A 288,358-nucleotide genomic window follows, 5' to 3' on the forward strand; every position below is an offset into this window, starting at 1 on the left:
AGTGTTTTAAGCAGACTACAGAGCACTCAGTGGTCCAACGACTGCTTTTTGGTGGATCAGCTGTGATACATACATATATATATATATATCTTTATATGTTTACATATTCCGGCTGCAATGCATCCAAGAAATAACATTTAGTCCCCTCGACAACATGCAACTTCCAAATCCTTCAAAAATGTTTTGAGAGGGGGCTGTGCTCTCTGATCCTATGCACAGTCAGATCTTCTCTGTTATAAGGAGTTTTCCAATATTTCATCAACTTTTTATCTGGACCAACTAAAACTGAGTCAATGAAAAAAGAGGCATTTTTGAAGTGTTTGAGCATTTAAGTGGGTGCCAAATTTCCACACCATGTAACAAATTTGTGAAAAGGCTGTGGTAGTAATACTTATGGAAGCATTGGATCTTTTTAAGGAATCAGCATCTTGGTTTGGTTGTAACACAGGCAATTTGCATTCATTTTGTATACAACTTTGCCACTGCATAGATAGACATTAAAAACTAAAGCATCAAAAGAAAACAGGTTTGGATTTCTGGAGGCATCACAGCTTATGCTGTAGACCATTTCACTGTGCTCTTAGTTGTCACGCATTTTACACCTTACACTGTGGAGGTTCTCTGAGTTGCTGGAGTCCTATGGGGTTAGGACTTTCTCTTCTCATGCTCTCTGTTTACAGAAGTCATTGCCATCTAATATTAGGAACTCAACATCCCTGCCAGTTCCTAGGCCCAATTTAAAAAATGTTTGTTTTGAATCTGGTCTTTCATTACTGCTCATCTAGATTTTTGTATACATGTAAGACAGGCATAAAATGCTCTCAGTAAGCTGCTCTGTATTTTGGAAAGACATAATGGCATCTGGGATTTTCTTTTTTCACATGAACGTTTTTCGGGGCCACTCAAAGTAAACGGTCCGCGTCTCTGACCTGAGCTGATCTGCTGATATAAACTTCCTAATTCTGTGGGTGTGTGTGGAAGCCATTCCCTGTAGCTGCATCTTGAAAATATCTGTCTATTAGCATGATCTGCTGTCCCTGAGCAAATAATTTCTTATAATCCTTCATAGCATCTTATTATCCTTCATAAATTCCATAATTGACTCCACATATCTTCACCTCAAGGGTAGGATAGATTTCGGAGGTTTTAGACCATTTTCAGTGAAAGAACTGTAGGGAACTAAGGCAAGATTAATAGAAGAAAAAAAAAAGGCAACGTAGAGGGAACGAGGGATGAATGACAGACGTGTCATGGAGTCAAACTTCATCTTTTCCCCCCGCTGCAGACGGAGGAGCCAGCAGAGGGCAGCGCCGCGCAGCGCAGGAGCGCGGAGGGGCGCGGAGGGGTGAGGAGTGTGCAGACACCATAGGAAAGGCCCCTTGGAGCTGGGGTCCCATCCACGGCCCTGGCACCCCGGCTGTGCCCACTTTGGCTCGATGGTTTGGATCTGACAGGCGTCTCCGAGAGGCTGCTGAAGTCATGCGTAAAAATAAGTCGAAAGGACGTGTTCTGCTTCGGCGGTTAGCATGCCAAGCGCCGAACACACACGCACTTCAAGTAAATACAAATAAACCCTGACATCGCTTCTGAGGCTGGAGAACAACGAATTCCTTGCAAAAACAAACAAGCCCCAAAATACCCTTTACAGGCTAAGCGAGGAGACGAACCACAAATGGCCGGCTTGAGCGGCCTGTGGTGCGTGGCGAATATGAGCTCGTTAGAAAAGGCGCTTGACCCTTTCCTTGTGCAGAATTAATTGGAGAGCTGCTGTTAGCGACTTCGTTAGCTCTGTTTTGCTCAGCTCTCCTCATATACATATTTTCTGAGCTGTGATCTAGCATTATTCCCAGGGGCTCTCCAAGAAAGGAAGTGGAGAATGTTCTTTTCAAAAGCATGAAGTGGGAAAATGTTTAGAACTATTTATAGCTGCACTTAGGCTGTGGAAATCCCAGACATTATAAACTATTTATAGTTATTCTTTGGGTTAAAAGGGTGAAGCCAGAAATCTTATTGAAGAAGTCGCACATACATTTTTACCCACTGGTTATATTAAATGGCAATTTCGAGCCCAGGATGGGGCTAGGCGAGGTTTCGGGAGCAGCCAGAGACGAGCTCGAGGCTCTAGTATGGTGCAGGGCCAGGCAAATGTGTGCTTCGTGCTGTGAAAACAGGAAATGGCTCCCGCACGGGGCCTAGGCCTACCGCTGAGCACCTGCCTGCTGTACCCGGTGCTGAAGGGTGTCAGGCCTTCCCTTTAGCTGTGGCCATTTACAACAAGCTAGCATCGCCCACTGCCACGTGTTTTTTTGCACTGTTACTACGTTAGAGCCACCATCTTGTCCCTTTGCATCTGCCGAAACTTTTGGTGCTTTAAATCCGTGGAGGGCCGTGCACGGGACCTTCCCAGTGAGCTCCCCATGGCACCAGCCAGCCATCACCGGCTGTGGTATTTTGGCTGTGGTATTTTGCCACGAAGGCGACAAGTCTGGCTCCTTGCACCCTAGTCCTGCGGCACTTTGGCGACACGTCAAAAATAAATGCTCTCAAAAGCTTCTTGTGCTCTTGTCCAAATCCCAGATTGTCTGGAATAAGTGAACTAGCCATAGCAATTCCAGATCCTTCAGAAAGATCTCTCTGTTGATCTGCTGACAGCTGAACATAATCAGCAGATGTAAGCTGACATCTGAACTGACATGTCCTGTGTGACCTGACAAAGACATTGAAAGTCAGCCTATTAGTCATATAAAAATGTCATAGAAAATAACACTGTTAATGTAACTAAACATTTAAATGGATGTTTTTAAACTAAAAGAGGGCAGATTTAGGTTAGATGTTAGGAGGAAATTCTTCACTCAGAGGGTGGTGAGGCCCTGGCACAGGTTGCCCAGAGGTTGTGGATGCCCCATCCCTGGAAGTGTTCAAGGCCAGGTTGGATGGAGCTTTGGGCAACCTGGTCTGGTGGGAGGTGTCCCTGCCCATGGCAGGGGGCTTGGAACTGGGTGATCTTTAAACCCAAACTACACAATCTTCCAACCCATTCACATTCTGTGATTCTGTGGATCTGATTATCTGATTCTATGTTGTGGCTGCTGTAACCTGCAGAATGGCTAATTTGAAGTTGCAGTGTTATGTGCTTTTCCACTGGTGTGCTTCATTGATAAAATTAGTGTTCAAACTCAAGTCTGTTTCTTTAAAAGTCCCTGAAATTGAACCTCATAAATTATTATTATTATTATTTAAAAAACTTTCTCAAAACTTCCAACACTTTTTACTCTGCCTATAATCTTTCATTAGCATCAGTCAAAAATAGGTTATTTCAAGCATTGAAAGTAGAATCTCTTAGTAGCTTAACACTTTCTGTTCTTTGAATAGAGGATTGAGATGCCTCATTTAAAATAAGAGTCATTGTGAACTGCTACATTTGGGCACAGGAATTCCACTTCCATCAAATTTGAGGATGGATTTGGTTTTCAGTGTCTCAGACTGGTTCACTCAGAGAAATGACACAATGTCCTGCAGTGTCCCAAAATCCAGCTGAAGGAGTTCACAGTTGTGAATCAGTTTGATTGACACTTGTCCTGAGTGGGACAGTCATACTTGGTGGGTTTTGCAAGCCTGGGTGCTTGTTCTCTCTTTCAGAGAGTTGTATTGTAAAAGGTTTTGCTAAACATTTCTACTACTATAGTGAAAAAAATAAAGCCTTATGGCATTATTACTGCAATTTTACAAACCATAGCATTGTTACTTTTATTTTTCTTCTAAGCCAAAATATCCCGTGGTGGAAGCTTATTGCTGAATTTCGTATAAGTGTCTTTAAGCCTTGTATTTGCAATTTGTCGTGGTTTTAGGATCAACAAAGAGCTGCTGCTGCATGGTGATGCCACTAACCACGTAGGTGCTAACCTTTTAATTAAAACAAGTTTTACCTTGCTAGTGCTCTCTTTGATCCTTCCAGCCCTTGGGACAAGCATATTTCCTTTGGGTGTCTAGCTTGTCTTATAACCTTGTCTTAGCAAGAAAACAAGAGAATTAAATGCTGTAGACGAACCTGTATTTTAATAGGCAGACTTACCAGATGGCTTCTTTTATTGGCAGTAATGCAGCCATTTACAGCCTTATTAGCAGCCATATGCATTATTACTCAAGTATTGTCTAAGACAATGCTAGGTGTTTTTAAATAGCATTTTCAGAGTTATTTCTCCAGACCACCAGACAGTTTTGCAGCAGCAGTGGGCTGACAGAGCCTGTGCTGATCCAGTTCTAACATTGGTCTTAACTCTATTAAGAAGACCACAGGCAATTGTCAAGGATGAAGTAACCCTGAGCCTCTCTGGTGCAGCCGTAATAAAATGTGAAGAGAGGAAAATTACCTCTCTTGTTTCTTTTGGAAGTTGCTGTTTTGGAAAATTTATCTGTCAGTCTTCAGATATTCAGCCAGCTGAATCACGGACAATGATAGTGGGATGGAGTACATTGTTAAAGAAGCAGATATCAGAACTTGCCTTGAGTTAAAAAGGGTCATGACTTCTAGGTACCCATATTGATATTCTGCATAAAGAGTTTATAAAGTCTGTAAATATAGCTATATTCAGTAGCTCGTTGTACAAGTTATCTCAATATCAAACCCAAAGCAAAGCAGTTTTACGTCACTGACTACCAGTAATAGCAACACAGAAGCAGAGGTGTTGAGTTTAAATGTCAGCCATGACCTGAAGCTCTTAGCATTTTCCCACACTTGATTTACACCATCCAGTTTTCCCGAGGGACCCCTGTATTCGTAATTTTCTTGTATAACTTGGGACTGTACATTCATACACATTTTTTTTTCTCTGCATTGGAAAGCAGCTTAAGAATATTTATGCTTTTTTACTATAAGGTAGTAATCATCTTAGTAAATCACTGGTTTTACAGAGTCCAGCTGCTAAGTTAGAATTGGAGAAAAGATAAGGCCACTGATGTGAACAAATTATGTTAACTATGAAGAGCTGAGCACTTCTTGCTGATCCACAAAGAACAGGGATTTTTCTTACCCCAGTAACTGAAACTAATTCTGCCAAAAATACAAAATCAAAGTTATCAACTTGAGATCAAGTGTGGCTCCAGATGTTTCTTTATAAGCTCAAACATTTTTGTTTGAACACTATTTTTGATTAATCCTAGTATTATATCAGATAGAAGGAGTAGTATTAAGCAATAGATACTAAGCTTGATAGCTACTAAGATAATGGCTCCAGGAAAAAACAAAAGAAAAAACAACAAAAAAAGCAATCAAGTACTGAATGATTCCTAGCCATTACTAGGAAGGTTCATGTGTAAATAATTAAGAAGCAGTGTAGATGGAAATACTGTGTGTTTTGTTTTTTTTTTTTTTTTTTTTTTTTTTTTTCCTATGTTGGTTCGTTAGGTCTGATTTCTTGATCATGAGCACTGAATCATAGACTGTGTGGCAGCAGAAGCTCAGCTGTAAGGAACACACTTCCAGTGAACAGCAACAAATCAAAACAGCACCCTGTAGGGATTTCACACCCAGATGCTTGTTAGCTGTGTTGCAAGGCTGCTCTGTGCCCAGCCCATCCCTGCTCTACAGTTGGCAGCTCAGCACGCTGAGCGCTTTCAGCTTTCTCTCAGACAGCTGTTCTTGCTGCAGCAGCATGGACCATTTCTAATTACAGATGTAGAGATGGTTTGTGACTGTACTGAGAGTCCTCGTTAAGTAAGCAAGCTTTGCTAGTCACTGTATGCCACAAAGAACAGCTAGAGGTATCTGTGCAAAGAGTTAGTTAGAGCAGGCAGAGCCAACTGCTTTCCTGGTGGTTATATACCCACTTCATGACCTCTGGTTTAAGAAGAGTGAAAGATTTGTGCTGAAGATATGGTTTCTCAGCAGTGTAGGAAGGGGAAGGCACCTCTTATATGGTGCAGTCATGATAGGACCACACATTTAAGATTGCCAAGAGTATTTGGATGCTGATTTCCACCTCCAGGATTAGCAAGAAGATGGTTAGGCAGTGCAGCATTCATAAGACTCAGCCTACACTACCTCAGGGTGTCAGTCACAAAGGAAGTCATAACAGACTTGGATGTCATAGGGTTCCTCAAACTGTGCCATAGCCACTGATGCAGCATATATCTTGTCTGCTCTCCTGACCAGACATGAAGGTTCGTCATCAGGAAGGAGGTTATATCTCTGCAGTGTTGCAGGACATAGCAGATCATACCCATCACTTCTGACTAGTTTTGCAAGGTGCATTATATTTGATATAACTGCTGCCTAGCTGGTACTATATGAAAAGGCCGTCATGTACCTGGAATCGGTTCCATCAAGGCTGAGGGATTCACCAGGCCATTTAGCAGAGTTGCCCAGCCTCCAACAGTTCTTAGCTCAGGTACTTCTTGAGCCAAATTATTTTGATTTGAATTTGTCTGGTTCCTTTTAAATTCATGCAGTCTGCTAACATCCATCTTTTGGGTTACCTGTACCTTTAGCTATCTAACTGAGGCATGAGAGGAAGCTTTCAGAGATGCACATCTCTCTTAATGAATGATGTAATCTCCTGGAGAACTTCAGTTGGATATTCAGACTACTGTTATTAGGAATCTTCCAGCTTCTGCTGACTTCATGTTCACCTAGGTTTCTAATTTAGAAGCTCTAAATTGCATACCAGGTATGAGAAACCTTAATAAAGGCATTTAGAGAACTGGAGACTTGGGTAGAAAGCCCAAGATGCAAGCCTGGGTAGATAAAAGCCCATATCTCCCAAGAGATTTTTCTGTCTTCTGGGTTCATGTATGGCTCACCACTGCTACTCTAGGCATACAAGAGTTTTTGAATGGGAAGATAAAAGAGATCTGTTTCTGCAGCTCAGTGGCTCTGATGCTGCTTAGGAGACTACTGGTTAGAGACTATTGGTATCAGCCTCTCATACAAAATTATTGCTCACACATAGTAGACAAAATACCACTACTAATAAAAGTAAGGGAAAAAGAAAAGGGGGGTGGGGAGAGAGAATACCAGATAATGTAAGGGAAAAGTGAGTCTGAAGTTGGATCATTCTCTAAATCCAGATTCTTTCACTTGCATCCTCATGCCCTCTAATCACTTTTATATGGGTCATCCAAATATGTTCCACATCCCTGCTCTTATAAAGGACATTCTTCTCTTCATCAAGTAGGATACTGAATGTAGCTGGGAATAAAATAACAGTGTTGATTCCCAGACTAGAGAACTCTGCTTTTAGCGTCAATTTTTTATTCAAGCCTGTGTTGCCTGGGCAATGTCAGGGAAAATATAAATTCTCTTCTGTAGGAGGAAATGCTCTGCCTCCAAACTTCTGAAATGCTTATCTTTGTGTACAGCTGAAATATGATGAAGCATGTGTCCAAAAAAGTGTATTCCCAAGTCAGCATTTCAAGTGGGTGTGAATTTCAAGCTATTCAGAAATATTCAGTCATAGGCGGGGGGAGGAGGAACACCAGATTTCTTTAAGTGCACATTAAAAGTGGCAGAGTGACCAGCCAGGCTCTTCACAGAGGTCAAGTATCTGCAAGCCTTTAACACTGTTTCCAAGTGTCTTGATTTTCATCTGAATTGACACATTAGGCTGTAATCAGAGCAGGTTCATAATTGTGCCTTTCTTAAAACTAAAACCTTTACCCCTCAAAAAAACCTGGGTTTGATCAGCTTAACATTTAAACAGTACAATGCAGAATTTTGGATGTTGCTGTATTTAGCCACATTGATGGAAGATGTTTACCCATATCCGTAGCACAGAACATTTAAAATCATGTCATCTTTCTGTACTGCATATGTACAATTAATCCTGGCTTTAAAGCTCCTCTCTGGATCCCAGGGACTGCTTAGCAGAACTCCTGTGTGACTTCTGGTTCCTGAGTGAGTGAGCTGGCATGCTTCCCTCCAGAGCTGAAAATCCACAAAGTGCTTTTCCCTTTACCTCTCCCCGTACCTGTAACCAAGTCAACAACTAAAAAATGATCTAAAGGAAAAACAGCCCTACCTAATTCTAAAAAGGTCTGAAAATTAGTCTAAGGTTTAAGCATATTATGTGTTGCATATGGTCTGAGTACACAGAGTCTTTCTGGGATAACGTTACAATATTTGCTGTTTGTCGAAAGTAGGCATAGGGTTGTGCAAAGTACATAGCCTGCGTCTTACCTTAATACAACGGGAATCTCTTCTGTTATGACTCTTCCATTTTCATGGCAAAGCAGAGTGTGATGGTCCCAGGCACTTGTCCACGCCCAAACACATCAATGAGCTTGTAAGCTTCATCAGGGAACGTGCAAAGCAGACAGATGAACCAGAGGGCTGGGACAGAATAAGACCAACTAAATACACCAGGTATACTATTCTTAGCCCATCAGAAGTTCAGGGTTTAGCTTTCTGCCTGCCTGGGTGCTTGTAGGTGCTTTACCACTACCTGTGGTAAAGAAGTGGAGAGCTCTGAAGTAGGACATGGAGAGGATGAAGAACTGCAGAATGGACTTCTACAGTAACTTGTAAAAGGGAAGACTGAAGACAGAAGTAAGAAATAGTTATTAACACATGAGATTCAGTGCTTAAGACTTCAGTGAATCAAAACCGAGAATCAAGAAGTAGTTAGATGTCAGAGGTGGTAGGGAGTGTGGGACTGAAGTGATGGAACCTGAAAAAGATAGCAAGTTTTTTTTTTTTTTGTTTGTTTTTTTTTTTTTTTTTTTGAACTGAAAGAATGAAACAAGTAAAGATGAAAATGGGGAAGGCAGCAAAGAACAGAAAACTGCACAAATAATCCTAGGAGCAGGAGTTTGGTGGATGAGAAGAGCTGATGCTGCAAGTGTCAACTGAAAGAAAGAAGACAGCAGTCAGGATGAAAACTGTAACTCTGGGCTTGGGTGGCAGTTCTGGCAGAAAAGAAAGGGAAGAAAGGACACATCTCGAAGTTTCCATTAAAACCAAGGTGCCTGGTTGAGGAAAATATGCTTTGGATAGGAAGGTAAAATCAGACACACCGTGTTTTATGAACATGATTGACACAACACTATGGAATCCATAGGCACTATACAAGAAATAGTTATTTTAGAAGAATATGAGAGGGGAAAATATGATGTCTAGTCACATATGAGTGTTCCTCTGCAGACAGTACTTCACTGCCTAATGGCAAGGCCTGTGATAACCTTACCAAGGAAGTCTTCCCATTTTGACAAGTCGATTTTTTCCTTATTCACACTGTGCTCCAGGCTGCATTCTCTTGATTTTTCTGTTGAAATATCCTGCATTATAATTTACATATGGGGCCATCTCTGTAACAATTCTTAATAAAAATCCATCTCCTTTTACAACTTTGAAAGTCCATTTCTTTAGTTATCCAAAGTTTTGAAAAAGCAGAGTCTTAAAAGACACCCATGTATGGCAGAAAACATCTCCTCACTGGTGAGTTTCCAAGTTTCAGCTTGGGTTGTTTGGCCTGTGTTTCAAAGATCACGTCACAATGACAGCATTGTGCAACTACCTCCCTCTACAATCTACAAAACTACAGATCTAGTTTTTCTCCATCTCTTAAAAGCCATAAAAGTTCAATAAAATCTGTCATGAAGAAGGAAAAAAACAACCCCCAAACCTGTCTGGACCAGCAGTAGCAATACCTTTGCCACCTCATTCAAGAACAACATGAAAGACATCCTGGGCACTGGTAAATCTCCTTAGGAAATTAACTCCACCAGCCAGTTCTGTCTCTGGTGATAGCTCAGGTGCTTTCCAGACACCAGAAGCTACCAAGCAAGCAACACAAACTGGAATAGAAGAAGTCATGTTAAGGTTCAGTTCCCATGACCTTGGGAGCTGCAGTGATGAGGAAGGTGTGGACCCACCAGGAGGCTGGGTGGGTTCCATCTCCTGCAATGCACCACAAGCTACTGAAGACCCCTCTGAGGGATGCTGACTCAGGCAGTCCAAAAAAACTGGCTGCCCTATGCTGTGTCTGTCTGCTACCTATCAGCACCTCAGCCCTCTGCTGGAGTTTGAGCTGCTCCGTGATGCTTAGAGGCTTGTTTCACATCTGCATCAACAGGGGAAAAGCTGTGCCTTGCCAACTCTGAACAAAAGCTCTTAGCAGACACCTGTGCCAATAACCTAAGCACCAGCTGTTACTTATTTACTACTGACAGTTTTAAACCATCTTCCTGTGAGCTGCTGCATGATGCTGAAGTAAAGGTGATGCCCTTCCAGAGCCCACTATTTGGTCATATCGTGCAAAGAGCTAATTCTGAAAAACAGCAATAAAAGGAGATCAGAAATAAAATTCTGCTTAATGCAATAAGACTACAGTCATTTGGGTTTCTGTTATTAGATCTGTCATTAAAGAAGTCAGACTCCTGGCACAGACACAGAGTTTTTCATGCTTTCCAGTTTTTGGTCTGAACAAATATTCCATTTTTATTATTATGATTTTTTTTTTTTTCCAGGGCCGTGAGTTGCTCCTGAGGAAAAAAATCGGTTTAATCAGCTTTCTAGATATTGTTTCTGGGATACCTCCATCTTATGCTCGAAGAAGTGATAGAAGAACAGCTCCACCCAGCCACAGCTCATATGAGAAATACTCATTACAAACACCTTTGCAGTTTTAGGAACTCCACAGTTCCTAAGTTGATTATAGGCTTCAAAAAAAAAAAAAAAAAAAAAAAGTGCTAACAACTTCCTAGTGCTGAATATGCTGATAACGCTTTACCACATAATACAGTCATGCCTAAATTCTAAATTATCTTGCAGATATCTTATAGTGGAGCTATAAACAGAATTTTAAGTGATGCAATAGGTTTTACTGGTTATTTTTATTTAAAAAGTAACAACCTCCAAAGAGTTGTACATGGATGAGTCAGGAAAATATCCGGAAACATAAAAGCAGTTTAGCAATCTGTAGTTTAGTAACCAATACCAGATGGCTCATATACTGGGATCGTTGTGAATATTTAGAGACCTTTTTACTCACTAGATCATACAGATCATAAACACAGTTGCAGTCTAAAACTGATTGCAAAAAAAAACAGAGAAAGGGAAAAAAGAGATGTGTAATCCACCCACATTAAAAATGTACAGCAGTCTTGCTTTCAAACACATCCTTGCCTATTTTACGTTATTAGTCACTGTGACAATACAGAAACTGTTTTAGATCCTAGTTTGTTTTTAAGGATATGCTGTTTGAAGAAGACACCAATTTTGCTGCCATTATTTAGTTGACACTGTCTAAGATACACATTATCCAACGTCATGCCTGCGTTTGTCCTAAGTACTTCTGCACTTGCCAATGTGAGTGTCCAGTGAATTATGCAAAGTGTGGTAAAAATTCTTTTTATCTATGGAAAAGGAAGAAGGGCAGGGGTAGTGGTGGTCTGTGCAGCCAAGTGATATCATCTGTACCACCAATGCAAGTGGAATGAGTTAAAATAGGACCTGTGCTGGGAGTTAAGCTACTTTTAGGAATGAACTCAGCCAGTGTGAATCTCAGGAAGGAATAATACTTATTTTGGCTTTTCTACTTATTTTTGGTTTAAACAGATTCCTAATCAAATTAGGCTAACTTAGAAAATTCTTTGATTATAGTGATGTGATTTTGCTGGAGACATCACTGAGCTGGGCTACAGGAGCCCTCTGAGGAGAGACAGCAGCTAAGTCGTTTTCACAAGTGAATGGCAAAAACACTAATGCAGGTTAAAAAAGCTAAGGTTGAGAAAACCTCTCTTCCACATGAAAGCCTGACATTAAAAAAAAAAAAAAAAGGAAATTAAAAAAGAAGGTTTCCTGCTAAGGTGAGCATGATGCCATTTAGCACAGCAGCGTGCAGCAGTTTGTGTATGGCAGAACCTCAGTGAAGCACGGTGCTTTGGAAAGACTCCTGACTATAAAAAATGAAATAGTACTTAATTTTGCTGCCTGTACAACATGCTAATCTCTGGATTTAATTCTAATCACCCCTGTATTTGCAGTGTCCTCATACCAAGCAGCAGTCAGTATATATATATTCAGCACACCACTTACCAACAACGGGAGACCAAAATTAGGCATTTAATTTCCTGCTGGCTGCATTTACCTGCTGCTGTACATAGTACAGGAGATTTGTCAAGAGCAGCCAGCAGATATAGGGATTTCTATCAATCCACATAATTTGAGCTAAAATTATCTCAATTGATGGATTGCTTTACCTGAAACATTTCAATTAAAACAAAAAGTATATTAGGCTTTTCACTGTCAAGTCTGTTACATGTGTGACTAATAAAGACCAACAAGTTGATCCAAGAATTTACAATTTAAATAGTCGAGATTCATCTCAAGAAGATTTATGAGAAAACGGATTTGGAATGTTACATTGCATAAATTAATAGTGACAGATTTCTATGTGTAGTACTCTTAGAAAATGACTACAAAATAAACTAGGAGGTTGTAATATTCAAGGTTAAGCAATATAATTCAAACAAATTATTCTATTATTTACTGGGAACCGTATGTTCACATGTCACAACTTATTTAAGTATTTCTATTTTGGTCTGCAAGACTAGGCAACTAGTTTCTTAATAAAAGGTTTAGTAAGGTCAAGGATGAAGAGTGGTACCATGTTATCAGTGCTGTGCAGTAATTAGGTAAATAGTTTCAGTTTTAAACAGCCTGATTTGTAGAGAGACCTGATTACCAATTTTTGTATCAAACCTATAGGTAAGATGCTGTTAAAAATGTGCATGTCAGAAAACTAAGCAAGCATAATACTTCATTTAATTATATTTTCTTTTATATTTATAAAAAAGCTATACAGCACTCAGATCTCATCCTTTCAAATTAGAGCTGCTCACTAGTTCTGAAAATGATGTGAGTCTGATTTTCCATAAAATAATCATAATTTAGAGCTTTCCCATGAAGAAGCATGTTACGCATTTTACAGAGCAGCTATGCAAATGCAATTTATGCCTGGAGAAGATTGACACACAGACATTGCTGAACTTTTTCTGAAGGACAAAAATTTGTATACTCCTCAAGTTTAAAGAAATCGTGCAACCAAATCCCTTAAAAAACCAACAAGAGGTAATAACAATGCAAAAGAATGGCATCGTTTATAAGTTATTGAACTTTGTTCCATAGTATTCATTTGAAATTGCTATTTTTAGTACAGTTTCCATTGTTTGACGGTATTCAGGGGAGCATGGAGTTTGGAAGGTGTGAGGTATAAGCTGCCATTAAATTAGTGGGTAATACTTTATTCTCTATGATGATATTATTTTGATGAACCCTGCAAATTTGTAAAAGAGGTTGTGCATTTATAGCCAATCAAATATTTCACAACATAACTTATATCCAAATATTTATCCCTGCTAAAAACAAAAACTCATACTGAAGATGATTTTAACATTTAAAACATTTACGTACATTTTTCAAATGTGCCTAAAGGATTTATTGAAGAGTTCCATTTTCAAGAGATTTGAGTGTATGAATGAATGACGTGCTGCCTTAACTCATTTGACTTGGGATCAGTAGCTGTTCATGGTTTCAGACTAGATGTAAGGCATTTGAAGGCATCTGAACATAATTACTGAGTTAGGATTACTTCTGAAAAATGAATTTAGAAGTTTACAAGTTTACACCAGGATGTGTGAGTTAAGCACGATAAACCACCTTATCCTTTTACTAAAACAAACTTATTTAGCTGTGGTCATGAAGATATGGCAACATGGGCCTCCAGCTGTCCACATGGGCGCTCAGAAGAGAGGAACCCACAGAACCCCTGCATTGGTAGCACAGCTCCTGCTAACACCAAAGCTACATGTAGCTTGGGCACAATCACCCACACTGCACGGACAGCTTTTAACTGCACTAGACAGGATCAAATCTGAGATTAGAAAGCATCTTTCCATTTCCACCCAGCACACAATGATTCACTCAACTTCTAGGTCCAAAGGTCTTCAACAAATAAATAGAAGCACAATGACATTTATTTGGGAAGAACTTTATTATTACAAAAGAAATAAAAAATAAAATCATAAGATAAACAATTACACAAGTAATATTTTCTACAATATTTGTAGAAAACATTTCACTGTATATAAACATGCATTCTCTTAGAAATGTTATTCACAGCTTAGTTTGTTGTTGAAGCCAAACCAGGCTTGGTTCCTTGCAGCCATATGGAAGCTCTTGAGTTATCTCACAGCTGAAAAATGTAGTTTTCCATAGGACATATTGTATGCTGAGTGACTGAATCTAAAAGGAATAAAAAGGCAGGATTATTTAAGATCATGTGCACAAGAAACAGATTATAAGGCAGCAACGTACTTCAGAGTAATTTCTGTTACAAAACAGTCCAGTGGAGCTGAGAAAACAGAGAGAATAACCCTAAAATAAATGCAAACAGCCAGATAATTGGAAACACCATTTATTTAAGTTTAAAAAACAGTGTTGTGTTATATACCTATGGGCTTTTTATTGTGGGCAACACTGAGCGAATTAATTGGCATTTGGTGCTAACAGCAGATAAACACAAACGAACTGGATTGCAACAGTGAAGTGTCAAAGATTAGACAAAACTTCAGATTTTATTTGATTTATTTGACTAAGATAGCAATTTGTAGGGACAGGCAGCCACTGTTTTAATTATTATGTTCCTGAGAAAGGGGCTAAGCTTCAAAGACCTGTACCCATTAAGGTACCATATAGAAACACTTCTTTTATCCGAGTTCTGCTGATTCATCATTTCAAATCTGTTAGCTGGAGTTTCCATAACCATACCACATCAGCAAGACACAGCAACAGAAAAGGCAACATCAGAATGCAAAAGAAATTTGAGAAATTTGTAAAGGGCACGCAGAATTCAGATCCTTTATGTAATGTGTGGGACTCCTGCAGCCAGATACACAGCTCCACCAATTCACTGATGGGCTGAGCTTGGTCAATCCAGCTCTATGTAGTTTAGGAGATACTGTGGCCCAGATGCAGGCACTTGGCCTTGTTGAACCTCATCAGGTTCACACAGGCCAACCTCTTCAGCCTGTCCAGGCCCCTCTGGATGGCATCCCTTCCCTCCAGAGTGTTGACCGTGACACACAGCTTGGTGTCATCAGCAAACTTGCTGACGGTGTACTTGATCCCACTGTCCATGTGACCAACAAAGTTATTAAATAGCACCAGTTTCAATACTGACCCCTAAGGGATACTTCTTATTACTGATCTCCACCTGGACATTGAGATGTTGACCACAACTCTTTGAGTGTGACCATCCAGCCAATTCCTAACCCACCAAGAGGTCCATCCATCAGATCCGTGTCTCTCCAGTTTAGAGACAAGGATGTCATGGGAACAGTGTAAAATACTTTACGCAAGTCAGGTAGATGATGTCAGCTGCTTCCCCTATCCACCAATGCTGTAACCCCATTGTATAAGGCCACCAGATTTGCCAGGCATAATTTTCTCTTAGTGAAGCCATGTTGCCTGTCACCAATCACATCCTTATTTTCCATGTGCTTTAGCAGTTTCCAGGAGGATCTGCTCTGCTCCATGATCTTGCCAGGCACAGAGGTGAGACCGACTGGCCTGTAGTTCCCCAGGTCTTCTTTTTTTTTTTTTTTCCATTTAAAAAATAGGGTTATCTTTCCCCTTTTCCAGACAGTGGGAACTTCACCTGACTGCCACAACTTCTCAAATATGATGCATAGTGGCTTAGCAAATTCATCTGCCAGTTCCGTCAGGATCCACAGATGGATTTCATGAAGTCCCATGGACTTGTGTACCTTCAGGTTCTTTAGATGGTCTTGAACCTGATCTTCTCCTACAGTTCTTCATTCTCCCAGTCCCCATCTTTGTCTTCTGCAACTTGGGTGGTATAACTAGAGCACTTGCTGGTGAAGACTGAGGCAAAAAAAGCCATTGAGTACCTCAGCCTTCTCCATTTCTCGGGTAACCGAGTCTTCCATTTCCTTACAGAGGGGGCACAGTTTTTACTTAGTCTTCTTTTTATTTATTATGTAGCAGAAGGAGAAGGGTATTAAATTGCATATACTATAAAATGAATTGCATGCCACTCTTGATTATTATATTTGTACACCTGAAATTAACCACTGAAATACTACTATGTGAAACTTTTATGTTTAATTTACTATGTAATATTTTTAGTCCTGTGTAAACCTCTGGTATCCTCACCAAAGCACTTTTTTTGGCCACATTTGATCTTTAAAGTCTTCTTCAAAGCTAGAGAAAGGCACGGTAAACAATGCCTTCTCCTTGTGCATCTCTTTCAACTCTTCACAATTTTATCTTCAGGTATCAAGTAACACTTGCATTTAGACAAGTATTTTTCTCCTATGGCTCACTTTACCTTTCTTCCTTTTGAGTTATTTTCTTTCAGGTTTAAGTCATGGTCTGATAACATTAACAGTCAAGAGATTAGGACTTTCTTATGTAGTCTCATATAACATCGATTTGTGCTGTACAGTTACTGCCAGAGTTTGAGTGGGGTACTATCTAGAGGAGTTTGATGTGACATAGTGTATGAGGAAAATTTAATTTAAAAATTTTCTAGTATGCAAAAGATCCCTTTTTGGAAAATACCCTTTTCTTGCCTGAAAATGGGAGTGTCAGACTGGAAGTTGTGAATCTGAAGGAGATTATCAAAGCTTTTCTTTGAGGGTGAGGATACTGCAATTTTACATCTGAATCCCTGCAGTGAGATAACCTTTAGAACTGTGGTGGAATAATGGAAAAGCAATGGACTAATAGCTCTTAGGAAACTAACAGAAGATTTTAAAGATAAACTTTTTCCAATTGGAAATCAGTGTCTGCAGAAAACTGTCTGCCAGATGTATAATACATAATTCAGGACAGGTTATCAGAGAGTGCCTGTTACTGCATTTCAGTAGTGCTATGCCAGTTTATACCAGTTAAAAATCTTATTGTGTCTCAATAAATTGTCAAACATTTATTTTTTTAAATAAATTATCCTGTAGTGTTTTCCATAATCTAGTTTGTTCTAAATGAGACAATCATATACAAGATAAATTTGAAAAATATATATATATTTGGATTAAGTTTGTTCTTCTTTAAATTAAAAGGTGAGTAGCAGGATCATCACAAAGAAGCCTTAGTTTTAACAGAATGTTCTCATCACAGAGATAACCTTATTGAAAACATCACTGTAACAGTCTGTTCCACCTCCTTCTTCTCCATAACATCAGTTTAGTAAACAATTTACAGTCCATTTTTGAATACATATTCCATAATATTTTATATGGGTTGAAGTATAGTGTCTTACCTAATATCCATTTTTCTGATAAACATTTTATTTCCTGGTACTTCTTTCCTGGGTATTTTCCTATGCAGATTTTTGCCTGACGTAAGGCTTTACAAACTTTTCCTCCTGACAGCTGTATAAGTTCAATCAGATTTTTGCAGGGTGGCTGACTGGTGGGAGATACAAACATTACAGGCTGGTTTGAAAAGAGATTCTGCTGGTAGTTTCCTGTTGATAGGTGACGCTGAAGTCTGCAGATCTGTAAGTGAGGAAACAAAGAAAATGATAAACATTGTGGTATATTTCCACTCAAACTAATCATTCTCTTCATTAATTCAGGAAAAAAAAAGAATGAGAGTACATGAATACAAACTTTACTTTTCATGTCTATCAGAAACTTGGGTAAAACACACAATGAATTTTCTGTATTTTATTATTTTACATGTAGTCGTTTTGATACAGAAACTAAAATTACCATATATGATACACTTGACTGATATGATTCCAAAACCAGAGCTGAGACTCTTAAATCATAGGCCAGATGGCTTACCTGTAAGACCTGTAAAACAGAATTATCTTTCACCATAATCCTGCATTCTTATAACAGTGCCATTACATAGACATTGTAAAGGATTTTCTAAATAATTAGAGTATTTTGGCAGAAATACAAACCATGAAAGCCTTTACAATATACACTGTTCATCAGCTTGTATCTGGGGGCTTTACAAATATATCTAATTGACAGTCTAAATGAAGTTGTAACCTCTTTGCCCCTCCTGTCTTCCTGTACCAACTGCATTTTCTCTGAGATACATGAAGTGACATAAATGTAACAGAACTCATAGTAAACTGACTGTTTAATGTAAACACTTTTGTCTCTACAAAAGCAAAAAAAGGAAGTCCTCTGTGAATATAGTGTAGCCTGTAATGCTATCCAATAAAAACCTTGATTTATATGGGGCAAATTTTCTTATCTGTGTATATCAGGTGGGGCAGTGGTTCAACAATTAAAACCATTTCCTGTAAGTACACCGTGCATGAAAGCAGTGCACAGAACTAGTGTACAACCCATGGTAAGCAATATAAAGTTTTAATACTAAAATAAATGAAGAATCAAGCCTGAAATTCTAAAAAGTGAGATTGCCATTGACCTGCCAAATTAATGTATTTAACATTTATGAGTCTGTATCCCTTGACAAAATTCAGAAAATATATAATGGTCTAGGAGTAAGATGAGAACAAAAATAAAGGTTTCATATTAGGTGATGCTCAGATTTTTTCATACAGATGAGCAACATGAGCACATTACATAGCAAAAAGGACATTGTATATATCTGGTTTACATAAAAGGGCTGAACTGTAGTCAGTGAAGAGGTGTAACCAGTAGCTGAAGAAACTACTTGTTGAGTGGATTCCTTCCTCCAGTGCTGGCACATCCAGTGCTGGCACAAAAGTACTGTGAAACCAGACACTTAAGATGTTAATGCAATAGTAGATGTGCTTTGCAGATGTGCAGCTAAAACAGTCTTCACCTGGTTTACAATGTCTTATAAAGCCAAATACTTCAATGGAGTCTTCATAGATTCTTAGATGAAAGTCAAAATACATTGCCTTAGCACTTATGACCAATTAGGCAGGTCACTAGTGAAGCATGAAGTCCGTGCTTCACAGCTCGGGTCATTTCTGTGCCACTGTCTTATGTGCTATTCTTGGACAAGTCAATCCAAACCTGAATTCTGAGCTCTCCTCCATCAATACAGAATTCAGCTTTCTGTTATTGTTAGTTCCTTGGTTGCTCTCTTGAGAATAAAACCAAACCGATTCTTTGTATTCTGAATTCAGCAAGTTATAAAGACAGTGACTGCTATAGATGAACCAGGCCAAAAAAACCCGAAGCGCAATCCAAAAATATAGCCTATATTTTCTTCTCCTTTGCAAACTTAGATTTATGAATGACATGGCACATAATCTTGTCTCATGGAAGCCAAACAGCTTCTAAATAATTTTGTCGAGCACAGCATCAAAGCAGAGTTACATTGCAGAATTCAGAGGACCCCAGCTCAGTTCAGAGAAAGAGCATTAACTCTTGGCCAGACAAATGATCACAGGCAGAGAATTGTTCAACATTCGTGCGGTGAGCATGTCTGATTGCAATTGCTGTAAATATGTTGGCATGTGATACTTTACACATGTGTAGATCTGTTTTTTGGACTTTGTATGTACCACCTTTCTCCATCTGAGCAGAATGCTCCTCTAGAAACATCTGGATGCTGGGCATTTTGATGTCATGAAATACCACAAACTATGCACTGTACAGTTTTAACATATGGTATCAGATTTAAAATTTGGTAGGAGTATCACTGGCCGATGGGCCTTGTGAGCCTTTGAGGCCATGATCAGTGGATCAGTCCCATCAAATGGGACTAGCTCAGGCACATAAAACACTTCGCAATCTCCAAGGGGTGTCTACGGAGCAGTGTGATGATTTTGGTATTACTGGGACAGCAATTATTCATTTTTATCATAAAAAATATGTGCAGTCATGAAACTACAAAACTGCTTGTGTTAAACATGGTCAATGAATTAAAGAACAAATTATAGTCAAGTAAAAATAGTAGTCCCTTTGCATCAACCTCAGAAAAGCTTCATGACAGATACAGTGTGATAAGAGAAGATCTCTGAAACTGTTTATTTGGATGAATCAGCTGCAATGAATGGAGGAAAGACAATTAGCAAGAGACTTTAATGTTTGTTTACCTTAAACAAATCAGGTTTAAGTCATGGAGACAGATGTTACATTGTTTTTGTCAACCTGGAACTCCACATTTTTAAAGACAAAAATGATTAGTTATAAGAAGCTGTTATCTTCAAAATGCAACAGGACTTGTTTTAGACAGAAGACAAAATATAATTGTTGCCATCCTGCTATTTCACATATTTTAAAGAATATGATTGAAAAGAGCAGTGTTCCCACTTCCTCAACCATTTTCCCTGAAAGCATTTCCTTGCTTCCGCAATGAAAACTGTGATAGGTCTTCATATAGGAGGAACTTCTGGATGAAGTTAATAATAAATGGAAATACATACAAAGCTAATCACCAAATCAAGAAACTCAAACTTTGAGCACCCAACAACACTTGCCTCAGCTGATGCTCACAAACAGCTTGATTTATTCTCCATGTTTAGTGTATATTAAAGGAATCCAGGACAGTGAAATTCGGACATGCTATAGAGATGATTTTCTTAATCTTCCATTACAATTCTAGCTATGTGTGTTACCAACTCATTTGACAAAATGATGAAGTAGGAATACAATACAGCCCTGATATATCAGTGAAGGAAAGCTTCAGCATAGAACTTCACACTTACTTTTCCTTCACCTGAACCACCACTGCAGCTGTGCTCAGATTTGCTCAAGCACACAGGATCTCCACACACATCCTCTAGCCAGGGAAAAGCAGTAGCATTGACGTTCAGAGCTCATGGAGTATTTTGGAAGGTTAGTTTTGCTTTCTGGCCCACTAACCTGAACAATATGGTACTCACCAGTTGCTGCAGAGGCAGCTAGCCGACCACACACTGCTGGGCTGTGGGATTAAACAGTGCAATCTAGCTCGTACACTGAATTGACTCAGCTGCCTTTGCAACATCAAAGAGTTCACGGCTCTCAAGGAGCGCTACCAGCCCTTTGAAACCATACTGATTTTGGGTAAGTGGTGAAAAAAAATAAATAATTCCTCAGATGAGACTAAGCCTGGGAAAACTTCACACCCCCCAAAATAATTATTTCCACAAATTGTGTATGTATGAGTTGGTAGCTATAGTTACAGATGTGTCAGTCTGTACTATAACAGAGAGCACCACTGCCTGCTATGATATTGGACAGTGACACCAATTTTCCTTTCTGATCAGATGCATTTGCAATGGTCAGAAAAACAGAATCTCATAGAAGAAGAGAATTTCATAGAATCTAGTATTTACTCTTTTTGTTAAAATCTTGAGTATTGGGATTCTCATTCTTTCACTAACTGGATGAATGGCAGGACAATACCTGTTATATGTACGCATGTCTCAAAAGTGTACCATTAATATAAGTTTGTTGAACTTACATTTTGAAAGGAAAAATTGCTCTTGACAGAAATAAAACTTATGGAGAATGTAAAATATAAAATACAACTTTTCTTCATTATAAAAAAGAAATACATTTCACTGACTATCCTCTCTCCTATGATTGGTTTTCAATCCCCACAAACCGAAAGATCATGTATTAAAACAAAACAAAACAAAATAAAACAAAACAAAACAAAACTTTGTAACTTTGCCTAGAACTTTATGAAAATAGCTCTTGCTGGGTGGGGTGCGGGAACAAACACAAAACCCCATAAAAGTCCAAGGATTTGGTCTTTGTATGATGCTCAGGAAGTTCCATCAAGTTCCACAAAGGTATTATCGATTTGTTAAGTCAAGATCCAAATCTCATAAGCAAGAGAAGATGAGCAGAAGACAGCAAAAGAGGGGAAAAATATGTGATTGTATGCTTGCTTTTGCTGGGTGAAATGCTGGAAGTAATGGAGCCAAATCTGATTTATATTTTTCATAAGACATCAATCTGTTCTCCCCCCCCCTTTTATTTGTTTTGTTTTATTTTTTTTTTTGTGAAGAAGCTGAGCTCGAGAACAAGAAGGAATGGCACACACTTCATCATCAAGTGAATCAGAACATAACTTCAAGGTTTAAGAAAACATTAAATTGGATAAGAGTTAAAATAAACTTGCCTTCAAATGTTAGTTTAAATTCCACATAAGAAAGAGTAATTTGTTTTCAGTAATAAATTATTTTTACTTCATGAATTATGTATGTACTTCTCCTAAGGTACATGTATATCTGATATCTGAACAGATACCTGAATTCAAGCAATAGAAAATGCAAGGAAACTAATCCTTCTGGAAGTACTTGGAAAATTTTCAGCAATTACACTGCTAATGTCCTATAGACAGCACATGATTTTCAGTGTACTTTTAGAAAATAGCACATGGAGAAGTTTTCAGTTTAAAATGCTCTTAGAATAATAATACTATACAGAAATTAAATGAAGTATATGGTTCTGAACTATTACAGTTAATAGAAACTGTATTTGTAGGCTATAATTCCAATGTGCTAACGTCAAAAAATATATAATGTAGCCATCTGATATAATTATAATTCATGTTCATGAATTATACAACAAATGTAAGTGTTATGGTAAATCTTTATTCTTTTATTTGTCATTTCTGTTATTCAACAGAGATAAAATATAATATGTAACCCATATAGGATCAGAAACCTTAGCAATACCTATTTGAACAGGTTGTTTTTTATTATTTACTGAACTTATGAAAAGCTATAAATTACATACTGATTAATGTCATTAGCAAAAATAATAAATATCAAATGCAAGTAGAAGACAAAATTGCAGACATAAGATTGTTAATTTTATAGTTTTTAGGTATCAAAAGATAAAGTATTATTTCATTTGAAGTTTTTGAGAAATTACTTATTTCCACAAAGGAGAAAAGAATCTGACCTTTGGATTAGTTTGCCATTCTGCTGCTACTGTCATAAAAAACATAAAATTGATAAAACAAAACCTTCAGCCCTTATAGTTTGATAATATAAAACTTTAACAAAAGAGGCATACAAAATAATATATCCATTTAATATAGTTAGTTGATGTTGCTGGGGAAATCTGAAGCTCTGTTATATTAATATTCATATGATTTCAGTACAGATAAATGTATGGGCTAAGTGACATTTGTGTTTCCAATTTTTGTAATTTGTACAGAGACCTTGAGAAGAACACACTCAAAGCTACAGCACTGTTAGGAAACATTACACTTGCATGGTTACATGCATTTTCAGACAGTCCGTCATTTCGTAAAAATTTAAAAGGAAAACACACATGTGGAACCCCATGTACATTTAAAGATCAAGGGCTCACATACATACACAAAAGTGAAGCATCAGCCTGCTTCTGATAAAGAGGGTGTATTGCAGCGTGCAGACTTCTGAAAGTCCTGTTATCCTGCAGGGAGGAATTTGCAGAATCTGCAGGACCCTACCGGGATCAAGGAAGTTTGTGTTAACAATGCAGTAGCTCTCCTGCAGGACGAAGAAGAAATGCTCTTTTTCATCTTTCAAAATATCAGGTTTATTAGAAGAATGAAAACAACTAACCAAAACAGAAACTCTATTTTTGTAGGAAGAATGTGTGGCATACATTTTCTACTTCAATTAATAGCTCAACATTTTAGTTTGATTTCCTTGTGATTTACTTTAGCAGTTTGTTGTTGTTGCTGTTGTTTTGTTTTATTTTTTTTTCAATCACATTGACAGTTTAAAAATTTACATATTGATTAAAATCTCTAATTAAAAATTACACTGAAATGCTGTACTAGATAAATAAATTGGTACTCTCCCATGTAAAAGAGCATGTAAAAAACTACATACTACATACTACAGGAAAAAAATTACACTCAGCAAGCTGTTTCACACAGAAACAGATCTTTGGCTCTGAAAAATCTTTTGTAAATCAATGGAACTTCACAGAGATACAGGACCCCAGCTGGATCAAGCCACACTGTCACACGAGTGTCTCAGTAGCACCAATAACCTTATTCTACAGTTTAGCACAAAATGCATTTATCGTTGATAGAGCTGCTTTTCATCCTCGGAGCAAAGCTCAATTTGAAGCATTCGTACAAATTATTTCCAAGTAGTGCATGCAGTGCATTTCTCAATCTTCATTGAAACAACTTTTCCACTGGATAGCGATAGCTTTTGGCTAAAACAGAAGCTCTCTATCTGTCAAATTTGAGAAGCATCAGCCAGACAGAAGTGAGAACTCGGTTCTTGAATGCTCATTCAAGCTACCTCATCATCCCTGCACATGCACACAGCCTGGGACGATGCACAGGCAGGCTCCATACACATCTGTGCAGTAGAAGATGCACTGAGCCCAGAGCCAGAAGCAGACAGAGAAACTTTTAAAAGATAGGGTGGAAAATTTGCTCCAGAAAAAAAAAAGAAACTTTCTATGCCTGCTCTTGAAAAAGAAAAAGGAAAGTAAAAGAAGATAAATGACATACTGTAAAGACCCATATTATCTGGAAACTTCTTCAAAACACAGTTTCTTCCCCTCCTCTGCATAGTCCTTCATGTAAGTGTTTCCTGGCCAAGACGTGGGTGAAGGGAAGAAAGCTAGAAACCAGACAATTTAGCTAATACTGTTTCTTTCCACGATGTGTTGGCAGACAACCTTGCTTCTCTCAAATCCCATAGACTGATAAGAAAAGTTAATTTCACCAATTTATTCTCTGAAAGACTGAGTCTCACTGGGAATACTGTATGAAAACGTTTGGCAAATAAATCTACTGTTTGGCGGACATTCAAAATTATACTGGAAGATGTTTTGAACCATTTTTTCCGGCAGAGCAAATTTTTGCAGGAAAAAAGATAACAAATTCACTTATTTTTAGTTTAATTTCCTTGTTTTTCAAAGCTAGAACTATTTTTAAATGCTATGTAACATCAACATTATCAGCTATAGATTAATAAAAAACAAATTATGGCAAAACAATAAGTCTTTTCCCTGTTAAGCATGACATCTAATTAAGGAGCTGTATTCCAGTACACATCACTTAAAAACACTCTGTTAAGACTGTAAGATGTGGTCACTTTACTGTGACTGTCTTCAACTTCAAAAACATTCAGAATTCAATACATTTGCAGTCAGTTTCAACACAAACTAATTCTTTTTGAAATTAAAAAATCCTCCAATTATAGACTAGCTAAAGAAAGAAAGATTTTTTTTCTGGATGAGAAAATGTTTCAGGGATGTCTCAAGAACTTGTCCACCTTAAGTGCTGTCTAATTTCAAGAGATTGAAACTCAGCTGACCATCAGGCAGTAATGCGACTGCAAACTGCAGTTGCAATTTTGTGTCAAAATTCTGCATATAATTACCACTTATAATTGGGTAGGTTTTTACTCATTGAAATATAAATAAAGCAGCACTGTGCCATATATCCCTCTGAAGTGGTATAACAGTGTGCCACATACAACTCCATGCCATGCATCATTGGCACACCACTAGCTTACATAGACTGCAAGTGACAAACCCCCAGGAATCCCAATAAAATTCAAAGACAGAAAGTCTCAACCTCCATGCACAATCTATTCCAATGCTTATCTTCTCTTACAGGCAGAAAGCTTTTCCTAATAATATAACCTAAATTGCCTTTGCTGCATTTTGAGCCCATTACTTCTTGTCCAAGTGCCAACGGACATTGAGAACAATTTATTCTCTTCCTATTTGCAACAACCTTTTAAATACTTGAAGACTGCTATCATATCTCCCCTCAGTCTTCTATTCTCTAGACTAAACAAACACAGCTCTTTCAGTCTTTACTCTGGGGTCATATTTTCTAGACCTCTGATCATTTTGTTATTCTCCCCTGGACGCTCTCCAATTGATCCGCATCTTTCCTGAAGCGTAGTGCCCAAAGCTAGACACAATACTCCAGTGCAGGCCTTACCACTGCTGCATGTGCTGCAAAATATTTATGTATCTTAGAGCATTCCTGTTAACATATCCCAGTATGCCTGCTTCTTTCATCAGACACAGGTGACATTCGTTCTGTTTTGGATCTTCTAAAACACTTGCTCTTCTGGCAGCAATATTGCATTGTCAATCTCATTTTATATGTCTGCAGATGATTATTTCTCCTCCTACTTTGCACATGTCCTTGATGAACTCCATCATACCAATTTCTGATCATTCCTTATATCTTGTAAGGTTATTTTAATTCCAATCTTATCCTTATGCACATGAGTGATGTGACTGACCTCAATTAGACTATTTGTCTGTACAGAATTAGGAATTTGTAAAAGTCTGTGCAGGACTGGGAGCTTAAGTTTGCAAATAATTTAGCAAAATAATTACATGCTTTGGAAAAGGATAAGCAACATGAATAACTAACTGAAGTGAAGTAACACCTTTATATTCAAGTAGTCAAGTGAACAAAGTTCATGTAGACTGTGATAGGAACTGCAATGTAAATGGCTACAATTTAAAAGCAGTTTAAGATTCTGTCATCAAATCCATATTTTAATTTGCAATATTGATAACAACAAAGCTGGCTTTAAGAAGCTGGGCAGCAGATTATCACTTACAGAATCAATCTACAGTTCTACTACACTAGGTCATGTTTAATCAGATTTTCCTGCCTGGTAGCTTAGAAAAATCCTAGATAACACATGAAGGATATCGATAGGACAGCTGTAAAATTTATGCCAATTATTGACAAGTGTGTTGGTGTGGTGGCCTCATTCTGTGTATAATGAAGAGCTGATTTGAGTATACACAGATCATCTGTGCAGGAGATATTCAGTGAGCCTTACTGAATCCACCATTTTCTATCTGGCACTACTGGTAGGACTCTCCATCTGTCTGTTTATATGTTTATATGTCTCACAACTGAAAAGGAAATGAACTAAAACCAGAAAGTCTTTTCTCTTAACTTGGACAGCTGACATTTGAACAAATGCAGTTGAGCCAACACAAATGAGAAAACCCTCAGCCTCCCAGTGATTTGCATTAGACAAGTATCAGAAGCTTTAAAAGGTATGCACTACGTGCATGGACCTGTTTTTCTTCATGGTTGACAAAGATCTATTCTTGCTGGATATATTCTCACAAGACCTTCAGCGGAAAAGATACTAACATTCTCCCTGGTTTAGTTCAAGATGGGAGTGTAGTTTTGAAACTAATCTCTTGGTCACTCCTATTTACTGAACTTCTGGTTCCTGTTGTGGAGCAGCCATCAACTGCACAGGATGGGACTCCTTTTGGATGGACAGAACCAGAAGATGTGCATGGTTCAGGGGACCTGACTGGATCTCGTTCAGACCCCTGAGACAAGAATTGTGTGCAAGGTGCTCTCAGCATGAATTCTGCACATCCACTCTGCAGATCCAGTCCCATTCATCTGCACTAGTGGTATATAGACATTGATACAAATGAGAATGAAGTCACTTTGGGCAGATGTAACAGGGTAGTGATATAAGTATGGGATGCTTCTTTTAAACTGACTACTTACCTGCACATAAATAATGAGCTCAGCTAAACTTAGCCTTTTTATTTTTATTTTTTATGCTAACAGTTGTGACTTGTCCCTATTGTTATCTCATAGATCATTCTCACATGGCAACAGTAAGAAGCTATACAGATTTTATATAAAGTATCCTCTAGACTTATTGAACTCTGAACCCACATAAGGCTTCTTCTTCTTTTTCTTCTTCTTCTTCTTCTTCTTCTTCTTCTTCTTCTTCTTCTTCTTAACATACCAGTACCTATAGCATGAAACCTTACCTACCTTATTAATACATCATTAATTTCAGTGAAGAAGTAAGGAATGAAGTATTAATGAAGGAAAGAGCTTGTTTAATCACATGGGAGTAAACATATCTGTATTTAAGCAGAATGAAATAGTACGTTTCAAGCTAAGTGTATTTCATTGGTGAAAGGATGTACTGAAACAGAAATTCCATAAGATAACAACTGAAATCAATTTGATATTCCCCTAGTTGAATACTACGTAAAGTCAAAACATTCGGCACGGAAGACTAGTATTTGCCCTGAATACATTGAAAGGGATAACCTTACTTTAACTAGCTTAGACTTTTCAGATACTGAATCATTTTGGACAGGTTAACTTTCTATTTAATCAACACAGGATATTGTGCAGTAATATCTTCAAAAATGACATTTGTTTTGCTGGTTTAGGGATATGGAGAATCCTTCCTTTTGCCTTTAACAGTAAATGATAAATCCAGTGTTGTCAACAGATTTGCTATACCTGGCAAAGTGCAGATGAATAATGCTTTGATAAATAAAAGGGTTTTCTATTCCAGTAATAACAAAGTCAGTGATCTTGTTGAAAGGAAAAGCCTGGCAAATGTGAAGGGTTACACAGCTGTTCCCAAAAGGCTCTTTCCCCAAACAGTTGTGTTAACCCACAATGAAAGTAATCTTAGCATTAAAAAAATCCTTGTTTTATCTTTAAAATAAGATTATATGAGTCCTTTTGCTCTACCTCAGCTGACTGAAATGACCGAAGCAAAGGCAGAGTACATTCTTCTCTCTACTCTTCAGTTTTAGCTGAATGCCATTGCAACGCCCAGCAGTAACTCAGTGTGTGCCAAACATGAATATTTTTAAGCGTCATTTGAGTTTTAAAGGCTACAGTAAGTGATGGGAACACAATCGTCTTGGGAATCTACAAATAACTTTAAAAAAGCTCATAAATCTGGCTTTCATGGCTTGCTTTTCAACAGCTTTATGAAATATGTCAAAGCTTGAACATGATCAGTTCATTTTCCTTCAAAATTCTTAGGATTGACTTTTCTCAATCTTTTTTTTTGATATGGTTCAGCGAGACAAATAAGACAAACTTGGCTTAAAAAAAATAGGCATCAGCAAATTACTTATAAAAAGTTGCTTGTTTTTTTTTTTTAATATTTTTTTAAAGTATCAACAGAGGAAAACAGTACCATCTAAGTAGGGCAGCCTGAAGTATTCCCTCATTAACAAAAATATAAAATGCTTCTGTTCAGCAGCCAATCTATTACAACATAACAGACCACTTAATAATGAAAAAGCAGTGTATTTATTAATGAAAGTTTTTTTTTTTCTTCTTTTTCTTTTTTCTTTTTTCTTAAGTTGTTTAAAAAGTTGCCTGGTAATGACTGAGCACAGCAGAAGCCCTAAGAGTCACTTTCAGAAGTTGTATGGAATTTTCTGTATTTAGAGTGAAACACACGCACTGCAATGAAAAGTAGCACAGAATGCTTGGTTTTTAAAATACAAACTAGAAGCTCAGTTGAAATTACACTGATATTAACAGAGAAAAACCTTTAAAGTTGTCTAAGAACTACTAAAATAAACTCATTCAAAAGATTACTTGGCATCAAACAAATCAATGCAACCTATGGAATTCTGCAGGTTGCAAATAATATAACAGGTTCTGTCAACTTTTAGAAATTCCTGGTAGAACTATGATCACCATTCCTTATGGTCTACAGTTTCCCTGATCAGCAGCAATAATTGCTCCTCCATGGCAGCAATAATTACCTGTGTGTAACAACATCTCTGCTTTGTCTAATTGTGTCATGTTAGACAAGAAGATCCCATGGGAAGTATGGAAAGCAAAGACACTTTACCCTCTAGCACTAATGGAGCTGCCAGCACACACAGCTGAAAAAAGTGTTTAAATATCTGACCAGGTGCTTTTCAAATGAAAAGTGCTCAAGAAAAGATTTTTTTTGAGAGCACCACTTTCTTCATAGGTACTGAAGGAACGATACTACAGAAAATGACGTGTTCTATTTGAAGATTCCTTTAATGAACTCTTGAACATTTTAGCATGGCAATAAATGTATGATTACCAAAGAAAGGACTTTTTGACTATATTTTGACAGCAAGTTGTGATATTGTTGTGTATAGCTGAGGGATAATGAACTATGCTGAGGATACAGAGTAATTTTAGTGTTATGAAAGTTAGTAAGGTAGAGCCACAGTACCTGACACAGTTTATTTTCTCTGCACAGAAAGGTCTACTTTCTGTTCACTGCAAATGTAAACATTATTATTACTATTAGAAATGTTTTTATAAATTCCCTATGAAATTTGCCTTTGTTTTAAAATTGAGATTGCCAGCTATGAAATGGTTAAAAACAGAGAACTAGACAGACTTATTATGGTAGTGGACTTTCAGTGACTTCTCATGGTAGCTGAGCAAAGTTTGTAGGGTCAGAGTGCTGACCCTGTCCTCCTTCTGAGTTCCTTTCCTATATTGTTACTGTTCTTCATCTAAGAATTAGGCTGGACAGAGAGACTACTGCTTTTTAGCCTATCTGATTTTATCTGAAGTGCTTCAGTAAGAGCAGAAAGCCTTTTCAAGAGGTTGTCATTGCACAAGCAAGCAGTAAAAATTCAGACCAAAAAATACGCAGCAAGTACTGTATATAAACTATGAGCAACTGGGTTTTTGAGCTTAGATACAGGATAAATACCCTAAAGCATAAAAAGACTCAAACAAAATTACTGAAGTTATTTTCTAGTCAAACAACTTGATAGCTTAGATAGAAGACAAATGCTCAAGAATTCCTCCCCACCCCCACAGAAGACCATACACTTTTTTCTTTCTTTTAAAGTAAAATATTGTAAATAAATATTTACTGCCTATGGCTCTATCCCAGTCCAGAATTCCCAGTAAAAACAGTTGGAATAACGTAGGCATTATAGGACTACAACTTTAGTCCTATACAAACTACCATGATGGTAGAAGGTATTGTTTGCATGCATGTACACTATACTAAATTGTATACACTACTTAGGTGTAATGTATAGAGACAGAGAAAAAGATGGAGAAAAAGAATTTAATCTAGCTAGCCCTGCATAAGGCAAAGATTTATAAATGTCCTGTGCATTCACTGAACCATGTGTCTATTTTTGTTTTAAAGTTATATTAACTTTATAATTTAGGAGCTGACATGGTAGTCCTAATGTTACCCATGAATTTCTTCATTAAAACATTATTTCTGATTAAAGTGTTACTGCACTCATCCTTATCTTATGGACAAGCATGGAGAGAGCTACATTACTCAGGCCACTGTTCGAGGAAAGGAGAATTCACTTTACAGTACCCGAGTACTTCTGGGGTTAAACAGAGGAACAATGATGATGGGATTTGGAGGGAATTCAATAAAATCATTCTCAATCAAAGAAGCCCAGTGTCATACAGACCTTTGAAGGAGGGAAAAAGCTGTCTTCTACAGAGAAAATACACACACAAATTCCCAAGTGCCTTTTTGAAGATTTCACTGCTAAACAAAACTACATGGTATCACCATGCTCTTTTCTGCTGTATACCAGACCTATTATTACAAAAAAAAATGGCAATTAAAAAAATAAATAATAAATACTAAACTTAGACCTACTGTTTTTTATCAATTATCATCTTATCACAGATGATTACTTCTGCAGTTTGCTGTAAAGCTGAAATAAAGTGGGAGATCAAGAGGGAGAAAAATCTGAGTATTTTGATTAAACAAGCTTTACATTTTTTCATAAATGAAATACATCAGATTTCTTATACTCATTAAAAGCTGAATATATTCACTCAGACACAATCCAGTTGTACCAATGTCATACTCACAAAGCATGCACATCAGGGTGACAGCTAAAAAGCCACAGAGCTTTGCACATAATCTAAAACTAAACCTGTATGTAATTTCCTTCCCTTTGTTAATTGAAGATTAAAACTAAATCAAGGGGAAGCCTTCTATGAGACTACTTCCAACAACAGATGACTCAACTAGCACCTGAGAATTTGTTGTACTTCTGTGTACTGAGGTTCTGAACTTCCTGTTTCAATAAAATACCAAACAAGTTGTGTTTCCTTTACAAATAAGCTATTACATCAAGCCCTGTTCCTATAATTTCAGTTTTTGTCTGCATTCCAACATTTTCTTTGGCAAATGTAGAAACATTCTAATTAAAGAGAAGAGAAAAACAAGCATCATTCATCATGGTAAGAATGAATGCTCAAGAGAACATCCTTACTGGTTACTTCTTTCATTCAGTTTAATTTGGCTTTTGAAGTACACCTAATTATGGCATGCAGTTGTCTGAGATGAAAAACAGGTAAGAGGGTTTTCACTAATAGTGCCTCATCAAAGCTATTAAAAGCAATAATCAATTCCCCTAATGGCCTACAGACATAACAACATGTGTAAAGTGATTCAAAATCATTTTTAGAACACTAGAAAACTTGAAATATACCATTCTGTACAGCAATTTTCACCTATTATCCTAACTTGCTAGATCAAAAAATATCATTTGAAAATCTATTTTTTTATTTTTTTTAATTTTTTTTTTTTCCAAACAGAAATGATCCTGTGTTTACCTCAGCATGACCTACGAGGCAAGAGTTATAAAAATGCTTTACGGTGCCCTATTTCCTTAATTTTCAGTTTTTCCTAACATTTAGGTAACAGACCAAAGGTCTCTTTCTACTCAACTTGCAAATGCCATGAGAAAGACAACTTGCACAGAAAAGTTAAACAGCATACCTACAAACACAACATAATTGTCTGGTTAAGTACAAGATGGCCTACATATTATGGCCAGCATATGTGGTTTCTTTCCTAAATTTATTTAACCTTGAAACTGGAAGTGCTGACTCACCAAGACAGAAGTTCAAATGTAAAAATGGCATTAAATCAGAAACTATAATTACACACATTCCATTTTGGATATTACTAAAAAGTGTCCACGTGCATATTATATCTTCATGAAGCACTGCTTCTTTTGCTTATAAATCACAGATAAATTGTCAGGGAAACACAGTTAGACACACAGTCACCTAGTTAGGGTTGCGTGCTAGACAAATCTGGAATGCCGTAGAAAAAGCAGGCCCTGTAAATGGCTGAAGCCAGTAGAAAGTGCTGAAGACTTCTGATAAGAGAAATAGCCAACACCACATCTCCAACATTCTTCAAAGAGCATAAAACTAGAAATAATCCAGTTAATCCTGAAAAAAAATCATAAATTTGACAAATGATCCCAGAAAAGGCAGAATGCTTCTCCTGCTTTGTCTAATTATGTGTCAAATAAAACATCTCCTACATATCTCCTACATAAGTAAGCAGCAACTGGTCCGATCCACACGGCACCGAGAATGTGTCAGAATCACAGTGTTACAACTTAAAGAAAACACATATTTTGTTCTATGAACTTGTGCTAAGCCATACTGAAAACTCAATGGAATGGGCAAAACAGCACTTTAGTTTGTGCTGTTCCTATTTTTTTTTTTTTCTTCTAAACCACAATCAACCCAGGCATATAATTTCAAACGGCAAAGTTTTGCTCAAAACATTTTAATCAACCTACACAGGGTTGTTTACATCCTTCATGTTGGACTAAACCCAGAATTTCAACACTACTACTCAATAAAACCTAAAGAGTTTGACCTTGCTTTGTGTTGAAACTGCAGCTCTTTCAGGAACTTGAAACTTACCTCGAATCACAGAGGAATGTCTGAGACTAGGCAAAACTTTTGATAGACTTCTAAAGTTTTTCAGTTGTAACTGAAAAAGTACCTCTTAAATTGATTCTTAAACATGCATTTCCTTTGATTTTAGGAAATTAACATTAAATAAAAATTTTACATGTTTTCTCTGGATTCTCCAAAACATATTACTTTAAAAGGTACTAATTAACAGATACTCTTAAAACAGCCAACAAAATTCAGCCCCTTTCAGACTACCCATAAAAATCCCCTCCCTCAGGCAAACATATTCCCATTAAAAGTCTCTCTCTTCAATAGCTTTAAAAATAGTCATGCCATGAAGCAAAGCCTTTTGAAGGTCATCAAAATCTGCCTGGAATCAGTTCCGCAGGTAGAAATCCCTTGTGTCAACTATTGCCAGAGTCTTCCACTTGAAATGAAGTTGATAATGCTGCAGGACTACAAATAAATTTGGTAAAACGGGATATGGATAAAGTGTGACCTTTCAGACTGGTCAGGAACAACAAAAAAAAAAGAAGGATGGAAACATTCTTCCTTAGATCAAAAGGTCATTGGGGCAGACACTATCTTTTGTTTTGGATTTGTATAATGTGCTAGGATGCAGAGTCCTGTTTTATGTTCACTGAAAAATAATGACAAAAGTCTACCTTTCTAATAGTGAGGCCCTTTTTTGATTGCAGCCTCTGGGACCATCTTTAGGCAACTATTAAATAGCAGTGTTTTTAAAAATCATGAATTTAGATGATCTTTTAAATAGTACTGAAAAATAACTTCAATATACAAGACATAAATCATTATAAGAAAAACATGACAGTAGAACTTCTTGTCTTTGGAAAAGCCTCCAAGGTCTACAACAGAATCTCATCAACACATAATAAATCACAAAGCAGTAAGAACAAGAACAGATGTATGTCTATATATATATACATACACAAGCCTAGTAACAACACAAACAATGCAAAATAAATTTGCTGAAGATGAAATTTGATTCTGCAACTATCTTATGAATAAATTTTATAACAAACACATTTTTTTTTTCATGTGTTTAGATCAAAGGTATGAGAGTTAGGAATCAAGGTGCTTATTACAACTTTTATATTTGTGAAACCAGGACTAGAAGGACAGAAGTTGGCACAGGTTCATGTAGCATTTTTTTCATATTAGCTGTGAATTATTTTAACCTCAATTTCTGGAAGACAGAGCTCAACATTTAACACCGTACCTTAGACATGTTTATGAAAGAGCCTGAAAATAGAAGCTGTATCACCTAAAGTGTACTTTCTACTGCTCTCTGGAGATTAATAATATTTTTTTTTTGCACTGTAACTGAGAATTACATTCAGAAAAAATATTTTATTGGGACTGTAGGCCATGATCCTACACTGTAGAGACTGTGCCATGGACTTCAGCGTCATAGGCTTTTGCAAGAACATAAGTAGAGTTGCAGTACATCCTGTTGCTTATGACTAAATGAAAGGATGGAACAAGGAATTTGTTAAAAATAAGAAAACTTTAATTGAGCTACTAAGATTCATTTATTCATTTTTGATGGACCCATTACATGACATTGTGTTTTAAGGGAGTCAGATTTACAACTAATTTTATTGCCTGGATATAGTGTACTACCATTACGATAAACAAAAACCACCAAGAGCACCACAGCAGCTGTCTCTACTAAAATTGCTAGACTAGAAATTTTCCTTTTCGAACATAAAGACAGTTATAAATAGTTTCCAGAAACTTCCACCATATTGTGGCTTCTTCAGCACTTCCATCTAGAAATATGGTTAAATACATTAATGTTGGTATTAAAAGAATGATGAAATGTATCTGTGTCATATTATAATGGTAGGAGCACATAATTCAACAAATTTTTTCCTTTTATAAAACAATGCTGCTTGATATACACATTTTACTGCTCTACACAGAAGTAGTCCTTTATAATTTCACCATCTGAATAAATGGAATGTGTTTTGGACTGACAGCATTCTGAACATTACAGATAAACATTTCCTACAAGCCTGATTTATTGTTATGCAATAAAATGTACATAAACAATTTCCTTCTACCATAACAAGTGTGGGGATCATGTGAGACAAAGCAGGATTTCTGAAGCTTTAGCTACATAGCCCCTGTGGGGCTCCAATGGCTTAACCAACAAAAAATCATTCATATGCAGGAGCCAACAAATTTTCTACCATATACTGTCATGAAAAAATTCCTCTTTCACCTTGTTCCTGTAAGATGAAAAACTAAGTCTTCTGTCACTAACAGCCCTACAAATAAATTACCTTTCGCTCATGAGATGTTGAGCATAAACACAGAAACTGTTTCTACTGAAGGATAAAAGTATTTAGACAGCACTGGCTAAAAACAGCCATATCCTAGGAATTAGGATATATTACTATCAGTTTACCCTAGGAAAAAAAAAAAAAAAAAAGAAAAAAAAAAAGAAAAAGCTGAAAGCTGATTATTATTAGTATCAAGCATTATTGCAAAGTGTACGTGACCATCTGCTAGCAAGCTTGTAATGAATCATACAGGCAAACACAATCACAGTGTAACATCACCAGAAGAGAACAAATAGACAAAGGCATGTAACTTTAACCAGGCTTTTGCTACTGTGGAAAAAAAAAGACCAAAATAATACTTGTGTTTTTAAATGATTATACAACTTCTACACAGCTTCTTCAAACCCTGACTTTCTAGAAGTTAAAGGTTACAGTTCAGAAAATAATATAGAAATACGATGTGTTACAATTACAACAAGCCAGAAATCTATCAAAGCTCTATCAGCAGGATAATACAAACCTTAATTTCTTCCTAGCAATGAATATTGGCTGCAAAGAACACTCGGCCCAAGTCTGCTCTTTTTAGTCTCTATACATTAATTTCAGTTTCCTCACTCCAAATTTTGCACACTTTTCTGGTGACTTGTTATCACACTATTTCTCATACAAGTTTATGGAAACACATCCCAGTGTTTCTTTTCTTTTAAGGATCATCTCTCAAGACACTTGGAATAAAACCAAACAGCAAACAAACAAAGACTGTAGCTTTGGTTTATGAAATGTATTCTATGTTTATATGCAGAGAAAATTCTGGGTTGGAATCAGCCATCCTGTCAACACTTGGTGCCTTCGTTTAGCAAAAACTTCACATTCACTCATTTTTCATTTCCATGCTGTCCAGACCAGTCAAACACAGGGAGAAAACTGGTGGCATACACTAACATTATAAGCAAAATAACCAGTAAAAAGTTTTTTTGTAACCAAAGCACAGCAGTACATCAGGATTCTATTAGTGAGATCTGCACATCCATAATGCTGGAAGCAAGGGCAAGAAAGTGGTAAAAATGAATGGCAGACGCTGATTTTTATCATGGAAGATTAGATACATAGCTAAAACAGAACTAGCTCGTGTGACACACGTAAATCGTTACAGGACATGATCAAGTGCTCAGATACATAAATCATGTCCATCAGCCAGGGAAACCACACAGGTAGGTGGGCAGCTTTCCCAAAATAGGTTCCTGAGCAATCATCGGATGCATACATAAAATCTAACAGGTTTCTGAAACAGTCTTGTTTGAATATGCTACATACATCTTAAAAAACATTGCTTGGATAAAATTGGCCTTTTGACTCAGAATGTCTTTGTAAACTAACATTTAAAGGACACAGTCCACAAAAAAACTATGTCTTCCTCCTTTCAGTTTGAGCCAATTTCCCTGGTATGGAAGCAGGATGTACTTGAAGTTCTCATGTCTTCATTGGTAATAAAGGATAAAATTAGTGCCAGGCTCAACAATCTGTCGTTATTAAATAAAAATAGTATTTGCATTCTCATCCTGAATATATGAAAGTTTTTTTCTTGTCTGCAGCAGTGAATCAAATGAATATAGGGATTATTCTGAGTTGCACAGATACAATGCAGACAGACTAACAGCAAGAGAATATGAGGCAGACAAGTAGCGTATGACTCGCAGAAAGTGGTAGTCTGATGAAATAATCTTTGAATTAGTATTTAGAGTGAGACCATGGCAGATATAGTAACTTACTTATTACTGAAAATATGATAAAATGGAGATAGAATAGGATTCCTACTGATTGTGAGTCAAAATGCTTGGAAAAAACTGCATGTGCACTGGCTTTCATATTATAAAATGTCCACTGGCAGCCACTACAGTGAGTTTTAGCTACCAAGTGTTATTCAGCTAAGCTTTCCAGTTAAACCAGGAAACACGCTGAACAACTATAGTGACTGTAACTGCAATCCTCCTCCAGTGCTTCTGAAGGCAGGGCACCCAATTCCAGTTGAAACTGAAGATTTCAAAGGTATTCAGTCAGATATATAAATAGATACAAGGAAAAACACTCAAGGGCAAAGTCAGATATATAAAATATTATCAGATTTTACATCATCAATTTAAAAAAAGTGAAAGAAAGGTCTTTCAATGAGGATTCCTGTAGAATTCACATGTTCAAGATTGTGAACTGCACTACTCAGAGATCAAGATTCTGTCTTCCAAAATCACACTAAAACCAAAATTACCACTTTTATTATTTTGTCGTCTTCTACTGATGCCTTGCAGAGTAACATTTTTATGCTTTAACCATGAGAAAATTTGTTATTTTCCTTAAATCTAAGCCATCATTTTTACTTTATCTAAATAGTTCAAAATCCAAGACCATCAGCAGAGCAAAACAGCCAAGTTTTGTTTTGCAGTATTTTTGCACTGACAACACCAATGTACCCCAAAAGAAGGTAACAGTTGCTTTTTATCTTAAAACTGTTGAGAAAAGTTATAACAGCGCTAAGCTTTCAAATATAACCTGAAGTACTCATGCACATAAGGCATTAACAGGATCATATATTTATCCGTGTTTATGAATCAAAGATACATTTGTTACCTAGAGATGCAAAGGGACACATACTAAGATTTTTGAAAGACTCAAAGCCTAGTAAGTTCTGACATGCTTTGTGTACCATCTTTGCAAATCTGACTGTCACTCACTTATGAAAATTAAAAACATTTTAAAGTTTAAACCATAAAAGATTTAATAGACTAGAAAGTAGAGAATACATCTTACTATTCTAGATACACAGTTTAGATATCACATTCAGCTCAGAGACATCATTAAAGATGGACTATAACAGCTGAGACCAGAGTGGAATATAAGCATTAAAACCAGAAAAAGGGCATAGTAATCACTTATTGCTCTGTTTCTGTTCTCTGGCCTGTATCTTTTCTTTCTGCAGGCTTGGCAGGTGTCCCACATAACAGGAGATGTCCTTTATTACGCAGCCAAGTCTTGTGCCTCATATGAAAAGCGTATGGCGCATGGCTTTCCATATATTTTCCTAGAAACCAGTACTAGTAAACTGGAACCATGCTTCCACGGATGAAACATGCATGTATAACATGCAGACACAGTACCAACCTCAGTGTATTTGACATTCATATGCAGAACAGTTAAACAGTCTGAACAGTCTGCAGGTGTCCTGAATTTCAACATTTAGTATTAAGGACTTACAATGTCACTTCCTACTTTTAATGAGAGAAAATTAACTAGGGAAAACAAAACAAAACAAACAAAAAATAGAGAAGATACTTTTCTTCCTTTATTTCTGATCTTATATATCTTCATTTCAGCTGGTCTTCTATTAATTTAAATTACTTCAACCCCCCGGTTTTAATAAGGGGCAATACTTACTACACCATCTGCCGTCTCATTTTCTGCAAATGAATGCCTCATTCTGACATGAAAGAGCCAGCCAGCAAAGATATGGGGTTTAATGAATGAACAATTAATGAATTCACAAACACTGAGAAATCAATGGGAGTGAATCAAGTGTCATTTACTCTACAGCCTGGTTCTTGTTTGGACCATCTGTGAAAGGCAGTATCTTAAGTAGTAGTGATACCTCTTGAAAAGACTTTCAGTTGTTTAACTAGTCAAGTGAGCGTTTGGTGAGAAATCTGTTTCTTAAAAGAAAAATCCTCACTGTGTAAATTTCATGCAAATGGCAACTGGTTGAGGATTCACACATTCTAGCTTACTTTTAAAATACACTGCTGTTTCAAATAAAGACAATTCTTGGCTACTGTTCATGTCATTAACAGCTTGAAAAGCCTTGGGCCATCCTCTGTGAGCAGACACGGGGTATTTGCAAATTACAGTAATGGAGACCAGACCCACATTTTGTCTACTTCAGCAGCTCCTAACCACAGTGCACACCACACACCTCAGAAAAAGCTTCTGCCTGATACTAGAAAAGCCTTCTAAATTAGAGGCCCACAGGTTTCCCTTAAAGCATCACCTTTTCCTCAGTCCTCCAGGCTCTTAGTTTATTGAAAGCTCTCTCTTAAAAGTATGTGCTATTTTCCTTTATTGGGTGTACTGCAGGCTAAAACTGTGCACCAGCAAAGTTAGGTGAGATGTAGGTGAGTGCAGTTTTTCTCCACTATATTGCAGAACTGGTGAGGTAAAAAATCTGAATACAAGGGAGCCTGCTTCGCATAGAAGAAAACAAAGGTTTTAGAAGTCAGAACAGAGTCCGTTTCAAGTTAATAAAAACTGTCAGCAGTCTGATTTTAATGTAAACTTTATGGATCGTTATGTTGATAATCTCTGTGAAGCACATTTTTTTTACATTATTTATTTAAATAACTATTTTTCTTAAACCTGAAAACAAAAGTAGCAATTAAGCAACTGATACCTGAGAATAATTTGGTTGCAAATTTCTATTAGTCAAGCAGGTTCAATTGTGGGAAGCAATACTCCATGAAACACAATCCCACTCAGTATTTTAGTAATAGGATTAACTATATTCTCTTAAGTTTAATCATTAGAATTAATAATATGAAATGCAGTTGTTCCACTATTGCAATGAAATTTAAACCACAGTAATTTCCAATATTAAAGCTCTGCTTCTAATAGTGCTAATAAGCTGTGCTTATCGGTTTGCAGGCATTAATATTAACTTTTGGCTGATGGTTTTAATTTCATGACTGTGAGAAAATGGAAGAATTATTTCAAATATATTAATTATATTTTTATCTGAAGAGGGATATTTTTTCTATAAGCACTTTTCACATGGAGGTCCAACATAAACATTTTTCTTTCTTTCAACAAAGTGATGTGGTTTAATGAGAGAAATTAAAGATGAAAAAGCTTATTATGTCACCTAATTCTTACTGCTGCCAGTATAGGATTTTCCTTTACATATTTCAGTGTTTTGGCAAACCATATTAAATTACTCATGCAATGGGGATTCCATCACTTCTCATGAGAGGCTTTTCTACAGCTTAATACATCTTAGCCTCTGAAAATATTTTTGTACTTGGTATGAAATTAAAATGAAGTGTAAGCCATAACTCCTAACAATTTCTCTGCCTGTGGTAGTCCTGCCTGGAATACCGCACAGCTGCCTGAAAACTCAGTCCTTTGCTAGCCCATCCCTTCTCGCCATCTGTTTGGGAGGGCTGCAAGGGGGTTCTGGAACAGGCACTGTTTAAACATTTCAGCTGACATCTACCAAAGGGTATAATGCTCTTAACCTTGAAAAACGTGAAAGAATTATGAATAATGCAGTTAGACCCAATTTCTTTATGGTCTGCTTTTTAATCAAGTCATAGTTCAAGTGCTGAAAGAGAAAAAATAATAAAGCTGAGATATAATAGTCTGAAAATTGTAAGAAAATGAAAAAAAAATGGTGATAATATACTCATAATAACACTTCAAGTTGAGACAATGGGACACATCTCAAAACTGGAACAACCATCACTTTTTCGATAAGTCAAACTGGAAATTTTAACAATAGAAAAGAAATCAGGTGATTTAAAACTAATTTCTCATCATCTTTTGTAGAAAAGTGGTTTGTAAAAGGCTCTTGTCTTTCCTACGCAGTCCACAATGAGGTTTTTGTAATAAGCATGAGGCCAGCTCTTGTAATGTGTAGTGATCTGCATGCCATTCATCTCACCTAACTTCAGATGCTTTCACCTGAGCTTGTTACTCAAGAGTCAATCTCCGTATGATCAATAAAGAAATCTCTCTGGCTCTGCAAGGAAGCCTTGGGTGATCTGATGTTTATACTTAATCAAAGAATACCACATTGGCACCTTACTCAAGGATACAATGATTGCTGATAGAAAAGGAAACTATTCTAAGCTGGCTGATTTCTAATTGTCTTGTCATCATCAACTAAATATTTTAAATTTAATGCAAACATTTTTATCCTTAAAAATGATATTTGAGTAGTCAACAAGCAATGGAAGACAGAAATTAGTAGAACAACATCACCCTGTTTATTAATTTTATGGATCAGATTTGATGCTATTAATATTTAAGAAAAATGCTGTTCACTGGACCCTGCTGTTAATAACATCCCACAGGCTACAGCTGAAGCAGTAACAACACCTAATACATCATTTTACAGAAAAGATGAAGACTTATTTGTTATTTAGAATAGAATTCAATTGCAGATTTGACTGAACATATTGACTTAAGAATCAAGTGAGAAGATACAGACCTTCTATAATCAAGTTTATCCTTAAGTTAGGAAGTGAAGATGTAACTAACTGATAATATTCATAAATACATGTTAGAGTTTGGCTATGGCTAGCCTGAATGTGAACTTATTTTCAGACACTAAAGACATCACCAGTGACTGCCACTGAATTTCATTTCTAGTGGGACAAAATAAAGATTTTTTCAATATTTGAATTTTCTCTACGTAGTGGAACTACTCAGTAAAAATTCAGATTTATATAAAGTAAAAGGGCAGTAAAAGGACTTCCTATTTAGTTTATATTTAAAGAAAAAAATACCATTTAAATGATAGGGTACTAATAAGAGATTTGATCTTCTGTACACATTCCACTGGAGATGGAGGATTATCTTTCCAGCAGATGATTTATTTGGAGAGATAAAGAACAGGCTGTTACTCAGCCAGTAGGGTACTTATGTTAATATTTACCCAGCAGTAGGAGATTCACTCCTACCATGTGGAGGTAAGTAGTCCACAAAGGAGCCCTACTCTTGGTATCAGTGTGCAGGTAATCTTTCTTCTGTTCTGTCCCAGGTTCTGATGCCTTACTAACAAGATGGAAAAAAAAAATAATAAAAAAAAAAAGCAAGCAAGAGCATGCTTATATTACCTTCCTTTGCTTGTGCAGCAGTGATATCAATGATAAAAAGAATCCCCAGTTTTTGATGCAGAAATAGCAAGAGGCTTGGTACTGTTTTTGAGACCTATTACTGGAAGTTTATTAGAATTGAAGTAAGCAAAGATTTATCTTTATGGAGTGCAAAAATAGTATGCAGCTGCTCTATCCTCTCCAAATTGCATATCCATAATACAGTTCAACAAATATGAATATATGAAAATACACTGCAAATATTTTTCTTGCACTCTCCATAAAAAGGTTAGCATATGTACAGTATTTTTTTCTTGAGGGAAACAGATGTCAGGAACTAGGTACCTTACTGTTGCCATAAATGTCCTCTCTCTCTGTGAAAGCTTTGTTTATTCCTCTTATACAGTTTCTCACTTCCTTTTCATTCTCTCTTTGACATCAGTTTATCTTTGAATTCAGAATCTTGAACATGCTCTTCGGAAGTATGACATGCTGTTTTTATCAATGAAGTGTGCTGTTACCAGAGGTGGGAACCTTCCACTAACCTGAATGACTGCTTACAGAAGAAAGGTTTAAATCACAAGGACTAAGGCAAGATTACCGTCAACTGCTTAGACATTTTAAAAATACATTCCTTTAAACAAATGGCATATACATTTTTCTTTAAGATGTCAGTAAGACAGATTTCTCATTTTCCAAAAGCTTTCTGGATTCTTTCACAGCCTACTGCCTTTCCACATCAACATAATTCAACACTCGTGTAACACGGCAAAAGTCAAAACCTTGCATAAAGATTCTAGCTTTAAAATGTCCAAATACGCAAAACTATAACTAAAAAATTTTCAAATGAGCACGTAAACAGTACATGAGCCTAAGTAGTATGAATATCTCTGTTAATCTTTTCACATACAATCCAATAAAGAAGGGTAAATGTGCATGTGCTACATAAACAATTTTTAAAAACGTGTTTCTACACATTAGCACAGAAGCTTTTTAATTCAGCTTCAAACTGATGGTAACCTCTTTAAACAAGTGCTGTACTATACTTTGCCCAGTATGAGGGATAGACAAGGCACAGCACTTAAAACTGTCAAAGTTATTCAGCAGTCCAGTTGTGAGATCCTTGACATTAGCTGAAATTTCCATGTTAATTTTATACTCGTGTTATTCAACTTTAAGATATAATTACACTTGTTACCAGCTAAAATTTGCTGTCATCACATAACTCTGAAGAGAATGAACAAAGCCTTTGGGCACTATAGCCAAACAATACAAAAATATTAAGGAGGAAGGACATATAGCAACTATTCTTCATAATCATGGGACTCACTTCCTACTTCAGTATGTGGGTGATTCATCTTTTAAAGATTAAAATAACATTCATTATTAGAAAAATGTTCACATTAAGAAAAACTACCATCTGTGCTATGAATGCAAACTTCATTGATGTGTTGTGAGGATCTTCTTAAATAGCTGCACAGATTATTTGTATAGATTACAGCTATATAGGTATTTGTACATTGTACTTTAGATGTTCCTTGAAAATTTGGAATGATAAAGAAAATCACTATTAAACTAACGAAATAGTAAAAAATACAAAGCATTTTGCATTTAAGAAAGTTCTGGAACATGGAAGTCATAAGGACATAAATTTCAAAAAATATACATTCATGTTATTGTTGTTCTTTAAGATGAGATACCAAAAGTTATAAACTAAATGAACAAGACCAAATATATTTTATGTGTGGTGGCATCTACAGCATCCTAAGTGTATACAGATTTAAGTATGATATATATCTATAAAGTGTATGCAGATTTAAGTATGCATATATATAAAATTATGATTTATTTTAATGTAAATATGATCTCAAATATGATCTCAAAAAGCTCTGAACAGATGTTACGTAACAAAAATGGAATATCAAAATAAGTCTATAAATGGTCACACAGTCACATGAAATGTCAGGTTAACTGAGAAGAGACATCCCAAGTGTAACCAAGACAGTCCAAAACAGTTGGTCCGGTGAGTGTCTCTGAAGTAAGCAATGAAGCTGCCTTATTTGGTTGAAGAGATGAGCTTTTAAAAATGGAAACAAATTTGAGGCAATTAACTAGATAAGTGAACCTCTGACAGTTGTCTAACAAGTATTAGGTTGAGTATTATTTATTAAAAGGGGCAGAACTAATATAATAAGCATCATAAACAAGTCACATTTCAAATGTTATTGAGGAGCCAAACAGAACATATTAAAAAATTCAATGTGTTGATGATGATGATCAGCATAAGAATTTTATAGACATTTATGAAAGTGTAGAATCAAAAAAGGGAGAGAGTAAAATACCAAAGTAACAAAGAGATATAAAGATAACTTGCAGATTATAGATTCAATAAACTGAAGAGTGTTGGCAGTGCAAAAGAGAATACAGGGCTAGCAAGCAAGCATTTCCAAGGGTAGATATAAATCCAAGTTTTGGCCAATTCACACTTCAACTAATAGTGTAGCATCTAGGAAAAACATAATTTACTGAAATAATGCATTGGATGTTTCAAGGCCATATGGAAACAGACTGAGTCACCAAGACAGTGATAACTGAAATTTTCAGTGGATTAGATTACTCACCTCTTGTCCCTTCAAAAAAAAAAAAAAAAAAAGCGCAATACGAGTATTACTTGGTAAATGACCTCCCTTTGTAAGGAAGGGCACTCAAAGGAGACATGGAAGAACATCAGAGACAGAACAGAGAGACGACTATGAATTCACAAGATGTTACAACAGATGTTCTGGATGATTAGAAATAATCAGCAGCTGAGAAAGTGAGTGGAATCCTGAAATTTTGTTAAACAAGTAATGAGAGACCAGTGGAGAAGGTCTGATGCAATAAAAAGAATAATAGGCAAGTGGTGGAAAGAGGAGAAAAGATCGGTAAGATATTACTGTTACTTTTAAAAGTACTAAAGAACTGAATTATGGGCCTTGCTAAAAACAATATGTTTTGGCTTAATGGAAAACATAATAATCTGGCACTTGTCTCATTCAAAGAGTTTAAGATCTCAAAACAGATAAGATTTTTAGCAGACTGAAAATCTAGTAGGGTTCAAGATACAGTTCCCTGTTTTTTAAGTTACAAGTTCACGAGTCATGTCCTTGTTGACATTTGTTCCTGAGAACTATGTTAAAATACTCCCAGTGAAAGAAAATATTGTGAAGCCAACAAACAGAACTATCATAAACTAACATTAAAGTACCAGGAACCAAAGGTGGGGACTTAATATTGAGTGTCAAAATGTAAGGAATGTAAATACCAGGAATATATAAAATACTTTATTAAGTTATTCCAAGTTTCAGAATTATTTTCATCTCAGATTTGAATTCGCAGTTCTACATTCTCACACTACAGCATTTTCAGTTATATATGTAGTTCAAATATCCCTATAAGAATCTAGCACCAAAAAATGCTTGTTCTCATTGTTGTGCCTTTATTTTGCACCTATTTTGTTATGTATTTTTTTCTCTTGCTAAAACATGAAAAGTGCTGAAATGAGAACTCGCTTATCTACTAAATCAACACCTCAAATGTTTTAGGTGGCAAAGTCTGCAGATATAGCCTAAATCAACATTTTCTTATATTACATCCATTTTTATTTATTTTTTTTAACTTCCTTTTCTATCAGAGGTCTCACAAGATCTCTGCATTTGCCTGTCAAACAGAAGCTGTGCAGCTGTAAGTAAAATGATAATTGGAAAGATAATGTTAGTGGTATTCAGGCATCTCTCTCAAAGCAGCTTAGTCATATGCTGTATGGAATAAAAGCAGGGTTGGCTGAGTAAGGGAATTTGCTGTTTCCCAGGAAAAGCAATTGCCTGAAACACATCTGGCAAAACGCTCCAAATGTTTAGTTTTGACAAAATATACACTTCATCACTTCTTATAAGGTGAGTTCTGTAGAGTGAGTATCTTCTTTCTAAAAGGGGAAAGCTCTAATTTGTACTTTAAATATACCAAGCCAATATTTGCTATTTTATGTCAAATACTATATACACTCAGCTATAACACAAGCAGGAAATCCCAGATTAAGCATCAATATTTCATTTTGCAGAATAAATGTATCATGAATGCAAACATGCCACTCCGTATCTTCAGTACAAATAAAAGATGAAGAAAACAATGAACATTTAAAAAAATACTGAGATGAAGCAACTGGTCTGAATTAAAACTTTTTACTGAATTTTGTACTGGCATATATAAGATGCCATGCCAAATAATTTACATTCCTTCCTACTTTGACATGGCTAAGAATGAGATGTTTCTTTTCATAATTGACAGGAGACAGATCTTCTCTGTCATTCAGCTTTTCTGGAATAAGCCCTGCCCTGCAAGAAGACTTGTTATTATGCCTCTGAGGCTCTGCAAAAAGGCTGTATTCAAGCATCTTCCTTCCTCCTCCTCAGTATTCAAGGACGAAAATGTATTTAACTTGCCTTACTTTTCACACCAGTTTTCTAAATTTAGCCATTACTACTTTCTTTCCCCCTGAACTCTGCATGGCTTTGAGTCCCTGGGGAGGCAAAGAAGACCACTTCCTCCTCCACAGCTGGGAAAGCTGTTCCCAAAGGGATGGAAAGGGTGAAGGATCACAAACAAATGTTCGAGAAGATCCACCAAATACAGCGCTATCCCGTAGTGAAGGGTTAAAGGAACGTATATTTATTTTGTTGGCAAGGTGAATGCTCACTAACTTGCCTGGGCAGTGGGAAAGAGCACTTCATTAAAGCAGTATGAGTCCATCAGACCCAGATGGGGAAATAGCAAAATCCTCCCTCGGTTATGCGTGTGAATATTTGCATGTTGGGGGTTGTATTTCAGCTATTGCCACTGCAGCCAGGAAGTGTCAAGGAAAAATTGGGGAAAACATCACTACAGTGTACCTCAGGGTGTTACTCAAAGAGCTGGAGGAGAAGCACAGCACAACTGGCGATTCCTGCTGTGCCGGTAAGGGTCTTCCACCAGGCATTTGCTGGCATTTCACGCAGGAATACCTGCACTTTCCATACTTTTTCCCTGACGTGCTGACAGCTGCCATAGCAACTGGCCACTCATTCATTCATTCAAAACAAGACAAAACAAAAAACTTAAAAGGTAAACTGATTTCTCTCTCCAGTATTCATACAACCACAGTTCTCCCTAGTGGAGGTCCAAGATAACAGCAAGCCTCGCAGGCAGCCTCCAAGTTCAGTTTTGTTCCTGGCCCCATTACTGTTCAAGGGCCTCCCAGGGTCATGTACTGGCCTTTCCTAAAGGAAAACAAACTCCAGACCAAACCTTTAGAGACATGCCAGTCTCTCCTCAAAAACCCAGCAAAACTGAGCTGCAAGCTTAGGCTGGTGATCTGACTCACCAGCGCGACACACGGATGGCAAACTTCATAGCAACTCAAAAACTATTGATCTCATCAAGCTTCTCATGGAAATCCTGTGTAACAGTTTCTCAGTATCCCTTAAATCTTGTCTCTCATATGTACAGTCCCTTGAATAGAGGCATAATAATTAAAAAGAAAACTCCTAAGAGACTACACTGGTGAGTCTTGTTTTATCCTTTAATATCTCACTAAGGGATTAAAAACACCTTGAAAATATAAGCAGAAAAATTCAGATTATCTTCCAGTTCTCCTTATTCATTCATTTTCCTCATCCAGCTTTCAGGACTGGAATATACCTATTTTCAACATTATTTTTGCACAGACCCCATATTCCTTTGGCTAGCTGTGAGAAGAAAAGAAAGCAGGGAACAGACCAATTTAAGGACAGTTAAACACAAGTCATAACAGGAAACTCTCATTTAACTTAAAAATAATAAAAACTATCGGAATTAAAGACAAGAACAAATTTGAATGTCTGGCTAGATACCTACAAGTGTTTCAAGGAGTCTACTGTATAAAACTAATCCATAAATCTGTCTTCATTGCATAAGAGCAGGTTTCTCAACCTGCAAAAGGTTTTAAATGTGCAAAAGACTGCTATGCACAAGGAATTAAACATTCTTCCAAAAATTTCAATGTACTGAAAAGTGGAAATGACTATATAGAAAGGTTTTGAATCTTCTTTAACAATGCAGGTACCTGTTGCATTAATGTGTTTTGCTATTGCAACAGGAAGTTGAATGGATGGGAAATGTCTACTTTTTATGCCAAACCCTACAAATATCTACATTTTGTGGAAGGTGTTAGTGACTGGTATAGTCAAGAACTCCAAACATCTCTTTCCATTTCCACTGGCTGGAAGGATGAAGGATGGCAGATGAACACCTCACAGGAAGCAAATGTGACAAATTAATTGCAAATGTCACAGTCCAGCTCCAAGCCAAGCCTTCCTGGGACTCTCCAGAATTGAGTTTTAGAGATTTCCCTTTCCAGAGGTAACAACATGTTATGTAAAGAAATCCCAGCAGCTTCCAACAATGTAAGCAAATACATTTTAGCTACTACAACAGTTTTTGACAACCCCTGAACACAAATTTCATGATATAAAAAGTAAAAAAACCACTACATTCATACACTAAATAGAACATAACAAACATGTATAGGAAAGTCTGTCCTAAGAGATCATGAGGCACATGGGGATTTTCCTTGTATAAGAGCAATTTTGGTCTCTAATCCGTGTTAGCTGGACTAGTGTGACATTCCCTTTGTTTATTTTAATTATGAAAAATCTACAGCTTCCAGGCCCAAACCTAGCAGAACTCTCAGGCAGTTTCTCTTCATTAATCAATATCCTATTCCAAGAAGCCATTTTCTGTAATAGAGAAAGTGAACTCCTCCAAAATTTCCGTCAAATCAGTTCTTTCCCAGGGTTTGGGAAGTTGGTTAGTAATTTTCTGCTTTTTCAAGATCACTGGGAGTGAGAAGGAAGGAGAAGCTCCTTTTTACAGCCTTTTTATACAGCCAAATATTTACTTTATGAGATTTTCCCTCACCTTTTCCAGTTATTTCCCTCTTCCAAGGGCCTAGAAAGGGGCTAGCAAAAGCTGACAGAATGACTGCTCTTCACCCATGCCACGTCCTGGGGAGTGCCTGACTTCCACTTGCTCTGTAAAGGTGTTCATTTTTCAGTCCCAGCTGACTTTTGATTTGCAGCTCTTGTTAATGTTATCACTTTCAGAGTTAGATGTTTAATATAGGAAAAAAAAAAAAGTGCTTGAAAACATTTAGTTCTTGAAATGATTATAAATGATTATTCAGGTCAGAGATTCAGTGCAGAGGTTGCATTTGACTGAAAACTTTTAATTAAAACCCCTCTCTTATTCCCTTTGCAAGGATGTGCCCAAGCCTGCTTTTGCATGCCTAGGAGAGTGTCTTTCTCTGTAATTACACAACATATAAACCACAAGCTAAATTACATCTTGGTTCAGTGTATCAAAAAAAAAAAAAAAAAATCCTTTAAGAAGAACAAACAAGCACAGGAACTTTTTTTTTTTTTTTTTTTTTAGTTATTTTTGACAGCATTTAAGAATGATCACCGCTGCAAAGAGTTTACAAGCTCTGCAAACGTAGTTGGAGGCGATCGGAACTGATTTCTCAGCCGAGGAAATTCTTAATGAGAGCTGCTGCTGCTGCTGCTGCGGGGACGCGCGGGGGTCCCGTAACACCCGCTCCTCCCCAAGGGCTCTCCGACATCCCACGCTGGGCTGCGCGCTCGCCTTTTATTCCGGGGGTGAGCGACCCCCCCGTCGGCAGACAGCGGTTCGGGAGGGAGGAGCGGAGCGCTCCACATGTCTGCCTTCCCTTATCAACTTATCATATAAGGAAAGGAGAGTGATTGATTCATTTACCGAGCGGTAAAATCAGGACGAAGCTGAGCAGAAGGAAGCGTTGAGGCTTTTTTGGGGGAAAGGAAGGCAGAGCTTGCAGCCACGGTGGGACTGCTCTTCCTTTTTGCATCTGACAGCTGAGGGCACGACTGGGGGGAGGACGGCGTGGGACTGGGACGGCCAGAAAGTCCAGCCCTCGTTCAGACGACACATGGCAGCAGAGCACTGAATTTCTGCACAGGTTAACTTCGGTCTGGGCTCCTGTCAGCACACCAAGGCGCTGCGGATCTGCTGGCTGGCCACAGGAATTAAAATGCAGCTGACTGTTTACTTCACTTGGAGCTGCAGCATTTTCCTAGCTTCGGGATACAACTCCTTCAGTAAAAGCACGGAGACTATTGGCAAAAAGCAGTACCAGGTTCAGCACGGGTCGTGCAGCTACACCTTCCTCTTGCCTGAGACAGACAACTGCCGATCTTCCAGTTCTTACGTCTCTAATGCTGTGCAGAGGGACGCACCTCTAGACTATGATGATTCAGTTCAAAGACTGCAACTACTTGAAAACATCATGGAAAACAACACCCAGTGGCTAATGAAGGTAGGATAATATTTCTATCCTAAAAATTATGTTTATAATATCTCATTATCTTTTTTTTTTTTTTTTTTTTTTAAGTTCACAAAACACATGATCTAAACTAGCTTTCTGAATTGCTTTTCTATCCACAAGTTGTTTCAAAGTATGAGAACTTAATTTTACAGACTACCAAGGAACAGATAACTTCACTGCTCTGCAGAGTTTGTGCTTTAAAGTTTGTCATTGCATTTGAATTGCTTGGACACATAGTGATTACATAGGCAGTCAGACAGCAAGCACGTCTGAAAATTGTGACATGAAAGAGCCAGCTAGTAATTTATAATGAGCTGACAGGGGCTATTTTATATCTATTTAAGCAATATAGAACATGCCTTTATCTGAAGCGGGTCTTAAAAATATATATTTGAAACTTGATCTCAAAATTTGCATGCAGAAATTAGCATATGTAAGCCACACTGACAAAGTGTTGTAATTCAAAGTGAAGACTGCAAGTCTGGCTTGCAGTGAAGTTAGCCTGGTGAAGTGACAGAACTTCAAGAAAGTTCATTGGCGGATATCCTTCTCATCCTGTAACACTTCCACTCAAGTATAAAATATTCATGGAAAAAAAATATTCTGGAAAAGGTGTTTTGGATGCCACATAGCTTCCTGTAATGCCACTCCATTGTAACTGAAGGAAAATAATATTGATTGCCAAAGAGGCAACATGTGTATAATTAGACCTGAAACATCAGAAAAAAATCATACTGCATAAATTCTTAACGCTACCAGAAAATAAACCTGATCACAATTTCACATCTTTATAGGAACTCACTTGATCCTAAATGGTATACTATTCAATATATTTTGATTTAACAAATCTTTATTTGACTGGTACCTGAAAAGGTGCAATAGTATAGTTTAATTGCATCATAAATTCATAATCCTAAATTCATGCCCTGTACCAAGATACTTATCTTCTAAGCAGTAAATATTTTGAGGACTGAACAGAGCAATTGACACAGGAACTGGAAACAATTGTTCAAGTGATGCCATTTTTTTCTTTAAGAATGAAATATTTGTTGCAAATGGAGAGAATTCATAATTATCTGCAGTGAGTAGCCACTTTTTGATTCTAAGGTTGCTTCATTACAAAAACATTTTGCATTAGGGTTCACTTCTCCCATCATTTACAGAGGTACAGAATTAGCATGATAGAATCAAAGAAACCTGCTAGAGAATTTGCGTGAGAAACAGAAGCCACACTTCAAAGCAGAAACAATAGTGCTTTCATCTACCTGAAAATGAACCTTAAGGCTTAAATCAAAAATGCACACACTTGAAGCCTGAAGTGTGGGCAGTTAAAGTTGTCTTTGCGGGCTTAGGATGCTTAATGGAGACACCCACATTTTTAAGTGTTGGGTAAAATGTCAGAACAGTAAGATCAGTAGTTTTTTTTTTTTTTTTTTTTTTTTTTTTTTTAATTTCTCAGGCAAAACTTCCCTCCACATATGGGCTTATCTATCTATTTATTAATTTACAGTGCTCACTATTGTAGTGTTAAGACCAACATTAACAGATGTGCAGTGCAGGATGAAAAACACACAAAGTAAAACAGCCTAATCTCCCCAGCTGGTAAGCAATTTCCTAACATAAATAGTAAAATCACACACAACGCTTCAGTGCTAAATGCCACTTAAGTAGGCAAACACAGTACCATAAGTGACATCAGGTAAACAGAAAGTAGTAAGCAAATTCCAGCATCCTTATTTAGTAAAAACTATGCTTTTTCCTGTCAGCCTCTGGGAAGTCAGCTACAAGAGGCATAGGATAAGTATATCCAACCAATTCTTTGGGGGAATCAAAAGGCAGATTCTATTTTAAAAGACAGAGTAGGGTTTTATTTGAGCAAAGATTTCCAAGTAAGATGCTTTAAAATAGTCTGATTTTTTTTTTTTTCCTAGCCATTCCACAGCTAAACATCCTGTAAAATAACTACTGTTTGTCTTTTTCACTATTTTAACACCTGCTCTTTATGTCATCTGTTTTGTTCACAAAGAGGCTCCAACAAAAGTAGCTTTTCCTCAGATTTGCTTTGCTAGTGACACCTGGTCTACTAAGTGAAGATGAAAAGCAAACAATAACCTTTAAAGTTGCTTATTGAGTTTACTTGCTGTGGTTTTTATTCCTTAAGATCACTAATACACATTCCTGGGTTCATATTTCAACTTACCAAAATATAACACCAGATTTGTCAAGGTTTGCCAAAAAAATTTGTTCACTTAGTTTTTGTACTATACTGAAAGTGTAATATAAGATTGTTTTTAAAAATAACCTGATGCTAATTTCTCAGCAATTGCACAAAACCTGCTTTACGTCTTGCTTTAAAAAAAAAAAATTTTGCTTATTTAAGAAGCAGTACCTATTTTCTTTTGAAGTTTTGTAAAAAAGAAAAAGACACAATTTTAGTGTGAATTAATATTTAAAAGTTGTTCCTGAAGTGTTGCACATCCCAAAACATTTTTACACTCCTCCCCCCATCCTGCCTTTAATCCATCAACTAAAGGAAACATTATGTTTCTGAATGAACTCTAGGCTGTATGAATGGAACAGCATGGGAAGTGTGCGCTTTATCTGGTTAATGGACAAACACAATGGGAAGAAAATTTGTTAAGCAGGGCCAGGTTCTTTTCTGCTCTGGTCCTGCATACAGAGCAGAAGACTTTGTTCTGTCATTACTGCAAGTTCAATTGGTTGCTGCTTCATGAACACATTTTTTTTTTGTCCAAACAGTTTTAACGCCTTACACCATCACTGTACAGACGATACACTGTACAGATGATACACAAAATTGGAATGTCTTTCAAAAGGAGATTACGTTTAAGCATTCGGATGACATATTAGAACAAACCACTGTTCCACCTAATCCAGTGTTTAGCAGTAAGCCAGTAAGCGATGCTGCAGAGCAAAGGCCAAAACTCTAGATCAACTGTGCAATAAAAAACCTGAAATGAACTTTCTTCTTTGACATTTGTTACTTTGGGATCAATTTGTGCAGACGTGTAAGATATGTATTTCTTAAAGGGTGTGTATAGGCAGGGAGAATAAGCCTCTCGTTAATAAGATTTTCAGTTAATTTGAGAGGGTAGGAGGTTGGTATACAGATACGATACAAGACTGGAACTTTTAAATGTAGTTATACATGTTGAGTGTTATCCTTGAGAATTTCTTTATATAAAAAAGCACTAGGTTTTCTAGAAGACGTGATTTTCATAAGGTCCACAATTAAAAATATCTCTATCTAAATTAATGGTAATGCTACCATTTGGATCATAGCAACTCTACTGCAGGAACTCCATTTTTTTTTTTTTCCAGATATTTGGCCATTGAAATAACTGAACGCTGACTTAAATTTACTTCTTAGTACATAAACTAGATCCTACCTTAGACTACAGGAGGTAGGACTCTGTCCAAAGCAATAGTGTAACAGAAATGGGTCATGTTTTGTCTTTCCCGTTAGAAAAAATTGAAAAGAATTTATGAACAAATTGTTGATAGTGTATGGCATATAGGGTAATTTATTTTTTAGTTTATCAGCAGGTCAAAAGACTAGAAAATGAAAGTCAGGAGTCAACATTAAACCTAAAGTCAGAACTTCACCTTGAACCATCCCAGCAGACTAGGAGGGGAACACTTTGCTGATAGAGATGTAGCATCTCTGAACTGAGATTTGTTTTTCCTTATCCTGGAAGCTAAAAACCCTTTGTCATTTTGAAAAATGTTTCTTTTCTAGAGGAAACAAATTCAGATGTTTTAAGATGTATGGGAGTGGATATGCATAATACTTTATGAATAAGTACCAACAAATGGTTATAATTATTATAATACAGTATACAGTGGTGGCTTAAAGCATTAAGGTACAGAAGTTCATATCTCAAATATGAAAAAATATTCTGACATGCACCATCCAGAAACATCTGCATGCAGTGGACAAGGACAAATACATTGTACAGCGCTGGATTTTGAAATACGCAAGAGATGATTCTGACTCTGAATCAAGGGCTGCATTCCTTTCTTAAGTAATGCATCTGTTTTCACTTAAATGTGAAAAGTGCTTGTTTCTGTCTATCAACTATGTATCTGCGAAGCAAAAGAGTACTGGCATGACCAAAAAGAAAATACTGTTTTACTTTGAGATTAATACATGTTATTGGATAAAGTTTCCAAGCTAGTTTAGATTTTTTGACTCTGCAGTTTATTTTTATATCTCCGATAGGTAAATTCTTGTAAAAAGACTCCAAATGATACTTTTGCATGTGCTTAAAATTGTTGTAAATAATATTTCTAACATTCCACAAATTCCAAGTTGATGGAACAGGTATGAAACAGTACAAAACCAAAAAAGAAGAGCAATAGATTTTCTTGTACACACCTACAAGATAAAATTGAATTTGAGAGCTCATCATCTCCAAGATGTGATCAGGAAAAAATATGGTAGACAGATGCCTGTTTTACTGAACCAGTCTCTTACTAGCATTCAAAATATATTTTCAAATGCTCTGTTTGTTATTAATATGATCACAAAATTATCATCCTTGACTGGTCCAAGGTCCAAACAGCAAACTGGGAGACTTTCTCCATTAATTATTAACAATAAATACTCTTTTTTAAAAAAAATAATTTATTTTCTGTTCCTTCAGGTGCACATATAGGAAATTAGCCTGGAGATGCTTGAGTTGACAGTTTCCAGTCCTTTGTGTTTTCCTACCCATTTAGCATAAATATACTGCAACGCATCACAGCATAGTTGTTAGAACATCTTAGAAACTTTTGCTGAGAGACTGAATTCCTGAATGTTTTTTTTTTTTTATTATTATTTAATTTTATTTTTATTTTTACAGACAGTCATCTTGTTACTGCACCTTATTTGTTGTTGATTATGAATTAATTCAATAACATGCTTCTCCTGTAATCTGCCAAGGAAAACAACTGATACCATTTCTTTGATTCCTAATCAGAAGAAACAAACTATCACATATATGTTCCTTAGAATACATTGAATTTTGCCTAACAGGCACAGATAACCATTTCTAACCTTCCAAATATGAAGTTTTCAATGGCTGTAGTGGAGTGTCCTTTTCATACTACAGTATTTGCATACCACATTTTACATTAGTCTATTTACAATACTTTTGACAGTAAACCAAGGTAACTCAGTAAATCACTAGTTATTTAACAACCTTTTATGCACTTTAATGCAAGAACCCCCTCTTGCATCTATTGCTTCATGGGATTTTACACAGCTCCAGCTGAAAGCCAGAATGGGGGGCAAAGACTCTGCCGCAATACCGTTATAGGGCTAGACATGCAAAGTGCTGCTAACTGATTTAAAAGATCTCAGACCTTAGATTAGGATCTGCAATGAGAAAGGTGTCACTCCCTGATCCTTCTCTGGAGCTTAGCAAACCCAGAGTTTTGTCAGATGTCTCAAATGATAGGCATCATTAGTTTATGATAATGACATCATCATAATCAGCTCTCTAGAGTAAGTTCAGTCTGTCTTTTCAGCCTGGAAGAGAAAGCGGAGTGGAAAAGTGGAAGATTTACCAGCATTGCTAAAGAAGTTGCAAAAGCTAGCATGCTGCATAGCTCTCATCCTGGCATGCAACGCTGTCGCTAAAGTTTGTAAACCCCAGAATCAAGAGACAATAAGTGGAAAGTAGAAGCATGGATTATGCTACAAATATGGTACAAAATATATAGATAAACATTATGTATGCCATTTGTTAAAACAGCTTAGGAACAAGAGTTGAATCTGGACTGACAGCCTTTCCTTGGAGTTTGGTATCTCCCTCTTCCCACATCCTGACAGAATGGAACAAAAGATACAAGCTGCAATTCAGAAAGAAAAAAAAAAAAAAAAAAAAAAAAAAAGTGTTCTGGCATCTAGTAAGAGAATTACTGATGGGAATCTTAAGGATACAAACTTCAGATTTTCTTAAGCACGTAGGGAAAATGCGAGAAGATGGGTCTTGAACAAAAAAATATTTCATGCCTGTACTAGTATATGAAACAAGGATGTCACACAGAGAAAATATGTTGGCAGTCCAAATGCAACCTAGTAAATCTCTCAGCAGAAATAAGAGCTAAACTACTGAGAAAAAAAATTGTCAGTAAACTATAAATATGTTTATAATCTTCAAGAAAATGAGAGTTCCTATGGGACTGAATAAGAACCTTTAGAAATAAGCACAGTTTTGTTTTTTGTTTTTTGTTTTTTCTGTCATATTTGAATTTCTCAGAGTAACTAAATATTAATTACAGGTGAAAAAATAATAGAAAAGATCAGATAATTTCACAGGGCTGAGCATCTGGAAAAAAGAAAAAAAGAAAAAAAAAAAAAGAAAAAAGGTATGGCACAGTAATTTAATACCCAGAAATGCCTTAGAGATATGACACATTCCACAGTGGAACAAATTAAACCAAATAACCTCACATACACACAAAACCTGAAAAAGCACTTTACAACTGGAAATACTGTGATCATTTCATTTCCTTTGACAGATGAATCTCTAGGAAATGGGGTAGAGGAAAAAAGAATCATATTTATTCTCTAGGAACAACTCAGATACTGTTTGGTGAATCTAAGTCTATTCCAGGCAAACCGAGCACAGAGGAAATGTTAAAGAATTCTTCAAGTTACAAAATCCAGATCCATATTTTGTATAAAAAAATCCAACACCTAAATAGTTCTGCAAACACTCACTGTGTCAGTTTTCAAGCTTCCTAGGAAATTATACATTACTATTCTTTAAATGACTTTTTTTTTTTTTTTTTTTTTTAAATGCTTACTACATTTTCCAGGCCAAATAATTACTGAAAATCTTATTAGTTTTCATCTGTCTGTACAACAGGTTAACCCTAAAATTAAGATGCTATTTACAAAGCTCAGCAAATGTATCCTGCAATTTGCATGATTGGGAGATAGCTGTCTGTTCTCATTCCAACTTCCACCAGTTTGTGGCTTAGTCTGGAAGGAGAGAGAGGAACTACAGGAACTTTTCTAGTGTCTTTACACTGCCCATACCAAGCTTTATCACTTTATCTAATAATCTTCCAAGAGCCAACTGAGGTCACAACAAGGTCTTGCTGCTAAAAAAGAGAAGGTGACAGATTACACAACCTTCTCTCCATTAACTCCTCTCTCTGTTAGTAAAAGTATGAAAATCTAGTGTCATTCACAGAATAACATTATTCACAGAAGCTGTAAGGAGAGAACCATTTTCCTTTCTAAATGAGTGAATACTTCACAGTTCTTACATGCCATTAACTTTCTTTGCAGTCTATCTATCTGTCTCCTATTAAACCCCAGCAGCATATACTGCCTTACCTTTGCTCAATATCTTTTTAATACTGTAGGGTAAAATAATCTTTTCAGCTTTGTATTTGTATTCAGGACTCCAGCAGCATGTCAGAGCATAAAAGATGAAAACTGTATAGTGTACTTTTGCTATCGGGGGAACAACATATCAACTTTCGATGCTGGTCAGTGATTAAAATCAATGTCTTGTGGTAAAACAGACGAGGCCTTAACAATTTTGTTGAACAGCTAGCTATAATATTTTATTATTTAAGTTTCCAGGAGGGGAAAATAAAAATAAAAAGAAAAAAGGAAAAAAAAAGGATTTTCCTGGATAGATCACAACTGTCTCAATGTTAGGAACTGAAATTCTTGAAGATGCATTACATTTTAGACTCTGTAGTACCTATTGATGTTGTAACTTCTGAGGTACTAAAAATGGTTACATGCATTTCAAAAGGTGTTCAAAACATCAAAACATACATGATAATATATAATTCATCATTTTCAGAAGTAACATGTTAGACAATTCTGTTGTGGGACAGCATAATCAGTTACACAACTGACATCATTTGAGCTATTTCAGAAACAATATTTTGTATGCTTTTTGAAAAAATTGTCTAAAATTCATGAAAACACACTAGGCAAATGTTTGATCTATACGCCATCTAATAGGACTTTTTGATGGGAAGAAAAACTAAGGTTCTCATATTTGGCTAAAGAAAAAATGTACCTGTAGGAATATATTAGGAACTTTAAATCTCTAGTATACTATATCAGCTTCATCACTATGCTTTCTTTTTGATTCAGGCCTGCACCTGACACCTGTGATCCTGGAAACAAAACCTCTTTTGTTCCATTCTGTCAGGGTGTAGGAATGGGGAGACACCCAGCTCAGTGGAAAGGCCATTTCCTGGGCAATAGTGACAGCCCTTACCCCACCAGCAGCTCCCCAGTCCCCATAGGTGTTAGGTGATGTCAGTGTACCGGAGGCACTACTTTCATCATATGACCTGATGTATATACAGTCTTACCCTGAGGCATATGAGTAAGCTGAGAGTTTTAATTTTTATAGCTGCCACCTAAAAAAACATTTTAGTTTTGTCTCCCTCTGAAGAACTTGTATGGATCATACCAAGATACTTCATGTACTTCCTTTAGGTCCTTTTGTTTGACATCAACTTTGTTGTGTATACTTGTTTTTATTTCAGAAACAGTTTTAATTCCCATTGTCCATTTGCAAGGTGTAAACTACCTACAAGATCCTACTTCAAATCCAGTTTCAAAGGGAAATATAAAGCAGCTCCTTAAAGAGAATGTCCCAACCAGTCAAGAAGTAATAGCCTATTTTTTTGCTTCTATTGGCCATCAACTGACAATCTATTTCAGTCGTGAAAAAGTCAAAAATCCAATATCACAAAAGCTGCAGATCAAGACTGAAATATATGTAACTATGGCTGAGATACTTAACATACTTTTATACTGCATTAACAGATAACCTATCCATTCAACCAGTTCAATATTAATGGAAATTTTCTTGTGAATATGTAGTGGAAAAAAGTTTCCATGGTTTTGCTTTTCTTCTCAGAAAGCCTTTCTTTAAACAGGGTAATTCAAATGTTCAAAGGAACAGCAAGTTTCATTTTCTTAATATAACTCTAAAGTGGATGAAGTAGGCAAAAGACAGCTTAAGTGAATGAGTGAAACCAGACAAAATCTTACATTTTTATGGTTTTAAGGAACTGACTTAAAAAAAATGAAGCTTCCTTGGATGAGGTCTGAACTTTGACCATAATAATTATTCTTTCATTTTTCACTTAATGTCAAACTTCCATCCTGATGCTAGGCTTTCTGTCTCATATAATGATTACCTATAAAGCAATAGTAAATGTTATATATATATATATATATATATATATATATATATATATATATATAAATTAGTCAATCAAACAAGACCCAAACTGATGTGACTGCTACTGGAGCCATATTGGGAATGTTTTGTGAAAAATACTCTGACATGATGAAGCAAAGTACAAGTAACAAGAGGGTAAACCCCAAGACTAGTAACCTAACCCTTAGAAGGGCTATAAACTGCAACAAATATAAACAATCTGACCCCTGCTGAAAGCTTATCACATACAAAAAAGGATTCTGGCAATATAGGACAAACAGTTAAACTGCTGTTTACTAGCTATAGAGAATGTTTAAATATAATTTAGTAATAACCTCATATATATATATATATATATATATATATTCTGACACTTTCAAGTTTGATTTCATAGAATTATATAATGGCTTGGACTGGAAGGGACGTTTAAGATCATCCAGTTCCAACCCCTCTGCCATGCATGGGCAGGGACACCTCCCAATAGACCTTGTTGCTCAAAGGCCCACCCAATCTGGCCTTGATTTGTATCTAGAGAAAACGTATCCATGTCATGAGATCTCCTTCTTCGTTATGGCAAGTTTCATTATCTTAAAAAGGTTGTGAGGACAGCATAAAAAATCCTAAACTCTACTCTAGGCAAGTAGAAAAGTTACCACTGACTTAGTGAAACTGAGATTTCATTTCAGGTATCTATAAATTCATTTGTCTCAGAAGGCAAAATGCTTCATGCTTCTCCAGTCAAGTCCTTCACCCTCACCATTTTCCTCAGTATGTTTCCTTACAACTTCACCATGTTGTTTAAATTGCTCATAAGACAATTCCTGCCCTCAGCCAGCTTCAAGATCAGTCTTCCAACCCTCTTTTACAGCTCGTTGTCTTTTTGAAGTCTTAGCTTTCTTTCACAACCCACCTGACAAATCCATTTTTAAGTTCCTTTTTTTTTTTTTTTCTTCTTCTCTTTTTGCCTTCTTTAAGACCATTCATCTTCTTCCTGGCTGTCCAGTTTGAGTTCCCTTTTTGCTATGTTCCTTGCTCTCAGTTCTGGACTCTTTTGGCTCAGTTTTGGACTCTTTAGTTGTTGAATTTTCTTTTTGACCCTAACCTACATGCATAATCTCCTGAGTATTAAGACAGACCTCTTTTGTTTGTTTGTTTATTTATTTATTTATTGCTGGCGGCATGCAGTGTCAACAGCCTTGTACTTTTTCTGTTGCTAGATCTGGTTACTTATCTTCGTAGTAGAGTCTTGCATCTAAGAGAATCTCTCGAAAGTGCATTTAAAAGTGGACCATCGGAGTGGACCATCCGATCAGATCTTGACAGACAGCTTCCTCTCCTAAAATACCCATCCTAAGTGCATAGCTTTGGTTCTCAGCCATTTTTGCTGAGAGTTCCTCCTCTTCTATTATAATCAATACCAATAGCTTTGTTTGTTTTGAGAGGATCTGGCTCCTGTTTCTGGTCTTCATAGAAAGGCACCAAGATGCAGCTGTCTGGCTTTAGGCTTTCAGGAGCACTGACTGGAACTCAGCTCAAGAGGTGACTTTCCATCACTAATTGAGTGCTCTGTGGGACACCAGAGATAAAGAGGAAGTTTTGGAAGCAATGGATGGAGAGGCTTTTCTTCTTGGTGCTGTTCCAATAAACTAAACTGCCTGCTTTTGGATAGATAAGCCTAGTTATTGAGGAAAAAAAAAAAGGATTACATAATTTAAAATATTTTTTCTCAAGCATTTGTGTCACGTTTTGTTTCTGCAGTATGCTGCCTATATGTGCTGATCTTATTTCCAAATATTTGTGCTTGTCCACTCTTAACACAGCTTCCTGTTTTATCTTTCAAGCATGGAATTCCTCAGAAGCTTTGCTTTTAAGACTTTTAACTGTGCTAACAGAACAACAATGGGAAATAAACAATTACCATTTGATGAGAACATACCAAGATGTTCAGTTTTTCTACTAAGCAGAGATGAACACCTGAGCTTCCTTTACTTAAGGCAGAACTTAGTGTTTTCTGTAGTCAGTCAAGTCCATTTTGGGTCCCATTTCCCCTGTTTTAGAAACCTCAGGGAGGCTCTTTGGCAGCTCCGGTCTGCCAAGCAAGGTATTTCCAGACTGGTGATGAAATTTGGCAAATTTGTCAGACACATCACCTTCCCTTGTCTATCTAGTTATCAGAGATGGAAATAATGGAGATAAAGATGCAGCATGGCTTACAAAAAGAACTACAGCATGTGAGAGGAAATTTTTCTTTTTGGAAATGTACAGAAAAATCAGTTTGTGATATCTTAGTAGAGAAATTATATCCTCCCAAACTGAAATCAGCAGCTGATCTGTGTGCTGCCTCAGAGTCTTGAACATTCCAAGACATTGGCATGTCTTCAGCTCAGATGACCAATTCTCTCTTAGTAGTATCATCATTGAGGCTTCTTCTTCTTTAAAAAGTCTTCTAAAAGACTTAAACTATATTTGGAACCAGTATGGTGCAAAGTTTAAGAACTGCTTAAAATACTTTCAGTTTCCTTTATCTGTGAAGTTTAAAAAAAAAAATACACTAATGATTTTTCATGCTGAAAGATGCTCTGTGAACACAGCTTGGAAACAGGAGACACCCAGTTTTATAGCTTACAAAAGGGACTAATTGTGTTCCACAGCTTCCTAACTAGTTTGATCCTTGAACTCCGAATCATTCTTCCTTCTGGTTGGAAGTGGAATGCAAGATGACTGCTTCCCTAGAAAGCAATGCTGAGAATGAGCTGTGAATGCCTAGCACTCTTTCACTTCCCTGATAGCATACTTTGAAAAAGAGGACCATGCTTCATTGTTTCTTCAGAAAATTGCACTATTATTTGCCGTTGCAAATCATAGATTTCATGAAGTGTTCTGTAAAATAGGCTGTCCTATAGAAAGAAGAATTTATAACAAGCTTGAAATCATAAATTGAGAGAAAAAATATTTAAAAAATATTTAATGAAAAGTTTATGCCAGGTAAAAATTGACTAAAAAAATATAAAGTATATAAGGCTACGTATTTAAAAATATCATAAGTACCCCCAACAGCATATTTGACAGTAATTTTATTTCAGCTGCCTGTAGCTCAATGGAATGGAGGAAAATCCTCAAATGAGAAAGGATTACTTTAGACCTGGGATAGCACCTGTGTTTATTCAAATGTGCTTTTACAGCAGAATTTCATTTTTATATGAGTCTGAAAAAGTCCCGGTTCACTGATGGTAGCATGAAAGTACAAAATGTGACTAAAAGCATGTAGGCTTGTCTCTAAAATGTTTGAATATCCAATCTGTGAAATTATAGCTCAATGCTATAACTTAGTATTTCAAAAAATTAAGGATTGGCAATATTTCTTAAGCTGTTCATAAATAAGGAATCCTGTTTCTGAAGGTTTGTGGCTTGTTACACATAACGAGGAATATTTATATTCATTTCAGTGAATGGCAGAAGCATCACTGGCTTTTTGTCTTCCTGGCTTCAGTGCTACTGAACTTCGGCAAAATGCCATTCATGACTCAGACTATTTATTTATTTATTCTTTATTTTTAGACTAATGGGAACTTTATGAATTCCTTCCCTGATTTCTAAGAGAAATACCACTTCGCTGTAATCTTGAACACAGCAATTTGTAATATTAGATTACTGCCTTAATGAATATCTGCAACTCTTAATGAGAATGGTTAATCACCAAATAATTGATTTCAGGTCTGAAAATACAGTTGTTAAATCTTACTTAAAATGATTTCCCTGCCCATACAGAAACTCAGACTATTAAAAGATTTGTGAAGATGGACATGTAGTTTCTACTAACAATATTTTTGAAAACACAAGAATATTTTTCATTTGCATTTTATTTACATCTCTTAAAAATGAACATCTGTGTGCCATGTAAGGTGTAATGCATCACATGTAGTATGAAGAACTTATATTGCCCTCCAAGTGACAAGCCACCCAAAAATACATTATGTTCAGTTAGGTGAGCAGTAGAGCGATATACATGTATATACAAAACAAGCTCAGAGGCTGGAACCATGGGAGCTCATCTGTAAGTTTGCCTTTGGGTTAGTTTCAGATCTCAAAGCCTCTTCCCTTTCCCTGTTTTGCTTTTTTTCTGTGCTATAGCTTTAACTGTAACTTTTGTAGTTAGTTCAAAATACATAGAAAGTATGATGATGCCAATGTTAGGAACAAAATACTTTGAGTCAAGAGCACACGATGAAAGTAATTCTTTATAAATATTTGTACATTTATTATGCATTTATTTTCAAGCAATATTAATGAAATTTTTATTTTTTATTCAAGTAGATTATTCCCAGTGAAGGCAGGGATTTTTTCCTTCTGCTAGAAAATCATCTTACTCTAATTGAGATGTAATTAGACATGAGAATAAGTTAGTAAGCTTTAAATTACTCCATAAATGGCATTAACTGAATCATCTTCTGCATATAATTTACTTCAAATTCTTTATTTACTATTCTAAGAGTTAGTATTTAAACCTTCAGTATTTTATTACACAATATTAACTTCAATATTTTCTAATAAATCACAGCTCACTTTCAGCTAGTATTCATTTATGATGTTACTTTCACCTTTTGTTTGCTGACAGGAAAATGAGATAAGAGAAAAATCTTAGCTGGAGGTCTGGACAGGCAGACATGCTTGATGAAGCGTGTAAAAAGCTAATACCGTAGAGACATCTCAAGCATTCCCATATACATTCCCAAAAGATTTTTTTTCCCTCTCTTGAGAAACAGCACATAGTCCATAGGGACTTCCTGTCCTAGGGGAAAGAAAAAGCAATTTAAATGTCTCTTTTCCAGACATAATCACTTCTGCAGTGCACTATTTTCTTCTAAAAGTTACAGGCTTCTGAAACTGATTACTGACTTTCAGAAGACATAGGAAAATATATGATTTTGATAGAAGCTAATTTAAAATAACTGAAGATCTGGTTGATGGGGGTTGATGCAATGACTTTTAAAATTTTTTCCCTTAGGTCCGCCAAGATAAATTAATCTTGGAAGGGATAGTTATTCTTCCTTTATTTATTTATTTATTTATTTATTTATTTTCCCCTAACTTTAAGCAGTTTTGGTAGCCTAGTATGAACAAGTATGAAAAGCTAAAAGAGAAAAAAACTATCTGCAGAATTGGAATTTTAATAGCATTCTGTCTTCATAACACCAATACATTGCAATGATATGGAAAGATATATATACACATACATGGAGAACCCCACTCCATTCATTACATATGTGCACATTAAGCAGCATGTGAGGCATATATATGTCTAACAGCTTCTTCTTGCCTCTGTGAACTGCTGCGATGAAGCTGCTGTGTTTACATTTAATTATACTGTTTTCTTCTCTCTAGAGAGTCTACCTTACATTTCACTGTTATCCACGTTCAACAGGATCCAAAAAGATCCTATCCAAAGAATCTTATCCCAAGTACACCTTCTCTAGTGTGTAAACTTCAACTATACTATAAATAAGCAATTTGTATATTTAATATTTTTATTGAAAATGAAGTCTGTTGAAAAGTCTTTGACAAAAGACTTGCATTTTGTCTTTATATACAGAAATTTATCTGCTATTCAGAAATTTAAGTATACATGGATGAGCTTCTACAAAATGACAGTTGCATATTTAGAGTCTGAAAAAAAATGTTTCAAATTATGGGCTAAATTCTGCTTCAGATCACTTATGAGGAAACCAGACACGGCCAGAATCCAAAGAACGCTGCCACTCTGAAAGAAGAGCAGGCAACTAAGACAAAGTATGGATGGGTTAAATGTGACTCATGACATCTGGAGTATGAAAAGTAGGAAGGTATCCTCTATACTTTGAACAAATATTCAGAAAAAGAACTGAGGAGACTTATCATCATTTTCCTTATTTTGCCCTGTCATTAGAACAGAAATGGCTGCCTTAAGTTCATTTTCCATCTTGTTCACTTTTGTTTGTAGACTAAATACCTTAGGGCCCAAAATCTCAGCGTGGTGACTACAGGTATTGGAAGGGCCAATTAAGTTCCTCTGGTCTAAATTCACAAAGTATGTTGTGGAAACACAAGACATATTTAGATGTAAGAGCAACTTAACAAGCTTTTGACAAGTGAATATATGTCAAACACTGTAGCTTTGATGCACATTTTAAAAATGCCTTGCTGTAATTGATGGTCCACTCCTTCCCCACCTTTTATTTTTTATTTATTTATTTATTTTTTCTTCCCCTTAGGTTAGTGCATCTGGGCTTAGTCAAAAGTCCAGTGACATATGTGAGAGACACTTCAAGAAAGAGAGCAGGAACATGTGGTTGGGGGGCATGGAAGCATATGACCTCTCCATTTGGCCAGCCATCAGCTGTTAGATAGAATGAACTCTACCAAATGCAGCTGAGCTTCATGTACCACACAAAGCAGTTGCTGAGTTTATGAGGCTAATGACATTTTTCATGCAATAAATTTCCTGATTTAAATACAGGACTATAGAGGTATGACTACAGATAAATTTGACCTCTTTGCTATTTCTCCTAGCAGGTATAGTATTAGAAAGGATGCTTTATTATAAAAATAAATATTATCTTTGCATTTCAGTAGACAGGCTTTAAGAAAGCCTAAAAATGTACTTTGGGAATTTTCTCAGACTTACAGATAAGTCCCTGGAAGTAGTAAAATACTTAGTCTAGTAATCTATATTTGATTCAAGGAAAAGATATCTTGATAGTTTCTAATGATTTTAGGGATGGATGAAAAGGATAATGCTGCCCCAGCCATCTACCTACTTCTTCCACAGGACACAGCATTACATAGAAAGTCATGATTAATATTACCATTCTTTCTGAAAATTAATGTTACAGTTGACAGAATCAGATTATAAATACTAAAAAGAAATCACCAAACTTTCTTTGGAAAGACTGTTTGCTCCAATAACTGACAAATTCTATAAAATGAAACTAGCAGCCAGCATTATTTGTACTGTTTATACAGGGTAGCATTTGGCAAAGAAGGGAAGTATGTACTCATATAGCTATGTAATTTCTACCAGGAACATGAGAGCTTAATTAGTGTAGAGTAACCATTTGGCAGAAAAGAGCAAAAGCAAGACCTCCTTTAAAACTTTAAATGAAAAAGGGGTAAGTTAAAGTGTCTACAAAATGTACAAATAATTTGCTGATTCTTTGAAAAATCATTCTGTAACATGGACACAAACTATACAACAGAAACGAGGAAGGCTCTTCATTTAAATAAGAAGTGGCAAACTGTTGCTGTCACAAACAATTTATAACATCTCTGCCAATAGTTTGAAAACAAAGTGCTCTTAACACATACCCTACATGTTGTCTTTTCTTTCTTGCCAATTTAAAGCTTGATTTAAGGAAAAAAATAGACAATCTTGGTTATAAAAGTAATGTTTTGGAATGGGCTCCAACACATCTTTTGGCAACTTTGCTAAACATGACAATCTGAAATTGAAATCCTTAGAGAATTTTGTCTTTTTAAAAATGCATCACAATAACTATGTTACTATTTTTTTTTTTTTAGACTTACCTACCTGTTTTTGCTGTTTAAGCACATTTGGAAAAACGTGTCTTCTTCTCTCTGTGCTTTCATTTCATACAATTTAAGCAAAATATAATTTTTCATGAAAAATTCCCATGAGCAATCACTGAAATGCTAGGAATTACACAAATATATGCCCATCACACAATCTTCACAAGTTTCATTTACATCAAAAAAAGAATTCCCCACACCAAAATCAACATAACATTATCACAACACCAATGAAGGTGGAAAATTTACACACACTCTGCCCATTGTGCCTTTACACATTACAATACTGCATTCTCCATAATTACTGCATTCTGGAGATAATAAAATCGCAAAGTCATAAAGGTTGGAAAAGACCTCCAAGATCATCTGATCCAACCCCTACCACCACTATCACCCACTAAACCATGTCCCTAAGCACCAGTTTCAACCTTACCTTAAACACCCCCAGGGACACTGACTCTACCACCTCCCTGGGCAACCCGTTCCAATGCCTGGCTACTCTTTCTGAGAAGAAATGTCTCCTCATTTCTAACCTAAACCTCCCCTGCCATGACTTGAAGCCACTCCCTCTAGTCTTATCGCTGTTAACCTGTGAGAAGAGGCTGACCCCAGACTCTTCACACCTTCCTTTCAGGTAGTTGTAGAGAGCAATAAGGTCTCTCCTGCGCCTCCTCTTCTCCAGTCCAAACAACTGCAGTTCCTTCAGCAACTCCTCATATTTCCAGGCCCTTCAACAGCTTTGTAGCCCTTCTCTGGACATGCTCCAGCACCTTGATGTCTTTCTTGAAGTGAGGGGCCCAAAACCCATGTCACCTATTTCTCCTTTCAAATTAGGCACTAAGCTATATTTCTGTCTCTCTCCTCTACACTTTTCTTCTGAGAAGATTCTTTGAATTTCTGAAGATGCTTCATTAAGAGTCAGCTATTAGGTTTTGACAATTATTTTGTCCAAAATAATCATCATGTAATGAAGGTTAACATATATTAAGACCAAAGTCTTATATTCAAGCTTTTTGTTGAATTAACAAGATTAAAATTTATCTTCCCCAAAGTAGTCATGTAACAAAGAAGAAATCTGACAAATAAACCCTGTTGCATCTTTAGAATTGGAGCAAAATATTGAGAAGACAGACAATATTTTGCTGCACAAACCAAAATACCAAGCTACTGAACTCTTGGACGGGAACTGGAGCACTTCATTCCTGTCCCCTTCCTTCTTGTAAATGACCCCAGCTATTCTCCCCGCTCAGAAATTCTGAGTGTGCAACAATGCTTATAAATAAAGGAGATTGCTTGGCAGGAGCTGATGGAGAACACTCTGCAAAGAAGTGAGCACAAAAAAATTCACTCTTCCAGATGGCTGCAAATCCTTAATATTGGTGAAATTCAGTCAACTACCTTAACCAGAGCCCGTATCAAAATAGTCTTGTACCCACTTTCAAGGGAATACACCTTTATATAAAAGTATGCAAATGTTTTGCTCTCACTAAGATCAGGGGAAGAGGATAGGCATTTTGGATGAAAGTAACTCTTGTATTCATCTTAGAAGATGAAAGTAAGCACCTGCCTCTAAAGCAAGCAAACACACAAAAACAAACAACCAAAAACTACACACAGAATGAACAAAAAGCAAAAGAAATGTAGCTGTTAAGAATTCTTATTTTCTACAGTTTCACATTTTATGGCACAAAGGGAGTGGATTATAAACCAAGAGAGATGAGTGCATATCTTTATTCAGGTCAGGAAAAAATATTTTTATGATATGTACAAGAAGAGAATGCACAGAAGTGGAAGAGGATTATTGAATACAAAGAAAAGAACAGAGGAGTTTATGCAGGTATGCTTTGTAGGATTTTTAGGGGGGAAAAAACACAAGAAGCTACAAAGCCACTTAATAGATCCATATCATTTTGATGCTTCATCTTGCTCTAAATTAGGATAAATGAACCAGATCATGAAACTGGCCATAAATTTTAAAATAAATCCCTTTTCCTGTTCATATTTCATATTAGTAAGCACTAATACCATATTTCCTAAATTATCATTATCATTATCCTAAATTATCATTAAATTATCATTTTTCAGTTGAAAAATAGATTTGAAGACAAACTCTTAAATTGGAGTCAAGAGAATACTTCAACAACTTAGAATGCATCACATGAATGATATATTATTTGAAAAAAAGAGCGAATGACACAAAGTTTAGATGTTCAGAGTTAAGCTTATACTTAAAGATATTCAGGTAAGATAAATTACGAAACTGCAGATCTGTTTATCTAAACAAAACTGCTTTCTAAGGTTGCAAGCACAATTATAAGGGGTATAAAAATCTGGCAACCAGAACCACCAGATGCCTTAAACTGTAATCACAGTTTTTGTGTACTGTAATCAGAACAACCTTACAGCTGTGGGGAATTGCCTAAGCCTACCTTAAAATGTTTACCTTACCTTTAAGCCCAGAATTAACTCTTTTTCTAGTAGTAGGTTTTGGAATAACTCAGTGATAACATTTTCAAAGAAGCCATGCAATTCTGCAATCCTGTTTGCAGATATTTGCAGATATCTCATTTTGACCACCATCTGTAGCAAACCTTGGAGAATGAGGTTTAACATCCACAATTACTTTCTGAGATATTTTGTTATTTTTAATGCAGTGGAAAAAATCAAAAATGTTGATCAGTCTTTCTTCACTGAACTACTCATTGTCTCCTTTATTTCTATTGTAGGCCTTTTTCTATATAAAAACAAACAAACAAAACCAACAATCAAACATAAACAAAACATATTTCCAATGCTTTCTCATATGGTAGCTCTCTGACACCCAAGATGCCTCACTGATTGATTGTTTTTCTGTGAACATGCCTTGATTTTTCAACATGCCTTCTAACCGTGGATGTACATTATGTGTGCCAGGTGAGGCCATACCTTTGATTTTTATAAAAGTGTCATAATACATGACTGTGGTATTGAAGGAGATAAAAAGCATCTCCTGTAATTTTCTCTTGAGAGAAGTGCATTTATAGTAAAGTTATTTTACAAGATGTCCTTGATGACATCCAGTTCTCCAGCTTCAACTCTAAAGTTAATTTGGACTCAAACTGTTTAATCCCCTTGTGTCTAGCCTCTTTAGGGAGACACATTAATTGCTCTCAGTCTTCATGGAGCAGCATCTAACTTTGGTGAAAATGTTAATATTTTATTTATATAAAAGCCTTCAGAATCTTGCATATCTCCTTGGTCCATACCAGATTTTGGAATTTCTGTTGCACATTGTAGTTCACCAGCTACATAGACTGAATGGAGTGAACAAACAGATAGTGTTTGGAAAGTTTGGTCACACTGGGTGAAGAAGAAATAATGTTTGAAAGAATACGTACTAACTATTTATTATTAACTAGTATCCTCTTTGTAGGTCAGCATGAAGCTAAAAATTATTATTGTTCTCTTGCTCAAACAATGTGGGAATGATCTTGCTTATGTGGATTCCCTGAAGTACAAAGCCTATAAGTTCTGAGTGTCTAGGAACTTATTTTTGCTGTTACAACAGCATGTAAAGTCAAATAATTTTTTAGCTATATTAGAATACAAAGGAAATAACCCAGTGATCAATAATTAGTATATCAAAGAAAAGTTCATTTGTAGGTCTGGTATTTTTATAGCTCCAAGTGATGATCTACAAATACAGTATTTATTTCATAAAGAATGAGTACAGGTGAACCAGAAAGCTAGCTCATTTTATGGAGAGTAGAGAGACAGAAGCTGAAAATGAATTCCATCTCTCTACCCCTAATCAATCTTCCCTACCCCACTGCCATCCCAAAGAACCCTTTGCAACATGTTGCTCAGACAAGAAAATCCTAAACAAGACACTAGAAAGCCAAACATTGTTAACCTATATAATGAGATTATGGTTAACAATAACACATACAAGGATTGCTTTGCTATTTGTCTTTTAACTGTATTAAATTGAGCATCTGCCCCAAAAGTGCTAAAGCCTTGGCAAAAGTATGACCTACAAATGGGAATTTTTAAATTATTGTTCTGAAATGCTTCTGCTTGCCTCTCTGGAAATTTCCAGACTCTGGAAATTTGGAAATGCAGACTTAGGTTCTTTTTATTTTCAAAATAAAAGCCTTTCTTGTCAGATTTTTTTTTTTTTTTCATTTCCCTTTTACAGATTAACAGTTCTTACATTTTGAAAGGGCACTTTTTGCTTTCCACAGCTACCAAAATCCTAATTTAGAGGATTTATATGCTAAAATGACTCCTTTTTACCTCCAAGGGTTCATTTTTTATTAAAGAAGGATCTGACTTCAGGTTTAGGCATATGTATTCTGAATTCCAACACTAAGAAAGAAACAAACACTGGATTCTAAGGCAAAACCACTGAATCTAGATCCCTAGAAGTGAAGCTGTTTTAATGTATAATCTAACTAGAAAGGTATGATCAAAAAGGGTCAAATTCCTATTACTGTAACCTGACTTAAGATTCCTCAAGGTTATTTTTCTTCAATGCTTAACGTTTTCTGGAACCATTTTAAGTAACGATTTATTAGTACACTTGAAAAACTGAGTATACACATAATTTTGCAGACATCAGTGAGACTAAAACTTGAAAGTAATATACCCACAGAAATATGACATCACTGATATTTGAAATAGAAACTTGATTCTAGAAATTTACCATATCAACAACAACAAAAATCATGTGGCCTGGATTTTTAAAAGAGTTCAAACATCTGTAAATGCAAGTAAAATTAAATATTTACAGAGTTATACAGAACATGATTTTAAAGAAGCATTAAGAAAAATCAGACTTTTTTGGATAATTCAGACACGTGGAAAGAAGGACTTCATGACAGGCTAATGGAATTTTCTCCTTGGTTTCCTTGAAAGTAGTGTATTCTTTTATGAAATAACTAACAAAAAGGCCTCATTGGTTTAGCCACAAAAAATGACTTTGGAATCAAGTATTTAAAAGAGTTTTTACATTCTGAAATAATAGGAATTTAAAGTATTTATGGGTTTTCCTACTGTTTCATGTCTTTATTTGAATTCTCTCTGATAAAAATACACACATAACAGTGTTAAATGACATCCGACCTCCTCTCTGACTCCTAGTCATGTGATGAAAAATGCTTTTGAAAATATTTGAGTCTAGATACAGGAAGATGACTAAACTCCTAAGCTTTTGTCTTCTAAAAAAATTCCCATCGCTGCCAAAGCTGGTGAAGCTCCTCTAGTGGTTACAATGGTGGGAGCTCTAACACAGAAGAGGTTCCCAGTGTCTGCAAGCATTCTCACCGCTGTGCCTTCTATCTACCTCCAGCATATCTGTGTTCTTGTCTTTAGAAAATGGGTGGCCACGCATTCCTTGTCATATTTGTCCTTCCTCTGACAGAGCTTAATGTTGGGAAGCTTCACATAAATGGATAACAGACAAGGACAAAAAGCAAATTTGTTTAGCAAGGCAGTCGGCAAGCTTACTGTACTGCCACCCCCCTTCCAACATTTAAAGAATGCAACTATCTTCTTCTCTCTTTCCTTTCCCATGTAGCTTGAGAATTACATCCAAGACAGTATGAAGAAAGAAATGGTAGAGATCCAGCAAACTGCAGTGCAGAACCAGACTGCAGTAATGATTGAAATAGGCACAAACTTACTAAATCAAACAGCTGAACAGACCCGCAAATTAACAGATGTTGAAGCACAAGTAAGTAAATTATTTCAACCTAAAAATGCTTCTGCTTCCCAAATACCTATAATTACACTTAACACAGTCTAGTGTTACACTCTGCAGTTCAGCAATTAAAAGTTAACCAATACCATCAACAGCTCTACCCCAGATTAAGAAAACAGTAAGATTTGGCAATTTATAAATCCATTTCAAGCTCAATGTTACCACTTGAAAAACTTCCATTATGGAAGGATTTGAAGTATGTCTAGAGAAGTATGTTTAAAGATAATGTATGTGAAAATACTAGTGTATGTCCAAGCGTGCTCTTAGGTAAGCATATGCTTTTATGCACCCGTTGTGTATCTCTGTTCATTATTCATGTCTTGCCACCAGATCTTAGCTAACAGAGTTCCTTCCCACTCAGTCTTTTTTTTCCATTTGCTAAGCTAACCTTTTTTGTTTGTTTGTTTGAATTTTCTTTTGATTTTTTAAACATTTCTTATACAAATTGTATTTTTAAAGACTCTTTTCATAGATGCTGTAAGTGGAATAACAGTTCATTGCCAGCACAATGCATTTTAATATTCTTATTTGACAGAGGGATAAACGAAACAACTAGAAATGAATCAAGAAAAAAAAAGTTAGGAGGTAGCCACTGGAAATGTACATTCACACAGAAGTAAACTTTCCTACTGTGTATGTTATTCTCTAAACAATTTCAAACAAAAATATTAAAAAAATTATCTTTAATTATTGCTTTAATTGGAAAGTATTAATAACATAAGGTATCTTGTGAAATAAAATGCAAATTTTTAAGATGTTCTACTTAAGTTAAGGAAAAGTTCAATGAATGTAGAATGCTGTGTATTTGTAGTTTTGCTAAGTAGGTAGAAAAGTTCAGATATATAATTCCTAGACAAGTAGTGAAAATAGTACGTAGCACATTACATTTTATATTTTAGAAATAGTGCATACAACCTAAAATCCTTGTTAGGCATTTTTATGTCTGTATAATTCATCCAATGATATATGTTTTTAACCTAAAATAAGCCTTTGTGCATTTTTTGATAAACTTACAGTTCTCAGTTCACAAATTTGCTGAGTTCAACTTTCTGACTTTATTATTAGGGAGCCCAGTATTTTGCACATGCTGAGAAAATGTATTTTTTCATTGACAGTAATTATTTTATGGAAATTATTTAGTTATTTTCTGCTTACAGGAAGAAAACCATGACTGTAACTTTCCTTCTCTTCTTGAAATTAGTGGTGGCTGGGTTAAGGTCTTAATTAACAACATAAGGAAATTAACCAAACAATTGCTCTCTCAAGGACACTTACTTTTTGGCAATAATTTTCAATTACAGTTAAGTGTGAAATCATGTCCTGAATGACTGTTTAACATGAAGGACATGAGTAATCAATTCTTCCTGCCAACGAAAGCCAAATTCTACTGAATTAAAAAAAGCTGTTCTAAAACAATGAATAAATATTTCTAGAAAACAAGCCTCAAAGTAATGCAATCCAATACCAAACAAAAAGCACCTTCTGTGTTTCTCAAGTTCTTCCTTTAAAGATACAAATAGATTTAGATAGTAGAGAATACATAGAAAAACAGGTAAAATTATAATGCAAGGAATGAGTCAACAACCAAAGTGTGGTCACATAACAAACTCTTTAAAGTGTAATTTGGGATTAAGGAAATTTGCTAAAAGGGAACCACTGAATTCAGAGGACTGGGCCAAGATTTCAACCAGTGGGAGAGACGCAAAGTGATTTCTTCCTACACTAGGTTGAGAAAACAACTCAAATTATTCTCTGATTAACAACCACAATAGTGCCAGTAATGAAATAAAAAGATTATAATGGGGGAAGCCATGACAGCAAAACTAACGTCATAGTAACTCTCAATCTCTGATCAGAAATGCAGAATAATATTGAAGAACTCCCGATGATCAATGGTAGTGTAACAACAAAATTCATGCAACCCTGTGTATTGTACTTCATTCTAATTTTTTGAGCATTTGTGCCCAAATGTGTTCAAAGCAAACTTTTGAATTAGAGACTTACATAGAGATTTGCATGACTTCTCAATATAAAGATATTACAATCAGTTTAAAAGATGTTATCTTGATCTGCAAATATTTTTTATAAATTTTATTTAGGTATTAAACCAGACAACCAGACTTGAGCTTCAGCTTTTGGAACACTCTCTTTCAACAAATAAATTAGAAAGACAGATTTCAGATCAGACCAATGAGATAACTAAATTACAAGAAAAAAACAGGTAAGTTGGCATATCAATTTGATAAAATATTTCCTAAAGTGCCCTTTAAATGGCTTTAGAATTGAATTTTATTTATATTTATATTTTTAACTTCAATGTGGATATTTAAATTGCTAATACTGAAATTGTTACTAACATTTTTCAATTTATCTTTTTTAGAAACTGCAAAATGCTGATAAAATTTGTAGATTCTCATTCCTCAGTTATAACCACCATAGTAAATTCTTATTTTTGTGGATATCCTTCTATACAGCAGCATCAATTTTCTGTTGTGGTAGGATCATTAATTTTAGTAAATTTAATTATTTCAGTTAAAATCTACCTTGAAGAGTTCTTGAAGAGAATTTTTAAGTATCCTTGAAGAGACAATTTGTGGTTATATTCTACACAGGGGAAAAAAATCTCTTGGTTCACAAAGGGACAAATGAGTTTAAGACTACTTCTGAAGAGTGTAAGATTTTTCTTTAGAACTGAAAACCCTAATTCTGTGACAACAGAAATTGATCTAAATACCAGGACTACTTGTACTGGGATTGGCACTGAAGGAAATGGTACTGAAGATTACCCTAAAACAAACATATCAATTCTTCGAGTCAGTTTAATTTCTGGTCTCAAACACCTCTTCTGTGAAACTGGAGAAGTGAAGAAAAAAACAGATTGTAGCTGCCCTTATTACCAGAAAAATGCATTTTATTGTCATGGCCACAGTCTTTTACTAACCTGGTGAGAAGAGTCAACTACTGCTCATATACAAGCTTCAGAAGTAGTCAGTCTTATGAAATTCAGACCAAAAGCCTACTACTTCTGCTATCCATTTCTGTACTTTACTTTTGGCAAGAAACAGTTTATAGTAAAATCCAAAAACAGAAATACAACAAAATGTAAGTTTTCTCCATCAGAAACGTGTTTCAATGAGAACCATACATGCAAGTGTTGTTTTTTTTTTTTTTTTGTTATTATTATTTTTAAATGTAAACACAAATACATTATTTCTCACCTAATAAAAGATGATCTGACATTGCTTTAATCTGTTTGAAACATAACTAAAAGGTTCAAGATTTTTTTCAATAACAGTAATGGAGTTTAGGCTAACTTCTCCTTTCTGGTCATGCATCTTTAACATTACCTCCCATGGTATGCATCAGAACCACTGCAATAACATTCCTGCCAATCACCTACTCATACCCGCTCCAGAACTGGAGATAGGAACGTCTTCAAGGAACTATTTGCACATTTCCATTTTTAAAGGCTAGAACATATTATAAATAATATATACTGCCCTATACAAATATAAGATACTTCTATATATTTATATATAGAAATATATATTTATTATAACACGAGACACACGAAAAGTTCAAAGGTTCATCTTTAGAAGATTTTTTTTCCTTTCATAGGGTGAAAAATGTGAAAACCTTCACTAATACACTTAACCTCTGAGGGAATGATATTCAAGGCATAAGTAATAAGTAATGGCATAGTCATAAGTAATGGTCATAAGTAATGGTTACTTTGGCACAGTCATAAGTAATGGTTACTTTGGGTCTACATATGTTTTATACTGATTCTCCCTGTAGTTCTAGCATTACTCTTTTCAGGACTAAATTATATCATTCCTTTCATAATGTCAAGTCAGGACCCAATTGCTATACCTCAAAAGTTTGTCATAAAGACTATACCAGATATTATTATTTATTTACCAATTAGTTCTATAATAAAATAAAACATATATGCAACAGGCTTAATACTCTTTACATTAATTCAGAATTGTTTCCTAAGAGTCTAATTGTAGTTTTATTTTATTAAGCTTTCTAGAAAAAAGAGTTCTTGAGATGGAAGACAAGCACACACTTCAGCTGAAGTCAATAAAAGATGAAAAAGATCAGCTTCAGGTCCTAGTAGCCAGACAGAATTCCATTATAGAAGAACTAGAAAAGCAGTTAGTTACAGCCACGGTAAACAACTCTGTTCTGCAAAAACAGCAACATGATTTGATGGAGACCGTTCATAACTTGCTTACTATGATATCGACACCAAACTGTAAGTAAAAGAATACATGCTTATATAATTTAAGTTACATACCCCAATTTGCATACATTACTACCTCTAAAGCTCAACAACCATTTTTATTTTTACACTTGTGCTTCTCAAAACTTGTATTTTTTGCCTTAAATTAGGTTGGATCTTAGGAAGAACTTATTTACTGAAAGGGTTGTTAGACATTGGAACAGGCTGCCCAGGGAAGTGGTGGAGTCACCATCCCTGGAAGTCTTTAAAAGATGTTTAGATGTAGAGCTTAGGGATATGGTTTAGTGGGGACTGTTAGTGTTAGGTCAGAGGTTGGACTCGATGATCTTGAGGTCTCTTCCAACCTAGAAATTCTGTGATTCTGTGTGATTCTGTGAAATTCTGCATCTGAGCTTACTGACTTATTTTTTTTTTCTAGGGGAAATATATTTATGTTTTTTATTTTCATTATTTTGCTCATCTTCTGAGAGTTATATTGGCTTGCCTGCCCAGTTCTCCAGAAGTCTGACAAAATACGGTGATGCCAAGTATTCATCCAACATGGCATTCATTCATCTGTCAGTGCACTCTCCCTTAGCCACAGCTCTAGGCTAGACTACAGAATATAAGATCGTAGCTTTGATTCCTGCTCACAGCTATTACTTCTGCCACCTTGCATTGTTCAAAATACACAGAGCTGAGCAAAGAAAGGACAATATGTAGTGGCTATTAAAGTCTAAATCATCAACACTGGCCCAGATTTTAGCATCTATGTATGCCCCAGACCACAGAAAGAACCAGCCCAGGACAGCAGGTTCTCCAGTCTTTCACTGAAACTTCCGTATTCATCCTAAAAATCAGTCAGCCTAACAACTTTTATAGGCATTAGCTTCATCCCTAATATGCTTGGCAGCCCAGCATCAAAGCATAAGCTTCCACTTTTATGTGGGTTCACATACTCCACAGAAAAACACATAGACCATAAGCTAAAGGTTATGGATAAATGTAAGTTAAAAGTGAACATTTTTTTCATCTTAAACTTCATGTCTGATATCAAATTTTGACAAATTTAGAAGTTAAAGATGTGCTACATAAAACAGCAATGAATCTATCATGTTTGCCTGTAATCTGGACTAGAAATCCGCAAGAATATAGAACCCCTAAAAACGGATTTAAAATAAAATACCAAGAAAATTTCACAATGGTTCCTATTACAACATAAAAGACAGTATGGATGGACTATACTGAATTACTCTAGTTAGCTCACAATAAAGGAAACGGGTGTTCAGAAGTGCTTACTTTTGATAGTGTCCTAAATAATATGATGATGTAGATTTTTCTAAACAAAGTGAAATCTCAAGTTTTTTTTTGTGTTAGTAACTGGCACTATCCCCTTAAATAAATACCATTAGCAAAGCTGTACATGTTCCTGCTGATGTTATCTGCTATGCTAGTGCACAAATAAGTAAACAAGTCAAAGTTGCGTTGGCTACAACACCGTTAAAGCCAGAGTGGAAAAAATAATGAATGTTTGCCAAAAAGACAAAATTAGCAGGGAAAGCTTCTAAGACAGTTTACAAACAATAGAGTGTGGAAAAGCAATTAAAACACTGAATGTGTTATTTTTGTATTTAAGGCAAAACATGAAAACAGGTAAGTAATGAATAAGCGAGCTAAAGAGAACATAACATTAAGCAACAATAATACATGCATGTACTTATATAGCACCTAAAACTTTGTACAAACTGGCTGTGTTTCTTAGATTAAAAGGGAAAATACACAGAACCAACCCCAGAAGGGTCAAATATGAAATATCAGTCAACAGGCTAAATGCCAGGAAATTCCAACCTCCATAGTTAATAAAGAACTGAGGCAAAAAGATGAGCCTTAGATTGTTCTGTAAAACAAGACGGCTTAGGCATATTAAAATGTATTTTTTACAGAAATGAATTCCAGAAGGGATGTTTCCTTAGTGGATTGGCCTGAACTGCCAAGCTTCAGCTTGGTACATGCAGCGTTGTTCCTGCTCAGCATGGGGCAAAAACCTAGCTAAAACTTTGCAGTTACTCCAGTCAGCTGAATTATAAAAGACAGAATAACTCTTCTGTTAGATTTCACAGTTTTGGAGTACTGGTCAGCTTTAATACAATCAGTTTCTAGTTAGATATGTTTGTAATAGTTAATGCAGGTAGAAGTTGTCATGCAATCTAAAGGCAATGGAAGCTGAAAGATATCATTGCTAAGCTGAAAGATATATCCTAAGTTTTCTTATTCTTAATATTAATACCTGTCATCACTTTTCAACCTATCATGCAGTCATGCTTGCATTGGAGTAATGTCTTTAAAGTAACACATAACTAATATCTTAATCTGACATTTCTTTCAGGACCAGGCATATTTTTGTTACTGCAAAGCTATAAATTGATTACATCAGTAATCACATCTTAGTAACTTTTATTCATCTCCTCTTAATGCCTTCCATTTCTATTGCATTTTTAGCAGCTAAGAACAACTTCATAGCTAAAGAGGAACAAATCAGCTTCAAAGACTGTGCTGAAGCTTTCAAATCTGGACTCACAACAAGTGGAATCTACACCTTAACAGTTCCTAACACTGCACAGGAAAAGAAGGTAGGATGGCTATAAACAGCTACCTGGGCACAGTATGTGTTAAAAAGTTATTTGATCTAGTAAATGTACTATTTTAAAGGCAAGGTAATAGTGAACCTAATAGTGAACCTTACTACTTAGATTTTGTTTGTTTTTTTAATGGGCATGACATAGATCTGAGTATCTCAAAGGAAGATGGTTCAGGTGAAATCTTGGCTTAGCTGAAATGAACAAGCATTGCTGTTGTTCACTTCAGCATGCCAGAATTTCATTCTTTTCCACATAGTTTCCACATGGTTAACATGATAAAAATCAATACAGAATTTTATTTCTTTATCACATCTCTAACTCCAATAAAATTGCCCTACGCAATCAGTGGGACAAATCACATTGACTGCCTAAAATGCATGAAAGTCCTCAAATAAAACAGACCTTTCCTTGGAATATATTCCTGTCCCATGACCAAGACACACTAATGTATGTCAGGTGTGAGTATTTTATAGCCATGACATCCATTGACTGTACTGTAACAGCTAGTTTATTGTTGGATGTTAAAAGAATATAGTTTTCCATCAGGTATCACATTGAACTGGCTCTTCCTTTGAAGTTTGCTCAATCTCAAGGCCATAATATCATTCCTCAAAGAAAACCCATAGTTAGCACTTGAGGCAGCCAGGAGGGCCAGCAATCTCCACTACTGTTCTTAGCTCCTTCACATGCCCAACTCCCTCCAAGTGGTGAAAGGAGGTAAAATCAGACTTCAGAAAAAGAGCACGCAGGGATGTGTACTCATATAAGCACTCTACTAGTACTGGACCCATGTATGGGATCCAGTTGTTTGTTATGGTGCTTTATGGGCAGTTGTGTAACAATTAGATTAGTAATCAGATCACAACAGAAACAGGATAACAGCCATTTATCCTAGAAAACACAGCCATGATTAAAAAAGGTGAGATTTTGCAGTGCTTTCACAATAGATTAGTTTAAAATCCTCTCTGGATGCTTTTATTTATTTATTTTTGAAAAAAAAATAATGCATTTTTCAGTGCTTAATTGAAATTAACTTAATTGTCAATTTAAGTTAAATCTATGCGCCATCCCTCCATAGCAGACATCTGAGTGAAAAAGGGCAGTGACTGGATAATACACTGGTTGCCTATAGAGATAGAATGCTCCATTTGGACATTGTGGACTTTTGGATATTGTGGACATTTCCTTATAAAAAAGTAGTTATTTTAGGGAATTTAACAATGTGCTTGCAAAGCCATAAAGTTTTAGGCAATTTATATGATCTGAGAACCTAAACCAATTCACATTTCTACAAAACTAAAACCTGAAATACTCTATCTCTGAAACAAAAGTACAGTTGCAAATTTCTGAGACTGTACAACATTAAAAAGTTCATATTTGAACATAGAGGCCTAAAACATTTAGCCGACCCCCCAGCTCCCAGCATTTTGACTGTTGGGTGATTCATTAGGTTAACAATAGTTTAAACTTATTTAAATAAATGCATAATTTAATAACATTTAATTATTTAAATATTATTCTGCCCACTTTGTATAGATCAAAAAAGACAATTAAAAAGAAAGGGAAAACTTTCCTTGCTATTTTAAGTGAAAATTAAGAGACTATAAAGCTCCAATCTGATGTAGATTTTTATACAAATACAAATGCATAAGTGGTGTTGTCAAGGGAAGTGAAGGTTTAGAGATAATCAACACGTTACACCATTTTCAACTGTTTATGGCCACTCAGACCAGGAAACAGAATGACCTTTTTTATTTGCCAAAAGTGCTGCACTGCTGTTTGTGTTTTCATCTTTTCCTCTTGTAACACCTTCTGACCTCTCAACAAGCTTATAAACAACTTCTGTGTAATCTGTGTAACTGATCCCACTCTACTAATTTGTCTCCCATCACAATACAAAACCAAAGAATTGAGTATGAGCTGAAAGGAGAACAATTATTTCATTCCATTAATATTTTCAAGCTTTTAAGCTTTCCTGTTCTGCAGCAGGACAAAAGCTAAGTCCCTTTAAAAACAAGGAGGAAAAACATCGGGAGACTGCTGACACAAGGAAAAATGGCAGAGGCAAACCCACAAAAGTCAATAGCTTCATGTTTACTGCAGTTACCTGAACCATTTAACCTCATTCTGTTAATTAGACAGACTGTCTGAGCCTGGGCGACCCCAATATGTTAATCTTAATCGTTACCATAACTATTGCCGACATAGTATCCCAAATCTTAAATCAGTGGCTGAGCTGTTCCTCATTCCCACCCCCCTCTGGGCAGAGCTTCCATCCCAGAACTCACTCACACACTTTCCAAGCCAAGGCCTGTTTTAACCAAAACTTTCTTGCAGAAAGTGTTATGTGCAAGTTTGAAGTTACCAATAAAACCAAACCAACCAACCAACCAAACAAACAAACAAAAAAAAAAAAAACACCTTTGCATATTTTTTCTAACCAGTGATCATAAGAAAACTAGCTAGTCATTCCAAAGGGGTCCATCCCACAAGCAGTAGATCTAAAATACACATACACAAAATATTTCCAACCCCAAGCATTAACAATTAATCCCAAGCATTAAGTAGCTTCTCCAATACAAAACAGATGAGGAGACGGTTTCTGAGATTTGGAAGTCTCATCATCTTGCTCAGCTTTTAGTGGGTAATAGGCATTAGGTGAAAGTATATATATATAAATATATAAAAAATAATATATATAATGTATAATAGCATAGTATGTACAATATATATTTATTTAATTATAATAACATACTATAGTAGTATAAACTATGCATTTAGCTTTTTTTTTTTATCCAGAACAATGAAACTAAGGCTGCCATTCTTACCTATTCATATCCCTAGGACCTAGAGACAGCAGAGCACAAAATCATTGAGCATCAAAAACTATTTGAGAGCATCATAACTCAGAAGTGTTCAGAAAGCATTCAGAAGTAATGCAAAGGGAAACTGCACAGATGTAGCAATTGCAGCTGCATTGGCATAAAAACTGTAGTGGTTATTCATCCTGATAACCCAGCAAGAGTCTTACCATTCAGAAAGTAGGTCTGAAAACACTTATATCTTTGGAATGGGGACTATTTCTGGTTATATATCATACCTTACAATATTTTCAAAAATTGAGCACTGATCCTCAGCTGAAGGTGAAAAACAGCTGACCTTAGCTGTCTTGGTGCTACAGCTGCCAGAACTCTAAGTACTGAGGCAGTTTACAAGATAAATCAAATATACTCCCTGCCAATTTGTTGTAATTTGAGATGTTAATCTCTTTATTCTTTTTGGCATCTGTTTGAAGACTCCTGCTGCCTGTCTAATCTTGGTATCTATTTTTGCTAGTTCTATGAAATGTTGCATTTCTTCCTTTTGAACATAACCCTCAGCTAGGCTGAAAGGTCAGAAGAGTTGTGTTTTAGTAATAAGAGTGAAAGAAAGCCTCCTATGCATATCATTTTACTGGAGACTGAAGGTTTTTTTTTTTTTTTTTAAAGAAAATCTACAGTCCAAATAAATACTTCCTCTCCCTGCATCTTTTGCATACATCATTAAGAATTTGTTCCCTCTGTGGGCTGACCCAGCAATTTATTGTGTTTGTTTAAACTAAGCCAATCTTTCCCTTAATCTTCAACGTACCACCTATCTCCATCCTTAAAAATATAGTATATAAAATTAATGTAATTATTTTTAGTAAAAAGTAACAAATCAACTTACATAATTATTTTTCTTTATGCAATCTTTGCTGTAATGTTTCTTCATTTACTGTATACCTTTCCAAATAAGAAACAAAGATTGTATGCAAAATTTGAAGTTCCTAGTTTCACAGTAAATATAAATATAAATTATTTATATATTTAATATAAATTCTTCTAGCATAATGATCTGGAGAACAAAGAAATGATTTTATGAGCAAAGCTAAGTAGGTGAGGGCTTGTGAGAGAGGGTTTCAGATTGCCAGTCAAGCCAGAAAGCAAAAAGTTTCACAGTGTGATGCTTACTTAAAGTAAAAATAATATTAACATTTTAGCTAGTTCAAGGGGGCAAAAGTACAACCACAAAATACAACAGTTAGAAACCATACACTGAAATCTCAAACAACAATTATCTTGTCATCTTTTACAACAGCTATTATGACATTAGAAGGAGATGATGTAAACCAATACAAGCCCTTTTGCTGTGCCACACTTTCCACATAATAAAGGAAAGGAAAGGATTTCAATTTCGAACACCATATAACTGTCATCTTTTAGAAGCAGTTACAGATGACTAACATGATTTTATTTGGTGTGGAAAAAAATACTATGAAATTTACCTAAAATTTATAAAATCATTATTGGAAAATCTACATGAGATTTTTATGGATGTCTCTTCTTGAATTTCTCATTAGGTATTTCAGTTCTTACTAAATTGCTTCCCCTTTCAGAACAAATTTTCACTACTACAGCATTTATCACAAAGAGACTATTGTGTCTATAAAGTCAGTTGTCTTGCCATTCACATGTAAAATATTTGTGTTATATAGCCAGTATCTATTTTCTGTAAGAAGTGCAGTTTGAGAGTATTTTAATCTCCTTAGGACTGAATATTGCACTATTTTAAGGCATTTATATCATTAAATTAATAATTTCAGTTGAAATGTAGATGATATACCCCAAGGAATTTGTATGTAACATTCAAAACATCAATTAACATCTACAACAGCAATATCAGACTGGACCATGTAAATTAATACCTGGTCTCTCCCTATAAGCAGTTAAAAACTACACATTTCACAGAAGGCTGAATCAGTTCTGTTCTAAATCTGGTTTACTATACAGTCTTTTCAGTGGGATGAATCTTCAAAATCAACAACTTTCTCTACAAACAATGATATTTGACCACTTTTTTGATCAGCATTTTATCTTACAGAGACACTTAATAAAAGTATCTGCATCAGCTTTATCCCATGCTTAGTAACCTTCTTCATAGCCTTTTGTGGCAATCAGTTTTCATATATGCACTGTACATCATAAAATAACTTTTTAAAACAGATCAACCTCTTTGTATAATACCTTATCTTTAGAATGTTATACTTTCCTTTTCAAGGCAATTTTCATTTTTATTATGTTCAATTTATATACTATTACCAAATCATTACCAGTCATTAAATACAGATGTTAGTTAAAAACAAAACAAATAAGCAAAGGAACCCCAGGCTTTGAGGTATAAGGAACTTCATGCAGCAGTACAAAATAAAGTTGCTGCTTTCAATTAAATTCTATTCATATGACATACTTTAACCAGTCCCTAATTCAACTCACTTTATTCCTTCTAAAATCTCTTTCCTAAAATCTCCAGTTGAATGTCTCACAATCCTCTGATGTTGAACAAAGAGTCTAGACACAACCTTAAAATACAGCACCTGCTTTAGATTTCCTATGTATTGTAGCCTACTGAAACACTAATATGTTTAATATAATCAGCTCTAAGGGCTTGCTTTCCTTTCAGAAACCTTTCCTACATGTCTACCAGTTCAAAGAACTAAAAACTGCTAACACCAAAAAGACCATCTCCTATAAATGGGGATAAGAAAGACGTACAGCTTCAGTGACAGTCAGTCATGATTAGACACATTGTCACAAGCGGCAGTAATGAGTTATGCAAGAAGGAATACCACCAAGCAATTTATTTATTTTAAATAAAGGAGAAATCTCAAACTAATGGTGAGATGCTCATGTATTGGATGCTCATGTATTGGAGAGTGACTCTTTGCTCAATCAGAAAATGACAGGACAAGGGGGAATGGTTTTAAATTAAAAGAGGGGAGATTTAGATTAGAGATTAGGAGGGACTTTTTCACTCAGATGGTGGTGAGGTACAGGTTGCCCAGAGAGGTTGTGGATGCCCCATCCCTGGAGGTGTTCAAGCCCAGGTTGGATGAGGCCCTGAGCAACCTGGTTTAGTGGGGGGTGGAACTACATGAACTATGAGGTCCCTTCCAAGCCATTCTATGATTCTGTGATTCTATGTTTGTTTTTTATTTTATTTTTAAATTTTATTTTAAAATTTTATTTTAATTAATCTTAACAATGAAATATTCTAAGTCTAAGAAGTCAAGTCTTGACACCACTACTGTAGATGTGAAGATTATATTTTGCTTATTTAATGATATAGCTAAATAGTTAACCTACAGGTTAAAATTTAATGCAGTTTAACACTGAAACTATAATTTCAAAACTTTCAAACTTGAAATGATTCTGAAGAAGTCTCAGAACTTCAATCTATTGGCAGAAAGTGCTAAAAACCACACACATAAACAAGCTTCCAAATAAGAGCACCTAGAGCATTAAAGTATGAAGTCTCCAAACAGAAATACTTGTACAAGAACTTTAAGATTTTTCTGAGTATCTGTACTAACATCCAATATATGCAGATACTGATTTCAATATGACTTTCAATTATACTGTTTTACACCAGTCCTTTTCTATTGACTTCACACATCCCTTAAGTTTTGCTAGTTTCAGAAAAACAGAATTAAATGTAATAATTTTAAATCTTCATTAAAAAAAAAAAAAAAGATCCTAAGTATTCACAGATTCTTCTTGTTAATTTATTCCCTATTTTTCTCAAACATGACTCAAAAATTACCTCCAAATTTTCAGAAGATTTTCCTTCTATCAGCATCTTCCCAGTTGAACCTTTTCTCTGTTAGAGTTCAGTGAGTATATACCAGTCATTTCCTGTTTTATTTTAGAAAGAGATCACCTGAACAAGTCACCTATAAATTTTAACTATGCTGTACTGGGGATGCATTTATAGTGTATTTTAATACAGAGTTCAGTAAACTTGCTACTATATGTCAATCCTTTCAAATGTACAGCAATAACTTGGTAAAGTCAAATATGATCTATGAATATTTGGAAACATCATAGTATAGTAGCTACATTTTAGTTCTGGAATATCTACAATACAGATCATTTGTTGCAGTCTGAATAACAGCATGGCTTCAAGATTTCAGCTAACAATTCTACACCTAGATTCATTTCTGGGGGACAGATAATCTGCAAACATGTTGAACAAAGACAGTGGAAATAAAAACATTTTTCAGATTGTTCATTGTTTGAATTTAACAGTGTGTGTACTCTGGCAAACCATGGGGAATTTGAATGACTCTCTCCCTCAAAAATAAAAAAGGCTGAATAAGTAAAAGCATCTTTCAGGAGAAATATTTCATTGGGAAAAAATGTAAATGCAAGAGGAAAGTACAGAGTCAGAAGCTACATTCATTTTTTGATTGAAAAGTCTAGATCTAAAGTTGATGACCCATTTAACACTAGCCATCAGCTGTTTTTAAGGTGCTTTTTGTGTTCTGATAAATGCGATGCATAGTGAGTTATTTGTGGACACCACCAATTATTTTATGAAGATTATGAAAATCAACATTTCTAGGTTAATACACATTGTACACTTTAAAACTTGCCACTACAGAGAATTATGCAAAGTATATGCTCTATGTTTTTTTTGTTTTGTTTTGTTTTGTTTTCCACAACACTGCATGAACTTAGACTGTTACATACTTACTCTGATAGGCCTACTGTGACATGGAAACTAATGGAGGAGGTTGGACAATTATGCAAAGGCGTGAAGATGGCAGTGTGGATTTTCACCGGACATGGAAAGACTACAAGATGGTAAACAATATTTTCTAAGGCTTTAATATTAGTTATTGTAATCTGAAATCTGATATTAAAGTATAATAGCATCCTTAGATGCTATTAGCATCCTTAGAAATCATGAAGAGTTTATAAATTGCCTTTATCCTTAGATGTTCATTTAAAAATGTCAGAGTAGTATAAATTGTTTTCTGACGCAGACTTGCAAGTGTGGTATTTGTTTTTAAAGAGTGACTTCACTTTTCATTAATAACTATTCCATGATATGTCCACATTTTTGAGTTATTTATATTTGTGTTGCTAGTGGCAACTTGCTCCAAATAATCTATTGATTCACTAATTCAGATTCCTAAAGTTGTCATTGCTGAAATCAACTTCTTGAAATATCCAGAACCTTCACAGACTAAAATTATGAGTTAACAGACTGTTAAAACGGATCAAGTGATCACTTCAAACACAAATAATAATAAAAAATCCACACACAAAAAACACAATTATTTAAATATACAACTTGAATTACAGGGATTTGGTGATCCTGCTGGAGAGTACTGGCTAGGAAATGAGTTTGTTTCTCAACTGACTAATCAGAAGCGTTATGTTCTCAAAATACTCCTGAAAGACTGGGAAGGAAATGAAGCATATTCTTTGTATGACCAATTCTATCTAGCAAATGAAGAACAAAAATACAGGTAAGCAGGAAAGTCTGATCTGAATAAAATAAAAATAAATAAATAAATAAAAAAGATCTGAAGAAAATTATTCTAAACTGTGTAGATGCATTATCTTGTTTCCTACAAATTATGTGCTTATTTTCCAATTCACTCAGAAAGTAGCGCTTGTCTTGTTTTTCACCTGTTCCCTAAAATATTTTAATATCTTTATTTTTCAAAGGAGACAATGTACATTTTGCTAGTGCACACTGTGTGTGCGTAACAAACCAGATGCACAAAGATGAAGAGATAGTATGGCATAGTACAGGATACACAAACTAATACAGCAGATGGCAGTGCACAGTTTTCAGGTCAATAAGAACAAGTCTGTAGTTGCAGAGGAAAGAGGGGCATAAAAATGCAACTGTACATCCATCTTCTGCTCTAAGCATGTAGATTCATCTTTACACAGAAAAATAACTGCCATGTTCAAATGTACACATGGGGTAACTCTCAAAGTTCCGTAGTAGAAAGGTATGAGTGGGAAAATAGGTTTTATTTTATTTTCACATCACAGGCAAGTTTGTCAAAGAGAACTTTTAGACAAGTTTAACTTCTAGATTTGCTTTTCTTCTTGTCTCAACAAAATTTTGTATCTTGCAGCTGGGTAACTGTAATTGACATTTTAAAGAGAGAATTCCTAAAATCTGTTGATGAGTTACCTTGTCTTTGAGCAGACAGTTAAACAGTTAAATGTTTCTTTACCAAAATAAAATTGTAACAATTCCTAAGTTTTAAACCAAAATTAACATTTACCATTTGTTATTTGAATAAAAAACAAACAAACAGGAACCATTTGCTGGATCAGCATTGCAAATGGCTTTAAGATTATCAAAGTCTATCAAAGACTTTGATATGGTAATGGCAAGAGACTATCAAATCATGATTCCAGGGAACCAATAGATTTCTGAAAGGTGAGTGACAGATAGACAATGCTGCAAGGAGATTTTCCACTTCAGCCTTTCACCAGAAGTTCACTGCATACAGAGCTAATGCTACCTTCTCATTCTTTTAACCATTTTCTTGGATTCTCAAAGAATGAACTTCCTACCTATGAAACTGAGGCTAATACCAAATACTATCCCGACCCCTACAAACCATCCACTTTTAACAGGAATTTTAATGGACATATTTTTGCTTCCATAACTCATTAAAATATAAAGCTTCACAGTTTTTTCTTACATACTTGTTCAAAAAAATGAATAAACTTTTAATATTATCATAGCTTTTTAACATAGTATCAGCCACAACTGAATTATATGGGCAGTTCATACTCTGACAGGCTCTTTGTCTGCAGTAGATATTGTATGATGGTATATAGAAGAATTCAAGACTCTGCAGTATAACAGATGTTTTCCTACTACGTGGTCTGGGAAACATTTCTTTATATGAATCTTACAAATTCATTGAGCTTTACCTGACTGGACAGAGAAAAATACCTACATTTAGGTCAATTTCTCCAAGGTCACTAGCAACTATTTGATGTAAACAAAGTCAATCTGACAGCCAAGAGAAATGAAGTTGTTACTTCAACTCGGGTCTTGTATGCAAAGCAATCTAACGCTATCAGCATCTCCCTCCCCCTGAATGTTAGATCTTAATGCCTTAGTAGTATACAGCTGTCTCATCTCCAAAGCAAATATTTTTTCATCTGGGAACAGTTAGAATCAACAGCAGAGATTTTTTTTTTTTAAAGTAATGCATTAAAATACTTGGTAAGACAACCTTTGCAATATGGGTCATTACCCTTGTCCATTTACATGATTAAAAAATGGTTACTGAAAACTAAGTTGGTTGTCTGTACATAGATATTAAAAAAAAAATCCAAACACAGACTGCATCACAGAATGCAGTAAAGAACATATTTAAAATTATTAAAAAAAATAGAAAGAGATTATTCAATCAAGAACAACTTTCATTATATTAAAAACATTAAGACTTCATTAAGAATGCAGTTGGTTCATAAAACTGACATTTCATAGAATAACAGAAAAAACTGAGATCAGAATGGACTCTAGCTGAGTCCAACTTCCTGATCTCAAAGCTATGAGGTCAGACTATGTGCCTTAGGGCTTTATCCACTTTGGTCTTCATTACCTCCAAAGATGGAGACTGTACAACCTCTTCCATTGCTTGTCTGCATGGTGAGGATTTCCTGACATCTAGTGATGAGATCAGAATCTCATTTCAATTTATACCCACTGATTCACATCTTCTGTTGTAAGCCACATGTTTAAAAAATGATTCAGTTCTATGAAACTCTGCTTTATATTAAACTTCAAATTATGTTTGCAAATCAAGCTTAGACTCATACTCTGTGCTCAAAACCTTTAGTAATATGTTAGAAACTGGCTTACAGGGACCAGTGTTTAAATTGAAATTTTTAAACTTGCCCCAAGAAAAAAAACAGCAGAATATTTAGCTTTTTGAGATTTTTGAGGAAATTTGTAATGAGCTAATCTTTTGAAATGCAAATTCATTCATTCTTAATATTTTTACATAGGAAATATAAAATGGGTTAAAATAACTTATCTATTAAATTCCCAAAGACAACTTCTATCATAATCAGAGAATTACATGGAAGATGTATTACATGCTTCTCTGGGGAGAAGCTGGTTCTCAGAGTCAGTTCTACTCCTTAAACAAAGAGAATAGCTCTGAGAAAGGTAAGCTATTGATACAGAAATGCAATCAGCAAAGGGTCATGGTGGGAGCAGAGGGTTTAAGTCCACACAGGTCAAGACATTCACTTTGAATTGCATAACATAGTCACAGCTGTGTAACTGCCTTCCCAGGTCAGTGCTGCAGTATCTCTTCTCACTGTGTCTGTACCTGCATAAGGAGATCTAAACAGGAGCAGCATCACTGAAAGCTTGACTTGCTAGGGAAGTGAAACAAACTTAACAGGAAGAGGAATTTGGAAAGTGGAAAAGGAAATATTTAGAAAATCCTTAGTATCAGTTACTAGTTGGTAATTGAGAGTCCTGGTAATGCTCTTATCTCATAAATGCCACGTTGTAATGCTACATTGCAATAGTGTGGTAATAGCAAAATAGAAACCAAAAAAAAATTAAAAAGATTTGTTTAAGCTTTTTAACTTGATTTAAAAAAAACGCACACAACTACTAACAGAAGTAAGAAAGCCTAATTAAGAAATTATATATGAAAAAATTATTATCTACCTGCTGTCATTTTCTTCTAATATGGCATGAACAAGACAGCCATCTCTACTAACGTGGACACTATTCATTAGGATATTGTGCTGACCATTTCCGCTCAGTACAACAGTGCATTAGCGAGAAGAGAACTGAACTCTTTGAACAGGATGCTTACTGCAAATTATTCCATCATTATTTTGTAGATCAACTGTCATTAACTTCCACAAAATATTTGTTTTTCCATTCCTCACTTCTGCAGGATCCACCTTAAAGGACTTACGGGGACAGCAGGCAAAATAAGCAGTATAAGCCAACCAGGAAATGATTTTAGCACAAAGGATGCAGACAATGACAAATGTATTTGCAAATGTTCACAAATGCTAACAGGAGGTAGGAATGTTTTTTTCTTTCTCAGTCTTCCTATTTTTATTGGCACCGAAATTGTCTATGAGATAAACAGTGATAATTTTGACTTACTAAATTTTGACTATTGAAGAAATCCAAAGCTGACAGAAATGCTAGAGTGGTGACTCCAAATGAAATATTTTACCATTTGACAAAAGTTAATGTAAAGCAAGAGAAGCTAAAATTGGGAAAACACACACACACACACACACCAGTCCCTCAAGCTGGGGTACAAGAAAGTCTGCAATTAAGAGTGACAGCAGATTCTTCCAAGAGTGAGTTAACAGTCCCAGAGATTAAAACACCTAAAGGCCTTCAAAACTTATTTTAGAGATCCAGTTGGTCAGTGAAATGGCTCCTGATTTTTAGACACAAACACATTTCCTAACTATCCAAAAGAGAAGAACCTCCCCAAACCTGCCATATGACATATATGCTATGGAACTGTACAAGTATTTGTACTTTGAAGTGACATTGAATTGAAATTGAAATTCTGTATTTCAATATGATCCTGAAATGTCAATGCATGCATTTAAGATAAATCACTTAAGAGGCAAGTACACTTCTTTAATAATTGTTCACTATTTATTGGAGTTCTAGGTGATGTTTTGACCTTGAACCACACAAGTCATGCTCTAATTTGTCAATCTAGAATTCTATATTCTGAAATGTAAACAACTTCTTTTGTAAATTTGACTTCTCTTCCTGCAATCTCTTAAGAAATGGTTTGTTTCCCTATAGCACGAAAAGAGTTTCTGCTTATCTAAAAGGATAATTGGATTGCTGCCCTGTTAAACAGAACATGCATATTATCACCATCATAACAAAAGTATAAAAATATTATCTTATTAATAAAAATAATTTTTCCTTATGACCCACTAAGACCCACTAACAGGTCAGGACCACAAGGTTACAATATAAGTTTGGGCTGCTTTTTTCTCCTTCTTATCAAGTATCAACACAGTTTTTTGAACTTATCTGCACACAGAACTAAAACAGATAACTGAATTAATCCTCTAAAAACAACTGAAAAGGGAATTTAAATCTGCAAAGGACAGGAATGTACAAAAGAGAAGATGAAAAGCAAAGACAACTCAATATCATTACACTTTAAATAAAGTTTTGCCCTCAGATAGTCAATAATAATTTAATATTGATAATTAATTAACATAGCTTCAGTGTCTTCTCTATGCAACTTTAAACTCCAAAGGATTACATAAGCTTTAAGAACATGTAGTTAATACCCAAATACCTTTTCTTACTGGGTTGGAGGCAAATATTTTATATTGACACTTTCAAACCAGGGGAACAAGAAACTGGTTTTAGATTTGTTTCTCATTTTGGGACAAAAAAAGAGTTTAATGTCTTCATATATACTATTTTGAAAATTATTTGTGCAGATATTTTTCATCTGCTGACATTTTCCTTTGTTTTCTGATCTTGCAGGGTGGTGGTTTGATGCATGTGGTCCTTCAAACCTCAATGGAATGTATTACCCATTACGACAGAACAACAACAAGTTCAACGGTATTAAGTGGTACTACTGGAAAGGTTCAGGATACTCTCTCAAAGCCACGACTATGATGATTCGACCAGCAGATTTTTAAATGCTTTTGCATTCTTATGTGAATTATGTATTGTATAGTCTTCAAAGACTTCATTTGCCAAGCATATAAACACATCTGCAACTTGTCTCATTTTCAAGCCCAGAAAACATGCGCTAATGTTCTGAAGGGATCAGTTCATTCCAATCCTTGAATTGCAATAGCCTTGATCCACTAAAGCTCATATTATTCAACTAGACACAAAGTCTAAAGCATCAACATGATATAACAGTTATTTGGCCAAATGACTGAATAAAAAGAATATCCAAGAAACTGTCAGACAACTGAAGGACTGTCTTTTACCGATCATTTATGTTATGTATGTGTTAGTAAATAACTGGAACTGTGAAAAATATCTAAACTAGTTTTAGCAATATGTATTTTGCCTCATCACTGAACTTCAAACATTACTCTAATATAAAACACTTAACTAGGTCTAGAACTATTTATCTGTGTGTCTGTTTGCCGTTATGTACATAGAAATTATATTCTGTAATTAGCTCAATACTGTAGTTGTTACATTCTTTCCCCCATAACCTCCTAAACAATTTCTTACACTTATTCATTTTTTTCCCAACAGCCTGTATTACTTTATTTAACAGAGGACAAATAGCGTTTAAGTACTTTGCATTTATTCTTGAGAAATACCATGTACAAAAAACACCATTTCTTTCAGTTTGCACGTATTACAGTCACTATCTTTAAGTTACAAAAATCCCTGCAAATTATAGCGTTTCTTTACATTGTTATGAAAATTGCACTTTTTATTACCTTGTCATTTACCTGTAAAATAACTGACCAGTGTTTTATAAACTGAGACAACAGCATTAACACCAGATGTCTAGTTGTCTATGACAATCAGTCATGGTGCCGTAGTCCATCTAAATATTTTGTAAAAATAACCTATCTTAAAAACCTTATGCATGTTATTTGATGAAATTCAATTTATGCCTGTGACTTAAAGAAATAAGTTTTGATAAAAAAAAAAAAAAGGGGGGGGGGGGAAATCTGAAAGTTACCAAAGGTCATACTATAATTTTATTATTATTATTATTATTATTTTTACAGTAAGGTTCTCCCTCAAAATTTTTCATGAAGAAGGTAGGCCCTCAGTGTATGACACAATGTGAATAAATGACTCTACCAGGTAATTTTTGACTTTTTTTTTTTTTTATTACATAATTTAATTCTCATGCTTAGTCTTTGCTTTAAAGTAATAATTTTTATAAATTTTTAATTTCAGCAGCTGACTGAATTAGCTACAAGACCTCATACCATTAGCTAACATTCCTCATACCAAAACAAAGCAAAAAGCCCAGACACAAGATTTCTGGAGGCTTACATAATAAAAGGCATTGTATCTTAAAAATAGTAAATGATTTTGAGAAAGATGGACGTAAACTTTTCATTTCAAACTGGCAGTCATTAAAACTCTGTTGGAGTACCCTACCGTTTACAACACCACCATTCTTTGCTGAAAATATATACCAGCATCACTGAAGAGCATTAGAGACAAAAAATACTTCTAAATATTACTTCATGACCTGATTTTAAATAAACCCAATGAATGTAAATTAAGTCATCATCTGAAGGGTTGTACAGTACAATTTCAATATATTTAAGATTACTCTAAGTAATTTATTTTTTCTTGTAGGAAACTTGTAAAGATACACCAAATTAAAAAGAATACTTCACAAAATTACTTTCATGAATTTCTACATGTCTTTAGTCTGGTAGAAGACTACCAATATAGTAAAGGGTTTGAAGCACATGATGTACAAAGAGAGCTTGGGAGAGAAGGCCTTTTTTCTTCAGCCTGGACAAGACAAGAAAAAAGGGAGACCTTACTGTTGTTCATAACATCCTGACACAGAAGACGGAGGCAGGCCCTACCTGTAGGTGCACTGCAGTGGAACAATAAGCAATGAACACAAATTAGAATTTGGGAAATTCCACTTAGATAGTTGGATTTTTATTTATTAGCATGAAGGTGGACCTGAAAAATCCCTTAGTATCCTGATCTAATTAGATCTGCTTGAAGCTGGGTACTAAAACCGTCACAGGTACTTTCTGGCTTAAGATATTTTATGATTACATGAAATTGAATAGAAATAGCATATTTCCTCCTTCATCGCATTTAATCAGATAAATAAAATACTCCCAACATTTCTGATAGTAAGTATATATAATCCAATAATAATCCAGTCCAATAGTCTAAAAAGGCTTCTTAAAAATAGTGATTGAATCTTGTACAATATGAATACTTACCTAGCAAAGAAAAATAATACTAACTTCTGGTTGATAATAACTTCCATTATTTTAATAAGAAAACACGATAGAATGGCTACTCTAGCCATTCTACGATAGAAAGTGCATGGCTACTTTCAATTTGCTGGGAAAAGAAAAAGTTTTTATAAAGCAAAAGGCTCTTTCTGATGACTATTCCAGGAAAATGATTAATGATACTGTGATAGACATTTAACAGATCAATTGTTAAATGATTTTTTAACATGGAGTTCATCATCAACATGAATGTAAAATTATAGAGTGAATCTGTTTTAAATGATCTCATTATCTAAATGAGACTGCATGGATTAAGCTGCAAACAGCAAAGTGAAGTGAGAGGAGGGCAATTCAGACTGAATGCAATAGGAAAAAGAAGGCTGCAACCATTCCTTTGGTTTAATACAAATAATTAAAACACAGTGATAATATAACTCCCTTTAGATTCCTTCCTGTAATCTAAAAATAACCAGTACATAAAAGTAGGATGCACTTCCATTTTCTCTAATGCTCGTTAGGAAGCAGAGAAGAAATAACAAGAAAAGAAAGGTAAACTCCATTCATACTCAAACAAAAATTCTATCTTTAAATATGAGGTATCTACACTATCTACAGTAAAACACAATAATGACCCAAGAATGGAAAGATGACAGAAATATCACTTTCAACACCGACTCTGTTTGCTGAAGAAGCACCCTGCGAACAAGTTTCTCAGCACAACCATGCCTCCTCCATTTTATCTCCTCATCATCTCTCCACTCCTCCTAGATCTACATTGGGAACAAAAACTAAAAAGAATCTAAAAAACAACACCAGCAGGAATCATTTCCCAAGAATGCTATGTGAGTTGTTACTGATAGCATACTTTGTTATTAGACAAGGTTGTCTGAGAAGAAACTCAAAGCAGCTTGATCTGAAGTACTGCGGTAGGGTGGTTTTTTGTTTGTTTGTTTGTTTTTTGGTACAAATGCAGAAAAAAAAAAAAAAGGACATGCTTATTTCTTTTTCACATGAAGCATTGCCATTAAAGTATTTGTTATATTAAAAGTTTGCTTCCCCCCTTTAGGGAAAAAATATTACTTTTTAATGAACGATTAATTTCTTGGGACTTGTTTCAGAAAAAAAAAAGTTACAGTTTCTCTTCACTTTGGGAAATTATAGCTTAAAATCATGGAGCTTAAAATGAAGTCTTCGTCTTGAACAAGTCAATTTACATAAACTATGGATTTAGATGGAAAGTTAAAAATGACTCCTTAACAGTCAGTACAACTATGGTAAAAATAAGGTTCAACCTCCATTAAATGTTCTGTCCTCAAAACCTGTAAGAAATTTTGAGAAACAAGTAACAGATAAGAATATATTTATCTAGCTGCAGTGTAAGAGAAATTGTGAAACCTTTTTTGCAAAACTATTGGAGTGATCAATCAGCAACATGCTAGAGTATTTTAAATCCAAAATGAAATTAGCATTTAAACAGTTACAACACGTGGAATGCAGATATTTAGATCTGCACAGATATACCATGCCTCCACAAACACGCTTTTGCGTTAGTTTGCAACTCAGTACTTGAGCTCAGTAATGATCATTAAAGAAGGGACAAATGCTTCATTTTACCTACTAACTAGTGCTAGAAGTCCACAGTAATTTTACATTCTGAAAGCTATTTTCAGACTGAAAATATTGACACCACGATGTGACACACACATCTTCTCACTAGACAATAACATTCCTTTCCAGTATATATATGTGTGGGTAGAAATTAGATATGCCACAAGTAAATTAAAGTATATTTATATTTAGGCAAGATGTTAGTTTATTCCATTGTTAATTGGTGAATTGATCTTTTGCACCTTCTGTGTAACGTTTTGCATAAGTTTCAGAAGTTAGTTGTTATACACACTTCAAAAATTAGTAGATGAAGGAGAAAATAACTCCTTATAGTATATTCTTTAACAAATACGTTTTTTCTTCATAGCATTCATGATCATTATACCTTTGTATAGGGTCAATAATTTTTCAGATAAAAGTGTGTTTATAAGTTTAAAGGGCAATCAAACTTACAGGAGCTGCAGGGAAGTTGGATGAAAGTTCATATGGTTCCTCTGAGATCCAATGGCCAGCTTCCAAAGACCACAGAACCTAAAATAAGTGAAATCATATGCAGAACTTTTATAATTTCTAAAATAGCAAAATACTTGAATGTGTAATTAGAACCAGCAGTGCTGTTAAAATAGTTGGTCTGATATTTCATTTACCCAAACCAAATGATTCTCAATAAATAAATAAATAAATAAATAAGAAAATCAAGCAATCTGAAAAGTACAAATTTTACAAATAAAACAAACCATTAAAATACCTGTTATATTTCTATACATGGCCACGTTCATTTTCAAGGATATTAGAAGAGTCAACTCTATTGTGATACCAGAATAAAATTTTTAAACAGGCAGTCAAAAGGGAAGAACATCAAAAATTGCCATATTATATCAGTTCTGATCTCTTGATTCAGTTCATTATTGAACTTCATTTTTCCAGCCTGTCAAGATCCCTCTTGGCACACCCATCAGGTGTATTAAACACTTCTCCCAGTTTTGTATTATCTGAAAGTTTGTTGAAGCTGCCCTCTGTCCCATCAGCCAGATCATAAATGAAGATTTTGAACAATACTGGACTTATTATCAACTCCTACAACTGTCTGGGATTATGAAATTATTATTTATACTACATGTCAGCCTGCAATGATGAATAGCTCTGATTCTGTTAGGCATCCTCCTCTGCCAACTGTACATTATAGATCACAAAAAAGGTTGCTAACAGAGCAGAGTACTGACTGTCGAGAAACTACATGATCATTTGTGTTCAGCTGAGCTCCAAAATCCTGGATGGACATGATCCTTGCAGACTTGTGATCCTGACACTGGACAACTTTCAGACTTCTGTTCCCATCAGGGCCATCACAAAATGGATAATCAAAGAGTACTTCAAACGTTCAGGGATATCTTTGCCTACATAGGGACTCCTCATTTTTACATATTGAAAACTGAAATATTTCCTCTGCCTGTCACAGAAATGATTTTCTATTGTTACGATGAGCAAATGAACATAGTGTTTGAACTATGATCTTACTCTAAGTGTCTTATATACTACTTCAAATAGGTGTATTTTCAACTTCTGAAGTGTACTTTTCAAAAAAAAAAAAAAAATCTAAAAATATTCCATCCAGCACTTTCTGTAGGTTGATTTTCTATGCCATTCTTGAAAAAAAAAAAAAAAATCATTATAAGTTGCAGCTGGTAGACCGTCTATAATTTTAAATCCTCATAAGGAGTGTTCAGAGACTCGCTTAACTGGTAAATGCATCATCCTTATGGGACCAAAGTTCCTACCATGGGGCTGCCCATAAGTCATATAAAAGATGTTTTGCTGCTAATTTCTAGATAGTTTAAATTCCGAAAGACGTTGATCAACCTCTGTTAATCATGAGTTTATTCTCCTCAATGACTTCATGAGTGTGAGCTGAGCCATATAGTTTCCCACATATGTAAAAGACTGGTAAGCTCTTTGGAAGTTTTCCACAATCACACAATTCAATAACTTTCTCCTTTTACAGATATTTGAACTTTGCAAGGTACTTCCTGTAATTATCACTTGGCAAGACTTCATTGAGTCAAAAAAGCATCATTACCCACCAGTGACAGACAGCAGAGTTCATACACTCAACCTTAAAAACATATGCACCCAATACCTTGCTGCTCCTACAGCAACAGGTAGTATTAAGTTAACAAGAGGTATATATGTACAATCTCCAAAATGGGATACATGAATTTTGTTAGAAAGTAAATCTCTATATTTAGGATCATTTACCTCTTGCAATCACATTTTGCCTATATGGTTCTCCAGACTTTTCAAATATATTATGTCTGTTTCTCACTGTTACCATAGCCACCCACCAATAAACTGTTGCCATTATTCACCTTAGAACAATCTGAATTTCACCAGTACATGAAAGTACCATCATGCTTGATTCACAGCTTTTCTGTTTGTTTGTTTGTTTGTTTTGTTTGCCAAAAAATTATTTTGGATAAAGTTGTTTTTAAATCCATATATTATTAGTTTTCATTTAAATTACTTTATTCATAAAACTTCATAAGCAGTATTGTGAGATGTTCCCTTGGACAAAAATTGGCATAATACATAATAAGCATGATATGTTTATCCTTTACTATGTTACAGATCACAAAATGAAACAAGATTATAAACTAAACAGACTGATAATAAGCTATTAATGTAAATCTTATTTTCCCACATACAATTCTGTATGTGGGAAAAAGTCCATCTCTTAACTTTCCATAAAGAGTTCTTTTGCCCATATTCTTGCGCTACTGGAAGCAAAATGCAAACAATTTAGAAAGCAATCTTAGCATTATCAGAAACAAATTCTATAGTCTGTCGTCTGAAGTAGCTTTTTCTTGACAACTTTCAGGGGAACCAGCAATCTCTTATGAAAACTCTTGCAAAAGCTGATGCTTTGTGTAATATGGAAAATAGTATTTACTTGAGTGAGGAGCAGAGGTGTTCATTTTTGTGGGCTGTTGTTAGTGGACAGCAATTTTTTGTTGATAATGAAAAGTGGCGTATCTTCATACTTATTGTTGAACTTCATTATTACAAAACCAAAAGATATTATGTTTACTTTTATAAGACATAAAACTAAATATTTGAAAATGCAACAGCTGTACAGAGAAAATAATTTTTATAGCTATTATAGCATACCAAGCCTAAACATCAGTTAAGTACATTAATAAGTCAATCAACTTTAAAATAATTCTAAATGTAATGCATTGCTGTGTTTAGCCAAGTAAAGTGCAACAACTTACTAAAAACCATTCAATTAAGACGGCAACTTAAGATTTTAAGTTATAAATTTTAAAATGATACTTTTGTATACTTTTACAATTACTTGTTTACAATTTACAATGACATTATTGAAATCTGTTAGCTATACACTTATAGCTGTGTACATTTATTGCAAATAAACCTGTTAATCCAAGCCAGTTCTTTTAATGACAATATAAATCAACTTTAACTGAACCAAGAAAACTGCAAATTTTAGAGAAAATCTTAGAGATGTGCTGCATGAAAATAATTTTTTCACAAATAATCTTGAGCCAAGACAGATGTACCATATTCTATAACATGAACATCATGTCCGTATAGCACCAAAATGATGTTTGTACCAAGAGTAATTGGCAAACAAAACAAATAGATTAAAACATAAACCCAAAAGATTAGTTATGATTAAGTAATCCCATTTCATTTTCCAGGCCAATTTTACAGTAATAACGTCTATCAATCCTTGTAGTATTTACAGAATTTTGTTTAGAATTGAATTTTGTTTATCTTAACAGAAGATGGATTAATGCTTGTCTATCATGGCTCTGGAATTGAGTACAAAGGAATCATATCTACTTTCCTAGATAAAAAGTAAATTAGATACAGGGTTCATGAGCAGGTCCTGCAGTAAATTATTAAGTCACCACTCACTACAATATTCAGTTTTCAGTGACACAAAAGCAAGAACTCTCCATTTTCAGTTGCTAAAAATTTGTTTTTGACTGCAGCAAAGACCAGTTTTCAACCACTGTATTTTCATTGCAATAGGAAAAAAATGCTTCAAATTCATGTAGGGCAAAAACAAGTGATGATTTATAATATTATTCTTGAGAAAACTGCTTTTTATTGTTAAGCCATTATGTGTTCTTATTCAACTGTTCCTTCAGTAGTGGAAAGGAATTAAGAAAAGTTGTAATACTTAAAAATATAAGTGTATATATTGAAAAGAAAGAGCTGTAGAGAAGTTTTCTAATACACGGTTACAAAATAAAATGTAACTTAAAAAGTTATGGTAAAGCAGCACAGCATATCCAAGTGTTCTGGATATAGAAATATTGGAAGTTATGAAAGAATAAGTAATAACATCTGACACATACTTAATTTCAATGGTAGTAGAAGGCAGTCTTGCTGATTAGAGAACACGAGAAAGGAGGAAATGACGGAAGAAGAAAGTGGAAAGGCATGATTTATTCTGTGGACTTCTTATACTCTTAAAAAATGTTTCCCTTTACTTTGATTAAAAAGAGTCTGGAATCCAATCTTCTATTACCTAATTTGATTTTTTTTTTTTTTTTTTTTTTTTAATCAAGCATGGACTATTTTATTTAACTCAGTAGCAGGCAACTTGTATGGCATGGAACATCATGAAGTGTCCTGCAGGTTTTAGAGCTACAAGGTCAGCATTGCTGCCAAATTTTCCTCAGCAAATCAGGTTGTTCTCTTATTCACACCATATAGGAAAATTTATGTCAAACATTAAGTTCTTAAGTGTCTGAAAACAATGTTTGACTAGTCATTATTTAAGGCCTCCCACTAGCACACTGAATCATCTTATATACATCTTATATACTTGAATAATTCATCTTGAAATATATGTAAAGGAAGTACTAAAAAGATTAAATGCCTAATGATAAATTTGATAGCTCTCCAACAATTGTATTTAAAAAGACCATCTTAAGATTTTTCAGGAAAAAAAAAGAAAAAAGAAAAAGCAGGCTAAATTCTCCCTTTATGTTACAAGTCAAAAGGCAATGAAAAAAGAAAAAAGAAGAAAAGAAAAGAAAAAAAAGAAAAAAAAAGAAAAAAAAAAAAAGAAAAAAAAAGAATATTCCAGTTACTTTAAATTTTAAGGAAGGTCTTCTGCAAGACAATTACCTCTGTCGAGAAAAATGTCTTGTTTTAAAAGTACTAATGATTTCTCCAAACAGACTGATTATTTTAAGAATCCAATCTGAAGCATTTTACCAATGAGAGTACTTACGGTAGGATTAGCTACAGTATAGAAAGGCATTTAAAGGATTGAGTGTTTTAGTATTATAAAAAGGAAAAGATTATTTTGCTTAAATGGAATTCCCCTGACTCGTTTTCTGCAGAAATCCTCATAGTTCCTTTGATTAAAGTGTTCAGTCAACTACTCTGGGTAAAAAGATGGAAAAGCTATGCAAACAATTAGAAATAAGACAAGAATTGTCATATGTCATAAGGTATATTTTTAACCAGATTGTCTAGTTAGACCCCTTTTCTCAAGTTTGTTCTTAACACAGCCAAAGATGGTCTTTTTTTTTCCCCCAAAAGACACACTGTTGGCTCATTAGGATGACCTAAGATACAATACCTTTTTTTCAATGGAAAATTAATTATCAAAAGCTTCAACTTCTTAAAACCTCAAAGGATACCATAACAGCTTCTTTAAGATATATAATATATAGGAGAAGCTTTTTTTTTTTTTTTTTAACATGAGTAAGTGCCATACATCGTGAAAACAAAAAGGTAATAGATCATTTTGTTTTCAGCCCAACAAAAAAATTTTAAATAATTTATTAAAAAGAAAAAGAAAAAGAAGAAAAATAATAAATAAGTTATTCTACAACTCTCTACTGTAGATGAATTTATACTTCCATGTAACTTCCAACGTTAAAGTTTTACAGATCTGGAAACATGAGGAAAGGTGAAGACTTGCCTTCTGTTATGCCAGATTAACTGGCTTGCAGTGGATCTCTATAATCATAGTGAGCAATTGAGATGGTTTGATCCTGACTGGCAGGTAAGCCCCCATCCAGTTGCTGCTCAGTCTCCAGCCCGCAGCAAGATGGGGGAGAGAATCAGAAGGGTAAATGCAAGAAAAAAACATCATAAGTCAAGATAAAGACAGTTTAGTAAGTGAAGAAGAAAAAAAGAAGTAAAAAAAAAAAATAATCAAAAACAAGCGCTGCAAAAGTACAAGTTATGCATGAGCATGTTGATGCCCAGACAGTCTGAGCAATATCTACTTTGGGAAAACTTCCCCCCAGCTGAGCATGACATTATACATGTATGGCATGGAATATCCATTTAGTCAGGCTGGGTCAGCTTTCTTGGCCTCTTTGCTCCGAAACTACACGTTGGTGGGGATAACTGAAAAGCCAGAGAAGGCCTTAATGCTGTGCAAGCACTGTTCAGTTAAAACACTGTTGTGTTACCAACACTGCCTTGGTCACCAGTCTAAAACACAACACCATATGGGCTGCGATGAGGAAAATTACATAATTCCACCCAAGCTAAACCCAGTACAGCAATTCATGATTATCTTCTCTTTACAGTAACAGTCTGGTAACTTTATGTGGTAGTCCACAAGAAATTTTGAGGAAATACAATGTTTATTTGATCTGGGCATCTGGGAATTATTTCTGTAAATTACAAAAAGTCCAAACTACTCATCTACGACGTTTCCTTTATTTTATTTTTTTTTTTAAACAAAACCAAACAAAACAAAACATTTTCCCACAATGCAGCAAAATATCTAATAACTTCCTCTTATTTTTATTAACCAGTTCTGAACACAATACATATTTAAGGACAAAATAGAAATGTATTAAAATAGTACACAAAAATTCAAACTGAATAAAATAACTTGGCTAACATTGAGCAGAGATGCTTTGTTTATCCTCTAATCTGTCCAAAATAATGCATTTGTCATGAGATGAAGAGTCTTCAAGCATTTCTAAAATATACACTGAAGTGCAGTACACAAATACAGTGGTTAGAATAAGTACTGAAAGACAGTATTCAGGGTAACGCAGAGCTTCAAACAGACGAGTTACCTCTAATTGAGCAAACTCTTTATGGAAACTTGAGTATCTGAACACTGCACATAGCGTGGACATAAACATGGTTGATATTTCAGCTATACAAAATAAATTAAACTTATTTTGTACTAAAAATGTATATTTCTTACCCATTCATAAGAAACAATCCAACATCCCCGAGCAATTCCCAACATAATATTCAAGGTACGACGAGGACTCCCTGTAACTACATGACTTGTTGTTTCACATACAACATCTGAGAACAAGAAGTCTCCAAGTTTGTTCACCACCTGAATTACTGTATTTTGTTCCCTAAAAAGAACAGAAGGAAAAGAAGACATGTTGAATGGATATGTACGATTATACAAGCATATATACACAAAACAAATTAACTCAAGTTTTCTTACATGTCCACCTCTTTTCTTTCCTCACCAATCATTTCTTATCCTTTTACCCTTCAGACTCTATCCATTTACTAATCCAAAATTTATTAGCCTTTCCACAGAATCCAAACAGACCTTTTTTTTTTTGTCAGCACACAATCATATCTACTTGCATATCAAAGCTCTTTTGTACCCCACATCTATCTCGTTTGTTTAAATGAAAGCTTTTTGAGTTAGGAATTATCTAACATACTGTTTGTGTATAATGCCCACTACAACAGAGCTTTGTTCTTGGTTGCTTCTGCAGTACTATCAAAAAAGTGTTAGTAAGAAATGTAAACAGTTAGACACAGCACTCTTCAGAGGATGTCATTAGGAGGTATCAGATTTTCATCATTTGAATAAAATGCTATGTTTAAATTTAGGGAGAAGTCTTAAAGTTCTCTCTTGCTACCTACACTGTATCTGAGTCGATATTTCAATTAAAAATACAGTTACCCTTAAATAAAACTGCCACCTTATGGACTGTGTATAAAATACAGAATGGCCACCTACAAGTGGAATTTTAAGTTGAGTTCTCTACATAGCTACACTGAAGCACATGAATACATCATCATGAAAACAGTGAGATCTTGGTATCTCTAGAGAAAAGCTGTTGCGTAAGAACATACTGTTCTCATTTGTGATCATTGTTATAAATGAACAGTAAAGATCTGCAGAGAAAAGCCTGGTTCCAGTGCCTTCTCTATTCCCCTCAGCTGACTTCTTGGAAATGTCTATGGCATGCTACTTAAGACAAAAATTTAAGCACAACCTTGAACAAAGTCTTATGTATCTCAGTGATGATCTTCTAAGGTAAAACATTTAAATTAATTACTGACATAACACAAGCAGTCAGAACATCTCCTGAAGACTCTGGGATTGTTTCATTCTTACTACATTTCACTTCACAGAAAGTAATTCAATTGTAATTCCCCAAATATCCCAGCTAAAGCAAATACTACTAAGAGTAATTCTAACAAAACTTGTGAAACATTCTTCACAAAGAAGGCAGCAATTTGCTTTGTTGATTTTTTTTTTTTCCCCCAAGAAATTTCAAACAAATAAAGGAATAGTAAAAACAAACTGGATAGCTAATTATCTTCATACAAGTCAAAAGTGCACATGGACACACTTAGAAATGGAACCACTGATTAACTGCCTAAATCCTGCCACTGGTTACTGTGAACTCTGGCCTTGGCTATGTGCATAATATCTTTTAAGTTACACTGAAAACTCACTAGTTTATATATTGGTCAGCTGAAAAAAACTTCCAATAAGAAAAAAACAACTGGATGCAAATTTACAGCAAAATTTCACTGAATTTGGGACTGAGAAAAACAAGAAGCTACTGGCTGTGAGCAGCATTTAATATCATCACAAAACCCAATGCCATGAAACCACTGAATTCATGTATCTTGACATTTAATTTCAAAGGAACTACTTTTGTAGCTGTAGTTACTGAGTAGTAGAATGGGATTTTGGCCACTGGGCTGTCCTTTGGAAGACTATTTTCTACTTTTTAGTTCTTTCAGAAACATGTCTTTCCTTCCACCTGCTTACAGGTTGATGAATCCCTACAACTGTACAGTGCCAAAAGCACAATCTTAATGAAAAAGTTCTGAAGAACAGCAATTTTTAATCACCAGATACTTTCGTTTTATGAAATAGTATTATATTTTTAATTTATTTAATTTACTTATTTTTAGAAAAGTCAACATATGTTAACAGAAAATAAATAACATTAATGACCTCTTTCAACAAAAGAAATTTTCTCCCCAGCTGCCAGGATCTGTTCTCTTCTTTGAGGCACATCACAGCCTCTGTTTTCAACTACCCTTTTCTGCACTGGAGTTATTATCTTTCCCTCCCTTGCAGTGATCCTGTACTGCATGACTAGCAAAGTATATTTACAGTCTTGGTGTTATCTGCATCCACTCACATTAAATACAAGGAAAATACTACTACCATTTTGCCTTTCTGACCTATATAATAGTATATTTGTTAATTGCTATTGACAACCATTTACAAAGAATTTCTAAAAGTACAGCCACTAAGTGCTGTTTCTGAGTGCTTGCTATGCAACTGTCATGATTTAATTACTTCAATCCTGAAACAGATTTGAGGGTAGTAGAAATATCCTGAGTTTTGAAAAACAATTTTAAAAACTGTAAGCAAATATAGTATAAAATATGGAATTGTGTTTTTCTTGGATATCTTTATGCTTTAAGAGTTTTAAGAGAATGATAAGAGCATGCCAGAAAAATATTAACTCTTCCCAAATATGCAGTGGCAGCTGCTTCTAATGTTTTGAAACTAAGTGGCTAAAAAGCCTGGAATGGCTTTTCAGCAACTTTCTTCAGCAACTATTTATATAAAAGAAAACATTTTAAACTGATGTTTCAAATCGTCTTTTAAAATTATTATTATTTTTTAATTTTTATTTTTTTTTTAGAGAAATAGAGCATATGGGGAAAAGGCTAAGTCTTGGCCTAGGAGTCTGAATCCTTCACTACATAAAACTCTAATTTTCATGTTTCAGAAAAATTCAAAACTTGGTTAATATTATGATTTTACAACTCTGAAACCCTGTTGAGCTCACCTATGGAACGATTCAGTCTGCACCATAAGAACACTAACACACATACGTCCCTACACAAAGTAGATAGCAATGACACACATAGGTATGCACGTGCCAGAATAACAGAATAAAATTTTAACACATGTCCAAAAGATGATTTTCATTTTTTATAGGCATCAAAAGATTATCAACACTTAAGTTTAACTGCATGCTGACTAAAGAGTCAAAACGTTTAATACTTACTCAGAAGACATACTCGTCATAACTAGTGTTCTTGTTGGCTAAAGATATGAAAGAAACAGGAAAACATCAAAAATGTGAAAAGGTTTATCCTTTGGAAAAAAACACTTAAATTAGAAAGTTTCCCATTAAAAGGATTAAAGTTCATAATTACAGTACAATGTGTGGAAGAGGCTGTACTAATCAACACATATATTAAAAACATTAAACTTTAAGGAGACAGAAAAAAAAGGAAACCTCTTCATCATATCTGGTATCAAAGCATCCAGCAGCAGAAAACAAGAATACAATTTTCCATCCAAAAAAAAGCGAAGGATTTCTAGTCTAGCATGCTACAGGAAAAAAAAAAAAAAAAAAAAAAAGGAAAAGAAAAAGGCAGCTGAACTTCAACAAAGAAACCCTGTAATTTAAAATGATTCCAGTTTCTTCCAAAAGACAGGAAGAAACTGGCTGAGATGCTGAAGAAACAAGATTATATTTATTTTAAAGTATAATTCTAATATATGTTCTTTTGCTCGCAAATCAAGCCTAATGAATAAAAGTTGACCAAATAATAGCATAACAAGGCATATTCAAAGATTACAGCAAGCCTTAAAACAGCAAAACAGGCATCTTAAAAAGTATTGTCTCAACAGATTCCCCTAGCTTATGTGCAAAGAGTATTTGTCCCACACATTTTAAATAAGCATTTTATGAGTTAGAATTAAAGAAAGCAGACAAAAAAGAAGTATCCTTCAGTTGTCAGTGATAAATATGAAAGTCTTTAGCATGCACAAAGGTAGGACAGAACAGTCTCGGAGACATGCATAACTGAACATAAGATGATCATCAAAACATAACATGGTCAACAACATAATCATGTAAGAGGAGAGTTTGAAATCATGGCTAAGACCTATGTAACTATAAATACAATTATGCGACTAGGTAAGCTATGTAACTACATAAGCATGCACAAGTATGTATACATAAACATTTTAATTTTGCAAAAAAAGTAGTTCGATTGACTTTTGTATAATAATTTCAAAACAACTCTATCTATTTTTCAAAATCAATATATGAATTTGGTATTATTTCTCTAGACATCTACCACTCCATAAGAAATAATCATTCCCCTTTTAATTCCCCAATGTATTACCACAACCGCAAGGTGTAAGCTCCCAAAGTCCCTGCTAAAAAATTCAGAGCTTCAGACCTTTAATTCCATGTTTCAATCAGAGTTAGAGCAAAAAATAATATAGTATTGCAACAATATAGAAATATAGTATTATAGTAACAATATTAATCTTTCAATCATAATGATATAAATCCCAGAACTGAGTTTAAATACTGAAATTTTGTATACAAGTAAGGGTTCTTGTGGCAGAAGGACTGCAGTATTGGGCACTGTACAGAACATGTTTGGTTATATGATTTAAGTCAGATGTGGGGCAACACTTTACAGTAGTCTTAATACATGTTGTTGAATTTACTTTATGGGATTCTGGAATACAAGGGACAAAACATGGCTTCAAAACAAGATTTTACTTTTCTCCAGTCCTTCTGTGCTGAAAACCTCATCTATGTCAAATATGCATGCTTCAGTGTAGGTATGCTTCAGCATGACCATAATATTCTCCTTCAGTATTTGAAGCCAAGCCTCACTACCATCTGAATGAAGCTCTTTGGCTAGAGGTCTGCAGTTAAATCCACACAAAACAACTGCACTAGGTTCTTGGAGCCCTTGTATAGAACCAGCTCCAAAGTGAGATCACACAGCCACAGAATTTTAGGGGTTGGAAGGGACCTCAAGAGATCATTGGGTCCAACCCCCCTGCCAAAGCAGGTTCCCTAGAGATCCTGATGTGCTTGTTCAGAACATGCACAACAATACCTGTCCTCACAGCTTTTAATAAATGAAAAATCATTGAAACATTACTACTCAGACCACTGATTTTTCCAAAGCTCTGTTAAAAGAGTTTCTATAAACCAAGGCCAGAGCAGTTGGAGATCCTACAGCTGCTTTTCAGGGCAGAGATGCTTTTTAACAGTTCCTTAAAACCTTATATCAGGGAAGTGAAAATACTGTGTTACATACTAACAGGGAAACCTGCAGCTTGTCCTGACACCACCCTGAAAAGTTTGCTTTTGAATTATAGCTTTTATGCTACACCATACAGCAAACGAAATGGTATAGTGAATATTCTGGTATAGTGAATATTCTAGTGAATGTTTTGTGAGTGCATCTCAGTGCAATTAAAAGACTAAAGAATTCAGAAAAAAATGCATACAGAAGATAGAAACTGGAATACATTTAATTCCTTCCAAACTATTATTTCATCTTCATTTAGAAATACATATTTCTGCAAGTTAGAGGTCATTTTCTAAACAGACAACATTTTGTTTTATTGCTTCAATAAGACAAGCAGTCCTCTTTAATACAGTTACCAAACAGAAAACTTCGCCAAACTATGTTTTAATTTTCAGTTGTACATTTTTCAAATTAATTGCTTTTTCCCCTCCCTTGCTATGCAATTTTTCTTCTATGTTATTTGTGTCTGTTTTATTTTCCATTTTGCTTTTATTGCAAAATGTTCTTTTGAGTTAGCATTGTCTTTTCTGACTAGCAAAAAGACATCTGGTGAGAATCATTATGAGTTCTAATGCACGTTTGAAGCAGGATTATTAACAAAACATTGAAAAAGATGGTATTAAGTTAACAGGCCCTTTTTATTTATAATTAGTCTCTGAATCTAGAGAAATTACATATCTGTACTCTAAATCAGAACACATCTCTGTCTGAATTGTTTTTTAGGTCTGGAATGCTGTCTGTATTATGAAATAGAAACCTATAGAACAGTTACATGTTTCAGCTCTCCTTATATGTTTCTTAGGAATACAGCTGCATCAAGCATTTCTTTTTAGAATATGCCAACAATAAGATTTTTCCAAGTCCTCTTAAATGTGAAGCATGGAGCTCAGAGAAAGCAGTACTTGTTAATCATCCTTATACATAAAACCCAATGTGATACTTCCTGCATGTTAACTGGCTTACACCACAAAAGAGGCAGCCAACCTCAAACTGTGTTTTCTTGCTTTTAAGTTTATGCAGGTGCTTCTTGGAGCTGTAGGACGGTAAGAGAAAACCTTTTTTTTTGTGCAACCTGCTTTTCAAGAAAAGTGAATTCAAATTTTGTTTCTTTAAGAATGTCATGAGATGCTTGCCATAAATGGCAAATGGACATTAAATATGTGTCTTCCTGGCCAATTCTTAAGAAGAAAGTGCATTCAAGGTAAGAATTTACTTGATAGGATTAGTTTTACATTTGTGACTGTTACAAGTAACTCCAGCCTAAGTAAAACAGATCTCATTTTGTCTCTGAGTCAAGAATCCAGATCTTTTTTTTTTTTTTTTTTTTTTTTTTTTTTTTCCAATAAAGGATATCAAGCAATAAGTACCACTCTTGAATTGCATTATGCCTTAACATTGACAGGTTCTGAAAGAAACGAGCTTCAGCATACTCTCAAACTCAGGAGCATACTACAGTGTGGTGGAAAGAAAAGACCTTCACCTTCAGGAGTCAACAAGATACTTCCTTTGTGTGGTTTGGTCAATATGCTAGCAATAAAGGACTTTTTTTTTTTTTGTAATGGAAGGCAGGGGAAAGAAGTTCATTCATATGCAAATAAAGTGCAAGGGAGAGAGCATTATGCAATCTGGTTTGTACTCTTCCAAGCCCTTTTTTCTTTGGCTATTGTAGCTCCATCAGATGGTTCTGAAATAGGTTCAGAACTCCTAGACATGCTTTTGATTTTTACAGCTGTATTCCAGGTGTCTCATTCTTCAGTCCTACCAGTACATTAGCTAAAAAACAGAGTCACATGTAGCATGGGAATATTCAAGAATTAGTTTAATTTCACTCTGTTTTTATCTAGGAAAGTTGTAATGAGAGAATCCAGAACTTTAAATCTGTTTTTAGAAATGCTCTCTACATTGTTCTACATTAATTTATTCTATTCTTGTAGTTGTGGCTCAGAGCTGAGAATAATTGGTAATTGTAGTGAATGATTACTATTCAGTAGTTTAAACAGCAATTATACAAAGCTATAATTTACTTTCTGGCTGACCTTCCTCCACTTATCAGTTCTTGATAATGATATCTTTTTAGTTTCCTCTGGCTGCAAACTGAGTTTCAACAGTAATCTCGACCAAAACCAAAACTCTGCTTTTGTCCTAAAGAGATGTGAAAAATGCACCCATCCTAGCCAAATCAATAATGCTATGGGGAAAGATGGAAAAAAAACCCACCCACCACCACCATCAAAGCAGGCTATAACAAAGCAAAAAAATATAACAATGTGACAGGTGCCTGGGAATCAGGTTTCCCTCAATGCCAAAGATCAGAAAAAAAAAAAAAAAAAAAAGAGAAAGCCTGTAATCACAGACATGGGAATCCCCAGAACTTCTGATGGCAAGATTAAAGATGATCATTAGCTTGAGACTAGTGCTGCCACTTTACAACTAATCAACATTTTCAGTTTTCTACATGTATCCATAACAGCTAACACCCATATTTAAAACAAAAACAAACAAACAAAAAAACCAAGCAAACAAACAAAACCCTGGGGCACACAGTGCTTCAGCAAAGGAAAGATATCACAGCAACTCAAGGGACAATTCTGCATTTCAAGGGGCAGGTTCATTTGGCTGTGATCACAAGCAAAGGCCGTGACTGACTTTTTCTGGCAGGTTAGTAACAGGGTAAGGGAATCATAGAATCATTTAGGTTGGAAAAGACCTCCAAGAGGTCTCATCAAGTCCAACCATTAACCTAGCACTCCCAAGTCTACCACTAAACCACATCCCTAAGCACCACATCTACACATCCTCTGAACACCTCCAGGAGAGCAGAGCAGAGAAGAGCAGCATAACATGATGCTTCTTTTTGGGAAGATGTTTCTTCCTACTCCTTTGACTGAAATGAATTGGGAAGCCTGGTTCTCTGAACCAGAAATTTCACAGTCAATCAACACGACTTGAAAAAAAAGCCAACAGGCAAGATTAGCATCTCTGCAGTGGTGTCCAAAATGCACAAACAGGAGTGATTCCCATTCTGATGGGAAGCCCAGTTTTTTCCAACAGGTAAATATGAAGGCTTGGCTCCCTGCTTGGCATTGCTCAGGAAAAGCAGCAGCCCAGTTCTCAAATGTCTTTTACTGGTAAAGTTTTGCCTCTACACTGTATACCATGAAACTTGAGAAAACATGGAGAGGCAGAGACAGAGAAGTTCAAGAAGTGGATGCTAAAAGGTGGAGAACAGAATCTAAACAAAAATATACCTAACATAGAAAATTAAAGTTATGTTTAAGAAGTGAAGCCAAAGAAATTACAAGGCAGAAGAAAGAAAAACATGAGGCAAAACTGTTAATGAGAAAACTCATACATCCAAGCAGAAATATTTTAAAGACTACACTAAGGCATAAACATATTTGATCATTAGCAGCAAATAATTTCCAATGTGTACTCACTTTTCCAAATGATCTGTGAGAAAGTCAGGCACAGTTAATTTTCTTCTGCTGAAATTTTTAAGCACCCCAAAGGAACCCCTTTAAGATTCATAAATATAGTTTGTGTCCTTCTGTGAACAATTTCAACAATTTAAGCATGGTGTAAAAGTGAATGTGTTTCATCTGTTCAGACATTAAAGCTGCTTATGCTTTAATAACTGGATCTGATGAAGTGAACAATTTCTTCAGACACTTGAATTATGACTGACAAAAAGAACTTAATAAAGCTTCAGCTGTGCCCTGACTGAGATTAAAAAAATACCAAAGGCAGTGGGCAACAATAGAGCAGCTTTGGTGAAAATTATGGTGTGATTTGTAAGCCCTCATCAGCCATCTGTTAGCCACCTTCTAGCCACCATCTGCTAGCCACCAAGGCACAAAGAAAAACAGTCCCATTGCAGATGGGATGTAGGGATGGAACTATATCCTATTACAGTGAATGGCCACTGATTTCAGCATTTCTTATTCTACTAGCACAAAGTACATCTATTAAGGAGTAATGTGGTGCAAGATTTTTTTCTATTTATATATAAATAGAAATATATAAATATTATTATACCATTCAGGCTTCTTTGTGAATTCATTCTTAGTTCTACAAGGATGACACTGGTAATCCATATATAGCTTAATTTTGATGAAGAAAAGAATGGTAGTATTTGTTAATCTTAAAAAAAAAAAAACAAAACAAAACAAACACAAAACATCAAACAAAAAACAACAACCTGAAGACATGTAAAATGCTAATGAAATGGAGTTTAGGAAGTATTTTGTTCGGATAGTTTTATGATAATTTTCAGTTCCATCAACTAAAGGATTTCCACCCTATACAGTCATAGCAGATACCAGTAAGTTTATTCAGGATATTCATTTTTCCAAGAGTTAAATTTACTTTTCTTCCTGGTGCTAAGAACGAAATCTTTGGCTGAATCTTTGCCAAATCAGCTGCAGTCCAGTGGGCTGTTTGGTTTTCTGGCATGACCATTATGACCCTAGTGTTAAATGTAACAGCATAACCCCAAACCAGAAAAGACCCATGATTTACCAGTAACTAGAGTTAGTCATGCCAAGCATACACATCTTCAGCAGTGAGGTATGCATGTCTCTAGCACTAAAGCAGAGAGTGTGTAGTCTCCTTTCTCACACAACATTTATGCACTCTTTCCCTCATGACATGAGTGAGAAAAGGAGTTACTTCGGTTTCTTGCTCCTAAGCCTCCCTTCCACCAACAAATTCAAGAATGCCATAGACTTTTAAGGAGAGAGCATTGATGTATTTCAAGCAACTTGGGACTCTAGGATTTTCTTCTCAGTGCATGCCCTTATTTTTTTTCTCATTTATTCTAGAGAAGGCTCTAGAACTACTTCCTAGTTGCCTAAAAGTATGTTCTGACTTTATGTAAGACTTTATTATTATTATTATTTGTCCAAAAATCATCATATCCATCAATCTTCTGAATAGAAGAATCACAAAGTTTTTTTTCCCTTATTTCATGAATAAAGTTCTGAAAAGGATCCAATACATAAATCTGTTGACTGGAAAGAAAGTTAGGGACTACTTTGTGTAAGAACCCGGGTGAATTCAGCTCTTGGATATTAATCACCATGATTGCCAAGATGACAAATTGCAAAGTCAACCATGACCTATATCACTGTCTTGGTACGTGTTTCCAGTGTTCCAAACAGCAAAACCTACAAGGGTGAGAACAGCAGCTGCAAGTGTCCCTGTAAAAACAGGAAACACTCTAAACTTGAGTTGAGATGAGTTTGAACCTTTTGCCATAGAAAGGGAGTAACTTTAAAAGATGTGTTTTTTTTGTTTTGTTTTGTTTTGTTTTGTTTTTTGCTTTTTCCAAATTAAGTAGTAGATCATAAGATTTCAGCAGATAGACCAGAAAAGCTAGCATGAAACCTGTCATAAATAGAATGATTTCTAAGGTCACAAGGCCTTAATTATAAGAGCAGGCCACCAGGTTCATCTGCAGATTTTCCTGGCAGGAAAAAAGTACTCACTCTAAGGTGCAGCAGCAGATGCCTGCAGTACAGCTTCTGTTCTGGAAGCCCTTGTCTAGATGTAGGAGATCTGTGGGGGATCAAATCACTAGATGGACAAAATTCAGAACCAGAAATGCATTGCAAAGGTTGGGTGAAAGTACTCATGAGATTAAACATACAAACAAGACATATAAAATATGCTCAAATCATGGGATACAAGAGTACACTTTACTGAACTATCTTCTGAAAATAAAAGCTTAAGCACTTCGTCAGTAAGTGCTAAGTCACCGTGGCAGTATTTTGAAAGTTTTGTTTTCCAGTTTTTACGAAGAATATTTTTTTTTCAGCAATTTTAGCCATCTCATATTAACCTTGCTGATACCTGTTTTATGTTTACCTATAGATTGCTCTTATAGCATTCAGTAATTTAAAATCCATTAGGCCAATATGAAGTTCTTTTATTTATTTCTTTTCACTACTTAACATTATTTCTAAAGAAAGAAGTATCTTATCAAACGAGTATCTGCATATTCCACTTGTATGAAAAAATAACATTTCTTACTGATATGATATTTTGCTCTCAAATGCTAATAGTACTATAAAATCTGAGTGTTTGAAACAAACTAATGATCACAGCTACATTTTGGATACAGCAGCAGCATAAGCTGATTTACCAGTAAAAATAAACTTTCTTGTTGTATTTTAAGTGGCCTATTTCAGTCACTCCAATGAAGCTAATTTTCTACAGTGACTTAATAACATTAAATCCTTCAAAGTTGTCTCAGTGTTGCCTGCTCAAAACCTTGTTTCCCACCTTCTTTGTCTTTATGTTGAGTCAGCTAGACAACCACAGGTAAACAATAATCAACTATTCACTTGTAATCAGCCAGAGTTGGTCAGGCACGTTCAGGATTACTTCACGAAACGTTCTGGGATCAAATCACACCAACACACATTTGTTTGGTCAATATCAAAGTTTCCTGATGGTGTCATGCAAGCACACATTACGGGCAGCTATATTCACTCTTCTCATCTCTACAGCCCAAAGCAATCAATTTGAATAACTTTCAATGGGCAACTGTCCACTGTCCCCATTACATCAAGTGTTTTCCTCATATCAGAAATGTGTAGATCTAGTTTCTTCACTGATAACTGTAAATGAGCTTCTATGCTTCCACCTTGTACGATTCACACTGGTTAAATATTCACTTCAATTACAAGGTGAAGAAACATTTCTATAATCAGTGTTTAAAATATGTACCTATTTGAAGCAGCTTAAATCAAAGTTGTAAGGAAAACATAAAGAGATACAATCTGTTTAAGTCAGTCAAATGTATATTTTGAACATAGACATAAAGCTGCTTTCTTGAGTTTCTGGCCAGATGCTTCACATTTTACAGTTGCAGATTTTTCAGGATGTCAAATTTGTTTTGCCATGAATAAAATATTTCCAAAAAGAAGGATTTTGGTAACAGGATCTAAAGATGGCCCGTTTCACACAATTTCTCTACAGGATGAGCCTACATTCTTGTAAAAATTTTCCTAATCTCAAAAATCTCCTAAATTCAGTGTTAACAACTTTACCTTCACCCAAATCCAAGAACTACAGAAATGAAAGCCAAGATGTATCTGTTTAAAAACAAAACTTAAGGGAATTCAGTTAAGTCCATACTATCGTCTCTGACAAAATATGGTTTTAATTATCCCTCAAGATACTTTTTTTTTTTTTTTTTTTTTTTTCCCCACTTGGTTAAAGAGCTTGTTCTACTCATTCAAAAGATGGGATTTTAAGGCTTTTTTGGAGTGTAAATTTACTGCAATTGCATTTCTGGTGATGTGACACTTTTAGGTCCTTTCAAAGATAACTATAATTATCTCATATCCCTCTAAAAAAAAAATGAAACAACTTTTTAGTTGAAAAAAGAGTGGTTAATTTGATATGCATAACAAATTGCTTTCTCCCATATGTTTAAATTGCAAAGTGTTTACATTTGTGACATATGTGACAAATGTTGTGACAAATGTAAACATCTTGTGACATAAGCAGTGAAATGAATACTTAACCCTCATACCAACAGATTAACACTGGTGTAACAAACGTTGGAATATTTTTGGCTTTACAAGTATTTCACTTTTTCCTCTATATGCAATGCACCAAAGAGCCACATATTTAATTACATGGAATTATTGAAAAGTGCACCACAATATGCGAACGTTTTATTCTATCACTGCAATCCAGAATCATTAATTTAGATTTCTAGACCAGGGAAGCCACCTGCTGACATTCATAGGCACTAATCCACAGTGTCTATCCACAACAACTCAGCATGAGAGATCTGGAACTGTCCTCAGGTATGGGCTGCTGTATCTCAAAACTAGGACGTTTTACAGGAACTACTTATAGCCTGATATATATATATATATATATATATATATATATATATATATATATATATATTTTTTTTTTTTTTTTAAACCGGAAAAGCTTGTTCCTGATGCCATTAAAGATTCCTGAAAGTCTTACCTATCTTCCCCCAACATGCCTGCAGTTGCAAGCTTGTTCCTGATGCCATTAAAGATTCCTGAAAGTCTTACCTATCTTCCCCCAACATGCCTGCAGTTGCCATTATAAACTGCTTTGTCTTCATGCTTTTGTTAGTTTATAATACACCTTTAAATAACTATGATTAGAAGTCTTCCATGTTAAGAGTACAATAAACACATCTATATAAATAGTATAGATACAAAAGGAAATATGAGAATTGCAATCTAAAACTGTGACATAAAAGTACTTAAAGTCATTATAAATTTTGACTTCAGCTAAAATACAAAAGAAAAAACCTGTTTTCCTCTCAAGGAAAACAAATGCATAACACGATAGCATAGCAGACAAATATACAGAACCTACAGCTTTTGATTTATAATAGATTAAAGAAACTACAAATGACAAAGTGAAATAAGCATGAAACTAAACAATGCAACATTTATGCCTTGCCTATTTCCAAAAGATTTTTATTTTTTTTTAATTTACTATCACACAGGAAACTCCAAATGCCTACTGAAATGTATTCACTGTAAGGAATGAATTACAATTGTAGTGCTAACTGTAGCATAGCACTGCAAAGTCTCAGGATGGACACTGTCTACAAGTTACACTCACCCAGAGAGCTCTTAAAGAGCTTGCAAAGATCGCAAACTTTGTTTCTAGAAAAAAAACAAAACACTGCAATTTACATTGCTTTGCAAATTAACAGACTTACAGCTTAGTAACAAATTTAACAGACTACTCTTCACAATGGGTTCCCAGGACACCAGCAGCATGACCTCAAGCCTTATATTGGAACAACTTAGTAAGAATGTATATACTCTGGAATTAATATATTGTAAAATATTAAGTGTTTTTTGTTTGCTTGTTTAAGACAGAAAAGGTCCAGAGATACACACTTAATTCAATTCAACTATCATTACTATCATTCAATTAAAATAGCTATGAAATTACTTTTTTTTTTTTTTTTTTTGTACTTGTATTTTAGGATAAACTTATTATTATAAACATCAGAAAATCCTTCATAATACTATGATTCAATAAAATCCCATTAAATCATTCAATAAATCCCATTAAATATACATATATCCATATTTGTGCTATTTCTCTCATACTTTTTGCTTCAGGTGAAGGAAACAAACTAATATTTTCTAACTTAATATTAAATATTTTCTAACAATATTAAATACTTTTCTAAATTAAAAAAGTGTTTATATTTATTAAAAAAACCACGTTCTTTTTTTTTTTTTTTTTTTTTTTTTAAGCTTCACGAAAGCATTGCAATTGGTACCAGAAAAGCTTTGCAACTTATTCTTTACAAAAATTTAGATACTTAGTCTAATTTAATCCAAAACAATACACTATTTACATTTCCTAGGGATCTCCAACACTGCCTTTATGAAGTTTGCACATGTGTATATACGTGTATATATCTTAAATAAATATATTCACAAACATACTAACAGACAATTGCTGGAGGAAGAGAAAATAGGATTTTTTTTTAATTTTTTTTTTTTTACATTGCAACAGCCAATTGGCTAGTTAAACATCATAAAAATTACAAAATCACATTCATAACATGACACAGAGTACATGCTGCTATGTTACACACATTTGAATCTCATTTTATTATGTAAGGCCAAAGTTTGGTTCCTGCTCCAAAAAATAGGAATGATACTGCCTTTTGGTTTTCTTTGTTGTGTAAAGGTTATGTTGGGATCATTTGTTAAGAGCAATAAAATCAAAACTAACACTACTATATCAGATGTAATTATTCATTAGAAGGAATGAGTACCAACATATCTGACAAATCTCCAAGCACTGTTTCTGCATATCACCCTTAGAAAGAGCCATCGACTGTGGATGTATAAATTTATACTTCACAGCATTAGTAAGATTTCTGTTACAGGAAATGAAACTCTTCTGGACAGGTGCTTTAGCTTAAAAAGTAAGCAGTCTTAAAATATTTCTACTAGGACATAGACCTAGAGTGAATTTGATATATATATTCTATATAATACTTACAGTTATTAGTTATACAAATAATATGTTTGTATATATTTAGGAAAAGAAGGTGAAGAGATAATTAAGAAAAGTAACAAGCAATAACATGCAGGCAGGAAGTCAAATTGTAATTTTAACCCAGAGCAGATCACTGAGCCATGGAGAATAATACTCTATTTTCAAGCTGTTTAAAAGGTTGAACAGTCTGGTAATTGTATCTGCTTGAAATTTTTACAGAAAGAAAGGCATTAAAAAACTTTGATCAAATTCGTTGAGACTCCACCAACAGCTACCATCGAAACATCTAATTTGTTTCATATCATTACATCAGACATCTTTCAGTGTTATAGGACCTCCCATTCTTGGATCAATTCAGTGCTTGTTTTAACTGTATGACTTGCTGCTATACTACTGATGAAAAGAGATTCTATTCATTTTCCTGTTGATGAGATCTATATGTAATTAGAACAAAACTTTTGCAAGGGAAAATGACCTAAAAAATATCCGGTGCTGACCCAGTCATCTCACTTAATTTGTTCCCATGCAAACTGAGCTCAAATCGTAAATTTAGCTTTACCCTGAATCTAGAAGCAACTATTGCATAAATCTTTATTCTGCATGGGGAGATGATCCACTATACATATATAAATATATACATATACATCCACATACACACATATAAAAACATAAAATCTATTCCATTCAGTAATTTATCCAAAAACAACAGACATCTTTTCGGGTTAGATCAGAGACGTTTGAACTAAAAAAGCTGGCTGACCAAGCTATACAATGTCATCTTGGCATGACTGCCACAAGTTTTAAGAAAGCTGAGTTTGAGGGTTATATGCATCGTGTCTGAAAACCACTCACATAACAATTCAAGGAAAGTAAGACTCAGAAAAGTTAAAATGGATAGTGAATAGAGCATGCAACTTCTATTTGCCTGTACAAAGGCACTCGGATTGTTCAAGAATGAGCTTAACAAACAATATGAGTAGTTAAACTGACCTTTTGGAGTCTTCGAGTTTTTCTCACCCCCCCATTGTGCTTATTCTTTTGTTCATTAAAAACTTTGCAAGAGCCATCAGTAACATCACACTCTGAAACTTTATTTTCATCACCTAGAAACCAAGAGTAGTACAAATTTAGAAACTCAAAATGAAACTGTCACCCCTTATTTTATCCTAGTACATAGGTAGAGCTAAGTACCATTAAAACAGCTAGGTCAGTAGTTTGCACCAGTTATTTTTCCATTTTGTTTCAGTTGTGGAAGAACGACACTAAAACATTTGACTTCATCTTTCAGTTTCTCATCTTGTGAATAAACTAATTGTAAAACTCCAGATTTCCAATATTTTGAATACTATATATTAACCTCAAATGGATAATAAGCTACATAGATTTTACTTCAAAATTTGCAATTTGTGTATGAATACACAAAGAAATATTTCAGAGTTTGAAGCACCGGTTGCTACATTTTTCAATTCCTATTGAAATATAAGTGCTTTCAGGACACACTGTGTTTATGTGAAATAACCTGAAGGTCTGAAACATGTTTTCAAACAGTTTGTAAGTGAATCTAGCAAGCTGTTAGCAGGTAAGGATTGCTTGCACATGTAGTAGGCATATCAGTTATTGAGAAAAAGGCACCATTCATAAGAAGGTGCTGTACTGTGCCTACCAAAAAGCAGTATTTTTTCATCACTTATTTTGTGAATTAACATATTTAATTCTTCAACACTGTCAGGATTACTTTTATAAATAATAAATAATAAACTTCTGGATTCATTTGAGAAATTAACTTGCTGGCATAAGATGAAAAAACTTTTTTCCATCTTTTGATCAATGGAGTTTTAACTACTGAAGATTTAAGAAGATCTTTTTCCCAAATTTAATTCAATCGAGTCTATTTTAGGCCGTTCATTAATTTTTTCATTTCAAAGAAATGATTAGTCCAGTTAAAGAAAGTTTAATAAATAGTGATTGAAGTGGCCTAAATTCAGCTCATCCCAAATAAACTTCTGACAACTTTTGGGAAATAATGAAAGGTACTATCCATATTTACAAGTCTAACAGCATGTACAACTCACGATCGCATTTTCCCTCTGTCAGCTACTTAAATTCTTAATTCTTGATGTAACAGAATACAAAAAAATGACTACACAGCAAATTATAAACATTTTCTGATACTGCTGATTTACTTTAAAATGCTAGCCTTTAAACTAAGTCAAAATTTCATCACTTTTTCACATGAAAGTTGCAAGTTTCATGGCAGTTTACACAGCACCACTGTAACATTTGTGTAATAGAAGAAAATGTGGCTTTCAGGTACAATTATTACATTAAACCCAGTATTTACAAAGTCGCATTTAGCAAAGGGAGAATGAACCACTTAACTAATTTAGTTTTGTTTGGCATTGCACTAAGGCAACACATAGAATCACAGAATATCCTGAGTTGGAAGGGACCCATAAAGATCATCAAGTCCAACTCCTGGCACCACACAGGTCTGCCCAAAAGTTTAGACCATGTGACTAAGTGCACAGTCCAATCGCTTCCTAAACTCCAACAGACTTGGTGCAGTGACTACTTCCCTGGGGAGCCTGTTCCAGTGTGTGACAACCCTCTCAGTGAAAAGGAAGTGTGCATTTTTTTTTTTTTTTTTTTTTGGCGGGGGGGGGGGGGAGGGGGGAAGGGAACAGTGTGAAATGATGAAATACTCCTGACTCTCTCGACCCAAATGCTCGATCACTTCAACTCTTGCCCCACTTGGGATTAAAGCCCAAAGACCTGGATGCTTGGATCTCTTCCCCGTTAGGGTCCACTCTCACTGGTTCTCTGAGTTTACAGGACAGCAGGAACAGGTCTTCTGGTCATCAGCTCAGGGACCTTACATAAGTAAGGACTAATCTTTGCAATCCAATTCCTACTTCCTCTCTCCTGACTAGCAGGACTTCCCCAGATTTTTCCATCCTCTAGGCCTAAATCTTCACTGTCTATTGCCCGTTTTTCTGCTGGTTCCTTTTATCTAAAAAAGCAGATGCTCAATCGTAAGTTTTCATCTTCAGTAGCTTTTCCTAGGGTATTTCTGATGAAGCTGAGAGAAGTTTTTGAAGCAATTCCATCCACTGTTATCTCTAAATTTAGTCCAAATACTTGGCAAACTCATGACGCTGTGATTAGGTCCCCCAAACCCTCATCTAAAATCATTGTTCAGTGAGTGGTATCAAAATCAACCTTGAGAGCCCTCTGAAGCATTATAACATATTAGACTGACTCTGAATTGCAATTTAAGCTTCTCATCATTCATGATTATTTATCACCAGTGAGAAGTTTTGAACCAGAATACTATCCTTAAAATTTCCATTTTCTTTGAGTTAAAAATCAAAGTAATGATTAGCTACCAGTTTTCATTCAGTCAAATCATACCTTTTTAACATAAATTTTATCTATGGCATTCTACTTTGAGAATATCTTTAAGTGTCACCGCAACCAAGCTACATCACATCTATTCTGTACTTATCCAGAGTTAGTCACCCTATTTTTTTCAGGATGGGCAAATGTCAAGTTTTGGTTATTGAGAATGCAATTTCTTTAAGTTTTCTAAAAGCTTATATGCCCACCATGTTCTTAGAGAGAATTGTTCTGAAACAATTTATCTATTTTGTTACATGCTCTAGGACAAACGTCATCAGACTTTGTAAATTTGACATTAACATAATCCTCTATTTTGAAATATTTGCCCTTTTAGTATAAATAATTAGTTACAAGTTAGTTCCTACTAGTAAAAAGTTTGTCATTTTCCAAAACCGAAAAAAAGATGATAGGCAGACATCTAAGCAAGTTTTCAAATGTGTGCTTTTAAAGACATAGACGGTATTTTAGCTGTATTAAGCACCCAACTTGGCATTCTGGACCTAGAACTTCATGTAAAAACTCATTCATCTAAATTAAATTTGTTAATTTTGGCACCAAATAATGGACTGATATTCCTGATTCCCCATCTTTATCTTGAGCTACATCCATTACACTATAATTGATGTTAGTTTATGCCTTTTGGCCAACTAAGATTGCTTTCCACATTAACCATCAATATCTAAAATTCACTCAGCTAAGCCTTAAGTTTTTTTTTTTTTGTTTTTTTTTTTGAGACTGGAAAAAATTCTAAGTCCCAGTTCATCCTCTGATTGTGGGATGACCAAAAAAAAAAAAAAAAGCATAATCTTGCACTCCTTGCCCATTATTATTAATTGTGGTAGCTTTGAGCTCCTGTTAAGTCATCAAATCTAAGTATTACTCTTCTAAACCGTATAGTTCAAATGCCAGCATCAGCCCTACTAAAAGTAAGTGGATGGAATGGATTACAAAGTAAACCGATTTACAATATGAATGACAAGGAAGATCTTAGACTCTCCTAGCAACGTAGATCGTTAATTTTCCCAAAAGATAGCATTATTGTGTGCCCATAAACTGATATTTATGACAGAGTAAAGCTAGCATTTTGCTTATCTTGTAACTCTGAGACATCTAGGTACTGACATGCAAACCCCTGAACTTGCTGATTACAGAACACTGAATTTTGTCATTTATGGCTGCTGTAAATTAGAACTATATATATATTTTTTTTATTTAATCTCTAGAAACAAACTTGAGAAAGAAAAAGTGATTTGGAATAGGGGTCTTTTAATATATAACTCTTTTTTAATATAACTCTTAATTAATTTCACACCTTTTATCTGTGACAGTTCTCTACATGATTTATAACTTGGAGTAAGATGAAAATAAGCAGTTATGCCAGTGCTGTTCAGCAGAACAAATGGACAGACAGCCTTGAATGTACTGTACAAATGAGCTTGAAGTTTGCTACAACATAAGCATTACCATTTGCCAGGTTAGCCTCTGGTTAGTCTCTGTATTATATTTTTACTTGAAAATAAAGGGTTCCAAGTAGTCAATACAGAGAATACCTATCAAATCTTACTTCTTGTCATTAAAAACACTGTGTAAGAGTGCCACTAACTTACAAATGCAGTGTAAAACTAGGGAAGAACAATGTTAGATATTTAAATATATTCAGATAACCTCTAAACTATATATTAAAAATAATTATTTAGCTTTTAAAAATAGTACACCATTTCCCAGTTTTCAAATTATGTAGAACATACAGAGAACAGGGCAATTTACTATTTATTTACTAATTAACATGGACAACAAATAACTTACTTGAGCAAAACAAAAATCAGAAAATGTTAAACCTGTATTTAATAAAAATGCATGATTCCATATTACAATGTCACAGTAAGAAAGTTTAAAACATTATTTTAATTTTTCTTTCACAGAACTTGAATTAATAGGGAAAACACGACTCATTTTTCATTACTGTTCCCTTCCATTTTCAAGTGAGCTCATCTGAGCTGTCAGACTTGAGGTTCTACTTGACTACACAACAGATGTGCAAAGCTTAAAAAAACATATACTTAGAAAAATGGTCATCACTGATAAATCACAGATCATTAAAATCACTACAATCATTAAAATTACAAAGTCTAAGTGAAGCTTACAGAAGTTCCTAACTAACCAAGAAGGGTAAAAAATATAAACATCTGGTAACTGTTGTTTGATGAATACTGTTTAGCCTCTCCTCCTGGGAGCTTAAACAAGTTGTCCAGAAATAAAAGTATAAGGTATTAGAACATTGATGACAATTTGATCACTAAAATTTGTCGTTTACAATTAACTCTCAAATTAACTAACATACCAAATTTTAAAAGTAGTAAACATTTTCTCCTCCTCCCCTTCCATCCCCCCCAAACTTTTTCTGATTGTTTAATGAAAAAGCAAACTGTTCTTTGACATCAAGAAATGCAACAATCAAGGATCATCTATACAAGTACATTGCTACATGGCATAAAACATGCACAGTGGGTTCATACATTTATGGTTGTACACTTATACTTGCATGACATACACCCACATAATTTTTTTTTTAACGTGTTAAAACATAGATGTATTTTGTAAACGAAAATAGTAGGTCACAGTTAACTTGATTCTCACAGGTACGTACACAGTCACCTTTCAACATTTCCACTGGATGATTTCATAAGTCTGAAACCAAGACTTTGTTCAGTGCTTTAAATAATAAATTTTATATAATTTATTAATGTAGTTTCAGAATTTTCCCGAGTTTCTGAAATTCAATATTCTATTGTATATTTACACTGAAATAACTTATGCTAAACTAACTTGAGAATGCTCAGGTATAAAAATTATTCTTAAATTATTAAAAACTAAGATGAGTTCCATATAAACAAGCCTTAATTGAAAGAGATGCTTACTTTGCACCTCTTTTTGTTCCCTATGTGAAGTTGGACTCAACAACCTTGATGGGTCCCTTGCAACTCAGGAGAGTCTGTGCCTCTGTGCCCTCAAATGTCTCCTACCTTCATTACAGCAAAAGTTAGAAATTGCTAAATGAAATATTTTTTTTCCATTATAGAATTTGGTGTTTTACCTGCAATTTGAAATAGCAATTTTAACTTGTGAAATAAGAATAATTTTGGCTATGCTATGACTAGTAGTTACTTATAAAAAGTTTACATGAGTACCATAACATTGTGAACATGAAGGCCTCATTTTCTTTAGGTCTTCAACAGCAGCATAGTTTACAGAATACCAAGCATTAAGAAAAAAAGACAGCCCACGTACTTTTGTTGCATTTTGAGCACAGTTTCCTTATCTCTTGGTGGCTTCTTTATGTTTGTAACATACGGGAATACGTATGTGTGTTCCTCTGGCTCCTATGCACTCATTTATTTATTAAGTGAAAAGTCAGTACTGCAGCATTTTTTTTTTAATTTTGGTGTAATTCTGAACACCAGAATTACAGTGTTTTTTCCCTTGAGAATGCAACTTAGTTGCATAAGAGTTTCTACTGAAGTATGGTATCTTTTCATTTGCCAGCTCTATGTACAGACTTACCAGTAGCACGAGTACAGTAATTCATATCAGTTCTGTAGGATTTTTCATGAGCATGGTGAGGCTGTTTATTCACAAGATCTGAATCTAGAGCTTCTGCCATCTCAGCTTTTTCACCATCAGACATGCAATTTAATGGCACACTTTCTGTATGTTCAGCTGGTTTGAATGTTTTCTTTACCGAAACATCGTTTGCTTGAATAGACTTTCTTCTGCTTTTCTCAGCAGTATGTGGCTTACAGGAACTCATATCAATTGAGCCCATGATTCTTAAAGACTCTTTGCAAGAAACACCAGAAGGATTCTGTGATTCTTGTGGGACTTCTACCTGTACTTCATTTTTATTCAAATCATATGAGGAAAAGAAGTCATCATAAGAAGCATCTTCAGTGCACTGATCGTTGCTGTAAGTATTAACTCCTTTCAAGGACTCATTTCTAGACCCTGATGCACGCAGTTCAGAAGAAGACAGTTTCAAGCTAAACAGTGTTTGTATTTTCTTCCCCTTCTTGTGTTCCAGAAGACAATCACTTCTGTCAACAGGGAAACTTCTATCACGTGAACATGTATTTAAGTCTCTGCTGCTCACAGGTGAATTAGAGAGACTGTGAATCAAAGCAGGAACAGTATTTAACTTGGCTGTTTTTCGGGAAGGAGTAAAATAACCCAAGTCCTTGATTTGGAGAGGAGAATATTTGTTTGCAACTGAAGTAGTCATGGTATTTTCATCCTTCTGATTTTTCTCTGGAAACTTTTCTAGATGTTTTTCTAAATTGTCTTGAAAAGTATGCTGCAAGATCTTTTTTTTACTTAGGCTTCTGTTCGGTTGTTTTGGGATTAAGCTCTTCTGGTCATAGCTACATGAGGGAGAATTCACTGATGCACTCCTGGAAACATGAATATGAGTCTGAGTATCACAGGTGGGTTCTGCTATTTCTTTTTTCTGTCTCTTTGGTTTATCAGTTCCCCAGAGATCATCCACACTTGAGTTTAAGCAGACTTCTATTTGTTCTTCTGCAAAATATGAAAAGCAGCAATATAAACATTTAACAAAACAGAAACAGTACAAAATTTCTCAATAGAATACATATGAAATTCCTGTAAGAAGTCAATAAGGATTTAGCCACTTATCTGAATTTTTTTTTTTAACTGATTCACCACCTAATATTAACAGAAAATCAATTTAGAAACAAAGCACATTCTATGCTGACGAGAAGCTATGCTAGTTTTAACTACCATGTCTTCTTAAGTGGTAACAAGCGTCCCCAAATCCTGTTCTGCTTTCTTGAAACAAAGCGGAGAAGCTTTTTTCTCTACGCTAATACGTGAAGAAAAGCAGCATGATTTTACATTGATTACTTAGTTTTCAACTAGTTTTCAACTTTTGTCATTCTTACTACCACAGCATTACCCACCACCTTGCAGTTTTCCCAGAGTTAAGATGAAATGAAATACATCATGGTATCATAATGTATACATCAATAATGATAGATTTTCTGTATGATGTCAGTATACTTTTTTTTTTTTTTTTTTTTAAAGTGTGAGATACAGTTTACTGTCTGAGTAGAATGGAGTAGGCAGTGTACTCAAGTGGTCCTCATTATGAATTCTTCTCATAAGCTGAAGCTTTCTTCTCGTTACTTTTCTACTGAAATCCAACTTAGCTTTCTGCTCACATGACTGACAGGAGACATGAGTCTAATGTACATTACTCATGGCATACATTATTCATTAATGCTGTGATATTAATACTGACATAGCGCAACAGCCTTCACAAAAAAACTCTTCCTTATGTCCTCCTGTGATGCCAAAACACAGGAACTAAAGCCTAGCATTCTGAGCATAAGAACCTTAATTAACCACTTGAATTCAACTACAACCATGAAACATTTTAAAAGCTGATTTATGTTTACTCTTTTTATTTCTGCTGTTGTCTTCACTTCCTGAATAATCAAGCTGGAGAATGCATTAGGTTTTCTCTTGAATTCAAGCTTTTCCATTAAAAATTTGGAGGACACTTCAGTTCTGAGTTCTCTCTCATTCACTTCTCTTTTTTATTTCCACATGACACTGTTTAATTTGTACTCTGTGTTATATACAAGATCATGGTATCAGTAAACTGATAGCATGCCAGAACAAGACGATGTTAAGGGGGAACAGTGCAAAGGAGAGGAAATGACAACAGCAGCACAACAGTAGGGCAGAGAATTTACCCAATGTGACTTCTCACGCTCCAGTTCCTTCTATTCTTACTTCTATATATTTCACCAATAAACAAAACTAAAATAATTAAACTTTAAATATAAATGGTAGGGAAAACATACAAAGTTGCTTTTCCAGTGTACAAATCTATCACCATGCAAAAAAAGATATACAGCCCATGTACTAAATGTTTAAATTTAGTAATATTTAAGTAAGGTTGTGATAGTTACCTTGTAACGATGCATCTTCTGCATTTGTTAAACAGGTAGACAGCAGGCAGTCCCCTGGTGAACTACGAGGAGGTGTTTGAGACATTTGTGAAGCTAGGAGTTTGTAAATAATAAATTAGTTAGCCCTATGTGCAAACATACATATTTCCAGAGCATCTATTCATATTTCAAAACAGCTCAATTTTAAGAGATAAGTGGTTGCTTTGACAACTAATTATAACCATGTAATTAATTCTAAAGAATCCGTAACGATCCTTAGACTCGAATTTACATACTAACAAAAAAGCTATTAGATTTTACAAACTGAATCAAATTTCTTCTAGAAACTCAGTACTCAGAAACCAAAGAATGATGGCAAACCTTTCATGAAATATTACGGACATATCTAAGCCAGCTGAGATGTTTTAACTAAAGAATCTAATAAATTTTGCAATTAGTAGCAACGCCTTGTTATAGCAGAAATGCTTTTCAAAACCTTTGGAAGCTTTACCTTCAAACTTCAAGAGAAAACAGATACAAGATATACTAAAATAAATTAGATTTAATTTTTTAATTGATGTGTCACTGGTTCTATACTTTCCTTCCACAATTATGTTTAGAGGGATAAAATGACAGTTCAGTTGACATAGACTTCTTAAAATGTCAGTCACTACAGACTTTCCCCCACAAAAGATGTTCCACATTTCAACAGTTTTTATACTAATTAACAAAAATCTAATGAGTTAGGCCTCATTAGTACTTGCACACTAAGGTAAGCTCTAACAATAACTTGAAAACTCAAGTCTAGATTTATTTCACTAGGATCTGTATTTTGAAGTCAACTCTTTATTCAGTTAGGCTTTTTTTAATATCATTCTTCAGAACCTTATTAATTTTGAACTCCTTTTTAAACTGTTGCCCTGAAGTAGTAATGTTACAATCTGTGTCAATTATAGTATTAATATTAGAATTTAACAGGAAATAAGATTTAGAATCTTGTAAAGTTCAACCAATGTATAATATCAATTCACAAACTTAGAAAGTCTTTTTTAATTATTAGAATTCCCAAGTGTCGTGTTCCCCAGCAAACTACAGACTGGTGAACCTTACCTCTGTGAGGTGAGGAACTAGATGATCTTTAAGGTCCCTGACAACCCAATTCATTGTATGATTAAGAAATTCCTTTTTGCAAAAATTGTCTTCCATTACTACTTATATCCTGTCCAATATGGAAACTAAAAAACCAGAAAGCATTCTTACCAACTCAAAACATGGGAAGAAGGGAGTACATCCAGTCTCCCTTCAGATATTGTTGTCAGAGACACAATCTACACAAGAGATGAGCTTTGAGAGCTCGCAGATTCTAAGTTCAGTTCAAATCCAAATGACATAGAAGAAAATTTATACTCAGCTTTCGGGTCCAGTCATTACGCTTAAAAGGAACTCTGGTCAAATCATAACAAAGCAACGGGTGCCAAATATAGGCATAGCCACAAACATAGGCAAAGTCACAGTCCTGACACCAGACTGCAGGAAGAAATGAGCACCACCCTTTCTGTGTGCATCATTTAGATTAGCATCCCTTAACGTTACCCAGGTCAGTGGAATTCAAAGCTCAAAATGTCAAGTCTTCATTTCAAGTGAGTTGTGGACTGATGTTTTGAGAAATGCTATCCACATGATGACTAATGCTGTCTGATTCCAATGGTCAGATCACATCCCCATAAAGTATTTTGAATCACAAGTTATGTTTAATTTAAATATTTATATATTTCTAATCAAACATTTTCATTTTGAGTCTAGGTAAAGAAATGTTTCAAGAAAAGTAAGGTATGAAAATAATTCCGAGGGACAGAGCAAGAAAAGAGTGGAAGAAATGTAGCAATAAAGATGGCAGCTATTTGTACGTGTTCATGAATAAATAAAATTTAACTTCTTACCAGTAGGAGAAAGATTTTCTCTTTTTTCCTTCATCTCTTTTATTCTTCTTTCCATTCCACTGCTTTGATTTCTTATTTTATTAACAGGGCTATACACAAGTGAACCATCATCTTCAAATAATAAAACTGGTGTATCAGTTTCTACACAAAGAAATTGCATTTGTACATTAATATTTGCATGTTATACCAGCTTCAGAATGAGTTCTCTTTTCTTAAAAAAATAAAATAAATAAATAAAGTCCCTTATACCTAACCACTACAGGTACCTTAATACCACAAACTTGCAAACAGTTTTGTAAAAAGTAAAATGACTTTACTTGTTATGGTGAGATACATAAAAGTGTAAAAATAAAATTTAAAAACTACCTTTAAGTGCTTTAAAGAAATAACTTCAAAATATCTGAAGATTAGTCCAAAGGAATACTTACCTGCATTAATTCCTATCTTTTGTTTAGCTAATTCTTTAGCCATCTTGTCCAGTCTTCTCTGCAGCTTTTTATCATTTTCTGGAGATTTTTCTACAAAGTCTTTTGGCTGCATACATTTGTGCTAGAGGATACATAAAAAGCTTAAGTATGTGGTAAGAATTGGCCAAAAGTAACTAGACTTCCTACTTGCCTACTTTTATCACAGTATTAATTATCAATGTTTAGCACTATGCTATTTATAATCACCTCTTTAAGAATCACGGACAATTGCAGAAGTTAACATTTTTCAAAATGAACTGTAATGAAGACAGAAAGGTTAAACAGATACTTTAGATTAAATGCCATCTAAGCCATTAATTTATTTATTTTTTGCTTGCAGAAAAGCTAAAGCTCAGATCTTTTTTATTTTATTTTATTTTTTTTCAAAATCAGGATTTCTGCATTAATCACAGCTCAATGAAACACAAAGCACACTGCAGTCATTTGGTTTCGATTAGTCATTCATTATGTAATCTTAATTTAAATCTTGTTTTTTTTATTCACCAATATAAAAGCTCATTTTTTATTATCTGTTCTTAAGGTGTCAAATATCACAGCCATAGTCTACCTTTAAAAACCTATTGAGATGGACAGAGTTTACAGAAATTCTGAAAATAAACAGTTTCTATGCCTAAGGTCAGGAAATTCAAACTTTACTCACTTTTAGCAGTAATCCTTCATTATTGTATACTGCAGGAAATAAAGACTCATCAACATGTATTCCAGTTTCTCTACACCTGTAAAATAAATTAGAGATGCAATCTTTAATTTTTAAGAATGAGAATCTTTGTTGAAAAAAAAAAAAAAAAAATCAGCCCTGTAATAATTAGACCCTTCCCAATTGCATATCTTTGGCATAATTTCTGCAATGCTAAAAAAAAAACAAAAAAAACAACAAACAAACAACAACTTTACATTAAAGCAAACAGAAGACATGATAACATTGTCCTAATGATATCCTCTAAACTGCTGCTTCAATGCTCTAAAAGTCAAAGATTCTAGCTCATATGTTATTCCCACACACATTCAAAAATCACTGTATTAAGTCCTTCAGATTCATATGAACCCGAAATCTGGCACTGACTTTTGTGCAGACTGTAGGTTTTCATCTTTCATTAGCTAGTAAGACACTAATCTACAGAATGTTATGAAAAACAAGAAAAAAAAAATCCAAAGCTCCTCTTGTGGCAAGTGAGAAGGTAGGCTTCATCTGGCTTTTACTTCTTACCCTTTAGTTTTGGTTTTCTGCGTTCTCTTTGTGTAGGCAATGCTTAAAACAAACCCCTATTGTGGAAGGATCTATATTTGTTTAATAATTAAAAAAACTCAAACTGACAACTTACCCCTAGATTGCCCCTATCTTTTCTTATTCAAAGACTGACTAGATTGGTAGGACACATGTTATCTTGGAATGTCATATATGCGTACACCATGGATGATGTTGAGGCAAGAACTTGGTTATCGATACATTAAATGAAGTTATTTTAGTCAAAATTTGTAACATTTCATTCCTGAATAGTGTTTTTACTAAATAATACAACTAGTTACATGAAAGACTGCAGAAGACTTGGTGAACTACTAGAATTCCTCCAGCAGTCATTCAAAACTGTGATGCTAGCGACACCTAGTGTCACACTGCTTTAAAGTTTGTATTCATCGAATTGCAATCTAATGCTTTACTGTTTTGAGAAGAAAAAAAGAGAGCCAAACCACTACACATATTTGTCAAACTATCTGAATTTAGAGTTCTCTGGAGTATCAGTTAGACATTCAATCTGTTTGACTTCAGTGGCTATTATAAAATTCTAGATAATGATCAGCACAGATGCAGAATACATTAAAATTTAAATCAAATTAGATAATTATTGAAGTTAATTCAGAGAAACTAAACAGAAAAAGGGTTGAGCATTAAAGATCTTATAGTATTTTTTTTAAGCTTTGCAGACAAATCGGAGTAGCCTTACTGAGAACAGACAAATAGAGTTTCACAATCATGTTTAGATTTGGACTAAGTGTTCTTACTTTGGACACAGATTTTAGTAATTCCATTTTACCTAAGGATTTATTTATTTATTTATTTTAAGACTGCTCATTAAGACCTTTGAGTCGAAGCAGCAGTAAAAAAAACATTTCAGTGATCCCAAAAGCATCACTCATCTTGCATTAAACTTGTATTTAAATGAATCTTATAGCAAGTCCACAATTTTATGTGCTATTTTTAAAGCTAGATATAACAATCATTCTTAGAAAATTAAAAAATAAAAAAGGACACAGGTTTTAAAAGTTTAAAATTTCAACTGTCATTTTTAAAGTTTTCTTCTATATAAAATTACTTCCTGTTAAACTACAGAACTTCATTGTGTTTAGATGCAAACAGATGCTCATACTACAAAGCAGAAGCTTCCAATAAAACCTCAGGTAAATCACTGGAAACAGCTCTCAAAATAAATTGAGGCAATAACCACACAGACCCTGACAGTCATATATATATATATAGATATGCATGTATATCTATATCTATATCTATATATTTTTTTTTCCCATGGAGAAAAGCAGACACTATAGTTTTTCAAATCAATGGACATGTTCCTATGAAAGGTTCAAGTACTGCTCAGGAGAACGTAACACTAGTGTACATGCAGAACTTTTTGGAAGTAGGGCCCCACGAGCTGTTAAGTGGGAAAATATTTGGCATAGAGCAGAAGAGTAAGGAAATGCTGGAGTAATTGTTTATGAGTTGCTTCCTTGTCTGGTGTTTTCAGAGCTCAAACATCAAAGTGTAGGCTCCAGATTAAATAGAATATACTCCAGCATCCTGTTTCCAATATCAAGATGCCCAGGAACATGTAAGAACATGAAAACACAGCAAAACACACTCAGTTTACTTTGTTATGTTCAACAGATTTATGATTTAGGGATGGCCTAAGACAATTTTATTAAAAAACAAACATAGTATTAAGTGTTTAATTGCTTCAGTGTTTTGTAAAACCCATGTAAATCTTTGCAGTCTATACTGATTCTCCAACAAGGAGTTGCAGCCTAACTATGCTTTGCTAAAAATCATTTACTACTTTCTCTGCATCTACCTCCAGCCAGATTCATGTGATATTCTCCAATTCTTCCACTGGGGAACGGATAATATACATTAATTCCCTCCTACTCAGTTTCTCTTTATGAACCTTTGTTTTCACAGGAGTCTCTCCCCCCTCCACTCTCACTTCTGAGGCTGAAGAATTCTTGTCTCTTCAATTACATTTTGTGATAAAACTATTTTATACTTTGCCGTGCTTGCTGCTATTTCAGGCAATATTCTGAACATAACCATGGCCTTCTTGCTTCAGCTACAAGGAGCATCACGCTTGCAGGCTCTTATTCTGGTGGAGGATTTCAACCACATGGTTGGCCAATGGCAGCGGGCTTGGAACTAGATGATCCCAAAGGATCATCTAGAGGACTCTGCCAACCCAAGCCATTCTACAAGTCTATGGTAACATAATGTCATCCCACTACACAAAATTTCATGCTCTATTTCATTTATTTTTTGATAACCACTTAGGTAATACTATGGAAACATTTCTAAAGGTTTCACCCACCCAACATCTTCCAGTACTGTTGAGGAGACTCTTATGGTTGGAACTGCTATAACAGAGATCACATTTCTGTGTGACACATCCTGGTCTATCCTCTGTGAGCTTCTCTTATTCTTATTCTGCTGCTACTGCAAATGCTACTCACCTGGACTTTCCCGGGATTCTATTTTACTATAACACCTGCATGTCCTTGAAGAGTTAATAGTTCCCATGACTACAGTTTCAGATTTCATATTTATACACTTCTCTATCTCAGAAGCATATTTAAAATATAAGGAAACATCCCACTGGAATGACCATCATCCTTATGTGCACTCAGCTGGAGGTCACAGAAGGAAACAGTCACATAAATAACATTTTGCATCCCTAGTGCATTTTTGAGAACTTACAAGATTTCTTCATTAGTGTTAAGGCTTGCTGGATTGTAAAGTTATAGCTTCTATATCTGATATATATATAATTATATAAAAACAGGAAAATTCTGCCTCAGCATAACTGCATGAATTTCTGTTTTGGCTCACAGACTTGCATTGAAAGCTTTGCAGTTGTACTGGCCTACGCTTAATTGGCAGCAGAGCTCAGTGTTGCTTCCCCCCCCAGCACTTAGCAGACTGCTAATTCTCTATGCATGTGATACCTAACTGATATAGGACATGGCCCATCATCACAGTAATTTACAAAAATAAAGAAAAGGAGTGTTAGAAACTAGTAGTTGTTTTTTCCCCCATTTATCTGAAATCTAAGTTAGGCCTCACAAAACTTCTTAAAACTCGGAGGGCATGCCACGAACCACAAACATTTTCTCATGGATGGTTTCAAAGCTGACATTTCATATTTTTTCTGTTTGTTTTAACTATTTCCTTGTGGTAGATGAAAATCTTCAAGCTGTGCCATGCTGAACCTGCCAAATGTCTTAAAAGCCAGATATGGATCATTTTTTTTCTTGCTATGAGATACTCTCTCAATGGGGGAATAATTACAGAACTGGTACAAATGTGCTTTTTCATGTGGAAATGGAACAATTCTGTTCAACATAAATATCTGATCTTCACTGCCTACGTATGTTATCTGAGAGCAAAGGAGTAGAACATTACATTGTTAAAAAACATACCACGAAACTACTTCAACACATTCATTTTTCAACAGATAACATGGTACCTTTCTATGGAAGAAAGGCATTTTTGTTTTAAGAATAGTGTCATAGGAAAGTAATCAATTACTCATAGACTTATCACTGTTTCAAGTACATTAAAAAAAAAAGGTAGTATACTTTAAGTATTTTAATAAATACCAGAATCTATTCTCTGGAACGGGTCACATTCATTATACTCAATGGTACTCACTTCTCCACCCATAGTACAGAAACTATTTTTACACCAGCCTTCTGTGCTTTTCTCCATGTAGCCAAACGTCCTTCTTTGAAGACCACGTGAGTTACGTGCTTGTTGAAAGTTTTTGAAACCTGTAGAAGTAAACAGAGAGCAGATCTTTGAGTCTGAAAATCAGACAAGATTAATGAAATTATAGATAGCCTGTTTTTCTGGATAGAACAATAGCATAAAAACATTATATCAAGGACCTGTTTGATCTTTCCCATCTTTGCAAGGAGCCTGAAGCAATCAAAGCCCAAGTCTGATTAGCCAAGCCAACACAAGACATCCCTAGAGGGCTGGAGTAGCCTTTTATTTTCTAACTTCTTTTTTCTAGATTACTATTTTCATTTGCCTACTCTAGCTGTATCACTAATCTTACAACATTTTTATTTAAGTAGCCCAACATTATTTCTTATGTAACAGCCAGTACAGAAATTAGCTGTCACTACCCAAAAAATGCCTGTTATATCTTTAATTTAGTGAAGAACTCGGACTTAGATTACAGCTAACCTCATCGTTTACACTCATTCTCAACAACAGTGATCACTTTTAGTTCTGTGGGAAGGGAGGTTGATGCTGCTAAGAAAACTAATCACATGGAAACACTTTAAAAAGAGTGAGAAATACAGAAAGCTTAAGTCAGTACAGCTAAGGTCACAACTGACATTTTCACTGTGCTAAAGTTACCAACCTTTACTGATAACTAAATGACAACCTTCTTAGTTCTAGAAATCCATTCTTTACAACCAAAATTTCACTTCATAGGAACTAAACATAAAGCTATTTGATAAGTTGTTGTTATTGTACTGATGCCACCATGCTATTAATTCATATTTTACAGCAGCATCTCCTCAACACAGCCAATTGGAAGCAGTTGTGCAGATTTCTGTTGCATTCTCAATTGAGTCACTACATTTGGCTCCAAACGTGTTGGACCTACTTTTGTCTTTAAGCAGACTATTTAGCTTTTCCAAATAGTTTTGATGGCAAGCTTATTTATTGCTCCTCTGAAGACAAAAAGCAAGAGATTCAAATATCTAGGTATACATGACCAATGAATCTTTTTCAGAATATGTTATGACTGTAGATACAAACACGTAGTCCCTTATGCTAGCATCATGCTCAGAGCCCACATCCTAAGGAGTCGGGATGCTTGACATGGCTTTGCTTCCAAATTATGGAGCAACACTACCTTAAGGCCTCCCTCTCACTATGAAGAGTGAGTCAGTCAAGATATTGCTGCATGCAGCAGTCCCCTCTCCAGTCCCATCCCTTACCCTGGGGGTCCTCTGTTGATAAGCTGACCTTAACTTGGTATGTCTGAACCAACACTCTAGTGGAAAACAAAATGAGAAATTTCTTTCCTGACAGAGCGAGCCAAGCCAGTTTCTTATCATGTGCTCAGCCATAAAAAAGGGAAGGAAGTGTTGGCCAGGAATGAAATAATGATGGAAAAGGATCACCCCTTTTCAAAATGATCTGCTGAACAGATGCATCTGTACCATTCATCCGTATCTTTCACCATACCCAGCTACTTTAAGATCAACTCAAAATACTTACAGAATTTTGAAGCCTTATCATATTTTCCACAAGAAAAACCTAAAGCCATTAGAACAAAACTCAGTAGATCTCACGGCACAGCCCAAAAGAACTAGAGGTTTTTATTACTCAAGTTACTTATTGTGAGTTGTATTTCCTTTTACAATAAAAACAGTTCTATTGTTCTGGCATGCTACCTCAGCTAAATTCATACAGTGAGAGAGACTTTGGAGATGTTAGCAAAACTTCCTAAATGACAGTGAGAGACACCTACGTATGCACAATTAAAAAGCACTGGGAGTTCACACAAGTGTTATTTAGAGCATAATGTGGGTTGTAAAAATCTCCATTAACCAGTAATAATGTGCAAGAAGGCAAGATGCTAGTTTGACTTCAGTGTCTAGTTGAAATTTTACAGCTGGCAGTTAAACACATTTTGTACCTACAGCTCAAGTATATTTGATATGGAAAAATCACCGACACATCTTAGATGTATTTTTACTAGCACTTTCTGGAAGAGAACCGTATTTGTAGGACAGTGAGTAGAAGAATAAAATGTAACAGTACATAGGTTAGAAAACATTGTAACAACAGACCAGCTGCCTTGAAGTTAAAGAAAACAAAACATGTAAATAACTTAGATTTTCAACCCCTAGATTTGGTTTGTCCCCTGTATAGTATAAATAATACTTGATGAGATATATTTACTACTGTATTAATATGCAAAGAGGTTTTTAAATAGATAATGAAGCTTTAAATACATTTCCCATCTGCCACTACTAATAAGAATTTTACAGTATGTTCATCTATTTGAATCTGTGATTATTTTTTTCCTGCCCTTTAAAAACTCCTACTACAAAGAAATAAACAAGCAGAACAAATAAGCTAGTTTTTGAGTAAGAGTTTTCCTATTCTGTTTGCTTCAAAAAAAAGTCCTTACTTTTGCTCCCATGTCAAGAAGTTGCTTCTCAAAGGCTTTTGAGTAATCTTCTGTTCTGTTAGATGACCAGACTTCTACAAATGCACAAATACCTGGATCAGAAGAGAAAAAACAAGAGCCGTTTTAGTTCACTACGGTAAAGCTAGTTAAACTACCTTTCCAACAAAAATTTGCTTTAATACATGCTGAATGCAGTAGCAAATAGGTGACATTGGTGGTAGGGTGATGGTCTTTTCCAACCCTAATGATTCTATGATTCTGTGAAGTATAGCTTTTAATAAACTGAGCATCACATGTTAGCAACAGTTTTTCTTTTCAGAGTATTGCTGTCCCTTAAATTAGTTGAAATGTAACATACTAAGACTTTTGACAGTTCTTACACAACTTTTCACTTTTTGACAAGCAAAGCAGCATCTTTACACAACTGGTTACCCATATGACTAAACCATTGCCAATCTTCAGGTTAATCAAAAATGTTAAAAATAGGTGTTGTAATACAGGCTACCAAACATAACAAAATAAGTCATGGAATTATTCTTTCAACAAACCTCCATAAAACTCTGCAGAAACATCATTTAACAATTTTCAACTGACTTAAAACTTACTTAAAATTCCACATTATTGATATTGAATCACCCTGAAATTAAGTACTTATCACAGGGGCTAACAAATTTTCATGTCAGCTGCTTTATGGAATGTCAGAAATATCGCATTTAAGCTGCTTACTCTATCAACCAGATTAAGAATCTTTTTGAGGAATGAAATCAGCCTTCACTGAGAAAGTCTTAAAAAAAAAAAAGTCACAATCCCAGATGACATGGAGGGATAAGCAAATGAAACTTGTAATAATTCCTTCGTTAGTATGACTTAGGATGACCTATAGCTGGATTGGCCATACCAATTTCCCCTTTGGGATAGTGGATCAGGAGAAAACTGGAAGAATGCCAGTTCACCAAAACCAACTTTAAACAAACTGCAGGCCAGACAGTTCTCAGAACTCATGAATAAATTTGAAAGCATCAATTTAAATTTTAAAAGTACATCCTTAGCAAACACTGTTTAACTATTTTAGTTACTAGGGATGCCCTTCCAAATCATTTATTATTACATAGTAGCACGTCTTCTTCTTAAATGTATAACACAACAATGTTGTGTTATACATTGTAGTAATTGTAGCTGTAGTAATTTATAGAGAATAATGTTTGAAATTGCTATATATATATATTTATTTTTTAAACTAAGAGATTTATGAAGCTTAGTGAAACCAGAAGGAAGAAAATGATGATCAGTAATATAACATCAGATATCTACGGGACTTTAAGTCAAGCCTACTCCAATTCACTGTTTTTACCCATGTTCATTTTGGTAGAGGACCAGGACAGCTTTTTGTCAGTTACTTTTTTTTGCTTGGTTGCTCTGTTGTGAAAAATGTTGCACTCATCTTCAAAAAAAACCACAATGTCTTCTTGCATCAAATACTTTGTAACCTTTACAGTTACAGTTCTGCCAGAAAAAGGGGTTGGAGCCTACCAGCGAGGGTCAAGCTAGGACCTTACAGGGAAACTCTACTTCAGCGTGTACCTGCAGCAGGATCAAAGGCATGGTGTACAGTAATTAGCCAATTTGAGCTAATATAATCCAACAAGAGACAAAACACTGTGTAGTTTTCCTACTGCAGGAAGCAAGGGAAATCAGGAAGCGTTTGGAGGCGTTTTGAACTCGGAGCTGGGTTCTTGGAGAAGGCCACTCACGCTACAACATCTCAAAGGGGGCAGCAAAATGAAAGTCAAGAGGACAACCTAAGGAGGCAGAAACTTAGAAAGAAGCTGGAGGAACCGAGACAGGCCACGGGGCTCGGGCAGGGGCGGCTACGGGCCGGTGGCTCCCTGCCCTCTCCGAGGAGGCTGCCAGCCCAAAGCCCTGGACCGCCTCCTTTCTTCCTCCCTTCACTCCCTCCCCACCCCGGGGGCTCCCTTCAGGGCGGCCGAGCCGGTACCTTTCAGGACGGGCTCCATCGGCGGCCGGGCACAGCACCAGCCCCGCAGGCTCCGGTAGCCGCCACCGTTCAAACCCGCCTCCGCGCCGCTCCGCCGGGCCTGCGCCCTGCGCCGCGCCCCGCCGCGCCTGCGTCCCGGCCGGGAAATGGCGGCCGGGGGCCGGCCGGGGGGCTGGGGGGCAGCGCCTGGCGGAGGCTGAGGGGAGGCTCTGGGGGTGAAACTAAAAATATAAGTCGTGCATGAGTAAAATAAGGGCTCTTTCCCAGCAGCTCGGGCTGAGTGTAGTGATGGGGGAGCTAGCGGAATGTTTTTCAAAGCTGCTTTGAAAAAGGGAAAGTTATGGCAAAGCAGTGCGTGAGGTTCATGGTCTGCTCTCTTCATGGTGTTTCTCTGAAGAGTTTTCTTTGGTAGAGAGGTGTGTAAGGAAATCAGCACCCTCTGAACCCGGTGTGTGACGAGAAAAAGCACTGAGCAAGCCAACAAAATGGGGACTAGCAAACAGGAGTGACCAGGCAGTGTTCAAGTGTCCAAAATAGCTTGAGGGCAACTGTGCTACTGAGGACAGCGAGCCCATCCTTAAGGAAAATGGTTTCTGTGATAGAAAGCTGGAGTGTAGCAAATGTGATGACAAAGGGAAGTAAGATATAGAAAGCCTGATGTCTTCCCTAGTGCAATAATAATAAAGACATTAGTGAGCATAAGGATATAAACAATGAGAAAGAAGATGCACGCCTTTTCTAAAATAAAATGGTGGTGCACAACTTCATTACATGGTGTACACAGCTCAGAAGCACTGATGTTGCTGTAGTGTTACATAAACCAATGCTGTTCTGAAACCTTCAACGTGTAATCCTCTTCATCTGAGAAATGATGAAGCAGAAATTAAGAAGCAATAGAGGGGCAAAACAAAGTTACTGCACGTTAGTGCTTCCTTAGATTCAGAGCCATTGCTAAATTAGTGATTATGGGTAGAATTAATAAATAGCTGTGAGCTTTCAATGGAGTTTAAAAACATGAAACTGGGATGTTCAGGAAATTAGTAAGCTCATCAATTTCTGTACAGCATGTATGAGTAAAATTATTTCAAAATAGGATACATCCACACAGTCTCTTTGAATTTGTGTGGGATTGGAAACTATGACATAAGAAAACTAGTAAGAAAATGATGGTACTATCTTCAACGTACTTGTGAAAACTACTTTTTTTTTTTTTTTGGTAAATAGTTTCTAGGTATGTCAGTGATATAAACCCACTCCATCCACATAACCAAAGCTGACAGAAACATAAAGATCCTAGAGCCAGCGATTCTAATAAAACTTTAAAATAAAATAAAATAAAATCCAGACTGAGGGAAATTTCAGCATAATTAAAAAATGCATCAATTTGTACTTGTGTCCAAGCATAATATTTAATCTACGATGCAAGTGTGAAAGACCTTCAGTAAAAACAAACAAACAAACAAACAAACAAACATGGGATGTGTCTGAGCCTTTAACTGAAAAGTAGCAGCAGGTTTTATAGTAGCTCTAAATAGACTTTAAAGGGGGGTATGCTGAAACGTACACTTAGAGCTGTATATTCTGATTCTCCAGTCATAAAGACAGTGAAGTTTAGTGGCTACAAGAAGCTGTTACATCTCGTTATCAGAGCAAAGGACTGCTCAAAGAACGTTGGGCTTCAGATATCCACCTTTTTATTACAGAGGCAAGTAAGTACCATACTGAAAGTATCCAATGAATTCACTGAGTTTTCTCTGAAATGGTTTTGACTTCATAGTTGTTTCAGGCTTTACTAGACATGGTTTCTGTACAGTCAGTACTTACTATGACAGAAGTTACAGAATGCTGCACTGTGAAGAAAGAGTTTTCCAGGTTATATTATGCCTGAAAATGAAGGAACAGTAAAAGTTGCATTTCACTTGACATCCTAATCAAAAAGAATAGCTCTTGTTCCAAAGAAATAACAGTTCCCTGAATTTCTAAATGCTTCCTAGGCATCAAAACAATTAATGGTGTGAACTATGAATCCAAATTACGCTGAAAAATTTGAGGTGCATTACTTCCCCCAAAGCAGCAAATCCCAGTGAGTCAATCTGTTTATTTAGCACCTGTGTGCTTGTATATCAAAAAATATTTGGAGAGGTCTTCTGTCCAATGCTTCATGGCCATTACAGGTGCACAGGTGGGAAGAAATGCTTGGAGAAGCTGCAAATGGGCATGTTGCCTGCATGGAGAAAGCACCAGAAAGCATCTCTGACTGTCGACTTCAACCATTATAGAGTCTTTGTTCAAGGTAGGCTCCTCATTTTCGCAGTAACTGTAACAGTTCTTGTCAGTACCTTTTCCAGTTTGAATGTGACTCTCTTAAGTAGCATACAAAATTGTAGTGTTTCAGTTGCCATGTACCATGATGTTAATACTGGACTTCTAGATATACTTTATGTGATTTATCCTAGGATCACACGTTTGTTTTCTCAGGGCCACTTAATTATTCTGTGATAGACTAATATTTCCAGCTGATGAGGTCTGTCATTGCAGCTGCCTGTTTATTAGTTTCTAATTTCACTGCATTCCAGTATGTGAGCTCATCCAATTGTTTCTATGTTCTGGTTTTAATAAGGTCTCTGTTCAAACCATCTGCAAATTTCATTAGCATACACTTTATTTCCAAGCTTATAATGAAAATAGCAACTAAGTTTGGATCTTAACTGGATCTAAGACTTAACTGGAACTAAGACTGGATCTTAACTGCTCATTCAGGATCACCATTAGAATCTTCCTCAGTTCTCTCTCTAGTGTGATCCACCTTGCCCCTATCTACCTTCCTTACTTAGGACATCTTGAACACCACCATTTCTTCATGTGAGGTAGTAACTTATTGCATATCAAATGAAACAGTAAAGTAGATTCAATCTTTCTTGCCTTTATCCAGAAAATATTTTTCTTAGAAAAAAAGAGGTAATATGGTAGTGTGATTACTGGAATCTAAATTTATATCATTGACAATTATAGTCTTTTCCTTCCCTGTGCTATATGTTGCCCCCCATATTCCTTTTTGTTTCTCTTCTCCTACTTGTTATAAAAGTCAGCAAAATCATTCCTGACCAGTTTGTGCCAGGAAGACATCTTTGAGCCCAGGTGTGGCCAGCTCCATCTGGTTAGAAGTGAATTTTGATGACACACCGGGAAACAAGATCAAAGTGATGCTAATATAGCTCAAAATTGCAGCTATGCTGTTGAAACAATACTGTGACACTGCCATTTTCCACACTGAATTGTAATCTGACACTCATGCTGTCAGTAGTTTGTATTGACACTGTTGTAGATACATATAGGAGTCACACCTCAGTAGTCTCAGTGGCATTCTAGTCTCATTGCTTCCCCAGAAGCAGAATGCCTCCGGAGAGTGCCAACAGTGGCTTTTTTGTTTTCCTGTTTTCCTCGTTTGACTGATGCTTAAAAAGACGTGTTTTAGCTTTGTACTTCTATTCCACAGAACAGTGAAAGTTCTGTTTTGCAAAGTAGTTCAGTCTAAATAGACAAAAAGAAATTCTTATATTTCTACTGTTTCTCTTAGTATATATTATGTAGAGTATTAGTTTATAGTAATAAAACAAGGAAACAAATATGTATATATTTTGAATAGGCAAAGGATCTCTGTGTGCAATATTATAAAAAGAATGTTGTATAAGCTTATCAAATACATGTGTATTTATCATTGTCAAAAACCTTTACTGATAGTCTTGTTCCTTATTTGTGTTTGACAGCAGGTGGAAAAAATTATGAGGGACATTTATTTCTTGTCACAAAGAAGTGTAATATTCTTACAAAATTGTTAAATGTTCTCATCAATGACATGACTGTTCATTTTCAATGCTTATATTCATGATCAAGAAAATTACATGTGCTAAGTGTAAGGCCTTCGTCAGAAAAGGAAAAAGCAGTTTTGTTTTCTTTTAGCTGAGGCAATGGCACAAATTTTATTTTCTCTTACCACTCTGCAATTTAAGAAATCACTCCTTTTAGAACCACAGCTAATCTGCTGACACAGCATTAGATTTGAGTTTGTGAAAGGCTGATAATAGTATAGAGACCTACCCTTGTAAGTTGTAACTCACCCAGTGAGACAATGTCTTTGACGTACTATGACCCTAAAGGCCTATCACAGAAGAAAAACACAGCACCATGCTGAAAAATAACAGCCCATCATATAACTGAGAGCATGACTTGGCAACATGCTAATAAGCAGGTGTCCGTGTTGTTCTTGCTGGTGTGGAAGGCTTATGCATCTGCCCTCCAAACTGCTTTTATTGCCTGTGGTTCAGGCTATGGCAGCAGCTGTAAAGGGGTAGAAAAGCCAGTTTATCTGACCTCAGTACTAAAATTCTACGGTGAAGGTTTATGATATTCCCAAGCAATGGAGAACTGGGCTACTGACCAAAGACTGCTTACTTTTCATCCAGTTCTATGTGGAGATGCAGATGTAGACTATGGAAGACATTAAGGTGTTAAGGATAGGTACCCAAAATACTTCATGATCCTATTGTAACTTGGTAAAGCAGCCCCAAAGATACTGTTTAAAAACAGTATCCTTTTGTGTATGTTCAGGCCTGTCTTGGTGATACATGTGAGAGCAATTTAAGAACTTTCCACCTCCTGCGGTGAGCTCCACAGTTTATGTGAGTCTCAGGAAAAGTGATGGTAGGGTAAATTCGGAGTTCAGGCTGTGAATTGAGGCAGAAAAAGTGCTGATTCACCTTGGCTGCTGCTGACTCAGCTCCTGAAGCAGTGCATAGAAGAAAGAGAACAATGGTAAGTGTAAACTTCTTATATCTCTCTGACATGAATGATCAAAGCTCATTTGAAAGCATCTCAAGTGCTTTACCTCCAGTCAGAGCTTTGGACAGGTCTTATGGCTGAAGTGGTACACATAAGAAAGGCACACACTGTTACTGTTTCTTAGGAATAGACAGCTAAACAATGAACACTATTATTCATGTAACTATGCTTTGCCTACACACCATCGGCAGATCATGTCTCCTAAGTTAAGTGACTAACATGATCAAAGGTATGGAATAGATTTTGTATGATTGAATTGGCCTAGAAATGGCCTGGAAAATAGTCAACTGAAGGTGGATATAAGAGGGGCCTACAGAAACATGAGTGGCCTGAAGATTGCAGCTGGGAGAGTGGCTGTTCACTTGCTTTTCCAAATAAAGGACAGGGGCATCAAAAGAAATTAGCAGAAAGCAGATGCAGAACAAACAAGAAAAGTGCCTTTTTGTTCCACAGAAGAGGAACTTGAAATGAAGAACTCCTGGCAGACAGGTGTTGTGGGTTCCAAAAGTGGACACAATTCAAATGGATGCTGGAAGGAAAACATACCAAGGCTACTAAATATATCACAACTATGGTTAGTTTAGGAAATCCTGAAGTCATAGATAGGTTGAAAGTCTATCTGAAAGAGGTTGCTGGGTTAAGTAAGCTCTGACCCAGAATACAGGCATGTGTTTCTTAAGTTCAAATATGTGAGAGCCTTAATGCTCTAAGAAAGGAATCCATTATATCTGTGAATGACCCCAACTAGAGGGACCTGAATAGGCCAATGGAGACTTCATTAAATTCATCAGGGATGTATCTGAAGTCCTACACCTGGGCAGGAAGGATCTCTGGCAGTAATACAGTCCAGTTTTGGGTCTTCCTGTACAAGGAAGACATGGGTAAACTGGAGCAAGTTCAGAGAAAGGCCATCAGGATGACTTGTTCTCTGGGGAAAAGGCTGAGATTGCTGGACAGCAAGCAACACAGCAGGTTGCCCTGGGAGGTTGTGGAATATCATTTCTTGGGGGTTTTCAAGAGCCAAGTGCAGAAAGACCCAAGTAAATATGTTCTTAGTTCAGTATTGTTCCTGACTAGACAAACTCCCCAAATCCCTTCCAAACAAACTTATTCTTTAACCTATGAATTTTCAGGATCACCTCCCTGAACTAGATCACCACATGACTTCTGAGAAACAATGTCAGTGTGAAGCAGGGGACAGGGTGGCATGTTTAAGGAAGGAGCTGAAAAACATCAAACTTGGATCAATTTAAGATGCTGTGGAACAGCACGCTCACAGCAGTCCATGACATCTTTTTCCTTATGCTGTAGATGAGGTCAGTGAAAATATTTTTCTAGCCCTCACCCCTTGCAACCCAGTATTTTTAGAGAAGAACAGATCATCATTAAGAATGCTGTCTTCCAGAATGTTAGGGAGCACTTAGTTTTTATTGCAGTAGGTATTTATAAACAGTATAGATAGAGTCAACTTGAGTTCCCATTACCTAATGCCTTTTTGTGCTTTATATCTTAATAGAATAGCTGGTCTCTCTCTCTCTATATATATATTTCTTTCACTCTTCTTTTCTGTTTCTCTGTCCTATTTAAATATGTCATACAGTATCAGGAATAAAAGCTGCAAAATGTTTTTACATACCTCTAGCCCTGCTTAGTTAGTTTTGTCCATTATTGGAGTAAGTGGAAGAAACACAACAGAACTAAGTATAACTCTCGGTACTGTTACATGTGCAAACAGATTATAGGCTAGCAGCAAAACTTACTGTTCCAGAACAAGTGACAAATGTTTGATAAACAAACATTTACCATTTTGATTGTTTCCATTGCTCATCATATATTTTTAGTCATCAGGGGTCAAACTAATCCTTTATGTAACTCTAGTGAAGCTAGTAATGAACATGACCAATCCAATATTAAGTGGAAGAAAAATCAGAAATGGATTATAGGGAAGAAGGTAAATGGCAGATTGGAGATTTGGCAGTGCTAAAGATTAACCCATTTGCTTTTCAGCTTTTTGAAGTTCAATTCAAATTCTCTTTTCAGTGGGGCACAGAGGGAATATTGTTGGATAATCATAATACTACAAAACCTATCACAAAAGTAAGCAACTTTGTCAGACTATTCAAAACATATGAAACAAGGTAAAAGAGTGCTCCCCAGTTAGGAGTGATCAGTGCCATTATGTATGCTTGCAGAACACTTGTGAATTATATTTTTTATGACGGTGCTTTTACCCTGTGAGCTACAGATATGTAGATCACGTTGTAGGGATTTGTAATATGAACATTATTTGTTATGCAATAATCCATGGATAAGAAAATATAAAATGACATGTATATGTACGAGAAAAACTTTAGAAATCCACGGACTAGAAAATATTGAAAGCCACTGATTGGTAGCAGGACTGGGATTTGACTTTTATAGGGTATCCCAAAGTTTTAAAACAAAGATTATTTTGGACAAAGTCCAAGAGTAAGATTATTTTGACTATCTTGCAATTTCAGTTCCTGTATTCTTTCACAAAATGTGGTTCTGATATATTATGTAACAAAACTAAACACTAAAACATGTGAACTAAAAGATTACTTTGTTCTTGCTGTATCATGTTAATTTATCACACTTATGTTTCATTACCATATGTAAAGAGATGTCTGTTGGAAAAGTTAAAAAGTTTTTTCTTCCATGTAGCCCAGCAAAGCTACGTAACATTTTTGAAACTGATTTTTATTCATCCAGTTGAAGAGTTCACCTTGGTTTTGTTAGACGAGAGAGTAAGACCTGACACTCATGTGCTGAAGATATTAAGGGTATGGCTCACTGTAAAAGCAGTCTGGGCATAAGCAGCAGGCTCCAGGCCTGTGGTTTGACCTTTTATGGTAGCTTTGGGCACCTACATTTTGGTGTGGTTACTGTATGGAACAACTTGTTCTGAAGATACAGTGACTATACAGCAGTCATCATTCAAGTCCACTGTCCATTTCCAGCACAAAGGCTTAGTCTAATGACTGACCAAAAGTAACTGCTGTTACCTAGAAGCAAATGAATGATTACCCTTTCTTAGTGACTAGTGAGATAACATTGTTTATAAGAAGCAAAGTATGTACACACATTGTTGCAGTGGAACATCAAATTCACTGCATGTTCATGCCCTTTTTTAACTTCTTTTATCTTGCTAAGTTGCAGATTGTCTTACAAAATATTGTCCACCTTCCTCTGAAAGAAGGTATTTAGAGATGTTTGGATTGAGCACCTAAAACTGTTAATTGGTTTGGAAAAATCAGGTCTAAACTCACATTTTAAAGGAAGGTGGAATGTTGAAGCAAAGACATAGTTTATTACACACTCTCATGTAGGACCTGCAGACAGCAGAAAAATTGTATGAGTCAAAAAGCAAGTGAGTATATTATGAAAAAGTCACGTTACCATACTTGCTCAAATAAAAAGTAGTATATAAAGCCTCAAATGAGATTGTAAAAGGATTCCTGCTCTAGGAACATACTCAGCCATGTAGAATTCATCTGCTTTGCTTTCCTGTTGGAACAAGTAGTTCTTACTGGCAATATATTGGGTTATAAAAAGGATTTGAATGTCTCTCGAGGCTGAGGAAAAGACAAAGTGTTATTACAGAGAGAAACCCCAGGAGTGGCAAAGCTAAGGAGAAACAATAGGATGAGTGAGGTCTATGTCTTTTTTTGGTGAGGTCAACAATAAAGGAAACCCCTATAAATGGAGAACTTTGGATACGATGTGTCTTATTAGAAGCACAGTGAAAATACTACTAGGATGATGTATGCTTTATGCAGTTTGACAGCTCTACTACAAATTAGGCTCATCATAGTTCTCAGTATGATAAATGTCAGGGGCATTTTTGAATGTCATGACAACACCAAGGATAACATTTGCTTCCTCCTGTTTCAGATGCATAGGCGTTGAATAGCTGGGCATATGATTTTGTTGTGCAGTACATCCATGACCAAATATCTTTGGGGGTGAAACAGACCTAAGAAATTACACCTTCCATTCATACACATTAATTCCATTCCATTATTGTTTGATGATATCTCTTAGTGGCAGCAAGCTGTTCAATTTTCATGACACATTGTAGTCTGCATCTGGGTTAAAGGTACTGTCTTCTCCTCCAAGACTCATTTTTGAGAGTGTTACTTTAATGATCTGATTTAGAGTGAGTTGAGAGGGTCAGAAGGGGGTGTTGTAGATGAGAAACTTCTTAAGTGTGCTTCACTCTCAAAGACAGCATATTATCAACTATGGTTTCATTTTTGACAGCAGTGTTAAACGTGGCCTCTGGTCTTTGCATTATTTAGTGGTGATCCATGCTTTTCCAGACTGTGACCCTATGTTGTATGAGAAAAAATAAACAAAACAAAAAACACAAACCAGACAGAACAAACCAACAGATCTTTATTCATATCTGGTGCCAGAGAGGAAAAAGGAAAATCGCATCCTTGTTCCAGACCTGTCTGTGATCGTAACATCAGGATCACCTCGCCTGGACTATGAAGCCAGAATATGACATGCAGTGCTGCAGAAGTTATATCTGATTGTAGAAGATGAGAAATGTACATAATTTGGGAGTAAGAGGGGTAGGAGTGGGGAATGGAAAGCAAAAATCAAGAAAAAAAAACCCTTCTGCTAATAAAACAAGCATATTCATCTTTAGAAAATTAAATTACATTCATCAAATCACAAGAAAGAAGCACACAGAAGATGGTCTTTACATGAATCAAAGCTGATCAATGCTTCTGGTGACAAAGAGAAATTCAGGAGCATCATTAATCTGGAATGCTTCAGGGAAAGCAGTTTCTTCATTTTAAAAAACTATTCTTATATAACTTTTCAGTCTCAATTGATTTTCACAAGTCACCTAGAAACTAAGAAGGAAACACAACTAGCAATTTTTGCAACAGTTTTATTTTACATCATAGGAGTGTTCTTGCTGTCCTGTTCTGAAAGCAGGCTATCTGACCAACAGAGGTAAAAATCTTATTTACTAAATTTAAGGGTAACCAGAGTGATTCACGGATAATGACTGACAGATTTCATTGCTGCATGTAAACAGGTACCAAACAACAAGGTGGTGGTGGTAGGGGGAATTAATGTGAACACTTTTACTCTTTAATGTGAGAAACCTGCAATAATGTATTCTCAAGGTGTAAGGAGATGCATCTGTTTTACCAGTCTAATTTAATCATTCCTACTTCCCTGTATCATAATAATATTATAAGAATTAATTAGTTAATGTTCGTTCATTTTTTTTTATTTATTTTCATTTATTTATTTATTTTTTTCGGGGTGCCCTTATGTCCTGTTACACTCAGCAGAAACATTTCAACTCCAGTTTCATTGTTTCGAGAGGCTGTAATTCATTGTGATAAAATGGTGTGGCTCTGCTGTTTTGACCAGGAGGTCATTCTGAGCGTGAAGTAAACAGGATGGAGAAGTACATATTCTTTAAGGAGAGAGAGCTTTCCTCTCCCATCAACAGTATTCGCAATACAGAAAGAGGAAGCAGAGAGAGCAAGCGGGGTTTGGAAAAGTGAGAGGGTAGCAGGGAAGGGACGTGGCTGAGGTCCAGGGAAGATTGTTAGTAAGGAAGCAAGTCTTTGGCAATGACTGTTGGCTACACGCTTATTCAGAAACACACACAAAATATAAAAAAAGGAAAAATCATCATGGGAAAAAAAAAAAAAAAAAAGAAAAAACATGTTGTGAAATTCTAGAGGGAATCATCAGCCTTGTAATATACTTACCAAATTGGCCAACTGCACTCACAAAACAAAAACACTACTTAATGACTGCAAGAGTTCTCATCTAAATATGCAAAGGAGAGAAGAGGGAGCTTTCCTCAGTAGCAGAAATGCATAGTGTAAAATTTCCTGTGCCCGGCACCACCATCCACAGGCCCACCAGCACAGCACTTCTCTCTGCCACCTGGAAGGGGTCAGTCTCTGCTCACTGGAATGGCTGCTTACTATCTAAACTGAGTCTTCCCTTAAACAAACACTGTAGCAGTAAGCTGAGCTAACCAATAATTTTACAGACCATTAAAAAAGTAAAATAATGATTAGTATTACTCCCTAATGGATTAGAGCTGTCTGTCCCCCACTGCCAGAGTGCTTAATGCACTTTCCTTTGACATGCTGTTATAACACCTCCCTTGCTGCTCTTTTGACCTTGCCATTGTCCTGCCTTTTCCCCCTTGAAAAACAAACAACCCAAAAAAGCCCGGAAACTTCATTTTGGACCAGGAGCAGCAGCTGAGGTTCCTCTGCAGCTCCCTACCCCCTGGTTCTTGGCCAGCAGCTCACCAGGGCATTGGAAGAGGAAGGTGTGGGAGGGGGGTCAGGTCTAGAGCATTCCTCTTCCAGGCTGCTTCTGAGGACCCGAGAATAAATGGCAGCTTTCAGCAGTCTGTGTTATGTGAACAAAAAGGTAAGCACTTGTGGTAGGTGTACTCATAGCTCAGGTGGAAAATTGGAGTCCTATGCACAGCTTAACCCTAGGCTCTTACTGTTCTCTCATGGAGAGTGACAGCTCTCCTTCCTAAAAATAAGTACAATCCTGGTCCCACAATATAAACCTGCTGACCCTAAAGAAGGCTTGAAATTTTTTAGTATGGGTGATATTTCTGAGTGCTTGAGGCATCTGCACTTCTCCTGCCAAGGTTGTACTTCTCAGCAAGGTTGGTATTCATTCCTCAGCTCAGAGCAGATGAGGAATTAACGACCCACTGGAGACGTGCGGGACAATTCATACCTTTCATTGTGAGTAGAGGCTGGGAATAAAAAGGGATATTACTGAGCTGGATTTTGCTTCTCTCCAGATACAGCTCTGGCAGGGCTCCTGCTCTTTCTAGGCTTTCCTCAGTCTCAAGCATAACCTTTTTTTTAATGCAGTAACACATCGTGGTTCAGTGCACTTAGTGAAAGGTAGCAGCGTTGGCAACAGTGAGATGGAGCAACAAATTTGTGTAGTTTAGACAAACAGATTGACATGGCAATAGGAAGGCCTTGCTGCATCTTACAAAAACCTATGGAAGGGTTAACTCGTACAAGGACACCCCACTCCTTGGGGTTTAGGAAAGATGTTTGAAGGACTTGCTGCATGGATGCAGAAAGCACATAGTGATCTGGGGCTGATCATCAAAAGCATCCTTGGCTATCATAGATCTTCCCAAGAAGCACAGAATTGGAAACATTTTGGACTTTATTTAGATAGTCTCAGTTCCTACAGAGATTGTTTGTTATGATATATGACTTTGCTGTGTATGGTACAGCTGTTGTCCTGGAGATTTGCCAGTGACTTTGTTTTAATATTCTGACATGCGGTTCTACTTCCACTGGGGGTAGCTGACTGATGTCCATATTGAATTATTTCCTCTGTTCATTTTTGTGGCTCTTTTTAACTAGTTCAGGGTTACCAGGCTTTGATTTAAGAAGCATATTAGGTGCTGGTATAATGGTCTTAATAAAGTTCTATAAAATGTATTGAGCATATATACTAAATATGGAATTACCTAGCCTTTTATATTTGTGTTTATTTTACTGGATTTGTTTGTTTATTTCTCTTTTTATTTATATGACTGGTCAGGATAATTTTCAGGATCCACATTACGGAAGGTCAGCAGAGTCCCAGGTTCCTAACAGAAAATGAGATGACATCTGCTGTTTTAAAGGATTTTTCCTTTCAGGCCCTACAGTCTTTTAGTTCAGTGGTTCCTCTACCATTAGCACTAGTTCATGAAAAAACATTTTAGTAATTTTAACTTTCAGTGTTCTTTTCCAATATTAGAATGCTTTAGCTCATTTTGTATTAAACCCTGACCTCATTAGGAGTCATGAAAGTCTGCTTCAAAGAATTGCATTTGTAGCATCCGTCTGTTTCCCAGGATATCAGCTTTCGTGAAGTGTGTTGTGTAACTGGTTAAGACAAGCTTCTACCTTGAATGGCTTGGAATGTTGTTTCTCAAGCTCATTATTTCTTCAGTCAACTAATAATTCTTTACAAGCTCTACTGTAATACAGAAGACATGCATAAATGGGCTTTCTGCTTTTCCTTGCTGTCCCATAGCAACTCCTTAATTAAGTCTATAGGTTTGTGCATAATTCTCCACCTTCGGTTTACTTGCTGTCTCTGAGAATAGGTCAATACATAGTTGATTTTATTCATCCCAGTCCAATGATTCAGCCTGTTTAGTTTGTAACTTGCATTTTATTTTTTTTTTAAACAGTCAAGGGCAAAGAAATATGCCTTTGATAAGATAGTTTTTCTTCTGTGTGTTATAGCCTTTTTGGATTTCTTAAATTAATGTCTAGAATATAGTGTAGGTCTCCAGGTGCCTTCTGATATGCAGCCTTAGGAAGTTTTTCAGGATGAAGATAATTTTCACTCGGGAAACTGTAAAAATGATACAATGACCTTCTTAGTTCTCCTGCCAGATTCTTTTATAGGCAGAGTTATATAGATCTCTTTCGGTAATACGTTTTTGCCGAGCACTTCTTTTCTCCTGGTACTAATGCAAATACCACAAGGAAGCATGCTGACAAACCATAGAATTCATAGGTAAAATTATCCTTCTTAATTTTTTAGTGGATAGTCTGCACTATTGGTTTGTGGGTGAGCTGATTATAAGGATCCTGACTCTGCACTTTTCTGCAATCTGCATAAAATACCTATGCTGTATTCAATTAGGAGAATGTTGCTAAAATTAGGACTAAAAATCATGATTGTGTTGCTCCAAACACTATACATTTTTCCCAGTTAAATTTAAAAGTGAAAACAAAACAAAACAAAACAAAACCACCACCTGACTGGTAGGTGTTTACTTTAGGAAAGGCTGAAGAGTCATGGAGGGGATGTACCTCACATTAGCAAGCTGTGTGTTATACATCTGTTGCTGAGGAATCTGCCAGAGGCAGCATGTGCTAGCAGGTCACTCTCACACCCCTGAGAACAGGACAAGGGAATTCCGGAGGTCATTCTTGCAGATGCATGAGGCTGAGATGTTCTCTAGACCAAATTTGGCTTGTAACACAAGCAACAGAACCAAGCAAATTCTAATAGGCTGTGTTCTTCTTTGCTTGAATTATATTTGTGTAGAAATAGATATTAATACAAAGGGAGTTCATGCCTAACTATACATACATATATCATGCTAAACTATACATACTATATCATTATGATTCTTTACTGTCTTATTGTTAATAATAATCTCTGAAAAGAATACTGTCAAAAGCAGTACATACTTTTATGGAAAAGGGCAGCAGCTTTGGTGTAGAAACAACTAGATGGTGCTCCTCTGCTTTGAAATTCGTCAGAGCTGCAAGACAGGTAAACTAGATAAAGAAGATGTAATCTGTGGGAAAAAATAAAAGCATAATCAGAACCATCCTGTTCATAATGTTTGTTACAGATGTCTAGAAACATTTGCTAAGTTACAATTAAGGTTGTAATTTAGCAAAGATAGAACAATTGCTTTGCAAAACATTACAAGCTTCACATATTGTAAATTGGGTGCTTAGCATGGTAGTTATCTCACATATATGTAAGTATAATATTGTGTAGCGTGCCTTTAAAAAAAAATCATTGAAAATGTTTTTAAAAGGATTTACTCTAAGAGATTTTAGCAAATTAACTATGTGACTTTATTAAAATGCAAGTCTCGTTGCAGTGACAGATAGAAACTGGGGAAAAAACCTGCATCAGGGACAATATCAGAATGAATCCCAAAGCCTAAACAATTGCTAAGTAGAATAACAAATTCAAAAGTACACCATTAGCTTGACAATCACAGTTTCAATTTAAAATTCTAAGAAAGCAACTAACTCCTAAAATGCTAGATGATTTTAAGATGAGAGAATAGATTTTCCTGATCATTTACTATGTGCTTCTGATTATATGTTATAAGAAACATGATTATATGTTTGGTTTGTCACTTCTTGCGGTGCTGGGGGTGTGTGCTCACTTTCTCCAATTTTGCGAGGTATGGTATTTAGCAGCAACATGGAAAGATGAGTTGAACCTGTAGGCAAGAGTATTCAAAGAGACTGATGAAAGGCAGCAGACAGGGCCAGAGGTTCATGTTATTGTCTTGGTAATGCTCAAAACACTTATTTCTTACATAATAGAATAATATTTTGGAGGGTTAGAAAGGGAATCTTAAAGAGCAATTCAGAATGTGTTTCTCAACCATTTTGTCAGAAAGCTGAAATGTTTTGAACAAACAGAGTTGCTGTGTCAGTGTAGGTATTTCAAGGCTTGTAGAAACTTATGGTAATGTTGTTTGATCTGGGAGGTATTGCCCCTTTTTCCTTTCACTCACATATATGTGAAAATAATTTGCTCTGTATAAATTTTATAGCACTGAAAACTACCTTATCATTGTCATGTTTTATCACTTATTTACATATCAATAACAAAATCTAAAGTTTCTGCAAATACTTTGAAGTATCTTACATTTTATCTATTTTTCTTGTAATATGGAACAGCACTGCCACTTTTATATTCTGGCATCGTTTAACTTGCAAAGGTCTGTAGAATTTGTTATTTATCATACTGAAAGATAAATACAGCCCCAGTATAAAAGAGGAAAATGAGAAATTGCTACTGTATTGCTGTATGTACTTGTGAAGTATGTTATTTTCCAAAGGGAAAGTGTAGCTCTGTGTAATTTTACTAAAAGCAGAAGACAGAAATACAGAATTTTTTAAGTTAAGGTCACTTTCTAGTTTTACTGATGCTATGTCAAATAATCAAAATCATAGACTGATCAGACTCAAACTTATATATATATATTTTTTCATATTGGTTTATAGTAATTTGTGATTAAAAGTGCGTTAGGTTTTACTGGTCACTTGTCACTATCAGATCTTGAGAATAAAGGATATTTGAATCTTACAGACCTCCTGTCTTGGTACTGGGGTTCTTTTCCAGCATTTTTTACTAGTTTAGAATCGGAGATATTATGATAAGAGTTCTGAAATTAACGCATAACAGCTATTTCTTCCCTATCCCCTTGACTGCATTATCTGTCAATCCTTTATTAAGAAATTCATTGAATAACTAGGAGACTGTTCAACTGATGAAGTAGACTTTGTCCAGGAATCCTCCTCTCCCTTTTCCATGGTTACAGGATGCAGCAGGGCATTATCCAACAGCTCCTCTCCCTCCAGACATTTGCCGTAATCTCTACCTGACTCTGAACTTGTCCAGACGTACATGTCTTTTCTACAGTTTCTGTACCCTGATATCTTGCCAGCTAGTTTGGCTCCCTGTCGCCTCTGGTCCTCTGCACTTTTTGCCAGATTTCCTTCAGGGTCCCCTGGCTCTTTTTTTTTCTCTCTGTCTGGCTGTTTCTTTGTCAACCCATTTAGGATCAACTTGTGTCTTTTTTAGTTTTGAAGGTCTACAGTTTTTCAGTGCTCACTGAACACTGAGGAGAACACTCACACTCCATGTACAGATTTTGCTGCTGGATTCCTCCTGGCCCACAGCCATCCAAATGAGTAGCTGCATAGGAGGTCTTACTCTGCACTGGCTGAAGCAAGCTCACTAAGCAAAGAAAGCATCTACACCAAGCCAAAGCTGTTAAGATCAGAAGTTTCTACAGAATATGTGTAAATGGGAACATTGTAAGTTTTCCAGCCTGGATAATTTTAGATGTATTTACAAGCAATTAGATAAGACATATCTTAGAGGCCTTAATTCAAGGTATTTGATTACCAATTTTTTTACAGGCAAAATAGCCCTCAGAGTACCTTTCACCTGAGTTACAATCTACCTTGCCCTATAGTTATCCTCAGGGAGAGTAGAATCAGCCTGACAAAGATACTCCCAAAGTTTGGCCTCAGAATGAAAAACCATTTCAATTGAAGCTAATACATTTTTTCAAAGATTTTATGCAGCTAAGTGCAGAATACTGTAATAGGAAATGTCAAACAACTTAAATAACATGCTATCCCACCAATCTTATCTATAAAATGCAAGAAATTGCTAGATGTAGGTAAGTAATATAGCATATATGTTGCTTATGTCTATGAGTTTAGGCTTCTGTCCTCCTCTCTAATGTCACTTGTCTTCCTAGACTTTAAACTGTTGAAGATGTATGAATAGTATCTGTTGAAAAGTCTGACAGTGGCCTCAGGGTCCAATGGTAATACCCATACTGGAGGAGAATGATAAATCTGTAAATCACTTTGGACATCCTATAAAATTTATTCACAAGTCATTATTTTGAAGTTTAGGACTAGAAGGTATAACTGTTTATTGTCCATTCTATTTTAATCCATTTGGGTATATCTTAGTTTTTCTTTTCCTCTTTTTCAGATGTAATGGTAATGAATTTAAGGTTCTGCACTATAATAACCATTCCAGCAGCCAGGGTTCCGATTTCAAAGGAGGGTCTTCATAAAACTTATCTTTCCCCAGGCTTTCTTTATAGCTAATTGAAAGCGTCCTGCAAAAGGTGGTTCAGAGCTGGACCCTAATTAAGCTGCTCTGGTTTTTATCTTGAAGAACTTTCTTTTCCTCATTGATTTTAGAAAGAACCCACAGAGATTTTTCTCACAAAGCTTTTAAATTCATCACCTATATAAGGCATTTATCTTAGCTGTTGAGTGAATTAGCTGTTGAGTGAATTCTGTGTAATAAGATAGTGAAGATAGTGATCTTCTCAGGCATATTAGAGTTTATTTAAAATAGCAAGTAAATACTGGACAGTGAGTTTGTTACCTCTAGTTGATAGAATTAATTATTGGTCTGCCACACAGATAAATTACTGAATATTTACAGCATTGTAATTACCTTACAGCATGCATAATGAACATAATAAACTTTGCTACCCTGATAAATCCATGGAAATCAGTACTATTACTCACTAAACAAAGTATCCCTAAATCTTTGTGGGCTTGTAATCTACTGCACTTTCATACTTTCTAAAGAGAAAGGCACAACCTTTGAAATAGTGTTCAAGACTGAATCAATTGCTGAACTGAAATACTTACCAATAGCTTAATTTCAACAGTTTTATAGAAAATGTTGCACTACAGATACTGGCATTTCAACATCTGATTTCTGTTCCTTTTTCTTTTCAAATCCAAGGACATTCTCATCCAAGATTCAGGCTGGTTGTTCCAATGGTTCTCCTTTGTAAAAATTGTGCATATCTAGCACAATGAGGCAAAAATATCCATTCAAAAGTGTAGAAACAAGGTATCTGTAGTAAACATTTTTTCAGTCCTAAGCAGAAAGTTTTGTTTTACATAAAAAGAGTAAAAGCATCATTTGCAGCTGATTTTGTCTCTGTAGATTCTTTGTACTGCATGAAAGGCCTTATGCACAGTCAGAACTTTATTGTTATTTATTTATGATTTTTATTTGCCATCTGTCTGTTCAGTCTTCTCTGACTTGCATTTATTTATTTGTTTTTGCTAAAATGAATTAGTATAGGATTGTTTTTAAATTTCTTTTGATCATGGCTTACCAAGGTCTTTTTCTCTTTTGATCATGAAGAGAGGTATGAAACAATTTATTTGTGAAGTCCTTTTAAATAAAGATAAAACGGATACATATCCAAAATATCTTTCCCAATATGGAAAGCACAGAGGGAATGCATCACCTCTTTCAAAGTTAATCTTGTGCATATTCAAGGCATGTAAACAGAAAAAAAAAAAAGCACCCAGGTAAGCAAAAAATTAGCTTTAAACTCTTGTCTAAAGGATCTTCAGGGTGATATAAAATGTTTTAGACTGGCGATGTGATTAGGATGCACATATATAACATCTTTTTATTTATTACAGTGCTGTGTAAACAAGTTTCATTGGACATTTGACTAACTTGCCTTATGGTCTAGTAGAAAATTATTATTTTCTGCTTACACTTCTGACTCACAAAGAATCCAATCTTGTGTTTGTACCCAAGCAAATTTTAAATGTATATTACTGTGTTGGGTCTGTCTGAGCTGGAGTCACCTTATCCCTGCAGCAGCCCACACAGTGCTGTGCTCTGCACTCGTAGCTGGAACAGCACTGATATCACTCCAGTGTTGTGTCTATTGCTGCGTAGTGCTGGCACAGCATCAGGATTCCTTCCAAGCCCCCAAGAGCCAGCAGACTGGGGGTGGGCAAGTGATGGGGAAGGGACATTGCCGGGGCAGCTGACCTAAACCAACCAAAGGGATATTCCATAATACCTGATGTCACACTCAGCAATAAAAGGGGGGCTCTCGTGGGGGAGGCAGCTGTTCCTCCTGAACAACCACTACATGTTTTGAGGCCCTGCTTCCCAGGACATGGCCAAACATCGCTCGTTGATGGGAAGTAGAGAATAATTTTTTATTCCCTCTCTCTGTGCTTCCATGCGGACTGATTGTTTCTTTTGTTTCTTTTTTTCCTCTCCATTCCCTTTCCCTTTAATTAAACCTTTCTCATCTCAAACCTCGAGTTCTCTTTGTTGTATTTTCTCCCCCTTCCTCTTTGAGGAGAGGGGGAGTGGGAGAGTGGTTGTGGTGGAGCTCAGCTGCCCACCTGAGTAAAACCACCACAATTACCTGTCTTCATAAGCATCCTGGGATGAGAATATGAACGTTCCCTACAAAAATAGAATGATTAATTGGTAAATAAAGGTTAAAAACAACAACAACAACAACAAAAACAAAAAACACGAAACTACTTTTTTTTTAAAGCTAAGAAGTGTTAATATTTAAATACTTTTTTTTTTTCATTTATCTTTTTTTGATTTTCTCATTAGCTTAGGTGGTCAAAGAGAGAGAAATGAAGGCAGAATAAGTCCATACTCTGCTTTTATCTCTGTCTTCGCAACCATAGGGAAGCTTGTGATATAATTTAATATCATCATGCATCTCCTGAAGTTCAAAATTGAAATTTTCATCAAAAAAAACCTTCCCTGTCTGTACAAGTACCTTTGCCATATTTTTATGACAATCCAATTATTTGATCTACTTTTATATAAAGACATGGTATAAAGCAGAACATCAGGGGGTATGTACAAAGACTAACTTCAGGCACAGGAGGCTAATTTCCATAGGCTTCCTTGGTATTTGGTGGAGATTATATAGGTTTCTTTATGCAATATGTCAAAGTAGAAGTCTATTTACTGCCCTCTGGAAAAAATGTTCCCTCTATTGTATAGAACAAACCTAGAGAAATAATGTTCTTGTGTTTAAAGTCTTGATTTCTTCTCTCAGAGGCCACACCTGCAGCACCCCTGCTACCAAAACCTTGTCATGTAAGCCCAATACACCAGGGCCTGTGAAAATGATATGTCTACAGAAGGTTGCATCTTCCTTGTATTCCTAATCAGGTAACTTAAGCAGTTACATGCCAGAATGTCACACATGTTGGTCTGTCCTCTGATCCTTACCAATAAGATTTTGACTGGCTCATGGCTCGCTGCCAGGCAAACCTCTGTGTATTTGAGCCCCTCCTTTACACAGAGCACCACTATTCCTCTTTGCTTTTCCAGCCTGGCTTTCCTGAAAAGTATGGGTGGCTGTTAAAAACCTGGATGGAAAGCTATTGCAGCACTTCAGTCATGTTAGGAATCCTGCCACATTTCTGTATCCCTGTGAGATTATGTCTCTGCAGATACACAAGAACTTCTGATTCCTCTTGTTCATGTCCCTCACTGCATTCATTTGTGAACAGGCACTTGACAGAGGCCACCACTCACTCCGCACTTAGCAGTGAAGTGCAAGAACATCCTCCACCATGTTTTCTTCTGGATGCATTCTCACTTTCCCCTTGGCTTTCACTTCTCTTCAGGTTATAGTAACCCTCATTATGTATCTAGTCACGGACCAGACGGGGAAGATGTTTTTTTAGATGAAAGCAGTAAAGGGAGAATTAAAATAGCACATTCATGCTCCCATGCAGTAAGGCAACCATATGGGGCCTGATGCAGCGACAGTTACATAAGCACACATATGCCCGCAAAGAGATTAACGCTATGGTGCAGAATATTTAAAGATACGTAAAACATTGGAAATCCATAGTAAGAACAGAATCTCTGTTTTAGCGAGGGATTTGTAAACTGTGCTATCACTCTTCATGTTGCCACACACAAATATGTATTTTTCCTTGGAGAAGTCCAAGGTTTTGAATAAGGCGATTGTCAATGGGGGATTTATCCCTTCCAAAGTTTTAAATTCTGAAAATGTGTACAGTTCAGGGTTAAACTTCTAAATTGTGAAAAGAACTTGGATCAGTGCTTGATTTACAGAAGCACTACAAATACGCCTTCAATTCAGTGTTTATTTGTGACACGTCTCCTGGCACGATATCATTACCTTGCAGTCTTTGAAAATGGTTATGGTGTTTGTACCTGCCCAGGAGAACTAGAGTAACTGCACTGTTAGTGTAGACATCAAGAAAGGATATGCACCAAATTTCAACACCCACTCAAATCCCACCTCATCTATCAAAACAGGCTCTAAATGAGTGGAAGATCAGGCAGGGTTTCTTTGGCTTCTGTGTGCATGGGTTGTTTCCATTCTGTGCACATTTTTAGGTATAGCGTTCAATCTTCTGTGTATCTGATGTGCCTCCACATAACCTTATTTACATCAACAGAAAAAAATGCTTCTCTGATAGACCTTAGTTTAAAATGCCAGACCAGTTCTCACTTATCTCGCTTCTGTCCAGATCAGCGAGTCAGACAAAGGACTCATCCATCATAATTCTGAAGCCAGATTCCTGTTTGGTATGAAACCAATAAAGCTGCAGAAAAAAAGTGTGACCTAAGGAACTCAACCTTTCCCTTCTATAAAGTTAGAATACCCTTCTCCAAGCACCTGTCCCAGCTGCTCTCATAGGAATAGCAGAGCTTGGAAGAGCTGAGGATAGGCTCTGACAGATTTTTGGCTGCCATGACATTTGGCAGAAGCTAGAATAAATCACTCAATCTCTGATCAGGAGAAATTAGGTTAGCTTAGGAAAAGGAGAGCAGAAAACAGAGAGGCACTTCTATCTTCAGCTGAACAAAGTATAAACTCAGAATATCCTTCCCTTTTTCATCAGACTTATAAAAAGCTTTTATTTTTCTTTTTTTTTTTTTTTTTTTTTTTTTTTTTCTCCCCCCAGTATAACATACTGGGAGGGATTATCTTCCACAAGCTTGTTGCATGTGGCTGTGGGCACCATGGGAGAAAAAGCCTTGTGAACATGGATAAGTGCTCAAGTGAATCTCCATTTTAAGTTTCACCTCTTCAAATATATTTTATTTGCTTCCCATGTTTTCCTGAGGCATGTATTTTTTCTCTGTTTATGTACAGTGACTTCATATATCCTCTTCACTACTCTGCCTATATAACAACTCTTCCTCTCTTATGTTTTCTGCTTTGACCTCTCAGTGCTTTGACCTCCTCCTCCAAATACATTGTTTCTGTATCAAGACAGGGAAGCACAATCACTGAGAGGAAAAAAAAAAGACAGTTAAGGCTCTTCAATGAACTAGGGAACTAGACTGCAGGCTCAGTCCCAAATGTGGGTACCTATTTCTGGGCATGAAAGAAAAGAGATGAAATGTTGTTGAGGTTTTTCTGGCTGTTGTGTTGTTAAGGCAGAAAAGTGAGAGGAGAAAAGATTGAAGCTACCAAGGAATTACCATAAATAAGGGATGTTATATTTTCCTAAGGTTGATATAAATAAACAGGATTGGATCAAAGAAACACTTTAGTTGGTTACCGGCATGTCTTCAAGCAACATTACGGCCCTGAAGTTTGGCTAACCACGTATGTCGGAAAGGGGTAATAGTATACATTTATGTGGAGTGAATAATACATGAATCCATGAAGATAATTAAGGAGTAATTAGCACCTGAGAAGCCAAATGAAAAGACACATTTTCCCCCAAGGACTGGAATTATTGATCTAATTAATAAAATAAAGCATCTTTATTCAAGTTCAAATTCTGTTGCTCCTCACAGTTACTGAGATTTTTTTCCCTGTGATTTAATGTTGACCAGTACCCGTGTTTTTGCATGATGCCTTATGTCGCCTAGCCTTTGTAGTGCTAAGAGCCTACTATTTCCACTTCTATACTTCACTTTTCACTTGGAGCTCTGTAAACTCAACCAAGTTGCTGAACACCTAGGAGAGGACACTTGCCTGGGAACTCCCATCCCTTCTCTTAGTTGGCCACTGGGGAGTCTTCCCCTTCCCTTTCTCTCTCTCTGTCTCTCCATTTGTTTACTTTACCCCAAAGTAAAGCTCTTACTGTTGCTTGATGCATTACATTAGGTATGGACCCATCTAATATTAGTGCATGGGAACCTGTCAGAAAAACAAAAACAAACAAACAAACAAAAATAGTCATTCTTTTACCCATTATAAAATATTTAATTAAAGAGGAATTTTCAGGAGAAACAGAAAAATACATCTATAAGTTTTTGCAGGGTCTCATTGTCTTTAAATCTATTTAATAAAAAGCATTCTTCAAATATGAGTCTTGAAGTCATCTAACCAATGACAAGTGCTTTCCATAACTAGTTCAAGCTCTTGTAATGACTGCAGAACAACTTCCTGTCATTTGCTTTCAAACATTATTTGTCCTTGTAAGTACTGTGTGGAGGATTAACCTAAGCTCACAAGTGGATCCCATTGATTGTCTATGAGGGGAACCACAATGGACTTAATTTTATACTGGATTCTCTCACAGAAAAATAGTAGCCAGATGGCTAACTATTTAAAAGAAACACAATTTTAGATTTTTCTCAAAAGTGTCAGAGTGATTTATCTAGGAAGAGTTCTCATTTTATCCATGACGGGAGTATAATCAGAGCACTCTCAGAAACTTGTGGGGGCCTTGTTTCCTCTCCTCCCTCCAGGAGAAAAAAAAAAAAAAAAGAAAAGGAGAGAGACAGAAAGTGAAATGAGAAGTAGAAGAAAGAAAGAATGAGGGGGTCTTTCCAAATTAATCTCTATTTTTTATTATTATGGTGTCTTTCCAAATTAATCTCTATTTGTTTCCCAATTACAAGTTGGCTTTGCACTGAGAATTAGTAGTAGTCTGTAGTCTTTTGTTTAAATTCATGTGATTTTTGTTTCTGAAGTGGAAGGTATTGTCACATCTGTTGCATTTTTTTCTAAATAAGTTATATAGGTATCTGTCCCATGTCTGGCATAAATCACACAAGCTATGTCATTTTTTATATCATATAACAATTTTTGCTATCATTAGTAATTCTACACTTCACTTGCACTTCAGATATTTCCACTGGTTTTCTTTTAAGGTCTAGATGCATACTTTCTTTAGTCTGGCCTATACCAGAGATGATGATGTGTTTGTAATATTGAAATCCATATGAGACATATTTTTGCTTCCCCATTTGGCCCGTAAAGTTCGGCTGTGATTTCTTTTAACATTCTACGCTACTGATTAGTTTCAAGATGCACTTTTTCCTCTTGAAAAGCAGGGGAGAAAAAAATGTCTTCCTAGAGAAATATTTCATTCTTCCTTCTTCCACCACAAATGCTGAATTTCTGTCAATATGGCCTGGAGCCCAGGACAGGCAATATTCTTTAATGTACCGGTGACAGGATTAAGATCCAGTATTTTGTGATCCATCAGTGTAGAAATGGGAGCTGTATACCATTGGCAGGGCATATCATTGGAAAGGAAATGGCATGTGTACAGTACTTTCTATCAATCACGTTATTCCTGAAATATCAGACCTTGCACTTGTCGTATTATGTGTGAAAAAGCAATTTATATTTAATTATTACATTTCTAAAATGTGTTAGTGATCATTTCAATCTTCTTTAGATGTCCACACAGTTATAGTGCTGATATTAGAGGATTTATTTTACTGCTGAAGAAAGATGAAAGTGACACTAATAATATATATATTTTTCTATATAAAAAATAGTCTTTTTTTGGTAAAGTCTAAGAAATACATAGAATGTCTGAGGGATGATGGAGAGATTATGTTGTCATTTGTGTGCAATGCATAAATTTAAGGCCAAAATTATTAGATCATCTAGTTGTTTATAACAGTTTACAGCATTTCAAACTAGTTTTCTAAGGCACATCTTTTACAAATGGATCAAATCTTTAATTGAAGATTTTGTCAGTAATAGGAAAACTCAGTCTTTACACATTCTTATCAATGAAATTTTATGCCTTATCTTTCTCATGAATTTCTGTGGATTCCACTTCAAGCCACTGGTTCCCACTTTGCTCTCTTCTGTTAGATTAAGTAGCCTATAACACCTGGTGATTTCTCCCTGACAATGCACTAATACTCTGTAATCAGATCATAGCTTCCTCTTTTTGATAAAACTGGATAGAGCTATTTTGTCTCTCACTGAAAGGCATTTTCTACAACCCTCAAATTATTCTGTGTTCTTTTCTGTAGAGCTGAATTTTCAACTTTTTCTAGACATTACTCCTAAACCTAGATGCAATCTTGGGTTACTCTCACCTGTACTGCACACAGCACTGTGATTGCAATGCACCAGGAGCTTATGTTTAGTTGCTAGTCTACTATGATTTTTAGATGCATTTTAGCCACTGCTTTCCAGGACACAGCCTGCCATGCTTGTAGCCTTTACCTGGGTTCTTGGTTTCCACAAGTCATTTGCATTTTGCATCACCAAATTGTATTCTGTTTAAATGGAGACCAAACATAGCAAGTGAGAGAGATTGTTCTGCCTGAGTCCTTTCCCTCATCATTATTTATTACTCCACTAACTGTATGGTCATGTGTAATGATTTTTAACTAGCTCACTGGTGAAAATGTTGAATAGAATCAGGCTTTGAACTGGCTTCTCTGTAACTGCATGAAAAACACTCCCAGTCAATACTGAACTTTCCTGTGACAACAGTTCTTGAATATATTTCAGTTAAGCAGCATCTTAGAGTGGGTCTTAAAAAGGTTGCCCTCGGGTTCTCAAGTTCTCAGCTTTGCTTTTTATCTGTTTTTTAGCTTGATCCCAGGGATGGTCCAGCCGTACTTCAGAGACTCTTATCCAGGATGAATCTGACTTTGCTTGCTTAATAAGTTCATACTTTTTCAAAAGTTGCTTTGAACTCTTTGCATATACAAGCTTTGACTATTATAAGTTCCCAAGTAACAATGGATTTCTCTCTGAGTCAAATCAAAAAATATAAAAAAATGCAGCCACATAAACTGAGTAGCATTTCTGGATCCCACTATGTATAACATAGATCAGACAGAGCAGCTCACATTCCTTTGAAGGAAGAGGAGAAGTGGCTAAAGACAACTTGACAACAAGTTGGTTGAAAGAAGAAGAATAGTGGTGGAAAGACATTGTCTGTAATTGCTTGTAATGGTTCCCAGTGACTGATTTTGGAGGTTAATCTCATGTAATAGTTTAATTAATGATTTTGGCAGAAATAGTAGGAATGTGGTAATGAAATTTGCTGATGACAAAAATTGGAAAGTATTATCAATATGAAGAAGAAATTGGATGACCTGAAGGACTGCAGTAAGAGGTCAGTAAGAGACTGCAGTAAGAGAATTTTCATTTAGTGATGAAAAGTGCCAGGTCATACATTTAGGGACTAACAACAAGAATTTCTTCCAGAAGCTTGGACTCATCAGTTGGAAATGACAACAAAGGTGAATGATCTGGGTCAGCCATGGTGTAACAATAGGACAAATCTGTGAAAAGGGCAGGTAGCTCAATGTATCTGGTAAAGTATTTCCAGTAGAGAAAGGTGAATACTAGTGCCATAGTACAGTGCACTGGTGAGACCCTCATCTGAAATCCTTTTAAACAGCTCTACCCATATTCAGGTTTTCCTGAGCATTGTAAAATTAGCCTTTCTGAAGCCCCAGATATAGTTCAGTTTATTTCCACCAGTTTAGTTTATCCCATGCTTGCCTGTTGCTATGCAACCTGTTGTTCACAGTGTAGGAATGAATTTATCTGTGTTTGTCAGTGGTGGTACCTTGCTGAATGATGAGTATTACTCTCTCCAGGGCCTATGTACACTTCTATATGCAGTTGTGCTGCATGATATGCAGCAGATTATTTGTATTTATATAGGTTCCACCCTGTAAAATCTTTATCTTTGCACAATCCTGATTGATAGCTACTAACGATATCCCTAGAAGAGCATAGGATGGTATATTTAATGATAACTTGACTTTGTGTCTCTGGTGTGCCTTTGGCTTAAGTGAGAATAGAGTGAAGACAACTTTTAGTGCTTTTAAAAATCCAGAAGGCTTTCACATGAAGTCCACTTAAATCACTGAATGGCCATATATTGCAAGTAACAGTTTTGCAGGAGCTTATCAACACCTGAAATCTTCACGAACCAATCAAACCATTATAGGAAAAACAAGGCTGCAAGAGGCTGAGAAAAATAATGGCTTGGCATATGGCCCATGGGCTCTGCAAAGCTTTTCACCAGCTTGAGGAACCACACCTTCTATAACCTAAGTTTAGATTCTAGCAGTCTAACAAAATGATTCATTATACATTCTGACACTGCAAATAATTTTGTTTTCCATTTTTGGGGAGGACACCTCAGAAAGCTCCTCTCAATCTAGGAACACCTGTTCTAGCTACTGGAAGTCCAAAAACACTGAAAAGTTTGGCTTAGATGTTGCTCTGAATTTCTCTGGGTTGACAAATTCCCCCACCAGTAAGTGTGGAAGACCTGAGTCTCTGCTTAATCTGCATTCTCCAGGCTTCTGAGTTGTGTGCTGTCAAGTGACACTCATGGGCTTCAGGAATCCAGTCCCTATAGAAATTCCCTGTTACGATATCTGACCCCAGTCCTGTCTACATAGTGGGGTTTTCTTCAGACCTAAGTCTGGAAACCTTAAGACCTCCAGTTTTTATACACATATCACTAATCTCTTAAAATCATGAAATTTGTAACCCTGTGTCCAAGTTGCCTTCCATTTGCCTGTTAAACCTGCTTTTGATTAATAATTTTTCACATGAAACTTTTGCATCACGGGGCTTTCAAATTAAAAGGGGGGAACGCTTCATGATATTGTCGTATTTCAAAGGAAGCTCACCCTGCAGTTATGAAGTGTCATTACATATCCAATAACAACTGATGAGACGCTGATGAAATGTTGCAATACAACATGGCCATTTTGCTTTATCGGATAAAGCTCCACAGGTGGCAATCATAACTCTATTCACATTGTTCCAGAGGGAGAAAGAAAACCCTCCTACGTGCCTTTACAGCTGAGCTGGCAGGCAGTTTTATCATTTGCTCACAGCTGTATATTGTTTTTTTTCAGCCATGGGATTTACTCCATCATTGGACTAGAATAAGTTTTTTGTGCAGTTGGGCATGGGAGGATGGATTGAGCAGCATATCTTCAGAAAGAACAAACTAAAGTTCTAGTGAGGGCTGTATGGTCATATTTTTCACACCTATGCAAAAGCTTCACGTCTCCTGCTGAAGTTTTTAATTTTCTGCTTTCAAAAATAATGTTTCAGATGCGGTAATGCAGTAATACTTCTCATGCTTATCACTGAGTTCCTGCCTCTCCACTCCTAACAGGAGTCAAAGAGAAATAGATATACCAGATATATGCCTTTCTCTGCTCCCTGACACACATCGTTCCTTGTAAATGCAGGAAATACAAGGAAATGAAGGACAAAAGAAAGCTATAGTTAATGCAGTTTTTGTGTAAAAGGTCACAACTGAGATTTGATACATGACAGTGTAAGTGTTCTTCAGGAAAAGGTGGAAAGAAAGAGAGATAGTAGTAGTTCTGAATTAAAAATATCCTTTCAATATTGAAAACTCTACAGATTATTTTGGTTAGCAGCTACAGAGGAAGTAAATCATGGATGAGAATTAATTCAAAAGTGGAAGCAATACTTTCACAAGAGTTTTAAGAAAATTATTCACAAAATTCTTTGATATTGATAGGCCAGTTGAGGAATACACATTTGAAGTGAAACATGCATTAACTAACTGATGCCTCCACTGAGTATTCAGCCTGTACTCAGCCTCTATTCTGCTTGCATTCACTGAGCAGTGCAACAATACCATAGCTTCAATTGATCCAAAAGTTTAAATTACCCCCTGTTGTCCATGGAGTTCTTAGAGGCTTGTTCCTCAGCTTCATTGCCCATGTAATTTTATCTAAGTATGCAACCATAAGCAATCCACCCATTCATCCACGTACAAAGGGGACCCATCAGAGATGGCTTTCTCAGTGAGAAGAGGGTTCTTCAGTGCCTCCATTTGCCTTCTTCCCCCCTGAGTGGGAACATGGCACCTAAGGAAGTACTGGATTTTCTCAGCTAAACCTAAGGAACTCTGTTTGAAACAGATGTAGCACATTCATAAGGCAAAAATTGCCTTTTCTGGTACCCAAGAGAATTACCTTGCTGAGAAACACTGCTACCACAGCTTCAGGTGCGTTTTGTGCTAGGGAGAAAAAGTGTGAAAGAAACTCTCATTCTTTAGTAGAATTAAACCAGTTTAGAAGTAGGGAGTGTGTTTTAAATTTCTTGCTGATCCCTGGAGAGCCATCCGATCTGATGGGGGGAATGTCTCAGGGAGTTTCGTAACCTGCTCTGGAGGACAAGTCTTGACCAAAACAATCACATTGGTATTTTAACCCTCTGTATGTCCAGTCAGGACCACAGAAAGTGAACAAATAAATTAATGTCTTGAATACTGTGTATAAGAGATATTAGTTCTATTAGTATAGTGTTGTTAACCATAGTAGTATTAGTCATAGTGCTAGTAGTTGATTTCTTCTTTCGGTTATTCTCCCATCTTGTTTAAATTGTTTATTATGAATTTGCAGTTTGCCTTGTCTGACCAGCAAAAGAAGAATGAGAAACACCTTTGGAAAAGTTTTAAACAACCCTCATTGACATTTGGTATGCTATTCAAATAGCTGCTGGCTAGGAAGGGAAAGGGAAATGTGCCAAATAAAGTGACAAGGGAGACCAGCAAAAAGAAAGATTTGCTGTTTGCAGAGTTGACTGTTTGGTTTGACCAGAAAAATAATTATAGATGCCCTAGCCCTTAAGGAAACAGTACTGCAGCATCATGCATCACAAACACTGCTTTTGGAAATCAATATCTCAGAAACACATTTGAACATTAGAACTTCCACAGTTTCAAAGCAGTCCTGCATTCTCTATCTGTGATAGTTTTTACCACAGTGACTTCTGTCTTTTCACCTAATTAGTGAGTAAATAGTCAAATGTACAGATTGTACTGAGTTAAATAATGTCTTAACCATAACTCTTTTAATGTGATAATAAAAATGATGCATAATATCACAAGTTCAGGTTTATGGTTTTACCCAGTCACAAGCAAGACAGGAACTTAACAGTTGCTTGTGGTTTACTATGCTGAGTGTGTGAATAAAATGATAATTATGCCATAAATTTAGTGTGGAAGTTTACATCTATATTGTGATGTTTCTGATTCAGGTGGTTTCTAAATTTTGCTCTGCCAAATTCCTGAAAGTCAATATTTTATTGGTGGTTAGTCCTTCTTTGTGTCCTGACTGAAAATGATGTTTATACAGACAAAGAAAATAAGATGTTTGGTATGTAAGTTAGAACAGTATTTGTCATCAGAGTATAGTGAGCATGAACTAAAACTCAAAAAAATTAAATATTAGTTTTTAATGAGTGGTACTTAAAATATTATTATTTCTATATTTATTTTTGCTTTCAGTTTTCTGAGATAGCTTAGCAGAGAATTTTGTTTACCTGGAGTCATTCAGGTTTAGAGTAAGCAAAGCTCCAAAGAGATGAAACCTCTCATTTTGGCATATGTTTTAGCAACAAACATTCCTAGTGAAACTTCTGGAGGACTTTTTAAGTCTAATACAATGATTAACTTACCTGATGGGTTTACATTTTTCTTAAATATTTCTGCCATCATACAAACCACAGGTATGGTTATATTTAACAAGTTCAATATCTATAGATTGTAATACACTGAGGATAGTGCCATACCTTTACTTTTAAAATATTTTTATTTCATCACAGTTAAAAGGTCCATCACAGCAAGAATTTATTGTAATGTGGTGCTCCAAATAAATAGTGTTGATGTACCCTGATGTTTTGAACACATCAGAATATTAATTGTTCAGGTGGCATATAGAATCAAATCTGCATGCTTTCTTGATATATATTTCTTCGTGCAAGCACAAATACAGGCTAGGAGGAGAATGGATTGTGAGCAGCCCTGAGAAAAAGGAGCTGGGGGTATTGGTTGATGAGGAGCTCATCATGAGCCAGTAATGTGCACTTGTAGCCCAGAAAGCCAACTGTATCCTGGGCTACAGGATGAAGGAGGTGATTCCTCCCCTCTACTCCACTCTCATGAGACCCGGCCTGGAGTACTGAGTTCAGTTCTGGGGCCCCCAGCCCAAAAAGGACATGGTCCTGTTGGAACAAGTTCAGAAGAGGACCACGGGAATGATCAAAAGGCTGGAGTAACTCTCATATAAAGGCAGGTTGTTCAGCCTGGAGAAGAGAAGGTTCTGGAGAGACCTTATAGTGGCCTTCCAGTACATAAAGGGGGCCTACAAGCAGGAGAGCAACTATAAAAAAGCAAGTAGTGGTAGGAAAAAAGGTAACGATTTGAAACTGAAAGAGGGTAGAATTAGATTAGATACTCAAAAGAAGTTCTTTCTTTACTCAGAGGATGTTGAGGCACTGGCACAGGTTGCCCAGAGAAGCTGTGGATGCCCCATCCCTGGAGGCGCTCAAGGCCAGGTTGGATGGGGCTTTGGGCAACCTGGTCTGGTGGGAGGTGCCCCTGCCCATGGCAGGGGGTTTGGAACTAGATGATCCTTAAGGGTGCCTTCCAACCCAAACCATTCTGTGATTCAGTGATTCTGTGATATTCTGTCCCAACTTCAGGAAGCAACATTCTTTCATCTTCCTCTTGTTGTGTAAAAGGAATCATGAATTGCCTAAGAGAGGTGCTTTTATCTAAACCTTTTGGAAGTGCTGGTACATATAAGCAGACCTTTCCTATCATAGCTTGAATAAGGTTAAAAAAAAATTGTGCTTGACTACAAAGCTCATCTGTGTTTTGAATTCTGAGCTGAGTACAAAGTACCTATGTGTTATGAAATCAAAATCAAGTGATGATGAAGTTAGGGTTATGGGATGAGCAGTTCAGTAATGTTTTCTTCTCTCTTTCTCTCTCTTTTAGGTTTTGTACAGTTGCAAGCACAACGGTTTTCTGGTCCAAGTTTGGAGTCTCCAAATGCTACCATAATAAATAGTGGAAAAAAAAATGTAATTCTTCCCATTGATCATTCATCTGTTATACTACTTTCAAATCCAATTTTAGCTCTGTTTTCTGTAAAGAATACTTGATGATTAGAATGTTCCATCTTAAAAAATAACCCAATAAAATCTATTTTATTATTTCTGTAGACCATACATGCAAACTTGGAGTCATGGGAATTAAGCATAGTGGCATATCATGCCCGTGTAGTGTACCACTGTCTTCTATTCATTAATGTACAATAAATTGCCTTGAAAAGATATGTAGTTATTTAACTATAGTATTTTTTTTGGTGCAAATTGAGACAAGTAAATACTGTACTGTAACAGTTCTGCACATCGCTCTTTGCACTTTTTTTCTTTTCAATTTATACCTTTTTTGTGGAGGTGTGGCATGATTTTTTTGGGGGAAGAATATTTAGTGTAAATCTCAGCAAGTGGTTTATGCTGTGAGTTTATGAATTTTAAGCATTGTGAATAACAACTGCATTAAATAGAGCTTTATGCATTAAACTGCATAAAGCTCTTTATGTTCCAAGTCATTCTATATCAAGATAGAATAACTGTTATTGAAAATTTAAATTTCTTATGGTGTAGCTTTATGTTATATAAACAAAAGATTAAAAACAAAAACAAAGAAACAAACAGAAACACACACACACACAAAACCCACCACAACTACAATCTCCACCTGTTTGTTCATCTTCACCTCTCTCATATTACATAGGTTGGCCTGACTTAAGTCAAATGGTTACCTTAAAAAGACCTCTGGATGTTTTTCATGATTTGTCTGTATTACCAGTTTAGTGGTTGGCATTCTTCCTTATGGGTGGATACTTATCAAAAGCCTCACTAGGGCATTATAAGGTGTTCCTCTTAAGAATGCCTCTATTCTTGATATTAAAAAAATAAATAAAAAATTATCTTCCTATCTGCACATGAGAATGCTAGTCATAATCTGTCTGTCAGGTAGTATACAAACCCAGAAAAAAAAAGTCTCTGAGTGGTTTAGTCTATTCAGGAGACAGGAGGATGAATGCTTGAAATGGTCAAGCATACAACAAGTGACTCAAAATGGAAGAATGAAAGTCTTGTCAGGTACTTAGCAAATATTCTATCTGAATTTAGTGTAGGAAGGTGAAGGTGTAAATTTTGTTAGAAAACTGAGTAAGTGGACAGTGGAGACAGACCTTATGGAACAAAGAGATGGAGATAAAAGTTAATATTTTGAAACTGAATGAACTGGAGCTTAAAAGGGAAACATAGTTTGTGTTTTTGGTGTTAGAAAAATACAAGAATGAAGTCAGTTATCAGTGTGACCGTGGTAGGGTTCAAGCCATAATTAACCTGGCTTTTACTTTTATTTGTGGGTGGTACTGCTCTGGTGTAGGGTGACACAACATGCAATTTCAGTTGTGTTTTCAAAGTTTGTTTGTCTGAAGAGTTTGCAAATGCTACAGAAACCACTTGAAGCAAAGATGTTGCTTCTGGAAACAGACTGCAGATCATATTTCTGGGGAAAAAAAATCCCTTTGCAGTGAGTAAGTGCTTTAAATAAATATATTTATTTGAAAATGTTTCTCTGGGACTTGGTTCAGTCAACTGGAGAATAATGTAGGAAAGCGTGGACCAGTCTATACTACCTTTCTGTTGTAGCTGCCATTATGTTAAGCATAAAAGTGGATATAAAACACATATTTAATCTTCTGCAAATGGATCTAAAAAAAATCACTGTGCCAGTTACTGTCACAGAAGATCTGTGGCTTGCTACTGGAAAAATATTTTAAAATAGAAAAATGTCATTTTGGTTTACAGTGTAACTTTGACATTGCAAATGGAAATAACATGGAACATATTCCGGATTTAGTATTGTGAGACATTTTAACCATGAAACTTTGAGGAGGACATATCAGGAGACATATCCCGGAACAGGTTCAAAAAACTGTCACCAGTCTTTGCACTGACATAATACAGGGGCCATGGATCTCTTCAGATCTCAGACTGAGGTGTACTGTCAAGGTCATTAGCTATCTTTTTGAGTGCTCAGGGTAATGCTAAAGCAGAGGTCTGTTGATTGTGCCTGCTTTCTTAGTTTTCCCCTGTTCCTTCCATGGTCACTTTTCACAAGCCAGGGCTTTTTCTTATTTTTAGAGTTGTTAGCAGTTCTTCAATAAAGGCTGCTACTCCAGCCAGTGCAACCAAGCATCGGAATTACTGGACAGCAACTAGATACTACTCTATCAATAGGTGCTTTTTGTTTTCTCAAAGATTTCATTGAACTTCAGAGATTATGAGGCAGGATGAATGTACTGCATGTATATGTATATGTAAAAGCATACCTACATGTATTTTGAACAATAGTCTATGAAAAAAAATCATGTATGTATTCATACATAAGAGTATACCAAGGTTAATTGCTATAGTGTAGTTATACAAATGCTAAAATGTTTTCCCCAAACTGTGTACTGCCATACTCTGATGGTGTCTGAAGTGACTAATTTATGTTTATGAAGTGATTTTGTATAGAAAAAAATATGCAATATAACTGGCCTTTGGCCATCTCTCCTCATAATTTCATGGGACCACAGGAAGTCGGGTATGGGAGAAAAATAATCCAAAGTCTAAAACCTAAAAGTAATTCTCTAGGGTTTTCTGCATGAAAGTAATCTAGAAGATTCTGTAGAAGAGTGAATTCTGGCTTATTTATTGCGGCAAGTACTGGGAGGGCAAAGTAAGAACAGTTGGTCTATCCCTGACTTATCCATTGTACATGTCAATAGTTTTTAGCACAATTCACATTTCAGAGTGTTCTCAGAGCATGTGATCAGATTCCAGTTTGTGTAGGACTAGAATAATATTTTCTTCCTTAAAGAATTCATAAAAAACAATGATTACAGACTCACATGGAGGCTACGATTGGTCAGCCAAAACCAATCCTATTATTTTTGATCTATTCTGAAACATACAACCAATCTCCACTTCTACTTCCACTTAAGACAATTCCTATTTTAGCACTGAACTAAAATACATTGATTTTATTGACTCAGAGATGGCTTTCTGTGGGCATTTGTATAGGTGAGGCTTTGCTTGCCCAAGTGTTCATAAAGGCAATTGTAAAAGCATTGTGAACTTAACTAGAATTTCATTCTAAATAGCACCATTTTTCTATATTTTGAACTAACACTGCAATTCTATGTATCTAAGAGGGAGGCAGAGTACTCAGTACCTGCTTGGAAACAGTCTCTCCTTTGGGAGCAAGAACTCCAAATTATTGATACAGCACTGGAGTGATCTTTCCGTTAGCTGGTATATTAGGATAATTCTACTTTATAGCAAAATGAACGACTTGCTGATGCACTAGAAAATGACAAGACTTATTAATGATTTTATATCAGCAATGTAAAATTCATAGCATTAATTGATTACCAAAGGTAAAGTCATTACTACCATGATTAAATTATAACTTTGTATCATACCAAAGATTTCACAACTGTAGCTATAGTTACATTCTCTTGAGATCAGTACTTTTTCATATTTACATATTACTTGACTTAAAATTTACTGAATAAAAGTAACATTTTCTTTTCCAATATGGGTAAATGAACTTTCCATGCCTTCTCTTGCATCTGAACCCTTACATAATGAAAAGTAGAAGAGATCCAGATGAAGACCCAGCAGGGGTAATTCTGGTTGCAGCGGTGAGAACACTTTTTATGAGAAAAGCGAGTTTCAGTTCATATTCTGGATCATTTTTTGGAACTTGAAATTTCTCTGTTCCATGAATCTTCTAGCCACTAGAGAGCTGGTCTAGCCTGGCCCACCTTCTCACTGTTTTCTGTTTTCAGCATCTCAGTTTTGAGGGCAGATGGCGTATCTTTCACCTCCCAATAACTGAAAGCCAGATGGTTAATCCCACATCTCTTGGGCTGAACTCAGGCTGCTTTATTTCCTATTAGGTGAGTACTCCAACAGCTAGTCATTATACTAATGGCATACAACTTACAATCGTAGCAGATGAAATTAGTTGTATTGTTGATTGCAACTAGTTTCTCAATCTTCCAATAAAATGGGTAGAGGTTGGGTTTGTGCATGCTGAACCTAGTTAACAATGGCATATTAGGGAAAGGAGGAGGTGCATATCTCTTTGGAACAGGCATTCTGCATGCAGATTTCTGACTGAAATGGAGCATCTAGGCAATCAGGCAAGCAGAGATGGACACCCAGTGAAGACTGGTATGTTTTTTAGGACTGTTTGGGAGTTAGAGATGATTATTAAGCATTTATATCTCAACTTAAGCAAGACTAAATAACTCCTCTTGGGTGAAAATTTGAGAATGAATATCTATGCTTAAGAATAGTTTAAGAGTTTTTAAAAGATGACGGGGTAATAATTTAAGGGTAACTGTTGCTGTTACAGAAGGCATATAGCTCCATTTGAGCCATTCGATTGAATAATGGCAGTTTATTGAATATAGATACATTATTACAATTTATTCATACTGAAAATCTAATAAGTTGTCTTGCAAACAATCAAGATTCATGATAGCTGAAGTGGTAACGTTCATTCCTCCTAGTGGTGTGAGAGAAGAATTTGGACAAAAGGCATTTGGTATTACTGTCTTAAATATCATAGTGAAATCAAGACTCATTTGAAGAGGTTTCTGTGGGAAAACAACTTCAAGTCCCTGCTCTTTTAGATTCATATCAGGGAGTTGCACTCATGTCTTTGAGTTGGTTACTCCAGCTTAGTGTTCATCGAAGTAGGGTGGGTGCACACCTCACAAGGTATGCAAGACAATCCATTGGGATGCAGGAAGAAAGTATGTTTTGTAACATTAATAAATAAAATACAATAAAATTTTAAATCATGTTTATTTTATCTTTATCTCATCCATTTTTTATTTTTTTTTTATACATATGAGCACATAATTACACACATATAGGAGTACATGTAAATAATTATAATACATAAGAAAACATATAGTAGTACGTGTAAATAATGTATAATAAATAAGAATACATATATGGGTATGCAAGCTCAGATTTTTTTTTCTGATAGGGGTGCACAATTAAAAACATCTGAAGACCACTGCTCTGCTCTGGTTTATATGTGTAAGAGCCTTTCTTCTTGGTCTAATAAATACTAAATTACAAATACAAAGAAAGCACCACCCACAGGAAAAAAAAAAAACACTGAGAAAGATGGTCTCCTATGACACTGGTGCATAGAAGGATCTAATTGCTAAAAATTTATTGCTAAAATTGCTAAAAGACTAAACTGCAGTTGCAAGTGCTTCGATTTTCTGCATTTCTTTCTGCATTTCCACCATGTCCATAGTGGATATCAGAAGTCTTTCCCAGTAAGTGTCATTCATGCCATTCCAACAAAAACATTTGATGAATGGACTCTCCCTAACAGTAAATGTTTCACTGAAAAAATTCCCCAAGCTTTTGCCTGAAGTTCTCTGATTTATTTTATTTTTAAGTATTTATTTACTTAGAATTCATTATAATGCATTACATTACATAAAAATGATAGGCACAGCACTGGTGAATATAAATAATATCTGTAAGGCAGAGGAACACGTTTATCATTTTCATGTATATGTGAGCTTACTCTTACACTCTCAAGGCTTTGTGGAAGAATATGATTGGATGATTTCTAAAATTAATGACAGTTGCTGTGCAAACCATAGTTTAAAGGATCACATGCATAAACATACATATAGAGGCTTTGTGTTATCTATTCATTTTTTCTCCTGAATGTCCAACAAATAAAATTTTTATGCATTGGATGGCTGATTCTGCATTTTACATAATGTTAATAAATTCAGAAAATACAGAAATGGCACTAAGTGTCAACAGCTCTGCTTGTCTATGGCAGGTTGAATAAATCTATCATTTTTACAAGAGTGATGTACATGCAAGCATCTTTGTCCCACATTTAGAAATACTATGTATTTACCTTTGATGTTATTTGTATACCAGTTTTATGACATACTCTTTTGCCAGTACAAGCAAGTTGGCTTTGAATGTGCACATGAGAAACCTCAGTTCTTGTATGAGAAGAAAAAGATGCAATGGACTTTATGTAATTTAGAGAGGAAGTAAATTTACACCATCAGGATTACTCCATCTATATTTACATTATAGGCATAAGGACAATAGTGTCTTAGCTCAGATCAGGAGTGAGCTTTTGAAGTGAATCTCCTGACCTCCCCCAAGTACTTTAGTTCATATTGTGTGGTGGCCTCAGTACATTCAAAAAAATGGATTTTAGATAAAATAGAAATTGCAAGCAGAAGTCCAGACATAAATAGGCATTTGGGCAGTGGGATCAGAGTATGACAAGTCCAATATAATAAAAGCCATGGATGTCCAGTCCCTAGCGCTAACTGTTATAGTATACAGATTTTCTCATTTGTCTTCAAGACTTGCTGAAGTGGATATAAGTTTTGTATTTACTTTGGAAGAGGGTTGTTTTCCTACACAGTTGTTCCAGTATAGTTATAATGGTAAAAAGTTAGTAAAGCAGACCGTCTCTCAGCAAGAAAAAACTATCCTGAAACATCATCTGGAGCTATTGCTGTAATAAGCTATTTGTCACACATAAACAACAACAAGCCACTCAACAGGTCCTTCAGAGTTATCATCAGCCATATAGGAACCCATTTTCTGCTCACTCTTTTCTTAGTGAAACAATGGTTGAAGCCTTCTTGGAGAGCTTGGGTCATATTTATAGTAAATACGGGGCTGATGGACATTTGAAGCTTAAAAGAACATAGTTCACTTTTCACTGCTCGGTGGCCAGGTAATGGCAGTTCCAGCCAATTCTGAAAGCAGTCAGATTTCTGATAAGATTAATCCTGCTGAAGTCTTCTAATAAATGAGATAATTATGAAAATGTTTTATAAGGTTCCAATTCATTATATTTTTTCTGCTTTGTGCTGTAGGGAACATTAACTTTCTGAATGGGTCAGTTTGAAAGTGCTCTCTGTGATAAGGCTGGGATACAGCTTGTCTTCACTAACTTTGGTTGCTTTGTGCACTCAATTTAGAAAAAGGCACATTTCTTAGCATCAAATCTGACTTGTAGTACCCCAGACACTCTCAGGAGCTTTGCATAGTATGTACTATTAAATGCTGGGAGCCATTCCTTTAAGCAACATAAAATGATATGTTGCTATAAGACAACAGCAAACCTTTTCTCTTGCTTTCATTAGGATCTGTGGAGGAAGAAATCACTATTAATTATACGACTTAAAGTGTGTGCATTATATTGGAGGAGATGGGAGTTATGAAGACCAACATGGATTTTGTCTTTCAGCTTTTCTCGTTCCCTAGTGTTTTGCAGGTTGTTAAACTTTATATGCTTCCAGGGACTGAGGAAAACTAATAAGGGCCTATAAATGCAGGATTTATATTTGTGAATAGAATTTTGTCTTTTTGTTTCAAAAAACTGTATTTAATTATTTGAAAGGAGGGCATATCAGTGAAAAGATATGTTCTTTATTATTAACTTTTATTGCCAGTACACTAAAGTGATTTTTGGGTAGTGGATAATGGCTGTCATCTCCAGGGCATACACCATCTCTACTCCGCTTTAATTTTAAGTCACTCTGTTTTACCCTTGGTTAGACATTGCACACCCCAGAGATGATGTCTATTCTGTGATCTCATCTCTCACTGTTTTTACAGGGTTTCAGAAAAGAGTAAGGAGCACAATTGTTTTGATTTCTAGAGTTTTTATTTTCAAAGTAAATTTTCTCATTATTTTTAACAAGTTAAAAAAATAATCTGGAAGAAAAAAAACATGCCCCAGCCAAACAGCAGTGGTGGATGGAAACAATTTCTGAATCTCTCTCAATATTTTATGTTACTGACTGACTTTTCTATGAGGAAATACATAACATCAGAAAATAAAGTTGCATTTCTTTCAGACCTACTTTGTAAAACTACCTGTGCTGAACCATTGGACTTAGACTAATGGTCCTGGGGTTTATGTCAGTCATCATCATAAGCACATTGTTAGGCACAGGGGCTCTGTCTCAGATAGTCAAAGACTTATATCTGCCTGCAGAGTCCTACCTGGAATGGTTGACCAAGTAAAGCAAGGACTAATAGTCTGCTCCTAGTGGTGGTCAAGATTAGATTAGATTTTCTTTCTCCCATAAACTAGGACAGAAGAAAAGAGAAGAACTTGAAGCATGGTGTTTGCAGTCCTCTGTACACTCAGTCGATTGCTTAGGGCTTCAGTGCCTGTGCTCGGCATCTCTGAAAGGTTATTAATAGCAAAAATGATAGCATGGTAAGCTCCAGAAAATCTGAATATATATGTTACTTTAGATCTTTTCTCTCACCCTGTCTCATATCAAAAGAATGCCTATTTTAGCAGCCACTTTTAATTTCAACTTTTAAACTTTTGGAGTGAAATTGCTCGGAGAGCTATCCTAGGTTCAAAACTCATGTTAGCTTTAATTTTAAAGTTCTTGCATCTTCTCTTTTTGGTCTATTTTTTCCCCATAGTATAAATAGATCTGTTAATGGTGCTTCACACCACTGTCACTTACTGAAGAGAGGTAGTAGCTTTTTATTATAAGCCTATCTTCCATGTCTTATCCTAAGAAATCCTTAGAATTTGTTCTTTCTGCTTCAAAATTTGCATGTAAAATTTGTGCCCAGAGGTTAGCTTTTGACTGAATTTGATAACATTTAAGTCAGTCTTTTAATTTAGTTTTTAATAAAAGGTGAAAGCAGAAGGTGACATAATGATGGATGTCTGTACTATAGTGTGTCAAGGCTTTTCAGTTGCCTGTCTTTCTGCCAGCAAATGGACATGTTGTGATCCTAAGTGCCAAGAAGTTAAAATAAAATGACATTTCTATTTCCTAGTGCTGGCAAAACTGAAGTTTGGATGCTCACAAAACACTGATGACCACTGGCTCCCTTAACACCTGACTTGTTCCAATACCTTGCTTCTGTTACATTTTTAAGAAGTTTGAAAATGAAACAAAATGAATCCGCAAAAACTTTGGAAAAAAAAATAAAATCCTACTTTCCTACAGCAGGCTACAGAAAAGAAAAAAAAAAAGCATGGTATTGTTTTGCATCAGGAAATGCTTTTTTATTATGGTCCCAGAAAGAAAGGCAGTCAGAGTTTGTAAAGTGCTGTTTGTTGGAGCTAACACTATAAAGAAAAAGAGGATAATACAGACAATCTTATGTCCCTTCAGATGCTGAACTCCCGTTTGTGCATCATAAAACAGGTCTCCAACCAGGGCATGGCATGATCCTGTCCATGGAAAGCATCCCCTGTTTTGGTCATTTGAGCTCTTAAAGGGTTTTCTTAAAAGAAAACTATTCATGATTTCTACTGCCAGACTAAAAAGCTGTTCACAAGAGAACTTCTTACTGCTCTTTTAGATAAATACAAGGTCATGCAGGTGGTGTAGTAGCTGGTACTGAGTGGGAGCTACCCGCAGGCTCCTCTGTTTTAACAATCTGGCTGGGTTTATCCTGTGGCCAGTGGAGATGCACAGAACAACAGAGGCCAGAAGGCCAAGCTGTATGTGCAGGATAACAGAGCACAGCACAAGTCTGTTCCCACTTAGGTTAACTGTTACATGGATCACTAACCCTTGATGTTATTAGGCTTGTTATTAGGCTTTTGTTTCCTGATAATTTATTTGGAAGCTTTCAGGTGTACTTTGCCCTTGTTTTCTGTTATGCATGTTGTTTTCGTCTTTCTCCATTCACCTGGGCAACACTGAACTTCTCCTGTGCCTGCCCAATATGTGCTTGTATTGCTATGCTCGTGCCAGGGTATTTCAGAATTCAGAATATCAGAATGTCCAGAATATCAGAAGCTATTTTTGCTTATGTAGGAAGAGTATCAGAATGATTTCAATGAACTACAATGATTTAGGGACCATTTATATACATGTATATATATATATGTATATATATATATTTCATATTTACATTAAGCTTTATATTTACATTAAGCATTAATATTTCAGTCTTCTACAGACGTCTCCTGGGAAGGATAAATTTGAGTTCTAGTATGAATGAACTAAATTAAAACAAGAGCCAGAAATAGAAAAGGTTACCTAAAGCCTATCTAGACTTTAGCGTGGTGTCTAAGGGCATGCTTTCCTAGTACAACCAGGCAGTTCCCATCTGGAAGTATATTGTTCTCTGTGTTTCAGCTGCCTCAGATCACTCCTTGGTTATGGCACAGGTTTTGCTGCTGGACTACTTTCTATAACACTTGGTAAAGCTAAGCCAAATGCAACTTTGCCTAAATAAACAAAATGAAAATTATGAGCATCTCCAGCAGACTGGGGTCATCTGTGCTGTCACAGTGTGAGAATTATACTGGAGCTATCCTTAATAAAGAATGTTTTACAACCCCCCAGTAAAAGCAACAGAAATTTTAAAAAGAAACAATAATTTTGCCACTTTTTATGCGATGCTCACAAGTGAAAGATATCCCTGTGTTATGACTCAGAGCCTTTGAGAAAAGTCCCCTATGACTCTGTACTTTGTCACCTCTCACATATCACCTTCTGATGACACCTGTGCTTGCTCTGGAATTTATGTCTAGAATTTCTGGAAGTGAATCACAGTAGTGCACAGGTTTGAAAGCTTTTAGGTATTTGTCTATAATGCCTTGCTGGAGAAACACTTTCTCCAGTAGTGGAGTTATTGCATTTTTGCTCTGGGAATTCCTAAAAGAGTTTGTGATAGTTGCCAGAACTACGGACTCATTAGATGGGGTAGACAGGCCAATAGCAGCTCATATGGTTGTGTGTCTGGAAGCCAAAGAAATATCAAGCTGTGGTTGAGGATGAAGATTTTTTTGGTGGGTGACAAGGTCTGGAGCAAGAAAGCACGCCTGAGTTGAGAAGGAACTTACTGTTTGGATACCAAGGTATATCTGCCTGGGTGTATTACTGGAAACTGATGTTCAATGCTCACGAGCCCCTCTAAACCAGGTTTTGGGCATACATAGGTGAAATGCATATTTTGCAAATTGAAGTAGTGCTGACAATCAATTTACAGAATACATATTCAATACATATTCAAAACTTGTTGTATTTGCATCTATTTTTAAATTCAGCTCATCTTCCAAATTGTTATTAATAATAGATATCTATTAAAAATTGTATTTTTCTTAAGATCAAAACTCTATTATGCTAGATCTTATGCTTACAAAGACAGTCTTGCAGCAAAGCTGTCTGTAATAAATAGACTGTAATAAATAAAGAAATAACTTTGTTTGAAAAATCTCATTGAGTTTCAGTGGGTAAAGTCATATGCATTAGCTTTTTGTTGTTTTTAGTGAAGTTGTTTATAGGCTCTAGATTTAGTTAAATCAGGCTGTTGAAGAGAAGTATTAGTATTAATTAAAATCAGCTAAAGAAGCAATATATCTGGTTCACATGTTTGCTGATGTCAGTGCATCTACAAACAGAAATGAACCCTAACTGATTCTTCTGCAGGACTGCATTCTGTATGATCTTTCCCTGAACATATGGTTTTAAATCTATACGATATATTTACAGTGTATATTGGGCTTATGTGACAAGGGCTTGGTAGCAGGGGGCTGAAGTGGTGGCCCCTGTGAGCAGAGCCCAGCAGCTCCATGTCAGATCAGAGCCAGCTCCAGATAGCTCTGCAGGCCAGAGCTGAACCAAGTGATGTTGGTTGTGCCTCTGTGAGAACAGATTTCAGAAAGGAAAGGAAAAGAAGCTGCTGCAACAGCAGCAGGGAAAGAGAGGAGTGAGAAAATGTGAAACGGCCCTTCAGCCCCCCAAGGTCAGTGCAGAAGGAGGGCAGGAGGTGCTCCAGGTGCCAGAGCAGCAGTTCCCCTGTGGCCTGTGGAGAGGCCCCTGGTGGAGCAGGCTGTCCCCCTGCAGCCCATAGGTCCCACATGGAGCAGATCTCCACGCTGCAGCCCCCCCCATGGGTGGAGGAGCCCCCGGTGGAGCAGGTGGATGTGGCCTGGAGAAGGCTGCGGCCCATGGAGAGCCCCCACAGGAGCAGGCCCCAGGCTGGAGCTGCAGCCTGTGGAGAGGAGCCCACACAGGAGCAGGGAGTCTGGGGGGAGCTGCCGCCCACCTGTGGGGGACCCGTGCTGGAGCAGTTTGCTCCTGGGGGATGGACCCTGTGGTACGGAGACGTGTGGGAGCAGTTCTTGAAGAGCTGCTGCCTGTGGACAGCCCCTGCAGGCTCAGCTGGGGAAGGACGGCATCCCGTGGGAGGGACCCCATGGGGAACAGGGGCAGAGAGTGACCGTGAAGGAGTGGAGGAGACGAAGTGTCAGGGACTGACTGCAGCCCCCATTCCCTGTTTCTCTGCTCTGCTTGGAGGAAGGAGGTAGAAGAGGGTGGATTGGATGGTGGTGGGGTGTTTGTAGTTTGCTTTTAGTTTCTCACTGCTCTAGTGTGCTATCAATAGGCAATAACTTAGGTTAATTTCCCCCATGCTTAATCTGTTTTGTCCATGACAATAATTGATGAGTGTTCACCCTGCCTTTATCTTAGCCCTTGAGCTTTTTCCAATGTATTTTCTCCCCCTGATCTTCTGAGGAGGGAGAGTGAGAGAGTGGTGTGGTAGTGCTGAGGTGTCCGTCAGTGTTAAACCACCACATGACAAAAATAAGTCATACACCACTTTGCACAGGGGTGAGGCATTATCAGTATGGTGACTGCTTCAGAAGCATTCCAGTCACAAAGCACTCAGCTAGCATAGTTATAGGCATCATAATTTCTTTCTTCAAAGGAGGGAGTAGCCCAAGGACACTAAAGTTAACCTCATTCACAGTAAAATACCTTGAAAGCTGTAACTTCTATTTGAACAGGCACCAAGGAAAAAGTGACAAATGATTCCTTTAATGATGCTCAAATACAGAGGAAAGTACTTATATCTGAGCTATAGTTTATACTCATCTCTAAACTATTTATGTTTGATCATCTCTATTGCTTGACTATCAGTAAGAAATATCCCAAAGTGTTACTTTTAAAATTTATTCTGTCTTAATAATATTTAACATTTGAAACTGTTCCTTATATTTTAGTTGTTCATAAGTCCCTGTAGAACAATCATGGCTGCATCCATGTCAAGTGTGAATACAGAAAGCAAAATACTGGTTCTACTGAAGTCAAGGAAGAATTTTCCAGTGAAAATTCTATTACATAGAGAGAACATGTCACACTTAAACTCTGTGAAGTTCTCTTTTTCTGTATTTAAGTGTGCTGAATATCTGTTTAGTTATCCTGTGAGATTTTTTGCATTTACCAATTTTCCTGTTTATTTCCTGTAGCCAAACATGACCTTTCTCATGTTCCTCCCTCTAAACTTAGGAACTGTCTTTACTTCAAGCTTGAGTTAGCTTCGGTCATCTAAGAGTTAGATCATTTCTCCGTTGTCGTCTCTCTCCAGTAGAAGTGTTACTTAATTCATTTGCAGCCCTCTGCTCTGGCATCAGCCAGGTCCTGGTGCCATCATGGTGATACTGAGAATTTCAGCACAAAGATGATGGAAACATGCTTTGAAACACATCCAGACTCACAGGTTTGAAAATGTTAGTGCCTCATCTGGAAATTTGTTGAGAGAAAAGCACACAGTATGTCCATATAATTCCTCAGGTTGACAAATGAATCCAGGAATTTTTGGTATCCAAATCTTGTTGGATATTTAACAGTTTTACATGATTACAATTAATTTATAAGCTTATGCCATTAATGTGGTTTTTATTCCCCTGTCGGACCTTCAGAAACCTAGGAATTCCAGGATGATATGTACTGACAGAACTATTCGATCAGTTCCTTTCAATCATGCTGACCAAAAAATCCCAGATTAAGATTGGGTGATAACCTATATATACTTAAAAAAAAAGAAGCACACAGATATATCAGATTTGTAGGTATATTTATTGCTACATAGAAAGTGTGAATTGTACACTCCATTTATATCTCAGCTAAGCTCTCAAAATAGCAGCTATGTTGACTTATGTAATGCACAAATCTTCTACTGTGCAGGTGGTTTTGCAGAATATAATCCAGAAATGAAACACAGAAGTGGTGCAAATGCAACTCAAAACAAATTTATTCTAAAATTTGAGTAAATAGTCATGGATTTTAGGCAAAAATATTTATCTGGTTCTACCCATTATTCCTTCTACTGAAGTCTACAGATACTTAAAAACAATAAATAGTAAGAAAATACTGTTACTAACGTTGCAAAGATTTGTTTTGTATATTAACATAGGAAGGATTTCATTTTCTCTTGATACACCTACAATACTGAATTCATCTTCAGTTATTGTTAAACAAGCAGAAAATATGTAGCTTAGTTATAATATCCCAGAAGTACCTGTTAATTGATAAACATCTGCCCAGAAAGATACTAATTTTCAGGCAAAAATTGCATAGTTGCTTGATATCCTTGCATTGAATTACAATGTGACTGAACTAATGGCCTAAATATATGGAAAGGATGTGAAAAGGCAATGGAATATCTTCAGAATGTGACAGTCTTCTGCACCAGTATGAAGGCAATAGTGTTCCTTAACATTTGTTTGAGGCTAGAGTGATCAAGAGCAAGGCACTGCCAGGAGCTGCAGTGGATCATTCTGTCGGTATGAATATGCAGAGTTCATCCCAAAGAAGACGGTTTTCAGATGAGTAACTCCCATTTGACTGAAAGGGATTTTCACTGTCGAGTGTATACAATACACAGCACAAATCATTGCTAGAGTAAAATAGCCAGGGTAGCTGAAAAGCACCTTGCTTTTCTGTAACTGGGGAAGAGGTAATTTTGTCCACCCCACTTGTCCAGCCCACAGGATTTGTGGGCTAAACCAGCATTCTGCCTTCCTTCCCCTGGGAAGCTGTGCACTTATACTTCATCCAGTGCCTTGCCACTGGAATTGCTGCATGGTGAAGAACATGGGAATGACATGCAAGCACTTAAGTCCTTGAGTCCTACTCCTGAAAAGGTCACCTGGTCTTGAATACCTTCTTGCTTGCACATCATATGATGATGCTCTTGTTACATTATAAGGCTGCTGCAACCATGATGACATGGTCTCTCCTGGCTGAGCCATGTGAAACCAAGTCAGTTGGAAGCTCATAGGAATAATATGTTTGCCAGGCTTGAGACTGTAATTGAATGTTGGTGAGATTCTTCCAATTTGTCACTTCAAAACAGATGAGCTGATGTTGATAGTCTAAGATTTTATATTTTTTTTTATTGGTGCATAATTTAAACTGCACTTTCACCTCAGGTCCAGCCAATGTTAACTTATATTTGTAAATGCTAATGTTAGAAACAAAGTGTGTCTGTCCATCTGTGAAATGCCCATGACACTTTTTCTACTCAAGTATAGGAGTAGAAATACTTAGCTCTCTGGATAGTGACTTATTCCAAATGAAACACAATATCTTTGTGATAATACTGCACATCACAGCTGTAGGTTACCTAAATAGGCATTATATCCATTACTGTTCTGTTACATTGTTCAATACAGCTATTATGTTCCATCAGAAATGGGAAAACATGTATATTATGAGTAGCAAGAAAACCAGCAGGTTGATAATTGCTCTATGCTCACTAATGTGAATTACTAGCTGGCTCATCTATAATTGTAATTAACACCTCCTGCCTCAGCTATGCAATTAGCTGATGTTGCTACAAATTTTTGCTATATATTTAATCTTTATCTTGTTTCTCTGGCCCACTCTTGTATTAAATTTATAAGTGAATCTATAAACTATACATGGAGCTGCCGTGGCACTTACTCATTAGTCACAGGAATTGTAACGAGAGGCCTATGTGCTTAAGCTGGCTGCATCTCCAGGGAGTTCTCAGTAGACACACTCCATCCTGGTTTAGTAAATGTGCCTGCTGTGTATCCTTTCACATTTGCTGTGTCTGTTCTAGCTTAATTTGAATTCATGTGGTGAGCTTTTTGTTCCTACCATCACTTTATGAACTTCTCTTCTAGATACTGTGTTTTGGGAAGTCCCAGACAGAACTGGTAAGAAACTTTATGGCAAACCCTTTTTCCACTAGAAAAGATTTGTGGGGACAGGTCCAAAAAGGGCCTGCTTAGGCTGGGTTAGGTGTCACCTGCCACCTTATCCACCTGCCTGGCTCCTGACTACCAGACTCAGGAGCTGTCAGACTCCTTGGAAGCCCCCAAGACGGATGGCCACCAAGTCCTGGTCCTCCTGCCCCAGGGCCATGGGGCTGCCCCCTCCCACAGCCTGCTTGGCTCCTGGGGCTGCAGCCGGAGGGGCTGCAGGTGCCAAGCTTTCACAGGTGGGCAGCTCGCCTGCCTTGGCAGGAGTAGGAGCATTTGGGCTGCCCAGCTCTCCTGCTCCAGCACTGCATGCAAGCTTCCTGGGCAGATGGGCAGGCAGGAGGCAGGTTCCCTGCACAACCACTTCTCTCAGCAAGCAGGGATCTCCACAAGAGCATTTTTGTTTCTGAAAGAATATGTACAGGGGCAAATTGACTCATGGAGAGCAGGAGCATGAATTTTCAGCATGAAAAATCATACTGGATCTGTTTTGTTCTACATGAAGACTCCCTTTGTGTACAAGCAGATCATCCTTTCTTTACAAGCTATTGGATCCCATTTTGGGGCTTGCCCACAAATGCAAGACAGTGCCACCACAGCCTTGCTTGCTGTGCAGTAATCTCTCATTGTGGAGAAGTCCCACAGCATTTCTACTGCTTTATATGATGGGAAAAATTAACCATACCAATCGTGCATAGTACTGGGGGAATTTTGGCCTGATTTGCCAAAACCAAGTTCCTTTCAGGTGCCAAATTCTGTTTCCAGCAAGTAAGCAGAAGCGTGAAAGACACTGCCTTAGGCTTGGCATCACAAAATGCCCTCCAGGCATTCATTCTGAGTATTCTGGCATTCTTTTGGATGAAGGAGATAAAGGAGAACGGATGGAGTTCAATGCAGCTCTTTTCAGCTCAGAGATAAGTTTTTGACACTAGGTGGTACTACAGACAAAGGCCGATATTTGCAAACTTTGACAGTTAAAGATCGGCAGCTCTAAACCTGGCATCTAATTTGGTGGCCTGATTATCAGCTTCCACAGCTCATATTATGCCTGAGATAAATAAAATCTATTAGACCAGATTTTGGAGTGCAGTGCTGTGTGACATCTAGCTCCCTGCAAAACCTGTCTGTTATCCCTCTGGATTTTGTCAGGTAATCCTTCAAAAAATCGGTGAAACTATTTGACGTAGTTTAGGGGTAAATGTAACATTACATATCACTTGCTAATACAAAAAGGCACGTATAACACTTTTGAGCCTTCTCTGTTCGATTCTGAAAATATATTTCTCATGAATAACACAGGGAGTATTTTGCTGCTTCAGCTGCCCCCTGAACACTTTTCACTGTAGAATATATTTTACGGCTTTATTTAAAGCATGGGGATCCATCTATCAAGGGCATTTCTGAAGATATTCTCCTTTCTTTTAACAGCAATCTCCACTTTCAGATGGATAAGCACATTATTTCCTTGAATTTTCACTTCTGTTTCTCAGTTTCTGCCTTTTTCATTTCTGTTTCTCTGCAGCTACACTGCTTGATTGAGGCTCTTTACTCCTTCCTGTAATGTGCAGCACTTATTTGGGAATGCAGAGTCTTACATTTGTTATCTGAATGCATAGAAGCCATTAAACGTGACTTTTTTTTCTTTTTTTTTTTTTTGGTGAACAGGTAAAGTAGAAGTAAAACTTGTTTGGATGGTGAAATGTGTTTGATGCCAGAAGCAAGGAAAAAATCTATAGGCTGGTTTTTAAACTCCCTCCCTCCCCCTCCCCCCCCCCCTCCTTTAGTATTCTGGCTTTTAACAATCAAGATTTTTACTGTTTGTTACTGCAGAAGTTAGAAGTTAAAATCAATAGGTACTAGCCACCTTTTCACAGGCATCACAATGAACTGCCTACTGATCCCATGTGATTAAAACCACCCTTAAAATGTGTTTTATTAAAAATACTTTATATTTCTGTAGAAAAAGACATTAAAGTGGTTACAGCAATATAAGAAAGTTGTTTGTTTTTTGTTTTTTGTTTTTTGTTTTTTTTTTTTTGTTTTTTTTTCTGAAAAAAATACAAGCAACACTAAAACTATACTATTAAATACATAAAAATTGTTATCAACAGTGGATTTAAGGTGAAAAGATCGATTTTAAAATAAATAAACATATTGACAAGCAACTGAAGAGCAGATAGCACACTTCTGGGCATTGTATAAATAAAGACGAGAGAACAGCTTTGTTCAAATGCAATTCAAAACATAACAGAACAATAAAAATTGTTATTCTGTGTTTTTCCCAAACCAGTAAGCTTTTCAAATTAACTTTGCTTAGTTAGATGTTCACAAGTATGTGCACTTATTTAAAGATTATCTTTTACTGAGGTAAACTGGAAATTCATGCAGCTAGATTTTTTTTTTTTAATTCTACAAACATTTTCAACAATATATATATACATATATAAATATGTAATGGAAATAAACATATTAAAAATACCACTTCAGTACACAACTACGTGTTCCACCGTGAACTCTTTATGCTGACGAACAAAATAGAATCTCTAACTCAATTGCAAATAATTTGTGCCTTTTTGTTCATAAAAGGTGAAAGCAAAGTGGAGCTAGCTGAGATCAAATTTCAGACAATTAGGCTGAAATTTTGAGTTCTTCCCTGTTATAATTTCTGACCAAGCAAGGCTGCAAGGTGAGGAATGGCTTGGGCTGGTGATGTTTGTGTGTTGAATCCAGAGCATATGTAGCAGACCCAGATATCAATGGGAGTAGGCTCGATTTATTGTGATGAGGTTCACCCATTAGGGTTCATTTGACTTACTGTCCTCAGACGAGACCAAAGCTCACAGAAACTTAGCACTAAATTGTGGATTTACAACTTTGCCAGGTTGCTGTGCGTGTGTGAAGAGAAGCTCTTGTGGCAGCTGATGGAAGCATTATCCGAAATCAAATGCAATGCCCCCGAAGGAAAGAACAGAGCTGTGACAGCTGCCACAACCCTTCACAGCAAGCACCGTGCTCTGCGGGCTGACGAGGTAGGGCAGGTGGAACCACAGCTTCACTCCTTTGTTCGGTGTGTCAGAGCATTTCTGCTGCTTTTGAGTGCTCCAGTTTCTGTTTGCTGAGAGCAATAGACTATTTTCATTTTTTGTCCGGATGCTAAAACTTGGGAGACACAAACAAACCACAAGTGGGACAACCCTTGCTATGTTCCTAATATAGTTACTGAGGTAATCCTAATTATATCTTGATTAGTTTTACTTCATAAATGGCTAATGTCTGCTTTTATAACTATTTCATTCACTTTCTCTTTTCCTTTTATTTAAAATGAGATTAAAAGTCTGCTAAAATATATTTGGCAATAAAAAAGTATTTGGCGAGTCAAGAATGATCACATTAAAAACATTTGACTTAAGCAGCAGATTTTAAATAAAATCAATATTGCAGGAAGGCAGCGGTCTAACTGCAATGTAATTGTGTGTCCAAATGCTTACCTCAAATTAATCCAACTGTAGTGCTAAACTCATCTTTTGTAAAGAGAAAAACACTGCAAACTCGTGACTTTAGTTGGCTTTTTGTGGGCTTCTTCTGTGGGTTTCTAGTTCCTGAGCAGGTTCTCCCTAGGGACACAGGTGGTGAGAGCAGCTCCACTAGGCCCAGGATCTAGCAAGGCCACCGCTCGTGGTGACTCAGTGCACCAAGACCTTGTTTTTCAGAGACAAGCGTGCAAACACCCAAGCTGTTTCTCTAAGACCCGGTACATGTACAGCATGGATTATTATTAAATTCCAGCAAAGATTTTGGAAAATATTCTGAGTAATAATCACCTTGCTGAGACCAATACTGCTTAAGATTAGGGCCTCCGAGATGGGGCCTTCAGTGAATGCCTTATCAGGCTCTTCAAACATGGTAGTGGTATTGTTTTGGCTGGTCTTGTCTTCTGCCAAATGGTACATGCAGATCATATGCCTTCCGTTCTTGGGGCAAAGAGCCATGTTTGCTGAATGTGCAGTTCTGGTATGATCTATGAAAAGTACTGTAATGTTGCATTTATTATCAAAGTCAAGATGAAGTTTTCAGCAATAGAACACCATTTCCAGATGAAATAACCAGAATGCATCTATTTTACTTTTCTAAGGAGCACAAACACACTGGGATAGCTAAACCATGTTTCCTCTGTCGTCTTCTAGTGTCAGCTTTACTTCATTCTCTCTGCTCCACTTTCCTTTAATACTGCAAAATTGTGATACCTCTTCTACAAATGATACACATAAAAATGAATTGTCTGGGCTTATTACTAAGAACTTTCCCCACACCCTTAGTTTCCTTGGCAGTTAGAAATATGTTGCAGAAGATGGTGGCCATGTAAATCCATCAGTACATCCTACAGTTTCTGTACACACTTATGTAGGAGCCAGGAACCATGGCATTGCATTCTGCAAAGTGAAAACTTTGAGCTTCAAAGGCACTTAGGGAGCTGACTCCATTGATTTCAAGGACTGAATTATCTTAGAGATGCTGAGTTTTAGGAAGCTAACTCTCATTGACTTTCAGTTAGGATCTTCAGAGTTAAATCTTGCAAAATGCTGAGTATTCCTAAAATTCAGTGACTAGCCACAGCTCTCGCTGAAAACAATTGGGTTTGAGGCTGCCTAGCACTTTAGAAAACTGCTCAGCACTTTACTGGGTCAAGCTTTTAAAAATGTTTCTGTCAGGTTCCAATTATCAGTTTGAAAATTCATGGCCACTTTTGGAAATGCTTGCAGATCATGAGTGTGCTGCTTCAGTATGGGATATTAAAAGTGGTTCAGTAACAGAAAGGTTACAGACATAATCACTTTATTATGAGGCTCTCCTAACAGCTCACGGAAAGCTTTGTTGTTCTCTAAACATTTATTCACATTTAAAAGGTGATCATTCTGTCTCTCTTAAAGAACCACAGCCTTCCAGTATATAAATAGTGTTTTAGTGCTACAGAGTATTGACTCTGCACACCATAATACAGCGTTATGTCAATCCACCTGACAACTGCAGATCTTGTCCATGTTTTCACTATAATAAAGATCTTTATAAAACCTTTTCTATCTGGATGTGAAAAAAACTGTGATTCAAATGTCAAAGTTATTTCATCCTACAATGAACGTTTTCTCTTTTGTCAGGCAAATGATCTCATTAAAAAACTAAAAAATAACTGAGTCAGTGAGTTTTGAAGAGTCTGACTGAAGTGGACCCCAGAGCTGTATGTCAGGCAAGAAGGCTCCCTGAGCAGAGTGGGGCAAGAGTTTGGCATCATGGGATGGGATTCTAGGAAATGGTTTGCTTCTGGGATAATGCTTCCAGCCCGTCAGAAGGAGCACAATCAGTATGAGAAACAAAAAACTTTAAATGAATCCCACCCCTTTCTGTGAACCACATTTTTCTCTCAGGGCTTTTTCAAGATTATGAGAAAAAAAAAAAAAAAGCTGCATATAGACAGACATTCTATTCCTAAATGTATATAAGGACACCCTGAAAATACTTTGTTAATGATTTCAAGCACAGGAATTTTTCATTGTAAGGTACGAGATTCATACCAGGCTGCTCATAAGACTGAATGAAGTGCTAAAGATCATGCCCAGAAGCGTAATTTGGGAAATTTTCAATTAAAAAAATGAAGTCCATTGACAATTTCCTTAGGATTTTGCAGTTTTAGGATTGAGCATCATCTGCTCGGTTTTCAGGACTGCAACTTTCAGCTGACTCTATTTTAGATACTTCCAGCTTTTCTCAAGACGTGCCAACAGGCACTAGACTGTATTAAAGAATATTAGTTAAAAGTGTAAAGTTTGTTTAAACAGTGACTAGTTCAGGTCAGGTTGTATGGGGCTTTGGGCAGCCTGATCTAGAGGTGTCCCTTTCCATGGCAGGGGGGTGAGATGATTATTAAAGACCCCTTCCAACTGAAACTAATGATAGAATCATCGCTGTATTATTCTAATTTTGAAAGTAAAAACAAACTTTTTATTATTACATATTTAAAAGATATTTTAAACTAAATATATAGTCTAAAGACATTTATATTTTTAATAAATTGAACTTATAGCTCATTATAGACTTCCAAATTGCTATATCATACCTATTCATTTATTTTATTGATTAAAAAAACCCAAACATTTAAAGGTGTTTTTATCTGAAAATAATGTCTGCATGTATATTTGCACAGATGAAAAAGGCAAAATTAAAACTGAAGCTGTTACTTTATTGCAAATATACAAGTAAACCTAACCTTGTAGCATTTTGTTCTGTTTTCAAACTTCTTGAATACAAAATATATTTCAGCTTTTGTTTCCAGTATCAGCCAAAAAATTTTGTTTACTGTTGTTTTTTGTAGTCCAGAAAAAATTATACTATCATCAAGTCTCATCATAAGTATAATTAATGCCAGTTCTACCTTCTGGTTTCCTATGATAACAATTTAAAAATTGTCATTAATAATAAATTTTTAAGTATTTGATTATTCCATGGATTATTTTGCAAGTGTTCTTTAATTTCTTCTGCATTAATTCATGACAGATTTATATATGGTAATCAGTCTGAATATCTAAAATAAGCATTAATGAAATCCTAACAGACAGACTTAGCTTTTGGCCATGAATAACTAGAATAAGTTCAGATAATTTTTGGTGCTCTAAAGGTTATTCTAAATGCCATAGTTAAAGAAAGTTTGGTTTGGCAATGAATAGTAATTGCATAGTAATACAGTAGTAATATTTATATAGGAGTCAAGGGTATTTCAGATAATCTTACTAATATCACTTTGAAATTGCATTACTTTGGGAGGTTTGGCCTTAATATTAGGTGCATTTTAATAACAGTCTAATTTAGCTCTTCCATCCCTGCTGGAAATCAAACAAGCCCCTTTCTTGTGAATTAGTGTTAATAAGTCTTCAACTGTGGGATAATTAATGACTCACTTGTTCTTGCCAGAACAGTTCAAGTGGGTTCCGTGCAGCATACTGAGCTATTATCCTCTGGTGGGATCATGCATCATGTCAACTAGTTAACAGCAATGGTTGCACAACAGATTTGGAAATGATATAATCAGAGGACTCCAAACTTTTAGACCTTGCTGGTTGTCGTGGAGTTCGGCTGCCCACTCGAGCGGAACCACCATGGCGCAGGGCAACGGGGGAATGGGGATTATGGTCAGTCTATAGCGCTTCTTCTCTGCTGCTCCTTCTTGGTCACTCTCGTCCCCTGTGCTGTGGGGTCCCTCCCACGGGATGCAGTCCTTGATGAACTGATCCGGCGTGGGCTTCCCACAGGCAGCAGCTCTTCCAGAACTGCTCCAGATATGGGTCTGTACCACGGGGTCCATCCCTCAGGAGCAAACTGATCCAACCTCGGTCCCCCATGGGCAGCAGCTCCTACCAGGTCACCTGCTCCTGCGTGGGCTCCTCTCCACGGGCTACAGGTGTGGCCCGGAATCTGCTCCGGCAGGGGTCTTCCACAGGTGGCAGCCTCCATCGGTGCAGGGCCACCTGCTCCACCGTGGTCTCCTCCACGGGCTGCAGCGTGGAACCCTGCTCCACCGTGGTACTCCATGGGCTGCAGGGGGACATCCTGCTTCACCATGGTCCCCACCACAGGCCGCAGGGGACTTCTGCTCCGGCGCCTGGAGCACCTCTCCCCCTCCTTCTTCACTGACCTTGGTGCCTGCAAGGCTGTTCCTCACTCCTCTCACTCTCCCAGCTGCTGTGTGGCGCAGTGTTTTTTTCCCTGTGTTAAATATGCTCTCACAGAGGCGCAAAACAACATCGCTTATTGGCTCAACTCTGGTCAGCAGTGGGGCCCTTACCAAATATGGGGCAGCTTCTAGATCCTTCTCACAGAAACCACCCCTATGGCCCCCTGCTACCACAACCTTGCCAGGTAAATCCACTACAGTGGTGAACATTGCAGCCTTCTGCAGAAGATCAGTTGAAAGATATTGCACAATGTACTTACAGTGATAATTATACCTGAAAATTGGCTCTAATTTATCTTAGTTCAGCTTCATACATTTGACATAATCACACTGCTTACTCCCTTATTTTGGTAACTATCTTATGACTAGTTGGTGGTCACACATGGCACACCACTGTGCTAATTCCTGCCCAACAGATAAAGTGGGTGGGTACAACCCCTCCAATATTTGCAGTTATTTAGCTGTGGCTTTCCCAGAGCTGTAGAGAGGGGAGAAGACAAAACTCCTCCTGTTTAGTCCTTTGTTATTGTGTGCTTGGATGTAACATGTCTGCACAGCAGTTTAGACCCTCCTGTGTCCTGACATTCAGTTGCTGGCTGTATTGATCCTGTTGGCTATCTCTGGTATCATGTTAACACTGAGAGGGTCTAGCTAATAATCAGGGCCCCTTTTGTGTATATACAAAATAAAAACATGGTCTCTGGTCAGATAACCAAGTAGACTATATTAACAAATGTAACTACAGCTTCAGGGGCTGTTAGTGTTATGTCCAATAGGTTCATTTGACAATGCCTGTATTTATCTCCATCGATGGGTTCCTTCTCTATCCATTAAGTTCTTCTTGTAGGAGACTCTCTTATGGACATGTAAAGCATGTCCTCATTAGAGAGTTTATACAAATGCTTCTTCTGCTCCTGGCTGGGCTCCCATACCCTTTTCTAAGTTCTACTTCTGTCTTCTGTGCTTTCGCTTTTCAGAGGTTACTTCTAACTGCTACATTTGCATCTCATCCCTTCACATTTAATGTCACTCCTTGGACCACCACCTTTCCTGTGTAACACTTTTATTTCTCTTCTTTCATCTGTACCTCAGATTTTACCTGTCTGTGATCCCATTCTTCATACCTCCAATTGGGAATTATTTCAAGGAATAACAGGATAATTTCACACATGCCCATGCTTTAATTTCTTTACACATACTATATTAACAGGATATGAAGCAAGGGTAGTTTTGTAAGGAGTGGGTACAAGTAAATGCACAGGAGTATTCTCAAGTTCTAGATCTTTCACTTTCATAATTCTTCTTTTTTTTTTTTTTTTTTTTTTTTTTGGCAATATTTTACATTTCTATATTTTTAAGAAAAGCTTTCTTGTCTCTGTCTTCTCCCTTCTCTTATACTTAATTTCATTGATTTTCTCTACTGTATGCTCCCTGACACATCCTGTTGGACTGAACATCAGGCCACATTCAGCAGTGAATTTTTTCTGCCCTGTCATTGGCAAGCATTAAGATCCATGCACACAGGCTCCATTTGCACATATTTAAGACAGTGACTAATAATGCTTAAATAGTTGTTCAGATTACTCACTGTCTTAACTACAGTGAGAAGTACAAAAAAAAATTGTGCATTTACTGATCAGCTTTGTAACAAAGCTCAGAGTAGTCTACCAATTGAAAAGCAGTTTAACCAGAAGGCTACTGTCAGCTGTATCAAATACATGCTCTTCTTTTAAACTGCTGAGATCTGATGGCAGAATGGAATCAGTGTCTTCAGCTGAGTCTGTTCTGCTCATTCTGTCTCACCAGACCTCATCCCTGACTCATCAGCAGAGCTTGACTTCCCTTACCGGATTGCTACTGGTGGTGATTTTCTGGAATGTAGTCAGTATCCGTGGAGGGCTAGGATAGTGGATGAAACACACTTCATTTATGTAAACCAAAATTTGAAGAAGGTCTTTGATGGAAAAAGTGTCTTTTCACAGAATCACAGAATCACAGAATTTCTAGGTTGGAAGAGACCTCAAGGTCATCGAGTCCAACCTCCAACCTAACGCTAACAGCCCTCCACTAAACCATATCCCTAAGCTCTACATCTAAACGTCTTTTGAAGACTTCCAGGGATGGTGACTCCACCACTTCCCTGGGCAGCCTGTTCCAATGTCTAACAACCCTTTCAGTGAAGAAGTTCTTCCTAACATCTAACCTAAAACTCCCCTGGCTCAACTTAAGCCCATTCCCCCTCGTCCTGTCACCAGGCACGTGGGAGAACAGGCCAACCCCCACCTCGCTACAGCCTCCCTTGAGGTACCTAAAAAGAGCGATAAGGTCACCCCTGAGCCTCCTCTTCTCCAGGCTGAACAAGCCCAGCTCCCTCAGCCGCTCCTCGTAGGACTTGTTCTCCAGGCCCCTCACCAGCTTCGTCGCCCTTCTCTGCACCCGCTCAAGCACCTCCATGTCCTTCTTGTAGCGAGGGGCCCAAAACTGAACACAGTACTCGAGGTGCGGCCTCACCAGAGCTGAGTACAGGGGGACGATCACCTCCCTAGCCCTGCTGGTCACGCTGTTCCTGATACAAGCCAGGATGCCGTTGGCCTTCTTGGCTACCTGAGCACACTGCTGGCTCATATTCAGCCGACTATCCACCATCACTCCCAGGTCCTTCTCTGCCTGGCAGCTCTCCAACCATTCCTCTCCCAGCCTATAGCTCTGCTTGGGGTTATTGTGCCCCAGGTGCAGGACCCGGCACTTGGCCTTGTTGAACTTCATGCAGTTGACCTCAGCCCATCGGTGCAGCCTATCCAGATCCTCTTTTATTAAGATGCTAATCTACAGATCTTTCAGTCTTCATTTACTAACTAGCATGTGGTCACAAATGGTTCATCCAGGAGAAGAATATTTTAAATAACCCCTTCTGAGAGGTACAAGGTACGCTGGAGACTATCACTTGTCTCATGTGTCACTCTCTGATTTTTACTTTGCATCTGGAGATACTGCATATTTGTTGATGTATTTTATTTTGGTAGTATCATTGTGATTATGTTTCTGTGTAACACATGGTGAAGCAGAATAAATACATACTTCATCCTTGTTACAAATCTTTTCTGTCTCTTCAAGTGTGCTATCAGTGTAAAGCAGGCATCTCTTAACTATCTCTCTATTCTTCCTCCACAGATGTTCGCCATGTGGTGCTATAGTAACAAATGGCCAGGCCATTTAGAATAGATAGAATAAAGCAAATTACTTGAATCATGTGATATCATAACGCTTTAAGTCATTATGTTCAGTAGGTGTAAAAGTGATTGAAAGTACAGGGGGCAGGCAGTTATTAGGATTTCTTCTATAGCCAATACAAAGAAATGACTGAGTCCGGTGTATCATTTGACCCATTTATAGACATGTAAAATAATTCATATGAATTATATCCTGAAGAGTTTACTTCTCTCCATTGACTATAAAAAGACCCTAGTGGAAGTAGTTCAGACATAAATAATACCTGTGTCAATGCCAATACTAATAAACATTTTAAATACTAATATAAAAATGCTAATAATACCAAATACTAATAAACAACTAATAAACGTTTTTCCAAGCTGAGTTCTGTTGCCCAAACTTGGACTGGTTTTCACTGGGATAGAGTTAATTTTCTTCATAGTATCTCATATCATGGTATGTTTTGGATTTGTGACCAAAATGGTGTTGGTAACACACTGATGTTTTAGCTCTTTATGAGCAATACTTACACAGAGTCAAGGTCTTTTCTATTTCTCAAGCTGTCCCACAAATGAAGAGGCTGGGAGTGCACAAGAGGCTGGGAGGAGACGCAGCCCAGACAGCTGACCTCAGCTGACCAAAGGAATATCCCATACTATATGATGTCATGCTCAGAAATGGGGGAAAGATGGATGAAGGTAGGATGTTCTGAGTGATGGGGTTTGTCTTTCCAAGAAACTGTAGAGTGTGATGAAGCCCTGCTTTCCTGGAAATGGCTAAGCATCTGCCTGCCAATGGGAAGTAGTGAACCAATTCCTTATAGAATCATAGAATAGGATCATAGAATAGCCCCAGTTGGAAGGGACCCACAAGGATCATCAAGTCCAACTCCTGGCTCCACACAGGTCCACCCCCCAAAAAATATTTTGCTTATTTTGCTTTGCTTACATGCTTAATGTTTGCTTTAACTATTAAACTGTGTTTATCTCAGCCTGTGGGTTTTCTCAGTTTTACCCTTCTGATTCTCTTTCCCTATCCTGCTGGGAAGGAGAGAGAGAGCAGCTTTGTGGACCTTCCTACCAGGGTTAACCCACAACAGTGTTGAATGTTAGCTCAAGAGTGCCAGATATCCCCATTTCCAGTTGCCAATAGAGAAGGATATAGGTCTTCAGTAGGTTCAGTGTCATTCCTGCTAACTCCATGCAGGTGATTTAGACATCGTAGAAGATCTAAAATGGCTCTAGACACCTGGATTATTTCTCCTGACGTCTAAAATGAAATGGATGAACTCTACTCATAATGATTAAAGTTATCTTTCAGGATTAAGCTGGAGGAATTTTTAAACCAGTGGCCTCATAAAGATTCCTATGGATTTTTGTGCTTGAAATAAGTGTCAGTGGAATCTGGTTCACAGATTTTTCTGATGGACCACCATTACATAATAAATGCAACTGTGTAGGTGCTGATTTTGGTCAAATGCTGAAAAATACTAAGTGCAATACCACTGAAATTAGTTTAACAAGAGTGGGATTGGCTGATATGAAGTCAGAGTAAGATCCCACAGAAAATATTCACAGTTCTTATGGTAAGCGCAAATTTCTTTGTATGGTTTAACAGAAGTTTATGACTTACTATTTGTTAGTACAGAGCAATGGTCCATGAAATTATAAAAAGTAAAAAACAAAACAAAACAAAAAACACAACAACAACAACAACAACAAAGTTATTATTGTTATTACTGTTGTCATAAAAAGTTAATTGGTCAAGTATTTTTAAAAATGTACTTTGATTTCATTGCTGTCATTCTATATTGTTATTTACACTATAAACCCAAGTTTTCAAATTGAGAAAAGCTTTACATGTTTCATTAATCCTAGATTGCCAAATTAAATATAGACAAGCATGTTAGAGGTTTTCTATGTATTATCTACAACCTTTATGAAACAAAATGTTGCTCTTCCAGAGTAAAGTTACTGGCAGATTTTTCTGTGCACTTAAAAGACTTGGTTTTATGTCTTTTTCTCTTTAAGTTTTCAGATGACCGGTTAGCCTAAGCTCAAGATTTTACCTTTTCAGTAAGTAGTTTATATACAGGTATTCTGATATGGGTTGCATACAGATTTTTCTCTGCATTTTTCTGTGCATTTTTTGAACTGTCGTTTTTGGAAAAAATGGTAAGAAATATTACCTAAACAAATTATGTAGAGAAAAAGAGAAATAAACATAATCAGGTAAATTTTTATTTTTATTATTGTAGTTCTGATAAAAGTAATTATAACTGAAATGCTGGCTTGAGACCCATCTCTCTATTTGCGTGAAGAACAGAAATAGAGATGAGTCAAAGCTTATAAGCAGTTTAAATAAGTCCTATATCTGACTTTGTGTGTGGACATAGAACAGAAACATGGTGGTGTATTTTTTGAGTCCCTTTTGGCCATGCCCCTTTTACTGTTAGACAAGAAGAAAGGTGCAGTATTGGAGAGACTTTTTACATTCATTTAGCCACAGCCAATTGCATTTTTGTCCCTGGTTCATTTAGAACATTTGTTCTGTGTGTTGTTCCTTGAAAATCAGAAATTCACTTTGGCACGGTTTATAAATCAGTTCTATATATGTGTGTGTGTAAGTAAGAGACACATGTACACACAGAATCATATAATCATATAGTTTGGAAGGTAATGTGGAAGTTCATGTAGTCCATGCAGGTCTTGAAAACCTCCAAAGAGCTCAGTTCCTCTGGACAACTTTCTCCACTACTTGGCTGTCGTAATGGAATATTATGATACTCTTTACTAGCTAAATGGGTGTTCCCCACAGCAGATGCAGGAACTCGTGCTCTCCCTACCTTTTACTAGGTATGTGTTGATTTACATAACTATTTAATTTAAGAAACAAGGCAAACAAGTTTATTTGTGTCTCCCTGAAGGATTTCTCTGAAATTTATATTTAGGTTCTGGAAGGTTTCAAGATTTGTTTATGTTGGCTAGAGAAAGTCAAATGAGTGCATGGGATACCTTCAGCAGTTTAAAAGTCTTTCTTCTCTATGTGGTCTTCAAATAGAAATCAAGAAGTAAGTGTTCCTGCCTTTTCCGGTATATGTTTTTAATTTCTCACACTTAGATGTATGGTGGTTACTTCAAGTGCTCCTTCAAGTGTGGATTCTGCCTCACCATTCCAAGTGGTCTCCATACATTTTACCAGCTCATGGCTGCCAATGTACGCTAATAAGCTCATTTTAAAGTTGATTTTTATAGTATAACAAGACATATTTCAGAACTTATGGGAGATTTGATCACAGTAACTTATTTGCAACTGATCCTGAAAATTTAAATTATTCTTCTAACCTACTTCCTCAATATGTTCTAATTTTCTATATGTATCTCTTAACATCAATGCATCATATTCCTCTTCAAGAACACATTAATGGGTGGGATTCATCTGTACAAATGATTTAGGTTTATAGTTTATAGTTCTATGTTTATAGTTCTTCCTGAATTAGTCACCTCAAACTCCCTTTGTGGTCATTGCAGAGAAATAGGCTTTCCCAGAGTGTGTTGTATGTTATCCTACAGTATACATCAGAAGTAGGTCAGATGAATAACTCCCTGAATGTGCCTATTGCTCTGTATCAACTATAAGGGGAGGCCAGGTTGAGAAGCTTGTGTGTTATGTTCACACTGTAACTATTTAGAGCTATGAAAAATAAATTCTACCCCCAAAAGCTGGTGTTCAGTTTCTTATTAGTTTTTTTTTTTTTCCACAAAAGTTATTTCAATCCAATTTAAATTGGATTTTTTTTTTTTTTTTTGATTTGTGCCCATAAGTGCAGTAAAATAAAATTTCCATAACTGGATAATTTCTTCTCTACTTCTGAGGTATCCTTTTTTAGTATTATTGCTTTTAGTTAAGTTGAAGACCTGTCTGCATTATTCATTTCTCATATGGTATCAACATAGACATTCATTAGTCCTATTTCTCCAAACAGTGATTTAGGAGAGACTAGTATAAATATTCGGAGGACAAATTATCCAATATTTTTTCAGAATAAGTGATAGCAACAAAATCAATAACAAAAATGACAAACAACAATAATAGTGTTAATATCGGTAATAATAACAAACTGAAAAGAATAATAATACAAAGTAGATATGAACATTACTGCTGTAAAACAAACAATGACTAGGCTAACAAATTTTTTAATTAAACATAAGATTCTGGAATCTGTTCTCACACACTTGTGCTGAAAAGCAGAGAGTAAGGTTTGCAGAGGTCACCTTCAAGATTTCTGAGGAGACACATATATACTTTTGACAGCTCATGAAATCCTAAACTTTCATTTATTGATAGTAACCATATCTGTAGGAACAATTTATTTCAAGAGACAACTGATTCCATTTGAGTTCCATTGAGCTTGTTGCTCTCGGTGTTAAAGTGCAAACATTGTTTGACCCAGGTAAAATAGCTTTTGCTACTCTTCTTCACCTGAGCTGGAGAACACATCCCCTCTAAATCCCATCTTGGATTGTGTGCCCTTCAATGCATGACTTTGATTCACGGAATTAACTTTTTTTTTTTTTTTCCCTTTTCTTTTAATATGGAGATGTTAAAGACTTTGCGGACATCTATAACAAAAAAAGCAAAACAAACAAAAAAAAAAAAACAAAAAAACACAAAAAAACTGTCTGAGGACTTTTTTAATTCTGTAATAGAAAAGGCTGTGTTACTGCAACTAATATGCTGTTAATGTACATTTGCAATATGTTCTTGCTGTAAGATGAGTTTTAAGTGCACCAACCATTCTGTCCTGCTTTGTTAGCTCCTTGCACCTGTAGTTCTTTAGGCACTGACATTTCATCTTCTGAGCATGTGTAGAACTGCACTGTGCTGAGCATGTAGATTTAGGCTAAGTGTGATTAGGATGCAGAAGCTGGCTGAACCGATTACAAAGTCCTCAGAGGAGCTGGTTTGATGGGCAATTGCAAAGCCTTTATACCATGCACTACCAGCATACAGTGCCCACCTCATGTAATGGCCTGGAGTACTGTCTTACTGCTCTGACTCTAAATTGTCTCTTGCTTTGGACAGGACAGTAACTCCATATCAATGGAGTTAATGCAGAAGCATTTATCATAAATTTTCACTGGGAAAAATACACTCCCACAAACAAACAAACACACCAAAAACTCAAACGCAAAAAGCTTCCAAGTGAAAGAGTCCACATCTTCCAGCTTATGTCCTACACTGCAGACTCTCTTTTTCCCTATTCCCATTATCTAGAGTATTTTTTATTATTATTTATTAATATTATTTTTTTTTTTTAGTGGGACTATACATGCAGACAGGAAAAGCATATATGCACAAGTACTATTGATAAGACAAAGGAATACGGGGACAGCTAGGTAAAGAAGGCATTGAACTTAGGGTTCCCTGCCCTAGCTGAGTGCCCCAGTCTTTGGACAGTTATATTATGTGTAATGTGGATCCATCAAGGACATCATAGTTCTTTAAAATCAAATCCTTTACTTTATAGCCCTATTAAAATGAATTAGTAGAATATAGTAGAATAAAAAGTCAGTATCTTGCAGGGTGCCTGTCTAACCATCCGTTGTGTACAAGTGAGAGCCTTTCAGACAACAGGAGTGCAGGATTCCTCTTACTGCGTTTGTCCATTTGTTAGATTCTTAGTTCGGACAAGCCAGCTGCAAGAGTGAAAGAGCTGCTTGATTTTCAATGTCCATTTAGTCTTCATTTCTTCTGACCCTGATTACAAGGATAAATAACAAATTGGTACAAATTCCCACTTTTTCTTTGACTGTTGTCTTGTGAGTGTTAGTATTTCATTCGTTTCAACATATCTCATATACCAATGGGTACTGAGCACTAAGAAGCTTTACTTTGTGCCACGTTAGGCCAACATTTGTGATGTTATATGCTGTCTGTCTTTTTTTGATTTGTTTTCTGGTTCTTTATGTGTAAATGGGACAGATCATTTCAATGCCAAGGAGGAAATAGGATACCACCATTTTTATCACTTTCAGATCATTACTCAGACATGGTTTATAATCTGCTAGTGGTCCTACTTCTCTTCTTTCTCATTGTACTTATTTATTTCACATGGCATCTCTATTTTAAACCAGAGCTTCAAATCAATACCATAATTAATATTCTGTGCTGCTGAACCATATTTTGCTGTGACTTTGACAACTGTTTGTGGCCTTGGGGTGTCTATGTTAAAATCTTTGAGACCATCATTAGATTGTTGACCAAATTCTTCCCTTCTCTTTTTCTATTTTATTCTGTTTGTTGTGGAATGGTACCATCCTAAGGCTCTGCATAACAACCATTGTATTTCCTTCTTTTTATATGCTGCCTCCTACTTCAATTTTTCACCATCACAACACAATGTTCTTTTGCTTTGCTGATGGCTCCCAGCTCTCCCTCTCTGTCTCTTTCTTGATGCTTCAGCTGCAGCCTATGCTTTGTCGCAGTGTTTGGCAGAAATTCAGAACTGAACACCTTCATTTTCAAGTGAATTTGAAGAAGATGGAAGTAAAACTAATTATCTCATGGCACAAGCTTGCAACAACACCTTCTGCAAACATGTAATTTAATAGTCCTGTGTTCTTTGTGCACTTAAAGATCTCAATATTATTTTTGTTATTATTTTAAAGACTAAATAGCATATATATGCAGATGAGAGATGGCTTTAGAACTTAAAGAATCCTGCTGGAAAGAAACCATTTATGTTCCATTGCCAAAGTAATGATGTTTTACTCACTGACAATGTTAATCTTAGACTAGCCAAAGAATGTGTTTATGATGATGTTAGGAGTGTACTTATTCGAAATGCTTCTTCACAATTCATTAATTTATTCCAAAATACCATACCACAGTACTGCTTTTCTGTAGACACCTCAGGTTTTCATTTTAAATTTAATATTAAATTTAAGAGTTATTGATGACTTTTGAGTCATCAAGAGTTATTGAGACACTTTTACTGACCTTGGAGAGAGTAGGATATAGCATTTTTCCTTCATAGATTTTGTTAGCCTCTAATGTTTGTCTTAATGATTTTTGTTGCCAGTTCACTTACTTTTTATGAACTAGTCTCTCACCTTTGTTTTCCACTTATGACAAATTCAATGACATTAAAATTACAGTTGGAATTTTGCACTTTTTTGCTAAAATGATATAACATCAGTGATATTAAATTTGTACAAAAATTGATGAGGAAAATATTGATTCTCCAGTAGTTACTACAGTAAAAATTTTACTTTTAAAATTCTAACAGCTGTTGAAGCCATGTTTTGCTTGACCCTGGCTAATACTTTCTATCATCTTGTTACAACAGCTCTTACGCTGCAAACACTTCAGTGTGCATCTGACTTAATTCTTGTTAACAGTCATTTTGATCATGGTTGCATTATTCAAACTGAAGGAGGCCAAATGCATACAATACTTTACATGGCATTTGCTTTAGAAAGTATTCAGAACATTTACAAAGGTTATGTTTCTCTCACCTATCTCTTGTCTTCCAACTTTTCCTTTCACATACCTTAAGGTTAGCTTCTTAACTTCTTTCTCTAATGGTCAAACAAACCTTTGTTTGACCATTAAGGCGAATATTTTTGATAAATCTTTTTTTGGATAAAGGTGAATCTTTTATCTCTTTATTAGTCAGATTTTGAAACTCAGCTGGGACCTAGTTCCTGTCATAATACATTAAGTAGTTTCTGTTGTTTAAAGAAAAGAAAAAAAAGTGACTATATTATTAGTCCTTGAACATTTAGTAAGTAAAAAATGCTAGTATTTTGCTGAAGAGAGGATGGAAAGTCCTGGAGAGTTAAGCAAGCTTTTTGAAGCAATGATAAAAACTGTGTAGACAACAAGTCGGTAGTCCTTGAAGAAAGGAAAGTGCAGAAAGCGAGAGAAAGCAGCCTGGCAGCTCCTCCTGAGCAGGATTTGCTGTTTGTTTGTCTGTTGTTGTAATTGCTCCCATTTCATGTTCTTTGTCTGCCTTTATTCCCAAAGCTTAAAAGAAAATAAAATGGGAAGAGTATTGTGACAATATTGACATTGTTCCTTACCAGCTTGGAACATGTTTAAAAGTATTTTGTCCAGTACACATGACACACAAAGTACCAGTGTAAAGATACAATTTTAGGTTCTAAATTAATAAAATACAATTAGTTAAGATAAAAATGCTCTTTCTCAGGTAAATGGAGGGAAAAATGGAGGTTATTTGCCTTTCTGTACTGGATAGTTTTCATGCTAACTTGTACAGGTTAAGGACATGATGAAGAAAAGGATCAAAGTGCATCAGAAATCAGATGACTGTGGCTTCTTGAAAGAAATCTGCATCCCAAACATAGGCTTCTAGTTCATTGCAGAGGCAATATTAAGCAATGAGCAAAAAAACCCAACATCCTGCATCCTACACAAACCCCCAGAGTCCTACCCAAAGGTATCTGTGTGTCTGTAAAGCACAGTTATTGCTGCCATGCTTTTTCAGAGTTCAAGAAAAAAACAGGATCTTCTCTTTGTTCTGGCTCTCCATTATAATACATTGTCAACAAATGTCTGCCACTGTTATTTCAAAGAGAATTTTTTCTTTTTTTTTGGTCTGTGTGCTTGTTTTTTTATTGATACTGGTGTTACTTAACATACTATTTATAGTAATCACTGAAATCAGAGACCCAAACTGAAAAGCATCTTTACCCAACCCCAGGGAAGATTCCAGGACCAAGTTTTCTGTCTGAGTTATCTCATGAGGCCCTGACTCTCCAGTCTAAGACTAGCAGAGATACTTACCCTACATATTTCCTATGTCTCAGGACTAGGCAGCTATCCTAAGGCTCTGGGTCGAGAATTTTGGGTATCATACAGACAGTGTGGAAATCCAGAGAAACTCCTGCGAGTGGGAAAGTAGCAAATTACTGCAGAGCAGAGTAATTGTCTGTAAGGGCACCCTTTGTGCCTTTGAAACACAAGGCCTGGCCTCCTTCAGTAAAACACTTATCAGTGCCCACTCAAATCTAGTTGTAACTGCATGGGGCTGAGCAAGAGAAACGATGTCCTGAGGCATCCTTGTCTAAACCTAATGAAAACCAGTAGGATTCTTCTGGGCAGTTAGAGAAAAGGGGAATATGACATGAGGAAGCTGAATTGCACAACACTTCTCATGTCTACCGAAGAAATGTGTAGCATGAACTACCCGTACAAAAGGTAGGCTAAAGCAAAATGTAAAGCAAGTCCTCTGGCAGAAGAACTCTATGTACTTCTAAATATGCTGCATTTGGCCCTCCAAAAATAGCAGGAGTATGTCTGCTACTAGGGAAAAAAAAAAAAAAAAAAGAAAAAAAAAAAAGATTTCTCACTCTGTGCACAGTACAGTAAAATGATTAGGTTCATAGACAACTCCATTAATTTCAACAGTACTAACATCATACATAAAGGCAATATAACGCATACTTAAATGCACTACATCTACATGCATGGCCAGTCTGGTATTAACTACTCAATATACCCTGACTGCATGTCCTGTTTGGGTCCTATGTAGTATTACTAAAAAGTGACATTTCTGGAAAAAGTTCCTGTGCCCTCTAGTCAATGTCCTCCCACTTATTCTCACTGTGTGCTTGCACTCAAGAGCCTGAAATTAATTCAAAATATAGGAGATATATTTAAAGTATAACCTATAAGTCAACAGGGGCATCACATTAGGCTGACCTAATGGAAATTATTTCCCTTTATGAGCAAGTTCCAGAAAAATCATTTTCTATGTATATTTGACTGCAGGCAACTTGAGTTTAAGAAACACCGTCCATGTATTTTGTCAGCTGAAAAGGATATTGTTGCTTAGGTAAAGCATGATATATGTTTTTCTATTTTATACTTTAGTCTTTTGAAAAGAAAATTAAGCAAGCTGTGCTTATCCTGTTGTTATGGTTTCAGGCTACCTTTAGCAAGTTACCATTTACCAAAGCATACCTCAAGGTACCTTTAAAAACGGCACTAAAATTTTGCTCGGAGTCCAGTACATTGCATATTGATTAATTTTGCTCTACAGCTGTGACTGCTTAGTGCTTTACTGTGATGACATACATAAATGGGGCTGCTATAGGAAGATACTGAGATGCCATTAATGCCTCTTTCAACACAGTGTGGGGTGACCTTGCTCAATTTTTTCATATAGAAACAACAGCTTATTCTGTATGTGTGTCATTCCTTCTCAAGATAAATTGTACAGGACAAAGTAAAAAACAAAGTTAATGCAGGTCAGTACAATATGCAGTATAGAAAGCTGCTAAAATACTGTATGACAGTATTTATGACAGATGGCTGTACCTTTTAGGTATGTTTTTCTCAGTCAGGTGTCTCCCTTTGAGTTTTAAATTACTTTATTCATGTGCTCAGATAATTCTGCTTGTGCAGTAAAAGTCCCTCTTGTTCCCAGTGCTGTGAGACCTCACACTAATTCTTACAGAGATCAGAATAGTGCAGTCTCCTGTAAAATCCTAAAGGTCTTTGGGTCATATCTTTTCTGTACCCACTTCTCTCTCAAGCTTACTAATTAATTAATGTACATATTTGACATCTCATGCCCTATCTGCTATGTTCTTGTTGGTTGACTTCATGGAGCTTTAATTTCTGCTCCCTGTCCTTACTGAGCAACACTGTGGGGTTTGGGACTTCTTTTGTCTTCGCATTCTTCTTTTATCCAGGGTTGTGTCTACCTCCTGAGACTGCCTCAGAGCACTTCAGAAAGTCACTGTAAAGTATTAGGTCTTTTAATTTCCTTTGTTTTGACTGAACTGTGTACTGAACCCATTTTTTTCCATCCCTATGCACTTAGTAAAGCCTCATTCTGATTTAAAGTGCATCCATGTTAACTGTGCTAGCCTTTATTCCCAGAATATTCATGCTCATTTGATCTTATTACCACTGGAAGATTAGTGCAGCTCCTGGAAATATTTGCAAGTTTCTTTAACTTCCTGTGTTTCTCCACTCAACTTGCTGCTACTCACACATGTCAATTTAAGCCCATTCAGAAGTGTGTGGATTATTTTGTTGGTCTGAAGGACTGGAGCTTTCAGAATTAATTCTGTTTCTTTCCTGAATATTCCCAATTGTGATGCTGATTATTTGTCACTGAAGCCACTTGTTTTTACTATTTCATGCTTGCTTGCCTCTGATTCCTTTGACATTACCTGTTTACCAAGATGCTGTGGCTGCTAATTACAGATTTTGAGTGCCTCATATCCGTGTATTTCAGCTGTAGTCCAGGCATTTGTTAGAATTTATGTATGTTGAGAGAAAATCTTATGAAAGCCAACTTAACAAAATGCCATTGTATCAAGGTTTGGGGACAGCAAGGTTGCCTGGCAATCTGTATCTAAAAAGGGGAAGTCTGAGCATGAAAGGACATTAAATTCATGACTACAGTTTTCCTTTTTTTAAGCTTTGGAGAGGGTATCACAAACAGCAAAGAGGAAAAAAAAAGTAACAATGCAAAACCAGAAAAAAATGTGTCTCTTTTCATATTGCAGGGCAGTTTGGTTTTGCTGGTCATCACTCTTAGTGATCACTTAAGTTAGAAGGAACATAATGCTTTCCAAAAGCCATTGTCTGCATGTACCGATGTGCTTGACCTTCATTTAAAAATGGCTTTGATTTGTAAAAAGGAACTTGGAAATGTTACAATTTTTTTTTTCTTCAGTGTCTGTACCAAATAAGGTCAGGACTCAGCACCTTTCATGGTGTTAATTTAACCATGGAAAAGCTAATTATAGTCAGTTACCTCCTCATTAGAGCTAAAATGCTTAGTAGAAAGTTTCTGTCTAGAGGTTTTGCCTCTTTTTATCACTGTCAGAAGCTCGAAGTTTAATCTTGCATTATAAAGCTTCCACCCGCCTTCTAGAGTGACTGTTTTACTATGTTACTGTTCTAATCTTATTGCTCTTCGTCTTGGCAAAAGAAATGACCTGGCTAGTCCCTGGAATAGCTTAATAATTCAGGTATTGTTTCCTAGTGCCTTTGAAATGTTTAACAGCAGGTTGCTTACTGAGAATCTTTATTTTGCCTTCTTGACAGTTTTCTAACTTCTCTCTTATAAATGTAAATCAACATATGCATACAGTAGACATTCCAGCAAGTTGCTACAGCCATACCATCCCACAAACAGGTAATATAGAGTATAAATAAATTACTGCAAATAGCCACATATTCATCACACTATCAGATGTTTCTGGTAGCTGATATTCCCTCCCCTTCCTCCCTGCTACTATTTGCTTGCAACGTATTACTAATTTACACTCCAATATTTGTAAAGTATGTGTCTCCATTAGGGTGTGTATTATACTGCCAGACATGGTATATTGAGAGGAATGAACTCATTTATATGAAATAAGAATCAATCATAACCTTGAATCAAATCCAAACAAAACATTTGTAAGATTCAGGAAGCTTTGGCTAACTTCATTCTTGGCTATTTCATCTACCTCTATACTTTTAGCTAGTCTTTTTCAGTGTTAGTCTTGCTTGGGAGGGGAATACATTCAATTTTCTAAGTTTTGACATTGTTAAACATTTAAAATTTAGCAAAGATGTCTTTAGGTTGAATTAGAATCTTAAACTATAATATTTTTCCTATGATAAACTGTGGTGATGGATATAAAACAGAAATGTACATTCTATAGCTCTTCTGTTGACTTTCAGGGCATCAGAAATGGATCCTTGGAATTTGGACTATTTTGAAAGACACTTTAAAATCTTTAAGCAGATGGGCCTCAACTCCTTGCTTCTGATACAGACTGGAACACAAGGTAAGCAGTAGCAGTGTTGGAAATACTGTGGATGGATATCAATACTTAAGTGATCTTTTTTTTCCTCACACAGGGCAGAGACTTATTTCAGGCTGAGTAACTAATTGGTTATAGTATACTTCCTGAAGTATGAAGAAACTAATTAGAAGCCATATTTTTTTAATTAGAATTTGGGAACATGTTTTCACATTTTCCTCAGTTAACCAGTTAAATCATTGCTCTATTTGTAGAGCCCGATCTTATTTTAATGTGGTAATGTTTTCATTATATGTAAAAATCAAAAGGTTTGTAGTTGCTGAACTATGACCATATGTCACACTGATACAATGAAGTATTGAAATTGAAAGCTAAATGTAGAATTATCTATGAGCAGCGTGAAACTGGATATCATAGGACCATATATGATATAGAATCATAATGATGATGGTGAAAGAAAAGATGAGCAAGCAGACTTAGAAGTGTTAATATTCTGTAATGGCATTTTTTTTTCCCCTCTTTGGTCTGAGAATAGAAAGGTTTTGGCCAAACCCTGTTGACAGGTACTCCTCCTGTGGATGATCAAAATGTCTAATACTTCATATTTCTCCTTTACGCTAATATTTGTTATGTGCATCAGGGAGCAGAAAAGCCCCAGAAGATGTAAAAATACAATGCAAATCTGAGCTGCTGACTCTCTGCAGCTGCTTGGGGCTGACATTTGGTAATAAAAGTTGTCTAGGTCGAGGGAAACACAAAATGTAAATAGCATGACAGTCAGAAGAAAATAATAATTGTAAAATCAGGCTGATTTTACTAATCTGCCTGTAAGTTGTTCTTCATAACAGGAGTAATGGATTTTTAACCTGGAAATGACTTAAGTATACTAATTCACAGCATCATTACAAGATATTTACAGACAGGATGCAGTTTCATGTTTACGACAAGTTCCATACTTATGAATTTTAATTCTGTGCTGGTTATCATTCATTCTTTCATTATCCAGCTGTGAGATCAGTACAAACCATATAGGGTAGCTGTAGCGCTTCTACAGCGTGAGTTAAACAAGATGAAAATTTTGTGGTAAATAAGAAATTAGTGACATTCTGAAGACTTGCAGAAGAGACAAAATGATCAATTTCTTCATACAACTGAAGAGCATCTGTGGAGCGAGGCGGGAGGGAAGTGTAAGCGTTCCACTTAAAATAGCAGCTGGTTTCACATCACTAACTGACAAATCTGAAATTGTGATTCACTGGCTAGAAAACTTTGGCATTCTAAACCTGCTATTAACCTTCTGCAGAGGGCAATTGGGAAAAAAGCACAGGCAGAAACAATTCAAGCGCTAGCAGCACCACCATCTTCAGAAGAAATCAAAAAGCTGTACATCAGCTTAAGTCACCACTCACCAGACCATAAAGGCATTCCCTCTTGCTCCTCTTAATTATGGTGCTGCAACATTTATTCACAGGCATAAACTGTGATTTGTGTCCATTTGGGAATATGAAACCACACCAGTTGATTATAGTGGTACAATTACTATTCTCCTACTCAAGAGAAAGGGTGACATGTCAGACCGAAAATTGTCAATGCTGTCTTTTATCTATTCCTAATAAAATGCTAGCAAAGCCCTTGTCATTCAGATTGCAGAATATATGTCAGGTCTATTTCTGCCCAGGAGTCAGAGCATTTTGAGAGCAGGCTGTAGTACCCAGATAAGATCTTTATTTTATAAAACAGTGCCATGCAAAGGAACACAAACAATATCAACTGAAATACAGGGCTCTTACAGTCTTAAATGAAGAATATTGCAGAATCTTGTCAGAAAACAAGGGTGATCATTCAAAAGTCATCATTATCCATTTATTACCTCAGCTTTATCTGTGAGATAAATCTGCTCCAGTACTCTTTCTGGTCACTTCAGAGCGCCAAAGCCTTTGATGAAATTGGAGAGCAACTATTGCCTTTCACAAGATTCATAAACTTCTTTGGATTTTTAACAGATAGCAAGCTGATTGACAGGGTCGTGTTATTCATCTTGCTGAATGATTCAAAAGTCTGTGTATTTCATGCAGGTTTTTAGGAAGAAGTACTGTACTAGACTGAGTTCCTTATCACCAATAAAAACTTCTCATTTGTCAAAGTCAAAGCTATTTTTTGTCCAAGAAGTCTCATACAAGAGATTTTCTTGGAATTAGCTCTAGAGTTGGGAGTTAGTTTTGGATTAAGACAGATATCTACATTTAGGAGTCTGCAATGTGGGTGTCTACTAACATGCAAAGAAATAGCCCATGTTCTCTTGAGGGGCAATGGAGACATTGTCAGTACAGGCAGGGTCTGACACCAGGGTCTGTCCAATCACCCTGTCACAAGCAGGGCAGCCAGTGGCACTAGGGTGATTCCTTGCCTTGCCTTGCTTTTCCTTGCCTTATCTGTCCTTCCCTGCCCTGCCCTGCCCTTCCCTCTTTCTCCTTTCCCCTTTCCCCCTTCTCCCCCTTTTCTTCTGTTCCCTTCTGTTCCCTTCCCCTGTACTCACAGTCTTGGAACTTCACAGTCCATTCATTCCTTACATCCAAAGTATTGCACTCTTACATGTTCTCTTATGTTTAGTTATATGTATTTATGTAAGCACTTTAATTATTACTTATGTATTTATGTAGGATTGAAATCAGTTTCATATATGTTGGGAAGAAATTTAGGAAATAGGAAATACAACATTAAATGTGATAAAATTAAGTTGGTCTTTTATTACTAGAGATACACTGTTGGTTCGTTAACACACCAGGAAAATACAAGCTTACTCAAGCTTACTTAGTATCCATCCAAGTGTAAAGAGGGGTGAAAATTACTATTAGCTGGTTTTTTTTTTTTTTTTTTTTTTTTTAAAGCCAGTAATTACTAATTAATGACTTAGTTAAAAGGGCTTTGTCAAAGTAAAAGTTACGTTGTTCTGCAAACACATTAATCTTTGTGACATGAGGATATTTGAAATGAAACTTGGGAAACTCCATTTTCTTTCCACCCAGCTATGCAAAACTTCTTTAGTCTTGGGCATACCTGAACCAGTCCATGTACTGTTAAAACAGTATCTTCATTCATCTTCACTTTAATATAATTTTGGTAACTTGTACACAATCCTTATATGAATCAATCCCGTTTTTACAGTATGCATGAACAGATAACGGAGTGGCTGTTCCCAAGTCCCAGAGCTCCTCCTCCCAGCTCTCCCATCCACATCATAGACCAAGGAGGCCCTGTATCATTCTTTTATCTCTCTCTCTTTTTTTTTTTCTTTTTTTTTTTTTTTTTTATCTTTCTTGTGTCCCACAAATGGACTAAGAACAGTGAACCAAAAATTAATTATACAGTTCTTGCAGAAAAATCCTTTCCAGGCAGCTGTTCGTGATTTTTTATGCAGTAAGGTTATTCAGTGTCAGCAGACTACCTTTTAGTTGGATTTTGGAGCCATTATTTCAAGACCATTTTGAATCTACTCTTAGCAGCTGCAAAAATCAAAATGTCATCATTCTGCCCGTATAACTGCCTTCCCAAAGCTTTTTGGAAACTCTGCTCTTAACTTTGCTGTGTTCAAATCTTAGTTATGGAAATTCTGTGAACACCTATGCTGTTAAAAACAATGCAGAAGTGGCCTGATTTGAAAACAGGTTATATTTTATGTTGATTTTTTTTTTTTTAACCATTTGCAAAAAGCATTCGGGAAATGAAGAAATATATTTAAGATTAAGATTAAGCTATAATTGCAGGCTAGGTGATTGTCATTCAAAGCTATCTAGAGAGCTGATAGACTTTGCTGTGTTACATGAAATGGAGATGACAGCACATACTAAAGCATATATATATATTTTATATATATACATAGTAAATTTTAAAAGTACTTTTTATTTTATTTTATTTTATTTTATTTTATTTTATTTTATTTTATTTTATTTTATTTTATTTTATTTTATTTTATTTTATTTTATTTTTAATTAGTAAATAGATGCCTAGAATGAAGATGAGAAACTTGGAATAGGATCCTGCATACCAAGACCCTTCCTGTAAAATATTGATCCATACTCATCAACTCCCCATCATCAGTCCCTTCAAAGGATTCTCTGCACTCCTTCCACACCTTGTTCTCCTTTCTTAGATGAGCTGTCCTGCACTTCACCGAACTATGGTGATGGGATGGAGTGCAGGTGCTCACCCAAAAGAACTTGTTGTCTTCGTTGTTTAACACCCAGTGTTCCTCTCAGGGCATTGTTATAAATGGCTCAGGATTCAAATTAGGATTAAATAAAAAAATAGGATTTATTGAAAGAATATAAAGGAATAGAGGTAAGCAAACAGCGCTGGGTGCACCGGGAGTCTCCGCTCCATCAGGACGCACACCAGTTACATCAAGCAGCTGATTTTTATGCTCCTAGACTAATACATATTCATTACTACTTCTAAAAAAAAAAATAGATTATTAAAATTAGCTTCCAGGGTGCAGTCCCTCCTACTGGAGCATGCGCAGTCTCCTCTGGGGTCTCTTCTGGGGGTCTCTAGGGGTCTTCCGTGCTGAAGGCTCGCAGTCTTCCTCTTCCCCTTTGTACTTACTGGGCACCATCCCAAGTTTACAGAACACCTTCTTCAAAACACCTTCTTCAAATCTTGTCTCCCAGCCGCTTTTCAGCTTCTTTCTCGCCCCCCCCCTAACCAGATACCAAAGATCCACATAGTATCCCATAACAGTCACTAGTTGTTATCAGTTGTTCTGAAACTCCCAGACACACGGGTAATTAAAACATTCTTCCCCAGCCATTCACAGACACATCTATAGCAGTGTTAGAAATAGAAGTCCGGAATAACAAAAGCAAACAGGTTCATAAATTTAAGAAGTGATAAATTGGCTAGAATGAGGAATGAGGGGGAGACTGGGACACACTGCAGCTGTGGTTCAAGCATTGAATTGCCAGTGCAGGGCCCAGAGGCAGACAGGATTCAAACATTTCAAACAGAATTGTTCTTTATGGACACGAATTGTTAAAACATTCCTCACAGCATCTCACATCATTTTTTAGAAGTGTCACATTGTGAACCCAGCTTAAAATGTGAAAAAAAAAACACAACACACCTTGGAATGTCAGCCCTGCTGTAGTCTCCCTTTCTGTTCAATTCTCTCTCCTCTGAGATGAAAACTAATGTGCCAAAAAGCAAACAAACAAACAAACAAACAAACAAACAAAAAAAAGGTCACCTGCATTGTTCCTTTGATCTGGTTTACAAGATAGCTAAACAAGTATTTTTCAGTGATGAAAGGGAGGATAACGTGGGAGCACGAGAGCAAGACTCTTCCTTGTAATGGTATGACTGTTTTACATCGGATTAAAATATTTAATGAACTATTTTTAGCCTCCTATTATACTTACAACCCAATATTAGCCCCAAGCTTTTTCTGTGTAGCTCCTTCCTAGCCAAGATAATCACAATTTATCTTTTTTTTTTTTTTTTTTTTTTGTAGTTTTATTTTATCTTACTAATTTCAGAGTGTTTCCTTAAATGAGCTAAACAATTCTGAACATGGTTGCATTTCCTAATGTGCACTACTCACCCAGCTTGCTCTTAATATAAACTTTATGTGTGCCCTCTCCTCCAGCATTCAAACTATTAGTGAAAACCCAAAACAGGCCATAAAAGATGTTGATACCACCTCCAGGGATAGCCAGAAACTACTGAATGCTACAGTTTGAACATTTTATTTTGTCCAGTCATTCCACTACTACAAGATAATTTTAGCTGCAGTTCGTTTCCATAGTAAAGATATGAAATATCTTTTGCTTTCTCCACTGACTCTACACTGTCAAATAAAATGAGATGATTTTGACAGAATATGCTTTTGTACTTCCTTCTGAGATGTTGCCTACCTTACTTGCTTCAGGGTCTAATTAAATGGTTGTTTAATACTTTTCCACAATATCTTTCAGGGTTCATTATATACGGTTCTACTTTTCACTCACTCTGAAGATACAGATTATATTTACTATTCTCCAGTCTTCCAGTGTTTACTGTCATCATTCTGTCTCTCTCCTCCTCCAGTTCTCTCAGATAATTCATTGCAAATGACTAAAGGATCACTTTTTCTAACTCCTTTAAAATTGTGGATTGAAATCCATCCCATCACTGTCCTGAATGCATCTCACTATTCTAAGTGTTCTGTAGAATCATAAAATCATTAGGGAATCATTAAGACTTCCAAGATCTTCTGGTCCAACCATCTCACCAGTGTCACCCACTAAACCATGTCCCTAAGCACCACGTCCAACCTTTCCTTGAACACATCCAGGAATGGTGACTCCACCACTTCCCTGGGCAACCCATTCCAATGCCTGACTGCTCTTTCTGCGAAGAAATGTCTCCACATTTCCAATATGAGCCTCCCCTGGTGCAACTTGAGGCCATTCCCTCTAGTCCTAACACTTGTTATCTGTGAGAAGAGGCCGACCCTCAGCTCCCCACACCTCCCTTTCAGGTAGTTGCAGAGAGCAATAAGGTCTCCCCTGAGCCTCCTCTTCTCTTTCCCTCTAATGGTCTACTACTACGAAGTTTGTATTAGATGCATGGTTGCTATCAACCTTTTTGTCCAAATATTCATATAAAAAAGGCAGTAAATATTTTGGTTTTCTTAGTATTATTATTTATTCACATTCCCTATTAAATAATTGATCTATATTTTCTCTCAGCTTGCTTCTAGTGAAATGTAATGTACTCTCTTTTTATATTGCTTTCTTTGTGTCTTGTTCTTAAACCATACCTTTTTTGAAATTTTCCATATATTATTTTGCTGTTTGTTCAGGATCCCCTCATTCACGTGTTCATGCTTCTACATTTTATTTTTTTTTTCAGTGTGTTTGTGTGCAATTCTTTGTAATCAGTTTACTCAATATATCTGAATGCTGCTATGGGGTCTTCTGCTTTTACCATATTATCTTACCTCTGTGTCACATTGTCACTGCCCGTGATACTGCCTATTTAGAAGCTGTAAGCTCTCTTACCATTCTTTCTGCATTCGCTTGATCCACCTCATTACTTTTCCGTGTTGTAGCGATGAGTCACTGTGGTCTTTCTTGGGCATTTATACCTTATGCTGGGCCCTCAAAAAATTCTATTGCAGAAAGATCTGTAGCTGTGTTTGTCCCTCCTGCCTTTCTCAAAGGAGAAAGAAAAGACAGAATGTTAGTTTTTCCATGAATACAAATATATACAAATAGATAACCCAATGGGAGCTCCTCAGTAAACTTATTTTTCGGTGTGAATGAATTTTATTTTTGCTCACTAATTTATATTGTTTCATTGTAATATTGTTTATATAGTACTTATGAGTCATTTGCTGGAAGTATAGTATTGTACATCTTGAAATTTACTTGCCTCACATAAGCTGTCAGTTACATGCTGTCCAACTACTCAGTTCTCAAGTGCTTTGCAGGGTAGTCCTCAGGAATTTCTCTCTCACACACACACACACATTCAGATTACTTATGGTGTACTGATTATTTGCATTCCTGATATTTCTGGAAAGTAATTTGGAAAGTAGAATTTTTCTCTGATTAACAAAAAGTCAACAGCTAAGGTAACTGTTAAGTAAAATCTTGAAATTTAATATTCACAATGAGTAAAATATATACCTTTATATCTGCTTGAAGGCAATATTCAAGCTTCCAGTGTACAAGAAATGTAATAATAATAATAATATAAGAAATGTAATTGAACTGTGAAGTGAGCTCTGCCAAAGCACATGAATTATGTTATTCTCGATTACTCTTAAAAATACTCCTAGTTCTTCACGGCCCTTACTGCACGGACTTATTTTGGTCCTGCATTACAATAATTTCCTGCCTTTTAGAATTGATTTTCTAAAATGCTGCCATGAAGTTTTCTTATCTGTTCCCCACTACCTTTGTCTTTGAATCCATTTGGTAACTTCTTCTGCATTTCCTGTTGGATTCAATTTTCTCATATTCCATCCTCTAACTCTTCCCTGCTTTCATACACTCTCAGTTGGCTCAATCCAATGCCATTTAAATGATCTCTTCATTTTTGATATCTTTGTTTTCCTCTTGGAGCTCACTTACATCTTTGGTAAGCCAAATTCCACCCTTCTCTTTGAAATTCTTCTTGCACCAGATGACATAGCCATCAAACAAAGAGATGAAGTGAATAAATGTTATAAGCCTCTTTCTTGACAAACCCATCCTCTGTTTGGCATTACATGCTCACACTGATTTACCTTTCTCTCTAAATTTTAAGCTCTCAGAAGTTGGAAGCTACATTGTGCACACTCTCTAGGCTCAGCATGTAATTCCAACAACAATGATGATATGACAGAAAGAAAAAACAAGAAAAATTCCTAATATTTTACAAAAATGAAAGAGAATATGTTTATTCAGACAATATGTTTATTATTCATCGTGCTTTAGATATGATTCAATTATTCCAGTACTAAAAATTGTATTGATGATGATAGTAATAATACAATTATTTAGGAATAAATATTTTATATCACAATTTAATTGATTTAAATGGAGTACTCTTTTTTTTTTTTTTTCCCTAGGATTAAGAAAAACAGTTTGTAAGACTTTTAAGCACAAGAATCTGTCTGAAAATTTTAAACTTATTAATGCTGATGAAAAGTAGGTTCTTGAAAGTACTGCCGGACCGTTATTTTATTTTATTTTTTTTAAGAAATGAATGAACAAACATTTCAGAATTGTCTAGGTCTGTATTTCAAAATTTAAGATCGTTGAGAATTGAACATTAGATTTAGCATGTTTAGATGAATAGAGAGAATGTCTTAAACCTATGTGAGGCTGTGGTGGTTCCACTCGAGTGGGCAGCCGAGCTCCACCACAACCGCTCTCTCACTCCCCCTCCTCAAAGAGGAATGGGGAGAAAATATGTGAAAAGGGGCTCAAGGGTTGAGATAAGGACAAGGAGATCACGCAGTAATTATTGTAACGGGCAAAACAGACTCGGCATAGGGAGATAGTAAAATTTATTGCTTATTACTAACAAGCTAGAGAAGTGAGAAACAAAGGAAAGAAAACAAAAGCACCTTCCCCCCCCATCCACCCTCTTCCACCTCCTCCCCCTGAGCGGCGCAGGGGAACGGGGGAATGGGGGTTATGGTCAGTCTACAGCACTTCTCTGCTGCTCCTTCTCGGTCACTCTCGTCCCCTGTGCTGTGGGGTCCCACCCACGGGATGCAGTCCTTGATGAACTGATCCGGCGTGGGCTTCTCACAGGCAGCAGCTCTTCCAGAGCTGCTCCAGATATGGGTCCGTACCACGGGGTCCATCCCTCAGGAGAAAACTGCTCCAACCTGGGTCCCCCACGGGCAGCAGCTCCTGCCAGGTCACCTGCTACTGCATGGGCTCCTCTCCACGGGCTACAGGTCCAGCCCGGAATCTGCTCTGGCAGGGGTCTTCCACAGGCGGCAGCCTCCGTCGGTGCAGGGCCACCTGCTCCACCGTGGTCTCCTCCACAGGCTGCAGCATGGAACCCTGCTCCACCGTGGTACTCCATGGGCTGCAGGGGGACATCCTGCTTCACCATGGTCCTCACCACAGGCCGCAGGGGACTTCTGCTCCGGCACCTGGAGCACCTCTCCCCCTCCCTCTACACTGACCTTGGTGCCTGCAAGGCTGTTCCTCACTCCTCTCACTCTCCCAGCTGCTGTGTGGTGCAGCGTTTTTTTCTTCCCTGTCTTAAATATGCTCTCACAGAGATGCAAAACAACATCGCTTATTGGCTTGGCTCTGGTCAGCAGTGGGGCCCTTACCAAACATGGGGCAGCTTCTAGATCCTTCTCACAGAAACCATCCCTATGGCCCCCTGCTACCAAAACCTTGCCGTGTAAACCCAGTACAGAGGCTACTTGGAGTTGCAGAAAGGTATGCCACTTAAGAAATTTTGAAAAATATATTACTAAATCCATTGTAATGTCAGCAGGAATTATATTTCAATGCTTTGTATATCATACGGGTTTTCAAGTCAGATCTCACATACATGCAAAGAATAGAAGGCTGATGTAATTCTCAACAGAATGTAAATGCTATTTTGCAGTTCAGAGTTTCAAGAGTATCTTTATCTTCACATAAATTCATTCATTCTTCTCTCTTTTTTTTTTTTTTCCTTTTTCAAGTGAACTAGATGTTTTCCATTACAGTTCTTTATTTGGTGTTAGAAATCCAATGAGAAGAAGATTTTCTGGAATGGGGCAATGGTGGTAGACCCTTAGCACTGCATGGAATAAGTAATTGTCAGGCTTAAAATTCTGTTAAAATGCTGTGATGTTGGTCAACCACCCAAAAACATGGCAATCTAGAAGGACTTGAAAGCAAGTCACATTATTAATTCCTTTCCTGTCAGAACTTAGAATTTATTGTTTTTTTTTTTTAATTTATACAATATAATATAAATATATAAATAATATAAATATAATTTATATTATTAATTTTAGAGACAAAGTGCAATATGAAATTACTTTTAAATATCCACTGTAATGTAGGATCTCATGTTTTATGTCATTTCCTAGAGGCAAATGGTAAACAGTTTTGAGGAATGTTTTTTGCTTTTTTTTTTTTTGTCATTCAGACAACAGTATATAGCTATTAAAGGTGACCCTTTGAAAAGGAAAACAAGGATTAAGTATTTGTTGCTATTTGCTAAAGCTTTGTTTTGAATGATGAGAGGAAGCTATATTTATGAACAATAAAATATTATCCTACCTGCAGAAACCTTCAGTTATAGAAATTGTAGTTTGATCCAGGTTAGAGGGAAGTAAATGACAATACTTGCATAGAGGGCAGTAACAGCAGGATACACCCAGTGATTTATAAAACAGTTTGAGTAGAGACCCAGAGGGGAAAATAAATGGAAACTAACTAAATAAAACATTTGTTTAAAAATATTTTTTTTCACACCTGACTCCACATTAGTAAAACTAATGTAGACTCTAAGATGATGTATGTAGATCCAATACAGGGGTATGTAGATTCAGTTCAGTCAATAATAATAAAGATAAATACGTGATGCTAGGTAGGCTGTATAGTTGTTTTGGAATTACTTGTTCACATCCCACACCAGAATTCCTATTTTGGGACTTGGAATACATGATATTTTAGAAAAGCCAAGGCATGTAAGTGTTTTGTCCATTTACAACTGAGTCTGTCAATTACTAAAAGCCATAAAGTGACTTTTCAGTAATATTCTCTGTGCTTGATCACATTTGACAAGATTCCTCTCACCTAAAAGCAAAAGACTGGCAAACCTGAAAATAATTCTGATTGTCATTCCTTATTTTATCTAGTACAGGCTTAAAAACAGTACAAAGCCTTAAACTACTTGTGGCTAAGTTTAGGTTCTATTGAACAACCAACAAACATGCATTCTAGCTGTAAAAAAAATCAGTTGAGCCATAGAACAGGTAGATGTGGGCTAAAAGTGATTTAGGCAATGATGAAGATACTTACTCTACTCAGATCTGCCCAAATAAAACTGATAAAAATATCAGTTTCTAAGGTATTGAATAATGGTTTGATATTGATATTGAAGATCTTGAGCTTCTTGTTACATTTCAGCAAAGGTATGGTATTCAAATTCATGAGGAAGCCTTCACAGGCTTGTTCAAGAAATGAATAAATGTTTCCTTTGACTGTGATACTATATTAGAATGATCACAGAATCACAGTAAATAAGTAAGAAAATTGTAAATAAGTAAGTAGATAAGTAAGTAAATAAGTAAGTAAATAAGTAAATAAGTAAGAAAATCATTTACCCTATTCACTTCCCTCAAGTTTTAGGACTACCCTGACAGATGTTTGTGCCCAGAAATGAACTAGTGACCAATGTTATTATAGATTCCTAAGATGATAATTATGCAGGAAGTCCAAAGGCTTCTCTAATATGTTTTGTTTAAGAATCAAAAGAAATGGCTTTTGTTGTTTTGTTTTCAAGCTTTTTTACACAAATAGTCACAATTACACAAATGGTTCTTCTTTTTCTCCTTCTTAGGAGTAGGAAAGCCAGGATTTTCATGAAATCAAGAAACTGTAGTTAAAGCTCAGCTCACTAATATATAACTTGTTTCACTGTAAAATAAGGAACATTGGCAAGTACAGTGCGACTTCCTCTAATTTTCCGCTTTGTTTTGCTTGTTTTTCTGTCTGTTACACAAGTCTTTGATGGGGCCATTAATTTGCAGGGTGAAAAAAATTCTTTACCTATGGAGACAGGTATAATACATCCACTGTTCAAATTTTTGAACTTGTATGAAGTGTAATTGTGCCATCTGAAAGAAGAGGTAAAAACCAGAATCTAAAATTGCTCTTGTAGAGAAAAGGATAATTTTAGCTACATTTGAAAAGTGAATATTTGCAGTAAAGCTGATATTAAATATCTTTGAAGATTAATTTCTATTTTTCATAGCTATCATGGTTATGAAGTTATTAAGATCATATTTGAAACAGTTTTTAGGAGTTGCTGTTTTTCAACACCTGCAAAAGTAAAATGAGGTCAACGTTATACTAGTACATTAGTGTCTAGATTGACAATATAGACATACTCTATTGATTTAATATGCCAAGCTGAGAAATGATGTTCTGGATCTAAATTTTATTTTCAAACACACTTACTAGTTCAGAGAATTTAAATCTGGGGATTTGGCCTAGGCTTGTTTAGCAATTTTATATCATGGAAGAAAATAAAGTCTACGAACATTATTAATTCTCATAAACAAAAATGTCAAGTTTTAAATTTTTCCTTATGTTGATGTGATACCAAATGCAGAGCTCTACTCATTCCATGCTTCTAGCCCTTATTGCTGACAATTTTGTTACAGAAGCATGCTGTTATTTCACTTGAAAGACATTCTTTTTGCATTGCCCTGTATTCAGGGCAAATATCTAACTTTCAAGATCACGTTGAACAGAATAATGATTTTCTTTCCCAGAAGCATTGTACAGTTCAAGGCTAAATGCCTTTTTGTTCAGCATCAACTTTCTTTTTAAACACAATCAGGAAGTTGCTGCCTATTTCATATATGATGTTTGGTGTTTATTTCTCTCAAAAATTCAAAGTTACTTTCTTTCCATAACTGTTATGTGTATGATGACAATAAATCAATCTCTCTAACGAAAATTATAATGCCAAATAGAAAAAATTAATTTAGGTAACTATGACTGATTCATTCTCTCTGTCCATGACCCAAATACATATTATAATCTGTTCAAGTGAAATGAGTTTAAATGAGTTGAAAAAAAAAAGGTCTACAAGCATGAAAGATGTGCAGAAAGGTGAAAAATTGTACAGTTGACATGCAATTTGCTTAAACCACAATACCTGTTGTCTTTTGTTCTATAGGAATCTCCTTCCTTTCTGTCTAATACAGAACCCTGTTTGGAAATATTCTTAAGGATGGTTGTGACTTTACACAAAGAAACAATGTGTGACTTTAGCAGACTTCCCTGTTCTATCTCTCATTTGTAATGCCATCCTTCCCAATCATGCTTGTCTCTTCTGATATACTGCCTCTCATGTACACTGTAAGCTCTGTAAATGTCTCTATAATGACTAGCTCACTGAAGCCCTGCTCCTTGATGGCAGCTACCATAATGCAAATAATAAATAATAATAGTGTCTGCACATAGCTACAGTAAAGTCAGTGAAGCAATACATGTTCATGGATACACAGCGATTCTAATAGCATATTACACTGGGGTCAAATCTTTCCCTTTATCACATGGCACCACGTCAAAGCAGGAACTACAGTTCAGCTCCTGCAGTAAGATCTATATCTGAATCTTTACGAAGCTCAGTGAATCTCTGTGAGCATACTTATCCACTCTTTTGTATGTATTGAGTGAAATAGTCTTATCCTTTGTAGTTTGTATACCTCAGTGATATTACCCGATGTCAACTTCCTCTCTTTTCTGTAAATTAATGATTAAGCAACACTGGGAATCATTTTCAAAATAATGAACATCTGAACATCTTCTGAATAATGTACTCTGAACAATATATGCTTAACTACTATTCTTAACTCTATTTTACTTAAATACTGTACCTGTGCCAAATAAATATTTTAAAGTGCTGTAAGAGATTTCAAACAATGTCTGTCAACTTTGCATAACTGTCTGACCCCGCATATTCTGAACTCTTAGCATTCCCTTTAGAATAATTTTAATGATGTTTTTGAGATGCAGTTATTGAAGGATCTGTGATCTTTACTTTTTTTGAATATGTGCTTCATTAGGGTGAAAGTCTAAACTGTTGGCATTTAGATGCCTTGACGATAGTCATGCTCCATGTGTTTTCATTCAGTAAGGCTATGTGTTAAGAAAAGACTTTATTTTGTAGCCACACCTTTGCTAATATATTTGTCTCTGTGAAAAGTTATGGTATTTAATAGTAACTCTCCTTGCTTTTCAGCTGCTCTAGATTTAAAGTCACAAAAAGAAGTAATTAAATTTAACAGAAATTGCAAATTCTAAACAAAGATATTTATGTGTATGCCCATGTGCTGCATTCTTAAAAGAAACGCTAAAATAACACCAAGATTAGAAAAGCAGTTCTTTTGCTTCAAAGGTTTGATTGTCAGTAGTGAACTAGAAAAGGAAATATTTTTGATACAAGACTTTTTATATACACTGGATCCCTACATCAGACACCCTAATTTACATTTTGGAATCACTTTCTGTTCTGATTACTTGCTCTTGCTGAGCAGTGAAAAAAAATGTCGGATTAAAAAGTACAATAATGGAGCTATCTTGCCAAACTCATTGCATTCAGACAACTGTGAGGCTTCCTCCTCTCACGGTAATTTGACTGAGAATATATACCCACTGTGTTGAGATTTATGCACTGGGAATGGAGCACAGAATTATTCCAACAACTTGCCAAAATTCTGAAAGCAAAAGCCTTTCAAGTCTAAAGCAGTATTACTGTTGTTTAAATGCCATTTGTAGGCAATAAGCAAACTACCACTAATATATTTGGGTTCAGTACTTTCACTCTACAGCGAGTGCATTAACACATAAAACAAAAGTAACTGGTCCTCTGGGAAATTCAGTAGTCCAATACAGCAGGGTAGTTATTTCTGGAAAGCTATTTTTATATATGGAACACTACTGGGCTGTGTAGGCCGCTGTAATATTTTGCTATTAGGTGAACACATTGAAAGATTTTAATTGGCATGTGATTTCAGTTGTCTTCCCAGGGGAACAGTGTTAACTTTATGTACTGATTCAGTTCATTGTACCTGTAGAACCGCTGTTAAAGGAATACTGGCAGCCTGGATCTTTTGAAAGTAGATAATATGACTAATTTTCCAACACATACACACAAAAATAAGCAGCCCCTGAGCACCTTTTAAACAGAGTGCCTTTTATTAAATTCTTCATACACTTCACCTAAGATTTGATTTTTTTTTAAAGATTGTTTTTCCACCATTTTGTACACTGTCAATAGCCAACATTGCCTGCACACAAAAAGTGGCCCATTGTGAAACTGAGTTTTTCCTGCTGACCACTGGATAGACATACGTGGTAGCTGTGCAAAAGGATTCCTTTTCTTATCTTGAAATATTTCTGCTCTTCAGAGAGAAGAGGATCTACTCTTTTCATCCTGGTGCAGGACTGAGATAGAATTATGTGAAAGGAATACAGTTAATTTGTTACTCATGGAAAATAGGTACAGTTAAATCTGCAACTGATGAAAAACTTACTGAGATCCCATAACTTAGTTCAAGCTTTGTTTGACATGCAAAATTGGCATTTTGCTTGTTTTTTTGGCAAGACACTTTTTAGTTTTGAATACAGAGAACAAGCAACACACGTGGTGCTTGGTTCTTCAGCTCACATGAATAGGTTCTGGTATCCAGTTGTCAGGTGATTCTGACAGTTTTCAGGAAGAAAAAAATATCCCACATAGATAAAACGCTCCTTCAGAACAGATAACTTTTCTCTGCAGTCATTACATTAGGTGAACTGCTATGATTCAGTGAAATGCTGAAGCTATTTTTCATGTATCATGCCAGGCAGTAGTGCTATTTGTCTCTATTAGGACTCCCTGCACAGCCCGAGTGGGATGGCCATTTACTCACTGTGTAGTGCTTATTGTACTCAGTTGTGATAGTTAGTTCTCCCTTGCCTCGATTTTCTCCTTTTTCTTCACCTTAAATGCAAATTTACCCCATCATGAAAAGTTACTATAAATTGCTTTTTTTTTTTTTTTTTTTTTTTCCCAAACCTAGGCAAATAAATTAAAGCCACTCTTTTCATCTCAGCCACCTCTTCTTTGGTGATTCCTACTGCTTAGGTATTTGAAGCTCTTTAAACTCCCTCCCTTTAAACTGTGCCTGCTTGTGCTCTGCCTCTTGTTATGGCACTCTCTTGCCGACACGTATTATTTCGTTGCTTCCCTGTGCTTATTCTGCCTGCTTGTTACCTTTCCTTAGCCCTGTTACATTTACTTCACAAGTTTTTCAGGTTCTTTCTGTATTTGCACTGTGGAAGCTGGGCTATATGCATAAAGCTCACCATAATTCCACAATAACTAGAATAGATACTTGTTACTCTGATAGAGGAATTTCAATCTGATGTTCCTTTGAGATTACTTTGAGCATGTTAATTCTTAAAAGACTCAGAGGAAGCCAAGCTGGACACTGCTGGTAAAAGTTCTGGGCAAGAGCTCTCAGCTGGACAGAAAGAATTGCTTCCAAAGTAATGTTTTAATTATTACTAATAACAGCCAGTACTGTGGTGGAAACACTGTCTACTCATTATCTTGACAACTGGTCAAGCTGGGATCTTAGAGACAGTGTTCAAATCAAACCGTAAGCCTTCATCCTTGGCCAGAGCGCTAGAGGTGATGGAAAGACAGAGATGGCACAGAAACAGAAGAGCTGCTGGTGACAATCTGAGCTCATGTGGTTCATGTGAATGCCAAATCTGTTATGTGCTGTTGCACAGCTTGGAATAGAAAAAGGAAGGGAACCATGTCCTGCTGCCTCATAGCTATAAAGCATCCAGGAGACAGGTAAGTTCCCAGTAGTGCCCTAAATCATGATTGGCCCCTTTGGGTATTACTGGTATGCAGCATTGTTATAGTGGTCTCTGTCCCTGGGCCTTAGCACTGCCTGCTTGCCATGTGCATACAGGGCAGGCAAAAAGGGTATAACAGGGAAACTTGTAAGGGGAATAGGACAGACTGTCCCTACAAGAGGCCTCCTGCATTGAGTACATTTTTTGTTTTATTTAGGGGAATCATGACCTGAAAGTTGAATCTACTGAGTGTTGAACAAAGATTGGGGTACATTTCACCCATTAACTGCCTGTCTGAAGAGTAGGGTGTCCAATACATACTTTCTAGTTTCCTTTGGGAAGAAATGGGGAGTTCTAATGATCCCTGAGGGAGTACTTGATGGATCTTGATGGCCCATCAAGTTGGAGTCCTGCTGGAGTTGCCCCAAGTGCATGTTTTATATTCCTATTTAGGTTGGGCTTAATCATCTTGGGAGGTGCATGTATCCCTACACTGCCTGAAGGGCAGCACAAGTGAGTAGCTAAGATAGCAACTAACTTTAGTATGGGTAGGTCTAGGTTGAAGTCTATGCTGATACTGTGCCATAGACAATCTGTTTTATGGTAACATATACCAGCAACTTCTACTTTGAAATTCACCTACGATGATTGTATTTCTATTTATTTATTTATTCATACACTTATTTACCGGTTTTCTTCTCTTCTAAAATGGCTTTTTATCAGCAAAGAGTGAAGTAATTCCAAGAGTACCACACTTACATTTCTTGAAACCAACATGTTGTCTACCTCTCCTCTGTGACCACTTGAGAAAAGTAAAATCTTCCATTTTCTATACCACTGAGTTGTAACTTTAGAGATGAATGACAATGACAAAAATGAAAATCTATTTCTCCCAGTGTCTTTTTTCTGTGTCACTATTCCTTTGAAAAAAAACAGAGAGACCACTAAGGGAAAATCCTATTTACTCAGAACCGTGTGTTTTGAGCTGGAAGGGGAGAAGCAACATTTTGCCACATTTTGCCCTCGGTTAGTACTACAGCCAGACTCAACATGTTATGCTTTCTCTAAATTGGGAGTTTTCACAGCCTTTCTTCCATCTCATTTGTCTGAAAATTTAGTGGAAATATTAAACTTTAGGCTGTGAAATTTTCCAGATGTAACTGGGATCCTCTCTGAATAAAGTGTTACTAAAAATGTCAACTAGCTTTACGCATATAGAACTCAGCCTACAATGCTCTGGGCATGTATTAGTGCTATGGTAATACTGAAACATTTCCATTCAGTGTGTCAGAGTTTACAAAGATTCAGGTTTTAAATGGAAATTTTTATATTTAGATTTTTTTTTCCCATTGTACGTTATTTTTTCCCCACAAGTTTGTTTGTAATAGGAATATAGCATATATTTTCCATCTGCTGAGCTATGTTTGGTTTAACATCTGTAATGTCTTCTCCCAGTCTCCCAGTTTGATTATTGAATTTTTAACCATAAACATGTAATTTCAAAAAAAAAAAAAAAAAAGACATTTTAGTGCACTAAAATTTCAGTAATAAACTACAAGTTTTTGTTGTTGTTGTTTGTTTATTTGTTTTTATAAATATTAATTTAAATAAGATGCTCTGGAAGGGCAAGGGTTTTTTTTTTTCATCAGTACTTGACAGAATGCAACTATCTTTGTGAACCTACCAGGGGTGGTGCCCCGCTAGACCTTCTCTTCACAAACAGAGAAGGACTGGTGGAGGACGTGATCGTCGGGAGCTGTCTTGGGCAGAGTGACCACACAATGGTGGAGTTCACTATTCTTGGCGAGGCCAGGAAGGGGACCAGTAAAACCGCTGTATTGGACTTTCGAAGGGCTGACTTTGAGCTGCTCAGGACACTAGTTGGTGGAGTCCCTTGGGAGGTGGTTCTGAAGGGCAGAGGGGTCCAGGAAGGCTGGGCGCTCTTCAAGAGGGAAGTCTTAATGGCGCAGGAACGGTCTGTCCCCACGTGCCCAAAGACGAGTTGGCGGGGAAGAAGACCGGCCTGGCTCAACAGAGAATTGTGGCTTGATCTTAGGAGGAAAAAGAGGGTTTATAAGCTTTGGAAAAGTGGGCAGGCCACTAAGGAGGACTTTAAAGAAGTAGCGAGGCTGTGCAGGGACAAAATTAGGAAGGCCAAAGCTCATCTGGAGCTCAATCTGGCTACTGCCGTTAAAGATAACAAAAAACGTTTCTATAAATACATCAACACAAAAAGGAGGACTAAGGAGAATCTCCATCCTTTACTGGATGCGGGGGGAAACTTAGTTACAAGAGATGAGGAAAAGGCGGAGGTGCTCAATGCCTTCTTTGCCTCAGTCTTTAGCGGCAATACCGGATGTCCTCTGGATACTCAGTACCCTGAGCTGGTGGAAGGCGATGGGGAGCAGGATGTGGCCCTCATTATCCATGAAGAACTGGTTGGTGACCTGCTACGGCACTTAGATGTGCACAAGTCGATGGGGCCGGATGGGATCCACCCAAGGGTACTGAGGGAACTGGCAGAGGAGCTGGCCAAGCCACTATCCATCATTTATCAACAGTCCTGGCTATCAGGGGAGGTTCCAATCGACTGGCGGCTAGCAAACGTGACGCCCATCTACAAGAAGGGCCGGAGGGCAGACCCGGGAAACTACAGGCCTGTCAGTTTGACCTCAGTGCCAGGAAAGCTCATGGAGCAGATCCTCCTGAGAGTCATCATGCAGCAATTGCAGGGGAAGCAGGCGATCAGGCCCAGTCAGCATGGCTTTATGAAAGGCAGGTCATGCCTGACGAACCTGATCTCCTTCTATGACAGAGTGACGCGCTGGGTGGATGAGGGAAAGGCTGTGGATGTGGTCTACCTTGACTTCAGCAAGGCTTTTGACACCGTCTCCCACAGCATTCTCCTCAAGAAACTGGCTGCTCTTGGCTTGGACTGGCGCACGCTTCGCTGGGTTAGAAACTGGCTGGATAGCCGGGCCCAAAGAGTCGTGGTGAATGGAGCCAAGTCCAGTTGGAGGCCAGTCACTAGTGGCGTCCCCCAGGGCTTGGTGCTGGGGCCGGTCCTCTTTAATATCTTCATCGATGATCTGGACGAGGGCATCGAGTGCACCCTCAGTAAGTTCGCAGATGACACCAAGTTAGGTGCGTGTGTCGATCTGCTTGAGGGTAGGAAAGCTCTGCAGGAGGATCTGGATAGGCTGCACTGATGGGCTGAGGTCAACTGCATGAAGTTCAACAAGGCCAAGTGCCGGGTCCTGCACCTGGGGCGCAATAACCCCAAGCAGAGCTACAGACTGGGAGAGGAATGGTTGGAGAGCTGCCAGGCAGAGAAGGACCTGGGAGTGATGGTGGATAGTCAGCTGAATATGAGCCAGCAGTGTGCTCAGGTAGCCAAGAAGGCCAACGGCATCCTGGCTTGTATCAGGAACAGCGTGACCAGCAGGGCTAGGGAGGTGATCGTCCCCCTGTACTCAGCTCTGGTGAGGCCGCACCTCGAGTACTGTGTTCAGTTTTGGGCCCCTCGCTACAAGAAGGACATCGAGGTGCTTGAGCGGGTGCAGAGAAGGGCGACGAAGCTGGTGAGGGGCCTGGAGAACAAGTCCTATGAGGAGCGGCTGAGGGAGCTGGGCTTGTTCAGCCTGGAGAAGAGGAGGCTCAGGGGCGACCTTATCGCTCTTTTTAGGTACCTCAAGGGAGGCTGTAGCGAGGTGGGGGTTGGCCTGTTCTCCCACGTGCCTGGTGACAGGACGAGGGGGAATGGGCTTAAGTTGAGCCAGGGGAGTTTTAGGTTAGATGTTAGGAAGAACTTCTTCACTGAAAGGGTTGTTAGACATTGGAACAGGCTGCCCAGGGAAGTGGTGGAGTTACCATCCCTGGAGGTCTTCAAAAGACGTTTAGATGTAGAGCTTAGGGTTATGGTTTAGTGGAGGGCTGTTAGCGTTAGGTTGGAGGTTGGACTCGATGACCTTGAGGTCTCTTCCAACCTAGAAATTCTGTGATTCTGTGATTCTATCTTCTCCCGACGAGTTGTTATGACTAGACTTGTGCATGTCAAAAATAATTCGAATTTCAGCTCATGTTCTTTTTATTTATGCATATATTAATATTCCTGGCTTTAGTAGCTGGTCAATGGAAATTACAGGCTCTCTTCTGTTTTGATGAGTTAATGCCACCAATAATAACACATCGTCCAGCTTTTGTCAGTCAGAGCTAAGATCTTTCTTCTCTAGTTGAATTGAAATCTCTTTGCTTATCTCTTATTAAGTCCTTTTAGTCTCATTATTAAGACTTCAGTATAATCAAATATTTAACGTTATATGAAAAAAAAATGCCTGAAAGACCCTAATAAAGTTTTGGATTTGAGTTTGGATCTATGCTGAACTCTGGGGCATCATGGGTCCCTGTGCAGAAGGAGGTGAAAAAATAAGCCCTAAGCAGTAGATTCAAACCAATGTGTTACTTTTCCCTCTGGCCTCTCTATTGTAGAGACATCTTACAACAAATTCTGGCATATGGAGCTCACAAAAAGAAAAAAAAGAATTCTTAGGAGACTGTGGGTCAAAGTACTGACTAAAATTCTGGGCACCTTAGGTCATATCTATGCAAAAAGCTGTACCATTTTTTCTGTGAAACAAAATGAATATTTTAAGAGGCTTTGTATAATTCCTCTGTGGAGTCCAAATTCAAATTAGTTCAGATTATGTTGGTTTGGTTGAATTTGCAAATATACTAGGAAAAGTTGTAAATTGCATCTGAACTACTGCAAGAATACCCATAAAGAGGTTTCCACCGAGTTACATAAAGTAGTTTTCAAAACAGCTTGAATTAAATAGATGCAATTGCTGTTTATAAGAAAAATCCTTATTTTTAGCACATGCACCAAAGCTCAACAGTTGTGTTGATTATTTGGGGAAAAAAGAAAAGAAAATACTTGGCATCAGTCCCTTAAACCATTTTTAATGGTTTTGTTTGTTTGTTTTGTTTTGTTTCTGGTGGTTTCTGTTTTAAGATTTGAAGGAAAGTTCCATAGAACTAGCCTGCAAATGTTACTTATTTATTTATTAAAATAAATAAATTTATTTTCCCCACAGCTGCTAAGATTCACACTAAGCAATTTATTAGACTATTTGCAGCACACTCCAGCTATAAGTTTACATGGTATGATATTAGGAATAAAAAAAGGATCTTAATCTGTATTTAGCTCTATAGATCATGTGATATTGGAAGGAAGAATAAGTAAATATGGAATGCAGTTGCAATACATTTTAAAGAACTTTCCTACATGGGAAATGTCTGGGCAAAGATTCACTCCTGTGGGTAAAAGGAGATACAAACTATAATATTTACGTTACAGTAGTAACCAGATGGCTTAAACCTACTCAAGACCTAGAAGGTCCCTTATGACAAAATTTAGCTCAAGTTTAACAAGTTTAGATTAGAGAGAGAGAGAGAGAGAGCTCTTTTTTTTTTTTTAAAGAAAAAAATAGTAATACAAAAAAGTAAAAAAATCATATATAAAGTCTGATGTTTACTTCTGACAATTTTCTTTAAGTTTCTTTATGATATAAACAAGTAACTGTTTTTTGTTTGTTTTTGTTTGCTTGCTTGTTTTCAGCTGCCTGTATTCTTGGCTGCATATCGCTGCAGGGACAGGATTAGGATGAGAATGGTAACCTTGTAGGACATCACATGGAGTCAATGCTGGCCGTGACAGGTACTGTGGGAGAAGGTGCTCTGTTCTGAGCCTCTACTGACCTTTCACTGGCAGATAACACTAAAGGGAAGAAAAGGCTGATCCCTGAGCTTTGTGTCTAGGTTAGAAGCCTGAAACTGGAAAATATATGAAGTCGTGTCTGGTGTTTTGTTATCTGTTGTTTTAGGAAGAGGTATGAATTTTGCCCTGAGAGAAAAAGAACTGAGTTGATGTCCCTTTGCTTCTATGCACAGAGGTGACCCAGCAGTTACCATAACATGCCAATTTATTAACCTCAACCCCCCAAATCCAGCCCATCTTTAACAGTAAAGAGATGGGATTTTCTCTTACTGAAACTCTTTTAGTCTGATCTTGTAAGGTTGCCTTTTTTCAAGGAGTAACCAAGCTCTCTGTTTAATGTGTCTTTCAATCAATACTTGTGAGGGCAAGAGTCTCTAAGGCATCCTTTGTTTAAAAACGAACTGTTGGGTCTGCCTTTAAGCACTCAAGTTTTCTCAGTGTGCTTCATCTGGATCTCTCAAAAGAGACATTTACTTTCCTTTGTAGGGTGGGGTCAACATCAAGCAAATTTCTGGTTTTCAAGGACTTTACAGTTATACTGCAGGGCCTCTGATATGCTGCACTTTATATTGATAGAAATATTTTATATGATTGCAGTCCTGGACTTAGTGTTCGTCAATTTTCTCTTAATATTCTAGTTAGAGATTTCAGTCTATGTGAAAGTCATATTCTGGTTACTTACAGAAATATATATAAAATAAGAGCTTCCCTAGAATCTTCTAGAGCAAAGCAGTAATGGGGGTAAACAGACAAGACACTTTGTCAATGTCTTATTTCATAGCTATTCTTTTCATAGTGGTAGAAGCTTTTTTCTGCTTATAAAAAGCTTGCTTAGGTTGTAGGTGAATGAAAAAGAGGGAATAACTGGTATAAAACTGGAGCATATTAATTGACTGGTCCTTTTAAACAAGCAGAAGTTGCAAAATGAGAAACACATGGTTGGAAGACTGGCACATGCCCCTCTGATTCATGAAGGGGTACATTTGTGATAGTTGAGATGGGACTAAACTGCATTCAGGTATTGCCTGACATGCGAACGTTTTAGAAATATTGGCAATACATCAGAGGTTTGCTCATTCCTGTGTCTATGAACTGAAGGAGTTAGGATACACCAGATATGCAGATTGCCTTTGCTGCCTGATGAACAGATAGAAAAGAACCTTCTTTAAAATCTGTGGAGTTTAAGCCTTCCATGGATTGTTTTCACAAATGACCAATAACATTATCAACATTTTAAAAACTATTAATATATATTTTTGTAAATCTAAATTAATCAGATTGACCTATGAAAAATATTTGAAGATTCAAAGATATTTTTTATCATTGCTACATGCAAAAAAAATTTGTTTTGAAATATAAGTAGGATTGAGAATATGCTATGATATCCTAATTCTCATAATCAGCACCTTTTGTTTGCAGAACTTTGATATATGTGAATAACAAAAATACTAGAAAGGCTAGAAATAACTTCTAAGAAGTCCCAAGTCCCGAGTTCCCAAGGTCTGTATCACACATGTCCATTTAAACTTCATCTACTTCCTTCATCAAGGAAATGTGTAGTGAAAGATCAAATGAACAAGTCCTGATGCGGTCACTGAAAGTGAATTTCTTAAATATGGAAGGAGTTTTTCACAAATGCCTAACTATTCATTATTTTCACTATTTACAATCTATTTTTGCAAATTTTCTGGTACAAAATTTAGTGAGAGAGAGTATTATCAGCTGTGTGAGCAGTGAGTGAGTGACTATGGATGATATGGCAATGGAAAAAGTACAAATTTGTTGATTTTTACTCTGGAGTCTGTGAGTCTTTAGAACTCTGGCTTACATTCAAATTATGTGCAAAAGTATTGAAAAAATGTGATCCTATGGTAAAAAGAGTTAACTGCTGTACAAAGATATGCACCTCTCTCAGACAGGCGTGGAGATCTGCAAACTGAAAAAAACAGAAGCATCTTTAGCTCTTACAATGGAAACTACACCAACATTGCTGCCTTGTGTTGTTTTGACCTCACTGTGTTATTCCAAAAGAAATAGACTAGAAACATTTATAAAAGTAAGTAATATCAAACTGTAGTTTATCTTTGAAGGCAAGTCTAGCTTTATAAGGAAAATAAGAGCCCACAGTGATGGGGAAGGGAATAATTTTTGCTGTCTATTTTGGGTAGAAGAGGCCTTAAGGTGCACAGTTGAGTAGGTGGGGTTTTGGCATGTGCTCATTTGTCATTTCTTGTGGGCTAGCTTTACTCTCTTAAATATTTATTACTTAATCTGAAAAAGTAATAATAGTAATGCTGTAACATTTCTCTGGCTGTGTTCCCTCTGCAGGGTAATTACTTGTGATGAGTGCTTAAAGGCACACTGGACCCAGCTTGAATCTCTGGCTGGAGAGAAAATGATCAAGATGATTCTTACCTGTCTGAGTTCCAGTCCCAGAGCTATTGTGGAAATATTTCATTGTCAGGACCACAGTAACAGAATTTCAAATCTCAAAGCCTTTAATTACAAGATTAAGAGCTTCCAAGCTAGCAAAAATAACTGAAATGTCATTTCTGGTTGTTTGTACACTCATTCATTTATTCACTTAGTTAACAAACTAGAGCCAGATACAGCACTTCCAATAAAGCTAGTTGTAATTTTCTTTACCTGTGTTTATAGTCCCTTTGAAAATGTACACTGTAGGCTGGGAGTGATTCAGCTAGCTAAAATACTTACATACAAAATGATCTGTGGAAATACAAAGCCCATGTATCAAACAGGAGGGCACTACTTCATATCAGTATATTTTCCAAGAGGTCAAATTGAGACACAGAGGAAGAAAACAAAGGAATTCTGAGCATCTCGAACATGTGACTGGTGAGTCCCCTTTTGGTCTCTTATCTGACAAGGTCTGCTGGAGCACTTTTGTGTTCATTGATGCTTCCTTTTGAGCCCTCAGGCTTGACTACAATTATTAGGTGAATATAAGAAAGGGAAACTCTTTGTATAAAATAGTATCCTCCAGGGCCAAAGATGGGAAGTGCTATCAATAGTCTCTCTCATTTCTGTTAACAGTGACCCAAATGATAGATATACTGAATTGGATGCATTACCTGAATGACACTGTCTTTTTCGTTTATTTATTTATTTTTCTTTGTACTTCTAGGGTATCTAGCTTTGCAGGAGTAAGATAATATTCTGCTCCCACTGAGGGTAATAATAATGCTTTCACAGCCTTTTGGCATTATATGTAGATGTGGTCAGGTTTCACTGAGTGCTCCGATGCCATTAATGATCTGCTTTAGCCTTGCTTTAGAGCTAAGAGGCCACTGGTTCTCCACCATTACTTCAGAGTAACGACAGAATGACTTACACAGATGCATCTGTTAAACAAAGTTCTTAGTCTTCCTAATTCTTCATTCATTCCTCATGGCAGTTTGTATGTGAGATAATTGGGATCTTACATAGTAGGGGCAAAAAAACATCTGTCTGAGCCATCTATAATTGCTTGCTGTGTGACAGTTTCAGAGAAGTAGCTCATCTGAATTACAAGCTTTTCTTCCACCACTTAAAGGAGTGGTAGCAAAATAAAAAATAAATGTGCTCTATATCATTATCTTGAATGACAGGTTAAAAATTTCAACACTGAAAAATAACTTCAGCGATTATTTTTACCCTGTTAAAGTATTAATAGGGTTGCAACTATTTATTGTTGTGTATTTTAAAGTGTATACATCACCAGGGCATAGAAATACCTGAAGCAGTTATCAGTGGACATTGTTAATAGTAGCCATGTGTGTCAAAGCAGACTACAGTGGCACTACACTGAAGGGCATCAATACCTTGTAGCTGTGAGAGTCCAGGGGTAGGTTCAGGTGGATCAATGCAACATTTTAAGCGTTAACTCTGGTCATATTCAGTCCTGAATTCATTTTGTATCCATTACTATATGAATGCATTATGAAGGTTCTTGAATGTGTTTTGGAAAGTGATTGCTCTTACAAGAAGTGGCTGGGGCAACCAAGTCTAACACTCTCCATTTGATTATTCCTCAAGACCTTCAGAAGAGTCCCAGCATTGCATGTAATGAGGGTCACTGAGGCATGTGGGATACCCAAGTTCAGGCTCTCCTTAGAGTAGTCTGGACTTGACTGGGCCTGACTGAGTTATCGCTGTTTTCTATCTGGTGAGGAAACTGGGAATGGAAGGAACAGCCTGGGAGCTTGCTACACTAGGTTTCTTTTTGAATCTGCACTTGACCAGATGCTCAGGCTTTATATCTTCCATGACTCTTAACTACATGTGAGGCTTCTTCACACTACAGCACAAGACATCGTCAGGGTCTTATCTTGTAACAAGTGTGATATACTGCACAACTAATCTTGGCAAGCATCTCAGTGCTGACTACTTGTTATTTTGCTGAGGTCATAGGTAAGGCTTTGTGCTGCTCTGTGAGGGAGGTTAATGTTTTGTGTGCAGTGTGTTTCATTATCAGCTGGAGGCAGAAGAAAATTCCTTCCGGAGACTCAGAAGCTGTTGCTGTGTGGAAACATGCTGCGTGAACAATGGATTATGACTAATGCATTAACTTGACATTTTCCTGCTTTTAGGGTTAGATATTTATGAGGAATTACATATTTATTTATTTATTTGTTGTTGTCAAAAGCATAGCCAGTTCAATACTAGGTAAATTCAAAATTTATAGGTGTATACTGTCAGAGACCAGCACTACCCAAATTACCAGTTTGTTTAACGACTCTTCTTCTAACATCCCAGTCTTCAACACTTCCTTATCTCTAATGTCAAATAATAGTATTGTTCTCTCATGGGAATCACCTATATATCCGCTTTGCAAAAAGGTGATGCACATAAATTTTAATTCTTTGTGGTTTTAGCCTCTTTACCTGTTTCCCTTTCCCCCTTCAGGGGCCATTATGTCAGATATATCATTATGTCAGATATATTTTCAAGGTATGTTCTTCTGAATGCCTAGGTTATTCTCTGCTATTTGTTTTGTTTGTTTTGCTGGATACTTATTCTTTAAATTCCATCTAAATTATCCTCATTTTGTCTTTCCATTTATCTGCATAGTTCTTTTTTTTTTTTTTTTCATCTGTCTTCACTTGGTCTAAATTTTTGGAAATATTCTGTTGACATACTATAACCACACTTTTTTTTTTTTTTTTTTGTGCCTTTATTTCCTACTGAGAAATCTATTTGTGTTAGCTATTGTCTATCTGTGCCAGCTATTGTATCACATTTATGATACAACTGTGTCAAGTCTACAGTTTTAACTTCCATGCCCCTTTTTCTCCAAGTTTTAAAAATTATCACAATCACAGTTTTCCTGCCTTTTTCAAGTTATGGTAGTGCTGTAATTTTTTTCTGACTCATCCTTCAGTCAGAATGGTGAACTTCCATTGTACTTTATTCCATTGCTTCCCTCTCTTTCTTACCTGAAATAGAAGCCTTGCCTGAGTATAGACTCTCCTCAAAGTAGTGTGTGGCTGAACCTTACTGAAGTGCATATGCTTTACGATATGCATGTATGACATTGGATCAATTGTTTTACATTTTCCATTTTGGAGCTGCATTCTGCCAGTCTGCTGAGGCTTTCTGTTGTCCACCGAAAGACTACAAATAAGTGTTCCTTATACTCAAAATGGCTTTAGCCATGTTTCCTGGCTTGTCAAACAGCTTCTATATTGTATGGGCAAAAATGTTATAGTGTGGGCAAATTCAGTGATTTTGCTAGCTACAGGAGTGGGAAAAGAAACACATTTCCATGAAACAAACATATTTTGAAAATGTGTTTTTGTTTTTGTTTTTGTTTTTCCTTGTTCTCATGTAGATTGTAGGGGATCAGTTTTATATAAAAAAATGATTGGACTTTCATGTTTCTGGTCATAGGGACAATTTTATTCTGATTCAGTGATCCGTTGTTACCATTTTTGTTTTACTATGTTTGTTCCAAAGGCTTCTAGATACCTTATAAGCAGACAAAGTTCATATATAAAAAGTTCAAATAACTTCCAATGCTTGGACACATGCTGAAGCAAGAAAGCATAACAAACAATAGGGGATGATAACAGAAGGAAACAGGAGGAAAATGACAATAAAAGAAAGCAGTCATTTAGGCTGGCTGTTTGCACAATGTGGTGATCTTGAACCATCTGGAAGTTTGTTTTAATAAATAAATAACATCTGTTTCTCTTCACCACTGCACAACCTAATCTTTAGTAGTTGCTTGGTTTCTCAAAGAAGGCATAAAGAAGAAGTGAATTTAGAATGATGTGTAGTCTTAGTGATACAGATGAGTTCTTGGAGACCATCCATGAGGACATTCAGATACAAGGTTAAATATGCCCAAGCTGAAGCAGTTTCTGAAGGGATATAGCTATGCGTTGATCAACATCATTTGATAAAGTTATTTAAAATCCAACAATCTTCCTTGCCTTTTGAGCATGAACCATCCCACCGTTCTTAGTGTAAAGAGCTGATGTTTAAACTGTGATGAAGAGGCATCCATTTTGTTCTGCTGCTACAATCTACAAAGTGATGGCTTTGAAGCTTGAATTTCAGGCATTGGGTCCTTGGTAGAATGAAAATAGATTAGCTGGAATTTTAAATGCAAATGCAAAGTTATTGATGGCTTCGTGAAAGTGACATGTGCCAAAAGCAATTTGACAGATAGTTTATTATTGATAGGTAATATAATATCAGATCTACCATAGATTACTGCAGGATGAAATTGCATGCATTATTGTCATTTGAGAAAAGGACTTGACATGGAAAGCAAAAGGAAATTTCAAACATATCTAACCCAACCTAAAAGATTCATAAGAAAAGTTCAATTTATTTTTAAGGGGTGTATTTGTAATGTACTTGTATATTTGATAACAGATTAATAAAGTTTTATTTTGTGAAATTGAAAATAAATTGATCTTGATATTTTGGGTCAAATATTGTATGTAAAATCCTAACCAATCACCCTGGAGAATTAAATTCATAATCACCTCTGTGCCTTCATGTACGAATATAACAATTATGTCATTCTCTTTTGTATAACCAGCATATCTGATACACTTTAAATATGCATTGTCATGCCAACAGGTCCTTCAGCAAAGGGAGCTTACAGATTTCTAAAGTAAAAAATCATTTGTTTAAATGACCTGCAACCTAACATGGTTCATGCTGCTGTAAATCACTAAGCCTATTCTTCAGAAAGCTTGCAGAGCCACAGCTAAAGTTTGTTTTAAGAAAATGTGCTTTGAGGAGAGTGCATTAGTATGACTCATAATAGGAAAATAATATTCACATACACATTGTGTATGTGAATTCACAATGTTATTATTAAAAAATGCTTTTTATTGTTTTGTCTATGTTTAACCTGTTTTCTCAAATGAACACTTGCACTAGGTACAGTAAAATGAGACAAACTCTTTACCAAGGCTTTCCCAAAACATCCTCAACTCACAGCATCTCGGCTTAGAATAAACATACTTTTACACATACAAAGGAGAAGAGAGAAAGAGAAGAAGAGAGAAAGAGAGAAGAGAGAAAGAGAACATACTAATATCAACTCTAATGCTGTTTTCAAATGAAATTACCTGGTAGGTAGTGGAAAGCATCATTCAAAGAAGCTGAGAGTGTAGTTACAAACATTTTAACAACAGTTGGATGTCATATTTGGCATTTCTTCTTAGATGAGGACATAAGGGGCTTATGCTGCACTGGCAGTGCCAGCATGCACACCTGTGGTACACGGAAGGCAATGGTTCCACTCCAGGCACAGCTGTAGTAGTGTTAGTGGCTTGTGACTGTGTTGTGACAACTGATTTGTCTTTTTCCTGTGTGACAGATGATTCTCAGGGGTATAGGAATGATACTGGATGTTCTCAGTTGCTATTTCACCTCATTGTGTGTAGTGTTCATCATGTGTGTTTACATTAATAAGGATATTTTTCAAGTAATTTGTTGTTGCTTAATTTAACAAAGGATCTTGAACAAGATGCTGTGCCTTCATTAGTTCTCGTGTGGTTATTTTAATGTGGTCATGTAGGTTTTGAGACAACTGTGGGCATGTATGTGTGACATCTACAAAGATGTATGACATCTTTCTAAACGTGGGAAGTTTTTCACCTAAATTGATTTCTATTTTTTGAAATTAACTTATTGAAAATATATAGCAAATGTTCTGAGAAAAAAAAAAAAAAAAGAAGCTCTAGTAATTGCTTAGAAAGTTTCCTCTGTGTCAAAATTGGCTACATATGGCTGTTGGCTGTCAGGTTCTTCTAAAAGTAGAACACTTCACCATAGTGATTTTATTTTATTTTATTTTTTTTGGAGCATTACACAAACTATAGAACCATAGACTTATAGAATAGTTTATGTTAGAAGAAATCTGTGGAGGCCATCTAGTGCAATCCCAAATCAAAGCAGGACCAATTGGATGAGGATGCTATGGACCTTGTTCTGCCAAGGTTTAAATATCTCCACAAGTAGGGATATCACAACCTCTCTGGGAAGGTCTATGAATTGGTCTCAGTGTTTTTGCTTTCTTAAAGATGTTCCTTCAAACTGGAAGCAAAGCTGCTTCTGAGGGTGCCTTTCTTTAGTCAATAGTTATCACTGTAGTACTTTAATTTAGATGTGGGCTTCCTTTACTTACTGAAAGGCTTTGTTGACATTGCTAGTCCTAAATCATGGTTGCTGCACTTAGTTTCTTAAAAGAAACTCTGTTTCTGCCAAACTTCGTTTTAATCTTGATTATTCTAGATTCAGAAACATTTAAATGCTTTATAACTTTCATCATATTTGGGTCATGCTCCAGTGATATGTATTTTCTATGACTTGCGTGCTCAACAGTGTTTATGTTTTACTGTGATTTGCCCAATCTTGGGTTCTGTATTTTTAGGAAAGAAGATATTAGATTTTTGTCATTATTCCCTTTGGTGCTACCTGGCAGGTTTGGATTTACAGAAGGCATGTAGGGGGTTATAGCTGCCCACCTTCTCAGTACCATAGAAGAAAAAAGGCTGCATTGTTGTGCTGATTGTTCTGTCTCATGCCCCGGTAAACAGCAACCTTATCACCAGTGGCCCTGCTGGTTCTGCAGCTTGTCATCAGCAATGACGATGATTCATTTTTCTGTTTTCCTTGCAGTGCTGCTAAAGACTCCACTAGCTTTAGGACTGTTACCAAGTTTAACAGATGTGAAGACTTTCTCTTCCCACATTTGTTTGTTGACCTGCTTCAGAGAATCATAGTAGTATGAGGCTGGAAAAATAAAGGCAAGAGATTTATAGCCCATTTAATTTTGTATTTTACAACTGTGCAGATGGATGCCCTCCATATCCTTCCAGTTGATGTTATAGTATGGAATAGTATTTTTCTTTATTTTCTCCCTCTGTGATACTGTTATTTTGTGCTCTGGGTGCTGCTTTTTAAATTTGATGTGCATATTCTTTTTGGACTGGGAAGAGCATTATCTATGTTTTATTACATCCATGTCCTTATTCTGTATTGCAGCCAGAAGGAATGTGTCATTTTCACTAACCTCCTCTCCTTGTAGGTATTTTCTCTTTGCATTGCTTATTTTCAACTTTCTCAGTTTCCTACGCAGCACATTTTGCAAAGTGTGCGGGCCATATGTGGACTCAAACAATACCCTCCTGTACATCTGAGGTAAAGGGATAGCTTGGACAAATATTGCAAGAAGTCCCTGAAGAAGGAGGAGATGGTCTAGGGAAATAATTACTGTTAATAAGGAAAGCCATTGAAGAGGGACTTTGCAGGGAAATCAAGGCAAAGCCTATTTCTTCCAGGTAACACACGTCACTTATCTGAGTAATAACATTTCCTTGAGAAGAGAGATTTCAGGTGGCTTGCAAGTGACTGAAATGGAAATTTCTGCCAACTTTGCTAAACCCCTGGCAATTGGCATAGCTGTTGGGTGAAAAGGCTTGTGGAAATTCAGTTGGGAGTTGCTGTGGAAATTTCCGTTTAGAGAGTCCATGGCTAGAGGGAGGAGACAAATCTCAGGAAGAAAGCTTTGTGCCCCATTGAATCAAGGAATGATAGCTGCCATCAGCTGCTGCATGTTTGCATCATAAAGGAAGGCACCAGGATCCTGGTCTAAGGAGAGGAAATGTGTCAAACCGAGGGCCAGAGGAGGAGATGTCTTCACTGACAAGTGGATGGAGATGGTTTTGTGGTGATTTTCTTATCTTGGATATGAAGGTGGGGAAAATTTTCCAAGTACAAGGCACATCTTAACATCACAATACTTAGATGAAGAATGTATCTAAAATCAACTGTAGTACTAGAAATAAAAGCCTGATTTCATTTTCTCAGAACTTTTTTTTCTTATTGTCTTTCAAATGTTTCTGTTAGCAGAATTTAATCCCAGTTCACTTTACCCTCAAAAGAAATATATTTAAAAGATTACGAAGTGGGAAGAAAGCAAAGATTTTTTTCCATCTGATAATTCAGCACTATAGTCAAATGATGTAGTGCAGAAAAGGGAGCAAATAAGTAACTCTGAAATGATCATTACACTTCTTTTGACACAAGCTTTCAGGTCAGATTCAATCTGAATGAAAAACATTTCACTGTGCCTAGGATGGATGGATTTAGGTTTAAAGTGAGCTACAAAGCAGGTTAGAAATTCAGTGTCCCTAAATCTGCAAATGACTTCAAAGGAGCCAGGGCTTCCCATCTGTGTTTTAATGCTTATTTTGCCATGAGCCTTTCTTTAATTATTATTATTATTATTATTTTATATAGCTTTGAACAAACCACTTAATCTAAATGGGAAAATATCAGTGAAATCAGAGTAATAATACTTATTCACAGCATTATGGTGATGTTTGATTAATGAATATTTGCAAATAACACCAGTTTACTCATCCTCTGTATTCCTCAATGAGCTTGATTTCTAGGTGAATTGCAGCTGGTAAATGCAATACTTGTAGCCATAAATATGACAATTTATACCATAACATTTCAGCCACCTTATTGGTTTCAATAACTCATATAACAGAAGAGAAAACAGTCCTATTATTAATAAAATGTTATTGCTACAAGTAACAATTGCATTCAGCTTATATTCAGCTCTTGCATTCAGTTCTCAGCAGAAACAATGTTAGAGCCAGAAATCTTTCAGAAATCAGTCAGTTTTGAAAGATAGCAGAAGTTATCAAAACTGTTTGTATAAAGAATTTAGGGGTCTTTTCATACAAAGCCTAAATCTGAATCCCTGGAGACAGGTACAGATTCATAGGGCTTAGTTTCATAGTGTTTAAGGCTGAAAGGGGCCATTAAGCTATTTAATCTCCTGAATATCACAGGCTATTAAGTATCGAACTTTAACCCTGTATTGAGCCCAATAGTTTGATTAAAACATTTCTTTTAGCCTAGCATCTAGTCCTGACTTGAAAATATGAATATAGTGAGAATCTACCATTTTTCTTTGTAGTCTGTTCCAGTAGATATTTACTCTCACTGTTAAAAATGTGTGCTTAATTTCTAATTTGAATTGTCTGGCATCTCCTTCCAGCCAATTGGTTCCTGTTACGCCTTTCTCTACAAGATTACAGTCCCTTTTAATACCCAGAATTTTTAACTCATGAAAGCATTTACAGTCCTTAGTCTAGTCACATCTCAGTCCTCTTTTTTGATGAGACAAACAGACCAACCTCACTGACAGGCATTTTCCCCAGCCCCTCTGTGGCATTTGAGTGTCTCTTTGTTACACAGTCCACTTTAAAAGCATCCATTTTTAAAATGTGGGCAATAGAGCTGGACTAAGAGAAGTGGAAGGAAGAAAAGGGGGTGTGGGGGTCTACAATGGAGAAAGAGGTTCCTCTGGAGAACAATTTCTTACTGCCTAAATTTCAGTTTCTGCTTTGACTTACCTGCTAGAAAGTTATCCTCCGTTTGCTGTAAGGAAGCGAAGAGAAGCAGGTCTGGTCTCCCCAGGACTAAAGCAGGTCTTTGTGATTACTCCTCCACTGCTTGCCTTGCTTTATACCTTTTTACCATAGCATCCCCCTAGGTGTTTAGCCCAACCTCCAAAGCTCTTCATGGACACCAAGGTGTCGTGGTTTAACCCGACCGGCAGCTAAACACCACGCAGCCGTTCGCTCACCCTCCCCCCTCCCTCTCTGGGACGGGGGAGAGAAATGGAAAGTGAAGCCCGTGAGTTGAGATAAAGACAGTTTAATAAGACAGGAAAAAAAAAAAAAAAAAATAACAAAAATAATAATAACAATAATAATAATGATGATACAATGGGGATAATACGAAAGTAATAATAGTATGTACAAACAAGTGATGCACAATGCAATTGCTCACCACCCGCTGACCGATGCCCAGCCTAACCCCGAGCAGTCCGGCGCCCTCCCCCCGGCTAGCCACCCCTATATATTGTTTAGCATGACGTCAGATGGTATGGAATACCCCTTTGGCTAGTTTGGGTCACCTGTCCTGGGTCTGTCCCCTCCCAGCTCTTACTGCACCCCCCAGCCTGCCCGTTGGCAGGACAGAGCAAAGGCTGAGATGTCCTTGGCTTAGTATAAGCACTGCTCTGCAACAATTAAAGCATCGGGGTGTTATCAGCACTCTTCTCATTCTAAGCCAAAACACAGCATTCCACCAGCTACTAGGAAGAAAATTAATTCTGTGCTAACTGAAACCAGGACATCTATCCACCCCTTATTCCATACCATTTATGTCATGCTCAGGTTACACTCTTTTCCATACATTCTAATTAGTCACCTATAGTAATCATGGTAGTGATAACATACAGTATAATATACTATTTAACATGGTGCAATTCAGTTCATGGGCTATTCTCACCCAGTATTAAATCTCCTTGAGGTACACACCGGACCTCTCCGTTCTTTTGCATCACCCACCAAGTATATCCAGGTCCCTGAGCGAAAACAATTCCACGAATAGGTTTGCCTTTTCCTGAGGCAGGAGTAGCCCAGACTGTTTTACCCAGCATATTTTTTACATGCACTACAGGAACTTTATCCCCATCTACAGTACGTAACAGGTTTGATTGGGCAGGTCCAGCTCGGTTGGTAGATCCCCTAGTATTGACTAACCAGGTGGCCTTTGCCAAATGCGTATCCCAGTTTTTGAACGTCCCAGCGCCCATTGCTTTCAAGGTAGTCTTTAACAGGCCATTGTATCGTTCAACTTTCCCGGAGGCTGGTGCATGATAGGGGATGTGATACACCCATTCAATACCATGTTCTTTGGCCCAAGTGTCTATAAGGTTGTTTCGGAAGTGAGTCCCATTATCTGACTCTATTCTTTCTGGGGTGCCATGTCGCCATAGGACTTGCTTTTCAAGGCCCAGGATGGTGTTCCGGGCGGTAGCATGAGGCACAGGATATGTTTCCAGCCATCCGGTGGTTGCTTCCACCATTGTAAGTACGTGGCGCTTGCCATTGCGAGTTTGAGGGAGTGTGATGTAATCAATCTGCCAGGCCTCTCCATATTTATATTTCAGCCATCGTCCTCCATACCAAAGAGGCTTTGACCGTTTGGCTTGCTTGATTGCAGCACATGTTTCACAGTCATGAATAACCTGTGCTATAGCGTCCATGGTCAAGTCCACCCCTCGATCACGAGCCCATCTGTATGTTGCATCTCTACCTTGATGGCCTGAGGTGTCATGGGCCCATCGGGCTATAAATAATTCACCTTTATGCTGCCAATCCAGGTCCACCTGAGCTACTTCAATCTTAGCAGCCTGATCCACCTGCTGGTTGTTTTGATGTTCTTCAGTAGCCCGATTCTTGGGCACATGAGCATCTACGTGGCGTACTTTCACAGCCAGGTTCTCTACCCGAGCAGCAATATCTTGCCACAATGCAGCAGCCCAGATAGGTTTGCCCCTACGCTGCCAGTTGTTTTGCTTCCATTGCTGTAACCATCCCCACAGGGCATTTGCTACCATCCATGAATCGGTGTAGAGATAGAGAACTGGCCATTTTTCTCGTTCAGCAATGTCTAAAGCCAGCTGAATGGCTTTCACTTCTGCAAACTGACTCGATTCACCTTCTCCCTCAGCAGCTTCTGCAACTCGTCGCGTAGGACTCCATACAGCAGCCTTCCATCTCCGATGCTTCCCCACAATACGACAGGACCCATCAGTGAACAGGGCATATTTCTTTTCATTCTCTGGCAACTGGTTGTACAGTGGGGCTTCTTCAGCACGACCCACCTCCTCCTCTGATGATATCCCAAAGTATTTGCCTTCTGGCCAGTCCATGATCACTTCCAATATTCCTGGGCGACTGGGGTTTCCTATTCGAGCCCGCTGAGTAATCAGTGCAACCCACTTGCTCCATGTAGCATCAGTTGCATGATGCGTAGAGGGGACCCTTCCCTTGAACATCCAGCCTAGTACCGGTAATCGGGGTGCTAGGAGGAGCTGCGCTTCAGTACCGACCACCTCCGAAGCAGATCGAACTCCTTCATATGCTGCCAATATCTCCTTTTCAGTTGGAGTATAGCGGGCCTCAGATCCTCTGTATCCCCGACTCCAAAACCCCAGAGGCCGACCTCGAGTTTCCCCAGGTTCTTTCTGCCAGAGGCTCCAGGTGGGGCCGTTCTCCCCGGCTGCAGTGTAGAGCACATTCTTTACATCTGGTCCTGTTCGAACTGGCCCAAGGGCTACTGCATGGACTATTTCCTGCTTGATTTGTTCAAAGGCTTGTCGTTGTTCAGGGCCCCATTCAAACTCATTCTTCTTGCGAGTTACTTGGTAGAGTGGGTTTACAATCAGACTGTAATTTGGGATGTGCATTCTCCAAAACCCCACAACACCTAGGAAAGTCTGTGTTTCTTTTTTGTTAGTTGGTGGAGACATAGCTGTTATTTTGTTGATCACATCCATTGGGATTTGACGACGTCCATCTTGCCATTTTATTCCTAAAAACTGGATCTCCCGTGCAGGTCCTTTGACTTTATTTTGTTTTATGGCAAAACCGGCTTTCAGAAGGATTTGGACTATTTTCTTCCCTTTCTCGAAAACTTCCTCTGCTGTGTCACCCCACACAATAATGTCATCGATGTACTGCAGGTGTTCAGGAGCTTCCCCCTGCTCTAGTGCAGACTGGATCAGCCCATGGCAAATGGTAGGGCTGTGTTTCCACCCCTGGGGCAGCCTATTCCAAGTATATTGGACTCCCCTCCAAGTGAAGGCAAATTGTGGCCTGCACTCTGCTGCTAGAGGGATGGAGAAAAATGCATTAGCGATATCAATTGTGGCGTACCACTTGGCTGCCTTCGATTCAAGTTCATACTGAAGTTCCAGCATGTCCGGCACTGCAGCACTCAGTGGTGGCGTGACTTCGTTCAAGCCGCGATAGTCCACTGTTAGTCTCCACTCGCCATTAGACTTTCGCACTGGCCATATGGGACTATTGAAAGGTGAATGAGTCTTGCTGATCACTCCTTGGCTCTCCAATTGACGAATTAGCTTATGGATGGGAATCAGGGAGTCTCGGTTGGTGCGATATTGCCGCCGGTGCACAGTTGTGGTAGCAATTGGCACTTGCTGTTCTTCGACCCTCAGCAACCCCACAACAGAGGGGTCCTCTGAGAGACCAGGCAAGGTAGATAATTGTTTAATGCCCTCTGTCTCTAAGGCAGCAATACCAAAAGCCCACCGGAACCCTTTTGGGTCCTTGCAGTATCCTCTTCTAAGATAGTCTATGCCAAGGATACATGGAGCATCCGGACCAGTCACAATGCGGTGCTTTTCCCACTCATTCCCAGTCAGACTCACTTCAGCCTCCAATACAGTCAACTGCTGAGATCCCCCTGTCACTCCACAAATATAGATGGGCTCTGGTCCTTTATAGCTCGATGGCATTATAGTACATTGTGCACCGGTGTCTACTAAAGCCTTATACTTCTGTGCGCGTGATGTGCCAGGCCATCGAATCCACACAGTCCAATAAACTCGATTGTCCCTTTCCTCCCCCTGGCTGGAGGCAGGGCCCCCCTAATCCTGGTCAGAATCTTCCTCGTTTCTGTGTTTGAAGGACTGTCTGCTGGAAGTTGGAGCAGCAAACTTTTCGGAGAATCCCTTTTTCCTGATTGTTTTCTTTTGCAACTCACGTACCCGTGCCTCTAGGGTCGCGGTAGATTTTCCATCCCACTTTCTCATGTCCTCTCCATGGTCTCGTAAGTAAAACCACAGGGTGGCACGGGGTGAGTACCCACCATATCGTCTTCCTTGTGTGGGTGAACGCCTACCCCTGACAGCTGAGACACTGCTTTGTACAGGTGCGAAGGAGAATAATCTCTCTTCAAGTTGGTGAACCTTTTCAGAAAGTTTCTCCCAAGTGTTCTCCTTTGGTCGGTGGGCACTGGTTGGTTCAGGTGGGGAGGACAATAGATTCTCTTCAAGTTGGTGAACCTTTTCAGAAAGTTTCTCCACAGCTAAGACGCAGGCCTGTAAGGAAGAGGAGAGACTTTCTTCGTACTGCCGGAGTTGTTTAGCCGCTTCACCCACTGTGGGTTCCTCATCCTCTTTTCAGGCCATTATTGCCAATGAGCTGGCATATGATGATGGTGCACTCCGTACAAACTTCCGCCACATGGGTCGTGTACACTTGACTTCATCTGGATCTGTGGATGTTTGATTGAGGTCTGGATCCTCATAAATCACTTCCCGTACGGCTAATTCCCTCAGGTACTGGATTCCCTTCTCCATAGTGGTCCACTTGCCTGGTAGACATAAAATATCTTCCTTGAAGGGATACCTTTCCCTCACAGCTGAGAGGAGACGCCTCCAGAGGCTGGTGGGTCGTGCTCCATCTGCAATTGCTTTGTCAATGCCGGCGTCTCGAGCAAGGGATCCCAGCCGCTTGGCTTCCCTGCCGTCTAATTCCACACAATTGGCTCCAGAGTCCCAGCACCGGAGCAGCCAGGTGACAAGCTGCTCACCTATACAGCGACCAAAATCTTTTCGCACATCTCGTAGCTCGCGCTCGTTTAGGCTTCGGGTAGTTACTGTTGCTCTTTCGGCATCCTCATCTTCCTCCTCCTGAATCCTTGACGGCCCAGCGTCGTCATCATCTTCGTCATCTCTATACTTAGTTTTGGCAGAAGCCTTACCTGGATTGGCAGAAGACTCTCTGCGTTCTAAACGACTTGAATTTCTGTACCATATTTTCACCTTCTCTACAGGGGCAGCTTGCACTGCTACTGCTCGTTTCTCTGACTTTGTTACAGGGTCTGCCACAGGGGTTGGAATGCCCTCTGCAGGGTCAACTTGCACTGCTACAGCTCGTTTCTCTGACACGGCCACAGGAGCTGGAGCGGCTACAGGAGCTGGAGCAGTTGCAGGAACCGGAGCTGTAGCGGCTACAGGAGCTGGAGCTGGAGCTGGAGCAGTTGCAGGAGCTGGGACTGGAGCAGCAGTAGGAGCTGGAGCTGGAGCGGCTTCAGGAGCTGGAGCTGGAGCGGCTTCAGAAGCTGGGACTGGAGCAGTTGCAGGAACTGGGACTGGAGTAGCGGCCGGAGCTGGAACTGGAGCGACTGCAGGAACTGGGACTGGAGCAGCTGCAGGAGCTGGGACTGGAGCGGCTGCAGGAGCTGGAGCTGGAGCGGCTGCAGGAGCTGGGACTGGAGCGGCTGCAGGAGCTGGGACTGGACCGGCTGCAGGAGCTGGGACTGGAGCGGCTGCAGGAGCTGGGACTGGAGCGGCTGCAGAATCCACCGTAGGGGTCACAGTGGCCATTGGATCTGTCACAGGGTTTGGAGTGGCCGCAGGGTCTGTCACTAAGTTGACAGCAGTATCAATGGCAGCTCGATAGGCATGAGCCAGGCCCCAGCACGTTACAATGATTTGTGTTACTTTGGAACTGCCAGAATCATTACACCTTTTTTTCAAGCATTCTGCCAGTTTTTGAGGATTTTGCCATTGTTCAGGGGTGAATTTCCAACACACTGGGGGTGCCAACTGCTCTAGATGCCTGCCCATATCCACCCATACTCCCTGCCACCCACAACTATACTGCCTCCGGGCAGATCTCCGGATGAGCTTCATAAGTAGTTGTTTAACTTTAAGCAGAATCTGAAGTGCATTCATGAGGCAGAACAACAAGACTATGGTATTCTGAGTATTCCAGAAATATTCAATATCTTGGAGAGCTATTGTAACAAGCTCAGGGGATAAGAGGGTGGTGAAGGAGGAAGGCAGAGTGACCCAGGAGGATACAGGGGTGGTGAAGGAGAAAGGGAGAGTAAGCAAGTAAGGAAAAATATCCTCCCCTTTCCCCTCCACAGATTGACTCTCTAATGGAGAAAAACAATAGGTATAATTGCTAATAGTTCCCAAGATGCTGTTTCCAAAGTACAGAGTCCACGATGTTACTGAGTATAAATACCAAGTTAGAGTCATGACCAGATATCTTATCGTCTCATAAGCCATTGCTATAACACTTAGTACCATAATGGTCTGAAACCAGGGCCCGGAGAGGAGAAACAACACTACAGAGAGCAAATACGGAAAATAATGTACTATAATACTCAATTTGGAAAACAGGCGCAGCAGAGTTGTGATTAAAGCAATCAGCATCATGACAAGTGACTATTAAGCAGGTCTAATCCTTACACCAATTTTAGTTTAACACACTCTGATCAGATCTGCCGTTATCTCAACCTTTCGGGCCCCACGTTGGGCGCCAAAAAGACTGTCGTGGTTTAACCCGACCGGCAGCTAAACACCACGCAGCCGTTCGCTCACCCTCCCCCCTCCCTCTCTGGGACGGGGGAGAGAAATGGAAAGTGAAGCCCGTGAGTTGAGATAAAGACAGTTTAATAAGACAGGAAAAAAAAAAAAAAAAAATAACAAAAATAATAATAACAATAATAATAATGATGATACAATGGGGATAATACGAAAGTAATAATAGTATGTACAAACAAGTGATGCACAATGCAATTGCTCACCACCCGCTGACCGATGCCCAGCCTAACCCCGAGCAGTCCGGCGCCCTCCCCCCGGCTAGCCACCCCTATATATTGTTTAGCATGACGTCAGATGGTATGGAATACCCCTTTGGCTAGTTTGGGTCACCTGTCCTGGGTCTGTCCCCTCCCAGCTCTTACTGCACCCCCCAGCCTGCCCGTTGGCAGGACAGAGCAAAGGCTGAGATGTCCTTGGCTTAGTATAAGCACTGCTCTGCAACAATTAAAGCATCGGGGTGTTATCAGCACTCTTCTCATTCTAAGCCAAAACACAGCATTCCACCAGCTACTAGGAAGAAAATTAATTCTGTGCTAACTGAAACCAGGACACAAGGTTAAGATAGCCTCATGCTTTAGAGGTGGTAGAACCTGTTGCTAATTCATAACTGTCAGCTTGGAGATGAAGAGGTAAAGGAATGAGGGGGAGACTCATCCTATCTTTAGAGGTTAAGTATTTGCAGTAGTTTTTTTTTCTTACTTATTCTGTAGAATTCTTCCATTGGAGGGGGAGAATATTAGAAAAAAATATTGTTTGAATGAAATTAATTAAGTTGGCATAGCTGAGTGACTGATGACTCATAACAAGGGTAGGCCTAAGCCTGCAGTGCTTACTTGAATGAACATTCCCACTGGGAAAATGCTTCCTGCACTTACATTAAGGCAACCCTTTGATTTGAGTGGAATTCTGGAGATATACATCAGATGTATGAGATTTGGTCCATTGATTTTTTGTGAGGTTAACAACTACCTGGACAGATTTTAAATTAAGTTTTGAAGCTACACATTTTTATTAAGCTGGTAAGTCCCTTTAATAAATCCTGCCAAGGTATCTGCCGTGTTGCAGAGAAAGAGGATTTCCAAACACAAAGACATGCAAGTAATATAGTATATCCCTAAACATAGCTTTTAGAGCTTCTAAATGTTGTGTAAATTATTTTTGCCCTTTATGTAGACCCAAAATTCTTGGGATAATGGCTAACCATTTCTAGGACCATAGCTAAATATAACTAACTATAGACTGTATCCTGCTGTTTTGTTTTATACATAATAAAAAGGTCAGAAAGCCTAAGAGTAATTGCCTGCTAAATGCTAGATTAACCCCAGTTATTTGAACATGTATTAATTTTCTCACATCAAAGAAACAGTAGGATAAGGGTTTCCTATATATTGCCTTGATTGATTGGTGAAAATTTTCTTCTAAATCATCTGTAAAGTATATGAACTAAATCCAATAAAAGACTGGTTCACTCCAGTAAAGGCTGGAACTAAAAACCACAAAGCCAGGAGCCTCTCAGAATTAGCTGGTAATACCGCAGAAAGGTAGAATCATAGACTCATAGAAATACTTATGTTATATTCTTCTCAAAACATGATGTATTTACCTGCAGTGATGAATCAGGTATATCCCACCATGTGGGATTTACATCCACAGCCTGTACATAGCACAGATATTCTTAAATGAATGAACCAGGACACAACTGTCCTTTAAAATACACTTGGCACTGGCTGTATTGGTAAAGCACTCACTCTGGGCTTTATTTGTGGCCAGAGCCGCTTAAGTATTTTGTTTTAGCAAATAATTTACTAAAAAGTGTAAAAAGGTCACAGGAGCAGTAACAGAAGCATACACGACCCCTTCTCTTCATACAAAATTACCCCCTCTCTTCTTCCTGCCAGAAACAGATTACAGGTGCTATCATATTTAGCTGCATTGACTTCAGTGCATTTACACCACTGCATGTGTCTTACCTCTAGCATGGCTCATTGATACAATTACAAAAATATTTTGTAAAACAAAGAAGTAGGGAGGAATTATAGCTCATCTACATGGTGAAGAAACAGAATAGAGGTTATGTTGTTGGTTTCTTAGAGGTTGTATGACACCCTTTAATTAATGGAGCAGATTTTAGTATCTTTCCACTTTATAAAGACATGAATTAGGAAGCAGTATGGGCTAGCATTCAGGTCTCGACTGTGGGAGGACAGCCTGCAGATGACAGGTGCCAGCACGTGGTATGGTTGGACTGTTCTGATGACCCACAGATAAAGCTGGGCACAGGCAATTACACCTTCCATACACTGAAAATAAACTGACATGTAATTACAGAGCTGATGCGCCAGACAATGAGTGGTCTTTTTGTGCTGGATGATGAATGTAAGGTCTATATTCTTTAGAAACTTAGCTTCTGTTTATATTTGTATCAACTATAATATTTTCATGTGTTCTCAGCTCTGGTCTCTGGTCCCACGAAAGGTCTAATTGTGTAAAATAACTTGCTGGAGCACAATGAGTTTGTTTTTCATCTTGCACTTCAAGTTTTTGCTGTACTTAGTTGAAAATCATCAGAAGGACACTGTAATTTTCTAAAATCAATATAATTAGAGAAAAAAATTGATGTACTGAAAAGACGACAATTCAGAGAAATGCCAAGCAGGACTGAAATGCTTAATGAGCTGCACCCCGGGCCTGGGTGCCTCTGATGGAAACCTTACCACCAGCTTGGCTCCCCCAAAACACACCATTTTATTTCAGCAGCTGTATTAGGAAGAATTTGTACCATGCCCACTGCCATTTCAGGGAACTGCTCATGCTGAGAGACATGACACCAAAATGTCAGACTCGCACCTCATTTTCTCATGTTATTAACATTTAGCTCTGCTGCTAAAGTGAGTGTGCAGCACTGCAGGAAATTCCTCTGTGACCAACAAATTTGTTCTTTTAACAGTTTATTTCTGTTAAGAGTTGTATGTTTAAGGTGTTTTGACTTTACACTGCTATTGACAATCTATGATCCTATACATAGGTTTTGTCCTTTCAGAATTAACTACATGGCTGGGACAGGAGCCTCGTGTGTACATTTGCTTTTTCCATTTTCCCTCTGCTGACCCAGATCTTCCATGGAGCAGGGAATTAGGAAATTAGCCGGTCAAGGATGGCTTGATTCAGACCTCAGCTTTTTCTCTGACCTAACCCACGAGATTCAACAAGGCAGATCCTGTGATGGATGTATCCCTGCCCTTCTGCACCAGCTTAGCTCATTTCACCATGCTGAAATGAGGACAGTACAGGACAGATGATGTGAAACTCTAGTGCTGTCAGTATGTCTTCTGCTGCAACTTCTGCTTGGGATTAGCATGAAGGGGCCCAACCTTTCCCAAAGCACAGCACCCGGACCTCTCTGTCCCTTCACATGTGGTGTCTCTCTGTGGGGAAGAGATTGGACACAGCATTGCAAAGTGGTGAGCTAAAGGGACCCTGCAGGAGACCACAGGCTGGGGGAGGTGCTGTGTCTCATACTTCTGTGTGCCAGTTGATGGTTCTATAGCTTGGGAAATGTGCCAATATACACTTTTAATCATTAAAATAAAGCAAAGGAAAATGTTTTGCTTGGACTGTGGTTCTCTGGATACAATTTTATGTCTCTCATTCAGCTTCTCAGATTACAAGCTTTTACAGCACAGAAGATTTCTGTGTAGCAAAACAAATAAGTGGCTTTATTCTGACCACTTCTGCTAATTTCAATATTAAATAAAAATGATCCTATAGAGTATAATTTTTTAAAGCAGAATAGCATATGCTTGTTCAGTTCTTCCTGCTGCCAATATGTGCAGGACTGAACTGTTTGTCTTGTCAGGGAGCTGCTCTCCAGGGAATACAAGGCAGGAGCTATGGTGTCATCATGATGTCAGGGCAGTGTCCTCTCCAGCAAGGGCACCATCCCACGGTGCCCAAGCAAGGGGAGAGGGCAGGTCTGGTGAGGGTCACTCAACCTAATGATCCCCAGACAAGTCCCTGGTGATGCAGCAAGTCTGAGATCACATCAACAGGTCGGGACCAGGGCCAGGCTCAGGCATACCTGCAACATAGTTCAGGCTGTGACTGAGGGCAACCACTGTGGCTTAAATATGTGAGCCCTGATAGGACTTGTTTCAGCTCTTTCAACATTTTTTGTCCTAGCAGCCTGAACCCAGCTTATGCAGCTGTCCCATACCACAGGAGGCCTCGAGCAGAGGCAACCAAACCTCTGGGTAGGGGACAGAGACTACAGAGCAAGGGGATGTGCATAGGGCACAGACCCACCTGTCCTGCAGGATGGGGAGGCCACATCTTCTGTAGGACATTGTCAAATGGGGAACACAGACTCATCCTCAAGACGATCAATATGTACAAGAGGCTCAGCAACAATCAGGCTTTCAGCCATTACATACCACTACCTTGTGGTTATCTGTTTTGCAGGGTAAAGTTGAGATGGTAACAAGATTACTGTCTGTATTTGAAAACAAAACAAAACAAAAACAAAACAAAACAAAACAAACAAACAAAAAAAACCAACAGCTCAAAAATAGGTAGTCTGCATGGAACTGCTTTGTAGAAAGGCAAGCATATTTGTATTCCACTCTAGGGAGGTTTTTAAGCATTATTATCATATTGTGATGCTATGCTACAATTAATCACCCCTTTTAGTGATGCTGCAATAAACTCAGAGGTTTAGATTTTCAGCTTGTGTAAATCAATATGGGTCTATTGACTTCAGTGGAACTGTGCCAGGTGAATATCTGGCCCCAGACATCAAATGAAGCTTGTACAAAGATGTTTAATAAAGCAAGAGACCTGTGTTTTCACAGTACATAAATGACTTCACAGGTTATGCTGAAGTCTCTTGTGGCACCTCTCCTCCAAGAAGTTTTATTTTAATCACTCTCATAAAGTTCTCTTAACTGCAACAATAACGCTAAATGCCTGACACAAAGCAAAGGAAATCAGATTTCTGGATAACTACTGGAATGAAATTTTGTTCTTGGGTTTTTGTTTTTATTTATTTATTTTTCCCCTATGATTTTTTTTCCTTGTTATTTTCCTTTCTTTTAGTAGTGTTGGTGCTCAAAAACCAGTTTGTTCATTCTTTTCACAGCCAGGCTTCTGGGTGGTCATAGCGAATAAGGCCTATAATATAAAGTGTTGATTATTTAGTTTAATCAAGAACTGTTCCATAAAACAGAGCAACCACACAGTTTTTCATGTTAGTAATCTTGCTTCATTTTCATCCAGTAAGAGCAGATGCAATCCTACATTAAATATGAAGGAACTGAGGAAGTATTCAAATACAGAGTTGTTTAAACAGTGATTTTTGGATAATGCATCACGCCAGTGCTTGTGGGACTGTGTGTGAGGAAGTCTCATTTAAACCACTTGTGATGATACTAAAATCATAAATTTAGCAGCACAAAGATAGTATTACTCAAATGCCTACACATCTGAATAAAAATGCCTTCTTATCTCTTTGAAATATCAAATATGTTTAGCTCTCAGAAAAGTCAATAGGAACTGCACATGCTCAACAGATATGAACATCAAATAAGCATCTGTTTATTTGCCCAGATATGTATATCTACATCAAATATGAGGCACTACAACAAATTTGATCTCTGTCTTCAGTCAAAACTGCTTCTTGCTTGCACATCTCTCTGTATGTGATTAAACAGCTGATTCCATTTTATTTTGTTTTATTTAACATTTATACTAATTCCCTTTATTTGTTAGCCCATGTAAATTCTAATCAGATTAATTTTAGACAAGTTGTTAAACAGTAAAGTGGAAGCAGCTTTATTGACTTCCTAGGGGTTTTTGTCTTGAGCCAAGTGTAGTCTGGAGAGAACTATAGTGGTAAGAACCATAGACTGCATTGACATATCTTAGAGTAGTGCCATTATTTCTACATACAATATAATACACTTAATGTAACACCAAGTCTGTTGAAAAATTCCAGCATTTTGAGGTCCTTAAAAAAATGTGAAGATCTGATTTTTGTACTTCAAGTAGGAAGGTCATTGACAATACAGGAATTAGCAACATTTTTTAGCTAGAGCAACTTGTAGTTGACATTTAAAAACAAGCAAGAACTAACTGGGTTACCAACTGTGAGCAATTTGTAGGATTTGGCTTGATTCATATAGGCAAAGAACTGTCCAGGATTTATGTAATAACTGGGGTTTGATGCATTGTCATCCTCTCCTTCATCCTACAATGATCTCAAGGTCAAGGTCTCCACTTGGATGGACTAGCATTAGCAGTCAGAAACTGATGAATAGGGCAATCTCATTACAACAGAACATGTTTTACTAAATTGAAGACAGAAATATCCAAGCTGGATATCAATAAAGATAGTGAAACACTGAAATAGGCTACCTACAGATGCAAGCACTCCTCTTTCACTGGAAGTTTTTAAAAGGATTAGAGTCCTTTTACAGACCCTTATGTAAGAGAGGCAAATGACTAGTATGAAAACTTTCCCAACTTTTACCTTGCTCCTGTATGACCTATAACAACAAACTCTGCTGTGATCTCTACATCTGAATGTATCAGCTGCAGCTGTTGAAAGGGAAAGGTTACTAGTTGTCCCCAGCAGAGTACTGCAAGGGTGACTTGGATTCACCTGAACACAGGCTGACAATGACAGCAACAAGCCCTCTTGTTCCTTAGGTCAACATCAGTAAACCTTTTCTGATAGAGATAGCTGACAGCTTCTCTTCTTCATGGTGTCATTACCTATATACTGGTGATGACTGAAGCACTAGCAATTAACATCACCAGGAATTAAGAAAAGCTGTGGTTTTCCTGACCCCCCAAAGAATCAATACTTTTCAAATAACAGCCACAGGAACAAAAGGGTAATATTTGTTGCTTTGAATTGCAGTAAGGCAGGAGCACTGTCTTGCTGATGGTCCATCATCATCTTGTGATGTGTTTCTTATTCATGACGGATATTCTGCTGGTGAAATGGTAATATGAATTGGTTTCTGTTGACGTATCTCATATAATTCTGGATGTAGTATCTACATTCCTATAAACAAACTCATCAAAATCTGATTGAGCTTGTTCTGGATACCCTCTGATTAGAAGATTATTACCGTCTTCTCACTTTTTCATTTTTTTTTTTTTTACTACCATTCGTTTTCAGAACAAGGAATCATCTCATCTCATTTAGTAAACTTCTAGAGAATGCAGAGTAAATTCACAGTGACTTATGTGAATGATATAGCTCTTCTGTGTTCTGTAAAGAGTAAGCTAGCAACACAACTTCCTGAATGACTTCACAAAGCCTGTTAGCCTATTTAAACCTATCACAGAGCCTGAATTTACCACTTTAATCTAATAGAAAATTATTATGTCCCATATGATAATTGCAGAGATAAACAGGAATGTGTTTTCAGCCCATACTTCATAATATTATATATTCACAGTGTATCCAGAAATTAAGCCCAACCAGTGCATCTTTCAGAGAATCGTGTAATAATAAATTCCACTGCTTGTATGACATATAGTCAGTTTTTATATTTGTCTGCTATTTACTACTTGGTATCCAGAGTAAGGAATTATTTTGTCACTTGGGCAAGGGAATTTATTTCTGTAAGTTTTCAGACACTACAGAAGACATTTCATGTACTGCAGCTACAGTTTCACTTGCAAGCATTTCGTAGTTGTATTCAGATATCTCATTGCTCTGTGATAAGAGTAATGTTGCCTTGCACAGCATAGTAGAGTTGTTCCTCCTACTCCCTAAAATAGTCCCATACACTACTGCTATTGTAAATAAAACAAGCATGTCATGGCACAGTTCAAGCACTCATGCACCATCATCTATAAATTCCCTGGGACAATTTTGGCCTGTATCAACTAATTCTCTCCTAGATTATGCTTGGGCACAGTTTTGGACATTACATGGGCCATTCAGACACATTGTGTCACTTGCTTTCAGGCCCAGAAAACAGGATGGGTCCCAAAGAATAAACGTAGCCACGGTCCCCTGATGAATATTTCAACTGCAAACCGATATGAATGCAGCTATGTTCATGCCAGAATAGCTCTCTGTTCCACCTCTCTCTGCTTTATAATATCACTTTCCAAAGTCCAGTGTCTTTCCTTTATGGTTTGGGTTGGAAGGGAACTTAAAGATCATCATTTTCAAAATTGCCTTTCTGGACTGCTGAACTCCTCAACTCCTGTAAGCAGTAAAAGCATAAATCTCCAGGCTGTTGGTATCATCCTTTTCCTAAGTTTGTTGAATCATAACAGACATTGGAAGTCCCACACTTCCAATTCCCTTTCCTCTCTGGCAATATGCTGACTCAGCTGTTGACACTAGTGTTGTAGGACTTAGGTGCACAAACACAGAAGGGATTTTCTGAAACTCTAATGAGAGCTGTTGAAGAGCAGCATAGAAACAGCTCCTTCCCTGTTGTCAGTATACCTAGGTCCACATTCTGTTTTGCTTTTGTTTATCCCAAGGCCAAAAGAACACTTTCTTCATGTAACTTTTATCTTAAGCTTATGTTGTGGTTCCGCTCGAGTGGGCAGCCGAGCTCCACCACAACCGCTCTCTCACTCCCCCTCCTCAAAGAGGAACGGGGACAAAATACGATGAAAAAGGCTCAAAGGTTGAGATAAGGACAAGAAGATCATGCAGTAATTATTGTAACGGGCAAAACAGACTCAGCATAGGGAGATAGTAAGATTTATTGCTTATTGCTAACAAGCTAGAGAAGTGAGAAACAAAGGAAAGAAAACAAAAGCACCTTCCCCCCCCATCCACCCTCTTCCACCTCCTCCCCCTGAGCGGCGCAGGGGAACGGGGGAATGGGAGTTATGGTCAGTCTACAGCGCTTCTCTGCTGCTCCTTCTCGGTCACTCTCGTCCCCTGTGCTGTGGGGTCCTACCCACGGGATACAGTCCTTGATGAACTGATCCGGCGTGGGCTTCCCACAGGCAGCAGCTCTTCCAGAACTGCTCCAGATATGGGTCCGTACCACGGGGTCCATCCCTCAGGAGAAAACTGCTCCAACCTGGGTACTCCACGGGCAGCAGCTCCTGCCAGGTCACCTGCTCCTGTGTGGTCTCCTCTCCACGGGCTGCAGGTCTGGCTGGGAATCTGCTCCGGCAGGGGTCTTCCACAGGCGGCAGCCTCCATTGGTGCAGGGCCACCTGCTCCACCGTGGTCTCCTCCACGGGCTGCAGCACGGAGCCCTGCTCCACCGTGGTACTCCATGGGCTGCAGGGGGACATCCTGCTTCACCATGGTCCCCACCACAGGCCGCAGGGGACTTCTGCTCCGGCGCCTGGAGCACCTCTCCCCCTCCTTCTTCACTGACCTTGGCGCCTGCAAGGCTGTTCCTCACTCCTCTCACTCTCCCAGCTGCTGTGTGTCTCAGCGTTTTTTTTCCCTGTCTTAAATATGCTCTCACACAGGCACAACAACATCGCTTATTGGCTCGGCTCTGGTCAGCAGTGGGGCCCTTACCAAACATGGGGCAGCTTCTAGATCCTTCTCACAGAAACCACCCCTATGGCCCCCTGCTACCACAACCTTGCCACGTAAACCCACTACGGCTTGCTGTTGTTACCACCGTTCTTTTTTAGCTGACTCTTCAGTAGGCTGTCAGTGTGACACAACCTATTCCTAGAAGCGAAGGGATGCCATACCTCCGTGGCAATACCTAGGCCAATTGCCCTTTCTTAGAAGCACCTGTAGATGTTTATATGCCAAGGGGCTTTCTAGTGGATGTGTCAGAGGCTTAAAATCAGCCTGTGAAGGTTTCACAGTTACAAGCAGAATACCCTGGGGTCAATACTATGTCCAGTCCTGCTTAACATCTTCATTAATGATCTGGATGATGGGGTAGATTCCACCCTCAGTAAATTCTCATATGACGCAAAACTGAGGGAGGAGTTGCTGAGTCACCAGAAGGCCATGCTGTCATCCAGAGGGACCTCAACAGTTTGGAAAAAAGGGTTGACAGAAACCTCATGAAGTTCAGCAAGAAGTGCAAAGTCCTGCACCTGGGGAGGAAAAATCCTAGGCACCAGGACATACATGTACAGCTTCACAGGAAAGGACCTTAGGGTCCTGGCTGAAACCAAGTTGAACATGAGTCACCAATGTGCCTTTGCCATTAGGAAGGCTAACAGTATTTTTGGCACCATTAGGGAAAAAGTATTGCCTAGTACTGAAGTATTTTGGTTTCTCACTGTTGTAATCTGCTACTGATAGGAAATAAACTATTTTAATCTCCCTATGCTGAGTCTGTTTTGCCTGTGACAGTGACTGGTGAATGATCTCAGTCATTATCTCAGCCCTTAACCCTTTTCCATTGTATTTTCTCCCCCTGTGCTTTTGAGAAGGGGGAATGAGACAGCAATGTGGTGGAGTTTAGGTAGCCATCAGTGTGAAACTACCATGTCTTGGAGATCTTCAGAATCATAGAATCATAGAATATCCCAAGTTGGAAGGGACCCATAAGGATCATCAAGTCCAACTCCTGGCACCACACAGGTCTGCCCAAAAGTTTAGACCATGTGACTAAGTGCACAATCCAATCGCCTTTTAAATTCAGACAGGCTTGGTGCAGTGACTACGTCGCTGGGGAGCCTGTTCCAGTGTGCAACCACCCTCACAGTGAAGAACCTTTTCCTGATGTCCAGCCTAAACTTCCCCTGCCTCAGCTTAACACCATTCCCACAGATCCTATCACTGGTGTTTACAGAGAATAGGTCACCTGCCTCTCCACATCCCCTCGCGAGGAAGTCGTAGACCATGATGAGGTCCCCCCCTCAGCCTCCTCTTCTCCAGGCTGAACAGGCCCAGTGCCCTCAGCTGCTCCTCATACATCTTCCCCTCTAGGCCCTTCACCATCCTCGTCGCCCTCTTCTGGACACTCTCCAACAGTTTAATGTCCTTCTTGTACTGTGGTGCCCAGAACTGCACACAGTACTTGAGGTGAGGCCACACCAGCGCAGACTAGAGTGGGACAATCACCTCCCTCAACCAACTAGCAATGCTGTGCTTGATGCATCCCAGGATACGGTTGGCCTTCCTGGCTGCCAGGGCACACTGCTGGCTCATATTCAACTTGCTGTCAACCACAACCCCCAGATCCCTCTCTGCGGGGCTACTCTCCAGCGTCTCATCGCCCAGTCTGTACATATAGCCAGGGTTGCCCCATCCCAGTAGCAGGACGTGGCACTTGCCTTTGTTAAACTTCATGTGGTTGGTGATTGCCCAGCTCTCCAATCTGTCCAGATCTCTCTGTAAGGCCTTTCCACCCTCATTCGAGTCCACAACTCCTCCAAGTTTGGTGTCGTCGGCAAATTTGCTCAAAACACCTTCTAGTCCTACATTCAAATCATTTATAAAGACATTGAAGAGGACTGGCCCTAAAATGGAGCCTTCAGAAGTTGGACATGTTCCCGGGCAACCTGCTCTGAGTGTCCCTGATTGAGCATGGGTGTTGGACCAGATGGCTTCCAGAAGTCCCTTCCAACCTCAAATGTTCTGTGTGATTCTGTGAAGAGAGCTGCTAATGGTATTGCATGAAATATTCTGTAACTGCAACACCATTATACATGCTAATGTTTATCCTCATGTATTAGTTTTCCTCCCATTTTTATATGTTATCAAGCACAAGAAGAATCTTCTGCGTTTTTCCAAAGACAGCTTCCATTTGGGACCTTGAATTCAAGATTTCTCCCATACATTGTGACATAGACTTGGCTTATTGGCTGCGGTTAGATTTACTTAGATGAAAATCTGGACTTCTTTGTAGGCTGACAGAATGCTACAGGTTTCATGAAAGTTAAAATGACACAAAGTGACTCAGATCCCTTTTTAGTAGTAGCTAAAAGAATCCAGCCTGCTGTAGTCTCCAACTCTCTCTTTTATCACACATATTGAAAATCCAGAAGGTAGCTTCTGATTCTGCTTCAGAACCAAAAGCAGCTCTGGCACAATCCCTGGACTTTCTAACATGTATTTTCTCTAAACACTGTAATGGGTTGGTTGTTTTTTAAGCTAGGATAACTAGCAGAGAGTGAAAACTACAGATTATGATTATTTAACAACTGATTCAGCTGAAAGATCTAAACATTTGACTGAATACATCTCTCTTTTCTTAGTACCAGAATAGTTCTCTGCTGTGGAAGGAGAACGCTTCATTAACGCTTCAGAAAACATTCATACTATAACACCACATTAAACATCTGAATGGAGCCTACAAGCACTGGACAGATTTGGGTAAATCTCAAATAAATTATTCAGAGCATTGAAATGAACCCTTTTCTGTTATTTATCAGGCTTGCTCTTACTTTTTATAGGAAAGCTACTTTCGTTATTAATATTAACAGTCTTCAGGGAAGCCTTGGATTGAAGTACCAGCTTCCTATTTTAGGGGAAATACCTAACTGTGTTCCTCTCACACAATTAGGTTACAAACTTGGCTGCAAACTTAGTATGTGAAACCGAGCCCAAGTGAAAATGTGCTTCTTCAAGAAAACTGCATATTGCCAAAACAGAGTCCTGTACTCATTTAAAGTTTATTTCATCAGGCAAAAATAACCTGTGGCTTTAGAAGTTATAATCATCACAGAAAAACCTTTCTATTCATTCTAAACTTAAGGCCAGATAGAGATGGATATATCCATCTCATCTAGTTTATGAGATGGATAAGATTAGTCACACTGATAAGATCTTATTAATGTGAGTGTGGGGTTACAAATCAAACCACCCGGATTTACAAGTTTCCTCATGAAAATGTGCTTCCTGCTTTGTTACATAGATAACCAGAAAAAAAAAAACACCTTATACTTCTTATGCCTCTTAAATTTCTGATATTTAGAACATGCTTTGGAGGAATACAATTTACTTTGTGTAGTGATACACTGTTGGGGTGTCATCTTCCACATTATTAGTGAACCAAGGGTAGATTCACTGGTCTCACCAAGAAAACCAAGAAAAAAGCACCTAAAAGCTTCAAATCTTGCTCTGTTCCTGGCTTCAAAGGCTTGCTGGCTGCCCTTTACAAATTTTGTATTGATATGAATTGCCTTTTCCCTGTCAGCTATTTATGGGATAGCCTTATCAGAGACTGACTCCAGCAAACTATGGATAGCACAGAATTTAAGAGGACAAAGATCCTATTACAAACTCTCCCTCTACAGATTTCATTAAAATACTTTTCTGTCATAAATAAGGAACTTAAACATTTTATGTGAACCTAAGTAGCTGGGTCTACTTATCTGCTGATAATAGCGTTACTTTCATTCAGTAAGCTATACAAAAATTTATGTACTGTATGTAGCTCAACCAGATGAATTCAAGGACCAAGAGGATGCAGAAAAATAGAAGTCTGTTCAGGATCAGAACTGGGTAAAAGTGCAGTGATGTGTTTCTCCTTTATACATATTCCTTTGGAGAAGAGTGGGTGACAGCATGGTTCAGTTATAGCTAAGGCACTAGAAGAATAGTTTGGTAACTACTACAAGTCAAGTCACAACCATCCTTAGAAAAGGTTCTCAAGGGCTCAAACTTGTAGCCAGATGGATATAACATTGTCATTGGTTATGTTTTAAAGAAGGAAGTAAAAGGAATGACATTATTAATTTGTGGATACCTGGGAAATTGAGTGGATCAGTAACTCACACAGTAACCGTGCTTGAGCATTTATTCTCTGTCATATTAGAACTTTTCTGTGGTATGATTGTTCTAGCAGACTTTTCAAGTTGCTTTAACAAGAACCAGCAACTAGAAGATGCATCAAAGAAAACAGATCTGAAGGCTCAACCCAGTGGGACTAAGTAGCTCTTTTCCATAGAACATGGCATTCTTCTAAGTAGGAGGGTTGAACTCTGAGATTCAGCTACAGAACTAGACCACAGACAGGAATGAAGAAGGACTGAAAGAAGGGGCATAGAACCTCTGCAATGCTGTGCCAAATGAGATATACAGGGACATACATACTTCTAGAGAGAAGTACGAATTGTATGAGCCAAATCCATATTTTGTAATTTTTACCAACAAAGGCAAACAAGCAAACAAACAACAGGAAATCTTGCAGACAGAAGAGCAATTTTTAAATTATATTTTATTTTTTAAAACAACAGAACCTCTTAGGTAAGGGCTGTCCATAATGTTCACATCGACCTGCCCATCAAAGTTGAGCAGATTTTATAGTTCAGCTGACTCCATTCTTTTTCCAAATAAAGGTGAAGTCTCTGAAGACTGAGAAAACAAATTCAGCAGGAAAAATACTTTGATACTGTAGTTATGTCTATTCCAAAATGACAGGTTTTGTTGGAATGAAGTTATTTAAGATAGTGCCCTAAATAGCAGAGGAGATTTTTCATTCTCCTGAAATGTAATTGGAAGAATTATGTGACACAAGTGCATTCAAAAAAGAAACTGGAACTCTTTGTGGGTAGGGTTGGAAAAACATGGAGTTGTAATACAATAAGCAATATTTCTGAGCTCACAGGGGAAAACAGATAAGGCAAAGGAGATGTTTTGTGACAGTAAACAACACTATCAAGAAGAGTTTTTCTGGTGCTGAAAACTTACTTCTTAAATGTAAGATATGAAATTTCAAAAGATGCTATGTAATTCTGCAAGTACTATATGAAAAGGAATACTTATGAATACATATTCTTAAACTGAATATTTCATTGGCTTTCCACCTTTCTCAGATTGCCTTCTGGAGAAATGACACCTCTTGATGTAATGTTCACAGAAAAATGTTAAGGTTATTTCTTAGCCTATTGCTTCCATTACATTACCCATTTACATCAGTACAAAATCCAAACCAATATAAGGTGCTTTAAAATCCTAGTAAAATTAGCTAGAGGAAGGGCCCATGCAAGCCCTTTGGCATATGAAAACACTGAGAGAGGTTCTCCAGGAGCTCCACTGAGCTTTGGAGCTCCTGGAGAGATCTGTTGCCTGTTGGCCTCTGAGCACTAATTTGAGCTATTTTCTGGCACTACCTATTCTGCTGGAATGATTGTTGATCCCATCAAACATCCCAAAGTTGAAAGGCTTCTCAAATCACTTAGGGTGATGACAACTTTCATTTCTTCTAAGCTCTGTGTTCTGGGCTAAAATCAGTACTAGATCAGTACTGAAAAACCACTTTAATCATTTTAACAACTGAATTCTCAAGTTCCTGTTCTAGTAATTTCTTAGTATCTGCAGAATACCTCAGGAACCTTTTAGGATCTTCAAGATCCTTTTTTATTTGGTACTTAGTTTATTATTTCCTGGCTGTATATTGATTAGTTTGTCTTTGTCATTAAGGAATTAGAAAAATAGTGTCCTAACACGTCTTTTTTAAAACTCAAGAAAAAAAAAAAAAGCTAGTTACTGAAAAAAGTCTTCTCCGAAGAAAAGACCAGTGATAAAACTGCTTAAATGAAAAGACTTCAATTATTTTGAAAGTGGATATTAAGCATGATTAGATGTTAGAAAAGGCTTCCTTTGGTATCCAATATGACTATAAAATTATTGACTTCAAACTAGTAATTTAGTTAAAAATAGTTGCAAACCATGTTAACTGCCATGCATACCAGATTTGAGCTCTGAATATTTACTTAAATGTTATCAATATAATCCTTTCTCAATTCCATATTCTGAGACAAAATAACATGGGAATTTGAATTTAAAAATATTTGCATTTTAAAGTATTCGTTCTTAAGAGCAGCATTCCTGTACTATTATGTGTATCTGAATAACTCTCTTGTGGCACTATCTTAAGTCAGGCATTTTCTTAAATAATTTAACATAAATTGATAAGTACAAATGTATGGATTTCCTAAGCATATTATGATCTGGGAGCAGGTAGTAGCTATAATTATTTGTTAGCTAATATTGTACACAGAACTATTATGTTTGGAGAGTTTTATAACCTTGGACTGATCTGCAGTAAGCTTGCAAATTTAGAAAGCAATAAATGACCTTTGAAAATGGCTGAGACAAAGAATAATTATCAAAGAAATCTCCTGATATACTGTGATATATCCCAGTTTGTGCTTAACAATTATTATTTTTTAAATGGTAGCAGTTAGAGTATATCTACTTTGTCTTCTATGTATGTCAGTATAAAATCAATAAAACTTGTAAATAGCAATTAAAATGCAATAACAATCCTACTCAAGTTTCTTTTTTTCTTTTTTCTTTTTTTTTAAGTAATATGAAGAACTAAGATGATCATTATCTCCTCTATTAATTCTACCCCACAGTAAGCTAGATTTGCATATTTATGCCACGAATATTTATTTTACTGACTAATGCAAGCCCCCCCTTTGCCATATAACCATTGGGGTGCACACCTGGTCTAGAATAATTCAGTTACTCAGCTCAGTGAAGAAGTTTTTGAGCTAGCACATTTCACTTTGTACATACAATGGGGAAGGATTGCATACCCAGTCAGGCACCAGGTTTCAGAGACAGTCTTTTCCACTGTGTCTCATGACATGACTAAGGTGACTCTTACATTGGTGTCCAAATATAAAGATGGGTCTGGGCCAGAATTATCAAGCTGTGATAAGCATCTCACTAGTATTATGCAAGTTACTCCAAAGAGATGCATTAATCCTGTTTGAGCAGCCAAATATCTCCTTCTGTGCATGTATCCAACCTAGTACACTGCCAGGAGCTTTTGATGCTGATAATGTCATTAATGCTCTTACCTAAGCAAACTGCATTTAGAAAATGCTATGTAAGATGTTCCTCTCTGTTGGTAATTATAGTTTGATAATCATCACACCACAAAAAAAGTGTTTCAGAGACTGTTTCAAGAAAAGCAACTTGAGACCCCACACAAATTGTGATGTGAGCTTGTGATTTCTCAAGATTCAAATTAGGAGAGGGGAAACATGCATCTGCAGTGGAAAAAATCTATCCTGTAAACTGAATATGAAATTACTGATTAAAAAAAAAAAAAAAGGACTTTTTTTTCTGTATTTGAAATTATTTGTGAATATCTAACTGGATTGTCAGTATAATGACATTTTCTATACTTCCTAGCAATCAAATGAGACAAGACATTATACAGCAAAAGGAACGCAGAAGTCTTACTGTGACTTCCAATAAGGTTGAAGAACTGACTGACAGATAATATGGTACCCTATGGTAGTTCTAGACAGAATCTGAATTAACAGTTTGGTGTGAATAATGTGTTTATCAAAACTGGCCTAGCCCTGTTCACAAATTGCTGGACTGTTATTTTTTTTTACTTTGTTACTTAGACTGTTGGACAAAATTATTGTACTGATAGCTTTGGCATGAAGAATTTTGAGCTACCTAGGAACTTTATATTCCATTGTTGGCATAAATATTTGGAATTTCCTATTTGATTGGCTTTTGAATGGCCAAATAAATTTTATGATATTTTAAAGTTTATTTTTTAAAAAGTTTTTTTAATTAATTTTTATATTATTTTTTATTTTTTAATATTATTTTTATCTTTTTATTTTAAAGTTTATTTTAATTTTTTTTTGTTTTTTCTTTTTGTTTTTTTTTTTTTTTTTTGGCAAGATAAATGGTAAGGAAAAAAATGGTAAAGTAAAAGCATATTTTAGAAAGAGATAGTTATAGCTTGAAGGAATATAAGGATATTTAAAACTCACCCTCTTCTTTCCATCTTCCTTTAATTTAAAATTGTTTCCTGGCTAAGGAAACAATAAGGTTTTGAGACAGATTTATTAGCTGTCTTGACTGCTTTGGATTCAATCCTCCCTTGACCCAAGAAAGCTAAGCAGTTAAAGACTTTTGCACATACCTATCTTCAACCTTTTCTGGTTTGTCTCAGCTGCAAGACTTTGCCCAGAGTTTTCGTGAATCAAGTTGAATTCATAGGTTACCCAACCCTTCAGCCCCAAAGACCTGGTGATAATGAAGGCAGGAGGCATTCCAGTGACTTCTGTATAGGACCTTAGCTTTCTGCAAAACACTTGGCAAACTAAGGGCTGTCTTCTTACTCAGAAGTCTTCCATTGCTCAGTATAAAATAAAGCGTTTTTTGAAGAAGCACATGTATCAAGTTTAATGGTCTTTGGTTTGCATCATAACTTATTACCTCCACATATTTAATCTTAGATGAAAAGCATGTCTTTGTATAATATTGTCTATCAGATAAGATGGCCACATCTATCACTGCCATTAAATGCAAGTATTGCAAAGGGAGATTGTGGGGCTTAAGCTGGCATTGAAGCATGTACAATATACTAGTAGGAGTTTTATATTAATAAATGATAGATTTATATGACCAGCTCATTTATTATGTCTGGATTTAATGATCATTAAAATACCTTCAAGGTCTATGACTTTTGCTGTTTGATCACGTCTCATACTTTACCTCAGCTAAGTGGTCATTTGGAGGTTTGCTTGTGAATTGTGTTATTCTCCAGTTTTTTCCCTTTCTTGTGATGAAGTTAATTTAGAGAAGGCTGCTGTAAACAATTAGAAACTGCAGACGAGAGACATGCTTGTTATTAGCCGCAACGTTGCTTTTTATTTATTTGTTTGTTTGTTTGTTTGTTTGTTTATTTATTTATTTATTTATTTATTTATTTATTTATTTTTCCCAAAGCTAAGGACAATGCTCAGTAAAATAAGCCTGGATGGTTGTCGCTGTGTTGCTAAAATTATTTTTCGGTGTACCAGAGAATATCTTCTGAGAAATGATTCCTAAAGTAACACATTTGAAATAAGCACTATTTTTCTTAACATGCAAGATCAGCCTTATTATATCGTGTTATATGGGTCATATGGGTATAACCGAAGAAGCAAGATACCAAGGTTTAGGATTTGTAAATAACTAATAGAATGCCCCACTTTTTGAGCAGTTCTGCTTTAATACCCTGTGTGCCAGAAATCCAGGGAGACAGAAATATTCAAAGAAATAGATGAGCCTGTAATAATAGTGGACATATGGGACAGGCAGAGCCCGTGACTTGACAACTGTCATGTTGAAATTCCATTTTAAAACATACTAAGTGAGTTATTCACTGACATTTATGATGTATTTTAATATTCTTATCCTTTTTTTAGTGTGGGTTTCCCATTCCCAACATCTGTGTCTGCAATTTGTACTCCATGTTTGCTTGGCAGATGGCCAGATTTCAAAAAAGTGCTTGAGCCTTTAGAGTGCAACTTTGATGGAATTTATGAATGTGTGAAAAAAAAAGTGAAATCCCCCAAACCTGTGTCTATCAAGGTAAGTGTCTGAGTATTTATGAGTCAAGGACTAAGATGGTGAAGTACACCGGGGCTTTGATTTCTCCAGTGCCAGAGCAACCTTGGCTCAATAGTGTCCTTCCATCTATTTAATATTCAAGCTTGTTCAGAATTCACAATATTAGGAATTTCAGTGCTCAAGTCCCCAAGGGGTTACTCTACTAAGAATGCTTAGAAGAAGCCTTGCAAACTCTAACCACATTGAATTCAGCAGAAAACACATAAAGTAGCTGTATTCATTCAAAAGCATAGCTAGGGAAGGTATGGTGCCCATCAATAAGGAGAATGGCGAGTGAGTGTGGAAAAGGTCAATCTTTTACTATTTAACTTTTTAAATATTTACACAATAAATTAAATAGCTGTGTTCACTGACCTTTTGAGCATCAGGGAATGTAAAATGTGTTTTCCACCTCCTTAATTTTATTTTCTATTTTTTCCTGACAAGTTAAAAACTGTGCTGAGGAAGGTATTTTCTCCAGCCTTCCTGTTGCAGCTGTAGCGCAGTAAAGCAAAGAATACCAGGTTAATAGGTAATGAAAGGCAGCGAATGAGTAGGAAGCTATATCTAAATTAGTGCTTACTCAAAATCTATGTATTTACTAAGAGGGGAAAATCTTAGGGCTGTCTTTCAGCACTGCTGAAAGGTTGTGCCAAGGGCTCTTTCGAAGCCAGATACATAAATGTCTTTAGAAGTCAGAGTAAGAACCCAGAACTGTTTTCTTTAACCTCCATGAAGTTATAATCTTGTCTATGTGTTCTCTCATGAGAACTGGAACATACCTGTTAAACGTGGTTTACCACCTGTGTGGTACTGAGCTTCCTGACAGGGATAAACCACAACAGTGTGTCTCAGATGCAATAGGACTTACACACAGATGTTGTAATTACATACAACCTCTCAGTTCTGAGCAATAATCTAGCACTATTCAAATCTTGTTACGTACTTCCTTTATAGATGGACAAATCAGCACTTACAAAGGTAGGAATAATCCATCTGATGGTGGACAGTCTTAATCTAGCAAGTGTTTCTGTTCAGAGAAGCTTAGGCCTGGAAAGAGCTCTGTTAGGAAGCATTTCAGATGCACCCATTCTAGAATTTGAGGCTTCTCCACACAGTAAATGCTGCTGTGAAAACATACCTGTACCAGCTCACCTACTACATAGAGATTTTAGGTGTTTGACTAAGACTTCTGCAATCTTCAGCTGGAGGTAATGCCAAACTTAGTGGTGTTTTGAAGTAGCAGTTCCCATGTTTAAGTCTCTCAGATGTTCTGTATATTGCTAACTATTTCAATCAGTGGTATTTTTTTTTCTTGGTTTCCCTATTGCCTAAGGAAAAGATATTTAAATGGCATTTTTATTGGTGTGGCTCCAGCTGATATGGATATTGAAAGAGAAAACTATCATAATCTAAACTTGTGACAAGAAGAATGTTGAAGTTCTGTTTAAAAAGCCTATGAAAATATGTCCAAAATGTCTACAAAATTACTAAGTTTCATAAATTATACTGCAGTGAAGAACAGAAAGTATTCTCCACCTTCAGAAAGTATACAGCAAAACTAGTCCTGTAACTGAAAAGCAAAATGTCACATTTCTCTTCAGGCTAGTCATTCAGGATTATACCTGCGGTTTTGATTAATATTTTAGTGATGTGAATGTGAGGTATGGCCCTCCATCTCACGCCATGGAATCATAAATGTTAGGGCAAGTGACCTCAAGAGCTTAGCATGTCCATTAGCCTGTTCCAAGGCCAGATAAAATATCTTTCTTTCCAGAAAGAATTGTCCAATCTGTTCTTAAATATCTTTGACGGAGATTCTACAGACTCCTTATTCAATACCTCCAAAACTTTACAGCAAGTACCCAAGAACACTGAAATTATCTCTGGGTTTCTTGCTGTGCTGAGAATGTACTCAAACTTCAAGTTTTGAGCTGACTTCACTGGATCCTCACCAAGATGTAGATGCAGATGAAGTAAGGACAAGAGCTTGACCGAGGGGTTTATGGAAAGTGAGATTTGAATTGCATCACTATCAGTAGCCCTTTAAATTCCAAGGGATTTGCTGATATCGGTAAGGTTATGTTTGGAACATATTATCACCCAGTATGAAAAAAGGAGATCAGAATCTGTCCCTTTAATAAAACTGATAGGGCAAGAAGACTCTTTTTGAGCTAATGTTTAGATATGGCTTAGCATATAATTCTGCATGACATTGTTAGCTGTCACTGAGGTATTGGCCAAAATAATAAAAATATTTTTTACATTATGGTAATTACATTCTGATAATAGACACAAGGGGCTAATTTCTTGTAGCCGTGGTAATATAGTACCTCTATTACAAAATGAACTTATATTCTGTGCTGTCATTTCTTGTAGAAACAGATGAAAAATCCGCATTCAGTTTTTATGTAGTTTTGCTGTCAACCACTTGCTTTGCATAACTGGGGTGACAGACACACTTTATTGTAGCAGCAAAACCACTTTGTAGCACGTTTTGTATAATAGTACAATGGGCCTGGATGTTGGCCAACATCAATAATGGAATAATAAACTAATAAAAGTAGCAGGGAATTGTAGTTGTTTTAATGAAAAAAAAAAAACAAACAAACAACAACAAAACAAAACAGAACAAAAAACAACAACAACAAACAAACAACAAAAACATTTCATATGTTTCTGATAGCTGTTCTGTTCATCAGTTGCTGTTAGGACACAGGACTTTTCTAAAAAGATTCTTAGACATTTTTTCTACTAGAGGTAAGATGAGACACATGAACATAAGTTTCTGATAGGACCCTACAGTACAGAACCCACTGCTGTCAGAGAAAGCACTGTCTCCTTTCTGACCCACTGCTCACTGGAGCAAATTGGTGTATGCAGTCCAGTGTGCTGTAGACTGAGCATTCCTGTTGAAAATTACTCTCTAGCCCTATCAGAAATCAGATGGGAAGTCTGTGCTATAGGGTTTTCCTACACTAAAGCTTTCCTCCTCCACATTGCTCACTCACCTGATCAACAGAGATTTGTCTACATGGCTTTCTTGTTTCATTGTTACCAGCCTGAATGGGACAAATAGAGGAAAAAAGCAGCATCCCTCAGTGGAGTTCTATGAAAAATGTCAGTGCATACCACACTATTAAGACAGGTTTGTATTGATGTGATTTCTCTTTCTGACAGCTGATCAAATGCTCATCTAACAAAAATCATTGCCTCTCATGCTGTTGCTTTGATGCAATGCTCCTGAAATGTGATTTTGCTTGAGATACATTTTTTGGGGAGGGTTTTTTTTTTTTTACTCGATGAGCAAGTAGACAGAAGACACTTGTTGAAAACAAAAATGACTGATGAATGCAATCCAGATGAGATAGTTGGAATGATAACTGCAAACAGAGGCAATGTCCAATCCGAATAACATTTCCTTAGTCACTGAGAAAACTTGCAACAGGAGAAGAGAGCAACAGTTTACTGACCTTCATACTTCTTTTACACCTTGTGCACGCTATTATTTCTTAGACATAAACATTGATAGGAAGAGAGTGATGAGAGAATGCAACACTGTTGAACACATTTCTTATCATTAACAGCCACTTTGCCTTTTATTTCTTAGGTCAAACTGTGTACTTTTTTTTTTTTTCTAAGAAATTCATATCTTATTTGAAACTTAACTCATAAATCCATCAAAAACATTAGTAAGACAACTGTTTACTTCAACATTTAGAGGGGCTCTGGGTCCACTTGTAAGCAACTAAAAATATCTGTCTGGAAGATGGGAGGAGAAGAAATTACTTAATTAAAAAAAATAAATATATATTCTGTGATATATATATATAAAGTGACCAAAAAGATGTAAATTGCTCAATCCTGTATGATTTATAATACTATTTTAGAAAGCTTTATTTGTATTTTTCTCCATGTTATGGGCCCATATCAAATACAAGAACTGTGTAATGAAAAGTTGGACATAATATTAACTCAGGATGTAAATACAGTTTAGATCTGACAGGCAGTGATTTTAAATATGATTGTAGCATGTCTCCAGATGATAACCTAAATTTTCAAATGGGGAAGACTAAGAAACATTGACATGTAGAAATTGTCCCATGTCCAAAAAGAGTCGAAAGGATGATCCATGAAATCCCAGGCTGCTTAGCTTCCCTTCAGTTCCTGGTAAAATTATGGAGTGAGTCCTTTGGCACACACTTTTTGTCACATGAAGGAGAAGGCAGTTATGGGAACAGTTAGCATGGATTTCCCAAGGGTGAATTATGTCTGACAAATGTGATTGTTGTCTATAATAAGATGACTGCATTTGAGGCTAGAGAAAGAGAGGTCCCTCAAATGTCAATTATATCAACTTTAGCACAGCTTTCAACACTGCCTCCCACAACAATCTTGTTGGACACTACAGTTTGTAGATTGTTTAAAAAGCTGATTAGATGCTCTATGCTCTGAGGGTCATGATTAATGGTTTATATTAACCAAGAGGCTGGTAACAAGTGGGGTACCACAGGAGTCCACCCTGGGACCTGCCTTGTTTAACACTGTGGGCAGGATTGCTGTTCAAAAGGACTGAGGCAAGCTGGAGGAATGGGACAACAGGAACATTATGAAATTCAACAACGACAAATGCAAAGTTGTGCACCTGGGGAGGAAGGGCCCCTGGAAGCAATCCAGGCTAGGACTCACCTGTGTAGGGGACAGATTTGCTGAAGAGGCTGTGTGGGTCCCAGTGGTAGACAGCTAAGCCTGATCCAGTAGTGAACCCTGGCAGCAGAGAGAGACGAAAACATTCTGGGCTACATGTATATTAATAGGAACATGACCAGTACATCAACACTAATGTTTCTTCCTCTTAGCATCCATTGGACCTAATCTAGAATACAGTGCCCAGGTTTGCTCCCTTTCCCAACTCAACTCCTCCCATGCAACACAAACTTCAATAAACTGGAACAAGTTCACTTACCCTTTGAGAAGACACTAAGGGACTTGGGCTTGTTTATCCTGGAAATGAGATGGCTTTGTGGGAATCTAATGGCAGCCCTGGTGCATACAGGGAGGTTTTCAGGGAGACAGAGACAGGCCCTTCATGGTTGTGCATGGTGAGAAGAGGATGTGATAAGCTGAAACTAGAGTTTCATGCTGGTTATGAAGATAATGCTTTCCCCACCAGAACAGCCCATCAGTGGACAGCAGATTGGCCAGAGAGACTGTGCAGTCTCCATTCTTGGAAGTTTTCAACACTCAACTGGAAAAAGCCCTGAGCAACCTGGTGTGACCCAATAGCTCATCTTGCTTTGAGCAATGGTCATCATTGACTATCAGACATTTTAATACTTCCTAGACTTGCAGAAAGGATAATGGTTTTAAAACAGTTACTCTATTTTCTATTTAAATAATGATAATAATAGATGACCTTTAAGGTCCTTTTCAACCCAGGCCCTTCTATAACTCTATGACTCTAGGTGAGTTAGTGAGTCCATGTGACCATGTTTGAGCAGAGGGGTTGGACCAGATGGCCTCCAGAGATCCCTTCCAACATCGACCATTCTGTAATTCTGTTATTCTTTATTTTATTTATTTATTTAATGAGTGGATGTATTGTAGAGTATACCTTTTAAACATACTTAAAAACAAACAAACAAACATACAAAAAAATACCCACCTGGAATAAACAAGATGTTGGACAAGTAAACAGTGCATATTTACTATGTAATTTTGCAATTGTTATCTGATGAAAAAAGAAGATTGCTGAGGAAGAATAACTCATTATATATATAATATATATATATTATATAGAGATGCTCAATATATAACTCACATAACATGAGTTATATATTGAGCATCTCTAATGTTAAAAAGGTCCCTTTTCCTCTCATTTCAGGCAGTGTAAGACATAAGCAAAAATACTGAAATGTATGGAATTTTAAAAGTGTAAAGCTTTCCCAATAAAAGAATAATAATTTGTCTCCCAGAAGTAACAGAATACCAATTGCAGTGAGAATCAACTTTCTTTGAATTAGATTAGTTCCACATAAAAGCTTGATATATTGCTAGATTAAAAGTGCAAACTAAAAGTGGGTATGAAAAAATATATTATTTTCACATTATTTGTAAATTAGACAGAAAATTAAGATGTTCTGTATCAAAGACTAAGGAATAACAAAATATATGAAAGAATCCTTACCAACAGTCTTGGTATTTCCCATTTTTATTTTAAAACAGTCACCATTTGATCTTTTTTTTTCCTCTTAAATCTTTCCTCAGAATTTCCCATTCTGTACCAAAACATTAGTTCTCCAAATAAGCCAACAAATGTAATATTATTCATGGCTCTTAAGTTAACTTTGAAAATATAAGACTTAATTTGATGACTGTGTTTATTTAAATACTTAGAAAGTCCACAATCAGAGAATCGTTGTATCCTTCAGAATAAAACAGGACAGGGAGGGCAATCATACAGACATACATATACCTAGTCTTCTTACATCAGTATTGGTGCTTAATAGATATGTTCCTTCTCTTTTTTATCAGAGGCAATCATATAACCTCTCCCTTCATTATGCAAATAATATTCTTCTGGGTTTTTTCTTCTTCACTGATCTTATCCATGCTTGTTTCCATATGATTTCTTTCTTCTTGAATGTGAATGGCCAGAATCTTAGATAATCTTGCAGATGAGTTTTTACTTGTACTTTGTATATGAATACCTAATGCATCCTAAGACTGTATTTGCCTTTTAACATTCATGTCATGCTGGTAACTCATAATCATCCTGACTTTAATAGTATGCTCTGGTCTTTTATACTCCTTAGTTATTTCCAGTGGATGAATGCACGGTTTAGAGGAGGAATTAGTGTTAGTGTTATCTGACATATAATTATTTAACCTTGACATTTTTACCTTCTCACTGTTGGCTGCTCTTGCAAACAAAACCAGCTAATGTAACTATTATAAAACTCTAAAATTCCTGTTGTAACATCTCTATTATACCATTTGACTTTGCAAGCAGTCTGTCTTTAGATAAGATTTATAAAACATAGATTAAAAAATTTACAAGATGCAATCTCCTCCAAAGTTTGCTTAATATTACAGACATAGAAAGCTATAGCCCAAAGTATATCCAAATGGCAGCAAAACCGTATCAATCAGAATATTCTTTTTGTGTTGCAACTAATACAGCATCTTTGATTTTATTTTCATTATACAGGCAACAGAACACTTAATCGTCATTTTTGGTGAGCAGAGAAATGCAATTAAAATGGGTTCATTGAAAAAAACTTCTTATTCAGCTGTACTTATACACGCAATTGTCATCTCAGAATAATTCATGAGCTTGTTTTCTAAGTCTTCAGAGTTCAATTGCTTGTGTTTTCATGGTATCCACATACATTTTCATTTTTATAGAAGTCCACAAAAAGATCAAGTAAGGTTATGCCATTGTTTCTATTCCTTCATGTCCTCCCAGCGGCTAAGCTTCATGAAATGCAGATAACTTGTCTGTCATTTCAGGATGTTTGAATCTCATCTCTTCAGAGATAAAATGAGCATATTTAACTTATCAAAGATATCACCCAGATATGTCTGAATACACAGTCATCTCTGGTCAGACTGTAGTGCCAGCACTGTGTTGCCTCCCAGAAATAAAAAGACCTGATTTCTGAATTTTGGTATTTTCTATGTTTTGATATTCAGCTCAAAACATTTTTGTGTGATAGACATCTTACCTCAGTAAGGAGGAACAGTGCTTATGCTCAGAACATGCTTTTTTATTGAGCTGATAAGGATGATAACTTGCATTCAATTCAGAGGATCATTTTCACACATTTAAATTTTATTTATTTATTTATTTATTTTGGATAGGATAGATTTCATTTCAAGTTGAGTCTTAGAAGCTCCAAGTCTGTGAGACAACTCTTTTTGCTCAACACAGATACATCACCACCAAAACTTTTGAATAATTATACCTTGTGAATAATTACTTTTCTTTAAATAATTCTCAAGGAATTTAGGACTGTTAAAAATGTTATTTGTTATCTGCTATTTGTTTAGCATTTAGTTAGTAGTAGTGTTTTCAGAGATGGGTCATCACAACACAAAACTTCAGAAAAGGCACTAGCTTTTAAATAAAAAAAAAAAAAAAAGCAGTTGCTTCTGCCTTTCCAGCAACATCAGAAGAAACCTCACATTTGATCAAGTTTTTGACTTTTTTTTTTTTGTTTCCTAAAATCATTTTGGTTGGCAGATGTAACGTAGCTGAAGCTGCTCTGTAATAATTCTGAGTGTTTTGGTCAGGTTATCGGAAGGTTGTGAGACTTTGCATTAAAAGGCAGAGCAGGGTGGGTTTTTTTAATTTGCTTTCTTTATCGTCTGGCCTCAAGAGGGCTCCCAGTGTCCTTGGAGGAAACAGGGAGACAGCAACCTAGCACAGAGGGAGGACATTCACATCTGTACTCAGTTGCTCAGGAAGCATTGTTTTACTGTGTGAAAGGCCTAATACTAAACTGCCAACTTCTTCTCTGTGACTATGATACTGTGGATGTTCTTATAAAAGAAAATATTTAATGATATATTTAAAAATAAATATTAATATTTAATTATATTTTGTTACCCAGAAGGTGATTTGAGAAATTTTTTAAAGTGTTTGTTTTATCCTTGTGCTTGGAAGACTCGAGTGATACATTTAAAATACTACTTGTTGCTAATAATACTAATAATGCTAATAATCGATTCGGTCAGTATATGGAACTGATTATTGATACATTTTCTGTATGATTGTATTTATTTAGTAAATCAGGAGATTCTTTGCTTTTTTTAAAAAAAAAAAAAAAAGAAGAAAAGAAAAAAGAAAAAAAAGAAAGAAAAAGAGTGGTTCAAGCTGTCAGAGCACAGGAAACAACAGAGATTTTGTTAGTATTACGTCTGAAAATGCTGAGCTGAAAAACTGCTTTGACCCAGGACAGGAAAAGTTCGTGGTACGCAGGAGATCAAAAGAACTCTCCTGCAGGTCTATAAATGAACTGTTGCTCCATGGAGAGTAATTATATTGGAGCAACCAGCTGAGACGCAGGACCTTGTGGGACCAGAAGTTACAACTAGCTTAATTATCACCAGGAGATCAAAAGATTTTAAGATAGACAAGTGTGCCAGCTGCTGTTTTAGCAAATGTTGTCCCTTGTTACAATAGGCTAATGCTTCCATTTTAAGAAGGCTGTTACATATCTAAACATGGTTTGTACCTGAGTCATAAAAGGAAGAGCTGCAGGTACCCAAACAGCTAGACTTGCCAAGAAAGTGCAGACACACTCTAAGTCATATTACCCAGGCTTTAGTCAAGATATCAATAAACACAAGCAAGTTTGGTCAGGGGCTGGAGCACTGTGAGAAGAACCTGGGGAAGCTGGGCTTATTCAGCCTGGAGAAGAAACAGCTTTGGGTGAATCTTAATGTTGTCCTCAACTACGTAATGGAAGGAAATAGAGAACAAGGAGACAGACTCAGAGGAAGAATGAAAGGTAATAGACACAAGCTGGAAAATGAGAAATTCTGACTCAGAGAAAAAAAAAAATCACCATGAATGTGGTTAAACACTGGAACCAGTTTCCAGAGAGGCCATGGGACCTTTGTCATTTGAGATATTCAGAACTCAACTGGAGAAGTCTATGAGCTGCCTGCTGTAATGGAACCTGCTTTGAGCAAGAAGGTTGGACTAAATGAAGGGTTTTCCAACCCACTAGCCTGTGGGTTAGCAACAGGGTGCATCACATGTGGTGGATTGGCTTTGGTTGGCCAAACCTCTATCTAGCTACTTCCTCCTCAGTAGGACCGATGAGAGCACTTACAGAGGTGGTTTGACTATGATGAGAAAACACTGACTTAAAATGACTGCTAAAAAGGCTAACAAGGGAAAATATTTGCCTGCCTGGGAACTGCTAGCCTGGGAACTTGGTCTGGGCACTCAGCCTGGGAACCAGGGGCATACCTGAGGGGTGCAGCTGATATCCTTGTAGTGCAACTGGGCACATGAGAACCAGAGACATCCTGAAGTTACTGTTGATAATGGAAAGACAAGAAACTGGGAAATAACTTATTTGAGAAGGCGGCAAATAGTCTGAGATAAAGGGAATACATCCTGAAAAAGTGGGAATTGGTGACAGTACTTTTTCAATCTGAAAGGAGAGAAAATAATCTGGGGAATTATTATTATTTTTTCTCTGAGAAAGTAAGAAACAGTCATTTATTGGTTGTCTTGTGAGAAAAACAGAAATTAAAAGAATCTATTGGCTACTTGAAGTGATGTTGTCCTACACCCTCTTACGTCTCTGTGATATAAAGTCAGCCTAATTTTTAAACTAAATGGAGTTTTCTGAGACGCTACCCAGACTGCATGTATCTCTCCCTTTTTAATATTTTAAACAAGTTGAAGCTGTGCTGGACTGACTCCTAAACTCTGCATTACATGGATCAACTTCAAAGTGAGAATGTGTTATTTTATTGTTGTCATTCCTGGGCGCATCTCTGGGGACCAGTTTTCTGAGGGATCAGTTTTCTTAACTAGACCTTTTTGAGATTGGTTTGACCCCCACTTCTGGGATCAGTTTGAATACACTTGGAAGTGATTACTTTATGAAATATGTATGTACATAATCTGTTGTAAGTATAGTCTTGATAAGTTTAACCTGCTATATTTATTTTAATATCGATAAATTTGTAATTCATATTAAGTATATGTCCCTTTTGGTTGTGGGAAACCAGGAAGAGATATTAAGATGGAAAAGGTTGTGGGTAGAGATTGGTTCAGCAATAGCCAAAACATTGGTGTGTTACCAACACTAAGTCACAAAAGCAATGCACAGCACCACAGGGGCTTGTTGTATGAGGAAAGTTAACTTCATCCCAGCCAGAGCCAGCACGTCCTGAATTGCAGTTGTGCATGATAAGGAGTGGTTGCTAGAATGCAACATCCACAGGGATACAAGGATAGATCAAAAAATACAACCTGACCTATAACAATAATATTAGTCAGATAGTTCTACTTATTTCTATTTCAATAACATTGATCTGACCTTAATGCACAGTGTTAGGCTGACCTTAGGACCTATGTGCATAAGAAAACAATTAAATACTGTGCTACTTGAGTGCTACGCAACAACTATAATTAAACAGAAAGAACCTGAGTATGCTCAGGATAAATTACCTGGAAAAAATCCCTAGAATTAAACTGATTTTCTCCACATTGTACTATTGACTGAACTCCTTGAAAGGTTAAAATTGCAGGACAGCAAATCCAATTAGTGAAATATGATACTTCTTTAAGTAAGCAAACATAATTTGGTGGCCAACAGATTCTGCTAGGCTTTATTTTCTTGCTTCACAGCCTGTTTTCCAGCTTTGATGTGTAATCCTAAAATGTGCTGCTGAGTGCATTTTGTGACAATTCAGAAGATCGGCCTACCTACAAAAATTCAATTCTCTATAAAATTATGACTGTTGTTTACCTTTAACAAACTTGGTTTTCTCAGCTTTAAGGTGCATTTTCCTAACCCTCTCTGCTGTTCTTCTCCCTCCCTGACAGTTTAATATTCACAGAGGTATGCCTATGCAGCCAGTAGCACAGGACTTCTTCAAAAGGAGAAAAAAAAAAAAAAAAAAAAAGCAACTAAAGCAACTGGCACTTGATCAAGAGAACTGGTTTAAATTGGTTATCTGGCAGGCAGATCACACAATAGGGGTCTCTGATTATATACTGGACTGCTCCATAATGTCTCCTGAAGAATGGAGCTGAAAGGTAAAAAAAAAAAAAAAGCAAATTTATATTTTTGAGGGGCATTTTTACTATCTTACCTGAGAAGAGTTGAGCTAATATTTGAAGAGGGAACTGTGCCTTCCTGAATACAGATTGATACTTAATGAATAGGAGATGAAGGGTGAGGGACTTTATCTTTAGAGAACCTGTGTTTTTTATCAGTTTTCTTGCTAAACAGCATTACTATGAAAAGAAAGATAACTCTTAAAGAAACATTAAAAAAAAAAAAGACATTATGTGCTGAAAAAAAAAAAAAAGGCATTATGAACTGAATTCTCTACATTAAAGGGTACCCACCCTTTAGCTGAAATCAGCTGTTTCTTATTTGACTGTCTAAGTGGAAGATGAATCGCAGATTTCATTCTTCAGATGGATAAAATCCAGCCAAAATTTATTCATGACTAGATTATACTAATTCATTCTGTTGCCAGTGTTATTTTTTAGCTTAAATTAGCTGTTCTCCCTCCCTATCACTTATCACCCTGATGGTTTTATAGACTGCAATGATACCCACTTTCAGCTTTTTTCTTCCTGGATTGAACAAGCCAATTTATTTATTTATTTATTTTAAACATAACATAAGCTTTCCATTCAGTCGATCATTTCTATCAGTACTTCTCTGCACTCATTCCAGTTTGAATTCATCTCTCTTGAAACTGGATGAATGAAATTCAGTACTGTGAATTTATAAGGGCTCACTAATGCCTTGAACGATGATAATGTTTGTAAGATCAAAGCAGACTAGCACCCAGAAGCTTTTCAATGTGCTTAATTTTAGGTTTTGAGTACAAAAATCACTATCTAATCATAGCAGAAGAATTTCTTGACCAATCCAATGTCTTGTGTGAACTTCCTGGTAAAATTTACACAGAACATGTAGGTTGCTGTCAGTCCAAAAGCATAATTAATGAGTAAGTGCAGCATATCTGTATGATTATGAATCACTTAGGTCAAACCTCTTCCTTCAGATAGATCCATTTGTGGATCTTAAAGATTCTGCAATTTATTCTGGGATTCTCTTCAGGAATAACAGAAACTAACCATCAGAGGAAAGAAACTACTACTGCTGTTATTTTGGGGTTTCATGAAAAGCAACTGAAAATAATGAGAAGTTGCATAATCTTAATAAGCTGCAGATAAATTAATTTAATATTGTGGAATTAAAATTCTAGGGGGCCTAGCAATACAAAACAAAAACAACAAAATACCAACCAAATGAACAAATGAAAAACCATCACACCAAGAAAATATCAGATAATAACATTTTGGAGACACTCCAAAGCAGTAACCAAATGTTGTACCCTCTATATATGAAGTGTTTGCAGTTGTCTTTGCCTACATGCAAATAATGAAGAGAGAATGACATTAAGCCTGAATAGCCACAAAAATACTAGAAAAAGCCCAAGACAACACTCAGTGCTGTTCAAAATCTTTGGGGAAAAATCTGCCAAAACTTAAATACATGTTATTTTGACTATGATTTTATAAATTCATGGTAATGTGTCTGCCTTTGTTTTTGTCTTCAAAAAGATGTCAATAGACATATCACTGACAGAAAAATCATCATCTCCCAATATTCAGCTCCCCAAGCTAACAAAGTAGAACAGTTCAAAGAAAAGTTAATGTGTGCAAAACTAAGCAATTTTGCATTTATTCTAGTCCTCATACTTAGAATACCTCATATTGATCTAGTAGAAATAACAAATAAAATAAAAATGCTAACAAATAGAACTTAATCTCAAATGCTTAAAGTTCTGAAACTTTAAATGGCTGAAAACCTGCTTGTGATGGAAGTTATTAACATTAATAAAAAGAGATGTTATCATCTCACTCGCTGTAATGCTGCAGAGCTTAAATGCCTAGCTGGTGATATCAACATTTCAGTTTTGATCAGGAAATTAGGTATTTGGAGCTGCTGTTTTTCTGCTTAGCCAAATATGATCACTCTGATATGAAACTTTCTTTATTTTTACCTTGACTTTTCTGCTAACATTCCTTTTGATATTTACAAAAACTTGGGTCAAGGCTGCAAATGTAGTTTAAGCATAATTGCATGCAATTCTCATGATTTGCCACACCTATTGCCATACCGTTACAAAATGCCATTATCCCAAATATCTTTCAGCAATTTTCCCTATGCTCTTTCAGCGTTACTAATTCATGATTTTCAGTATGGCTTGTTACAATAATATTGACAAGGGACATATAACCACTCAATCAAGCATATCAAGTCCTTTAATTTGGTCTAATTTAGGCATCAATGAAAGGTGTGAAGCTTTTACATTTGCTGTACTGAAACTAATGCCCATCACAAAGTAAATTGATTTTCGCTTTCAATACAAATCAAAATTTGATCACATGAAAAAGTGTTGT

The 288,358-nt window shown here is 36.8% G+C and overlaps 2 protein-coding genes across 6 annotated transcripts; one reads left to right on the forward strand and one right to left on the reverse strand.

Moving 5' to 3' along the window:
- Positions 1 to 14,183: 14,183 nt before the first annotated feature.
- Positions 14,184 to 141,399, reverse strand: MCPH1 (microcephalin 1; the record flags this gene model as incomplete). 2 transcript variants are annotated; one of them, XM_084283869.1, is made up of 14 exons in its annotated part: positions 14,184 to 14,239; positions 17,280 to 17,517; positions 98,205 to 98,282; positions 104,971 to 105,133; positions 108,068 to 108,105; positions 121,158 to 121,270; positions 127,935 to 128,138; positions 129,557 to 129,649; positions 131,476 to 131,616; positions 131,904 to 132,024; positions 132,595 to 132,679; positions 136,876 to 136,994; positions 139,385 to 139,476; positions 141,381 to 141,399. In XM_084283869.1, 14 exons carry the CDS (start codon positions 141,397 to 141,399, stop codon positions 14,184 to 14,186), a joined length of 1,560 nt encoding a protein of 519 aa, XP_084139995.1. The 2 variants fall into 2 exon arrangements, with proteins under 2 accessions (XP_084139995.1, XP_084139996.1); XM_084283870.1 differs by lacking the exons at positions 136,876 to 136,994; positions 139,385 to 139,476; positions 141,381 to 141,399 and having other exon boundaries at positions 132,604 to 132,679.
- Positions 50,097 to 95,011, forward strand: ANGPT2 (angiopoietin 2). 4 transcript variants are annotated; one of them, XM_084283865.1, is made up of 9 exons: positions 50,097 to 50,937; positions 73,288 to 73,443; positions 75,570 to 75,691; positions 77,499 to 77,731; positions 80,198 to 80,328; positions 87,900 to 88,001; positions 88,506 to 88,672; positions 92,111 to 92,241; positions 93,703 to 95,011. In XM_084283865.1, the coding sequence occupies exons 1-9, from the start codon at positions 50,653 to 50,655 to the stop codon at positions 93,861 to 93,863; spliced, it is 1,488 nt and encodes a 495-aa protein (XP_084139991.1). In that variant the 5' UTR covers positions 50,097 to 50,652; the 3' UTR covers positions 93,864 to 95,011. The 4 variants fall into 4 exon arrangements, with proteins under 4 accessions (XP_084139991.1, XP_084139992.1, XP_084139993.1 ...); XM_084283866.1 differs by having other exon boundaries at positions 80,201 to 80,328; XM_084283867.1 differs by lacking the exon at positions 73,288 to 73,443.
- Positions 141,400 to 288,358: the final 146,959 nt, after the last annotated feature.

This window comes from Netta rufina, assembly GCF_964035555.1.
Source record: "Netta rufina genome assembly, chromosome: 3".
In the NCBI taxonomy this organism is placed as follows: Eukaryota; Metazoa; Chordata; class Aves; order Anseriformes; family Anatidae; genus Netta; species Netta rufina.

Bases quoted from the DNA above. Each gene is read 5' to 3' on its own strand.
- ANGPT2 (XM_084283865.1), top strand. From the start codon at position 50,653: ATGCAGCTGACTGTTTACTTCACTTGGAGCTGCAGCATTTTCCTAGCT. The intron at 75,692-77,498 runs GTAAGTTGGCAT...TATTTTATTAAG, and splicing joins AAATTACAAGAAAAAAACAG to CTTTCTAGAAAAAAGAGTTC. The intron at 88,673-92,110 runs GTAAGCAGGAAA...TCACTTCTGCAG, and splicing joins AATGAAGAACAAAAATACAG to GATCCACCTTAAAGGACTTA.